This window comes from Plecotus auritus (assembly GCF_963455305.1).
Source record: "Plecotus auritus genome assembly, chromosome: 2".
Lineage (NCBI taxonomy): Eukaryota > Metazoa > Chordata > Mammalia > Chiroptera > Vespertilionidae > Plecotus > Plecotus auritus.
In genome coordinates this window covers 7,264,678-7,535,466 of record NC_137771.1, presented here as the reverse complement: position 1 = coordinate 7,535,466, position 270,789 = coordinate 7,264,678, and the positions used below count along the sequence as shown (strand labels likewise).

Here is a 270,789-nt window from a genome sequence, read left to right as displayed (position 1 = left end):
CTGTCCCATCCCCGCCTGCCAGGCACCTATCTGAGGTCCCAAGCTCAGCCTGTCCCATCCCCGCCTGCCAGGCACCTATCTGAGGTCCCAAGCTCAGCCTGTCCCATCCCCGCCTGCCAGGCACCTATCTGAGGTCCCAAGCTCAGCCTGTCCCATCCCCGCCTGCCAAGCGTCTCACCTGAGGCCGAAGCTCAGCCTGTCCCATCCCCGCCTGCCAGGCACCTATCTGAGGTCCCAAGCTCAGCCTGTCCCATCCCCGCCTGCCAGGCACCTATCTGAGGTCCCAAGCTCAGCCTGTCCCATCCCCGCCTGCAGGCGTCTCACCTGAGGCCGAAGCCCAGCCTGTCCCATCCCCACCTGCAGGCGTCTCACCTGAGGCTGAAGCTCAGCCTGTCCCATCCCCGCCTGCCAGGCACCCACCTGAGGTCGAAGCTCAGCCTGTCCCATCCCCGCCTGCCAGGCGTCTCACCTGAGGCCGAAGCCCAGCCTTCCGTCTCCCTGGGCTCACCCTTTGCCACTGGGATCAGGTTCGCACAGAACAGCGTCATTGAGACGTAATTCACACAGCGCCCGAGTCGCCCATTCAGAGTATGCAGTGCAATGTGCTTCGTATATTCCCGGGCTGTCCAGCTGTCACCACAGACACCTCTGGGAACACATGGACAGGGCGGGTCTTCTGGGTCTGGCTCCATCCCCGAAGCATAATGTTGTCAGGGTTCATCCTGCAGGTTCCAGAGCCTCTTCCTGTTCACGGCCGGACGGCCTCCCACAGCGCGTTCGCCCAGGCCTCCTTCCTGAGGGACATCTGGGCCATTGGTACTTCCTGTGCTCTTGTTCTGCCTGACTCTTCCCACACGACACACTCCATGCGCACAGGGGCAGGTCCGCGGTGCTCGCACCCAGGATCGCGCCGGGCACCGGGTAAATATTTGCTGTCGGAATGAAGAGGGACAGAACCTTTGTCGGCTGTGTCAGAGGCAGCTGACATCGGTGTGTGGCCTCCCCTCCACCTTCCCGTGCGCGTGCAGAAGGGCCCTGCATAAAAGCCGGCATGTAGGATTGCATGCTTTTCCCACGGCGGCACGGTGGAGATTTCGGTCGGGATGACTGTGGGGGCCGTCCTGTGCCCTGAGGATGTTTGGTTGCATCTCCGGTCTCTGCTCATTGCATGCCTTTCCCTCCTAGTTGTGACAACAAAAATGGTTCCAAAAATGTCCCCCAAGGAGCTAACTGGCCCTGGTGGACAACCCCTGGCCTACACGCAGGTTCTCATTCTTTCCCATCACAACCCCCCCAGGAGGACTTGGCCTTGAACAGCAGAGGAGTCTGAGGACCAATGAGAGGGTTAGTGGCCTGGCCATGGGGAGGGGACATGCAGGTTCTTCCCCCAAGGGGGTCCTTAACCCCCAAGCCAGGGCCAGAGATCCGGAGGCCCCCGACGACCCGCCCCGGGCCTGCCAGGTCACCTCCAAGTGTCCCTTTCTCAGTTTCAAACTCCCTCACGCCGCCCTCTTGGTGAGTTCAGCCAGCGCGGCAGTGTTCTGGCCTGCCCCCTACCCCAACCCCCGCCCCCGAATCCTTATCATTCCTTTCATTTTTCAATGTTCACGGGACAAAGGAAATAAGCACTTGGAGGCAGACACAAGCTGTGTTCGTTCCTTAGCTGCTGCTGAGCTGTAACTGGATCCGGCTTGGGGAGGTCACGCTGGGACCGTGAGCGGAGCCCGGCTGTGGGCATGTTAACAGCCACACCCCTGGCGTGTGGAGAGGGAGACGAGGCAAGTGTCCCCCGGGTGCCAGGATGGGCTACGGGGCGGTGGGCTTCTCATGGGGGTGGTGGAGGACCAACTGAGGACCTGGGGCGGCTCACTTGGCCCGTCCAGCCAGGAACACGGAGCAAGCAGAAGGGGAAGAGGCTCGACTTCGGTCCCCGACATCTGGCTGAGGTTCCAAACGCTGGCTCACTGGGCCCTGGAGCAGGTCCCTGAACCGCCCTGAGCCTCCGTTTCCTCGTGTGTAGGATGAAACCAATAGCCTTGTCCTCCATGGAGTTTTTTGTGTGAAAATCAAGGGAGTAACACCCATAAATTAATGCATGTGTGCTTGGTATTCACAAATAGCAATTCATAAATTAATAAATTTATATTGTTATATTTATTTTCTAATCAAAGTTATAAGTTAATTGTTGTGTACTTGGTACATGACAGACCCTCGGTGCTTCATGTGTGTTTAATAATTAACCCCCCCCCCCCGCCCCCAGCACTTCCAGGAAACAGAAGTAGCAAGAGATGCAGTCACCTGCTCAGGGCTTACTACACAGCTAGCAACTGGCAGAGCCAGGATTTGAACCCCGCGTCTAGTGGCAGAGCTCTTGTGCTCGGCCCCTTGGGTCTCATGGTTTTTTGGCTAAGAAGCCTAGTATGGAAATAGCGGGGAATATACTACTAGTCATTAGTCACCAACGTTGCTATCGGCCACACAGCCGGTCTCTTCCCGGCCCACCCAGGGCCATGGCGCTGCGGGGTTCCGACACCCGTGGCCACTGCTCAGTCCTGGTTGCAGGTGGGCCAAGGCAGTCACCTGAGGTCTTACTGTGACCAGACGTATTCAAGATGGGTTTCCTCGCAGAGTTTGCTGGGGTTGCCCTGCCTCTGCACTGTGGGCCCAGGAGGGAGGGAGTGTCCACTCCCTCGGTGCCCCAGCCCATCCTCAGACACACATGCTCCAGCGTGCGCACACACGCACACTTCCAGTCCTCAGGGCTGCCGCAAAGCCGGTGCCCGTGCAGATTGCTCCCCTTAGCCAATTTCTGAGCCCCTAAAATGTGCCTAGCACTCTGCCAGGTGCTTTGAGGAACACTTAATTCACAGGGTGCCCGCTGAGGGCGTGAACGTGGTGAATAGGAGTCTACCAGGCCCGAGCCTGGAGCTGGAGTTCCCTTTGTGTTTTTCCCAGCTCCGCCTTGTCTCAGCCCCTCTCTGAGGGCATGAGGGGCTGGCAGCTTCTTGGTCTGGGTCCCAGCAACAGACACTGACTAGACGGGGGAGCTCAGAGGGGCCAGGCAGACCAAACACCAGGCTTGGGAACTGGCAGAGGCTGAGCAATACAGCTGGGCCACAGCCCCCCAATCCTACCACAGGAGTGCCTCTGTGGCCCTGGACATTCCCTGCTGCTACCACTACTAAAGAGAATTACCCCTCCCTCCTACCCCCCCCCCCCCACTACACACACACTTGTCCGTGTCACTGGTTTGAGTCAAAGGCTGGGGGAGCATCTGATCGGTGAGATGGTGATTGCAGGCCCTGCCCCAGCAGCCAGGAGCAGGGAAAACAGACGTGGAGCCTGCTTGTTAATGGCTTTCAGCCAGGAATTCCCCTGGAACCACCCTGAGCCTCCGACCAGCAGGTGGCTCCCCATCGGACACTGGCAGACCCCCTGAGTGACGGTGGGCCCACCCACAGCAATTCTTGCTCAGGCAAAAGGAAGGAGTTATCTGTTCACAGAACTGGACAGCTCAGTGATCATTGGTTTCAGGTATGGCTGGATCCAGGGGCTCAAGCAGTGTTTCCAGGACCTGACTCGGGATCCACTTTCTCTTCCTTTGTCCTTCAGTTCCACATCCTCTGGGTTGGCTTCACCCTCAGACACCTTGTTCTAGCAATGATGGCAAACTGGCTGCTCAGCTCCAGCCTCACACCCTCCCAGGTTCAAGGACAGCAGGAAAAAAGGCCCTTTCTTTTTAGTCATCCAGAGTTCATTCTGATTGGCTTGATTTGAAGCACATGTCCACATGTGAACCAATCATAGCCACTAGAGAAATGCAATGCTCTGATTGGCCAGTCCTGAGTCATGTGGTCTGTTTCACAGCCTGGGAGGGAATGACCCCGCTGAAACACACCGCTGCGAGTTGGAGAGGGGTGGTTCCTCAAGTCCAGTGGGGTGCCTTGGCCAGGAGAAGGGTGAGAGGAGTCTGGGTAGCAAACGCAGCTGTCACCAGAATGGCCACTGGAGGACTCCCTGCCTTGCCGCTGGGCCTTTCAGAGTGACAGCTGGCCATGTCTTGATGGGCAGTCCTGAGTTCCCAGAAGGGGACTTTGGCCTCTGTGACTGACAGTTGGCCAGTGTGGTGACAGGCGGTTGGCGGCCCTCCTCTTGACTCCTGGCCCCTCCTGATTGGCAGGCAGTGGGTGCCCCGGGGGGCAGTTGGCTGGTGCAGTGCTTGGCAGTTGACCAGGCCTATCTGGCCATCCCTCGTGGGACTGGCCTGAGGGAGGGAGGGAGATCTGCTGGGGGCCCGCCATCGTCCCTGCCTCGGCCCCTCTTGGCCACACAGCTTATAAAGGCCTTTTGTCCCTGAGTGGTAGCAGGAGCTCCCGTCCAGGGGAGCAAGAGGCCACTCGGGGCCAGCAGTGCCCTCTGGGAGCCAAGGACAGTGGCTCCGGAATGCAGGGATTCAGGAAACATCCTGCTCACGCGCTGCCAACTCAGCTTCCAACAAATGGCCCTGAGAGGCCCGCCATGGGCAGGCTCTGGGGGGAGGGGTGGCAGTGAACTTAGCAGGCAGCCACTGACTTCCTGCCCATCAGGGAAGAGGGCCCGACTCACGTGATGACGTGTTAGGTGCGACACGTGTCGGATGGGGTGTGTGGGGTGGCCCTCCAGAGAGTGATGTGGAAACCGAGACCCCGGCGAGTCTCCCTTGGGAGGAGCGGAGAGAAGGCCCAGCTCAAGGAGTGTTTCAGGCAATGGAGAAGGTCCCAGCGGCTGGAGCGTCAGTAAGGCCAGATCGTGGGGGACATGATGGGCCTGGCAAGGATCTGGAAACTTCCACCACCAGCAGTGACATGGTCAGGTTTTCATTGTGGAAAGATCATTCCAGATCGAGACAGACAGACCGATCGATCGTGGGGGGACATGGGCGGAAACGAGGAGGTGGCCCAGAGCAGGAGAAGCGGATGTAGAGATGTGGGCGATGTGAGGGATGGCTGCATGTAGGACCCACGGCCTGGGAGCTGTGCTGTGAGTGAGCAGCTGCTAAGGGATGTCGGCAGCGGGATCAGGTTCGTGTACAAATGAGGGATTCCCTGTGTGCACACCGCCCGCCTGTGCACACACACCCACCCATGCACACACACACACACACCGATGCGCACCTTGTTTGTGGGGGACAGTCATTTGAGATGCGGAACAGGATGGGCTGGGACTATTCATTCTTTTCAAAAAAATGTGTTTTTGTTGATTTTAGAGAGAGGAAGGGAGAGGAAGAGAGAGAGAGAAACATCGATCGGTTGTGCACCGAATGACACTCAACCAAGTGAGCCACACGGGCCAGGGCTGGGACAACTCATTCTTTATGCACCTTTGTGTCTTCACTGGTCACTGTAACGTGTTCCTCTCACAGTTCTGAAAAGGGTTTTCATGAAGGAATGAAAAGTGAAGGCAGTGGCTGAGAGCTGGCTCTGTGTCGGAGCGCCCTGGGCTAGAATCCTTGTTCCTAGGAGACCTGAGGAGGGTGACCCGGCCCATCCCAGCCCCGTCTTTCAGCCATGAAATGGGGCTGTTGTGTGGATTGTGGGAGATCGCGCATGTCAAGTGCTTTGCGCAGGGCCAGGGTGCTGTCCTCTCCTCTCCACCCACATTCCCTCCCTCCACATCCCCGCTGCCTGTGTCCAGAAAAAGGAGGCGAAGATGAGGAAGTCTGCGTGACCAGCCCGGAGAGGCCAGGACAGACGGAAGGCCACCCTGGGGCCAGGGAAGGAGGCAGCCTCAGCTCGGGGTCGCTGGCCCATGCGTCCGGCTCCTGCCCAGGCCAGGATGACAGATGGCCCCGAAGGAGAGGTCACTGTCTTGGGAGCAGTTGTGTGTTTGGCGGAGGCCGGCGGGTGGGGCGCCTTCTGAGCGCTCACTCAGCCCATGTCTGGGGCTTGGGGGCCTGGACCTCGCCAGCAACTGGACTTTATTTTGGTTACTAAAGATGGGAAGGTTCAGCCATAAATTACTGCCTGGCAGGGCAGCCCGCCTCTCCCCCGGGGCAGCCCGCGGGCCTGAGGCCTCTTCAAGGCCAGCGTGGCCCCCGCCTCTCCGCGCGAGCGGGAGGTCTGGTGGCGGCTTGGAAGCCCAGTGGGGAGGCGGGGGAGAGAGGAAAGGGGTCTGGGGGCCTGGGTTCAGAGCAAGGTTAGCCAAATAGTGGATAAATTAGGCGAGGGAAACAGACAGCTCCCCTCGCGGTGAACTTTTCACCCAGCGAACCTGCTCCTCGCCCACTCTCAGGTGGCGGCAGCGCCCGCCCGGCTGTCACCTCTGGGGGGGTGTCACCTGCCTCTTCCCAGGCACCATCACTGCCGCCCCAGGGGAGAGGCTGAGGCCAGAGGGTTCAGGACAGGCTCCGGGTCACGGGGTCGTGGGTAGACACGTGGGATTTGACCCAGCCTGAAGTTCAGACTTTCTCCTTCCCTCCTTCCCTGCAAAGCCCTCCCCCCAGGATTCTGGCAGACCCAGCACCTGCCCTTGACGGGGCCTGAAGTCGGCCCTGGGGGGTCCGGGCGGGTTCTCCAGCGAAGCCTGAGCCCAACCCCACGTCTCTGCTTGTTTCTGGCCTGAGCAACCCCTTGAGCAACCAGCTCTGTCTCCAAGGAGCCCTCTGGCCACCGGAGCCTTCCCTGAGCTGGGCTGGGGACAGGAATGGCCTCAGGCTACAAGGTGGGCGCCAAGGAGGGCGTGGGGGCCAGGCCAAACCCAGGGAGGATCAGCAGGAAGGGGGGCTGCAGAGGAGTGGGGGGCAGTCCCGAGACCCCGTCTCCCGCCATCTCCTCCCACGGTCCCGTTCACCGGAGGCGGCCCAGCCTGGGTACAGGACGGTGCTCGGAGACAACCTGGGACCGAAACGAAAGCTGGGGGAGCCGAGCCAGGAGGGAAGGGCGGGCGATCCAGTTGGGACACGCAGGACACCGGGGGCGGGCACTGGGAGTCGCCTGGTATTCGCTCCATCGTGGGCACGTCGAGACGGATGCCTGTTGCGTCCTGAGCGCTGGGCCTGGTGCTGGGAACACAGGCTGCGAGCAGGCCATGTGCCGTGAGCTCACAGAGCAGTGAGCCTGGTGTGGGAGGGACGGCAGGGGAGACAGACGTGGACAGACAGGTACCCAGACCAAGCACAGGCAAATACCAGCCATGACGGGGTGGTCGGTGAAGGCCTGCGGAGGAGGTGACATCTGAGCTGAGGTCAGAATGATACGGAGGGGACAACCTCGTCAGGGGAGCTGTGTGGGCCAGGTGGAGAGCTGGGCGGGCCTGTAGCCCAGGGTGACAGGCAGTGTCAGAGGCCAGGCCAAGGTCACAACCTCACATGGGACCTTGACCCTCCTGGTAGATGGTCTCATTGCCTGCTCGAGGCACCCTGCCTCCCTGACAGGGTCACCGTCCGGTCCTACCCACCACGGGGGCCGAGAATGGATGAGCCCTGTCGTCTGGATGGAGCCTTGGCTCTGTCACTTGTCTCTTGCATGACTTGGGCACCTGACTTCAGCCTCGGGGCCTCAGTTTAGGTTTCTGTGAAATGGGAACTCACGCTGACCTCCCCAAGGCTGGAGGAGAGTGGAGGAACGCAGCGGTTTGGGGAGGAGACACTGAGCTCACAGCCTGGCAGGAAAGCTGAGCAGGTGGCCGCTGCTCGGGCCACAGACGCGGGCCCAGCGGCTGAGATGTCTGTGGGAAGGGCAGCGCGAGCGTCTCTCCCGCCGGCTCGCCTCCAAAGGCCGCGTCTCCGAGGAGAAGCTGTGGGTCCTTCGCCGGACCCAGAGCCGCCTTTCCCATCAAACAAACGTTGCTCATTTTAGGCCAAACAATGTCGAGAACCTGTTCCCCTTGAGTTGTGTTCCTACGAGGGGTCTGCCGCCTGGGTCACCATTTCTTCCCGCCGGGTCCTTCTGCGGATCAGGAGCCTGGCAGCCGGTGGCCAGGACTCTGTCACTCAGCCTCACCCTGTCACTCTGGTCCGGGGCCTCGGAGGCAGGATCGGGCCCAGGCGGAGGAGGGAGGGAATTTGGTCCTACGATGAGAGCCCTGATCTCAGAGTCTTTCCGGAGTTCCATAGACCATCGCCCTGCTTTTGTCTCCTACCATGAGATTAGCTGTTTCCTGATTGGAAACAGAAGATAGGCTCATTATTATTATTATTATTATTATTAATTGATTTCAGAGAGGAAGGGAGAGGGAGAGAGAGATAGAAACACCAGTGATGAGAGAGAATCACTGATTGGCTGCCTCCTGCACACCCCACACTGGGGATCGAGCCACAACCTGGGCCTGTGCCCTGACCGGGAATCAAATCGTGACCTCCCGGGTCATAGGTCGATGCTCAACCACTGAGCCACGCCGGCCAGGCTAGGTTCATTATTTTTAAAAGTTAAAATAATGGCAAAACACACTGCGGTCTCAGGAGCCCTCTGTCTGCGTGAGGGCTGCCTACCTGACCCCCCGCGGACAGCTGGACCTGTCACCGAGGAAATGCCCGTCCCGCGGCTGAACGAGGGAGGGAGGGAATGAATGAATGAATGAATTAGTGAGTGGGTACACTTACGGGAACCTTTAATGACAGCTGACTGCTTCAAGAGGAGGTCATCGAGATCATTAGCATCCTGTCCCCCAAAGAAGCAGCGTCTCCTCAAGACCCAGCCCGGCACAGTGGGGTTTCCCTGGGGCACGGCGACCTTCCAGCTTCCTGTCTTTCCCACAGCTCCCGGGGCCAGGGGCTTCCCAGAGCAGATGGCCGTCCATGGGCTCATTGTTGTAAAGGATTTATTTAGTATTATTAAAAAGACGGTGTCATGACAAGAAAGAAAAAAACGAAGAAGAAGAAGAAGAAGGAAACAGCCCCTGGGCATTCACCGACTGCCCGCGCAAGGACATTCCCGCCTGCAGATGGTCCTGGGACCCAGCTCAGCACAAATTTGTCCAAAGCTGCAGTTTTTTAACTGATGTTTACAGTGCAGAGTTTTTACTGAGCACTTGAATCGCTGTCCTCCGTATTTCCACGTAACCTTTCAAACTCTCCCTGTAAAGGCCATTTCAATGGCTTTCCCGTACGGATGTCTGGGTGGTACCCAGATTTTTTTGTTTTTTCCTGCCATTGACAACAATGCAACTGCACATGTTTGAGCAGCTGTGGCTTCTGCGTCCTGTAAACCTTCTCCTTGGGGTGAATTCTAATGGAGGGTCGTAGGGACCAGGAACATAAGGGGTGCTCTGGCTTTTCTGGGCATCGTCCCATTTCTTCTCGAAAGGCGCCGCCACCCCCACAGTGCCCCCAGCCGTCGAGTGAGGGTCAGACCTCCTCTGCACTCCTGCCAACGCGGGGTGGGGCCTTACAAACGCTTTTCTTGCTCACGTAGTAAATATAAAAGTCTCTCGGTGCTGCCTTCATCGGCTCTTCTTGGATTGTTAGTGAGGATAAACCTGTCGCCCCCTCCCCCCCTCCCCCCAACCCTCCCGTGGAGGCTCCGAGCAGGCGAGCTCGCCCAGTTCATGAATCTTGAGCGCCAGCCGGTCAGACGTAAAGGGATAATACCACCTCCTCGTGACATCACTGTGACCACTGTTTTCTGGCTCAGCCCATCGTCGTCCTTTTATTTGCATGTTTATAGGCGTGTGGGCGGGGCAGCACTTGCAGAGGATGTACTAGAATATATGAAAGAAAAGGTCTCTTCCCCAAGAGCTTACAGTCTATTTTCCTGTTTCCATTGCTCCCCAGCACTGCCCTCAGTGAGTCGTTGAAGAGTAGTTTGAATATACAGCAGTAATGCCATTACCTGCAGAACCCAGGCCAACTCGGCAGTAAATTAATTTTATTCCAGACGCGGTTGGCAGGGCTGTGAACGCAAACGACCGTCCGGCCTCTCGCACCTGGATGAGCGGATTGGATGCCGCAGACACCTTCTCGGCGGGAGACCGAACGGAGACAGCCGTGCGAGCGTCTTCTTGGAACAAGTGGAAGGAGCACAGCATCTCTTAGGGAAGAAAGGAAAAATGAGGAACGGGTCACAGCCCCCACCTTCACATTTCCGGGCTGGACTTGCTCGCTGGACTTCCTGCGATAATGACACGAGATGTGCATCTCTCACAGGGTACGCACCCAGCGAACGCCGACCGCTTCACGCCCGTCTCTTTGTATGGAAACGAGCTTTTCATGTTCTTTGCTCACATATATCGACTCGTGATGTTTTTCTTGTTTATTTAAAACGCTCTTTATATGTTGTAGCCGTTCTCCCGTTACCTCCTGCTTCCTGACATTTCACGGTGGTCTCGACATTCAGAATATTGGGAAGTTTGTGGGTTGGGACGTCTGCTCCTCCCCAGAGCTGTCCTGGGCGACACTGGAGCCACCCCACCCCCTCCCCTGTCCAAGGGGAGTGGGCAGAAGTAGAGTCTGGAGGCTTCCCAGTGGAGTAATTTAGTTGATCTTGTCTTAGGCTCCGTCAGCTTTCCCCGACGCCATGGCTCCCCGGGGGTTGGCTCACTGAAGAGAATGATTCTTCTGAAACAAGGACTCAGCATCTCCTGGATCTGAGGGGCTCTTGCCCCAAACTAGATGAGCTTTCTCGATATTGTGGTGGCTGTTCTTGCTTTCTTTTTTCTTTTGTGGCCAGGTTAATCAGGCATCAAATATCCAAGCAGAGCTTTCTGTGTAAGACGCGGAGTTTGGGGATATAGCGGTGAACAAAACAGACATGTCCCTGACCCACCGGAGTCCACAATTTATTGGGAGACGCACACAGGCCAACAGCACTAGTCGGTGAGTCTTCATTGAGCATCTACTGTGTGCCAGGCTGTCTGCTAGGGGCTGGGGACACTGGGGTGAGCAGAGATGAACCATTATTAACCCAACAGCCACATACATAAACAGGGCGGCACATAGCACGTGTGAGCATGCAGGAAGGACCGGTGGAGCTGTACAGGCTGGGACACAGGGGTGTGACTGTTCTGACGGGGCCCAGAGGCAGCGAGAGCTGTGTGTCAGGAAGGCTCCCTGGAGGAAGTGGCATTGGAGGTGAGCCCTGAAGGCTGACTGGGACTTAACCAGGCAAAGAGGGACAAGACTTTTTCGGACAAAGGGAACAGCACATGCAAAGGCCTTGGAGACAGGAAGAAACAGCCCTCCGAAACCAGGGGGGGGCACTGGGCCTGGGCTGGAGGGCAGGGCCCACCCCTCTTCTGGCTCCACCCACCTGGCACTTCATCCGTCTGAGGGCAGGAGAGGTGTCAGGAGAGCCGAGGGCAGAGCCCACGTTTGAGGACACCTGGCAGAGAGCGAGGGAGGGCCTGTGGAGCGCCGGGGCCGCCCTGCTGCTTTCTCTGGCTCTGCTGGGGCCTGGCCTCCGCCTCCGGGAGTTCACGGGGAGTAACACTCCTCTCCTCGGAGCGGAGGCTGGTGTCCTCTCCCCTCCCGGGAGGCCTGTGACAGCCGAGGCCATTGTCCAGTCCTGTCCCAGCCCCTCCCCAGCTCTAAGGACCAAGCATTGGGGCTCCCGTGACGTCCTGTCCGGGGCTTGGTGGGGGACCCCAGATCCGGGGACCCTGGGTCTGGGCCAGACCACTGTGAGTCCCCTGGGCCAGAGGGGCTGGTTCCCTGGGTGCCTGCTCCGAGCTCCAGTTCGCCCTGTGGCTCCAGGACGATGGTAAGGGCGGCCACCTGGCACTGGGTGGGCACAGGGTGTCCCGTCACCGAGGCTTGGACCCCTGCCCTCTGCAGGGCCGGGACTGCGCTGGCTTCCCACTGTCCTTCCAGGGACATTCCAGCCGTGACGTAGGCCTTGCAAATAGCCTTGGGGGCCAGACAACTTTGATCAGGATCCCGGGTCCGTCTCTCCTCTCTGCGGGGCCCTGGGCAGATGCACCTCTGGGGCCTCAGTTTCTCCACGTGCAAGTGGATTCACGTCCCCTGCGGGGCCGCGGGGCCCCTGGTTCGGCTCCTGGTGACGGTTCCTGGCTGAAGTTGGGGGAGGGGACTTTGCCGCCACTGGCTGTTCTCAGCGAGTCATTCGACTCGAACCCGTGTGCAGGGGAGATGGTCGTAGACAACCAGGTAAACTGAGGCCTCGCTTGTAGGACCCTGCGTTCTAGCCGGGAGGCTCTGCCAACAGGTCTCATTTCATCCTCACAAGACCCGGGGTTGGAGATATAAATAGTATTAGCCTCTTACAGAGGAGGGCTCTCAGGCCCAGAGAGGTTGTCAGACTCCCTCAAGGTTGCACAGCAAGCAAAAGGCCCAGCACAGCCAGGAGGGGCGTTTGCTGAGAACCTGGCCGAGGCTTGGACCAGCGGCTGGAGCCCAGGGGAAGACGTTTCCCACACCAGCTCTTCCGACAAGCCCAGAATCCCCCAAGCCCCGTGCACCACCCCTGGACCCGCAGTGGTTTCTCCGGCATCTGGGGCTCCAGCCAGAGGGACCTCGGCCCCTGCGAGGGAGCTGCTTGTCATTCTTCCCCAGCCCCTGGAGGAGCAGCGGCCAGCAGGGCCCGCCCGGCCCTTTGTTGACGCTGACAGGACGGTGCAGCAACCACACACTTCAGCTGCCAACTCGCTGTGGTCACTCAATCCATCACCGAGGGCGGGGGCTCCCGGCCTGCCGCTCGCCTGCCGTGTTGTTCTAGTCCGCCTGGAGCTGTGAGATAAACGGGGCATGAACTGGGCCCCTGGCAGGGGGTCAGCCCCTTCTGCCCTCATTAAAGTGCCAATCAAGAAGAGGAATGGAGACTCGGCCTCCCAGCCACCAAGGGGACGGGATCCAGGCTTCTCCCTCCACCCAAGAGCGCCTGGCGAATTCCACCCCAGGCCGGAGCGCCTGGTTGCAACAGTGCCCTTGATTTTCCTGCAGCCGAGAGGCTGGGGTGGGGGCTGGGAATCCAGGCAGCAAAGGCCACTCCCAAGGGCTCGCTCGAATTGCTGTTCGATTACTGGCTGCCATGTAACAAATCACCCCAAAATGCCGTGGCTTCAAACAACAACCAGTTTAGTACCTCTTGAGTCTGAGTGTTGACTGGCTCAGCTACGTGCATCTTCAGCTCTGTGTGATGTCGGCTAGGGTCCCACTATGCCAGAGAGCTTCCAGATGGCTCATGCACGTGTCCGATACCTCTGTGGGGAAGGCTGGTCTCACCTGCCGTGCCCCTGGCTCACACAGGAGGCAAGAGTGGAAGCAACAAAGCTATTTAGGGGATGACCGCAAACATCCAGGAGAGCCTGGCCAGAGTGGCTCCGTTGGTTGAGTATTGTCCTGTGCACCGAAAGGTTGCAGGTTCGATTCCCCTTAAGGGCACATACCTGGGTTGCGGGTTCAATCTCTGGTCGGGGTGCATACGGAAGGCAACTGATTGTTGTTTCTCTCTCACATCAATGTTTCCCTCTCTCTTGCTTCCTCTCTCTAAGCTTGTCCTTGGGCGAGGATGAAAAAACAATGATTAAAACATCCAGGAGAGAGATGATGGTGAGTAGATTTCTAAGATTTGACGGTGGATTGGATGTGGAGTTTGAGTAAAGAGAAGTTTCAAGGATGACTGCACAATTGTTGGCCTGAAGAACTGGAAGACGGGAGTGATTGATTAAGATGGGTAAGAGCAAGGGAGAGACAGGCTTATGAAGGAAAAAGATCGTGAGTCCTGTTCTAGACATGCTACGTTTGGGGTGCTTCTCAGACTTCCAGGTGGAGATGTTGAGAAGGACGTTGGAGCTCCAAGCCTGGGTTTCAGGGCACAGATCCAGGCTGCAGATAGAAGTCTGAGAATTGTGAATAGGTCCGTGTTATCTAAAGCCTTGGGGCTCGAGGAGATAACCAAGAAGAGCGTGGATGGAGAAAGGAAAAGATCTGATAGTGAGTTCTGACTTTTTCCAGTATTCGGAGGCCGAGAGGAGGCCGAAGAACTGACAACAGAGACTAAAGAGGGATCGTTTCCTCAAAGCCAAGTGGGGGGAAATGTGTTTCAGGAAGAAGAGTGTGATCGACAGTGGAGAAGGCTGCTGACCGTTCAGGTTAGACAAGGCCTTATCGCCAAGAGTAGAGTCGCCAGGGCAGAGGTCAGTGATGACCTTGAGTAGAAAGAAGGGTTTGAGGATAGAAGCTTCACTGGAAAGGGTTCGGGGGTTGGGGGGGTGGGAATAAATAAAAAGGAGACATTTCTGGTTCTACTCAAGGCAGAGTAGCTGGTATTCGACCCATCTGCCTGTCATACATAAAACTGGACAAAATACATACAACAGCCATTATCATTGAACCACAGGTAACGCAAGGCTATGGTCCTTGAGAGAAGGGAGGCCCGAAGGCTGAGCTGCACATTCAACTTGACTTTCTGCCGAGGGGCCCAGAGGAAATGGTTCGAGGCAGAGAGCTGCAGTCCCACTTGGTGGAGAAGAGAGAGTCCAGGGTCTAGGACTGACTGCCAAGACAGCTAGTGATTGTGGGGCAGATCCCCAACGAAGAGGGCTTTGTTTCAGTCTTCTCAAACGACACGAAAGATGCAAAGGTTTCTACACAGTCATCGGTTCACAGAAAAGGAAGTGGCTCTTCAACATAATTTCTCATGAGAGCGAGAAGTACACATGAAAACTGCACCAGAGACTCATTTCCCCCAACTCGGCAAACATCTGAAAATGTGCCGACCCACGATATTGGTGAGGGTGTGGGGAAATGCTCTCTCATTCATTTCAACTCATACATTCTCTTATTTATTTTTTTTATTTTCTCTCAACTCATAAATTGATACGAACTCTATAGGAGTAATTTGGCAATATTTATAAAAATTACAAATGTGCAAAGAATCCAGAAATGCCTCTTCTAAGAATTTAACTTAGACATCAAAACAATCTGGTCTATACAAAACGATTCTTGTTGGGAATAGCAAGGAGACTGGAAACAACCTAAGTGACCATCTGTAGGGGATTGGTTACATAAATTACCGTACATCTGTACAATGGGAATCATGATACTGGCCATGAAAACTAGAAAGCTCTTTATGTGCTCGCATGGAATGGTCTCCAAAATGTACGATCAGGAGAGGAAAAAGCAAGGAAGTAGTATGCTAAAACTTTGTAAAAAAACATTAAAATGAAGAGGGAGGAAAGCATATAGATATACAGGGTGGGGCAAAACAGAGTTTATTCTTGTACCGTTATTTATTGATTTTCGTATGATTTTTCATACGAACAACTGTAAACCTACTTTTGCCCCACCCTGTATGTATAGATCATGTCTATCTTATATCTCTATCTGGTCTGTGTGTGCATGTGCGTGTGTATATATGTGTATCTCCCTGGAAAAATACACAGGAAACCAGGAAACGGGATACTAGTTGACAGGAGTGGGAGGGAAGAAAAGATAACGTAACCATCAATAAAAACAAACACAGAAGGCAAAACTTAACAACACAACACAGTCTACTCTACTTCCTGTTCCCTTTCTAAAGGCTGCGTTTTATCTTCTATATAGAGATACTCCGGGCATTCCATCAAGAAAATCTGAAGAACTTTTAAACCCAACAACTTGACCATAAATTAGGCTGCAAGCAGACAAGAGGTGAGTTGTAGATAAGTCACAGGTCACATCTGCTAAGTGCCTACACTGTGCTTGGGATGACAAAGGCACACTCCACCACTAGTAGAGGTCGTTTACCACCGATGAGCCACCGTTCTTGTTTTCCATCTGCTGATATGTTTTCGACACTATGAATCATGACACTAATATTCACAGATATTCTCTTCAGAGAACGTGTGAGGGCCCTCTTGGTGCAATAACTAGATTAACAGAACAAAGCCAAGGGCCAGAATGTGAGCTGTGAGATGGTAAGATGCCTCCTCCCCCCAATACCTGTGCTTTTATGAACATAATTGGCGTTGCCTTCTGAAATAAACGGGCTGGAGTTTGTAAGCACTGACTCCTGTGCTGGCCCCGGAGCTGTGGGTCAGGCCTGGCCACCAAGGCCTTGGGTTGGCTGGCTCTTCCCCGACTATGTCCCACGCGGGGTGTCTACATGCACATCTCCTGCCTGTGCCTTTAAACACCCCGGGCAGCGGGCCAGGGGCCTTGGTTTTGTTTACAGAGTTGCCCAATCTGATCCTGGTGTTTGGCAAACAAAGCTCTCCAAACAAGGAGAAACAGATGACCCTCTCGCCTCTTCTGACCCCCAGGGAGCTCCAGGGGATCCAAGAAGCACTGGGAGATGCTCCCAATATCTCATAGCCAAGTAGACTTGCCGAAGGGCCCCTAAGGCCGCCCGGGAGCCCTGGCAGGGGAAATGGCAGCCCAGCCCACACCAGGCACCCAGCTGTGAGAACCGGTCACTCCCGACAGCCTGGGCCTTGCCTTCTTCCTGCGGAGCCTCGCTTCCCTTCTGGATGGTTCCTCACCCTCCTCTCAGCAGATGGTGCTCCCACAGAGCTCCCAAACGAAACAGGTCTGTGACCCCCAAACCGGTAAGAACCTGCCCTCCACCCACCAAGAAACTCCCCAGGTGCCAAGGCCTAACTCAGAGGCCAAGTCCTCATGGCGGCCTATGGCCATGGCTGAGGATGGGGTGGGGGGCGGGCTGGGGTGAGGAGCCTTCCCACACGGCTCTGCCCACAAACAGGTTCTCCCCATCAGGCCCCCGGCCCGCGTTCCCCGAGGGCCTGGGCCCATACACGTGCCCAAGCACTTCTTTTGCGTTTCTGCGTCCCAGCCAACAGAGGGTTGTCCTTTTGTCCCTTCCCTCCCGTCCAGTGTGGCGGCCACCGGCTCTGCGTGACTGTTGAATGTGCCTTGTCTGAACTGACCTGCTCAGTCCTGGAAAACACACCTGATTGGGCAAAGGAGGCTCAAAAGAGGAACACAGAGCATCGCACTCATAATTTCTACATCGACGGCACACGGCATGATCCTATTTGGGCCCTGTTGAGTTAAATGAATTAAGAAAATTAATTCCCGTTTCTTTTCCCTTCCTGTCAAATGGGACTCGTGAGGCTTTAATGGCATGTAGACAGCGCCTGGGAAGGTGCATGGGCATTATTTAATTATGGTCAGCTGAACCCAAGGCGACAGGCAAAGCCACGCCCTGGGAACACACCTTGCCAAAAGGGCAAGGGTGTTGTCAGCTTGACTTTCATTTCAGTCTGTGGTGTGGGGAAGTAGTTTTGATATCTAAATCCAGCCCAGCACCAGGAATGCTCAGGGCCTACTCAAGAATGCAAATAATCTTCTTTTGTCTTGACCTTTTGGCGAAACTTCCTGGTATTTGGGAAATAAAATAAACTCGCTGGGTTGGCTCTGGGTCCCTGTCTCTCCATCAGAAGAGGACGGTGGTCCTACCCGGTCCCAGCTTTTTCCTTCTATCTCTGTGTCTTGTTTCTTTATTTTATTTCTCAATCCCCAGCTTCCCCTACTCAGGAACTGGACCCGCTCTCTAGCCACACTGGACGCGGAAAGAGAGAAATACCTACAATGACATGTGTGGCTTGTGTTGTATTTCTACAGGACAGCGCTGGTCGACTTGGCAGCACTAAAAGCTACGTTTCTCAGAACTCCTTCCTGGCGGTTCCAAGGCAGAGCTGCCAAAAGGGAGTGGGCATGAGGTTTGGGGGCAAAGGTGAGCCCAGTTGCTATGCCTTGAAGGTCATGGTGAGAGACAGACATAGACGGGCCGGTCAGTTCCGTTTTCCCTTGCTCTTGCCCCGCAGCCTGCCTATTCCAGATGGCGGCCTCACTGACCAACACTGACCACTGCAACCTCCACGTGCCCCGCCCCCCGCTTCCCCATCCCCCCAGAGCCTTTGCTGCAAACTCACCCAGGGCAGCTACAAAGATGCCCACCCTGGTCCCCTCCTCAGTCTTATCCATCCACAGGAAGAGATCAGTGACCTTGATCTGACCTTCTAATGCCCTTCAGCCCTCACCTCCCAGCTTCTCCCATAACTGCAGACAGTCTGACTCCTGTAACTCAAACTCGGTTCCCTGATGGCTCTCCCATTCTTGCCTTTTGATCCATACCCAACCTTCATCTAGTTTGATTGGGAATAGAAAGCAAAACTGAGAACGTTCAACAAAATACTGGTTAATGGCCAAAACCGGTTTGGCTCAGTGGATAGAGCACTGGCCTGCAGACTGAAGGGTCCCGGGTTCGATTCCGGTCAAGGGCATGTACCTTGGTTGCAGGCACATCCCCAGTGGGAGGTGTGCAGGAGGCAGCTGATCTATGTTTCTCTCTCATCGATGTTTCTAGCTCTCTATCCCTCTCCCTTCCTCTCTGTAAAATATCAATAAAATATTTTTTAAAAAATACTGGTTGCCGAAACCGGTTTGGCTCAGTGGATAGAGCGTCGGCCTGCGGACTGAAGGGTCCCGGGTTCGATTCCGGTCAAGGGCATGTACCTTGCTTGCGGGCACATCCCCAGTGGGAGGTGTGCAGGAGGCAGCTGATCGATGTTTCTCTCTCATCGATGTTTCTAGCTCTCTATCCCTCTCCCTTCCTCTCTGTAAAATATCAATAAAATATATATAAAAAATAAAAATAAAAAAATAAAAAATACTGGCTAATGTATCAGATACAACTGGCCACCTCGGAAGCAAGAGGCCCGCTCTTTGCTGTCAGGCCTGCGGCCCAGGCCTCTAGGGCTCTCATTGCACCCACCCTGATCTGTTCTCCCTCCTCCACTGTCCCCCTTCCCACCCGTGCGTCTCTCCTGCCCACAGCCTGCCCAACTCCCTGCTGTTTTACAAACACCTAAAGGCAAAAACAACACCTCCTCACTCTTTCTCTGCTCCTGGCAAATTTGGAAGCGATTTCTGCATTCACTTCTTCTCCTTTGGATTCTATTTCTCTCAGCACCGCTGGGGAGAAGGCCGCCGACGGACCGTTTCCAAGTCCAAAGAGCTTCTCAGTCTTGCTCAACCTGACCTCCGAGCAGAGTTACACCACTGCCCGGCCTCGCCCTCCTCGGCCCTTTCTCCCAGAGCAGTCCCTTCGCCATTCTCCCCTCCTGACCCACCCCCTCCCAGCTCCTCCTCTCCAACCCTCCGTCAGCTCCCCAGGGTCCTACCTGAGCCCACATCCCCTCTCTACACCCTCTCTGAGCACTGTGACAGACTCCGTGGCTTCCAACCCTGCTAACTGGAGCAAAGGGCCATGTTTGCAAAGGGCCCATGTTCAACATGTCCAAAATAAAACTCATCAGCTAGCTTCCCATTCTCTCCTGCTTCTCCATCTTTTTTTTTTTTTTTTTTTTTGAATTCCAAAATATTTAATTTAGAAGTCTGGCATTTCAATACTTACCCAACTTGATTGACATGGTGACATGGGCTGACACACGTGGCAGCTTACACCAGGACAATAGCCAAAAGATTACAAAAAGTAAATCCATTATTCTTAAACAAAAAAAAAACAAAACAGTTATAGGTATCAAAACGTGAGATGCACTGCATTTAAAAGAAGGTTAGTGCACATCATAACTTTAAGAGGCCAACAAGGCGCTACTGAAACCTCACGTTAACAGTTTATATAAAGCTGGCGGAAGGAACAAGCGTTCTCTTTATATCAGCTTTCCTTAACAGTTTTCCATCAGCTGAAGGAAGATGAGGTGAAAGGGATGAATTATTTTTTTAAAATATTATTTTTATTGATTTCAGAGAGGAAGGGAGAGGGAGAGAGATAGAAACATCAATGATGAGAGAGAATCACTGATTGGCTGCCTCCTGCACGCCCCCCAGTAGGGATCGAGCCCGCAACCCGGGCATGTGCCCTTGGCCAGAATTGAACCTGAGACCCTTCAGTCTGCAGACCGCCGCTCTATCCACCGAGCCAAACCGGCTAGGGCAGGGATGAATTCTTTTTTGCATGCACAAGATGTACTGCTTATTAACAACACTATCAGCTCGTTTTAAATGGGCCATTTAAATGTCACTGTAGCCTGCCTTGGCGAATTCTCCTTTCTGAACTTCCCCATTGCTTTCACCTGGCTTTCACACCTACCAACAGGCGTCGTAAAATGCCTCATTCAGAACGCACTTGTCTGCACAATCCAAAAGAAAGCTCCCGTGGGCTCCACGCAGCCGTCAGCCCAGCGATGCCCGGGAGGACTGATCTGAAACTGCTTCCCGGGGGGGTGGGAGGGGTGGGGGGGGGTGGCGGGGGGGGGAGCAGCTCTGACTGGCGGTGCTGCCAGTGCAGACAGGTTTAGCACTAGCTGCTTGGTGACTGTGGCCAGGAAGAACCGGTGATGGTGGGGGTGGGGGTGAAGGAGGTTGCCTTCTCCTGCTCCTTCATCCGGCTGGTTGCTCGTCCAGAGGACGAGGTTGTCTCGCAGCAACTGCGTGAGGAGCGTGGAGTCCTTGTAGGAGCCTCGGGTAGAGTGTCCGGCTCAGCTATGGTGTCATCGAAGGCTCGTTGGGCTAAGAGGCAGGCCTGCCCGGGCGCGTTCTGGATCTCACATTAGAACCCGGCCAAGTGGAGGGCTGGGCTCTTTGCTGATTTCAAAGGCTTCCGTGGAGGCCGCTTGGGCAGCTTGGACCAAGTGTTTCTCCTCCCGGAAGCCACCTCTGCCAGGGAATGCAGCAACCGCCTTTCATTTTCAGGTCGGACGCCTTGCTCTCCACCTGGAAATCACTGCAGTTCTTTTTTTATTTTTTAAATATATTTTATTGATTTTTTACAGAGAGGAAGGGAGAGGGATAGAGAGTTAGAAACATCGATGAGAGAGAAACATCGATCAGCTGCCTCCTGCACACCCCCCACTGGGGATGTGCCCGCAACCAAGGTACATGCCCTTGACCGGAATCGAACCCGGGACCCTTCAGTCCGCAGGCCGACGCTCCATCCACTGAGCCACACCGGTTTCGGCTCGCTGCAGTTCTTGACGAGAAACTTGTCCAGCAGGGCCAGGACATGGTCGCACGGGCTTCCAGCTCCTTCTCAGTCTTCTCCCGTGAGCTTTAACTTCCTGCCGCTTCTTTCCGTTTCCATGGGCCGTGGCTTTCTGCTCAGGGCTGCTGCTGACCCCCAAGGAGCATCGCCTGGCACCACCACTTTCTTGTAGGCCGCAGGGTAGAGGTTTCCCTCTTCATGGGAGAGAGGTTGGTTGGGCTCTGTCCCCGCCTTCATGGGGACATTTCATGAGCCCGGTCCCCGTGTAGCTGCTGTGGCTCGGCCTTGCCTCGCACCTGCACCCCACAGCACTCCATAACTCGCTTGCCCACTTGCTCCCTCCCGGTCGCCCAGGAGGCCGCTGCGGGAGGAAAGGCTGCTGCATGCAGACCCTCCTCACCTGCCGCTTCCCCTTCCCGCCAGAGCAGGCTCCAGCGCTGCGCGCAGCCCGCTTCTCCACCTTGAAGCAGGGAGGTGGGCCCTCCCGGTTGCAAGCGACCTGCAGAAGTAAATGGCACTTTGAACCGGCTGACGCCTAGCCCGGGACCTCAGGTGACATCCTCAGGGCCTGGCCTCCCTTCACCTGGCAGGTGGCCTCTCTCCGTTTCGCTTCACCCTGGTTCCTGGCAGCTCCAGGCTCCTATCTTCCAGGTTCAGTGGGAAGAGAGCATCTCTTCCTGGTAACTTCTGCCCAAGTGCCTGGGTTCAATCCACTCTCATTGACCAAATGTCCATTCCAGAACCAACCCCTGTCTCCCGGGACAGGCTCACGCGGGTTGGCTATTGGAAAATGAATAAGTACATATATACGTAAAGGTAGTTCTCCCAAAGGAATTCAGGATCTAGTTCCAGAAGAAGTGCGGACTGATGCTCTGGACAGGCAGCAGTGGCTGATTCTACCCAATCTCCATTTTTATGTCAATTTTACAGGGAAATCCCCTGCTGACACCTTTGCTATCCGACGTACAAAGTCCACCATGACCTGGCGCCTGGCCCCTCTCTCCAGCCTCGTCTCGTTCACTCTCAGCCTCATCTTGTTCACACGGACCTCCTGGACTTTGCGTGCGCACCGCCCTTTCCTCTCAGCCTCACCAGCTCTTCTCAGACCTTCTGGACTCAGCCTACCGGCCTCCTCCCCCGCGAAGTCTCCCCTGCCCACCCTGATGCCCACTGTCCTGAGGAGGGCAGCGAGAGTGCAACCCTGTTTGTTGCACAGCCCTGGCCCCAGCACCGCCCTGGTACCCAGGTAGACGTCTGGCAAGGGCGGGCAGCGGCTCAGTGACTGCAGTCAGCCTCCTGTGCTGTCTGGGAGCCTGTAGGGATGGGTGGCCTCTGTGGACAAACCATGACCCAGCATGGAGCTGCCTTTCCACAGGCGTGGCCAGGCTTCCCAGGAGCCTCCGTACCCCTGAAGTGAAGTATCTTAGGAAAGCATGCCCCGAAGCAGCACTCCGCCCCTAAAGTGGCCCTGGCGGTCTCAGAACCTCCCCGCTGCCCGCTCCCCACACGCCACCTCCCTCGGGGCCTCACCTGCCCAGATTCCAAGGGTCAGGTCAGCCCAGACCCATGTTTCCTCCAAGGCAACGGGCACCCGTGGCTTTTTGGTGCCTTTTAAAAATATGTATTTTTTTAATTGATTACAGAGAGGGAGGGAGAGAAACATCAAGGACGAGAGAGGACCATTGATCGGCTGCCTCCTGCACGCCCCCTATTGGGGACGGACCCCACAATCCAGGCATGTGCCCTGACTGGGAATCGAACCCTGAGCTCCTGGTTCATAGGTCGACGCTCAACCACTGAGCCACGCTGGCCGGGCTGTTTGGTGCTTTTGAGTCAGACCAGAACAAGCAGGAGGCGCCGAGTTTCATGGCCCCTCGGGAACTATTTACACCGCGAGCGCTGCGTGGGCCAAGCCCGTGGGAGAACGTGGTCCGGCTCCTCCGGGAGCCACGCGTGGGGGGAAGGGAAGCAGCTCCGAGTGCCATTGTTCCAGCGTCCAACGCTCTGCAGCTCCGACGGCATTCCCAGGAGGCCCAAGGAATTCATGAAAGCTGCTGTGTTTTCTTCTTTCTTCTCACTGTGCTTACTTCAAGCACTTACTGCCGCTTCCGAGGCGAGCAGCGGAGCTGAGAAACCGCTTCTCTGGCGGCTTGAAGATGTAGGTCAGAGCTCTCTCAGGCACAAAGCTAAGTACGATCGTGCAGGATTTGATAATGTTGCCTATAAACTTGTATCTGTAAGTACACGGGCATCCGTCTGTCAATTTTCCTACCTGCCTGTATTTACATGCCTCAAAGAGAACAGAGTTTTGCTTCATGTGTTCATGGAACATTTATAAAAATTGGCCAAGTATTTGGGCAAAAAAAGAAAACCACAGCAGACTTTTAAACAAATGTGGAAACCTTCAAGTTATATGAACCGATTATAATCCAATACGTGAAATAACTAATTTAAGGAAGATAATTTTTTAAAAAATATTTAGAAGTTGCAAACATATTCCTAGGTAGCTCCTAGACCAAAGAAATCAAAAGTAAAATTAAATACTAGGTAAAAAGAAAATGAAAGAATGCTTAATACCAAAGTTTGTGAGATAAACAAAAGACTGAAGATGCAATCCATAGAATTGCTTTGTTTTCACTGGCTGGAAACGCATCCTGAATTTGTTCTAGGAAGAGAACAATAACGTCCTCAAAAACTGAGTTATGAAAAACAAAGAGTAGAAAGATGCAAGCTGAGGAGTGAGAAAGGAAAAATAACCAGGAATAGAGGGTATTAAAATAATCTTATGAGAACATGTGCAACAAATTAACAGACCTAAGAGAACTGGGTGGTTTTTAAAAACCAAATATGCCACAAAAATAGACCCATGAAGAGAGGGGAAACTTAAATATTCCAGTTAACAGAGGGCACAGTGGGCTGATGGCTGAAGGAAACTACAGAAAAAATTCTAGAACCTGATGGATTTGTGGCCTACTTTCATCTCACTTTAAAAACTAGAACAGGGCGTTGGTGGAAAAATGGCGGCAGAATAGACAGACGTGTCCCAAGCCTTGTCCCGGAACAGATAGAAAGAACAGCTGAGGGTTGCACGGGGAGTGTCTGTTGGAGAGTTAAGGGACAGCTATACTCCAGGAGAAGGTGAATGAGCTGCTGGATGGGGGTCCCCTGACCGGGCAGCCCCCACTGCTGCCGGGTTCCCTCCCAGAGCCACCGGCTCGGACGCGGAGACCACGCCATCTTGAAGGGGAAAGTGGATGTTATTGGAAACATGAAAATCTACAACTGCAGCACCCACTGAACAGCTGCGAACTCCAGAGCACCAGTCCCCAATTGGCTCAAACACGCGGATTCAGAGGAGCTCTACACTCCACCACAGAAAGGTCAGATTTCGCCTGGGATAAGGTGAGGTCTCTGGTCCCAGCAGGACAGAGAAACACATGCACTGCAGGAGCTGGAGGACCAGGGGAAGTCTGCACCTAGAAAAATCTGTGGCTGTTGGGGCTGGCGAGATCCGTGAATGTGGAATGGGGTCCTCAGAGCTGCTAACAGAGGGGATCTCTAAAAAGCAACCCATTTTGATCTGACGCAGAAGGACAGCCTAAAAATTTTGGGAGTGTGCCGGATGCTTGGACACAAGGGGGATTGCGCAGGCTTACGTGCAGACCCGGAGTTCGCACACTTGCGCTTTCTCCTCTTGGAATCCTTGCTTCTGATTACTGAGCCCAATACATAGGATCACCCAGTTGGGGACACCCTAGGAGACTGCAGGGGAAAGTTGTTTTTCTGAAACCTGGGGATCAGAGTGGGGAGTGACAGTCAGAGAACCAGCTCTGGGGCAGCCCACTCCCACAAACCGGTATTGAGTGCCACAGGGAAAGCAGGATCTAAGCACTGGCTAGAGAGGACCTATAGACCCAGAAGTCAACCCAGAAACACTGCCACCCAGGGGCTGAATCACAAATTGACTCTTGTGTAATCACAAATTAAGGAATACAAGAAAGTAAGACACACCGCCTGCTTAAAAATCAGGACTGGCTTACAACACTGAGGAGCAGTGGAACACAGGGAACTGCAATACTGTCCTGACTGGGAAACAGGCGTGCCAAACAGAAGAATAGAGGAAGTGAATGACCTTCACTACTGCACATTTTATTTTTATTTATTTTATTTTTTTATTATTTTTTTCATCCTTTACTTAAAACTATTTTTTTTCTTTTTTCCTTACTTGATTTTACCTCTTTAATTATTACATTTTTATTTTCAATCAGTATTATTACTACTACTATTTTACCTTTTTTTTTTTTAAAAAAGTGTCATTTTATTTTCTTTTTATTTGACTTTGAGATTAGTGTTCTACATTCTATTTTCATCTTTCCTTTAGCATCATTCTACTCTATCTCAGCTCTACCTTTATGCCATCACTCTCTTCCTAACTTTTGCCCTTTTGTTGTCCTGTTTCTCTTACCTTTTTCCTGCTTTATATTTTCCCTATTCTTTCTTTTTACCCCCTGGTAAAATTTCACCCTACTTATATATCTAATTTCCAATCCCCTGCTCCGAGTTCATACAAACCTCTCTCTTCTCTGTCTTCACTATCCAAAATATTGTTTTTCTCTCTGTCCTTTTGTTATTGTTTGCTTAAATGTTGATTATATCAATATTTTATGCTTGTTTGTGAGATTGTTTTGCTTATTCTTTTTTGTTTTGTCTTTTTTGCTTTGTTTTTGATTGTTTTTTGCATCTGTTTTCCTTCGCCTTGCTTGATATTAATTGTTGTTTGTAGTTTGTATTCATCTCCAGGTACTTGTTGCTGGCATTTGCTGGGATTAGTGGCTGTTCTATTGGAGTTTTCCCCCATATATATATACAGTTTGTTCCCCTTTTCTTTCTTATTCTCTTTTCTCTATTACTTTTTTTTTTCCCTTTTCTCAATTTCATTTTGGCACTCCTTTCTTTTTTTATTTTTCTCTTCTTCTTTCTCTCCTATCCCCTAATTTGCCTTTCTCTGGTGGTCACCTTTATTTGGGGTTATTAATATCATGAATACATTTCTGTTCAGTGCCTTGTGTGTGGTACCTGGTTGTGTTGTATTTTGTGGCTTTAAATCAACGCAGGAAAGAGAGAACTACATAACCAGACACCTGGAGAAGAGAGACCATTGGGAGACAAAGAAACAGCCCACATATGAAAGAAAAGCAGGCATCACCAGAAAAGGAAGTAAACGAAATGGAGGCAAGCAACCTTCCAGAGAAAGAATTCAGAGAAATGGTCATAAGGTGGCTGAAAAGAATGGAAGACAAATTCGACAATATGAGTAAAAACCAAGAGGAAATGAAGAAGAACCAAGAAGAAATGAAAAATGACATTGCTGCTGTAAAGAACTCAATAGAAAGCATCAAGAGTAGACTAGAAGAAGCAGAGGACTGCATCAGTGAGCTAGAAGACAAGGTAGGAAAAAAATACCCAAGTAGAACAGCTTCTAGAAAAAAAATTAAAAAGCAGGAGGAGAGCCTAAGGGAACTTTGGGACAACACAAAACAAAACAACATCCGCATAATAGGGGTTCCAGAAGGAGAGGAAACTGAGCAAGGAATAGAAAACTTGTTTGAAGAAATAATGACAGAAAACTTCCCTGATATAGGGAAGAAAAAACCCACACAAATCCAAGAAGCTCACAGAGTCCCAAGCAAAATGAACCCCAAAGGACCGACACCAAGGCACATTATAATTAAATTGGCAAACACCGACAAAGTAAGAATCTTAAAAGCGGCCAGAGAGAGACAGAAAGTTACATACAAAGGAACCCCCATCAGACTAGCAACTGATTTCTCAACAGAAACTCATCAGGCCAGAGGGAATGGAATTAAATATACAAAGTCATGCAAAGGAAGGGTCTGAATCCAAGAATACTGTACCCAGCAAGGCTATCAATCAAAATTGAAGGTGAAATCAGGAGCTTCACAGACAAAAAAGGACTAAGGGAATTTATTACCACCAAACCAGCAATGCAAGAAATGCTAAAAGGTCTGCTGTAAAAAAAAGAAATAGGAAGAGAAGAAGGAACACAGGGGTAAAGAATAAAAATGGCGACAAATAAGTACCTATCAATAATAACTTTAAATGTAAATGGATTAAATGCCCCAATCAAAAAACATAGGGTAACAGATTGGATAAGAAAACAAAACCCATATATCTGCTGTCTACAAGAAACCCACCTCAGAAAAAAAGATGCACACAGACTGAAGGTGAAGGGATGGAAAAAGGTTTTTCAGGCGAATGGAAATGAAAAAAAAGCTGGGGTAGCAATACTTATATCTGACAAATTAGATCTCAAAGTGAAAGACATAACAAGAGATAAGGAAGGCCACTTCATAATACTAAAGGGAGCAATCCAACAAGAAGAAATAACTCTGGTAAACATATATGCACCCAATACAGGAGCACCCAAATACGTAAAAACAACTTCTGCATGATATCAAAGGAGAGATTGACAGCAATACAATTATAGTAGGAGACTTTAATAACCCACTAACACCATTGGACAAATCCTCTAAACAAAAAAATCAGCAAAGAAACATCAATCCTAAATGACTCACTCGACCAAATGGAATTAATTGACATCTTCAGAACATTTCACCCCAAAGCCACAGAATATACATTCTTCTCAAATGCACATGGGTCATTTTCAAAGATAGACCATATGTTGGGTCATAGGCAAAGTCTCTTCAAATTCAAGAAGATAGAAATCATATCAAGCATCTTCTCAGATCACAGTGGCATAAAACTGGAAATCAACTACAATAAAAACAATACAAAAAAATCAAACACACGGAGACTAAACAGCATGCTATTAAACAAAGACTGGGTTACCAGAGAGATCAAGGAAGAAATAAAAAACATCATGGCAACAAATGACAATGAACACACAACAATCCAAAATCTATGGGACACAGCGAAAGCAGTCTTGAGAGGGAAGTTCATAGCTCTACAAGCCTACTGCAAAAAATAAGAAACAATGGTAATAAATTACCTAACCCTACAACTCAAAGAGTTAGAAAGAGAGCAACAAGAAAATCCCAGTGTAAGCAGAAGGAAGGAAATAATAAAGATCAGAGAGGAGATAAATGACATTGAAACCAAAAAAACAATACAAAAGATCAACAAAACCAAGAGCTGGTTCTTTGAAAGGATAAACAAGATTGATGAACCTCTAGCCAGGCTCACCAAGAAGCAAAGAGAGAGGACCCAGATAAACAAAATCAGAAATGAAAGAGGTGAAATAACAACAGACCCCACCGAAATACAAAGGATTGTTAAAAAATACTACGAACAACTCTATTCCAACAAACTGGACAACCTGGAGGAAATGGACATATCCCTAGAAAAACCTTCCAAAACTCAATCAGGAAGAATCTAAACATCTCAGTAGGCCAATAACTATGGAAGAAATTGCAGCAGTCATCAAAAAGCTTCCAGCAAACAAAAGCCCAGGGCCAGATGGCTTTACAGGGGAGTTTTACCAAACATTCAAGGAAGAACTAAAATCTATCCTGCCGAAACCGGTTTGGCTCAGTGGATAGAGCGTCGGCCTGCGGACTGAAAGGTCCCAGGTTCGATTCCGGTCAAGGGCATGTACCTTGGTTGCAGGCACATCCCCAGTAGGAGGTGTGCAGGAGGCAGCTGATCGATGTTTCTCTCTCATCGATGTTTCTAGCTCTCTATCCCTCTCCCTTCCTCTCTGTGAAATATCAATAAAATATATTTTAAAAAAAAATCTATCCTCCTCAGACTATTCCAAAAAATTCAAGAGGAAGGAACACTTCCAAGCTCATTCTATGAAGCCAGCATCACCCTAATACCAAAACCAGATAAAGACAACACTATGAAAGAGAATTACAGGCCAATATCCCTCATGAACATAGATGCCAAAATCCTCAACAAAATTCTAGCGAATCGGATCCAGCAGTACATCAGAAAGATCATACACCATGACCAAGTAGGATTTATCCCAAGAATGCAAGGATGGTTCAATATCCGCAAATCAATAAATGTAATACATCACATAAACAAATTGAGAGATAAAAATCACATAGTCATCAATTGATGCAGAAAAAGCATTTGACAAAATCCAACACCCTTTCTTGATAAAAACTCTCAACAAGGTGGGAATAGAAGGATCATACCTCAACATAATAAAAGCTATATATGATAAATCCACAGCTAACATCATACTCAATGGGCAAAAACTAAAACCATTTCCCCTAAGAACAGGAACAAGACAGGGATGCCCACTCTCACCACTCCTGTTCGACATAGTACTGGAAGTATTAGCCATTGCAATTAGACAAGAAGAAGAAATAAAAGGCATCCAAATTGGAAAAGAAGAAGTAAAGCTGTCCTTATTTGTAGATGAAATGATATTGTACATAAAAAACACGAAAGACTCTTATCAAAAAACTAATAGACTTAATAAATGAATTCGGCAATGTAACAGGATACAAAATTAATGCCAAGAAATCTATGGCATTTCTATACACCAATAGTGAACTTACAGAAAGAGAGACTAAAAAAGCAATCCCATTTACCATCGCACCAAAAAAAATTAAGATACCTAGGAATAAACTTAACTAAGGAGGTAAAAGACCTATATGCGGAAAACTACAGGACACTGAAAAAAAAAAGATAGAGGAAGACGTAAACAGATGGAAGAACATACCATGTTCATGGATTGGGAGAATCAACATCATTAAAATGTCCATACTACCCAAAACAATCTATAGATTCCATGCACTCCCCATTAAAATACCAATGGCTTATTTCACAGACCTAGAAAGAACTCTCCAAAAATTCATCTGGAATAAAAAAAGACCCCGAATAGCCACAGCAATCCTGAGAAAGAAGAACAAAGTAGGTGGGATCTCAATACCAGATTTCAAGCTGTATTACAAAGCCACTGTTCTCAAAACTGCCTGGTACTGGCACAAGAACAGACAGATAGATCAATGGAATAGAATAGAGAACCCAGAAATCGACCTAAATCACTACGCTCAATTAATTTGACAAAGGAGGCATGAACGTACAATGGAGTCAAGACAGTCTCTTCAATAAATGGTGTTGGGAAAATTGCACAGATACATGCAAAAAAAAAAAAAATGAAACTAGACCACCAGCTTACACCATATACAAAAATAAACTCAAAATGGATACAGGACTTAAACATACGACGAGAAACCATAAAAATACTAGAGGAATCCACAGCCAGAAAAATCTCTGACATATGCCGAAACAATTTCTTCACTGATACTGCTCCTAGGGCAATGGAAACTAAAGAGAAAATAAACAAATGGGACTACATCAAAATAAAAAGCTTTTGCACAGCAAAGGAGACCATCAATAAAACAACAAGAAAGCCCACTGCATGGGAGAACATATTTGCCAATGATAACAACGATAAGGGTTTAATCTCCAACATTTACAGGGAACTCACGCAGCTTAACAAAAAGAAGATAAACAACCCAATCAAAAAATGGGCAATCGATCTAAATAGACACTTTTCGAAAGAAGACAGAAGGAAGGCCAAGAAACATATGCAAACCTGCTCAAAGTCACTAATCATCCGAGAGATGCAAATCAAAACAACAATGCGGTACCATCTCACGCCTGTCAGAATGGCAATTAACAAATCAACAAATGACAAGTGCTGGTGAGGCTGCGGAGAAAAAGGAACCCTCATGCACTGCTGGTGGGATTGCAGACTGGTGCAGCCACTGTGGAGAACAGTATGGAGTTTCCTCAAAAAACTAAAAATGGAACTCCCATTTGACCCAGTAATCCCACTTCTAGGAATATATCCCAAGAAACTAGAAACACGAATCAGAAAGGATATATGCACCCCTATGTTCATAGCAGCACAATTCACCATAGCTAAGATTTGGAAACAGCCTAAGTGCCCATCAGCAGATGAGTGGGTTAAAAAACTGTGGTACATCTACACAATGGAATACTACGCTGCGGTAAAAAAGGAGTTCTTACCATTTGCAACAACATGGATGGAGATGGAGAGCATTATGCTAAGTGAAATAAGCCAGCCAGAGAAAGGTAAGTATCACATGATCTCACTCATTTGTGGAATATAATGAACGACATAAACTGATGAAGAAAAATAGATCCAGAGACAGAGAAACATCAATCAGAATGTCAAACCTCAGGGAAGGTAGGGGAGGGTGGGGGTAAGGGGGAGAGATCAACCAAAGGACTTATATGCATGCATGTAAGCCTAATCAATGGACACAGACAACAGGGGGGTGGGGGCATGAATGGGAGGTGGGGGGTAATGGGGGAATAAGGACACATATGTAATATCTTAATAAAGAAATTAAAAATAAAATAAAATAAAAAATAAAAACTAGAACAGGGAATTCTAATATCATTTAAGTACTATGGACCATCGAAAACAGTCCATCTTATAAAGGCAGCATCATTTTAATTCTAAAATCTGATGAAGGTACTAAGAAAAAAGAAAATTATAGACCCCCCTCATTTAATTTTTTTATTTTAAAAAAATTTATATTTTTATTGATTTCAGAGAGGAAGGGAGAGGGAGAGAGAGAAACATCAATGATGAGAGAGAATCATTGATGGCCTGCCTCCTGCATGCCCCACACTGGGAATCAAATATGCAACCCAGGCATGTGCCCTGACCAGGAATCGAACCATGACCTCCTGGTTCACAGGTTGGTGCTCAACCACTGACCCATATGGACTGGGTGACATCCCTCATTTTAAAGATGCAAAGACTCTTAACTATTAGCAAACAGAATAAGAAAATGTATCAATAGAATGACAAATGAACACATTATGACCCAGTGGGGTGTATTCCAGGGAGTAAGGGTGGTGTGGAATCAGGAAATTTATCAAAGTAATATTACACTGAAAAAATTAATGGAGAAAAACAATACAGTCGTAATAATAGATGTAACTCAGCAGCCATCCCTAACTTAAATTCCTATAAAGGGAAATATGGCCCAATGCTAGGGAAACTGAGACACCACTTGGTACCTGTCTGACGGGCTGGCGGACGCTGGGATAGGTGGCTCCCGCCTGCTGCGTTCCCACCGGCATTTGGGAAAGTGATCTTGCACGTCCCCTCTAACCCCTGGCCCCTGGGAATTGGCACGGAAATAAAATTAGTGCCTATGCACATTCAGGGGAGACTGTTTTTGGGGGGAAGTGGGTGGGGGTGGCCTGAAAGCCAAGGGAAGGCCCACAGGAAGGAATCGTTGCGTGATTACAGAACTTTTGCATCAATATTACGCAGCCTCAAAAAAAAAAAAACATTACGCAGCATCGAAGACAGGTACACCAACCTAAAGGTGACACTGAGAAGTTGCAAAAGGGTATGTAGGATTCCAACTTCGTAAAAGCAAATGCCGGAAAATTATGTGTGAACTAGAGGCCCGTTGCACGAAGAGATTCGTGCAATAGGCCTTCCTTCCCTTGGCTTCCAGCACTGGTTTTCCTCTGGCACCCGGGACCCAGACTCCGGAGTCTGCAGTCTTGTCTTCTCTGTGGCACTCCGCTCCTGTAGATCCTTGGCCCCCCGGCCCTCCCTCTCAGGGCAGGCCTCCTGCCCCGCCTGGCCACTCCGTGCCTGGAGCAGCTGGGCGGCCGCCATCTTTGACCTTCTAACTTGCATACTCACTCTGATTGGCTGTGGGTGTAGTGGAGGTACGGTCAATTTACATGTTTATCTATTATTAGGTAAGATGTGTGTATCCGTGTACATGCCTGAATGTGAAGACTACGGGAGTGTAGTGAGCACACGGGCAAGGGGCAAGGCTATTAGTCTTGAGGGGGTGATAATGGGGGAGGGGGGTACAAAAAGGGGAAAATGCAGCAGTAACTGCCCTGAAGTATTCTAGTGGGCTCTCTCTCATTTGGGGGTTTTAGCCACACCTCCACAGTCTCCCCCACGTAGAAGGGGCATTTGGTTTAGATGCTGGGCTTTCGTTTGGAAAGTGTAGGGTTTGTTTGACATTGGGCTCTGACTGGCTCTTGCTGAGTTCTGGGGGATCAGTGGGTGGTGTGTTGGAATCGGCAAGGGGGCACATTCCTTGATTAAATCCAATTCTTTGTCTAATCCGTGCTGGACAAGGCTGCCTGGTCTCCTTGTAATTCACCACCCCCAACCTCAAATGGGCCCTCATGCTCCTGGTCCGCTAGCTCCCTTCCCAGTCCCGACTGACAGCCTTACATCCGCTCCCCTCTCCACATCCCCTCCCCCAGCCCTGCTCTGTCTGCTGATCTCCCAGGAAACAGAAGCGACCACATGAGAATCTCCTGCCGCTTCCACACCTGCCGCCGGCCTCCTCTCTCCTGTTACCGCCTTCCTTCATCGTGCCTTCTCCCCTGAAGTGCCGGCCATCTGTCCTTCCATGAACAGATCACTCAGAGTCAGTGTTGCCTCCGATTCCTCTTTTTCCCCGGAAACCACTGCCATCGCCTTTCACCCTCAGGAAGGTCTCCGGGACCTGCACGCTGTACACCCGATAGTAACTGCTGGTCTCATGTGACCCGACTTCTCGGCAGCACTTGCTAGTTAATCCAGCTCTCTCCAACCATCCTGGTCGGCTCCCAGGCCCCACACTCCCGGCTTCACACGCACGTCCCCCATGGTCCTGCTCGGTTCCCCTCACTGTTGCTCTCCATCTGCCTGACTCTAAACTTGGGGGACCCCTGGGGCTCAGCTCTGGGGCTGTTCTCCTCACTGCCCCACTGTCCTCTGGGCTTCCATCCAGGGTACTCTTGTCACTGGTGCACGGATGGCTCCCAACCGGCGCCTCCAGCCTGGACACAATCACCTGAATTCCAGACTCTCAGGCCACTGCCTTCCTGGCTTCTCCTGCGGGTAACCAGCAGGACCCCGAACTTAGCATGTGCTGAGGGAGCCCCGGATCTGCTCCCCCCGAGTTCCCCCTTCTCGCTAAGTGGCAACCTCCCGCTGTCAGGCCGAGCCCAGCAGCCTCGGCGTGGTGGGGTGAGGAGCAGCCAGCAGGACACCCCTGCCCCGGGCCTGGGGACGGAGTGTCCAGTGCGGCTCAGGGGCAGGATGGGCCCCAGTGATGCACTTCCACGGAGCAAAGGGAGAGGGGGCGGGAATGTGAGCGCTGTCACACGCGGGCATTTGTCACTGGTGATGGTTCTAGTGCAGGGGTGGGCAAACTTTTTGACTCGAGGGCCACAATGGGTTTTTAAACTGGACCGGAGGGCCGGAACAAAAGCACGGATGGAGTGTTTGTGTGAACTAATATAAATTCAAAGTAAAGGAGCGGAGGGGAGAGCAAGAGAACTGGATAGAACAGCCGGATCCGGCCCATGGGCCGTAGTTTGCCCAAGGCTGTTCTAGAACCCGCAACACCAAGAAACCAGGAGAAAACCACAGGTCTGGGAAGTCAACAAAGCATTTTATTCCACAGGAAGAACAAGTACGACCCCGACATGAGAAGCGAATGGAAGAGCCGGGACGGACTGGCGGCTGCGGTGGTGTTTACACACGGAACCGGGTGTCTGTTCTCGGGGTTGCCTCAACCAGCCACGACGGCATTTTGAGGCACAGATGCTACTTAAAAGCGAAGTGGCCCTGGAACCTTCTGAGCTGGAGGTGGGTACCACCCAGCAGCAAGACACTGGGGCTGGGAGGTTGCTGTCCCCTCTCCGCCAGGGTGGCCAGGCCCACGGGTGCCCTCTGGCTGGCCTCTCCATGGGCAGAGAAAGCAGCTGTGGTTGGGCAGCGGCCTGGGTTGGCCAGCTGGGCTGGGTCAGGGAGTTAGGAAGGCTTTGGATTTCTCCTTCCATTTCCTTCACTTTCCTCGGAGGGGAACCGTGACCCGAGGCAGCATGAGAAGCGGTGGGGATGGTCCTCCCCGGGCTTCGGGCATTGCTGGCTGAAGGCTTGTAGGAAACAGGTATCCACGGAGCCAGGGCCAGAGCTGCTTCCCCCAGAGCTTCCGATTCTTTCCTGGCAAACCAGAAACCTGTGCCTGGAGCCCCCGAGGCCTCCTCGCCACGCCTGGCATGCAGGCGGCGAGGGCAGGGCGCCCAGAGAGCTCTCGGCTGGTGCCCACCTGCCCCCACCCAGCCCCACCCCATTTGGTCTTTGGATCCCACTGGAACAGTCTCAGGCGCAAATGTCAGAGAGGAGTTGCGCAATCGGGGGAGATGGACAACTATTTCAAGGGCCGATTAAATTAGAAAGGAGGGTGGGGGGGCCTGGAGCCGGGAAGCACCGTCCTGCCGGAGGCCCTCGCCCGCCCGCCCGCCCGCCCGCCCGGCTTCCTGCCGTCAGAGCCCAGAATATCCCGTTGCTGTGGGCGGAAGGCAGACTCGTCCTCTTTAGTAACACTGCGCTCCTTACTGTGGCACAGAGATTCAAGGGACTTCATCCCAGAAGGTGACAGCGGCTTGCTGATGACAGCCCTTCTGAGGGCCTCACCTTGAAGAGGCGGCGGGGTGCGGGGAGGGAGGCCAGGCCCGCAGAGCACTGCGTGTGCGCTGACCGGCCCGACTGCCCGCCCGCAAAAGCAACCAACCACAGCCCTGCAGGACTGGGTTGCAGCTCTGTGGTCCCCGGAATCCGGGTTCAGTGACACCAGAGCTTGGAGTGCAAGGCCGCCCTTGCAGACACCCTGAGCCGAAGCACTTGCACACTATGCTGAAGGGCCTTCTTGCTTCTTTGAAAACATCCCCGCACCCCCACGGCCCACACCCGGGTGGGAGGGAGAGATCAGCGTCATTTGTGTCTTAGGACCTGGATCATGAGTTGGAAACCCCGAAGCCATCTCCACGACCACTGGCCCACCGAGTCGTTTCAGATCTCGGCTGCATGTGACACAGTGGCAGACACTGATTAGCTTTATGAAAGTAAAAATTTTAAATCACAAGGCTAGTCACTCACTCTACAGTGAGGTCCCCTCCAACCTGTCTCTTCTTCACAGAAAAGGGAAACAGAGGGAGGCCCAGAAAGGGAGGCACTTGCACGTCCTTGTGGCGTCTGAACCGAAAGCCAAGCACAGGAGAGGTTGGGCCCCATCTTGGTATGAAAAGCGGCCCCGTCTTTTAATGCTCACACTTCCTTCCCTTTCCTAAGACGCCCCTCTCGCTCGCCCCCACGTCCCCGTGACTGCGTCCGGCCCGCTGCATGGGGCCGTGGAGCTGGTGTCTGCGGCTTTATTCCGAGGCGTCCTCGGCCCTTCTCCGCTGCTGCCCAGGAGGAGAGAGCCTTACTGTGGGCCTCAGTAAATGTGTGGATTTTTGATTTGTTAAAACAAAGGTTTCTCCGGGACTTTTCCTTCTAAATCAAACGGACTCTCCGTACCCACCCAGGGGAAGCTTACGGTGCTCGTGAGGGCGAGTGCAGGAACAACACCCAATTTCCCTCAAAGCCTGGCTAAGCCAAGGAGATGGGCCAACAACTGCCTTTAAAATGGGGGAGAGAAATACACAAAGGATGGGTTCCTGGGCCACTCCCCGCCTCTGCGAGGGCCGGCTCTCCCAGCACCGCCCGCCCACCCCCCAGGCCCCTGCTCTGGGCACTTGCTGGTTTCCCGCCCTGAGACCTGACACGCTCCGGCTTTCGAGTGCCTTCCAGAGCATTCCATGAACCAGACGTGTGGAGTTAGTGCAACAGGAGATCCAATATAACTTTATATTACTTTACAGTCAATAAGCCTTTACACACATCACAGGCCCTGTTGGGAAATACGCCTACATATTTACAAACACACAGTTGTACATATATACATGGTAACAAAATACAGGGCAGTCCAAAAATTAGGTTCATTTCAGACACTGTTTAACGTTATTCAACCAATACCTTTAAAAAATTACTTCCCCATAATCTAAAGTAACCCCGGGCCCACAAATCAATGCGGTTGGTTTCCATTAGTATCCCCGTCAGCATTTGCTTCCTCTTGTTCCTTGAGATCGTCCCCCAAACCGTGCTGTGGCTTGGCCTCTACCTCAGGCTCCTGATTGGCAGGTGGGTCCGAGCCCCGCACAGCCGCCGCCTCAGGAGTCCAGCTCCAGCTGCTCCTGATTCTCACTGAGCCTCAGCATCAGCTGCTGCTCATAGTACAGGCTCTTCGCGTAGTTTATCTCCTGTGATAACTTGATAGCAAGGACCTCCGATTTCACGTGGACCTGCAGGACAGAACGGAGTGAGCACCTGCCCCGCCCAAGGCGGGGGACGGCCACAGGGGACACCAGGACGTGCACTTTTAAGAGACGGCCTCCAGGGCCCTACTCCCAGTTAATGCTGATTTCAGGTGGGGGGGGGGCGCGGGGGGCACAGAATCTGTGTCTTTAACAAGTTCTCCGGGTGACTGTGCAGCCAACCGCAGGTCACCTGAGGTCGGGGACTCCCTGTACGTGGGGACCAGTTTCAGCTCCCGCAGGCTGAGAGCACAAATAAGGAACTGCACCTTTGGGATTCAAATCCACATCCCGCCCACAAGGCCTCCAGGCCTTTCTTATCCAGAACGCGGAGGGCTCACTTGCCTTGAAAGGGGCAGCAATGTAGCCGGCCAGGCACTCCATCATGGAGAGGAACTTGTGGAAATAACTCATGCTTTTGGGTGTTAACTCTGTTAATCTACCAGCCCTGACTTAAGCCAATGACCCCAGGGGAGCCTGCACAAGCCAAACCAAACCCAAGTGCATTCCTGGGCAGGAGAAGGTCAAGGGAAAGAGGCCCCACAAGGCTGGTTGCTATTTCTGATCTGTAGAAAGACCCAGAGATAAGCAGGAGCATTTTAATGACGCATCCTTCCCACATGCGGGCTGGAGAATGCCAGCATTCCGGTGAGGAAGGAGCAGGACTAGCCCTGGGTTTCATGGAGACACCGAGTCGGAATACGGCCAGGACGGTGCTTCCTCCCACGTGCTCCTGCCGAGCCAGCTGTCCCTCCCAGCGAGATGGCCACGGGGTCTGGGGTCACGCAGCACCTGGTTTTGAACCCCAGCTCCCTACGGTGATGGTTATTAATAGCAGCGTTCTTTTTTGAAAGTCCTGCCTTAGCCATACCGTCCAGCCTTTCATACTTAAAAGTATAAATTTTATTTATGGAGCATTTACCCTGGGTAGAGGCCTCTGCTAGATATTGCTTCTTTGCACAGAAAAGTTAGTTTCTGATTGTTACACAGGAGCAACGAGAGAGGCCGGTGTGCTGACACCGTCCTGGATCCAGTGCGCCCAGAGTCACAGGGTGGGAAAAGCCCCGCCTCATGTTAGTGGGTCCCCGCTGCTGGCATCCACGGGCCCCGCGGCACAGGTGCTGGCACGTGCCGGGCGCCGGGAGGCAGCACCACCCTCACGAGCATGCGGCGAGCTCCGCTGTGTGGGACTGGGAGGCAGCACCCCTGGGTAACAGCCCAGCCTGGCCCTGAGAGAGCTCCCGGGAGGAGAGGGAGCAGGCAGGGTGCCCTTGGCCTCGCTGTCTCTCCCGCTCTGACCACGTGGTTCAGGAGGGTGGAGGGGTGGCCGGGCGCACTCACCATGGGCTTCTGCTGGGAAGGGCCGGGGATGGACACTCCGCTGCTCGTGTTCACCGCCTTCTTGGTCACCTGCACGTACACCTTCCCATGGTCTTTGGAGACGAGGCAGTGGTAGAGATCGTCGTACTTGACTTCCAGGAAAATGGCCTCCCGGTCTACGTAGTCCCCGCTCTTCAGGAAGTAGACGGCCTTGGAGGAGATGAGCACGCAGTAGCTGTCGATGTTCTCCACGGCGATGAAGCTGCCAAGCAGAAGGGACGTGAGCAAGGCACCCGGAGCTCTCTCCCTGTCGCTGAGCCAGGGGGGTGGGAAGGGGGACGATCTCAAGGAACAAGAGTTCAGGCTCCCTCCCTCCCCTCACCCCTCCCCGCAGGTGGCTCAATCGCTTTGAGCCTGTTTCCTCGTTTATGAATTAGGAACAAAAGCAAGGCTGGCATCGTGGCCCCTTCCACAGGGGCTCGACCAGCACCAGCACATGACGACGGCCAACGAGAACCACTTCCCCCTGAAAGTGACTGTGTGGGCGTCTCCAGGGAGACCTTTTAGGCAGCTTCAGGCGCGGAGAAGCTGTAACAATGCTTTGCTGGACCAGACAGAGGAAGAAAACAGAATGTGTGAGTGTGGACTGGAGCAGCTGAGGACGTTCTCAGCACAGGGGAGGCCACCAGCAGCCGGCAGACAGGCCGGGGATGGAGATGGATGGAGGAAGTGGAACCAAAAGGTCACCGAGGCCCCGCGTTTGCACTCTGACATCTACTTCCTTCCGGTCTCAGTTCTGAGAGGAGGCCGCGCAGCCTCTGCTCAGCACCTCCAGTGATGGCACCGGTGGGACCTCCACTCTGTTTTCAGAAACTCCGCAAGGTAGAAGGTGCTTTTGCTAGCCACGCTGCAATCCTGATTTTCCTCGCTTTCAGCCACTGCTTCTGAGGGCGTTCGGGCAGCTCAGAAAACATCTCCCTCCTCTCCCTCCCCGGGGCACCCGGATTAAGGGGAAGGTATGCACTGTAAGCCTCTGGGCTCAGCTCCCGCACGGAGAGCAGGGACCCTGGGTGAGCGCTGGGGCAGCTCTCTGGGCCTGGCATCTTGTGACAGCCTCCACAATGGGCGGCCACGCCAGGCTGGCAAAGGAGCGCAGCGGGCGGCAGCAGGAATACTTAGAGCCGACCGCAGGCTGGCTGTCAGGCTGTGGCCCCCTGGGCCTTGATGTCCTGAGAGGAATTTGCAAACTGTTGCTCAGAGCCCAGGCTCCCCCTGGAGCTGCTGGAGGACCAGGGTCCCAGGACGGCTTTGTCGCAACATCAGGGAAGGAGGCCTGCCTGCTGGTGACAGGAGGCTTTTCTCTCAGTCCCGGCATGTGCCAGGCACTTCCCCCGGGGGGTTGAAGCTCCCAGCCTCACGCTGCATTCAGAACACACGGTCCCCAGCCACATCCATCCTCCCCTCTCAGCCCACATCCATCCTCTCAGCCATCTCCATCCTCCCTCTCAGCCCACATCCATCCTCCCCTCTCAGCCCACCTCCATCCTCCCCTTTCAGCCACCTCCATCCTCCCCTCAGCCACCTCCATCCTCCCCTTTCAGCCACCTCCATCCTCCCTCTCAGCCCACCTCCATCCTCCCCTCTCAGCCACCTCCATCCTCCCCTCAGCCATCTCCATCCTCCCCTTTCAGCCCACCTCCATCCTCCCCTTTCAGCCCACCTCCATCCTCCCTCTCAGCCACCTCCATCCTCCCTCTCAGCCACCTCCATCCTCCCCTTTCAGCCCACATCCATCCTCTCAGCCCACCTCCATCCTCCCCTCTCAGCCCACCTCCATCCTCCCCTTTCAGCCACCTCCATCCTCCCCTTTCAGCCACCTCCATCCTCCCCTTTCAGCCATCTCCATCCTCCCTCTCAGCCCACATCCATCCTCCCTCTCAGCCCACCTCCATCCTCCCCTTTCAGCCACCTCCATCCTCCCTCTCAGCCCACATCCATCCTCCCCTCTCAGCCCACATCCATCCTCCCCTCTTAGCCACCTCCATCCTCCCCTTTCAGCCCATCTCCATACTCCCTCTCAGCCCACATCCATCCTCCCCTCTCAGCCCACCTCCATCCTCCCCTTTCAGCCACCTCCATCCTCCCCTCTTAGCCCACCTCCATCCTCCCCTTTCAGCCACCTCCATCCTCCCTCTCAGCCCACCTCCATCCTCCCCTTTCAGCCACCTCCATCCTCCCCTTTCAGCCACCTCCATGTTCCTCCCTTAACCCACCTCCATCCTCCCTTAGCCCACATCCATCCTCCCTTTCAGCCACCTCCATCCTCCCCTCTCAGCTTACATCCATCCTCTCAGCCATCTCCATCCTCCCCTCTCAGCCCACATCCATCCTCCCCTCTCAGCCACCTCCATCCTCCTCTCAGCCATCTCCATCCTCCCTCTCAGCCCACCTCCATCCTCCCCTGAGCCATCTCCATCCTCCCTCTCAGCCATCTCCATCCTCCCCTTTCAGCCCACATCCATCCTCCCCTCTCAGCCCATCTCCATCCTCCCCTGAGCCATCTCCATCCTCCCTCTCAGCCACCTCCATCCTCCCCTGAGCCATCTCCATCCTCCCTCTCAGCCCACCTCCATCCTCCCCTCTCAGCCATCTCCATCCTCCCCTCTCAGCCATCTCCATCCTCCCCTCACAGCCATCTCCATCCTCCCCTCAGCCATCTCCATCCTCCCCTCTCAGCCATCTCCATCCTCCCCTCACAGCCATCTCCATCCTCCCCTCAGCCATCTCCATCCTCCTCTCAGCCATCTCCATCCTCCCCTCTCAGCTATCTCCATCCTCCCCTCTCAGCCCACCTCCATCCTCCCCTCTCAGCCATCTCCATCCTCCCCTCTCAGCCCACCTTCATCCTCCTCTCAGCACACCTCCATCCTCCTCTTAGCCACCTCCCTCCTCCATCCTGAAGTCTCAGAAGTCCCAATCTTGCGCGCAGCCTCTCGGAGTTTCCCCATGAAGCACTCCAACCCCACCCCACTTTTGAACACCTAACTGCTCACCTTCTAAAGCACTGCCAGACACTCACGTGTCCTGTCTGTTTCCTGGACAGGACTCAGCGCTGACTATGCTGATGGAGCAGTGGGTCCACATCCCCTCTCTGTCCCCACCACTGAGTACTCGCTCAGCAAGGATCTCCTGCTTCCAGTCGCCATTTAATCACGGCCTCACATGACAAAACTGGAGTTTATTGTTCTATTCTAACTGGTGCCAATGCCAAGAATGCAGACTTGTGAAGTCTCAATGCCAGCAGCTTTGGGGTTCAGGCCGCTCAGCACATAATCCCCACCTCCTGGGCCCTGCCAGTCTTGGGACACAGCTTGACCACTTGATGGAACCACATGGGATCTACATAGCTGGTCCAGGGGGAAGGAAAGGGACAGAGAGACAGACAGAGAGCAGGAAACACTGCTTCCCGACTGAGGGGAAGCACCACAGGGCCAGTCAGGCCTTGCTGGGAAATCAGGTACAGATGGAACACAGCCATGACTTCTGAGTGCCAGTGAGCCAGCAGGTGGCTGCTGAGGCTGTACTGGGCTCTCGAAGGAAACCCCCAAAGTTGGCCAGTGCAGTTGGGATGAGAGCAGGAATGTGCACTAAAAACCCAACCGAGATGATTTCTGTTCTGGGCCCCTCTGTGCCCTCACCCCTGCCCCCATGCTCACCCCAGCTGGCAGCCCCTGCGGCTGACCTTTGTGCACAGCACAGCCCTGGAAAGGGCCGGCCTCCCTTCCACACCTGCCGAGTGGCTGGCATTATTAGCGCACTTCCCACGGGACCTTTCATAGGCTTTAAAATAGACTCCTTTTCAAGATGCCACAGATGGCACAAGTCCGGGTCAGGCCAGAACCCCGGGGCGCAGGGCGGCCCTGAGCTGGGAGGCCATGCTGGGTGGCACCTCCCGTGGTGCACACTCAAGGCAGCGGAAGGAAACCCCGCGGGCTGGGATACGCCAGGCCAGCTGCCTTCTCTGCGGTCCAGTTTCTTCATCTGACAGAGGTGATACTACCTGCCAGCTTTCAGCACTAACTTAGTGAAGTCAAAAGAATTCAAGGCCATACAGAACGGGGAGGGGACGGGAGCAGGAAAGGGCACAGAGCTCGACTCTGGGAGTCCAGGGGCCCATTCGCAGGAAGGGAGGCAGTGAGCCACAGCTGGCAGCTGGAGCACAGGATCCCCACCCCGGTCGGCACAGGATCCCCACCATGGTCGGCATAGGATCCCCACCACGGTCGGCACAGGATCCCCACCACGGTCGGCACAGGATCCCCACCACGGTTAGCACAGGAAGCCAGAGATGGACCTGGCAAACCAGTCTCTGTTTTCCTCCTGCCGCTTCCTCGGCAGCCGCCCCCCCCCCCCCCCCCCCCACACGCTTGCGTGCGCATGCGCAAATGCACACACACGTACACACATACATGCGTGCACACACACACTATTTTAAATTACAAAATCTGGAAACCACATGAAGAATAATTGAAACTGAGCTCAAGATGAGGGCTTCTCTCTTGTCATGGAGACCGACCCCAAACTCGTCACTGCCAGAAAGGAGCCAAAGTCGGGGTGTAAGAGAAGCCGGGCCCAGCAGTGCTCCGGGCAGGCTCCGCTGCCAGCACCCTCCCTTCCTGGCCATCCACCCGCGGAGGGAGGCCTGCCTCCACAGGCTCCACTGGAGGGGCTCAGGGCCCGCCCAGGGAGCAGCCGTGGCTACCGCTGTGTGCCTGCTGAGTCAGACACCGGCTCCCTGCTGTCCCCCATGTAACCGCGCTCCTTCACGCAGGGCTGCTCCGGCCCACGAAGGCGTGGCGCTGGGACACATCGAGGCTGACACAGAGAACGACAGCCACCGGGTCTCCGGTGGTCCTGAGTGCATCCTGCTAGTCTCTGACCTGCTGGGGACCCCGAGGGACGGGGAATAAAAGCAAGTGGCAGAAACAGAGCTCGGGACCAGGTCATCCCCCAGACACGAGCACCGGGAGCCACCGGGTTCTGGAACTGTCTCAGGTTGCTGTAGGTACTACAACTGATCCCACACAAAGCAGGGTTTTTAGACTTTGGTTCAAAGTTTTACTTTAACTCTCCGGTACGGAGAGAAAGAGGCACGCTGACTTGGGACAGTGTCAGAAAGTTTCTTCAGAGAGAAAGGAAGGCTGGGAGCTCGGGCACCCGGACAACACCCCAGACCACGACCGCCTCGGGGCTTTCTCAGCGGCACCGGTGGCATCACCCACACCAGCCCGGACTCGCACCCGGTGGCAGGTGGAACCCCTTCTCCAGGCCACATGGGCAACGGGACCTTCTCCCTTCTCTCTGCAGCACATCTCTCCTCAGCCTGCGGGACCAGGATGGCCCACAGCCTTCCCCAGCCTTCCAGGCTGAATTAACCACTTCCCGGTGGCCCGTAACACATGGCTCACGCTTCTATTTTAAAAGCAATCGTGTTACAGGTAGTTGGGGATACTGTCTGTTACCCCTGCTAGACTGTAAACGTGTCAAGGAAACAGCCAGTTCCTTACTCATCCTTGCACAGTAGGATTCAGTAAATGTACGTGCTCGGTAGTGTCAGAAAATGACGATGAAATGACATCGTAAGGTCATGCGCCACTTCGCATGCTGGCTGCAGTCTACCCTGTAGTAAAGGTAAAGCACCCCCTCAGAACTCCCGAGTTTACGCATTAAAGACTTAGCAAGTCCTTAACCTTGGTCAGGACAGTTGGAAAAGCCGCCACGTGAAAGTTTTAATTCAGTGGCATCTCAAAGCATGTCCTAGGTGTCAATGGTTATGACAGATTATTTCCTGGTTTAGAAAAGGCAGCCATGAACGCTATCCCTTCCTCACAAGGACCTGTCTTGTTTTTACTATGAGCTTTGTATTTGTTATTACGTGCTATTAGAATCAACACTATGACCTGTGCTCACACAAATCTTCCTGCTTGCTCTCTCTCTCTCTGCAATGCCTCAAGAAGGACAGGCAAGACACAAATACCATAAACATTACATTTACAAAGGGGGCGAGGAGGGAGAAGTTTACTCTGGGTTTTATTTCTTCCTGTGCTCTCTGAACTTGCTAACCATGCATGAGTTTATTTCATCAAAAAGAGAAAGGACTTAGCTCATTGGTGGGTCTATAGGCTATGTTTATTTTTTATATTTTTCTGTACGTAACTTGGTCTGCGATGAAGGATTAGAAATAAAATAGCTACTTTTATTTATTTATTTTTTAAAAGAAAATGAGGTTCTGGCTACAGATAGACACCAGTCATAAGGAAAAATCAGTTTAATCAGATAGGACAAATTTTACTTTGACATCAGCTTAAGCCAGAGGGATCCTATTTCAAAACCCAAATTGAGAAAAAATGGGAAGCAATGGTAATTCTGCAACATCCCAGAGAAATATTCGATTCATTCTAAACTAAAGCCTCCGCAGCTGGCCAGACCTTCAGTCGCATGTCAGTAACTATCTTTTTAATACTAATTAATTAAATAACATGAAAAAAATGGGATGAAACTTGATCGGGGAGCACAAAGTTGAAGTAACCATGGCACTGGGACTTTGTGGGGTTTTCGCTGCATCAGGAAGTAATTACACAATATTTTCCAGAAGTGAAACAGTGAGTCTAACTGGAAAAAAATGTGGAAACATTTAGTTAGAACAGTAGAGCAAGGTATTAAAGATCCTTTTAAGGGGTTAACTCTGAAGGAAAATATGCAAATAATTAGGTCTGTAAACATGTTCCTAATTACAATTCTAGGATAAAAGTCAGAGGTATAATTGGCACTCGTGTGCTTTTCCTGAAAACCCCTTTCTTGCAAAGTGATGATTCTAATGCTCATGTCGCCGTGAGGACCCTGCCTGGCAGCTGAAGACACATCAGAGGAACCCCGCTGAGTCCCTGGCGACTCCTCGCACACTGAGCAAGGCCGTGGGCACCTGCCTCCTTCCACACTCGCCGGCGCGATTTACCCCACATGCGTGGAGACACATGGTTTTCATCTTTAGTCAAACTTCATTCATGCCAATCTCTTCCCACAGTTCACATGAATTTCAAGAGTTTCAGGAAATCTATTTTACCACCTCCACTCGGATTCCCGTTTTCAGTTTGCCACGGCTGTTCTCAGGGGGTGCGGCTCACTTTCTCCCTGAGCTTCTGGCACATGTCATTCTACCGAAAATGAATTTCGCAAGGACTAGAGATGGAATTAAATGCACAATGTACAGTAATTTATCATCTCAACCTTTGATACCGCTCCAAAGGAAAAGTGAACATTAATATACTGTTAAACTGCAGCTACACAAACATTTCCTGAGGGCCCATGACGTGTCAGGCACTGTTCTAGGTGCTGAGGGCTCTTCTGAGAATGGGGCAGACACAGCTCCCTGCCCTCCTGGGCTCACCATTCTAGCAGACTCTGCCCTTGCCAGGCTGCACCTGAAGGATGATTTCTGGGCCTTCTATCCAAAGGCCAAAAGTCCCACCAGAAAAGTGGCATAGCCCGGCAGGCGTGGCTCAGTGGTTGAGCGTTGACCTATGAACCAGGAAATCATGGTTCGATTCCTGATCAGGGCACAATGCCTGGGTTGAGGGCTTGATCCCTAGTATGGGGCGTGCAGGAGGCAGTTGATCAATGATTAATGTTTCTCTCTCTCTCTCTCTCTCTCCCTTCCTCTCTGAAATCAATAAAAATATATATATTTTAAAAAGTGGCATAAAGAGCAGACGCATCACCAAATCCTCACCACAAGGAAGCAGGAATATATAGTCATCCCTGGAGTGAGACCCCATTAGGATTCTGGATACTGGAGTGATGGCCAGGGCTGAGGCTGGACTAGAAGAACAGAACGTACAAATGACACCTGCCATGGACTGAATTAAGTCCCCCTTCAATTCCTATGTTGAAGCCCTCACCCCAATGTGACTGTTTGGAGTATGAAAGTAATTAAGGTCAAATGAGGTCATAAGGTGAGGCCCTGATCCTACAGGATTAGTGTTCTTATGAAAGACACAGACAGAGATCTCACTCTCTTCCCTGTGCCATGTGAGGATACGGCAAGAAGGTGGCCACCTGCATGCCAAGATGAGAGCCTTCACCAGTAACTAAATCGGGCATCACCTTGACCTTGGACTTCCCAACCTCCAAAAGTATAAGAAAATAAATTTTGTTGTTTAAGCCACTCTGTCCATGGTGTTTTGTTACAGCAGCCGAAACTGACTGAGACAATGTAATGCACCTCCATCAAGAGACCTTCCAGGAACACTGCAGAGGGTGCGGGTTACACCAAACACATCCAGGGAGGCGCCATCCTATCCAGCAGGCAGCAAATGGATTCTGGATCTGCCTACTGATGCCCCCACTCAAATGCTGCTACAGAAATACTAGATAGGGTTAGTTTACCACTGTCTCTACCAATGACACAGAAGGTTATCCTGAGAGTTAGCCTCTACTTCGGACACTCCTCCACCAACCGAAAACAGCCACAGCCCTCAGAAACTTCCCTCGTTTGCTTTATCTTAAAGTGATACATAAGCATTGAAAGAAATTAAACTAGTGCTGGCCAGGGGTGGGGGTGGGGTCAGCTGTTTGGAGTGTCATCCCGTACACCAAAAAGGCTGTGGTCTATTCCCGGTCAGGGCACATACCTAGGTTGTGGGTTTGATCCCCAATTGGGGCACTTATATGAGGCAACTGACCAATATTTCTCTCTTTCTCAAATAAATACTAGTAAACATATCCCTGGGTAAGAATAAAAAATAAATAAAAGAAATTAAACTAGCATTTTGCTACTCATCAGGCATAAACTAACTGCTTTCTCTGGGCTGGTGGTTCTAACACTTACTTAGGCTAGCGAGCATTTTATATGAAAAGTCTCCGGAGAATACCCTAAAATAGTGATATACTGAATTCTATCCTATCAACTTGGGATAATTTCACTAGTTTAAAATACTACAAGATCACAGGAATATAAGAGTAACAGAACAATTGTAAGAAAATTGCATTCCCCATATTTTCAGCTACTAGTTATTACTGGTTTATCTGCCTTGTTTCACTAGCTTTCAGCAGCAAACACTAGAACACTAAAGTTTAAGACAGTTTTACAGGGGGAAAAAACCTTAAAATTGAGAGTATTTTATTATCGTCTCTCTTTGATCTAGAAAGAAACTGCCACTTTCTAGAAATAAAACATGAAGGCCCCATTCTGAAACTCAGTTTGAGAAGCACAGCTTGAAGTAAAAGGCTGTTTTCAAGCGGCTTATCTGAACCTCTAAAACATCTGGGCCCCGGAATCGGTGACCAGGTCCAAGGTCTAAGAGGCATGATGATACTCGGGTCAGATGGGAACTTCTCAGACTCAGAGACAGAAAAGACAACTCGGCGAAGCGACACGCCGGCTCCCCACTTACAACTCGTCCTGTATGTTGTCCGTCAGCCTGAAGAGCTGCTCCTGCCCTTCGGCCTGGCTCTCCGAGTAGCGGGGGAGCAGCCCCTGGGGCCCCGTGCAGCACCGCGGCTTCCGCACCCTCTGCGCCTGCGTCCTACATGGGGAGATGGACCAAAAGCAGAGGTTAGGTGTCAAAATGATTTCCCAGCTTCATCTGAGACAAACCCACCACTTACTACAACACACACTCTACATTTAGTGACTGGAACTGAATCACCATGTTCGCTGTGATGCACAAAAGACACCAACTTTGAATTAGAACCTTGCCTTCGCCATCTCCTGGCGATGTGAAAATGGACAAGTCGGTTAACTTCTTTAACCCTCGGTTCCAGTTTTCTCTGTAAAATGGATGCTGACACCTGCCTCGTAGGACTGCTGTGACGATCAAATAAAATAATGCCCACAAGCCCGTGCCTGACAGAATGTGGCTGTCCACCAGCCGTGGCCGTGCCTGCTGTGGTCATCACTACTGGACTTCCACCCGGGCACCTCTAGACTTGCAGGGGTCGGGGAAGGAGAGTGAGGGACAGTGGGCATTTAAAAGCACGTGCCCAGCTGCTGGATTTCTTCTATGATGAGCTCAGCTGCTGGGGACAGGCTGAGGGGCCCAGGAATCACGTAGGGGAAGAAAGCTCTGTGGACAGGCCCCAGGCCACAGCCTGTGTCCTGCAGTGGCTCTCACTCAGGCCACTCAGCTGTCGGCTGCCCAAAGGAATCTGCTTTGCTATGGCTTTCGGGGCAGTGATGTTGTCTTTGTCCACAAACCGCATACAGGATAACTGATAAGTGCTTTTTGGTGTTTTCCTAGGAACAGGAGTCCGTGTTTGTCTTGGAAAGGCTGTGCATATTTCAGATGACTGATAAGAGTGTGCCGGGTCTGTCCACGGCCTTGTACTTGCTGTACTTTTCATTACTTGTTCCTGGATTCCACCAAAGCACAACACCCCTCTAGACACATCGAGAAGAGGCACAGGCTTGCACCCCCAGTTGGCGCTTCAGAACCAGGTCCTTGCAAGGGCGACGAGTGCCCCGGGGGGCCAACTGGGGTCATGCTATGGGCAGAGAGAGTCAGCAAGCTGCCACAGGCCATGCAATGGGCTGGCTGCAAACCTGGGGCAAGTGCAAATCCTCCTGGACAGGCCTGCACTCCACTCCGCTCACCAGACCAGGCTGTCCGAAGGCCACACCTGGGGGGTGTCTGTTTTGCTCTGTGCTGGAAAGCCAGAAATCCAGCGAGGACTTTTTAAAAGCTCACTAATCAGAGTGCCCTAAGAACTACTAGTTGTGCTCTTCCAGGTTGATGTAAAGAGACGGTAAAGAAGTCCCACAGCCTGGGCTAAAGGAATGGGTAAAAGGTAATTTTATTTATATTACACACTCCCAACTCCCACTAGGCATAGTCTCAATGTCTTCTTCTTCAAGACTCAGTTGTCCTGTTGGCTGGTTAGATCCCAACTAGTGACTGAAGGGTGGAGGGCGGCGGAGAGGCTGCTGCGGACCCATCGGCGGAGAGGTGGGCAACTGCTGGTGAGGACGCAGCCACCAGGGTGTGGAAGGAAACAGAGGGAGGGAGCGAGGTGGGCTTTCCTGGCAGCAGAGCCCCGTTCTAGTCCCCACCTAGTGAAACACCCACCGCCACTCCCAACACTGCCAAGTGTCTGTTCCCCACAGGGTCCTACCATTCCGTCCCCAGGAAGCTCCTGGAAGAGGTCTGGCTATGGTGGCAGAAGCTCAGAGGCCCCTCCAAGAGAGATGTGACAGGGCCTGTTCCTCACCACCTCTCAGCATTTTCCCCAACCCATCCATCGGGAGCTCTACAGGCTCGATGTCCATCTACATCCCCAAGCCAACATCCCTCCATCTCTGTCACAACTGACGATGACCTCTGGATCAGTAATGGGTTATTACAATAACCTTACACCTTATTCTATTGCCACCCGGCCCACTCTCCTCATAGGGATGGGACTGACCCTTTCAGAATACAATTAGTCACGTGCTCAAAACACATTTGCTTCACATCTCACTTATTTGCTCCCTGCGTGGCACCCCACCTGGAATGTAAGTGCCATGAGAAGAGGGATTTGGTCTCGTTCCTGCCAGCCCGGGAACTAGAACAGTGCCCGATTCACGGGGGAGAAGCAATGCACCTTAGATGAGTAAATAAATGAATGTGTGTGGGGGTGGGGGCAGGGATAGGGGCCACTGTGACTACTGAGCTAAGAAAGGAAAGGTCACACGCAAATTGGTAGAGAGCTAGAAGGTTGGAGTCTGGCCTGGAGAGTCAACAAAGTCAAGTCAAAATGAAAACCAGCTAGAATCCCAACTCCTGATAAAAAGGGCCGGGGTGGGTCTGTCCCGTTCACTGGTCTTCAAAGCAGAGGAGAAGCCTGGGGGTAAAGTCATGAAGCTATGCCTCCGCTGACACATGCACTTCCCCCGCAAGAAACCATCTTCCACTGAAGTGGGAAAAACAGGCCCCCAAGGAGAGGAAACTTACTTCGAGCCCTAACCTCCTCTGATGGGACCCGGGAGCCAGAGAGGCCAAGGAAAGGCGCTGGGCCCTGCACCCGAGCCCTTGGAGCCCACATCGTGCACAGCCTTGGACAATGGGCGATGCAAGTAAGCGTGCCTCTCATCACCACATGACCACCAGCTTTCTGCTGCACGAATGGGTATAAAATGGCACCTTATTGTCCTCTCATTCCCACCCTCTCTGCTCTACCTAAAGGGTAATGGTGTCCAATAAACAAGCGGAGTGGCTAGCGACTGCCCATGGGCACCAGAACTGAAAGATCCCTGCCAAGTTTTCAGGCCCACCACTCAAGGACCACCCCCCAACACCCCCCCCCCCCCCGAGCCTCCCCTGCTGGCCTGCTCCTTTCCTCACCCTCACCCCTACTGTCCAGACTGGCTGCTTCCAGGGCAGGTCTGGCACTACATCCTGCGGATAACAGATCATTAAACAAGAGGTGGCAACACTCCACCCACTCACCTCTCGGCAGCTGACAGCATCTCTTGCTAACTAACCTGGACATAAAAGGTAGTTTACAACACGAGTCTGCCTAGTCAGTGCAGATGCAGCAACTCTGACTCCACAGACCTTTGTTTAGCCAGAGGTCTGTGGTGTACTTAATTGCTGCCAGCTGGGGGCTGCTCGGCCATTTTAAGCCCCCGGCGGCTGCGGTTTACAAATTTCACAGTGTATAGAAAGAAGCAGGCCTTCCAGTCAACCAGCTAATCCAAAATGTCAGCACCAAACCAAGCCGGGCTTTGAACTCCATGAACACGTCAGGGAGTCGGCTGTGCAGCACGGACGGGTCTCCCCGGGGAAGGGCTGCTGATACAGTGGCTGATACACTGCAGATATCCGCCGGCGAGAGAGATCAATGCCCAAGCCTGCGCCTGGCCACTGCTCTCTGACACACACTGGAGGCCGCAGCCGAGGATCAGAGCAATGAAAACAGTCCTGTCATTCTCCTTAGGCAACAACAAACCCAAACAAGGTGACACAGGAAGACCTAACCAGTTCCACTTGGCTGATCTCGCCTTTCAGCCGAGGGTCAATAGTTGGCCAGCCATTATTTGTTCTTCGCTTACACGATGAGTAACTATGTCATAGTTCTATTAGTTGAAGACAGATGTTGTACACACACACACACATACCCCTGTACAGCTTAAGCTATCAGTAGGTTGAGAAATCTGTCATGACCAATGTCTATCAACCCAGTGAGCTTTAAAAACAATCGCAAAGGAGGAGAAAGTGTGTGTCAAACAGGGGACTTCCCCGCGCGACAGACTGTTTATTCTGCTGACGATGCCATCTTCCTCAGGAGCCCTGCGTACTGACCCCACAGAGGGATGGATTGTGCCTGCATCTACTTCACATGTGTGTCCAAGACTTTTGCTGTAATTAAATCTCTTACTGATACATCTATATCTATATCTATATCTATATCTATATCTATATCTATATCTATATCTATATCTATACCTATCTATCATCTATCTATCTATCTATCTATCTATCTATCTATCTATCTATCCATCCATCCATCCATCCATCTGATGGCACAAACAAGTAGGCTGCGAACAGCAGGTCACCCCAGACCATCTCTTCAGATATGGCTAATGGCTAACAGTTCTGAGACACCAAGATTCTCAACTGAACAGTTCAATCAAGCGTTTGTCAGTCTCTAAAGGAACTCAATAGTCTAAACCAGCTGTGGGCAAACTACGGCCCACGGGCCGGATCCGGCCCGCAGAGCCGAAAGAGCGGAGGGTTCTCTTGCTCTCCCCTCCGCTCCTTTACTTTGAATTTATATTAGTTCACACAAACACTCCATCCATGCTTTTGTTTCGGCCCTCTGGTCCAGTTTAAGAACCCATTGTGGCCCTCGAGTCAAAAAGTTTGCCCACCCCTGGACAGTACTCGGCACGGAGTGCGGTGGTTAAGCTTCCCCTGGTAGCCACAGCCGGCCAGCGGACAGTGGCTGGAAGGCGGAGAAGCCTGTGGGCCACCAGCTACCTCTGACCTCTGGCCTGCAGGCCCTCCGCCCTGCTGCAGCCCCTCCCTGGCGTAGGGGAAAAGCACCCCTTCTCCACACCGATGCCGCTCCTCTCAGCACAGGGCATCAATGACGGCTCTCCTGGAGGGGAAGCCTAGAGTTTGGCTTGGTTTCCATCGGAGCCCAGGACAAACAGAAACCCACTTTCTAGAACCTATCCAGGGATGGTACCGAACACGTAGGGTTAATAACTACTGAGCTCTGACTGTGGTCAATCTTGAACCAAGAAATCTACCCAATACCTAAGACAATATGGATTTTGAACACAAAGCCAGGCTGGGCAGAGGGGAACCCTGTGGCAGTCGAGATTGGCTCCTAAATGAAGCTACGGAGGACCCAAACCGAGCAGCCAGGAACAACCCTGCTCAGAGCCTGAGAATGGCTTGTGCCGCCTCTGCCCCAGCGCCCACCCCATGCATGAACTCTTCCTGAGCATCACACGCACAGGCCAGCGCCAGGCTCTCAGGAGACAGGCAGGAACCACGTTGCCAGGGGCCGTATGGAACCTAATGGAGGGGATGAACAGAAACAGGCAACAAGGGCTGAGAGGACAGGCTCCGGAGCCAGGCTGCCTGGGCTGAACCCCAGTCTCCCCATTTACAAACTGGGACCTACGGCAAGTTGTGTACCCTCCTGGACCTTGGCTTCCTCATCTATAAAATGGGGATAATAATGGGATTGTTGTGACCAAGTCAACACATGTATATGTTCATAACAAACAGGACTTGGTGCATAGCAAACACTCAGCAGCATGCTACCTACGATGACCATAGAATGACGCTCCTCTGTAGAGAGTGCCTTGGGTACGAGAGAAGGGCCCTAACCTAGCCCAGGTGGCTGAAGCCCAAGGAGAGCTGGGTCCAACGTCCAACAGTTTTCTTATTGGGGAACTGGCTTCAAACTGAAATATTCCCCCTTCCCTTTGCTTTCCTGTTAACAACATTCTCCTTAACCTCTCCCTAGAGTTCTGAAGTCATTGTGTAACAACACATAAACTCCCACATTGTATGGTCACAATTGCGAATGTGGGAAAGATGTTGAATCGTATCATTAGAAATTCTATTACTGTCGCTGTAAGTTTTAGGAATTTGACATCCTGCGGTGGGGGAAGACATTTCCTGGGCTGGATTTTCTCCCATCGGTGGGATTCACACCTGACTTGTTTATAGGGGTCAAGGCTTCCTATAACCTAACACATATTTTGGGGACCCCATGACATTGCAACTGTGACAGCGGGTAGGACTAATGCCACAGATATGCCTACTGGGATTTAAAATCTAAGAACAAAACTACTACTTGTTAACTAACTGCTTTGAGGTGCGCCTGCCTGTTCATGGGGCTGGGGGAGGGGCAAAGCAGACTGGCTTCACAACGAATTCCAACCAAGGGGACAATGTCACAGCGAGGTTACACCTGCCCGAGCTGGATTTCCCAAACGCCTCACTTCTGCATGCATTCTGGGGAGGCTGTGCTTTAAAAAAAATAGCAGACAACTGATAAAGTGGCTTGCAACTTTCTACTATCACAAAAAGGAGGTATTTTACAAATGCAAGCATGCTTAATTTGTGTTCTAGTCCACCACTCTGAATCCGATGTGTACAGGAACCCCTCAGCCACGGCCCAACTCCCTACCGCACTGTCACTTTCAATGCCAATCCGAAAATACTTCACATGGGCCAAAATACACAATTTCTGGTAAACTTGATTGTGTGGCTATTAAGTACAAATTCTAATGATAACCAACTATATAAACTATTTTCAGGTCGATTTCTAGAAAATGATTACATAATTTCAAAAAATCATTATGTTATCTATCTTCCCCCAAAGTTGATCTCTCTTTAAAAAAAAATGATTTTGGAGAGAGGAAGGGAGAGGAGGGAGAGAAACATTGATCAGTTGCCTTTTGAAGGTGCCCCAACTGGGGATCGAACCCAGGACCTATGTTATGTACATTGACTGGAAATCGAACCTGCAACCCTTCGGTCACGGGATGACGCTCCAACCCACTGAGCCACACTGTCCAGGGCAACAGCTGATCTTTTTAAGGAGATAGAGTTTAGGAGCGTGTGGTACAGAGAAGAACATAAGGCTTTGGAAAGAAACCAACACAGAGGGAAACCCCAGTCCAGTCGCTTGTTAGCTGAGTGATCCTGATGGAGCTGCTCTCAGCCTCAGTTTCCTTATCAATAAATGAGAATATAATGCTTATTGGTTGATCATATTGCGATGATATACGAAAAGTGCCCAGCACAGTGCACACAGTAGGTGTCATAAACGTGGTCTCCCTTTCTCCTGCCCTTACAATCATTGTATGTCAAGTCAATTTAAAACACTGAAGTGCAAAACTTAAAATGTAGGTGTGAAGTCTGAGTCTGGGGCTCACTATGGACCCTGACTTTCCGACGTGCCAGGACACAGCGAATGTCTGGACACTCGGGCTTTTCTAAGGAGCCAGCGCCTCGCTTCATAGGCGCACACTCGCTTGGCCTACCCCACCCACAGCTTACTTGCTTCAACTTTTTTTTAAGAGCTAGAGTAAGCAGCCTAGCAGCTCGAGAAATGATACCAAATGCCCAATTCCTAGGACTGGAATGACCAGCGTTCTAGCATACCGCCATTAGTAAATTCACCATCGCAGAGGTTTTCCGGGGAGAGCACCTGCTCTGAGTGCACTTTGTAAGGCAATCTGAAGCCGTCCACCCTGAAAGTGGAGCTGCTGACTGAGGGGCTGGGCTGTCTGTCCTCAGCACCCTGCCCTGGGGCCTCCACACTCAGTGCGTGAAGGGCCCCCCTCAGGACCGAGGCTGAGCAGGTCTGGGGGTGCTGCAGCCCCCAAGGGGCCTGCTTTGTGATTTGTTGCTTTTTCAAGACCACCTACCCGTTCATTCAGGCTGGACTTTTTACACAAGCTTTTACTATCAAACAAACGAGGTGCAAAAGGAGAAGATACTTCAAAATGGACCAGGCCACGGAAACATACAACCACCCCGTGAATGAGAGCATGCGCACAGCTGCCACACTCACAGGGGTGGACAGGATCAGTGTCAGCCCTGAGGTCAGCCTTTGGGTGGTAGAGGGAGAAACTGAGCCCCTGGGAGGAGGGTCACACAGAACCTGCCAGTGGCCCACCCTCTCCAGCCCCAACTTCCCCAGGGAGCGGCTCCCATTCTGAACTTGGCCAAGACCTGGAAAGTCTGGTGAGAGTGGAATGGAGGCCACGTGAGGCCAGAGTTCTAGACTCTTCTCTGCATTGTCGCGCCCCAGCGCCTAGAACAGTGCTGGGCACACAGCGGGTGCGCAGCACACACACGAGAAAGGAACGGACCAGCGGCCACAAGCCTGGGTTACAGCTGGGGGCAGAAGAGCCCCAGGGGCCGCCTCTGAAGCCAGGTGAGTGGAGAAGGCAGCCTGTCCTGGGCTGCTCCTGCTTCTCTTCCTCCTCCTCCTCCTCCTCCTCCTCCTCCTCCTCCTCCTCCGAGACAGGCTGGGGGTTGGGACCGACCCAGGAACCCCTGGAGCATAAGCATGCTGAAGATTCCACGGAGGAGCGACACTAGAAAGTTACTGACCGAGGTCACAACTAGGTCGTGTTCCCCCGGGGACAACTGGCCAGCCCCCCGGCGGCACCTCTCCAGCAAAGGAGTGAGCAGTGGGGCCCAGGGGTCCAGCTGCCTGTGGAGGGTCCAACCCCATCTTGACACGTCAGCAGCTCAGAACCTCCTGATGAGGGACTCTCTGCACTGGCTCAAACTCCACAAACTTCTCCCAAGGGTTTTTACTGTATGGCTCTCATTCTTTTAATCCCAACTTTTCGGTTCTTTTTGACCTGGAAACAAAGATATCCACCAATCACCTACTCCTTATCTTCCTTTGGCCAACTGGTGCATTCTTATTCTTTGTCTTCAAATTTAAGCCTGGCCAAGCTTTCTCCAGATGCCAAAGCCACCACTAGTCAAACCTGCCCCTCTACACCAAGAGATGGCACCTTCACCTTGACCTTGGTCATCCTGGCTCTGGCCCATCATCCTAATGCTCTCAAGAGTATCTTGATTTTTCTCTTTGTTCTGGCTCTTGCCACAGAGCCCGGGTATCAAGCCAGAGCAAGAATGAGGCAAGGAGCACGCCCATGTGTCTGAATGGGGACTGGCTCAGGGGTGGCCTTTCCCTTTGGACGGGAAGGAAGGAAGCAGAGCACAAGCTGGCCGCTGTGGCACCCTGCGGTGCCTCTAAGTGGGGTACATCTCTGCCCGGTGCCATGACGTTCAACCTGGTGACAAAAGATTATTGTTCACCTGGTGATAAGAAGGCCGAGCTGCCTTATAATTAAGTGCCCCAGTGCGAACATGAATGGGACTGATTGCCACAGTCCATCAACCCTTGGCAAACTGGTTTGTTTGGTCTGGACTGCAAACATTCTGCACTACTGGATTTTTTTCTCCCAGATCCCCTGAGGCCCCATCACCCCCTAAAACTTCTATAAAAACTACAATCTGTTCTGCTGTCTCGAGTTACATTCTGTAAATAATAAGCAACGCTGATGAAATGCAAAAAGCTGAAAATTCGCAAAGCAGAAAGATCTTTAGTATGTCCCACATCTGTGTCACATTAAATGTGCGCTCAACAGACTTGCTGATTCCTGTCTAATCAGCACACAAGGGTGACGTGGGCCAGAAGGGCTCTCCTGCTACGTGCCACAGCAGGGCCACCGAGGCAGCCCAGGAGGGGCCGGCGCTGCACCATGCGGGGGAGATGCCGAGCCCACGACGCAGAGACTGAGTGGCCTGCTCAGTCCTGGGACATGTGCATGGCAGACTGTGGGTCACCGCTGTGGTCAGGCTGGGGACAGCTACGGCTCAGAACTCTCCTTCCCAGTCCTCAATGTGGCTGAGCTGGGCCCGTGGCGGTTAAACTAAATAACAGGTTGTGATGACAAAATGTCTCATTTGAAGGGGTTGGCTCCCTATACATTAAAAGGCCTACAAAATAAAAATAGAACAAAAGGAAACCAATTAGCGTCCATTTGGCAGAATGCTTAGGGGGCTACTAGAGATATTAGTTGTGATGCCAGGCAAAATTTGATCCCATCTTTGCTTCTTCCAAACATTTTACACGCAAATGCACACACACCCTCACACATACAGGCACGTGTGTGTGCACACATGCAGGCACTCATACTCCCATTTAAGAAACATTGGCAGAGCCTAAGAGGGAACTTGGCATGCTTTAAACCTGTGGCGCTGTGCTAAGCCCCTGAATGATTAGAAGGCTCCATGTTGGAAAACAAACAGATTGAGACTCCCCAGGGTCTTTAAGCGGAGGGCGCGGGAGCCTCAGGGGCATGGGAAAACTCAGTGCACTGCCACCTCAACCAGCTCCCCTAGATTGGTATGTTCCCATCAACGTTAGTGAGACATCAGAGCTGAGACTGGGGGCCACCAGGGCCCACCGAGTGTCTCCACAGCTGCGATTGCTGAGCTGACTGTGCCCCGGGCACTGACCGTCACAGCATTCAATAAGGAAGTGTGTTATTAGCACTGCATTTCATGGAGGAGGAAGCCATGCCTGGGAGAGATTGTGAAGTTCGTTCAAGGCCATTCCGCTGGTAAGTGGCAAAGACAAACCTGGTCTTGGGTTTTTCTGATTCCTTTGGACTTAGCACACTTATTAGCAGCATGACTGTGGATGAAAATCTAACTCTGAGTCCATCACTGCAGTAAGCATTCTGGAGATGCTGGAGGCCCCCAAAGAAGGCACTAGTGTGACCCTGAAAAGCTTACAATCCAATTGAGAAGCCGAAACTTACATCCTTGCAATGAGTAACCTAGACCCTGTCCCAGTGATGAAAGAGCAGAGGCGGTCCGGCACCCACACTACAGAGGATAAGACGGGCTTCCTGGGAAGGCCTGGCTTCACGTAGAGCCTCGCCTAATGACAGAGCAAGATTTCTATTACTAATGTATAGCATTAGTACCAACCTGCCAAGTTTTTGTGGTTTTAATCCTTCCCCGATGATATTTCCCCATTGCTTTCAGATAGAGTGGAAGGGCAGAGAGAGGGGGGGAGAGAGAGAGGGAGAAACATGGATGTGAGAGAGACACATCGATTACTTGCCTCCCGCATGCACCTTGACCGGGGCTGGGGAATGAACCTGCAACCCAGGTACATGCTCTTGACTGGGAATCAAACCCTTGAACCTCTCCTTTGGTGTGAGGACCGATGCTCTAACCACTGAGCCACCGGCCAGGGCCCCACCTGCCAAGTTTTCACAGGAATTAATGTTAAATACTAAGAATGAGAAGGAAACAAATAGCAAGATAAAAGCCAGTTAACAGTCCACACCACATATTAAACACATGTACTGAAGCCCCACTCTCGATGCCAAAGCAACCAGCTGAAGACCATGAACAGTGACAGCTTCCCTTTGTTAGTCACGATGCAGCTTTAACTCACATGAGTGAAATACTCCAGGTGACTAATCTCACTTTCATTAATACCTGGAGAAAAGATATGTACTAACATGGGTGAGAGAGTGAGGAAATGACAACTATTGGAAGTAGAGGACCAAGACAGGATGAGAATAAACCAGCCGTGGGCAAACTACGGCCCGCGGGCCGGATCCGGCCCGTTCGGCTGTTCTATCTGGCCCGTTCGGCTGTTCTATCCGGCCCGCGGAGCCGAAAGAGCGGAGGGTTCTCTTGCTCTCCCCTCCGCTCCTTTACTTTGAATTTATATTAGTTCACACAAACATTCCATACATGCTTTTGTTCCGGCCCTCTGGTCCAGTTTAAGAACCCACGGTGGCCCTCGAGTCAAAAAGTTTGCCCACCCCTGGAATAAACAAAAAACACACTAAAAGGGAAGATAAATTCTGACCTCAAGGGGGCTAAAAGGATTGGGGTGAAGAATATGCAGGTAATTCACAAAAGAAGAAATCCAAATGCCAGCTGAAATAGAAAAAGATGACTCAACCCTCCTATTTATCAAAGAAATCTAAGCAGCCATACAGACATGCTCTCACATTGGCAGACTTAGCAGAGTGACAATGCCCTGCTCTTAGTACCGTATCCACTTCACAAAACTCCCGCTGGATTCTGAGTGAAGAGCCGGGACTGGCAGAAACAGGCCTCCCAAGCCTGTGGGTGGGAGTTCAAGTTGCTCCAACTTCCTAGAAGGCGATTTGTGATGTGTTTCAAAATAGAAAATGTATACACCCTCTAACCCAGCAATTTTATTTTTTAAATGGAGAATTAAACACATATGAAAAGATATATGTAAAGATGTTTACAATAGCGAAATGTAGAAAAGCAATAAAGGACCAGTTAAGTATATTATTGTAATTTATTATCATTATTATTTTTTAAACATATTTTATTGATTTTTCAGAGAGAAAGGGAGAGGGAGTTAGCAACATTGACGAGAGAGAAACATCAATCAGCTGCCTCCTGCACACCCCCCACTGGGGATGTGCTTGCAATCAAGGTACATGCCCTTGACCGGAATCGAACCTGGGACTCTTCAGTCCTCAGGCTGATGCTCTATCCACTGAGACAAACCAGTTAGGGCTGTAATTTATTATTATATGAATGTTAAAAATGATTCACTTTTGGGATGGAAAGATGTTGTTGAGTCACTGTTAAGTGAAAAAAGGTTAGACATCAATATTCGTGTTCCTATTTATGTGAAATCATATATAGGTACTAGTGGCCCAGTGCACAAAATTTGTGCATGGGGGGGGGTGTTCCCTCAGCCCAGCCTGCACCCTCTCTAATTGGGGACCCCTTGGGGGATGTTCAACTGCTTGTTTAGGCCGGATCCCTGTGGGATCGGCAGTCAGACATCCCTCTCGCAATCTGGGACCGCTGGCTCTTAAGCGCTCACCTGCCTGCCTCCCTGATCACCTCTAAGTGCCTCTGACTGCCTGCCTGATTGCCCCTAACCCCTCTGCCTGCCTGCCTGATTGCCCATAACCTCTCTGCCTGCCTGCCTAATCACCCCTAACTGCCTCTGCCTGCCTGTCTGATCGCCCCTAACTGCTTCTGCCTCAGCCCCCACCACCATGGCTTTGTCTGGATGGAAATCGGACGTCCAGAAGATGGCCAGTCGACCCAGTCTAATTAGCATATTACCCTTTTAATAGTATAGATTATATAGGATAGGAATGCTTAAATGGGGCAGGGGGTGGTTGCCTTTTTCAGCAGGAGGAGATGCTCTTGGCAGACAAAAATACATAATCCCTGTATCTGGACTGATAGCCAGCCATATGCACTATACTGCCAAACTAATCATTAAAAAATTGAACCGCTTTCTTACACCTTATACCAAACAGCTGTTGCCCTTAAAACCCCTCCTCAGCCCCCACCGTAGGTTCTGCCTTTGCAGTTCACCCAGATTAGGTTCTGACTGGTCAGTTTCAATGCCAGTCAGCATCAGAAGCTCTGCCTCCTAGGCAGCCATTGGCTCCTCGCAATACACCAAGATTTGGTTCTGATTGGTCGGTTTCTATGCCAGTCAGCATCTCCAGGCCTATCTTCAGGCCTGACCAGAGATGCGGGGCTGATCAGCAGCTCCCCCGGAGGCCCGGAGAGAAAGAGGCACAGCTGCTGGCGAAGCCTGGAGAGAGAGAGAGAGGCAAGGGCTGATAAACAGCTGCCATGGAAGCTGCGGATCAGACCCTGCCTCTCTCTCCGGGCCTCTCTCCAGGCCTGATCCAGAGCCCCCTCGGCAGTCAGTGCTGGGTCACCACGGCAACTCAGCACTGACTGCAGGACTGACTTCCGGTGTTCGGTGAAGCCTTCAGTTGTTACGGACCCTGGGTTTTTATATATTAGGATTTTTTTTTTGGTGTGCGTACATATAGACAAATGCACATAACCTGGCACGATTACCAAGGTTAGCTTTTTGGTGATTATTGACCAGGCTTGAGTTCTTATTTTCTTTTTCAAAATGGGAATAATAGTAGCAATCTATTCAGTTTGCTGTAAGAATTAAAGAGATAATTAGTACAAAGTCTTTGGAATACTCTCTCTACACTGTACGTGCTCATATGTTGTTTAAATTTTCAGAACAGTTTCCATGTGTACACATCTTTAAACTCAAACAATAGAAACACGGTTTAAAAAGATGATTCAGGGAGCAGTCAGGCACAAATGCCAAAATGTCTCAAGCACACTTAAGAAGCAAAGCATGAATGAGGACACACTCCTGCCATCACACACCGCGTACAGCACGGGCTGGGTGCAGGCTGGGAAAGGAGGAGCCTGCACGGCCAGGCCTCACCTGGAATAGCTCTCTTCAGAGGCAGCCCATGGATGGGCCATTCCTATGGACGCTACTTCTCCCACGACTGGGAGGCCGGCCCCACGCTGCATTGGATGGAGGTGGCTGTGGAGGCTGCTTTGTTCACCTGAGAGTGTTCTACAGGCGGCTCCTCCCCAGCCCGGCTGACTTACTTTTCCAGCACTGTTGCTTTCTGACCCTGAACAGTAGGAGAGAGGGCTTCTCTTGCAGAAACTGGCCAGCGCAGAGCAGCACGTCCTGACTGACCAGTGGGAGGGGCTATGGAGAGCCAAAACGGACCCAGGTGCTCAAAGCACTTTCCCTAAAGAGCCCAGTGAGGCAAGACACGAACTGCAAAGGGGAACCAAGAGTAGGTAAAAGCAAGGGCACTCTGCCCCAGCTTGCCCGAAATCCCCTTCCTGCTAACGCAAAGCGAACATCTGGAACTGGTTTTGAGGCTCTCCAGCTGCGGAGCCACTAGAGTGAAGTTCGTGTTTCTTTGGAAATTGCATTTCAGGGGCTTATAGACTGTCCTTTCTGATTGTCCTCAGGGTGAAGTACAACCTAGAAGACAAGCTGGTTCAGAGACTAACTCAGCTTTGCTTTGAAATGTTCTCCTTTCCCCACCCCCTTTGACAGCAGAATTAATGGTCCAGGTGGGGAGAAATCAAAAATGAAAGAGAAGGACCTGGGGTCATCTCAGGTGCATTTCGATGTCTTCAGAAAAATCAGACACACCCCGTGGGCCAAAGCTGACGCCAAACCTTCAGAGCACGTGTCCTCGGAAGCAAGGACCCATAAGACTGAAACCATTTAAATCGCTGGACTTGGGCTTGCCTCTATAGGACTAGGGAAAAAATGTGCATTCAAAATGTACTAGAACTCACTGAGAACCAAGGAGGCAGTGAGGAAAGATACAGACCCTTGCAGACAGAGGGGGCGGCATAGCCAGGCCCCCCACATCTGGTGCCAGCCGCTGCTCGTGCCCACCACGTGCTTTTGGCAGTTGGCCTCCGGGCACTGGGACATGGGCTTGCGAGCAGCCCTTCCACCTGGGCCCCACTGTGCCTCTGGGAAAGGTAGGTGCACCCGGGAGTCCGTCCAGGGCGCAGGCAACAGCATCTCTTCCCACCGTGTTAATGGTGAACATGAGACCTCTATTGTAGCCTCTGCCAGCCGGGGGTTTGTTCCCCGCTCTCGATGGGGCGCAGAGGCAGTTAGGGAGGGCAGGCATGTGGCTTTTCAAAGACCAAGTTCCTTGGGTGGAGAGAAGCAGACAGTCCTAGGACACCACTGATGCGGAGGGTGAGTTACACAGGGCACCACGTGGCTCCTCATGGCCCCCTCCCCAAAGAATCACTGACACGAGAAGCTGAGACCAGATCTCCTTCCATGTTACATAAAGCACTGGAATTTTCTAGTCCTGTCTTACGATTTTTGCGGATCAGAATTTCTATAAATCCCAGTTAGTGGCTCATCTGGTTTCCTCATGGCATGTTATTAAACTGAACAAAAATAATTCAAAAGCACAGCATTTCTCTCTACAATTTAACCACTCCCTTAGCATTTCCCTCTGCACATCCCAAAAGACTAGCCACAGCATAGCTCCTCGGTGCCAAAAGAGCTCAACTACCGACAGAGAACCCCAAACAGGTGGCCCATGAAAGACAGCCCAGGTCTGCTAGACTTTGGGGTGAGCAATCATTGCATGGAGTCCTCCATCCAGGGACTCGCTACCTGAGCCTATTTCAGGCTTTTCAAGCATCCTGATCTTGGAAGCATGACTAAATAGGAGCCGACAGCCTCAGAGCTGGCCAGCCCTCCGTCTCCTCTACTTCTGGGAGCCTTTTCCAGGCCCCACCCCACAAGATAAACAGGAGTTATCCTTGGCCACCAAAAAAGGCAAGCACAGGGACCTTCTCCTTCCGAGGCCTCCTGTCCTGTGCGTCAGGCGGAGTTCCCAGGTGTCCAGCTGGTGGGATGGACCTGGCCGGACGGCAGAGCCAAGACAAGTTGGGAGCCAGGATGTCTGACTGCTTTTTGGTAAAAATGGCAAACTCTGAACGCGGAAGGCTGCCGTGGTTCATCGTTGGGGGAGGGGCTGGGGGAGGGGTGGCACGCAGAAGACAGGACCAGACAGCACAGCTCCTGGCCACAAAGCTCAGCGACCGGTTCTGGGTTCGGCTGGCAGGGTGGGAACCAGCCACAAGCACCCTTCACGCTGTGAGGTTCGAAGTTTAGAGTATCTTTCCCCCAAAGGGCGTTGGCATCTTTTCCCAAATCTTCTGGTTCACAGGCAGATATCCGATTCCCACCCTCCACGTCCGAGAATCAAAAGGAAGATTGAAATCATGGGAGCTTCTGATAGGAGAGATGGAGAGATGACCCAGAGGCGGCACAGAAGTCAGGAGTGTGTGTTCTGCAGTCGACTGCCGGGGTTCAGATTCTAGTTCCCTCTCTCAATACCTGTGAGATCTTATGCAATGTCTCTGTGCCTCAACTTTCCCATCCGTAAAATGGGGAAAATACAGCACCCACCTCACTGGGGCCATTGTGAGGATTACGTAGTCATTCATGTAAAATGCTTAAAACGGTGTGTGGCATGTGTAAGCACTCCAGGTCTGGAGCACTGCCATCTAGAGCATGGGGATCCACCTTCGATGGAAGTGACAGCAACCCAGGTCTTGCTGGCGGCATGGACAAAGGACAGGAAGGTCCCCAGTCTGGCAAAGGGTGAGATGAGCTGGTGGACAGAACTACCCCTCACGTACTTTTTCCCCAGGGTCCTCTGGCTAGCCTTACACCAAAGCCTGGTGCCTATCCCTTTATTTGATGCAGGTGACTGTGAGCACCTAGGCTTCCCCACGCCCTCCCTGGTGAGGACGGTGCCCCGACGGGCAGCACCCTGGCTGACAGGCCACTCTGGGGGTCAGCCCTTCACCTGCCCTGCTCTAGCGTTTCAGCTCGGCTGTGGGAAGCCAGACAGCAAGGCCATTCACCGCCTGCAAGGAGGCTGCACGGTAAGGAAAGGAGAGGGATCATCGGGCCGCGGCAGCTCGGCAACAACGCTCCACCGCCGGCATCCCAGCACCTCTGCCACCGGCGCAGCCTCCTCGGAGACGGGTAGGTTTCCTGTTGTGTCAGCCCCGTTTCCTTCGGCAACATTATACTGCAAACACAGAGCTCCTCTGACTGAAGCGCGAGGGTGTCCCATTTCTGGCCGGGGGAGGGGGCAGACTGCCTCGCTGCTCCGCTGCTCCGCAGGGAAACATTACCGAGCCATGACCCTCCAGGCAGCGTTGCTTCCCGCTCCCCAGTCCTGAAAAGCTGTCTGGAGGAAAGGGACACGCAGGCTTTCCTCTCTGACCTCCGATGGGCGAGCTCTGAATGGCAGCTGGGTCCATTACATGCAGTGTGAGAGGGTTAAACAGGACAGCCTCAACTCTTTATAAACTTTTGCCCTGTGGATATGTACTCATTGGCGGCAGTACAAGACTCGAGCTGTATTACACGCCTTAACGATATGGTTCAACTGTCGGTCAGGCTTGGGCCTGGCATCGGGCCAGACCGCAATCAATGGGACACAGAACCTCCCCCTTTCAGATCATCACGAAGGCTCATATTATCTCCTTTTCGTCGTGCTGGTTAAATTTATGGAGCAGAACCCTGAAGCCGCATTCCTCGGCCTGGGCCGGCCCACGCGGCCCTCCCTCCCTTTGTTCGGTACTGTAAGCGAGCCGTGCTTCGGACGACTGCAGGGTTGTTAGTTCAGGCACTGACTGTTTGCTCACAACTGAAATGAAAAGAGTTCAGGGGAAGGGCAAAAGGACAGCCCAAGTGTAAAACCCCATCCCAGCAGGCCCTGGGCCCCGACATTTGGCCCCGCGCTGCTCCTGAATGTAGGACTGCACTCTTCTCACAGAAGCACGGTCTGCAGGCTGATGGCCGATAAATCTTCTATGAATCAACGACCACGTCCTCCCACATGGCGCTGCCACGTGAACTCGTGGGTTTAGGGTGCCGGGGAGGCGAGCTGGCCCATCATACACCAACGGCTCCGTGGCTCTACAGCCATCTTCCAGCCTCCCAGGCCCCACGGGGATGGCAGTGCAGGCACCGACTAGGAGCTGATCGTGTTTTTCGTGTTAATAAGAGAGGATTAAACTGACCCTCGGGCCCTCCCATCGGGTCTTTGGGGAGATTTCCTTATCCACTGCGCTGATGGTCAGATAGGAGTTAATGGATTTGTCATTCTAAAGCCCTGACACTGCTACGTGGACAGTGCATGGGAACACGCGTGTGCGTGTACAGAGTCTGGGAGGGAGCATGCACAGCAGCTTCAGTCGCCTGGAATCAAGCAGAGGGTCTCATGCATCAGAACCTCCGCGCTGCCGTTCACTCTCATCCTCGATGTTCATATCTGACTAGCGCACCAAGGGCTCAGAAGCAGCCTGATGGGCAGGGCTTATGGTGTGAGGGGTGCCCTGCAGCTCACCCCAGAGGCCAGAGAGCGGCGTCATCCCGGAGCTGAGTCCAGGATCCCAGGGGCTGTGAACCCAGGGCTCATCGTGTGTGTCTGCAGTGCCTCGGTGAGTCCAAGTGTAACAGCGCAAGAAGAAGTGAGAGGAACAGAGAGAAAGCACCCCAAACCAAATCTCCGGCAGGCCACGCTGAGAGGACCGGGTCTTTTTTTTTTTTTTTTTTTTTTTTTAAATATATTTTATTGATTTTTTACAGAGAGGAAGGGAGAGGGATAGATAGCTAGAAACATCGATGAGAGAGAAACATCGACCAGCTGCCTCCTGCACACCCCCTACTGGGGATGTGCCCGCAACCAAGGTACATGCCCTTGACCGGAATCGAACCCGGGACCTCTCAGTCCGCAGGCCGACGCTCTATCCACTGAGCCAAACCAGTCAGGGCAGGACCGGGTCTTTGAGGGGAGTCACGGTGACCGCGAGTGCTCGCCCGCCAGCGCTGTCCTTCAGCCACTGTTAGGCAATACCAGACAAGGGCCCGAGGCTGCTTGAAAATAAAACCAGAAACCCCTACCAGCAACAACACGCACGCAGGCGTTCCAATTCCGGGAGAGGCCGACTTCTCTGGTGGAGCCGAGGGACGTGAGGGATCTGTTTTGAATCAACTCCTGGTTCAGCCTGAAGGTGAGAGGAAAGCCGCTTCCTAAACCTCTCGCCTCTTCCTCATCCCCTGGGCTGATGGTCAGATAGGAGCTAATGGATTTGTCATTCCGAAGGCTATGGCACCTTTTGGGGAGTAGCCAGGAGGTGCCATGGAATGAATGGATCATAGAAAACTGTAGCTTGCTACTGAGAACCCCTTTCCTATGATAGTTCTTGTACACTATTTGTTCTCATTTGTTAAAAATAAACCACTCTTAAGTCAGAAAACAATAGGCAAGAAAAAGTTCGATAGCCTAATTTAGGAAATTCTCTAGAAAAATGTGTAATCCGTTCAATCTGTCTCTAGGTATTAATATATGAGTTCAGGGTTCAATTAAATCTTTAGTCATAATAAGGCCTTGCATCTCCCGGGACCATCTATACAGCACTTGCACACACATTATCACATAGGTTACACTCAGTCATAAACGAATCCAGCCTCTGTGAGGTGTTGGTGCGTAACGGCAGGGCTGCTGGAGGCTTAGCGTGGCCCGCGCGTGCGCCCAGATGCACCAACACTCTCTGACACGCTGAAATTTGAAAAACCGGACCCATCCCTGAGAATGGGACAGACTTTGAGAACTTACAAACAATGACCTGGATGCCCCCACTCCTGCTGGACGTTCTCCACCTCAGGGTCACTTTGATGACCACATTCCAAGGACATACAATCACAAGAGGCCAGACTCCCCAAGGGCAGGAACCCAGGCTGCTGGCATTAGGACGCAGTAGCCGCTGTTGCCCGCTTCTCCCTGTGCTTTCAGGATCGACTGCTCCACGAGCCACCCAGCCCTGCTCTCGACGCTGGCACTGTGGGTAGGGCTAAGGAGGACTAATTTGATACGAGTTTGAGAACTAAAAGGAAGTGCGTTTTGGAATCTGCTTTTTCACACCATACACACACCCTTCTTGGTGCAAAATGGCCTCGGTCAAGGCTTTTTTTTTTTTTTTAAACACTGATTCCTTGGCCATCAGCTAATAGAACTGTGAACACCCAAGCACCTCCACAATGACCCAGCGTGGGGAAGTGGTCCATCGACAACAGCTTGCCCGAATGTTGTATGCTGTGCAGGCTGTCCTCACAGCCTCCCTCCTGTGACCTAGCCTGGCATGTCCGGGCCACTTTCGTTTTCCCAGAGGTGAGGTCAGAGGGGGAGGGCTAAAGCCATAGATTCAACCCCTTGGCAGATTAGATGTAACCAACTTAAATCGAGCTTGGCCCAGATGAGGTTCGGCAAGGGCCAGGGCTGCTTAGAATATCTGAGGTACACGCTGCCTCCGATCAGCCCACCGCCTTTGTACTTGGCGATAACATTATCGAGTTTTCATATGCCCCGCCTGGGCTTTCTGCTTCTCAATGCCCAGCTTCCTCCCGGATGGATGCGGGGCCACCCCCAGGAATGCCACTTCCCCCTCCCCGCCCCCCATTCTTCCAGGGAGTTACCCAACAAGTTATTCACCTCAGCCAGGGCAGGGAGGACCCTGTGCCCTTTGGAGTGGGGAGACTGACTTGAGGGGGCAATAAGAAGCTGTTTGCACAGGGCCACAAAGTAAGAGCAGAGTCAGGGCTGGATCCAGAGCTCTGGCCTCCCCATTTGCAGTCCTCGTCTCATGCTGCCTCCGAAACCAAAGGGAACATCCAGATAGGCTACTTGGACCACGGAGACCCGAGTTGAGGAGGAAGTGACCCTCCACGGACAGCTTAAAAGAATGTGAACTGCTGCCCTGGCCAGATGGCTCAGCAGGTTGGAGTGTCGTCCTGTGCACCAAAAGGCTGCAGGTTTGATTCCCGCTCAGGGCACATACCTAGGTTGCGGGTTTGATCCCTGGTTGGGGCATGTAAGGGAGGCAACTGATCGGTTTCTCTTCCACATCAATGTTTCTCTCTCTCAAGCAACACTTCACAAAAGAAATATACAGCCCTCGCTGGTTTGGCTCTGCGGATAGAGCGTTGGCCTGCTGACTGAAGGGTCCCAGGTTCGATTGTGGTCAAGGGCACATGCCTGGATTGCAGGCTTAATCCCCAGTAGGGGGCGTGCAGGAGGCAGCCGATCAATGACCTCTCTCATCATTGATGTTTCTCTCTCTCTCTCCCCCTTTCTCTCTGAAATAAATAAAAATATATTTAAAAAATATATACAAAAGGCCAAAAAGCGTATGAAAAAATGTGCACTATCACTCTCAGGAAAATACAAATTAAAACTAAATGAAATATCACTGTACACCTTCCTCTTTCTCTAAAAAGCAATCAATCAATCAAACAAACAAACCAATAAAAAACACATACAAAAAACCATATCCTCGGGTGAGGATTAACAAAAGAAGAATGTGAACTGCTGTCACTTCGCCACAGCAAATCAGACGGGTGCTCTGTGCTACTCTGTCAGCTCCGCCTCGGCACTCTGGGAATTATAAAATTCCACGAATCCTCCCCCTGCAGTTAAAAAGGATCTGTGATCTATTAGACCTCAGCGACAGTGTCTTTAAAAGCTCTCCCTAGAGCACGTTGTACTCATCACCTGGGTCTCCACGTCCCAAAGGAGTTGCCGCGCCTGGAAGCCCCCCCCAGGAGCCATCTCCCTTGCCCAGGGACACAGAATTTCCTAGGGGGTGCAAAAGGCAACAGGAGCTAAATTTCTGGAAACAGGACAAATGGGAAGATGAGCTTTGGAACGAGTCACGAAATGAACATTTATAATCTAGAGAAAGCTCATTTTCAAAGGCCCAAAGCCGACAATAATCCCAACTTATCGGACTTTCATCCTGCAGACCCAGGAACTAAAGGGCTGATGAAAGCAGCGTTTTAAAGAGCCCATCATACCTCGCTGCAAATGAAAGACATAGTTTTTCCTTTAAACTCTAGCCCAGAACTGAGAGCAGTTTTTTTGTGTGTATTTTTTTAACCGACATTGGGGACCCCGACCTACACGATAACATTGTTGTGAGCCCGTCCTGGCGGGAGTCAGACAGATAAGCCCTGGATGGTTCCAGCAGCCCCGCCGAAGGGGGTCGGGTTCTACGAGTCAAACCCTCCACCAGGGCTCACCAGGGACTGTCATGCGTCTGGAAAGCATAACCGTTTTTGAAGAATGCTTTCCAAGCCACGTAATGCTTTTAAACTGTTTATCAGCGGAGCTGGATGAGCAGCAGCGGCCTGCAGCAGTGTGTCAGCTGTTCCAGGGCCACATGCCCCTGCCCGTGTCCGCAGGCGCTCCATCATTCTCGGCCGCCCTGCCCGCGGCAGACTGCAGATGCCAGCGCTTGGAGACATTCGCGACATAACTCTGACCCGACAAACCTGGCTCTGGGACAGATTTCCATGTCATGTGGGGCTTTTGGCTGAACTCTGCTCGAACCCAGAGGCATATCATTTACAGCAGACACTAACAATAGTTTGGGATCACCTGCTCTTCCCAGCGGGTTCAGGGCAAGTTCGTGGCCTCTGCACACCTTTTCCGGTGCGGTTCTCACACACAAAGGCGGACAGCCCAGGTGAGTTCCTCCACCCAGCAGTGCCACCCACGTGACTGTCACAGGTTGGCAGGCCTGAATCGAACTGTCTGCGTGTGAAGCAAGGATGGGAAGGACCAAAACCCAGCAAAGTGTAGGAACTCCTCGCCTTAGCACTATAGCAACTGGTCAGCAAGACACAATCCCTGTTTCACTTACATCTCATATTCAGAGAGAATCCTGACACAGATGCCATTTCCCAAGCCCTACTTACACACCACACGTCAGGCTAAGGGCTTCACATACATCCTTTAATCCACATCACCACCCACTGAGGTAGGCATTCTTATTCCCGTTCCACGGGAGTCAAAGGCATTTCACCTCAGAGACACGAGTGGGGGAGGGGACGGCTCCCGGCCACAGCTAAGAAACAGCAGTGGGTGACTCAAGCCAGGCTGTCTGACTCCTCGTTGCCCTCTGCCCTCCTGCCGCAGCCGTGGGAACCAAACGGGGCCGGAGGAGCGCCCTCTCATTCCTGCACATGCCTGCTTGCTTTTCACACTGGCCACCACGGGCTCCGTCCGCCTCTCCCCGGAACGGGGGGCCTGCGAGTTTATGCTCTTTCCACGTCTCCTTCTGAAACAAGCGCCGCTCTTTGAAGAAAGACCTCTTGCCCTTGGAGTGTCAAGATAAGAGAACTTTCAGCAACTTCCCTTGGAAACTACCAGACACCCATCAGCACCCAGGATCTAAGTACAGTCACTCCCCAGCTGCCGGCTCCTCGGAATAGCTTTTATGGTTCAATGAGGGGTGGTGACAGGGCCATGTCACTACCGTGGGGTGTGCTACTTCTTTCATGTTCCTGGGATCTGACAAGAGCCTTCTACAACCTGTTTCTTTACAACACACAGGATGGGAGATTAAAGACCAGTACCAGACGTGAAGCTGGGTTGGGACTCGTAGCGACCTCTCTCCGGTCTAAATCTTCCTGGAAAGAAGCCACTGACTGCTAAGCACACTGCTCAAAAGTGGTTGTGCCGATCGAGCGAGATGATACGTGGAAAATACACAGGACAGTGCCAGCACCACAGCCAAGGGTTAAAAACGTTAACAATAATGTTATTGTTATCTTTTAATACCACCAAACTTCAAGACTGTTTCAGCAGAAATAACGGATTTCAGTGAAACCACATTAATTCAGAGTTACTAGCTGGATGTGAAAGGGAAAGGACACCAAGAAAGGCTGAATGAATCAGTGAAAAGTCTAAATTATAGGACTTGTGATTAAATATGACAGATTGAGTCCAGAGACCCCTCTACAGGGAAAGCAGAGGGATGCAAATGGCACCGATCCAGAAGGATAAAGAGAAGGTGTCAACAATATTTTAGAAGCTGAAAAGCAGATGGGCAAGTGGTGCTGAAATGTAAGCCTGAGGGAGTGGAAGCCACAAGCAGTAAGCTAATTAGTACGAAAACCCGCTAAATGTCAGAAAGATGGAGGCACCAAGCCGCTCTGAAGGCCTGGGGCACAGGAGAGGAACAGGGAGGATGGAGAGAGGTGGTGAAAAGCCTGTGTGAGAAGCGTTAGACATGCAGGTCCCTCTCTCACCCCCGTCCAGCCTGCTCCTCCTCCAGGGAGGAGAACCCACCTGTCCCCAGCTGACCCGCCCCCAGGAAGGCCCCCAGCCCCTTCCACCCCCCCAAGTCCCACTCTGCTGGTTAGTGCCTCATCTTTACATGGGAGTAGACAGAGAGTCAAGAGTCACCGAACATCTGGGAACAGTCTCTGTTCATGAAAGAAAAAGACCAAATGAACAAATGAAAGAAACTCAAGAGGACTAGGGCACTAGCTACACAGATCTAGAAACAAGCAGTCCAAAGAGGAGCCAGAGCCATCTAGAGAAGGAATTTCCAAGAAATTGGTAAATTATTTAATACTAGTGGCCCGGTGCACGAAATTCATGCACATTAAAAGGGAATTAATTAGAGGAAATATTTTAATATTGCTATTCACGTCCCGGCCCGGTGCTGGGCAGGGAGGCAGCCTCACATCCCCGGCCAAGCGCCGGAGTGGGAGGCAGCCTCACATCCCAGGCCAGCGCAAGTCCCCGCCCACCAATGCTGCATGTCCTCGCGCCCCGCCCCCGCCTGCCTCGCACACAGCCTCCTGCTGTTCGGTCCTTACGGTGTCATGGCGTGATGACCATTTGCATATTAACCTTTTATTATTATGATATTTCTAAACACACAGAGGAGAGTTTATGGATAAATTAGTAACAGGCAGATAAAAAACAATTTTTTTTCAAGAAGTTACTGCCCTTGCTGGCTGGTGGCTCAGTTGGTTGGAGTTTCGTCCTGTACACCAAAAGATTGTGGGTTCGATCTCTGGCCCTGGTCAGGGCACATGCAAGAGGCAGCCAATTGATGTTACTCTCACATTGATGTTTCTCTCTCTCTCTCTATTCTTCTCTTTGTAAGTAAGTAAATAAATATGTTCTCAGGTGAAGATTTAAAAAATAAAAGTGTTGATATTTATTTTGATAGAATAAAATTTAATTTGAAAAATATTTTTAAATTGTTATAGTGAGATAAACTAAAAACACTATCCTTATTAATTGTAGATACTAAATAATATTTAGGAAATGTGTATAAGGTATAAAGAATAATTGAAAATAATCAAGAGATCATTAGCCAATTATAAACCACTAGAGGCCCGGTGCACAAAATTCGTGCACGGGGGTGGGGGGTGTCCCTCAGCCCAGCCTGCACTCCCTCCAATCTGGGACCGCTTGAGGGATGTCTGACCTCCCGTAAATGGGAGGTCGGACATCCCTCTCACAATCCAGGACTGCTGGCTCCCAACCGCTCACCTGCCTCAGCCTGATTGCCCCTAACTGCTTCTGCCTGCCAGCCTGATCACCCCCTAACCACTCCACTGCCAGCCTGATCGACACCTAACTGCTCCCTGACCGGCCCGATTGCCCCTAACTGCCCTCCCCTGCCAGTCTGGTCACCCCTAACTGTCCTCCCCTGTAGGCCTGGTCTCTCCCAACTGCCCTCCTCTGCCGGCCCGATTGCCCCTAACTGCCCTTCCCAGGCGGCCTGGTCACCCCTAACTGCCCTCCCCTGCCAGTCTGGTCACCCCTAACTGTCCTCCCCTGCAGGCCTGGTCACCCCCACCTGCCCTCCCTGCTGGCCTGATCGCCCACAACTGCCCTCCCCTGCAGGCCTGGTCCCCCCCAACTGCCCTCCCCTGCAGGCCTGGTCCCCCACAACTGCCCTCCTCTGCTGGCCCGGTTACCCCTAACTGCCCTCCTCTACTGGCCCAGTCACCCCTAACTGCCCTACCTGCTGGCCTGTTGGCCCACAACTGCCCTCCCCTGCAGGCCTGGTCCCCCCCAACTGTCCTCCCCTGCAGGCCTTGGTCCCCCCCAACTGTCTTCCACTGTAGGCCTGGTCCCCCCAAACTGCCCTCCCCTGCAGGCCTGGTCCCCCCAAACTGCCCTCCCCTGCTGTCCTGGTACCCCCCAACTGCCCTCCCCTGCTGTCCTGGTCCCCCCCAACTGTCCTCCCCTGCAGGCCTTGGTCCCCCCCAATTGCCCTCCCCTACAGGCCTGGTCCCCCACAACTGCCCTCCTCTGCTGGCCCGGTCACCCCTAACTGCCCTCTCTGCTGGCCTGATTGCCCACAACTGCCCTCCCCTGCAGGCCTGGTCCCCCCCAACGGCCCTCCCCTGCAGGCCTGGGTCCCCCCCAACTGTCCTCCACTACAGGCCTGGTCCCCCCCACTGCCCTCCCTGGCTGGCCTGGTCTCCCCCAACTGCCCTCCTCTGCCGGCCTGGTCACCTCCAACTGCCCACAACTGTCCTCCCATGCCAGCCATCTTGTGGCGGCCATCTTGTGTCCACATGGGGGCAGCCATCTTGTGTCTTGGAGTGACGGTCAATTTGCATATCACTCTTTTATTAGATAGGATTAATAAACTATAATGATTTGTTTTGAAAGAGCTGTGAAGGGCCTGGTAATAAGACTGGAAAAAAAATGCCTTTATGTACCAAACCTCCACAATATACATCACCACACACATGCAATTTTGTTGTTTTCAAGAACAAAGAGCAAGTAAAATCACTAACAAAGGGTTACTTCAAGAAAGCTAAAGGAAACTTGCTTTACTGAACATGTAAGACTAAAACAGTTTGATGATGCTAGAGAATCTAGAAGATTCTTCAAAGCAGTTTGTTCTCAAGTATTTAAATATTCTCAGCACTTACTATTTAGTACATGCTTGGAATACGGAAATAGTCAACACTTAACCAGTTAATGAATTTCTGCTGCCAATTTGCCTGCTCTTGAACCAGTGTGCTTACTAAGCAATTGGATCTAAATATCACAAGTTCAGTATTATCTAAATTGAATCAATGGGGCCCCTCAATAATTCAAACAAAGACATAAAAACTCTTTGAGGTTTGCATCTGCTCACAAGGGGTATGAAGGCATTCTACACGCAGTAATCTGGCCTTTAGCACCTTAGGAGGTGGGCGGGTGTCAGTTACTGCCGCGCTAACCCTCCTGCCGGAGCCCATCTGTGACGTCCGGGGTCCAAGCGCACCCCTGCCCATCCCCGCGGCGCTCCGGGAGATAACCCACCACCTAACTCACCAGGTTCACCAGATTCCTGTTACCCATTGGCCTCGTAATGAGAAGTTTTGCCCCTTTGAAGTTTTCTGCCCTCCTGGGATTTTATGAAAAGGCCTGGATCACCTCTGCCATGATCTATGTTTAAAGTATGTTTGGGGAAAACCTACTAGGAGCTGGCTCTGGTGTTAACAGAGAACAACTGCCTCATAAAAACTGCTTTCCACAGGAGTTCAAAGGGCTTATCCAAGTACTGCAGGCTTGTCCTGCCCCACCAACTTGCTAGGGTAGGAAGCCGAGGTTTGCCAAGTAAACTCTGACACAGATAAACCTTCTCAGTTTCCTGACGGGCTCAGGGCAGAGCGAACAATCCAGTGGGCTTCTGACAAGACGGACCCCGCACTTTGAAGTCATCGGCCCCGCACTTCCCATGCCGCTGAAGCTAATATTTATTTGGACAGTAGGTGAAGGTGAAGGACTGAATTAGGTAAATTATTGTGAAAACTCTTTCTGATATGTGATAACATCTTTCCGATTGGTACTTCAAGGAACCCAGTAAAAGTCAGGAGCAAACCAGGAGGGCTGACAACTGCTGGCAGGAAGCCAAAGTGAAGCATCACGTTACCGTGGCTCCTGCAGTTTAATCCTCCTTAATCCACCACGGCCGGTATGTGCCACCTATCAGCAGGATGAGGGGTCATCACCATATTCTCAAACAGAGCCGCCTGTTAAGGAAATTCACCAAGTACAGGCTGCTGGTGGCTGGTGGCACATTCGTGGAGTCACAGAAGGTGTGAGGAGTGGCACTACTTTCCATTTCTGCAAGTCTCTACGTCGTTTCACAGAGAACAGCTGCATTCTCTTATCAGCCCCTACGTCAATCTGGTGCAATATCACACATTGTGTAGCTTCTGCAAAACTCCCCTGTGCACTGATTAGAGAATACTGTAAAATAGTTATCTAACTATATGTGAATTCATATATAAAAATAGGTTTGACCTTATGGGTCCCTGAAAGATTTGCCCAGGGGTCCCCAGACCATATTTTGAGAACCTCTGTTCTAAAAGGACCCATATGTGCAACCCGTGCTCATTAGAAATCAGTTTCCTCTAGGTATTAAAGTAAATCCACTAAGATGGAGATTAGTCACCTTGCTAACTGGATTACAGTTATATAAGCCAGATATAACAAAATTATTTCTTTTAGTGTATATTGTGATTAAAATGTCTTACTAATTCAATCTTATACCCACCCACCCCCACCCCTGCCCAATTTGACAAATTAGTGAGAAACTTAGCAAGAATCTGTCTTTGAGAGGCAGTCTGGCAAAAAGAGTATAAGTGAAGGCACGGGGCAGTGAAATAGGGTTAATTATAACATCCAAGCCTACCTCTTCTTCCCCCAAAGATGACAGCCCTTCGCTTGTAATACAATACTTCAGTCTCCGATGCCCTGCTGGCCCACTGTCCTCTGTGTATCTCAGGAGGATCTCCCAGTCCGCAGCTCTCTGAGAGCAGGGGATCTGAACTCAGACCCAAATCCTCTCTGGAAGGGAGAGTCCAGCTCCGTCCTGGCACAGAGGGATGGTTCTGTGAGGGAAAGCTGTGACAGACAGGGCAGTCACCGAAAGCTAAGAATCAGTCAACCTAATGCCTCGGCAGAGAAGTCCACAAACAGTAAATGGCTTTTCATTCTCCGGCAATGCTGGAAACGAGATTGTTTCTCATACACTGTTCTGTTCCTCTTGAAGTTCAAACCAAACATCTCAAAGGCGTAGCTTATGTACACAAGACTGGGTGTCATTCCAGAGTTTTAAAAAATCAAATCCTTGAACAAGGAAGGAATTATAGATGCACAATGGCATGATTGATCATTTAATTTTAAATGGAAGAAAACAAAATCAGAGAGCAATCACTACCCATTTCCTTTCATTGAGCAAAGACCTGCTGGCTGAGATGTAGGGACGGTACTTTGAAGATGTACATGCCTAACATCCATTTATTTTTACTTTTGGAAGCAGGGTTGTGCTGTTTCCATAAAGTCAGTCGTCTCTGCATGCCAAAAATGGCAAAAAATAGACGCTCTCCTTTCTAGAAATGATTATAATGTACCATGACCAAAAAAGTGGTTTTTCCCTAACAGATAATCTTGCATAAAAATGAGTCATGGGATTTCAGAAATGGAAAGGCTTTTCTCAAATATGTGCGTGTAGGAACACACACACCTCCCGCTTTTTCAGCAACAGAGCTTCACTTTCCGTAAGTCGTGTTCTAATGAGCACGGCTCTGTCTGGGGCCTGTGAGTGAAAGGGGAATAGAGTATTTAGAGTTCAGCAAGAGGGAAGAAGTCTGTCTTAGAAAATAAGATTTCTCTGCTTGTGTTCCTCTGGGACGGATTTTAACTTATAAGGCAAGAAGGACTGGTAAGATGTTTCTTAAAAATAACTTCTCTTGCAACTTCATCAGCTCAATGTCAGCCCGATCGAGACATCCTCTGAGCACAGCTCGGAATGCTGTTCCTCGGGGGCTCTCGGGAGCGAGGACATGTTCCCTCCACCTTCGTGTGTCCGGGGGAAGGCTGGCCTGGCGAGATCGGGAGGGGAGCATACATGGCTCTCACCCCATGTGCACCCCAGGGTGAGCAGAGGGGGGATAAAGTGGCTGCCCCGCCACAGTTCTGTGTCACCTCTGGACAAGAGAAGAGTGACATGAACAATCCCTTCCCTTCAGCTGGACACAGCAATTTTCCAGCTTCACTGAAATCTAATTCCTTCTCATGATGAAGCTGACATGCCAGGCAACGCACTGGCTGCCCCAAGCAGCAGATAGTTACCAAGCCGACAGACATTTATGCTCTCAGATAAGAAACACAGCCTCGGGGTCAAACATGTCCTGGATTCTGGCTTTTCACCCTTACCCACACACAACTTCATACCAACGCTGCCGGCGTCCAGGGACCCAAGTGGAGGAGGGCCTTACACTCGTAAGTAAGTCCGAGGGAGTCGCCACAGGAGAACGTGGCCTATCTTTCTAAAGGGTTAATTTTATTGGGTAGCAATTAAAAATATTTTATTAAAACAAGTGTGGGATAAAATTAATTCACAGTTTCAAGACAAAACAGAAACTTCCCAAGAAATGCTGGACTTGCTCTTCCCAGGATACATGGGGTCCCGTGCACTACCCCTGCCTCCGGCGGAGCACTGGTGGGAAAATTGAGAGCCCTGGTGTAGCTAAGAAACATTTTAATTTTGGTTAAATTTTTGCCTTTGGAAGTTCCCTAATGGCTCAAAGCAAGCCAGCTCTGCTTGATGTGTTACGTGTAATACCAAGGAGAGCCCATGGCTGCTTCCGGCGTGGGGTAAGCGAAGGCTGCCTTGCCAACCCAGGACGCAGAGCGCTGCCTACTTCCCTTTGCTGACGGCTTTCTGGCCTGTCCAACCTGATGGGCCTCAGGCTCTGTGACTCAAGAGGGTCTTAACCCTTTTATCCCAGAGAGTCCTGGTAAGATGCAAACACTGTCACTAAAAGGGCTTTTCCCTGAGAAACACCATGTCCATTTCACATCTAAGAGGCCATTAACGGAAAGCGTCTTTTAGACATTTTGGGTGGTGTCTCAGGAGTGTTTTTACTGAAGAAGTGGAATATGCCCACCATCAATCTTTTCTGGGAAGTCCACCCAAAGGTTACTGCAAAGCTCTCAGGCAACTGGAATGTACCCGTGCGTGCCCCGCACAGGGCCTGGCGTCCGAGCTCTATGGGGCCTGAGGGCTGTATTCTCCAGCACTGATCTATCACTGCCCTTCAAGCTCCCTTCCCTCCTTATCTAACTTAAATACTGAGATAAGCTGCAACACTCCTGAGCTTTGCTAAATTAGTTCAAATATTTCAAGTTCTGCCAACTCACACTTCTTCCTCCCCTCCTCCCGCCCCCCCCCGCACCCCCCCCCCCCATTTTGGGTCTTGACTAAAAAGGTGAAGAAATATTTTGGAGGAAACCTCAGGGCCCAGCTTCATCAATCTTCATGTGCTACTCTCCTGAAATGCCATGCAACCCAAAGCCCATCCCAGATGGTATTTAGAGAAATAAACAAGCAAATCGACAGCCCAGCGTCAAACACTCCTCTCTTTTCAGTGGTATTTTGCCTTCTGTTGTGAAATGGCTGCTCCGGGCTCTCTGCAGCTTCCTACCATATATTACCGTCCAAACCCAGTGCACATGCCCAGAACTGAGCACCAGGTGGGCGCCCTGCTTGGCCCGGTCTGTTTTGAGGGCGACAGGCTTCTCTCCACGGCTTCCATGGCACAAGTGGCTGCATCTGTGCCATTTTCATAAACTTCACTTGGGAACAGACAAATGTGGCCCAATACACGTAGACGAGACGATGCAACCTGAGCCAGCAGAACGTCGCCTTGGAAAAGGCTTCTTATTTCGGTTCCAAACCACACATACTTGTACAGTTAACAAATGCAGCAGGGGATATTGGTCCACAACGTTCATGTGGAGGCCAAAGGCTCTGCTGTCCTCCGCCCTCCTCTCCCCACCCCCACCTGCCTTCCCAAGAACTTGTAGACTGCGTGGGAAGTTCAGAGACCAGTTAGGGGGCTGTCTTTCTGGAACCCTTGCATGCTCCAACCAGGAGAGGAACTCGGACGTATTCTAATCTAAAAGAACTCAAGGAGGGGGGTTCCCTATAAATAACGCCGTGTTCCAATAAACACCAAAAGGAGCCAATGTTTCCTGTAAGGCCACTTTTCAGATGGATTACTGGAAGGAGTATTCCTTCACAGTTTTATGGCTTACTTTACTATCATCTGCTTAAAATTTGGGTCATTTAAAACAGAGATGCTAAGATCTAAGCCTTTACTTGGATGAAATATTACAGAGGAAGCAGCAAGTCTCATTCCAAGAGCAGACTCAGAGGCAGAACTCTTGGACTCCTGGGTTCTACTCCTGGCTCAGTCCCTGGGCTCAGGTCAGCGCTCGGTCAGCATCTCACTTCTAATCCCTTCAAATCATTTGTTAGTCCCTGTTGTCTAAACAGTGGGGGAAACCCTGCGTAACACCCCTGGACCGTGTTCAATCAACAGGGATGGCTATATCTTACTTCCAAGAAGCCAGGGTGACGCGTCCCGGAGCAGAGCTAGCATGCTCCTAAGAGATCGCAGTGTCATCGAGCAGACCCTCAAGGCTCTGAAACATTTCTCCACCTGCCAGAATCGCTGCTCCTTTAATCCGTGACCTTCAAAACCTGTATCGCCCGGCATTTTCTAGTTCTTTATAGTTTGACATTAAGTAACTCTGGTTACTGAAGCCTCAAATCTCTGAGAGGCAGAATACGTAAATAGGTATGTTTATCACTAATTTATAGATGAAAACTGAGGCTTAGACAGGCTAGGAGACTTGACCAAGGGCCCAAAGCTAATAAGGAAGGGGGCTGGGACAAGTGTTCTTTTCTCTCTAACATGTGGGTCCTCATTAAGAACTCCACTTTTGGACCTAGGGAAACGGACTGAGGGAAATTGGTTCAAGTGTTTCAGGAGCCTCTGTGATGCCTTTCACGTGCAATAAAGGGTGAAGGGCCACGTTTCTTGGAAGCCCTGATTAGCACGGGTCTAGCTTGTGCCCCACTCACCTCTGATAGCTTCAGCCATGGTGCTCCCACTCCTGGCTCCTCTGGGAATAGAGGAGATGCCGATGCTTCATTCCCCTTCCTTTTAGCTCCCGGGCCCACAGGCCCATGACCATCGATGCTCCTCACTTATTACTGAAGCTTTTGCTTCCAGGAGGAGTGAAAAGCTAGGCAGATAGCTGCTCTATCCAGTTAAACGTCAGTGAGACTGCCCAGTTACTGTTTGCTTTGAGGCAAACTACATAGCTTCTCTGTCCCTTTTACCAAGAACACGATTCTCTCTTCACCTGGCCAACTCCTACTTACACTTCAGGCTTCATCGCAAACACCACTTCCCTAGAAAAGCCTTTCTTGATCTGACAGCTCCGAGAGCCAGCCTTTCTTTCCCCTTCATCTTCTCTAATCACAGTCTCATAGCACCCTGTACATCTCCTGTGCCATTTATCCTAACTTCAGCAAATAATTCTTTACAGGGTTATCTAGTTTACGTTTGCTGCCCGCCTTGACTGTAGCCCTTGGAGAGCAAGGACAGCCTTGCTTTATATAGCTCTGCTATATTCCCAACCCCGAGTTCTTAGGGACTTTTCAATCAGTATTCACTGACTGAAGATGCCTGAACGGCAGGTATTTGCTGGCTGGCACCAAAGTGAACCTTCTATGGCCATGCTGGACAGCGGGGAAGAGCGCCATGAACACCCTCCTGTCTGCAACAACCATCTGGGCCTTTCCTGTGCTCCTACAAAGAATGCAACATTTTCCCGAGACTTCCAAACCCACATCATAGAAAAGCCAAGTGATTTCTTCCCGGTCACGTCAGTGAAGTTAACATCACAAACTAGTCTTTTTAAGCGTTAACACGTATACCTCAGACCCTTTCTGAAACCAGTCACTCAATTCCTTGACGGCTTTGGGATTCTAAGAATAACGACGGCTCCTTTGGAACACTTTGCTTACACTTCTTTGGTCTCACTGTCCTAACAAGAAGCTGGAAGTAGACTTCTTGGGCTCTGAGCAGACATGGAAAAAGTAACTGGAAATACTTTTGAAGGCTCCCCCCTCTCTCTCCCCCTAACTTCATAAATGCTTCAAAATATACTCAAGGACTGGTTGGGCTCTGTATCTGAGAATAGAATATAAGTTAACTAAAGTAAGGCTACAGATCCTTTTAAAGAGCAGCTGCTTCCAGATGGAAGACCTTCTGGCAGGACACAGTAATGTGTCATTGATAACGTTTCCTGGTGACAGACAAGTGGCCTCATTTTCATTGGGGACAATTTTTCTTCAAATCCTATACGAGGAAGCGAGAGGGTGTGGACATGGCCCAGGCCCTAGCATTCTAAAGGGCACACTAATTCACTCAGGGACTATCTATTAAGCAGGCAGCGGCAAAATCCTTCTGGGCTTAAGTGGAGTCCAGCTTGGCTGAGAGCTGTAACATTCATTACCGTATAGCCTTTGTTGATAAGATCCCCAATTAGTCACTGAAAAAGGGGAGGCTAATATAGGCCACGCACATAAATAGCTAAGTGAGAGTAGTCAGATTCTCAGGATTTGGAGCCATATGGGCTGTGGCTCATGTCCTGCCTCAGCTGGTATCAAGGCAAGAAAGCATCCCTCCGCAGAACTGCCCACCTGGTGGGGTTTCGTTATGAGGTGGGGACTAGATGGCAGTTTCAAGTAGAAGAACTAGGAAGGGACAGACCCACGTGGTGAACTGCAACTTCAGGAATTCCAGAACTATGCCATGGGGCTCAGGAGCAAGACACAGCCGACAGCCCGAGAGTTTTCTTAACGGGCAGGCGGGGGTCTAGTTAGTTTGGTGAGCAGGGGAGGTTTGTAAGAATGCAATGCTATTTTCTGACCCCTCCAGTGAAGAAAAACAACATTGTGAGTGTGTATCCAGTAAATACAGATACAGACATAGACGAGGATCTGCAAAAGTGCATGCCAGATTTTGTGCCTTGTTTTCATGTATTTATATTAGGCAAGTCAGAAATGTTATTTGTATGTAATCAGATATTGAAAAATCATATCATTAAAGCAGGTGAAACATAGCAGGATGGATTAGGAGAGGCAGCAGACCTGGGCTGGAAATTGCAAAAGCCACTCCCCCCACGACCACTGACCTGGGGCCACTAAGTGTGGCTGTGTCTCTCACCGCCTGGGCTGTTTCTGATGCAAAATCCAGGGCGCCTGCCACTGGCTTGGTTACAGTGCCAACAAGCCCTTTCCCAAGGCCAGATATGAAACCGCTGACACCCCCTTCTGTTTTCACACCTTCCACTGTTGAGGTTATAACACTGGTCAATCCACCAATGATACCTAGCAAAAAAGACAAGGGCTATTTGTAACCGGGCCAAGAACAAAAGCAACAGCATTTAAAGCCAAACCCCTCAGTTCCATGCACCTGGCGAGGTAACTCAGGGTGTTTCCTCAATCTCTTGATAGGTCATAGGCAGGCCAACTCAAGGTGGAGAACCAGCAGATCTGCCTCTTAAGTTTGGAGTCAGAGAATGTATATCATATATTAGTCAGAAGTAAAGCATGTTCCAGTTTTAAAAATCAAAGAAAAGCTAAGAGTTTGAGAGTGATACTTTTCAATTCCAGAGCTTGGGCAGCATATGGGCTATGGAGAGGATATAGACAGTGGAATTAAATCTAGAGACAAGAAACTAGGGCTCTTGGGGAGACTCGGGGTTCCATAAAATATAAGGCAGAGAGGTAACTAAATACAGATCCTCGGTTTCCAAAGAACACGATGTGACTTGCCAGTGCCACCAAACGTTTGAAATGGGGTAAAAGCTGTGGCACACGTGGCTGAAAGCAGGTGTAGGCGACCAGAGTAATGACAAAGCCTGATGAAGGGCATCCTTAAAAAGCTGCCGGAGCCAGCGGCAACCTCAAGGGAGTGAGTTTGAAAGATTAATCAAGGTCAAAAAGATATTCCAAACATTTTGAGAGTTGACAGCAATGACCTTAAAGAGCCTCCACAGTGGCCAGAAGCTGGCCGGGGCTGAAGAGGACGTGGCCTTGCAGGGGAAGCGGGCCCAGTCCAGGGAGCATTTCCAGGTCCTGTGCCAGGGACACTCACAGGATGTTTACCTGGTGGCGATGGGGCTGTGAGGAAGCTCTCTAGACGCTTCAGCTCTAGTGAGACAAATTGGTAAAGGAAGCTGCTTGGGTGAGAATGTACTAACAATGCACAGCGCTTCTGGATTCTGGTGCGTTCGCCCCAGTGAGGCAATATCCCTTTCCCGTCCTTCTGAACCAAGCTCTTGCAGGGACAGAATCTTTCTGAACCTGGTCAAGCAGGGCCTACAGACAGAACTGAGCATGACCCCAGCTTTTAAACCAAGCGACTGTTATCGGTGAAGGGCTTTTTCATCGTGAAAGAAGGATCTCACTCTCAGCTATGCTTTCATGGGTCCCCTTGGTTGAGGCCACTGGTTCCTTGTCTCAGAATGAACAGCCTGTATTCTGAAGATGGTGTACATATTACCCAGTGATCCCTGCTTGGAGGGGAGTTTGCGACCTTGAAATGGTTCCCTATTTTCTCACCACACTGCTGTGTCCGTCGAGGAAGTGAGGACAGCCATGCTCTCTCTGCATCCCAAGGATGCTGGGTAAACAGAGGCAATAATGCATAGCAACGCATTTTATGTTCATTAAAAAACAGTCCTCTGTTAGTCTAATGCACTGTCACTGCAGTTACTAGAAAGAAGGATTAAATCTCTAACCCCAAGTGATTGCCCCACAATCAACTTTTAAAGCGCATAAACAGATTAATTTCAGCCAAATTTTACTTCTAGCTTGATGTCTCCCTGGGGAACGCTCCCTTTCCAGTTGGGCAGGCTTAGGGAAAGAAAGGCATTTTAATCCAAACCGCGCCCTTAGAAAGTTGATAAACAAAAACTCTCTCCCAAACTCAAAGAGACACATGAGTTTTTATTATTGATATTCCTTCTTCTTCCAAATGCTGACAATTAAAACTTCTCAGTCTTGACATGACTTCTGATAGCTTCAGACTATTTCTAGTAATCTGGTACAAACAGTTCACTTTAGTAACCATTACTAAGCATGAGCTACATGCCAGGTATCATGTGAGGTAGCAAGTACAAAGGTGCCTTCAAAGTGGTCTTCCTGCTCTCCTGGCCATCACAGCCTATCAGGGAAGCAAGATGCACACGGCTGGCTACATACAACCACGCCCGCCATGTGTGCGCTAGTCATCATTACCTCTAACTGGGGACAGTGGAGTGGGGCAAATGTCCTTTGAGTTGGGACTTACAGGCTGAACAGGATTTTGAGAGGCAATGAAGTGAGGCAGAGGAAGAGAGGGCAGAGGAGCAGTAAGAGGCCCTGGGTAGCTGGGGGACAATGGTCGGGAAAGGTGGCTGGGTTCATATTTCCAAGGGCCTTAACGAATGCCATGCTAAGAAGTTTTGAGAAAAATACAACAAAAGGAAAAGGAGTCTGAATTAAAGCATTAAAAGTCAGAATTCAAACAAATTCAGAGAATGGGTATTTACACAAGACTCAGAAACATCTGGGCCACAAACCTGGCGGCCAGATTCACATCTCACCCTCTGTGGAAGGAAGGCTCAGTAAGCGGAGGGCAAGTCTAGAAGCAGCCGATCCATATTCTAAAAAGGGGTTTTGTTGCTTACACCTTGTGACACCTTGGGGACAGAAGCCAGAGCGCAGGAAGGAATGGCCGTGGGCACGACACTTGGAAAATGAATGAAGAGTTCTCACAGGTGGTAGCAGTTGTAAGGGGAATAAAATGAGAGAGCTTGGATGGCTACCGGCACCACAGTGCCAAGCCAGGATCGACACTGTGGTCAGCTCTCTTTTCCCCGCGGGCAGTCGGATGGCTGAACAGGCATCCCTGAGGGACTGCGGCAGAAGAGCCACTCTCCTACAGCCGACAGCAGGTGACTTACCATGGGCCAGGCCATGGATGCCGGCTACCAGGTGCTCGCCACTGGTGGCCGCGTGGTATCTGATGTACTCCCGCTCCGACTGATGCCGGTTGTCCATCGTCTTTCCTAAGCCATCCGACAAGGTGCCCGCAAACTGCAATGAATTAAAAACAGAAGGAGAGTTTTAAACGCTCAGCAGAATTTTTGTTACTTAATTATCTATAATAATAAAAGTGTAATATGCTAATTAGACCGGACATCCTTCCGGACAAAGCCGGGCTGCAAGGGAAGCTTGGGTCCTGGGTGCCTGCCGGCAGCCGGAGGGAGGCCCGGGTCCCAGGTGCCAGAGGGAAGCCGGTGCTGGCAGCCGGGGGAAGGAAGGCCTACTCTTGCACGAATTTTGTGCACGGGCCTCTAGTTTTAAACAAATGCCCTCCTTGCTCCTTGCTGGGATTCAGTGAACACCAAGTGAGGGAGAGAGAAACTGTTGAATTACGTATACTGTGTGTCCCAGGAGAGTGGTTCTCAAGCATGGGACGCTTACTGGTGGACACACGCCTGCAAACAACCACTGACAATCCATCATGACATTTACCTTCCTCGATTCTGCTGCAAACTTACCAAAAAAGTAGAGGTTTAACAAAATGGCCTGCGGGAGGAGAGGTAAGCTTTGGGGTTCCCTAATGTTAAAGGACAGAGGCTCTCTGCTCTAACAATGAGTGAGATACAAAATAGGAAATGTGGCAAATGACTGCTTTAGGGTTTGGCATCAAAATTTTTAGAGAAATCAACTGCCCTTAAGTAATGCCTTTTCTTTCACTTATTCAATCATTACCGAGTGCCTAGGTGCCGGCCCCATTTGTCAAAAGCAGAAAAAGAAGTATATGTAAAAGTTCACAGGTCAGGTCACCTTTTATTCAAGTGGCACATTTGAACTCATGGCTTCCCATGTAAACTCCGCCCCCACCAATCAGAGAGAGATTTTATTTATCCTGGCCTATTTTAACCAGAGAAGCTGTCCCATTCATCAAAGCTGGATAAAAAGGACATAAAAGTCTGTTTTGTCACAAGACAATTTGAAAAGGTTTAAAGTGACAGTTAATAAACCACAGGGTACTTATCCTCATCGTTCAGGCATAAAAAAGGAAGGATATCAAATATATAATTAACCTTCTCGGGAAGGATCTACCAAAACAAGTGGTTTAAGTGCCAATGACCCAGGACTAACCTTTTAGAAAACACACAGGAATGTTGCTCAGATATAAAGCGCAGTGGCGAGATGGGAGGCAAACAGCCTGCCCTGAAGACCCAGGATGCTGGGTGGCCACCAGGAGGCCTGCCGCATTGTGGTCGGGAGAGGGGGTCACACAGATCTGCCCTGGACGCCCTCAGTCCTAGGCTTCTAGATGCCAGTGACAGGGGAAGGGGCGTTCTGGGTAAGGAGAGGGACTGGAGGCAGGAGCAAGGAGCAGCCATTCCACGGGAAGCAGTGGTCCCTGCAGCAGGACGTGGGAGCACCCCTTTCCTTCACTAGGCCCAGATGCCTTTATGACCCAGGGCAGTGATTAACGGCCTTTCTAGAGAGGCGAGCCCTATCATTAGTTGCTTTTTGCCTTCCCTTCCCTGTCATTCCCTAATTAGAGAACTTAAAGCAAATGGAAATTAGTTTTACAATTTCCTTTAGAATGAGGACCCCCTGGAGTGTTTGTGAAGCCAGCGCTGTGAATCTCTAAGTGGGGCTTTTAGTCAGGAACCTCATCTAAGAGCCATGGGCCTGGGCATCTGACCAAAACAGATTCTAGTCCTCTCTCAACCATTCCGGTGGCTACATGACCCTGAGGAGCCCACCCGGGCCCCCTCTCGGCATCTGCAGAGCAGTGATAGCACCGACACTGCCAGGTGGCCGTGGCTCAGGGTGCGGCATCGAGTCAGCATTCTTACTGTTATCGCCAGTCACTACTAGTCCAAGGAGAAACACCCTGTCATCTGAAGAACGCCTTTCAAAGACTGAGCATTATGGTCATTTACATTAGGATTTACCACCAATAAGGAGAAAGCAGCCAACCAGGCCTTTCCGGAGTGAGCTTCTGGAGTGGTACCATCTGTAAAATTAGTGCTGGACTCGGCGGTTTCCAAAGCCCTTTCCAGCTGGTAGCATGTGATCTAAGATCCAAGCTAGAATGTCTTTATCAAGCACGTACGCTGGGCCTGACGCAGGCCTAGGTGCTGCGGGGGGTGGAGGGTGGGAACAGAGGGCAGCCTGGCCCTAGTCCCAAGGAGGACAGTCTCGGTAAGACCCCACCTCCACCCGCGGACAGCCAGCAGCAGGAGCAGGAGACGCAAACTGGGAGCACCCGGGAACTGCGAAAGGAGAGGGAAATAGGACCCTTGTTACTGGAAAGGCCCAAAGAGCCCCTGCCACGTGCAGGAATTCTGTAGGTGCCAGTGTTCTTCACCGAGTTTGGACAACAGTGCCTCCGGGGTGCCTCGGGGGAGGGGTGTGAAGAGAAAGGGCGGTCCTCAGAAGTGCACTGTGGGGTGAGGGCTGCCAGAGACGGGCTCCACCTGAAGGGTCACCCAGGCTCCTCTCAGGGTCTAGTTCCCATTCTCCTTAAACTCCTAATTTGCTTGAAAAGAGATTTCATTGGAAGAGGTATGAAGCGGAGGCCCATCTACCTATTCCAGCAGCTGACTAGGAAGAAGTTAAAAATGCCAATATACTGCCCCCTCCCCCTAGAGAGAACATGGGAGAATAATCTAGGCAAACTGCCCTATCCTAGCCCCTCTGCAGCAACCCCCCATCAATAAAGCAAGCCTAACACCCAAGGTTTATGAGGGAGCCTGCGCCAAAAGCCTAATTGCCAACAGATTCCGCTGCAGCCGCCTCGGCCCCAGCACTGTCTGCTGGTGGGTTCTCTGCAGAAACCACTCTGGCCCCAGGAGGAAGAGGTGAGAGGGCCTAAGAGAGCACTCTCCCTTAAATGCTGGGTTCTCCCATGTGCTTGCTTCTCAGGTGCCCACCTTGACCGTGGCAAGGTGCCCACAATCTAGTCACCTTACTCCACTAGTACGTCTTCCAGCTGAATTCCTACTCCTCTGTAAAGAATTACTCGTGCAAGCCAGCTGAACTTGTCCTTTGTCACTTGTGAGTAAAAGTAAAGGATACAAAGACACTCACAGGAAGTGATTATAAAATCTTCACCCATGCCCTGCTGGCGTGGCTCAGGGTTTGAGCACTGACTTATGAGCCAGCAGGTCACGGCTCGATTCCTGGTCAGGGCATATACCCGGGTTGCGCGCTCGATCCCCAGTGTAGGGCATGCAGGAGGTGGCCAATCATTGATTCTCTTCATCGCTGATGTTTCTACCTCTCACTCTCTCTCCCTTCCTCTCTGAAATCAATAAAAAATATATTTAAAAAGATAAAATCTTCACCCCTAAAAATGTGGCTTTGAGAACTCAGAAAATATAGGAAGATGTTAAAATCCACGATCCAACCAAACCCAGACTGATGAGAGGCTAATCAGATTTTACGAAAAGAGCCATTTTATAGGAACTAAACTGAAGCCAGCCTGGTGAAGGGTCCTGTGGTTAAAGCCCGGGCCTCGGGCCAGCCGCCTGGGCTTCTGAGTGCTGAATCCAGGGCACCACAGAGGCTGTGGCCTTCTCTCTCGCTGTGGGAGCACTTAGTCATCCTTAATTCTATCTCTCACTCCCACCTCAGTGGGAAAGCAAATCACACCCGGTATCTTATTTCTCCCTCAAAGACAGGGTGACAGCTTGGGCTGGAGAGGGAGGTGATTCCAGTAAGCTCTCTTTATGGTGCCCTCTGGCACTGTCTTCCCTGAGGCTGCAGTGTTATTTCACCCATGTCCTTGACTTTGAAGATGATCGTCAGAACAGAGCGGGGACACTCGTGAGAGCTACCCCATCCCGTGGGAGTGACGGTGCAAGACATCCATCAAATTTATTTCGGAACTTTTTCAGAGCAGATGCTCTCTGGCATGTTCGTGGATGATCAAAATGGGAACTGAAGGCTGGAGGCAGATATTCAGATCATGCCCAGGGAAAACCAGTCGCGGTGGCACTGGGGGAAAGGCGGAAATCATCAGGAGAGGAGCAAATTCAATCCAGCTATGCATCAGTCAACCAACCCCAAACCCTACTGTGTGCAAGGCTAGCAAGTGAGAACCATAAATGAGAAACGGTCCCTGCCTCCTGCCTTCAGGACCTCAGCCAGGAGGTATGTATGTGGCATAACCGAGAGACATTCATTCATATCAGAATTCAAATTCTGACTGTGTCATTTACTAATTGTAAGATCATGGGCAAGTAACAATCTCTGTGAGCCTCCATTTCTTCTACTTACAAGGACATACACGGAAAGCACTAGACAAGACATGTAAAGTACTTGCACGGAGCATGAAGTGTCAATTTCTTCACGTGCAAAACGGGAACAATCAGATTCCACGGGGCTGTTGTGAGGACTAAGTGCGATGGTGTGCACGCGAGGCATTTGGCTCCGTGAGTGTGGAGGGGCATAAAGCACCGGGGCAGTGAGCATGTGCGAGGCTTGCACACTGGGAAAGGACTAGCAATTGGGAGGTAATTTGCAGATAATTTGTAAGTCTACTCGGTATAAACATAACTTCCAACACCAGAAGGACCATTTGCAGAGACTTAAGTCAATATAGTTCATTTTGTAGCTATTTCAAGTCCACAAAAAAAACAACCACGCGCACACACACAAAACCTTAAGGCTGCAAGTGAATACTGTCCTTGCTAAAATGAAAGGTTCCAAGGAACAGAATGTCCTTCAGAAAACCTGCTATTACATTTGCAAAGACAACAGTGATCTCCACACCCCACCCCCTTCTCTCACCAGAGGACGCTCAGAGCACACCACACTCGTGAATTCTGGCCACAGCCTGAAGTCATTGATTTCTCTGAAGCCATATTTTCAGCCAGGGGGTAAAAATGTCAGAAGAACTTCAAGATGTCAGTTCTACTGCCTCGCCGACACACAGTGTGTGTCAATACCCCACCTTCCAAAAATAAAGCCATTGTCTACAGAAACGGAGCCACTACCAATTAGGCTGGGTTTGGGGCTGGGCTCAGAACAGATGGTTTTACAAAACTGACATTCAAGTAGATGCCGGAATGGTGAAAGAGAAAAATATTCACACTGTGTCCCTCTGTTCTGTCCGATCAGTTTTCCTGACCCTTTTATGATATGCAGCAAGCCTGGGATGCCAGCGGCATTTGGCCAGTGTAACAGGAGCCTCGGCTTGAATTTCTCCCCCTTCTCTGGGGTTCTTCTTTCACAGTTATTTACCTAATGGAAATTTCCTCTTTAATATTCCTGCTCACTGAGGAGTTGCCGGTGACGGTGCTTTTCTTGTCACCAGGGGAGACGGTGAGCACGTATAACAGGAAAAGGAAGAGAAGGGACAGGCCCTGCAGTGTGAGGAGAGCCTGTGTTCTTCCAAGTCGGAGGCTGTCCAGCTGCGAGTCTCAGCCACCAGCACAGCTCCAGTTCTGCTCAGCGTTGCCCACGAGGAGCTATGCTGAACACACAGATTCGCAAAACGCAGCTAGCTACATATTGTGTCTGTGAGTAAGGAGGACGTGAACTGTGTGGGGGCTGCCCTCCTGCAGTTAATCAGACAGAATCAAATTCTTATTCTATCCCTCACTCCCTCAATAAGTATGCGCCTGGGGAGAGCTGCTGATCTTCCCTGAACCTCAGTTTACCCACCTGCAAACAAACAGATGGCCTCGCCTCTAGAGGAGTGCTGTGAGGGGTTCAGGAGGTGATGCCAAGGACTTGGCACGGTGGCCGGCACCCACGGCCGTCATGTTGCTGAGTTTCTGAGCAGCAGCTCCGAGGCTTCCAGGGCGCTGGCCCACTGCTAGGAAACCTCCTCAGGTCAGGAGGACTCGTCCCTCGCAGCTAAGAGGCCACCGCTTCTCTGTTTCATGTTGTCAACATGGCCACGGCTCAGAATGAGGCTGAGAGGGAGTTTCGCCTTGATGCTGAAAACCCCTTTTGTGATACTTGTGAGCCAGGAGGGGTTAAAGGAAAATGGGATCCAATGAGCAGTGGGTATCTGTCACCAACACAAGGCAAACCAAACAGCTAGTCCTCACTCAGCCAAATGGTGAAGGCGGCGGTGGGGGCAGGGAAAGGGCGTTTAAAAAAGGCATGGAACAATTTGAGGTTTGGCAAGAAAGAGGCATTTTTGGACCCCAGATCTCTATCCAGTAGATGTAGAGCAGGTTTGTCTGTTTTCAGTTCTGCTCGGTTGTGACTGTGTATGTAGTCCCCTTAAGGCAGAGAAGGGGGAAAGGATCCAGAAAAGAGACCCTGAATGAGAACAATCAAGACATTTTAAAGCTCGGACTGACATTCTACTCTAGCAACACGCCTAAGCCAATGACCTTGCTTTTTTTTGGGGGGGGACGCGGGGGGGACAGGTGGGTGTTCTCTGAAGACCTAAAGGCCTCCTGCCCTAAGACACACACCATGTTGCTATTTCACGGATAAACACTTATCAGGCAACAGACACTCCTTTTCAGTTAAGAAAGAAAGTCATCCAAAGCCACCCAGAATTATCTCAGCACACAAGGTCTAAACATAAGCAACAAAGTCAGACCTCAAGATGGCCCTGCTTCTCAGAGCCCAGGACGCACGCCTGCTGACCTGGCAAGTCTCTGCTGCTCTGACCCACTTGTGAACTCAGATGTGTTTCAGATTAATCTAGAGGCTTGGAGTGGTGTGAAGCACTCGGAATAGGGTTTTGCCTTTTCTTTAACAAGGAACGGTGGCGTTTGCTATGAGGCTAAAAGCACAGAAATAAGCAGAACACCCACAGGAAGACTGATTTTCATCACCAGACAAGTGTCATGGCTTAGTCACGTCCCATTTTCCCTGTTTCCTCCGTGTCAGTTAGAAAGAATCGTGTGCAGGATGAATCTTTAAACCCAGCTGTGGACGGGATGGTGTCCCCCACCTTCCAGCTCTTCATCAGCGAGGCCTCCTGCACCTTCCGCAGAAGGGGATGGGGCAGTGCTGAGGGTGCAGGCCTCCCCTGCCGGCTGCGGAAAAGTCCCTGAAGCTCCCAGACAGAGTCAGAGGGGGGGTTTATGCATACACGAGGGGGGCACGCCTTCCCACCCCACGCGAGACCTCCAGTTTTGCCATCTAACAAGGTTTTCACTATGCGTAAACAGCCCACGCCTCAGTACCGAACCAGGAGACAGAATATGATGTGAAAGAAAAAAATAAGAACCCTGTGAGGTGGTCACACCATAATGTCTGACTCGGCAGATAAACTATTTCAACACCAGGAAAGCACACAGGCTTTGAGAGGCCAGGAGTCTCAATCCCGACTCTGTTCAGGGGTGGGCAAACTTTTTGACTCGAGGGCCACAATGGGTTCTTAAACTGGACCGGAGGGCCGGAACAAAAGCACGGATGGAGTGTTTGTGTGAACTAATATAAATTCAAAGTAAAGGAGCGGAGGGGAGAGCAAGAGAACCGGATAGAACAGCCGGATCCGGCCCGCGGGCCGTAGTTTGCCCACGGCTGCACTAGATCCAACTGGGGGAACTTGAGCAACACACACATTCTCTTCAGGGTTGGTGTCCTCATCTAAAGACAGGAGTACACGACCCACAGACCTGCTAATCCAGAGAGGCCTTGGTTTGAAAAGTACTTGGGGGGAAACACAAAGAATGTGTAAAGGCCAAGGGTTTCTACTGCAAAGTCTGTTCTTCTGAGTGTCCCACTGCCCCTCCCTCCCCAGCTGAAGGCTGTGTGTGTCTCAGCCTGTGACCGAGGTATCACCTGTACCCATTCTGGAACAAAGAGAAGCTTAAGGAAGTCCATTATAACAAAAGAAAGTCTCCAAATACGGAAATTTAGAAATGCAACCAAACATTTCACAACAGAGAAGAAGCTGGAGCTTATCGCATTCCCAGCCACGAGGGCTTCATTCCTGTAAAGAACTTCGCATTTCAAGTGAACAGATACATTCTCTTTAATGCCAAAAGCCGGGGAGAAAGGCGACGGGTGATGTCACGGAGAACAGCAGTCCTAGATGCCAGGCACCGGTACAAGCTGAACTTCTTACTGAAAAAGTCAAGTATGTTTCAAGGGTTTGAAATACCTTGATAAGATTTTCAGGAAAAAATCTCCCCAACTGGATGTTCAAATAAAAGAAGTTTTAGGTGAGTAAATAGCCAAATTGATAAAGGAAAGCTTCCAACTGCTAAGACCACAGTGTGACCTTTGGAACTGTGAACATAGGTCAGCAACACCGCATCTCAGGCACTGTTCTACAGGCTTAACAGTTGGGAAATCATTTAATTCGTTTCAGCCTCACAACAAACCTACGAGGTAGGCTCTGTTATTATCACTGTTGTGCAGATGAAACGTAAAAAGACCACGATTGTCTCTAACAAGAGTCTGCTAGGAATTACCCACAGATGATACTGGGTAATATATGAAGGGAACCCAACCATGATTTTTGTTATTATCTCCATGGAAAATTCCTTCCTGAACGCCCGTAAAAATCTTACAGAGACACCAGGTAAGATAGCTTTCTTTTCCCGAGCACTGGGGGTGACAAAGGAAGGTAGCTGAGGGAAGTATGTAAATGACCCAGTTTCTGAGAAATTGCATGCAATCCCTGGACAAGAAAGAGGGCCAGGCTCTGACCCCTTCCTGAGCAATACTCCAACGCAGACACTTTGCCTTCCATCACCTGGACTTGCCCTTAGGCATGCAGCCTAGGCTCCCCCCTCTCCCTTCCCCAAGCTCTCACTGTCACCACCTGAAAAAGCCCCAGAAAAAGAGGAGGTTCTGTAAACGTTCATTAGGGGATCAATTACAACTCACATGGACCCATGAGGCTGGGAAGAAAGATGGAGGCCAGCTGGGGCAGGGACCAAGACCAGGGATTTCCAGAGCTCCTGCCTGTGGAGAGGTCTGCTCTTCCTCCCCAGCTTCTGGCAGAGGATTTGCTGAAGGAGGTGGCGTGCCAAAGCCACAAAACTAAAAGATTTAATTAATCGGAGCTGGTCTGGTCAAGCAAATCTAATTCCAGAAACTAGAGGGAGAGAATAACACAAACCACTCGTGCTCCTAGGGCAAAACACGATCTTGGGAGGGCACCCAGTTCAGCCTCCATTCCTCGCCTCTCCATCTCTGCCACTCCTCTCTCTCCCAACACCACCCAGCCAGCCCGGAGCACCTTTTATCCCAGGAAAACCAAGGTGCTGTTCCTACGAGCCTGCATCCGCAGGAAGCTAAAGATACAAAGGCCAACCCTTCATTCTAGTCATGTTCAGGGAAGCCGTGCCTCAGCAACTGTGACGAAGGCTAGATGAGACCACAGACTGGGACCAGGTCTTTAGCATCTGGGAGAACCACGGAGGTTGAACCTCTTTTGGGGGGGCAATAGGGAATGGAAGGCAGATCAGATCCTAGGTACTTAAGTCCTGTCTCATTTCTCCTGAGCTTGGCTTGACCCCAGGCTCAAGGGAAAGGCCAAAGGAAGATTTTTTTAAAATGGAAAGTGTTTCCACACCGTCAGGTGGAATAAAACAAAATAAAAATGCAATTGGCTTAGTTCTATTTCCCAGTAGCTGCTCAGAACCCTCTGGTCTCTACCAGGAGGCCCCTGGTGGCCTTTCTGTAGGTATTCCTACCTCTGCCATCTTACAACCATACCAAGGGTGACCTGGGAGAGGACTCTGAGCATTCACACCCATCTACTTCCTGCAGAGCTGGTGGTGGTTTTTTGTTTTTGTTTTTGGGTTTTTTTGGTGTGTGTGTGTGTGTGTTTTTTTTTTTTTTTTTTAGCAGAATTAGCCATTCACTGCTGAATTAGCCATTCCTAGGTTAATAAATTTCAGGCCTAAAAAACAAGTCCTGGAATGAGGAAGAAAACACAATTCATTGCGCTCAATAGCTGCCCTTTCTGAAGGTGACTCACTGGGACTATTCTGATGTGTTGCTTTCAAGAGAAAACCTTCAATTACTAGAAAGGATAGAAAATGGGCTCTGGTTCAATATACTTCCTACTTAAAAGAGAGCTAATTAACGCTTGCTTATCAAAAAGATTCACCCGTTTTCTGATCTAAACAGAACTGATTCTTGAAGACTACGTTTCCTTAAGGGCCTCTGTTATGATTTCAAGAGCTGAGGCTGATTCTCTAGCTCCCTTTCCATTGCCCTTCCCCAGAAACAAATAACCCTTCCTCAAGATTCTTCCCTTTAAACACCAGGCTTTGATCCTCACTGAAATACAAGTCCTGCTGGGAAATTCTTGCTGCTATATACCCTTTACTGCAAATGAAAAGCTCAGAAAACAAGTTTTGCAGGGGAGGTACACATGGGAGGAAATCAAGCACCGGGCACCAGAAGGAAAGAAGAAATACGAATCCTCTCTAGAGAAAAAGAACGTAAGTCAGAGCCCCAATTGGTTTTTTTTTTTACACAATGTCCAGCATACAATAAAAATTACCAGATATGTAAGTGAATAAAATGACTGAAAACTGAGGGGAAAAAAAAGAAACAGAAAATCACTCAGCAGTTATCCAGACATTAGAGCTATTCGATACAACGTTTAAAATAGTAACAATGATCTCCCAAAAGTTATAAAAAAGAGAAAATTTTACCAGAGAACTGAAATTAGGATTTTAATAGATGGCTGAAGAGCAGAGTGGATAGAGTATCAAAGAGGATTAGTGAAGTAGAAAAAAAGTCAGCAGAAAATATCCAGATCAAGGCATGAATAAAAACAAGAGGGTGAAAGGCAGAAAGGAGCTTAGAAGACATACGGGACATGGTTAAAAAAAAAAAAAAAATTCAACTTCCATGTAACTGGAGTCACAGAAGGAAAAGAGAGAAAGAGGGCAGAAGCGGTATCTGAAGTGACGTTAGCCAAGAATTTGTAGCAAGAATCAAGCTACAAATTCAAGATACTTTATAAATCCCAAGCCAGAGAACCCTATCGAGGCACATTTATTATTACAAACTAAAGACAGAAAATAAAAATTAAAAGCAGTCAAAGGGAAACAGGCATATCACCTTCACAGGAGCAACAATAATACTGACAGCTCTTTCGACAGAAACAACAGAACAATAATGGGATCATAAAAGGGCTGAAAGAAACTTGCCAATCCAGAATTCTAAGTTCAGTGAAAATATCTTTAAAAATATGGGTGAAATAAATATATTTTCTGGGGGGAAACCAACCTGAGAAAACCCATTGCAGAGGACCCACAAAAGAAAGTTCTTTTGTGGATAATAACCCTATATGGATACGCAAAGAAAAGAATGAATGATAATAGGCCAAATATGCATATAAATCTAAATGAATATTGACCATTTAACACACACACACACACACACACACACACACACACAAATGGGACGAATAAACACTCAATGACCCAGTAATTCTGCGCCTCAGTGTATACTGGAGACTCTTGTGCGTGTGCTCCAGGACCTTGAACAAGAAGGTCACAGCAACATTGTTCATAATAGCAAACCGCTGGCAAACAGTCCAAACGTAGGACAGACACATTATGACACATTCAAACAATGCAGTACTAGATAGCAGTGAAAACATGAGCCACAGATAAGCACATCAATAGGGATGGTTATCAGAAATGTAATGTTGCCCAGCCAGAGTGGGTCAGTGGTTAAGTATCAACCTATGACCCAGGAGGTCATGGCTCGATTCCCGGTCAGGACACATTGCCTGGGTTGCCGGCTCGATCCCAAGAAGGGGCCATACAGGAGGCAGGTGATCAATGATTCTCTCTCATCATAGATGTTTCTATCTCACTCTCCCTTCCTCTCTGAAATAAATAAAAGTATATTTATAAATAATTTAGTCCTACACTTATTGCCACCCCTGCCGATTTTTCTATTGACTGAAGGTTCTGAAGGCATGTGCCACAGTAAATAACACAAGACAAGCATCAAAACACCTACGGTATCCCTCAAAACCCATACGTGTGGACGTAACAGGAAACGTAGGAACCTAGTTAGTGCGTGGCAGCTGATGAGATTTCTTAGCACCTCTCAGATAAGCAGGAGCGCAGACATCACTTGCCCCTGGGATGCCGACAGAGACCTGAAGGGCGTATCTGAAACCAGCATCTGGGGAGGAAAACAAACCTTCCAGAGCCCCTGGCAAAAAGTAGGAGGCCAGACAGGAAGAACTCCCTGAGGCGGATGGCACAGCTATCGCTCCTCCGCCCAGCGTGCCAACGGTGTGGCGGACGGGCCAGAGGAGGACCAGAGGATCTTGAACCTTGCCGACTTAAGTCTCCCAAAGGGTCAGAGGCATGGGAACACAGGAATTCATTGCCCTGACGCTTCTCCATCCTCAGGTAAGTGCCACAACCTCCCCTGTTAGCAAAAGAAGAGTGAGTGCAGAATGGACTGAAAACGAGCCTCGGAACTTCAGAAATGAACAAGAGGAGAAAGTAAAGTTGGGAGGTAGTTCCTTAAAAAAAACCAACGACGACACAACCTGAGTTACGTTTTGACAAGATGGCTCTCAATGCTGTTGAGAGCATTGCCGTGAGAAGGGGGAGCCAGGGTGGAGGCAGGGCTGCTTCAATAAGCCAGCCTGGCGTCCCTGGCCAGCGGGCCTCAGGGGGCGGGGGGAGGCAGGTGACCACACATTTGCCACGCAGCCCCACCTACGTGCGGTCTTGGGCATGGAAGGACCACGCTGTCCCCACCCTGTCCTGAGATTCTGCGTGTAGGGGAATGTTAGGGCCGGAGTTCCAAGAAGCCAACAGGAAACCTACGCGGCCTTTGTTTAAACACTGGTGAGAAACAGTACCCACTGCTTCTCACAATACATGTCCCCTTTGAATTCACACAAGTAAAACTAAAATTCGCCTCAAAATCTGAACACTGTCACCTGCCTTGAGAGGAAACAGGAAAGGAGGCATTTCCAGAGAAAACCTCCCAGTTTGGAGAGGATGGGGCAAGGGAGGGCTGGGGGTACAAGAACCGTGAAACACACGCCTGCAGAGTATGTCCTTCCCCTCAAACGGAGGTCATGTCTAGGTGAGCTCTGTCTGAAGAAAATGGTGAAACAATTCGATGGACTGATCAAATGGGGTCAGGTAAGTTAATTTCCCCAAATGTGGTTTGGGGCTCAATGGCAAACATTCCATCTACTGTGCTCCAAATTATGCAAATTATGCACAGCTGAAGGAACCCCTCCCCCTTCTTCCTGCCTTGCTAGGCTGCTTGTTTAAGAGAGGGCTACTAACTAACCCACCGCCTTCTTCCCCTTTAACAGAACCCCGAGTCAGTTCGCTCTGGGCTCGAGGAGAGCGATTTCCCGCTGTCTAGATGGAGACACTATTAGGTTAATTGGAGATGCTGGAGGCAGCCCACAGCTTAGTCCTGGGCAGAGGCGCCCTGGCCAGAAAGAACAGTGGGGCTGGATTTGCAACCTACCTGCTGTGAACAGGTCATGATTTGGTTTTAGCTCTAATTCTATAGGAAGCAACTCAGGTTTGTTTTTATCCCCCAAGAGGGTAGGGGGCTGCTGATTTTGTTTTGGCCCCTTCTGTGAAAAGTGTAAGCTCTACCCATACACATAAAAATACCTGTAAATCGCCAAAACCGGTTTGGCTCAGTGGATAGAGCGTTGGCCTGCGGACTGAAAGGTCCCAGGTTCGATTCCGGTCAAGGGCATGTACCTTGGTTGCGGGCACATCCCCAGTGGGAGGTGTGCAGGAGGCAGCTGATCGATGTTTCTCTCTCATCGATGTTTCTAGCTCTCTATCCCTCTCCCTTCCTCTCTGTGAAATATCAATAAAATATATTTTTTTAAAAATACCTGTAAAACATTAACAGCTAACATTTGATGTATGCAGATATGGTCGTATCATGACAATAATACTGGACTTAAAAAATAAACACTTCAGTTTGGTCTCTCTCTTCCCTTGGAAACTCACTTATCCTTGGTCAGGGGAGAGAAGGGACCCAGGGGTGTAAAATGACCGGCCAGCCTCTCCCAACTGACCAGTCGGTCCAGAGGCACTGGCTGCTCTCGGGCCCGGGGCTCCTGCTGAGTGCTGCTGCTGCTCCACACCGAGCCTCTCCGCCTGGGCTGCCTTCCTGTGCCCTCTCGTCCCCGCCACTTCCTGTCCACGTGGCAAATATCTCCTTGGACGTCGAGGTTCCTTCCTCTGTGTAGGCCTCCCTTGCCCTGAGTAGAGAGGTCTGCCCCACCGAACCACAGACTTCTGTCCTAGCGCCTGGGACACTTTCTCCCTGAAGCATTAGTTATAGGACCTTCTCCCGGGCTAGACAGAGATCCTGGGGAGAGAGATCTGATTTAGACAGAGCCTGGCACCTTTAACTGTCCACATGCTGTTGTGGCCTTATTGTGTAGACACATGAACAGAGGAATATGAGGTTATGCTTCCTGCACACAGGTCTATATTCAGACAGTCTCGTGTGGCCTGGAGCCCCGTTAAATCACCACTAAGTGTGTGGGACGGGGACGAGCATTGCTGGGTCTCAGCCCACACTGTGGCGTGGAAGGGCGGTACAGCATCAACAAAAGACCTACAACAGAGGATGCTGTAGGAAAGCACTAGAGTGTGACTCAGATTCTCTGCAGCCTCTTGGAATACAGCCTCACACGGTGAATTCCTGCAAACATGCTATCGCACAGGGTCCAAGAATGAAGCCCACTGGACAGGCTCTGACCCAGACAGCCCAGGTTCATATCCCGCTCTTCGTAGCCTTGGGCAAGCTACTCAATTCCTCTGGGCCTCCATGTCCTTGTATATGAAGTGGGACTAGCACTTCACAGGGTCACTGTGAGGATGAAGCAGGCTGACCCACGTGAGACTAGAATAGTACCGGGCCAGGGGGAAGCAGTCAGTGAACAGAGCATTTTTAAAGATGCCACTGGCTACTAGCTCGAATGCAAATGCCCTTCAGTGTGCAGTCCTCTGTTTCTAATACAGCAATACTGAGGAATAAAGCTAATGAGGGTAATTAACATCTTTAACACTTCAAGCAAGGGTACACAAACATATTCCACAAGGCCAACCTGATTACTCCGCTGTAACTATTTCACAGACTGCACAGCGAAGAAGCCTCCTGGTCAGCTTGGACAACAGATTTTGTGAGACAAAAGGCAAGGAAATACAAAATTAACATTGTGGTCACTCCTTATCAGGACACAGACAAAGCAAGCTAGCCAGCAGTCCGGAATGAAGGAAACAGGTTGTTGGCTTGATTGGAATTTCCTAGCATTGTTACCATGTAGCACGAGATTACCCCAAATGTTTCTTTGCACACAGTTAAGTTTACGTGAAATGTATCAGAAATGAGATAGTTAGGGCTCTGGGTTTGTGTGTGAACAAAACTGCTTTCAAGAAATGTAGAAATGTATCATTACACGGCTGATTAAGAAAATGCCATAGATTTGAAGTTCCCTGGATCTATAAATAAGTTCATTCAGCGCTGGTTGGGGTGGGGTGGGAAATCTGCAGGCTAAATAAACAAAGGAGCAGGTAAACCAAACACAGGTGACCTTTTTTCTGAAGTGGGCGTGACTGTCAGATGAATTATACGCCACCACCACACAGCATTTTCAAGATAGTGCATGCTCTGACATTTCAAACCATGACACCACCACCTCAGCAGCTAAAACTGAAGAGCATCATGGCGTATTAGTTTACTTCATCCTCCCAGAAGTACCCCCACACACAGCTGGCAAGTGGATTTCCCAAGCAAAAGGGGAAAGCCTTGAACACACCACAAGCAGACACTTATTGCCCAGATGTGTCAAAGTGGGGAAAGAGGACAAAAGTCAAGCACAGCTGACCTAGTATTTCAAGAACAGGATGTCTCCAGGGAAAATGTGGCAAAATATGTCTTTGATGATAAATGTAATTCCACAAAACGAGCAGCTAAAAGCAATATAAGCAGCAGGCAGAATGAATGACAGCTTAAGGTTAGAAATAACCAAATGTCAGACGCGTCCATTTGTTTTCTTCTCTTCTGAGGGATAAAGAGAGGAATAAAGAATGTGCTGGAAATTTGGGGCATGTGCTCCAAACCTCCCCCCTCCACTGCTTTCTCTCTCTATTCCTCTTTGTAAAAGGCCTTTAATTAGCTCACATCCTCTCCTGACCAGGGCTCCCTAATCCATTCTGACACAGCCTGTTGGCCAGGCAGTGGGGACTGAGTGCAGGCCCTATTAGCCGGCTCCCAGCGGATCCCGCTGCTCTTATCTCTGCAGATGCCTGATGAGTTTGGTATCTTCCCTCCCAGGCCTCCTGGGAAGCCTCCCCAGCAGGTGCCCATTGGCAATAGTTTTGTGTTACAGGCCTGAATGAATGATCCCCGCAGGAGCTGCAGACTGTTTTCACAGACTCAGAAGGCAGTCAAAAGTCCACCGAGTGAACTTGAAATGACCCCAGCTGCAGAGTCACTGGCGGGTTCACCGGGAGGGCAGGCACGCTTTATTAAACAACTAATACTCTTCACAGATAACTTTCCGAAAAAGCAAAAGTGTTAACTCTTTACAATCTTGCTCTGGCAAGTGGAGGGGCTCTGACTGTTTGAACCCAGGTGCGGATTCTGGCCTGGAGGGGGGTCAGGCCAGGCACCATTTGGTCTGCTGCTTTGTTAAAGTGTTTCAGATTAAAGTAAAAAGGCAAAAAGGTGAAGGTTTCAGGCACCTATTCCAGTGAGGACAGTGACAGCCCGAAGCCAGGCCATCCCCGGCGCCATGCTGGAAGCCGGGACGCCCAGAGGCCCTGGCTCGCTCGCCCCTTTGCCCGCACACCACTGGGACACGCATGAGAAAAGGGTGACCAGGTCGTGAAGAAAGCGGCTAATCGAACCCCCATCACCAGCAGGGCCGGTGTGGAAATCATTTTGCTCATGGCAGCCAGAGGCAGCACAGTTAATTCCTTTTGAAGGAGGATTCAGAAAAGTCACAAGTTCAGATCAAAGTGTTCTTATAATCAAGTTCTTTCCAGCTTGCTGGACAGAGGGCAACAGAACATACCCAAATTTGCAGTGTTCACTGAGGGGTGGCCAGGGGCCTCTGCTTCCCTGGATTAAAATCAGTAAAAGGTCCACTTTTTCCTTTTCTTTCTCTCTTAACTCACAGACTGTACAAGGAACCCAATGACAATAATCATAATGGATAACATGCAGATAATCATATAAGCATTAGAAGAAATTTAAAGAATTCAATTTAACCAACAAAGTTACATTCATTTTGGCATCAACCAAAGACTGTCTATCAAAATTTTACCTCTATCCCATCTCACCAATTGCCCTCCAAATCTAATTTTGGAGGGCCTCCCCACTTATTTGGGGGAGATCCTGTCTTGTTTTCAGATGGGGTGCACTTGCCTGGGTTTATTCAGTGCAGGAGATTCTGCTGAAGGACGATGACATGCTTCAAAGGAGGCACACTCCCTGCCCATCCAGGGGAGCCACCCTTCACACAAAACACAGCTTCTGCTCCCCGAGGGCTTGCTGTATGCTGCACACAGGGCTTGGGGTGTGGACATGACTTAGTACCTGGTCCTCAGGAGCTCAGTCTCGTGTGAAGACCCGGATAAAGGATGCTGAGAGGAGGCACACTAATTGCGTCAGGGCTGTGGCCATGACTTCCTTCTCCCTCACCCCTAAAAGGACAAGAAGCAGGTACCCACAGCTGCTGGCTCTACTTCAAGGACAATAGCAGGCCTGTAGCCAGAGGCCTGAGTTCTTGTGCTGGCCCTGAGGCTAGTGAGCAGTGAGGACCTTACTGGGCCTCAGTTTCTCCATCTGCAACCTGAGGGGGCGAAACGCTGATCTTCAAGTTCCTTCCTAGATCTGTACCCCGAGTTTCCACTAAAGTACCCGATGGTGCTGAGGGCCCAGACTTGGGGCGAGTGGCTGCCACACTCGGCTGGAACAAGTGGGAAGGGTGTTAGGGCTGGGACCTCCCTTGGGAGGAACTCAAGATGGGTTTCAATGGAAAGACAGATTAGAGAGTTAAGATACCATATTAAATGTTATTAAAACAAGGTTTCTCACAGAACTCTTTTTTTTAAAAAAAATAAAACTTCAGTTAGACGCTGTTCACTATTGTGTTCTATCTTTTAAAGAAAAATAGTGGCAAATTCCTCCTTGTGTTTAATCTGAGATTTTTCGCTCTCCGTATAGCTCACTCATAAAGAGACCGTAATTTGTCTTGCCAGCTGACTTGGAACTGTGGCAATCCTGCCAACTTGCCTTGCTGCTGTGAGGGACACAGAGCCACGCAAGCGGCGGCAGGCCCCGAGGCAGGCTGACAGCATCTGTCCGGCTGCCCCCAACTCCCGCCCATCCCCCCACCCCCCGGCTTCGTTTCTCAGGGCCCGGGAGCCTGGAGGTCTGCAGGTCCCCTGAGGTCGTCCGGCCAACCTCTCCTGCACCTAGCACGCGACCGGGACGGGGAGGCCCTCTCTCGGAAGGAAGGCTTTCCACAGCTGTCTGCCCCGCAGGGAGCTCCTCTGAGAGGAAGGACGCTGCCTGGCAGGGAAAGCAGTGGGCTTAGCTGGGAGGCCTGGGAGCCAGCCCGACTGCATGATTTGGGCAAAACTATTCAACTCGTGTGACTGAATGTCCCACCACGAAACAGGAAGTGATTATCACACCTGCCCTGCTGGCCCCATGGGGACAATGCAAGGCAAAATAATCTTTTATTTAATTCCTGAGGGAAAATGGGTGCTTTCTAGAGCAGCAGTGAGGTCGATGGGTCAGCCGGGGTAGAGAGGGGCCTCGCCTTCATCTAAATAAGTCAGTTACCTTTGCTGTGACTCAATTTCTCCTTCTGTCAAGTGAAACTAATAACACTTGCATTCTTTAATGCATAAGTTGGGGAAAATTAAGCAACAATAGGAGCATGCCACAAGGTTGCATTTCTGTAAAGCTCCCGGGAGCTGTCAGTAGCTCTTCTTTCATTTTTTATTTTTTTATATTTTATTGATTTTTTACAGAGAGGAAGGGAGAAGAATAGAGAGCTAGAAACATCGATGAGAGAGAAACATCGATCAGCTGCCTCCTGCACACCTCCCACTGGGGATGTGCCCGCAACCAAGGTACGTGCCCTTGACCGGAATCGAACCTGGGACCCTTCAGTCCGCAGGCTGACGCTCTATCCACTGAGCCAAACCGGTTTCGGCAGTAGCTCTTCTTTCAGAACTGACTGGCATCCCCCTTGCCAATGTCCAAGTTACTGGTAAAAAAAATAACCTCGCTGGCCACAGCCTCCTGCTGGGAAACATCACAAAGGCCATAAAGCTGAAGCAATGGGCTGTTACTGGAAGTACATTCTGCTTAATTTTCATTTCAGTGAAAACACGGAAAGTTATTGCTTCCAAAACAATGTGTTCTTATATAAATTCAATAGCTTGCAGGAAAGGTTTACTTAAATATCTTCCTCTAATAAAGCAAACAGATATTTCCCATACATATTATTTTAATTCATCAGATTAAAAGATGTGCCCTAGCTGGTTTGGTTCGGTGGATAAGAGCGTTGGCCTGCGGACTGAAGGGTCCCGGGTTCAAGTCTGGTCAAGGGTATGTACCTTGGTTGCAGGCTCCTCCCTGGCCGAGGCAACCAATCAATGAGTTTCTCTCACATCGATATTCTCTCTGTCTTTCCCTCTCTCTTCCACTCTCTCTAAAAATCAATGGAAAAATATCCCTGGGTGAGGATTTAAAAAAAAAAGATGAATGAAAAGACTGGAGGAGGGTCAATTTCCCAAGGCTTCCTATATCTTAAGCAGAGCCCGGGCCTGATCCAATAATGCACACCTGTCCTCATTCAATCCACATCAATATCTTAGATCTGAGGGATGGGAGGGGCAGAGAAGAAATGGGACCTAAAAGTTAACCGCCTTCTCTATCTGCATTGCTACACATATAGTGTGATTTTGGATGTAATTCAGCTTATGTGTGGGAGGGAAGTCATGAACTTTTAAAAAGCATCTTGTTTATTTCACATAAAAGCCATAAAATAGCCAGACAATAAAGATAAATACAGCAGGTATTTCACTTATTTACCAACTATTTGTTGAATGTACAACATATGAAAATGATATACTGGATAAAGGAGAGTCCACATGGGCACAACCTGGATCACTTCAATTTTTCCTACAACAACCATTTATGGTTAGTCACGGGGGAAACTGGCAATAAAAATGACAGATAAGATCTTTGCCTTCTAGGAGCTTCAAGTCTCCCGCAGGATGCAGATGAATAAACAGACGACTGTGTGGTGCCTGCCTCTCAGCTCAAGGCCACCGCCTCCTTGAGGAACAGAATGGAGTGTTCCTCCTGGGGGCCCACAGCTCCTTATCTCACGGACTGGAAACCTCTACACAGATTCCAGCCCCAACACTTCTCTCTCTGTACCACGACTACTTACAAGTACTTCTTGTCCACCTGACCTGTTCCACCGCCCTCAAAAACACATTTAGGCCTTACTTTCCTAAGCCTCTGCCACAGTGCCTAGCGCCTAAGAGACACGGTTAAACGTTTGTGAAGGGCTATTTGAGATGTGCACAAAGGTTCCTTTCCAAGGAAAAATGCGGTCACTGCCTTAATGCGAGCACCAAGTGCCCTGGGAATTCAGAGTGGAGAGAACCGCCCAGGGCACCTGGGTGAGAGACCTTACAGATTTGGAGCCATTGGCCAGAGATGGGGAGAAGGGCATTCCAAACGCAGGTAAAATTATGAGCAAAAGAGCAAAGGTGCAAGAGAGCCGCACGGCTCGGGACACAGGAAGTGACCGGATGGGCAGCTTCCTGCCACTTTCTCTTCATCCTTTCCTTGCCTTCCCCAACTTGGCTCCTAGTTTTTGAGCTTATCCCAACCTCCTCATGTGCCCACCTAGGACATTTCCCTACGAACTGGCACAGGAGGACTTTCCCACTGGGATTTATAGGAAAGGAAGAAAGAGATGCCGTCTTTCCCATTTGCCTGTTTGAGGCTGGGGATTCCCAGATAATAAAGATGATTCAAAAAGCCTAGAAAATCAGTTGGAAAATTGCAAAGTCCAGCACGGAGGAGTTAAATTTGGAAACGAATGGGAAGCTGTTTGAGCTGTACTTGTAAATGGTGCTGTTTCTTTTTTTTTTTAAAATATATTTTATTGGTTTTTCACAGAGAGGAAGGGAGAGGGACAGAGAGTTAGAAACATTGATGAGAGAGAAACATCAATCAGCTGCCTCTTGCACACTCCCCACTGGGGATGTGCCCACAACCAAGGTACATGCCCTTGACCGGAATCGAACCTGGGACCTTTCAGTCCGCAGGCCGACGCTCTATCCACACCAGTTAGGGCAATGGTGTTGTTCCTAACTGCTTGTGTTTTGCCTCTAGAGCTGGGGGTTTGGTGGAGAACTACATCTGAAAGGCTGGGGGAAACATACAGGCAGACTCCCAAACTCACTTTGTTCTAAAATTTCTGGCTCCCACATTCACTCATGATTAAACTTCAGGTCAAGGTAACTGGGCATCCCAAGTCCCACTTTTCTCACCTATAAAACGGAGCTGACACCTCCTTTCTCACAGAGTCCATGTGACAATGAGGCAGATGGAAAGCACCTCGTCCACCCCTGACACAGAGCAGCTGCTCCATGAAGGATGCCAGGTCTTTCATCCACAGCCCTTCCTGACTTATAAGCATGTTTTTGACCAAGAAATCCCTTCTCTCTCCTAAGAAAACACTTTGATTTAGCTTTTCCTCAAAATGGAAAGAGACTTATAGAGATAACTAGAGGCCCAGTGCATGAAATTTGTGCAAGGGGGGGTTCCCCTCAGCCCAGCCTGCACCCTCTCCAATCTGGGACCCCTCGGGGGATGTCCGACTGCCGGTTTAAGCCCAATCCCAGAGATCTGGCCTAAACTGGCAGTCGGACATCCCTCTCACAATCCGGGACCACTGGCGCCTGGTCGCCCCCAACTACCCCCCTCTACTGGCCTGGTCCCCCCCTGCTGGCCTTGTTGCCCCACGCAGCCTGCTGTTCAATCGTTACTGTTATTGTGACGGCGTCCCGGACAATTTGCATATTCCTTTATTACTAGTATAGATTATAGGGAAGAAAAAAGAAAGGAAAATAGAAAGGACCTTCCAAACAGTGTTTTGATGTTTCACTGCCAAAAGAGAGTTTGAATTGCCCTTCAGATGTTCATAAAAAGGGGTTATAGTTCACCTCGCCTTAAGGTTGTCACAGTTTTTCAGGAAAGGCCAAGTACTGCTATGGGTAATATTACAGTGCCTAAAAGGGATGCGGTGCCACACCCTGGGGTAACCGGCCAACCTAAGAAAGCCTGAACTGATTGTTCTTCTCACCGTGTTTTCACCAGGGTAGAGAACCGCTACTCTTTGGGGGACACAAATATTTCCCATCTTTTCAATTTAGCAACTGGACATACTTTCCCACCAAGCAGAGTGCAGTTTTGGGATATAAAGTGAATTCCTCTGAAACAAGATGTTCCATCTACGAAGATGACTTAAGGACCTGATTTTTAACTGAGCTACTATTAAGAAGTGAAGAAAAGTTTTAAATTTTTCCCATCTTTCTGTTTCAAAAATAGAGCTTCAGTGGTGTCGGCCCTGCTCCTTGACTTCTGGCTGAGCTGTCTGGTTAGGGTGGAAAGAAGGGAAAGCGAGGCCTGTCCACCGAATCCTCAGAAGCAAGGCTGCTGCACTGGGTGGGTGGGGCAGCCTGGGAACTCTGGTCACGAATGTGATTCTCATGCCACCACTCAACTCCCACCCTCCCTTCCCCGCCCAGCACACTCCCACTTCCCACAGATAGTTGAGATATGACCAAGTTAGGATGGGTCACTGATGGGTCATTTGGCATCTAAAACTTGCCTCTAACCTAAAGGAGCTCAGATTAAAGGAATCATTTTAGTACTCAAGGTTATCAGAGGAAAATAAAACAAATTCTGTTGCCAAGAATTTGAGTCATTTCTCCAGATACGACAACGCGAAGGCACCTCCTCTTGGCTGGAAAAAGAAATCCCTTGGGTGACTTATTTAAGATCAAAGTCTTTTTGAAAAGAGAAAACTCTACATTCTCTAAGGGATAGATTACTGTCTGAAGTGAATTTCATTTAACACAAAGTTTTGTGCCAACTTAAATACACTAAAAACCCCAATGCTTATAAGAAGGCATTCACCTATTGCTTGCTTATAGGTACATGGAAAAGCTATTATGGGGATAATCAGCTCAACTATAAAATCGAGCAGCCATACATAATGACAAAAACAGATACAAGTCATAAATTGCCTTTTCCCCCGCAGAATCCACACAGGCAGGCACTCAGAGCATTCTTCTGTGCAAAGATAAAACTTGTGCCTTGACTAAGCAGGGCTTTTAGTCTTGTTTGAGCCTGTAAATACGCTCCCTGCAAGACAAACACAAACAAATGCTGTTTCTTAAACAAAAGGCAGATGGACCCCTCTGCCCTCAAGAAGGTCACAGTACACACGACAGGAGGTTGGCCCATGGCAGGGCTGGCGGAGGCTCTCGGGAGCAGGGACACGGAAGTCAGTTCCCGCGGATGGCCGCTATTCCCTGAAGGGAGGCAGCTCCCCCGCATACCGTGCCCCAAATAGAGACGAACGCAATCCAACAAAATATTATCTAAAGTCCGAGCTAGGTTTTCCACTGAACTGTCTGAACAGTCTCGATTTCTCCCTCCCTATTTCCCTTTCGCACTTAACTTGCTTGTACTTATCGTCAGACAGTTTTCCTAAAAGCTATGAAAGTTCATCCTGAGACCAGGCAGGGCTTTGGTTGTTGGCTTTTTGTTTTTCTTATTGTTGTTTTTATGGTTTTTGTTTTGTTTTGTTTTTAAATATATTTTATTGATTTGTTACAGAGAGGAAGGGAGAGGGATAGAGAGCTAGAAACATCGATGAGAGAGAAACATCGATCAGCTGCCTCCTGCACACCTCCCACTGCGGATGTGCCTGCAACCAAGGTACATGCCCTTGACCGGAATTGAACCTGGGACCCTTCAGTCCGCAGGCCGATGCTCTATCCACTGAGCCAAACCGGTTTCGGCTGTTTTTATGTTTTAATATAAAGAGACTTGTCTAGAACAAACAAAGCAGTTAGCAATGTGTATCTAAAGTGTAACTGAAGCCCAGAATCAAGACTCTAGTGCAAACGATCAGGTCTGGGTTCTGCAGTGACCTGGCTGACCTTGGGCAGCTCACTAACCTCTCTGGCCTTAGTTTTTTCATTTATATAATGGGGCTCATACCACCTACCCTATCTGCTGACCAGGTAATTTTGATGACCAAATGATGCCACACGAGTCAAACTATGCTTGCAATCACCAAGGTTCTAGGAAGAACCTATCTGCCTAAAAGGAGATGGTGATGGTCAAGACAACCCAACATAAGAATGAGCACAATTACCACCATTTCTTGACACAAGCGATGTGGTAGCAGTCACCTTGCCAGCTAACAAAGTGATGTCAAATCATAAGCTTCTGGTGGGAAGTTAGCAGTAATTAATTTTTTATATTCCCTATAGTGCATGGAAGAAAGCCTTATATAAACAAAGGAAATACATTATATAGGGGGGGGGAAAGGCCTCTAGAATTAGCTAAACTTGGTTTCAAATCCATCTTGCCATTTCTAGTTGTATGATCTTGACAAAATTATTTAATTTCTCCAAGTCTCATCTTCCTGGTCTGAAGACGACATTAGCACACATATTACACCCAATGAATGAACGTAACGGATTTACCACAAGGGCTGACAAATAGGTGTTCAATAAATATTTACAAATTAGTACGTGTTCCATAGTGAAGAAGGGTGTTCAGCCCTGTTCATTCATCTTTTTCCTACTAATGCTGTTTATATCAAGAAATATTAGGTCTTTATCCAGTTCATAACTAATAAAACTTACTAAAAACAATAAAACAATTAACTACATAGAATAAAATATATTAAGTAAAAACCAACAGAAAGTTCACATTGTCTTGACAAAAATTTAGATCTGCAGAATTTGAGCTGGGAATTTGGGCTCGTTAGAAATAAATGCCATAAAGCAAAAGAGAGAAATAAACCTACTATACTGGCCCATACCACCGCAAAAGTTATCAGTAATATGAACATGCAGTGAATAATGAACCATGAATTCTATTTTCCATGAACAACAATTGACTTTGATGAAAATGATTTCGGTTAAAAATAGGGAAAATTATTAAAATATTTGCATTCATAAGCACAGAGTCAAAATGTAGCTGGGATCAAAAAAGTACCCGGGATCAAAAGCATCCTATATGGCCTTGATAATGACACAAAGAGAAAATGGGAAGCAGCACAGAACAGAGCAGAGGTCCCGTGATGATCAAAAGTGCTTCTCTCCTTTGCTGGAAGAAATTAAGTCTGCTGCTGGCTTTCTTCCCTTAGGAAGACCAGGTGACAGCTGTAGAGAGCAAACCCTGAGTTTCTACAGGGGCAGCGAAGAGAATGGGATCATTTGCTCTATTGTTAACAGCTGAGGTTTTCCTAGTTTGAAAAGAACTTGTATTTTTTTAGAACTATGTAATTTTCCTGCAAGTATAAGAAAATATTACACAATAATTACAGACAGAAGGAGAATTGGAGTCTATATAAGAGAGGGAATTTGTTCAATGGGCGTCTCCCCAGTTCTCTGGCTTTGAAAGAGGTCAGAGGGGCCTGCAGGTAGTCACATGACACCCAGCTAGGAAAATTCATGCTGCAGGGAGGAGCTGTTTCTCTGACAGGGTTTTAGGATTTGAAATGCTGTGCTTTTATTAAGTAAGTCATATGCCATGAAAGGATTTCAGGAGTGGCGGGTTTGCCATGGCCTTAGGAATGGGGTCAGATCTTTGAGGTTCTACTCAAAGGGTTGGAGTCATTTTTCCAAGATCCAGGCAAGCGAGTTGTGGGACAGAGGCAGGCCCCCAGCATGGTGGCTAATCCCTGGGTCCTATCATCTTAGAGCCGGAATCCTGAACCTGATTTCTGAGGGTTGGGGAATGAAAGGAAAAGGATAAGAGAAATAAAGGGCACCGATTATTTTCTTGCTATATTTCCTTGAGGCTAATATTAAATAAATTAAGTAACTGTTTATGCAATGAGGACTTCATTATGTGAGACCTGAAATTAAGCAACTAGACAGTAAAATTAAAAACTTGCTGTGAGTAATTCACAACATCTATCCAAGATAACTAAGACCTGCAGGTCTATTACCTTCTTAAGTGGCAGAATGAATTCCCTCTTAACTTCTCACTAGATTTTCACATACTTCATCTCTTTTTGCTCCTCTGGTCAGAGGGCCAGGGGAAATGACCATCACCTTTTCACAGGTTAAAAAATAGCTTTCAAGATTAATAGAGAAAGGGATTCTTTAAAGCAAGGGTGGGGAATGTCCAGCCTATAAGGTCCACAAAATCATTTGGTCTGGCCCTGCCAAGGCATTGGGGAGTTAATTAAATGTTTGAGTTAATTAAATGTTTGACCAAATACAGCAGGCTAATTTTTGTTGATAATTTTGTATGGCCCGAGAATGATGTTATAAATATCCAAATGGCCCTTGGCAGAAAAAAGGTTCCCCACCCCTGATTTAAAGGGAGGAATGGGACTGGAACTCATCAGCCCTAAGCTCCCCTTAACACACAACCCTATGTCTACCAGAATGACAATTTTGGGGGAGGCATGAACCTCTCCGAGAATCTAATAAAAACTTTAGATACCTGCTCAGGAAATAAATTAAATAAATAAATAAATAAATAAATAAATAAATAAATAAATAAATAAAATACACACACACACATATACATACATATATACATACATATATATAATATTTATAATTAATTTCAAGAGGTTTATGAGTTTCTCCACTCCACTCAAAGCCCATGGAAGCAAAGTCAGAGCCCTCTAGTCTGCGCAGCCCTGTGGGGCTGGCTGGCTGCTGGGGCTCTGTGAGGTGCAGTCCCGTGTTCTCTGACCCCTTTCTTTAATCACAGCAACCTAGGCACTCTATAAAGGAATACTTCCCACAGGCCAACAGTTGATTATTGTGGTCATTTGCACTTCCTTAAACTCCTCTTGTATACACAGAAAAGCAAACACAACATTCCCCAAAGCAACATTAAAGGTCTGATTTCAACCCACAACACTACAAGAAAATGGAGATCTTTAGCCACACTCCATACGTGCAGAATCACCGATCACTTGAATTGGTATTTAGTCAATGGCCCTGGCTTTTGGAGCTGTCATTTCTGATATGAAGTAGTAACTTTAAGTCTCTTTGCTTTCTTATCTTAGAGATATATGGACTAATTTTTATAACACATCCAGGGATCTTGGTATCAAGATAAATTACACAGCAATTCCTCTGAGTAGCAGCCGGTGGCGCCAATAGTGACTAGCTTACTAAAGACAAGAGAACTACATGCAGAAGGACCCACCCACCTGGGAAGCCAACTTCCCATTCGAGGGCCCTTGGGGCCTGGAAAGCAGTACCTTTATGCAAACCCACCAACAATACAAAGCATGAAACCCAATAAAATGCATGACATTGTCACCAGGCCCTCGGACAGGTTTGGGAGTGAAGACAGGGTAAGGCATACTCTGCCCTCTCTTTCTGCTTCAGTTATATTCTCATGCTGACTCTTAAGCTTCAGAGAGTTCCAGGGGAAACAAGAACCAGAAAACCAACGAGACTTCCATAAACGAGAGAGGGCCGACCTTTTTCCTCGGGATGCAGCGGAGGAACTCTGGGAAAGCCCACAGGGCTTACCTATGCAGAGTCTCCAACTTCTTCCTTCACATCCAAAGGTTAACTACGGAGGGTTCCTAAGAGCCACACTGGCCCAGATGGAGCGCGAATCTCTGCTCTCTGTGCCTGAGGCCTCCTCCTCTATAGACTGTAACGCACTGGCTTTCATTTCACGGGTATTAATAGTTTCCTGGTGGCTACAGTCTGAACGTTTTACATTCAAAGTGAAGCCCATTTCTCCTGTTCAGTCTACATTTTTTATGACACCATATCTCCTTTTATTCTCACAGAAAGCCAGTAAAGGTGCATTTCTATTCCAGGTTGAGCAAGGCCTCTTAGTAAACCGCAGCGCATTTATTTTCCAAATTAAAGCAAAGCCCAGGGATACAAAGAAATTATAAAACCAAGGAGACTTGCTATGCTGATTAGAATTCAATGAAATTAAATAAAATCTTTAAACTGGCACTTACAACTAAACACTCACATGCACCTGTCCACATCGCCGGTGGGAGTCTGTGCCACGACGGAGCAGTTCTGTGCTACCGTCAGGTGAAGGTCCAAGGGCAGCGCAAGAAATGGTTCAAGGCTGGAAGGTGTGTGCTCATTCGACTCTGAACCCGAGTCTATTTCCAAACATGATTACAAAATCTCTTTCTCCCGTTCTCCAAAAGCCAGAGTGTTGCCTATTTTGAACCACAAATCAAACTATACACTTTCGGGCTGGTTTAATAGAACTATAGTATTGAAAAAACTGATCAGCTCTAGAAAATAGTTTGGAAAATAGGAATACATTCCCAGCTTCCACACATTACCAAGAAGGCTGTGCAATATAGGGATGCCACCAACTCCTCTTCCTTACCTGCTCTTCAGGATAAATTCCTACATGGTGTCGTTAGCGTCTCCTCCGGGAGAGCCACTTTTACACCTGGTGGCCAAGGCACCTAGGGTTTCCCGACAACAAACGCTCTACAATAAATGAGCAGAGGGCACAGGAGCTCTCCAACCTGCTCACTCGTGAAAAGGTCAATCTCTAGAAGAAGTCTGTTTAGTTGACAGGAAGGGGAGGAGAACTGAGACCTTTAGTGCCTTTTGTCTATTGTCCAATACCAACCTCCTTTCAACTGCCGGCACCTTTCCCAGCTTCACACGTAAAATCCGCTCCTGCCCAAAAGTAACTGCAACAGCAAAACGTCCACCAAACAAGAGGCCAGTGAACGAAGAGCTGCCGAGACAGCAAGGTTAGAGGATCGCCCCGCTGTCCTGCTGCTGAATGCAGACAACTCAAAGGGTCGCTGCGTTCTAGAAGGCCATATTTCAGTTTGGACTTCATCGTGTAAGCTGGGAGGAGGAACTGGGCGATTCCGGACAGGGAAATGGCACCATCAAATCCCACGTGTTCAAGTTCACTCTGGTGGCTCTGGAAGGTGCAGTGAAGTCCAGGGGCAGGAGGACTGCAGTGGCCCAGGGGAGACACCAGAGTCTGGACGAAGGCAGTGGTGATGGGGAGAAGGAACAGGAGGTATTTCAGGGGCGCACACAGTGGCCGGTGCCAGGTTATCAGAGGTGAGGGGAAGACAGAGTACATGAAGCAAGGACCATGTATGTGACTTCTCACAACCTCGTACTGTCCGAGAAATGACAGAAATGCAGAGGACTCACGTGGCTGATGACAATGGAATGTCACCTCTATTTCCTTACCTTGGCAGCAGAGTTAGATACTCCATGGGTAACGTTTCGGATAAGGCCTCCAACATTTCCATACTTTATCAGTCCAGTGACCCCTTCAGAAACGTCATTCAAAAGCCCCATGGGATTGCCAAGGAAGTCCACCGACCCCAGGATCCGCGCTGCCTGGCTGAGGAGTTCCTGTCACATGGAGGAAGGAGACAAGAAGAAGAGCAGCCCCTGTTTATACTGCAGACAGTGTCCCAGGCACAGAGGTTGACATCAGCCTTGACCTCCATGCCCATCAACACCAACAACCGCCTTTCCATTCTCACCAACTACAAGCTCCTGCCCTTTCACAAGCCCCACCTAAACTTCTCCCAAATGCACATATCCCAGGGGTTGCCTCCAATACTCATACATTTCCCTTAAAAATATTCCTCAAAGCCATTCAGAAGAATAAAAAAGGTATGAAGCAGGAAAGCTTCTTTACACATATTTACATTAGTATGTACTCGATAGTCCCCTTTCCATTGTTCCCACAAATAGGGAATTAATCAGCAGCAGAGAGAATGTGAAAAGTGAGGGAGGAGGGAAGATCTGGGGTCCCTCATGATCCAGGCCCCAAAGAGGACACATTCAGACCTATCAAGAACCCCTCCATTTTCTGTGCACCTCCACCGCCCGGGTCCCGGTTCTGGGGACACCTGCCCTATCACTGTCCTTACAGCTCAGTGGAATTATCACCAATTAGGAAGAGCAAGGGAGGAAACAGAAGGAAAGGAGGGAAATGGGGAGGAGGAGGGAAGGAAGCAAGAAGAGGGCATCTTTTGACTTGGACAGCGAATACGTTTGATACGACCATGACCTATCTATTCGTTGAGGAGTACGCCTTGGCTTTATGTTTTGGTCTTTGCAGCCTGGATAATAAGTACAAATGGAAAATGAACAACTTGATAAAAAACTTTTTCTTTTTTTAAGTTCAACTCTAGGGCAGGATCTCACAGGCTCTAATCACATCGGTGCGGTTGTTGAAAGGAGGCCCATGCCTGGTAAGTAAAGAGTTCACAGCATTTTGTGTTATCATCGAAGCATCAGTTAAAGTCTTGAGAGTTGTGACTAATCTCGTGGAAGCCCCTGAGGCTGGTTCTGAAGGACCAGACTCATGGCTCATAAATCAAATGCGCTGTTTCGGGGTTTTCATGATGTGTACAGGCTTCGCGGGCTATGACCTGACCCATAACTCAACAATCTCAGCTGAAATGTGGGTTCTCAATAGTCAGGTCTTAGTAGCCAAAGTTCCCAAACAGCTAAAACAAACATCCTGCTTATGCTCCAGCCACGAGACCCCTCTCCAAAGCTCACCTCCTGGAAATGTTTGAGGATGTCATTGATGATGAACTCCTTGGTCTCATAGGGATGGACCCGAGTGAATGGATCCAGATTAATCACAGCATCTTCAAACCGAATCAATGGAAATCCCAAGGTACTTTTCAGAGCCTAGTTAGGGAAGAAAGGAAAGGACACAGTTAGGCTATATGACGGCCTTCCAGGGCACTTAATTCTGGATTCCATGAGAGTTACAAGTCATGTCAACTTTCCCACGGGAGTAGGGTTCTGATATTTATAAGCAAGAGATTTCCCTGTAATTGTAAAAGTAAAATATGAGGGGAAAATATAGTATATGTATCACCCAAAGTAACATGTATCGCAGCATAATTCTTTCTGATGTTTTGTATCTGTATGTTTGTCATGTTTTACTTTTTGACTGAAGTATACCAAACATACAGAAAGATGTACTGATCAAATGTACAGGTCAACGACTTTCCCAAAGTGAACACAACCGTGGAACCATCCACACTAGAAAACAGATTATTATCTCCACCCTAGAAGCACCCCCTCCCCATCTTCGGACTGCCAGTCACTACTCCCACTGCCCCTAAGTCACCACTAATCTGACTTCTATTACAGCAGATTAGTTTTTCCTGCTCTGAATTTTATAAAAATAAAATCATCCGTCTGTACATTGTTATATATGGCTTCTCACAGTCAACATTGAGTTTGTGCGATTCACTAGGTTGCTGCACATAGCTGCACTTTACTTTTATTCTGCACTGTATTCTAATGTATGAATAGAACACTATGTAATCATTGCTGTTGATGAACAGTTGTGTTACCTCAAATTTTTTGCTATTATGAATAATTCTGCTCTGAGCCTACTTGAATATGTCTTTTGGGGCACATTTGTACGCATTTTTCTTGCTATATACCTGGGAGCAGAATGGCTGGGTCATAAAGAATGTATAAAACAAACACACAAAACAGAAACAGACTCAGAGATACAGAAAACAGACTGATAACTGTTAGAGAAAAGGGTATGGGGCTGGGTGAAAAAGTTGAAGGAAATAAGCAAAACCAACCAAACAACAAAAATCAGACACACACAGCAGTATGGTGATTACCAGGCGGAAAGAGGGGTGGGGGAAGTAGAAGAGGATAAAGAGGGGATAAATGGTGACAGAAGGAGAATGACTTGGGGTGGTGAACACACAATCTATACTAATAAAAGCCTAGGTGGCCCTCGGGTGCCACGTCACCACAAGATGGCCGCGCACACAGCAGAGGTGGGGCCCAGCGGCTGCTCCACATGGTGAGACCTGGGGGTCCCACGGCTCCATGCAGTGCGGAGGAGGCCAGTCCCAGCAGAAGAGGCAGGTCGCGGCACGGAAGGGCAGTTGGGGGCGATCAGGCCAGCAGGGGAGGGCAGTTGTGGGCGATCAGGCCGGCAGGGGAGGGCAGTTGTGGGCGATTGGGCTTGCAGGGGAGGGCAGTTGGGCGTGATCAGGCTGGCAGGAAGAAGCGGTTAGGGCCAATCAGGCAGGCAGGCAGGCGAGCGGTTAGGGCCAGCGGTCCCAGATTGCTGGTTTAGGCCCGATCCCTGAGGGATCACTAGTATAATATACAGATGATGTATTATACAATTGTACACTTAAAGCCTTTATACTGTTATTAACCAACTAGTGGCCCGGTGCACAAAATTCGTGCATGGGGGGGGGTTCCCTCAGCCCAGCCTGCACCCTCTCCAATCGGGGACCCTTTGGGGGGTGTCTAACTGCTGATCTATGCTCCCAATCCTGTGGGATCAGGCCTAAACCGGCAGTTGGACATCCCTCTCGCAATCTGGGACTGCTGGATCCTAACTGCTCACCTGCCTGCCTGCCTGATCGCCCCTAACTGCTTCTTCTGCCTGCCTGCCTGATTGCCCCTAACCCCTCTGCCTGCCTGCCTGATCGCCCCTAACTGCCTCTGCCTGCCCGCCTAATCGCCCCTAACTGCCTCTGCCTGCCTGCCTGATTGCCCCTAACTGCCTCTGCCTGCCTGCCTGATCACCCCTAACTGCCCTCCCCTGCCGGCCTGATCTCGCCCTCAACTGCCCTCTCCTGCTGGCCTGATCTCGCCCCCAATTGCCCTCCCCCACTGGCCTGATCTCACCCCCAACTGCCCTCTGTCTCGGCCCCCACCACCATGGCTTTGGCCAGAAGGAAGTTGGACGTCCGGAAGATGCCGGTAGACCTGGTCTAATTAGCATATTACCCTTTTATTAGTATAGAAAGATTATATATGATAGGATTGCTTAAATGGGGGTGGGGAGCCATTTTCATCAGGAGGAGATGCTCTTGGCAGACAAAAATACATCTGGACTAATAGCCAGCCATATACACTACGCTGCCAAACCGGTCATTAAAAAATTGAACCGCTTTCTTACACCTTACACCAAACAGCTGTTGCCCTTAAAACCCTTCCTCAGCCCCCACCTTAGGTTCTGCCTTTGCAGTTCACCCAGATTAGGCTCTGACTGGTCAGTTTCTATGCCAGTCAGCGTCAAAAGCTCCGCCTCCTAGGCAGCCATTGGCTCCTTGCACTTCACCCAGATTTGGTTCTGATTGGTCGGTTTCCATGCCAGTCAGTGTCTCCGGGCCTATCTCTGGGCCTGATCAGAGAGGCAGGGCTGATTAGCAGCCCCCACGGAGGCCCGGAGAGAAAGAGAGAGGCAAGGGCTGATCAATAGCTGCCACGGAGGCTACGGATCAGACCCTGCTTCTCTGTCCAGACCTCTTTCCAGGCCTGATCCGCAGCCCCCTCGGCAATCAGTGCTGGGTCGCCACGCTCGCAGCGGTGGCAGTCAGTGCTGGGTCACCACGGCAACCCAGCACTGACTGCAGGGCTGACTTCCGGTCGGTTGAACCTTCAGTCGTTACAGACCCTGGGTTTTTATATATTAGAATGTCACCCCAATAAATTCAATAAAAATTTTAAAAATATAAAAAATAAAAATAAAATACCCCCCTAATGAAGAATGTACATGTTCAACCTTGGTATACACTACCATGCAGTTTTCCAAAGCACTTGAACCGCTTTACACTGCCTTCTGCAGTCTATGAAATTTCTTATTCTACATCCTCATCAATATTTGACATAGAAAGCTTTCAAAAAAACAAATATTCTTAAGGGTGTGCAATGGTATCTCAGTGTGGTTTTAATTTCCATTTTCCTCTTGAGGAATGAGATTAATTATCTTTTAATATGCACACTGGCTATTTGGATATCCTTTTTTTAAAAGTGTCTATTCAAGTCTTTTGCTCATTTTTGTAGTGGGTTGTCTGTTTTTCCTTGCTTTGTAGGAGTTTTCTTATACATTCTGTATATAAATAGTCTGTTGAATAGATATATTATAAGTATCTTCTCCCATTCTGTAATTTGTCTTATTACTCTTGATAGTTTTGTGATGGTCACACATTCTTATTTTTTTTTTAATGAGGAGCAAATTATTACTTCAAAGTATTAGAATGGAATAAGATTACTTCATTGAACAGAAACTGCAATCAGAATTCTAACATGCTATCCCTGTCACACTTCACAGAACATCAGCATAACAATTCAAATCACCTGACATTCTTAGTTTTAATGAAATCCATCTTTGTGTCCGGATTACTATCCACACCAATTCATAAAGGTATTCCCATATGTTTACTTATAGAATTTTTATTATTTTACTTTTCACATTTAAATCTAAAATCTACCTGGACTTGATTGTTATATATTGTGTGAAGTAGAGCTCAAGATCCATTTTTTTTCCAAATGGATATCTAATTGACTAAGTAATAATTATTGAGAAGATCATCCTTCCCCCTATTGCAGTACAGTGCAAACTCTGCCTCAGTCAAGTGACTGTATTTACGTATCTGTTTCTGTATTCTCTTTTCTGATTCATTTTCTCCTGCCTTTGGTCAATACCACACTGTCCTAATTACTGCAATTTTATAACTGTCTTTGAAATCTAATAGTGTAGGCTCTCCAACTTTATTCTTTTTCTTCAGTATTACCTTGGTTACTCTGCACTTTTTATTTACAAATGAATTTCATAATCAGCCTGTTAATCTGCCACATAAAAATTGCTGGAATTTTCAACAAGATTGACTAAATCTAAAGATCATTTTTAGTAGTAAAGATCACTTTACAATACTAAATCTTCTAATATCCCTTTTAACTATTTAAAATTTCTTTCAATAATGTTTGTTTTCTGGGTAGAGGTCTTGTATACTCTTTGTTGGATTTATTCCTAGGTATCTGTGGTAGATTAAAAATGACCAAACACCTAGCCAGTTTGGCTCAGTGGACAGAATGTCGGCCTGCAGACTGAGGGTCCCGGGTTCAATTCCGGTCAAGGGCACATGTCCAGGTTGCGTGCTTGATCCTCAGTGTGGGGCATGCAGGAGGCAGCTGATCAATGATTCTCTCTCATCACTGATGTTTCTATCTCTCTCTCTTCCTCTCTGAAATCAATAAAAATATATATTTCTTAAAAATGACCATAAATTCTTTGCATTTGCTGCGATTAGTGGAATTTATTTCCCTTCCACTTGAATCTGCACTGACCTTGTACTTTACTTCAACCAATAAGATGCAAAAGAAGTAACATTGTGTGACATCTGAGCCTAGGCCTCAAGAGATCGTGGAGTTTCTGCTCTACCCTTTTTGATGCTGCCACCATGTGAAGAAGCTGAGGCTGGCTTCCTTGAGGATGAGTGACCATGTGGAAGGTGGTTCTGTTCGACAGCCAAAACCAACCAACCACCTGACATGTGACTAAGTCATCTTACATCATTCAGTCCCAGTAGACCACCAGATGACTTCAGCCACATGAAAAATCACAGGTGAGTGCAACCGAAGCACCACTCAGCTAAGTACAGCCCTAATTGCTGACCCACACAATTATGAACAACAAAAAAATGGTTGTCGTAAGCCACTAAGTTTTGGGTGATTTATTACACAGTAATAGATAATGATTCTGCATTTGATATTTTCTTAACACTATGATAAATACATTCTTCGAATTTTCCTTTTCTCAGTAATTGGTGCTGACATATAGGATGCAATTGATTTTCGTGGCTCTGTTTCTAGTGTCTGTTTTTTCTCTTGGTAGGCCTGGTCATTTGTGATTGTAACATTTTGTTTGGAAACTTATAGAGACTTTGGATGAGTCTTTAGCTTCTGGCAGGCAGTTAAAGAGGCTTTGTGCCTCTTTAAATCAGGATTTGTGCTTTATCGAGGCTAGATTTCAGTCTTCATAAAGGCCTGGTATAGTTCTTCAGTGACCTAAACTGAAAACCAATTCTATTCCTCCATCTTTACTCTCTCCAGCACCGTAAACTGCTAAAAGGTCTATTTAGCTCTTCAGTCTCTTGGCTGTCACTTTTTGCTTGGCTACTGTCCGACTAGGTTACTTAGAAATTGGCATCTGCCTCAAGAAATAAAGCAGCTCAGGTGATTGGGGTCTCTTTTGTGCCTACCCCTTTTCTGTAACAGATTAGCCCCTCAATTACCAGCTCTCTTAGTAGCAATGAAGTCCAACTTTTGCTCTGCCAGCCTCATGAGACTACCAAAAGCTTTATTCGGATTCTCTGCCTGTTGGTAGCTGCTTTCTGCCTAACTTCCCTACCTTTCTCCCCACACCACTTACAAATTAGAAATGTCTCAAGAATAAATGCAGAGTAAACGTTGTGCTCACCTTATCGAGTTTCCCTCCTCTCATAAATCTTGGACCCTCGAGTCCTGGCTGTCTTGGTAGCTTTCCAATACCTTCAAACAGACTTTGTTTTTTTGTATGTTTTTTAAAAATATCTAGCTTTTCTTGTAGTTCTCAGCTGGTTTGGGTCTGCTATAAACCAGTTAATAATTTTCAGATGTAGTCTATTTTCCAATTTATATTTTTATTTAACATGATTGATATTTCAAGGATTTTAGAGACCATCCCAAATTCTGTTTTTTGAATGTGAAAACACTTGCTCATGCTAATAATAGTACATCTCTGATCCACTTAGAAGCTATCCTTTTGTAGAATGTGAATAATAAATCTAATTTTATGTTTTTCTATATGGCTATCTAGATAGTCTAATAGCACTTATTAAAACACCTGTATATTTCCCACTGAATTAACATGTCTTTTTTTTTAATATATTTTATTGATTCCTTTACAGAGAGGAAGGGGAGGGATAGAGAGCCAGAAACATCGATGAGAGAGAAACATCACCAGCTGCCTCCTGCACACCTCCTACTGGGGATGTGCCTGCAACCAGGGTACATGCCCTTGACCGGAATCGAACCCGGGACCCTTCAGTCCGCAGGCCGACGCTCTATCTACTGAGCCAAACCGGCCAGGGCAACATGTCTTTATAGTAAAATCTCATGTGAAATTTAATGGACTTTCTATTTTATTTTCTTATTTTTTTTTAATCTTTTAGCATGTATTTTCTTTTAACAAGAGTATGTTCATAATTGAAATGACACCACAAAATTAAAGATGACACTGTCTAAAACCAGAGAGTGGGGAAACTTCTTTGTGACTCAAAATTCAGATTCAAAGAGTAAAAGACTGATAAACTTGACAACATAAAAACAGAAAGCTTTTGTATGATTTACAAACACCAAGAGCAAAGTAAAAAAACAAAACAAATAAAAAACCAAAGAAAAAAATACCTGCAACTTATATCAAATACAGAACCTACATACAGAGCTTCTAAAGTCAGATAAAAAACCAATCATATGATTTTAAAAAATGGACTAGTGATATAACCAAACAGGTTAGTTCAGAGAAAAAAAAAAATGGCCTTTAACATATAAATTAGGAGAAGGAAGAGTAAAGTAAACTGTGAAAAAGACAGAGAAGAAACAAATAGGAGAGCAAGAAGAGAACCAGAGAGGACTGATGTCAAGAGGCAGCAACAACAAAGTCGGCCGAGGACCCTACAAGGAAGGGAAAAAGCCACTGGATTTGGTGCTTTTACTAAAAATTGGAGAACAAAACATTTTAGAGATTAAGAGCATCCTCAAATGAATTCACGCTAACACTCTCCTTTTTTGTTATAAATAAAACTAAAGAAATGCTAAGAGGATGGTCAAACTGATGGAGATGGTTATTAGTAGGTCTCAGACTTGAACATGCTAATTTTCACAACAGTCACTACCGATTAGGTGGAGAGCATGGAGACCAGAATGGAGGATTATATTATTTCTCCTGGAAAACTTTCCGCTGTTCATTCCTGCACGTCTCACCCATCCATGGGTGCGTGGTGATGAAGTAATAAGCAGGCATTATCTTCCTCATTTCCTTGACAGGGAAACTGAGGTCCTGAAGGCTTAACTGTTTTGCTTCGAGCTACACAACAAATATGCTGGCGAAGCCAGGTACTGACAGCAGCTCAGAGTTTGTTTTGTCAACACAGCTCAGAGCACGGCTTTCTTCTCAGAGAAGAGGAAATGAGATCAAAACAAAGGCTTAAGGCAAAAAGCTTTTACCCCAACTTCCTCATTGCAACCAAACATTGAAGAGGAGGAACCACACAGAGGAGCAAAGACTCTGCAACCTGTACTATGTTGTCAAAACCCTCACCCACTGGAGACACTATCCCCTTTCTGAATGGCTGCTGTGCTTTGTCTGAACCAAGGAAATACTAGTATTCTGGCCCTTCAATAAAATGACCTGCCCTTGTCATTTACTGCTCTGGGGCCTCCCGTATTGGAAAAAGCTGCCACACAGCTATTGGTATGAGTAATCCTGCCACCTTCAGGCTGTTCTGGTCCAAGTAGAAGGGATGAGAGGGAAAGAGCCAAACTGGGCTTTTTCTTAGAGTAACTAGAGGACTAATCACATACAGTAGTATACAAAGTTGATGCTCATTTGCTCAAGTAGCAGCTTCCTGTTGTAAAATGGATTCTGGGGAAAACAATCTGTGCTCGTAAGTTCCTAATAAAAATAGGAAAGTGTCTACTCCTACCTCCGCCAGACACAAACAGCTGAAGTCTTCCAGAAACTTTACGGAGCTGAAAGGAGAAATACCTGTCCATACGCCGTAAGGTCTCAGATCGCAAGCCAGCCCCTGGGCCACGTCCTTTCCTCTCTTAGTTTATCCTGCACTAAACCAAACTGTCTGGAATTCATTCTTTAAAGGTTTATTTATGGTACATAGAGACTGTTTATGTGAAGCAGGGTATCTGCCCATTTCCCTCTTGGGACGGTGTTTAAAACTACAGGGATCTTTCCCTCTCTGGCACTTTCTGAAATACAATTAACAATACTGGATCTTTTTTCCTTTAACAAATCTGGTTTTTATTTAGGAAGGGGAGGAAAAAAGTAAAGGGTCTGAAGTTTCCCAACAAATTATTTCAAGCCTTTGAGAAGACAGTTTTAGGCTTTTTAAATAGTGTCTTTGTTTGAAATTCCCCCTCACCCCCACCCTCTTGCTCTCTGACCATTAAAATGTGGGTTTTCTTCCAAACTAGATTGCTCAATTAAAGCCCTTCTTTTGTAATACCCCCATGCTCTAAACGGGAAAAGAACTGCTGTAGGCCACCTTGTGAAACCTTTTAAAGGCTCCTGGCTCCTTTTGATCTTTAAAAAAAAAAAGAGAGGGAGAGAAAAAACATATAAGCTACCTGGCATTCTCCATATTAGTCGGCTACGCTAACTTGCAGACTTGGGAGAATAATGGGGAGACTGGGGGTGGGGATGCTGTGCTTTCCTCTCCGCATTTGTGAAATGGAACTTATTACCTCCCCCTTCTCCCATCACAGAAGAAGGAATCCAATTGAGATAGCAGATGTGAAACTGCTTCAAGTCCCTCTGAACAGACTATCTGCAATAACGTTCCCTCGGTGTAAACCTGAAGAGACTGCGCTCCGAGATTTCTGACAGCCTCACTTCGGGCCTGGAGTCAAGGGAATCAAGATAATTATTCCTTCAACACCAAAGACACGGTTACCTTTTAGTCAGACTCCTGCGGCTCCTGCTCTGGGACAGGGCTCCATTTCCTAAGCACACACTTTCAGCCATTACATATCACCACAAAGAGCACGCTGCTCTTCCTAAGAGCGGCTATTAAGGGATATAACTCTGTTAGGAAACTCTTTGAATAAATGACATTATTTTATGAGTCCCAGGCTCCACTAGGAGAAACCAAGACACAGTAAAATGGTGACTTCTACAAGCTGAGAATTTAACTCTGAAGTCCCAATTCCCAGCACCCTGCTTGAAACATTGACGTACCCCACTCAGAGTGGCCGCCACCCACACCTCATTATGTGGCCGCTCCACTGAATTTCCTTTACAATTGTTTGAAAAATGCCTTAAAATGTTCCCTAAGCAGAGTGCCAAGTGAAACATTGGCCTGAATGATTCCCAGCCTATTGTATGCAGAGCGCACATGCAGACCGTGGACCGCTGTTAGGAGCCACTCCCCCTGGAGAAAATCATGCTGCATTTGTCAGTCTGGGGGAAAGTTTTCTGCTGGGAGCAATTTAAAAGGAATATTTAGGTGTCTGTGTTTCTTAGTAAGATGATTTTAAAAACAAGAAGTCCTTAACTCTCAGGAAATGCTTAACATTGGTCCGCTGGGCCAGTGCCAAGTGCTCGGGGGGAATATACACTTTATCAAACAAACCCATTCTGAAGGGTCACAGAAGTCAAGTGGATACTTGTGGATATTAGCAAGATAGTGGTTTTCCCATGGTTTTCCCCCACTCCCATGCTAATTGTAAGTATCTGCAGTCTCCTGGCAAACATGAAATTAAAGCAAATGAAGCAGACAGGACAGTGGGCAGTGCGTCAGGAAGGGCACCCTTGCCAGTCTAGGCTGCCGGAGCAATCCCCACCCCCTGATCCTGACCAGCAGGCCCAGCAGGCTCAGCCCCACTTTGCTGCCTTCATGAAGCAGCCATTCTGCCCTGTTCTTATCCAAACAGGATCTGATGTCGACCAGACGAATAAAGATTTTATTGCAGAAAATGAAGCAGCTACTCAGACTGTATCATCAGGTGCATATCAAGATGACCGAGTTGCATCTGGTCTGGGGGTAGGCAAGGCCACGTCTCTGTGCGTAGAGGGTATGTGGCCACGTCCTCCTTGCAGTGGCAGGCATTTTTAATGTCACCCATTCAAGATGAGGAAGACAAAGAGAGGAGGAGAGAACCAGGAGAGCAGGCAGGTCTTGGGCACAAAAGGAAGATACTGTCTTGGTGGTAGTTTTCCTCTTGAGTCTGGGAGCAGCCGTAGGCAATGAGGCTTTTACCTCATTGAGATGAGCCAAGAGCTAAGCAGAGAGCAGGTGAGTTCTAATGTACTTCTCTGTCTTCTCTTTTGTTACTCCTTAATCTTCAGCAAAGTCATACTTAAACATTTTTTTAAAATGAACATGTATACACATACACACACACACACACACACACACACACACACACACACACACACACACACACACACACACGAGTCAGTAAACCCCCTAAAGAAGGAAACCTGTAAAAATGTCTGTTACAAATGATGCTGGACAGAAAAAGCAGAGAGTAAATACACTCACTCTTTTCTGAGGACAAGTCATTGTTTAAAACTTATCCAGATCTCAGCTCACCTTAAGGTCCAGGGGTAACTTGTTGGAGGTGAACACACTCAGCCTGATCTGGGGAATGCTGATCTTGAGATTTTCAAAGTAGTAGCGAATTGGTGTTCCACCTTGCTCATCTGTCTTTTCGTGGAGGTTTTCATCATATTTTTCAACCTCTGGTACAAAAAGAATTGTTTTTTGAAAAAATGAATCTCCTGAAGCCTCATGATTCAAACACTTGATTCACATATTTAAAAACTCACAGAAAAATGTAAACACCAATTCCCTCTAAACTTAGTTTTTCATGGTTCAGAATTATGCACAGTATCCTGATGCATTTCCTTATAAAAGCAGATCGGTTTCATGCTGTTGACCAAAAAAGCACAATAGCTTAATCTTTGGTTTGTGACTCTGTACCCCCTGGCAGAGCACCTTTGGGGAAATAATCCAGATGGGGAAGTGAGAGCTCATGGGTGTGTTTGTTGGTAATGAGTTTTCTAAAAACCATGTTGCTGTTGTCATTATCTTACCTAATAATACACAAACATGTAAATTGACCGTATCTCCCCTACGCCACCAGCCAATCAGGAGTGATATGCAAATTAACCCAACAAAGATGGCGGTTAATTTGCATACACAGGCACTGAGTGACGGGGGCGGGATGCTTGCATCATCGCCATGGCGACAACGCAGGCATTCTGTCCCACCCCCAGTCTCTCAGGGCCTCTGGGCAGCATGGGAGGCGGGGCTGGAGCGGAAAGAGGTGGCTCCGGGGCCTGAGCGGAAAGGGGCTGGGCCGGAGTGGAAAGGCGGTGCCAGCTGCCAGGGAAAGGAAAGCCCATTCTAGCCCGAATCTTCGTGCATCAGGCTTCTAGTTATTATTATAAATGACCTAGATTTTCTGAATTTATTTCAGAAGATGACATCCATGTAAGTACTTGGAGTGTATTTTAACCGAATCAAAATAAACAATGACCAATAAATAACGAATCGGAACAAAACATAATGCCTTAGAAAGAAAAAGGCTGCAGGCTATGAAGAAGTGATGTCACAACCAGCAGCATTCTCTCTCCCAAACGGTGAGCACCTGTTTGAAGAGCAGAGTCGAGGCCTATTTTTTACTTATTATCTCATGAAGTAGAAAGGTTAAGGGCTAAACCACAGCAATGTGCCCTTTGACTCGATGTTGTGCCCATACTCATTTGGGCAGCTTATTTTCACTTGGCTTCATGTGCCTTAGAAATAAAAACAAAGATATTATACATACCTACTACCAAATACATTAATGCTGTAAGCTATTATAGTTCTATTTATAGAAAAAAGGGGTAAAAAAAAATATTGCAACAGAGCCCACTTATCTGTAATCAGGACACAGAAATAGGAAGCAGAGAAGATACTCCAGTGAGAGGCAGGTCAGGCCTTTACAGAGTCTAACTCCACAAGACGATGTTGGTGGAGTGGAGGAGGGGAAATTATTTAGAGCAACTTACAGGAAAAGCACGTCCAATCAAATTTAAGTAAAACTTCTCAGGAAGTAACCAAAAGAAAACAGATACCTGCCAGGCAGGCTCTTAAGTGACTGTCTAAGCACAAATAAACACTGGCATTCCAACCCAAAGTGAAAACACAGCACTAAACAGACAGCATCTTGCTCTTAATCCCAAATACACGAAAAGCTTAAATTCCCAGTCTGGAATAAAAAGTCAAAAATATTTTGCTTGCATGGTGTGTATGTATGTGCACATGCACACATGTCCAGGAATCCTTTTTTTCTTTAGCAGACATGGGCAATAAACATAAATGTTCCTATTTTATCATTTCTCCAGGCTCAACTATTAATGTAGTCTTCAAAAGACTAAGCATCACTGATTTTCTCTAGGCTGTATGTAGTCTTGCGAAGGCCACGACGAGGAATCTAAAACAAAAAGACGGCAGCTAAGAGAAACCAAGATGGCGGCATAGGTAAACACCTAGACCGCTGCCTTGCACAACAATTTCAAAACTACAATTAAAAGACAAAACGGACATCATCCAGAACCACAGGAAGGCTGGCTGAGTGGAAATTCTACAACTAGAAGGAAAGAGAGAAGCACACAAAGACTCAGAGGAGCTGCAGGAGGCAGAGGTACTGAGACGTGCCCGTGCACGGAGAGGACCGGCAACTGAGTGCACGGCAGGCTTTCTCAAGCGGGAGGGAGACAAAAGCTCCTGACTGCGCTGAACTCCAGTTCCAGGCGAGACTCTGGGGACTCAGACTCATACGGGGTGAAACTGGACTGTCAGGAAAGAGAAAAGCACACTGAGACTCAGAGCAACTGCGGAAGGCAGAGGTACCAAGGCGCACGCGTGGAGAGGGCGGGCAACTGGGTATGCGGCTGGCTTTCTTAAGCAGGAGGGAGACAAAAGCTCCCGACTGCACTGAACTCCAGTTCCGGGTGAGACTCGGGACCCAGACTCATTCGGGGAGAAACTGGACTGTCTGGCAGCGGGCGGAACTCGAGGGCGGCTTTCTCTCAGAGGTGCTTGCAGTGATTACCAAGGGACACTGAGACACAGGGGCCTATTAGGGCAGGGCTGACGGGAAACCAATGCTGTCTGCTCTGCCCTGAGACTCCGCCCCATCCAAGCTGAGCACAGAGGCTTTTGCAGGTCTTGTCTCATAAGGGTGTCTCCAGCACAGAAGTTCTCCCAGCGTAGACACAGCTGATCCTCACAGCCAGTTGGCCTGGAGGTCAAAGTGATACCAACAACAATCAAGGCTTAACTACAACAAGACTGTGCACACAGCCCACAAAGGGGTGCACCAACAGTGTCCACCTCAGGTAACTGGGGAGGCTAAGCCACTGGGCCCTATAGGACACCTAGCACACAAAGCCACTCTATCAACTCAGGGAAGCAGCCAAAATGTGGAGACAAAGAAACAGGTCACAAATGAAAGAAAGTGAGGAAAGCAAACAACTGGATATAAAGTTCAAAATCACGGTTATAAAGTTTTTCAAGAATTTCCTAGAAAAGGCCGATAAATTTAGTGAGACCCTCGAGGATATGAAAAAGGACCAACTAGAAATTAAGCATACACTGACTGAAATAAAAAATATTATACAGAGATCTAACAGCAGACTAGAGGATCGCAAGAATCAAGTCAAAGATTTGAATTACAAAGAAGCAAAAAACACCCAACCGGAAAAGCAAAAAGAAAAAAGAATCCAAAAATTTGAGGATAGTGTAAGGAGCCTCTGGGACAACTTCAAGCGTACCAACATCCAAATTATGGGGGTGCCAGAAGAAGAGAGAGAGCAAGATACTGAAAACCTATTTGAAGAAATAATGACCGAAAACTTCCCCCACCTGGTGAAAGATTAGACTTACAAGTCCAGGAAGCACAGAGAACCCCAAACAAAAGGAATCCAAAGAGGACCACACCAAGACACATCATAATTAAAATACCAAGAGCAAAAGACAAAGAGAGAATATTAAAAGCAGCAAGAGAAAAACAGTTAGTTACCTACAAGGGAGCACCCATATGACTGTCAGCTGATGTCTCAACAGAAACTATGCAGGCCAGACGGGAGTGGCAAGAAATATTCAAAGTGATGAATAGCAAGAACCTACAGCCAAGATTACTCTACCCAGCAAAGCTATCATTCAGAATTGAAGGGCAGATAAAGAGCTTCACAGATAAGAAAAAGCTAAAGGAGTTCATCACCACCAAACCAGTATTATATGAAAAGCTGAAAGGTATTCTTTAAGAAGAGGAAGAAGAAGAAAAAGGTAAAGATAAAAATTATGAACAACAAATACATATCTATCAACAAGTGAATCTAAAAATCAAGTGAATAAAAAAATCTGATTAACAGAATAAACTGGTGAATATAATAGAATCAGGGGCATAGAAAGGGAGTGGACTGATAATTCTCGAGGGGAAAAGGGGTGTGGGGGTGCGGGAAGAGACTGGACAAAAATCATACAGCTATGGATGAGGACAGTGCGGAGGGTGGGTGGGGGGTAAGGGCAGAGACTGGGGTGGGAACTGGGTGGAGCGGAGCTATGGGGGAAAAAAGAGGAACAACTGTAATAATCTGAACAATAAAGATTTATTAAATTTTTAAAAATTTTTAAAAAAAGAAAACAAAAATAAATAAAAATAAATTTAAAAAAAGACAGCAGCTAAATTATTTCTGTAGCTGGAAAATGTAGCTTTCTCAACAGCTTATCTTACTTCCCTCTCCAAAGAAGAGTAAAGTAATTAAAAACCTATGTAAGGCATAAGGGGATGAATGTAAAAAGTTAAGGAGTTGAGGCTAGCCAATTTTTTTTCTTCAACTAAACCAAAGGAACTGCTGAAGGGATTTCTGATTCTTGGCTCTCAGTCTGCTTCATAAACAAAGGTTAGGAAACAAAGTGGTTTGCTAAATAACTAACATCTTTTCTGTTAGCCTAGAGAAGAGGAGTCAAAAAACGCCAAACAAAGAGGAAGAGTATACAGCTTCCCAAAGGCTTAGCGCCGGGCTTTCCAGGACACCTCCGAGCAGCCTCCTTCACACCCAGATGTACTTCCATCTGTCAACAAGCAATACTTTGAAAACTGAAACACAAACCTTCCCAGTTCAGGCTACGATGTGGAAAGAGAGCTTATACCCAAAAACCTTATTTCCACAAGCAGGCTAAAAAATGCCATTCTTGGGCCAATTCCCAGATACAAACCTAGAACGTTCAACATTACCTGATTCTGCTTGATCGTAGCCAAAGAAACTCAGCAGCTTGAGGAGCAGCTTCTCTTCAATTTGCACCGTGAACCTCTGAGCCGTGACCATCAGGTGCTAGGGATAAAGGAATTCTGACTTACAGCGTGAAGCCCAGAAAAAACTCCATTCAGTTTTTCTGTGCCATTGCAAAGGCCCAAATGACATGCTATGGATTCTTTACTCACGTGATTTTATAGTCATATTAGTGGTCTGTTGCACATTGAAAGGAAGTTAATGCACATTGAAAGGAAATTAGAAAAAATATTTTAATATCGCTATTTGCCCTTTCTCTATAATAGAAGTGCCAACCAAATTCATGATCGACAATGACAGATCGAAACACAGACGTGCGACTGGAGCCAGTGAGAGCTTTATATATAGACTAGAGGCCCGGTGCGTGAAATTCATGCACTTGCAGGGGGGAGGTCCCTCAGCCCAGCCCGCACCCTCTTGCAGTCCAGGAGCCCCCAGGGGATGTCTGACTGATGGCTTAGGCCCACTCCTTGCTGAGTCCCAATCTGCCGGACCCCAGCAGCAAGCTAACCTACTGGTTGGAGCGTCTGCTCCCTGGTGGTCAGTGCATATCATAGCGAGCGGTTGAGCGGCCTTAGCATATCATTAGCATATTACGCTTCGATTGGTTGAACAGACTGGACACTTAGCATATTAGGCTTTTATTATATAGGATAAACTTGTTTAATAAGACCTGCTTTCTAATTTAGCTAAACTTTTTCCAGCCCAGTGGCACACCCCAATTTCTCTTTCAGGTAATTGTCAGCAACACAGCAGTAAATATCAACACGAAGGAGATTATTACTTAGATCACCCAGGGAGAACAAAGGGCAAAATGTTTTAACTGCAGCAGTGTTTGACTATATTCTGTGCAGTGAGAAAACCTGAAGTCATTTTCAAGGTCCACCATTTCTTACTTCTTTTCAGTCGGGTCAAGTTTCTAAGCTTTCTAAATCTCTGTTTTCTGGCTAATGAAAAGAAAACAGGATTCCACCGAGTCTCCTACCTACCTACTCCAGGACTTCTGTGAGGATCAAATAAGATGAGGCACAGGAAAACGCTTCAGAGACATTTGGTTATAGTGTGAAATGTTTCCACCTGGCTATAAAGCAAGTCGTGTTCCTGGGCTGAAGAAACTGCAAGGAGGCTAGTTGCTAGGGAGAGGAAGCTGGGAGTTGCCATGTGATGTCATTACCTGGATGGTCAGACACTTAGCATATTAGCCTTTTATATATATATATATATATAGATTGCCAAAATATTTCTGGTTTATCTCTCTCTACATTGTTACAATTAGCCCCAAATTCCACATGTTTAGACAATTTATCACCTGATTGTTTGGTTCTGAGGGCACCTGGGTCTCATTAGTCAGCATGACACTTTCAGATGCACTGTGGTGGGTGAACTTCACAGTGCAGAGCTCACATGGCTGGCAGCTAGTCTAAGGAGCAGCAAGTGTGGGCTTATGGATGTGAGGCTTGGCCTCATCACACCAGTGACAAAGGACCAGAACTACAGGAAGCAACCTCTGTGTCAGCTCCTACTTTTTCAGGACTTGCTGCCATATAGCCTACGTATACATGCAGATTCTTCAGGAAAGAAAGTTTATCTCTGAATGGTCCGCTTTTAGCAAACGGTGTGGTGGCTTCCATAGGAGGATGTCAGTCACAAGGTCAGACCCCTCCTGCCCCTTTTCCAATAGTATTCTGGATTACTCTATTTTAATTACACATCTGGATCGTGCCTGGGTCCCGATCAGTCTAGAAGACACTATGCTTTCCCACCAAGACTTCACAGACTCTGGCCCCCAATGGAGCCAGGGCTACCACGGGCAAGGTCATCACACACACAATTGAGAACCCAGTGTTAAGAGGAGTTGCTGTCAATTCCTTTCCACGATTTAATAAGCCACTGTGCCTTCGCCCCACAGGACCATTTCCATCCACTCCCTGCTCTGCTGCTCAGACACTTGGCTGTGAGAGAACAAACCTGGCACAGCTCAACCCCACCAGCCTACCTTGTAGATGTTGGTCAGCGCACTCTTACTGGGGAACTTCACCGCATTCACCTGCACGGCAGGGCCTGTCTCAATGACCTCATTCTCATTGCTCAGGGGCGTCACATAGAGCATGAAGGGCTGAGTGGTACCAATGAGCTGATTGTCCACCTGGGACATGAAAAGGCAAAATAAAACAAAAACAGCCAAGCGGTTCAGTTCTCATTTTTACCTTTGACTGGGGTCTCACAATATGCAGGCCACTCAGGAAGTACCCTTGCCATTTGACTCTGTCTAAACAGCAGCTGTAAAAATATAGTCTCACTGAAGACCCACAATAGTAGCATTTCAATCTTGGTGAAGGCTGGAGAGGAGGATCCCAGGAATGATGTTACAAAGAGAACTGTCTTGATAGCGTCACAACAAAACTGGCAAAAATTGTCAAAATCTAGATTTCCAGAACTCTGAAAGCTAAAGGTTGGCAACTATCCAGGGATCATTTATACGAGAAAATTAGCTAAAACTCGAAAAGAACAGAAGCTCTGTGGCATTTTCACTTGTCACTCCCCTCGTCCTCCCCAGGTCCACAGCGGCCTCAGAAACCAACAGCCCTGCAACCACAGTGAAGACACAGGGGCCTGGCAGCCCGAGGAGGGGCCATGCTGGGCTTGCAGCTCCCCCAAAAGCTCCATTCCCAGAGAGTCGTCGATTTTTTCACTTGTCTGGCACCTCTCCCTTTCCTGATATTGGTAATTTGTACCTTCTCTTTTTAGCCCTGGCCGCATGGATCTCAAAGAACCAGCTTTTTATTTGATGTTTTTCTACTGTAGTTGCTGGTTTCTACTTCATTAATTTCTGCTGAGATCTTTATTATTTCCCTTCTTCTGTTTATTTTGGGTTTGTTGTTGGTGATGTTTAGCAGCATTCCACAAATTCTGATATGTTGTATTTTCATTCTCATTCAGTTCAAAATATTTTCAAATTTCTACTTTGATTTGCTCTTTGATCTATGGGTTATTTGGAAGTCTACTATTTAGTTTCCAAATATTTGGGGGATTTTCCTAACTCTTTTTCCATTATATCTACTTTAATTCCATTGTGATCAAAGAGCATACTGCGTGTGACTTAAATCCTTCCGAATTTTTTGAGAATCGTTTTATGGTCCAGAATGTGGTACATCTTGGAAATGTTCATGTGCGCTTGAGAAGAACATGTGTCCTGCTGTTGCCGGGTGGAGTGTTCTATAAATATCAATTAGGCCTAGTGGGTTGGTAGTGCTGTTCAAATCTAGTATATCTTTTATGATTTTCTGCTTATTTGTTCTATCAAATATGCAGAGAGTGGCAATGAAATCTTCTACTATAATTGTGTATGTCTATATTCTTCTTTCAGTTTTTTTGCTTCGTATATTTTAAAGCTCTGTCTACATATTCAGGAATGTTATGCCCTCTTGATTAACTGTCTCTTTTATCACTAGGAAATTACCTTTCTAACACCTGGTCATGTTCTTTGCTCTGTACGTTATTATGTCTGATATAATCTAGTCATTCCCACTTTCTTATGACAAGCGTTAGCCTGGTATATCTTTTTCCATTCTTTTGTTTTGAACCTATTTGTGTCTTTAATTTTAATGTGTGTTTTTTGTAGGCAGTATATAATTGGGTCGTGCTTTTTAATCTAATCTGATAACCTCTTTTAATTGGAGGTGTTTAGAGCATGTACATTGAATACAGTTAGGTTTGATGAGTCAACCATCTTCCTTTTTGTCCCCTCTGCTCTTTTCTGAGTTTTCCTCTTTTGTGTACCTTTTCTTGGATTAATCAAGTACTTTTTATGATTCTATTTTATCTCCTTTGTTAGAGTATTAAGTGTAACTCTTTTGGTAGTTGCTTTAAGGTTTGTGATATTCATCTTTAACAGCCTACATTCAAATGACATCATAATACATCACGTATAAAAAAATTAATAATATAGTTCCATTTTTCCCCTTCCAGACAGTATGCTATTATTGTCATTCATTTTACTCTAATGTATTATAGATCTCAAAATACAGTGATAATTATTTTTGTCTAAACAAGTTGATTACCTCTTAAAGAGATTTAAATAGAAAATTATTGTATGTATTTACCCCCGTAGTTATCATCATTTCAGGTACTCTTCCTTCGTGTAGATCCAGATTTCTATCTCGTACCATTTCCTTCTGCCTGAATGATGTCCTTTAACATTGTCTATAGTGAAGATCTGCTGGTAATGAGTTCTTTTAGCTTTTGTTTGTGTTAAAACATCTTTCTTTCACCCTTATTTTTTGAAAGGTATACTTGCATAGAATTCTAGGTTGACCATGTTGTAAACGGATGTACTGTCATCCAGGTTTTGTTGTCCATTTATTGAGCACAGAGAGAATAGATTGAGCATATTCTTAAGGGCCCTAGGATTTTCAGATGGTAAATAAGAGTTGGCTTCAACTTGAAGTCACCAGCTACATTAGCCCCTAACAAGAGAGCCAGGCTGTCCTCTGAATCCAGGCACTGATTTATCCTCTGTGCTATGAAAGTCCGAGGTGGCAACTTCTTCCAATAGAAGGCTGTTTCATCTTCATTGAAAACCTCTTGTTCAGTGTAACCACTGTCAATTACTATCTTAGCTAGATCTTCTGGATAACTTGCTGCAGCTTCTACATCAGCACTGCTGCTTCACCTTGTACTTCTGTTATGGAAATGGCTTCTTTCCTTAAACCTCGTAAACAACCTCTGCTAGCTTCACACTTTCCTTCTACAGCGTCCTCACCTCTTTCAGCCTTCAGAGACCTGAAAAGAGTTGGGCCCTTGCTCTGGATTAGGCTCTGGCTTAAGGGAATAGTGTGGTTTGCTTTTTCTGTCCCCATCATGAAACTTTTCCCATATCAGCACAAGGCTGTTTTGCTTTCTTATTATTCATATGTTCACTGGAGTAGCACTTTTAATTTCCTTCAGGACCTTTTTCTTTGCATTCACAATTGGCTAACTGGTGCAAAAGGCCTAGCTTTCTGCCTGTCTTGGTTTTTGACACACCTTCCTCACTAAGCTTAACCATTTCCAGCATTTGATTTAAAGTGAGAGACATGCAACTCTTCCCTTCACTTCAACGCTTACAGGCCATTACAGAGTTACTAGAGGCCCAATGCACGAAATTCATGCAGAGGGCTTGGCCCTCGCAGCCCTGGGTGCTGCCTCGTTGCAGCCCCGCCCCCCACCCACTGGTCATTTTGGAAGGTCGTTCTGCCGTCCAATTTAATTAGCATATTAGCTCTTTATTATATAGGATTAATTGGCCTAATTTCAAGTTGTGTCTAAGCGAGTAGGCAGAATAAGCAAAGGGAGACGAGGAAACGGCCATTTGGTTGAACAGTCAGAATACACACAAGATTTATTAATGAAGTATGCATTCTTATATGGGAGTGGTTCATGGTAACCCCCAAACCATTACAATAGTAACATCAAAGATCACTGTTCACAGATCACCATAACAAAGGTAATAATACTGAAAAACATTGGACTATTATGAGAATTATCAAAATGTGACAGAGACACCAAGTGAACAAATGCTATTAAAAAATGGCACCAATAGACACTCAATGCAAGGTTGCCATAAACCTTCAATTTGTAAACACAGTAACTGTGAAGCATAATGAAGTACAATAAAGAGATATGTCTATTTTCTATTTAAATTCACAGTTTCTATTGCTACGTCTTCAAGTTCACTAATCTTTTGTTCTACAATGTGTCATCTGCTATTAATCAAATCCAGTGTATTTTTCATTTCATTTTAATCTGGAGAAGTTTGAGTTTTTTATATCTTCCATGTTTCTACTTAACTTTTTCAACATGTAGAATACAGTTATCATAATAGCTTTAATGTCCTCTGAAAATTCGAACATCTGTGTTAGCTCTGGGTCCCTTTTGACTGATTATTCTGATTATATATTGTGTTCTCCTGGCCCTTTCACACCTGGTACTTTTTGATAGGATGCCAGATATTGTGAATTTTACTTTGGCTGCTGAATATTTTTGTTTTCCATTACATCTTGAGTTTTGTTCAGGATGCAGTTAAGTTACTTGGAAACAAATCTATCCTTTCAGACCTTCCTTTTATGATTTGTTAGGTAGGTCTGGAGCAGTGCTCAGCCTAGGGCTAATCAGAGCTCAGCATGGAGGCAAGACTTGCTGGAGGACTCCTCCCAACATCCAGTCTGGCTGGGAGGAAGAAGCACCATCTCCAGCGCTGGGGAGCAGCCGGTGCGAGCCCTGAGATCCTTTCGGATGGTTCGGACGGCAGTTTCCTCACACACTTCACTGATCTGTCCTCTGCTGAATACTCAGGGGGCCCCTCTGTAGAGCTCCCATGTTTTCTTTCTGTGAAGCACGTTCCTCCCAGGTATGCTGTCCTCTGAACTCTAGCTGCCTCAGTGCTAGGACTCCAGGTCTGTTTGTTCAACTCATCCCCTCTACTTCCCCGTCCCCGCCCAGTGCCATGGCCGGGAAACTTTCTCAGTAAGCTGAGCCACTCCAGGGCTCATCTCTTTTGTTTCCTACCTCTCCCACTGCTGCCTGATGTCCAGTATCTTGGACCTGTTGTCTCTTTGTTTTATCTGGATTTGAGGGTCGATTCATGTAGGAGAGTAAATCTGGTTCCTGTCACCACATGTTGGCTAGAAGCACAAGTCCAGTTCCCTTGTCTTTTCTTCCTATGATGAACTTCAGTTCCTCTGAGTGATGGTTAGATGATTTCCTGTTGTTTCTAATATTGGCAAGATGGGGAACCCTGGGTTCCTCCATGCCCCATTGACTAAGTTATCTAAGTTACTGTTGGACTAGCTGCTATATTCAGAATTCTGCTATATACAAACATTAATGACACAAATGTAGGTAGAAACAATTGCTTTCATAGAATGACTTTTTGAAAGCCACAACAAGGTAATTTGCCAAAGCACTGAAGTTTTTAGAACACCAAACACTGGATCTGGTTGGGTATTCAGCAAGAACACAAGAAGATTAACAAGTTCTAAACTGTCCTGCCCCTTACCTGTACATCCTGTATGCTGAGCTCAAGCATATGACTGGTTGCCAACTGTGTATAGTGCACATTGATTCCTGTAAGACTTGCAAAGACCAGTTCTTCTGGCACTTTATTAATTAAGGACAACCCGATTCCACCTTCTAACTTCACAAGCACCTGAAAGGAAACCAAAATATGGTATGCTGACAGCTTAAAACAGAGGGATTTCATCCCTAAGCAGATGAAAACCACTTACTTAGTCATATTATTCACCTTGATGCCTTTAAGTTCCATCACCTCCCTACCCACCCAGAACTCTAGTCTGATATGATAATACCTCTATCAGAATATTGATGACATTCTGCATTTATTATAAGGGAATAATTATTTACAATATTTCTCCCTATTTGGGATGCAAGCTCTTTGTAAGTTATTCACTGAACTAGCATAACATCCAATACAGTGCTTTACATATAGATATTTGATTTTTAAAGATCACTGAAAAAAAGTGTGCTTTTTCGTGTTCATTTCATGCTCCTTTTCAAATTTTTTACTTTCTTCCCAATACCCAAACAGAGAGAAGGGAAGGGAGATGTCAGAATCAACTGGGGGGAAAAGAAAAGCACCTTCATTCCTGTCTAAATCAAGTAGTTTAGTTTTGTTCACTGTCATCTTAATTTAGCAACATTTGTCACATTCTTTAGCTGTCATTTAACTAACATACTCACACATTCATGTTGTGATAACATTAAACACTGAAGCAACACCTATATTTACAGTTCACAGAGGCAGAAAGAAAAGAGGAGGCCTAAATTGAGAACACCCGGAGCAAAATTCTAACCAAATTTATGATAAAGAAATGGTTTTGCAATACTTAAAACTTACTTCTAATTCCTGCTCTGTGCCTGGATTCTTTAATTTCTGTAGCTCTTGTTCAGTAACAGGAAGTTCATCCACTTCATACGATGAACGGTCACTTTTCCGTTGAGAGAAATCCATTATCTGAGGTCAAATAAAACAGTGTACTAAGAGGGCTTATATTTATACAGCGAAACCCATTCCATATAGATTGTGTCGGTCAAAACTCACTGCATGGTCAATAATCCTATGGAAGTTAACCGTTTCCGAAGCACTGCTAAGGTAAGATTTATGTAGCAGTGAAACAAACTTGTTCCCAGTCTACATGGCAAAGGCCAAGCTACATGTAGACCTGAAACCCTCTTCTAGTGGGGCTGGCATCTGTAGGTAATCCAGAATTACAGCTCCAGTCAAAATACGCAAACCTCAATTCACCTTTGTCTAAAATAAGGCTGTTTTCTAAAGAGGTACTACGGACTATGATGCACTATCTCAGGTTACATTGCATTATAGTCAATTCTTATACACGTACTTTATTTTTTATATCCTCTTATATTTACTTACACTTTAATTCTTCTAACAACTTTGTGAGTTTGGTCTTATCCTCACTTTATAAATGAAGACACTGAATCTTTATAAATATTTGTTGAATGACTAACCATGGGGGGGGGGGGTGGGTACTAGGATTCTTTCATGTCAGTTTTTAAGATAAATTATCACCTGTAGTGCTCTAGTTGGTCCATCTGGGATGACTCTGATAGATAACATTCCAGAACCAGGCCTCAGTTTTTGGTTAATAAACTGTTGTCCAGGTGGAACTGGCCCCAAAATCTCCATGGAAGTGTCAGGACCAAGAACGACTTCAGCTCCATCAAACAAACCAGAAAGCCCTCCTTTTGCCTAAAACACAGTAAAGATGTGTAAGAAAAGACGAAAGTAAAGGCATTGACTTTGACAATTTAACGTGTCATTTGAAACAAGTTATCAAATTAAATCTTCTTTTGAAGGGTCATGGTCAATGTATAGTAAAGCATTACCTATTTTTTCCAACATTATAGATGATGTAAAACAGTAGAATTACTTGGGCAAGATGAAAAGTTATGCTCTATGAATTTAGGGAATTCTGAGTAAGGGAGTTCCATGAATAGAGTATTTTGGTTTAGTAATAACTTCTAATCATTAAAAACAGTTTTTTAAAAAGGTACTAAAAGCCCTGTTTCTCTGAGTAGTCTCATTAGGGTTGCTTAAAAACCTGAAACAATCTGAAAATAAAGCAATTATCACTATCATTCAGCTTTCCAATAAGAAGCACATTCTAGAGTTAAAAACCTCCTCAAACAGGCCTATGACTGAACAATCAATCCAAAGAGTCAAAAGATGGGGCCTCTTCTGAAACAGGAGGCTGGGAATGTCGTCTGATCCTCGGTTACTCAGGCCTTTGCAGAAAAGACTGTACCTCCTGCTATATGCTCCAAGTAAAACGGAAGTCTACAGGATGATGCCTATGGCAGAGCAAATACAGGGCTAGAGAAGACAATGGCTAGTCTCTAGGTCCCCTTTGTTAATATTTAAATACTGAGCAATGAAAAGGATACTTTGAACTGGGTTTATAGGACAGATTTCAACATGGAGAAAGCTTTCATGACTGTTGTAAATTTAGAAAGAAAGTCATACACAACTTTATAAAGGCAGTGCCATAAAACATTAAAATGCCTATAATAAACTTTATTCTGAATAATATGATTGAAACAAGCTATTTCCTTACTCAAAACACATTCTGCTCAGCTGAACACTGTTATTACAGGGTCATTCACAACTGGAGAAATGATACCATAGATTCAAGAAACAACAAACAACACCCGGCCAGCGTGGCTCAGTAGTTGAGTGTTGACCTATGAACCAGGAGGTCACAGTTCAATTCCTAGTCAGGGCACATGCTTGGGTTGCAGGATCAATGATTCTCTCTCATCATTGATGTTTCTATCTCTCGCTCCCTTCCTCTCTGAAATCAATAAAAAGGTATTTTTTAAAAAGAAACAACAAACACCAAAAGGGATTTTTTGGAGGGAAATGCTCTAAGAGAATCAGAATTACATGGGCTTTAGAAACAAGCCAGAAGTAAATTCAGGATCAGACTCAGAACCCAACAATTATAACAAGCCCCCTTTTGCCTCTAGAAGTCTGAATTGTATTGCTAATTGAAAATCACAAATCCATTCCAGATGTGTGCTTCATATAAGTAAGCAGCTTGTCTTTGATGAAAAAGCTAAGGGCAATAGAGATAAAGAAAATAAATCTCACCAATCTCATAGCACTCTGAGGCTCCTTGCAGTTTTGCTCACTACCCTGGAGGACAACCTCTCCTTCTGAAGGACAGCCTGGTTTCCACCAGCAACCACACTCACAGGGGTCCTCAAACTTTTTAAACAGGAGGCCAGTTCACTGTCCCTCAGACCGTTGGAGGGCCAGACTATAGTTTAAAAAAAAACCTATGAACAAATTCCTATGCACACTGCGGGCCCGGGACGAGTCGGCTGCTAAGCAGGACAGGCAGCGGCACCCGGCGGGCCGGATAAATGTCCTTGGCGGGCCACATGTGGCCGGCGGGCCATAGTTTGAGGACGCCTGCGAGTTCTGCAGCCAGGGCCTGATGTTTTCGTGTTTACCTCTTGGGTAAAACCCCAGGCAGAGGCAGAGCTGCATGCACAGTCACACATGTTCTGCTAATGCCCAAACCCCCAAGCCACCTTCCGGCCTCAGATCCATGGTTGCATTGCCAGCCTGAAGCCCAAGGGAAGAAAATCCAAACTCCTGGTAATTTTCCAAATGTATTTGCTTATAAAGCACTTGTGAGTTCCTCACCGGCAGACTGGCTGACTAGAGGACAGGGGAAATTGACCACAGCAATCTTCACCCTGACATTTGCTACAACAATTAAATGCTATTTGGGCACCACTAAGAATGCAGAAATAAACAGAATCAAGAGCCCATGATGACTCCTCACCATCTCTGAGAATACTTTACCAAGGACTCTTGCAGCTATTATATTAACTTCACAGGTCTCAAACCAATCCATCTCACTTAGTGGTGGGCTTTTTCAGTAGACATTTTTCTTTCCTGCTTCTTAAAATTACGTAAGTAATTGATGTCAAAAAAAAAAAAATCCAAATAAGCCAATAAAAAAAGAATCCCATCACCCTGGAGGCAACCATTCCTCATATATTTCTTATATTTCACCTTCAAGAACATTGCCCATATAAATACACAAAGGTGCACAACAAAAGTTTCCTGACTTCCCTGATAAAATGAGATAATACGTATTTGCTCTGTAATTAGTTTTCTCCATTGAACATGTCATGTATCTCCTCATTGAGACCTTGTTTCAAAGAAGCCTGAACCACTGCTCCTTGCCACTGAGGATGCCAAAACCTACGGACCTGGACCACCAGCCCGTGTAACCCGCAGGTCAGTTTTCCTTCGCGGAAACTCCAGGTCTGGGTTGTGCTTCTCCTGCGATCAGGCTTCCTGAGCATCAGCGGCTCATACCTGGGATAAAGGGAAATGCAGTGAGTCCTCTGAGTCACACAGTTCAGGCCTGAAAAAAATACTAGGACCACGGTTTTATTCTTCGTCCTTCCAATATCCTCTTCCCTTAAAATCTAATGGGCAGTTAGCTTGGACCCTATGGCAGCTGGTATCTCTTTAATGAGGGAAGGGGAATAAAACAAAATGGAAAGCAACAAAAAGGGACACAGAGTAACAGTAGTACTTTAAGGATTCATTTTATATGTATACTAGTGGCCCAGTGCATGAAATTCATGCAAGGGGGGGTAGGGGGAGGATGTGTCCATCATCCTGGCCTGCACCCTCTCCAATCTGGGACCCCTCGGGGGATGTCCAAACCGGCAGTTGGACATCCCTCTCGCAATCCGGGACTGCTGGCTCCTAACCGCTCACCTGCCTGCCTGCCTGATTGCCCCTAACCACACTGCCTGCCCAATCTGCCTGCCAGCCTACTCGCCTCCAAATGCCCCCCCGCTGCCGGCCTGCTTGCCCCCAACTGCCTCCCCCCACCAGCCTGTTCGCCCCCAACTGCCCCCTCTGCCAGCTTGCTCGCCCCCAACTGCCCTCCCCCCCCCCCCCCGTTTGCTGGCCTGATCGCCCGCAACAGCCCCCCACTGCCAGCCTGGTTGCCCCCAATGCCCCCCTGCTGGCCTGCTCGCCCGCAACTGGCCCCCCCTGCTGGCCTGCTCGCCCCCAACTGCCCCCCCCCACACCGGCCTGATCACCCCCAAATGCCCTCCCCTCCTGGCCTGATCACCCCTAACCGCCTCTGCCTCAGCCCCGCCACCGTGGCTTTGTCTGGAAGGACATCCGGAAAGTCTCCCAGTCTAATTAGCATATTACCCTTTTATTAGAAGGGTTGTCAAACACATTTTAAAATATTTTCAGTAGTCTTCTGTGTTATTTCCAAACACATTTATTTATAGTGGGTTTTAACTTATAAGTCATCTAAAGTCATTCTGGAAGTAAATAAGGTATTACCTGAAAACAAAATACACTGACTTCACAGAAACACTAAGGCACAGCAAATAAAGGAATTTAGTCAAAGCTAAAGAGCTGATTTGAACCCAAGGAGTTAGCCACAACTCCTTGATTGTTCTCGAAATAACTTATTTCTGTTTTCAAAAGATTTAGCATAATTTTTTTAAAGATTTTTAAGAAGAAACTGTTCAATTCTAGGAAGTAATGGTGAATGGAAGCTTGGGTGAAAGAAACACTCACTTTTTATAATATATCCTTATTGTTTGAATTTTAAACATCTCCATAGCTCAGGGGTGGGCAAACTTTTTGACTCGAGGGCCACAATGGGTTCTTAAACTGGACCGGAGGGCCGGAACAAAAGCATGGATGGAGTGTTTGTGTGAACTAATATAAATTCAAAGTAAAGGAGCGGAGGGGAGAGCAAGAGAACCGGATAGAACAGCCGGATCCGGCCCGCGGGCCGTAGTTTGCCCACGGCTGCCATAGCTTAAAAAAGTAAAATAAAGGCCCAATGCTCATATTTGGGAACACAGAGGTGTCTGTCACTGAGGAAAACAACAAAGCGAGTCTACTTCATTTACAGACTCGCTTTTTGGTATACAAATTCCTACTTTATTCACAGACTCACTTTTTGGTATAGAATTCCTCTGAGTGAATTTGAAAGCAATGAACTTGAATCAGTATTACCTGTTGTCAGTTACGGCAGCTAGCCCAGCAATATCTAAGATGGCAGAGCCCTCGGTGGAGCGGGCTGCTGAGGGCTTGTTGGGGTTGTGAGGCACTGACGAGCCCTCATGGGCCAGCATGCCGGTCCCGGTCATCCTCCACAGCTGAGAACGCTTCCCTGGTTCCTGTGGGCAGACCAGAAAGAGCGGTCATGTGCAGCCACAGCTCCGTGTAAGGGAAAGTTCTCAAGTAGGAATTACACTAAAAGACATTTCCACATCACATAAAGGCTTAAATTCAAGCTTTCATAGTTTTAATCCCTAGTTGCACTTAGGATAAAATGGCTACACTCTTGAACCAAACAACTAAAAATTACAAATAATGTAAATTGAAAAAATATTTTCTGAGCAAACTAGTCAGGTGAAGTTCAATCTAAATCACCACCACTGGCAATATTGCTAATTAACTGCTGTTCCAAATGGTGACCCTTGGGTGCTCTTACCTTAAAGAGTGATCCAATTATATAAAGTACTAATGGCCCGGTGCACAAATTCGTGCACATTGAAAGGAAATTAATTAGAAGAAATATTTTAATATCACTATTCGTCCTTTCTCTATAATAGAAGTGTCAACCAAATTCATGATCCACAATGACAGATTGAAACACACACATGTGACTGGCACCAGCAAGAGCTTTATATGTATCACGCATGCACGAGTCAACTTAGCCTTTTATAGATATAGAATAAACTTGCTTAATTAGACCTGCTTTCTGATTTAGCTAAACTTTTTCCAGCCCAGTGGAGTACCCCAACTTCTCTTTCACGTAATGGTCAACAACACAGCAGTAAATATCAACACGAAGCAGATTATTATTATAGATCACGTAGGGAGAACAAGGGGCAAAATATTTAACTGTAGCAGTGTTTGACTATATTCTGCACGGTGAGAAAACCTGAAGTCATTTTCAAGGTCCACCATTTCTTACTTCTTTTCAGTTAGGTCAAATTTCTAAGCTTTCTAAATCTCCGTTTTCTGGCTAATGAAAAGAAAATAAGATTCCACCGAGTCTCCTGTCTACCTACTCCAGGACCTCTGTGAGGATCAAATGAGATGAGGCACGGGAAAACGCTTCACAGACATTTGGTTAAAGTGTGAAATGTTTCCACCTGGCTATAAAACAAGTCGTGTTCCTGAGCTGAAGAAACTGCAAGGAGGCTAGTCGCTAGGGAGAGGAAGCCGGGCGTTGCTATGTGACATCATTACCTGGTGCCCACAGCCATCATTTCTGGGCTGGGCTGGGCTGTGGGCCGCATTTTGTGCCATGGGGTCTTGACAGCATCAGCTGCAACTTGGTGGGCTGTCACTCAGGGGTGGTGGCGGGGCCTGTGTCCCACTTGGGGGAAGCCGAGTGCTGCTCTGTGAGCGCCAGATCTGCGGTGCCATTTCTCTGTAAATGGCCAGTGTGCGTCACGGCAGCTCCTGTGTTGAGCGTCTGCCCCCCTGGTGGTCAGTGCGTGTCATAGCGACCAGTCAGAAGGTAGGACACTTAGCATATTAGCCTTTGATATATATATATAGATATGTGATATTCGCAATATGTGATCATTGATAATCTCATAATTGGTTGACAACCAGAATTTACCAGAAATCATCTCCCCTCCCATGTTTATAATGAAAGTATACTATATTGATAGTTTCCAATTTATAAATTGTATTCAAAAGTCATACTAAGTTGATTGCTGTTAGTTATAAATATTTTCTCCTTGGGAATTTTGGGGATTTTTTTTGGTTAATCTTTACCCGAGGATATTTTTTCCATTGATTTTTATACAGAAGAGCAAGGGAGTGGGAGAAAGCAAGAGAGAAAGAAAAACATCAATTGGTTGCTTCCTGTACACACTAGACCGGGGATTGAACCCGTAACCTAAGTATATGCCCTGGCCAGGAATTGAACCCACAACCTTTCAGTGCATGGGACGATGCTCCAACCGAGCCACACCAGCCAAGCTCCCTTCTCTTAAAGTGACTTCTGCAACTCTGTGTTCTGAAACTTCTTTTATTTTGAAGGTTGAACTATTTATTACCAGTTCTTCTGTCATTTGTAATATTTCTAGCCAAATTTTACTATCTTTATATCCAGGGCTATTAGCATAAATATTTCCCTAAACTGACTTGAAAATAATGTCAGCATAAAAAGGGGGAAAATTGTCAGTTTGATCATTTTTGCATTCCGTTTAGGAATACGCAGATTAGGGGAGCACTACAACAGAAAAATAATGAAAATGATATCACATATTTGGAAAAAACAAACAGAATTAAGTTTTCCAAAAAGGGCATCAAAGATGGGAAGGGCTTGGGACTCCCAGCGCAGGTGTCATGGGACAGTGGGAAGAAATAAACCAGATCAAGGCTCCGTGTTCCTGCCTTGAGCAAGTCACTCAGCCTAAGTCTCCACTTCCTCGGCTGTAAAATGAGGGGTTGGACCAAAAGAACCGAGTTTCTTCCAGCATTAAAAAGCTTTTATTCTAAACTCCCAATTCTAAGCTCTCTTACCTTCTTCTTTAAAATGACTCTCTGTGTCTTTGGCGAGACATCTAAGACGAGCTCTGCACAGGTAACGGCCTTGTTGGAAGCCACAGGCCTTCCTGTTCCCTCCTGTAAACTAGAATTTTAAAAAATTATAATTATAACTCACACATATGTATATACTCACACATGTACTTAGGTACTCATAGCAAATGCCTAAAACCTCCATTATAAGAAAGAGAATTCTCTTTAAATCATAGGAGAAAAAGTCTGACTCGAGTTGCAGAAAGATCAAGGTTGTGTTGTTTTCCTGTATAATTTAAGATTCATTTGTCAGAAGACATACTCTGATATTTCCCCTCTCCTAATAATTTTAGTGGCTTAAAATTCAGATACAATTTTAGTGGCTTAAAATTCAGGATGACGATATATCTTTGCAGGCCAAAAGGACGAAAAACTAAGCCAGACATTCCAAGGGTCCAAGAATTAGCTCTGCTCCTTGCCAGGCAGCACACCAGCATCACAGCGTCCCCAAGTCTGGGCAAGAAATCAGAAGTCCCTCTGGAGGAAAGGAGAACAAAGGGCTCACACTCACCTTCCTGCAATTCAATCGTGTTACATTTCTCTGCAGCTTAAGAACCCTAAGCTTTATGGAATATTGCAGCCTATCTACACTTCAGGGTATTTCGATGATTGTATTTAGATTATTCTCCTGTCCCCATTCACCTTTTTTTTTTAATTTTCTTTATTGAATAAGGCATTACATATGTGTCCTTATCCCCCATTGTCCCCCTCCTCCCGTTAATCTTTATCATAAAAAAAGGGACTGATAAATTCAAAGTTAAAAACTAGTTTTCATGGCATCAGAAGCACAAGTAACCAAAAAATAGGTAAGTTAGATTTCAGCAAAATTAAGAACTTTTGTCCTTCAAGGAACACCATCAAGAAAGTAGAATGCTGGGAGGGGCAGGTGCAGGGTGGAAGGGGTCAATGGGAAAAAATAAAACAAAGTGGACACCTGTATTACTTTCAACAATAAAGATAAATTTTGTTTAAAAAAGCAAAATGACAATCCACAAATAGGAGAAGGTATTTGCTAATAATATATCTGGTATAGTAATGTGTATCCTTGTTATGTAAGGAATGGCTAAAATTTAACAATTAAAAGGCAAAAGTCAAAATTTTAAATGGGCAAGGGCTTGAACAGACATTTTTCCAAAGATACACAAATAGCCAATAAGCACATGAAAAGATCCTCAGCATCATTAGTTATTAAGGAAATGCATATCAAACCACAATGAGATCCCACTCTACACCAGTAGGATGGCTACAATCAAAACAACAGAAAATAACCGGTTGCTCTGGAGGAGGAGGAACTGGAGCCATTGTACTTTGCTGGTGGGCATGTAAAATGGTTCGGCTCCTGTGAAAACAGTATAGCGGGTCCTGAAAAAGTTCCACACAGAATTACCACAGAACCCAGCAATTCCACTCCTAGGTGTACATTCAAAAATTTGAAAAACAAACCCTTAAACAAATACAAGAACAGGCACATGGATTGCGGCGGCACTGTTCACAACAGCCAAGAGGGAAGATAACATAGTACCATCAGTGAGTGAACGGATAAACGAAATGCCGTATGTCCACACAATGGAATATCACTGAGCCATAAAAGGAATGAGGTACTGCTACAGCGAACCTTGAAAACATTATGCTAAGTGAGAGCCACCACACACAAGAGATCACACATCCTCCTATATAATAAAGAGCTAATATGCTAATTATACGGGATGGCGGAATGACCATCTGGACGACCTTCTGGATGAAGCTGGGGCTGCGAGGGCTGAGGCAGCCAGGGCTGCGAGGGCTGAGCACCCTTGCATGAATTTCATGCATTGGGCCTCTAGTTTTACGATAAATCATTAGAAGCAGAAAATAAACTGGTGATTGCCAAGGGCTAGGAGAAAAGGGTAATAGGGAGCAACTACTTAATGGCTCTGGGGTTTCTTTTTAGGGTGATGAAAAGCAGTTGGAACTAGATAGAGATTGGCTGCACAACATCATAAAGGTACTAAAATGCCACTGAACTGTTCACTGAAAATTGCTGCTTTTATGTTATGTGACTTTCACACAATTTAACATACAAAACTAGCTTCTTCCCCATCATTAGTTCTCTTCAAAAATGCAAAGAAATAGAATCTAACATGCTCCAAAAGATGGTTCAGCCCCTTAGCACAACAAGCTTCTCTTTTCATCTGCTCCGTAGCTGTTCAGCCCATAGTCCTCCATTAGGATTCTTCAGTGAAAGAGCTTAGTCACTGCTGGAACTTAACATAAGAACATTAAGGGAAAAACATGATTAGCAACCAGATTAAGAACTGGTTTTTCAGGCACTAAAACCCTAAGCATGTAGCACTGTTAAGTGTCTTAATCTTTAAAAAGAAACACACAAACATGACGGACTGAACTATAACGAGATAAGCATCCTGGACCATTGGTACCAAAGGGAACTGCAACCAACAAAGAAAAGGAAAGTATGCTAAGCCAAGATGCCCTTCAGTCCATTCCCAGTGAAGTCCGGGCCTAGAAGGAAGAGAGCGCTATCACAAGACCTGGAGATTATCTTACGGGCCTCAGGCACAGACATAAATATGCAAAATTATTCAGAACATTTCAGAAAGGATTATGACTTTACATGTCCCATTGATCCAATGGTGTATATTTGCAATGCTAAAGATTCAGTGATTTTCCCAGTTTCTTCACAGATAAACTTTAAAATTGGCCCTGTAACAGCACAGCAACAATAAAATTTACAGGTTGGTGCAATGATGTTTTGAAAGCCCAATGTTTTGAATCTCTACGTACCAATCTAACAGGAGAATTAGAATAAACTCCCTGTTCTTCACCTGAGTTTTCTAAATACAACTACTCAGGCGTCAGTGAAGATTATAATCCTAAAGCAATTAGAACTACTTCCAAGGTAAGCTACTTTGCTTGGCTTTAAGTGAATATTAAGATAGACCCTGAAGTGTCTGTCTAATCAGTATTCTCAATGGGAAAGGGAGGTAAAAATGATGATTTGAATAATTAGGATGAAAATTAGTCAGTTTCAAAAGAGGAAAGAAATAAAACAAACTTAAAAATAGCAGCAATAAGTTTTAAAAATACATAAAAATAATACCTTAAAGCAGGAGGAATTTAGGATACTATAAGAATAACATCTTATGGAGGAGTTATTAAATACTAGGATGAATTATTGGGGAGATCTTTAGTAAGAAAAGACTCTTGCCTCTTTGGATAAAGTTTAATCTAGGCAGAAGACAAGGGTTTAGACTAAAGACTTCTCAAGATCTCAAGACAGATCTTGAGCCTAGGATTTGGCAAAGAATGAAAGGAATCTTCCTATATCCTTTGGCCTCCTGAGAACTGCTTAGAGTTTAAAACCAGTTAATAATCAGAGTGTTCTGCTTTATAAGGATAATACTTTAACCCAGAATTACCCAGAGAACGTGTATGTAGCAGCAATGTAAATGAAATTTTCATAATAAAGCTGTCGGTTATCCTGGAAATCATTCATGTTGCAATTGATCTCAGAGGAGCCTGCCCCTTTAACCGTCAGAGTGATAAACGGCGGCAGGGCGGGTTCATCCCAGGCGTAATCCAAGGAGGTCATGGGCTTCACTTCAGTTCGGAGCCTGGGCTCAGCTACACCGTGCTGAGTAAAGACAACCGGGACCTACAGTGATGGCAAGAGGAACAGGGCTTTCACTCAGATTGATGTTACTGGAACATGACTTAGCACTTCCTAGGCTTAAGTTCTAGATCCTTCCCAAATGAATCCTCCTACACACACCACAACCACAAGTGAGGTTCACCATCTTGCCTCTTGACTTTCTAATCATCTTCCAAATTATAAAAAGCCCACCAATTAAATGACACAGGTAATCGCCTGTTGGACAAGGGCTTTTAGAAGCTTTGCAACCCAAGTACCAACGGAAGCAATCCTCCCCTTTCAGTGGCATCTCTGCCACCCTCACCCTTGTGATACACTCTGAACACAGAAAAGCACAAAAATGTTGGAATTCAGCTACAGAAAGTCACATTATAAGACACTGTTATTCAAAGGCATCATTTAAAAATAGAATCTAATGGTTTCCAGTTTGGTTTTATTGGTAAGATTTATAAAAATGCTCACTGCAACTGAGCAACGGTATAGCTGCCCCTTCCCACTGTCATTGGACGATCTGACTCAGGCTCCTCTCTCAGTGTGGAGTGTCCACAGGGCCACCATGTTGACCAAACAATCTAGTCACATAAGCACTGGCGACTGACAAGTCACTTCTGGGTATGGCTGCCCAGCAAGCAAAATAACCAGCAGAAACCACCTCTTAAGGGTGAGGATTTATAGGGTTGTCCAGCACAGAGATTCCTGTATGGCTTCTTTTAAACCCAAGTTGAAAATGCATTTCATTATCTTAAGGGCAGTACATACTCCACCCTCCGCAAATGAAACAGCCAAACTGGCTCTCAACTCCACGTGATACCTTAGAAAAGTTGTCAATTCGGAAAGGAGGGGGCAGCTGATCTGTGTCGCTAAAGGAGATCCTGTAGGTAGCTCCTCGGAGTGTAATTTCCACGCGCAGGAAGAAGCATTTTCCCAAGGTATCTCTGCAGAAAAAGGAAACAAAAGAGGCTGCATAAAATGGAGAAAACAAGTCACAGTTCACTTTCCTCTCATGCTTCTCACAATCACCATACTGCTTGGACACCAATCAGTGCTGCTGTGTGCTCTTTGGTCACATTAAAAAGGTAGGAAATGACAGCATAATCACACAATAAAAAATAATTTATTCAAGCAATGTTTGACTAGCATGTTGTAACTGGGCAGCAAGAGGATAATGGTGTCAGTGTAACAAATGAGTAAATGTTGGTTGAATAGAATTGTTGATACTAGAGTACTTTTGACATGAACACAGAGCAATTTCTTTTCTTTTCTTTTCTTTTTAAATATATTTTATTGATATTTTACAGAGAGGAAGGGAGAGGGATAAAGAGCTAGAAACATCGATGAGAGAGAAACATCGATCAGCTGCCTCCTGCACACTCCCCACTGGGGATGTGCCCGCAACCAAGGTACATGCCCTTGACCGGAATCGAACCAGGGACCCTTCAGTCCGCAGGCCGACGCTCTATCCACTGAGCCAAACCGGTTTCGGCAACACAGAGCAATTTCATATGGTTCAAACCAGTATTATTGATGTTACTGATAACCAAGGTTCTCACTATAGGACAAAGGCAGGTGAGGAAGAATCCTATGTAATGGAGGTACCAGTATGTGATCATCATTTTTATGTATTTGTATGTGAGAATGAAAAACTGTTCTTTACGGAAGACTATCAGTTAATAAATGTCAAAGAAATGAGAGAATTAGAAAGTCACCATTTTGCAACCACCAATGTAATAATTGATTCAGATAAGAACCATCAAACCACTGAGTGAAAGGTTTTTAGGAAACAATATACACACAGTCTCACATTATCCACTGATGGATTTTTTTGTTTACAAAGAGAAAAGGTAACTCTCTAAGAAAAACCTGTTAGACACCACCTTAACCAAGCAATGATCCAATTTAGCAACATCAATAATGGGACAACAGCTGTCATGTCCCAGGCCTCCAGATATGACGCAACAGGAAACATACAATACCACATATGTAGTGTTCTTACCAAAAAGGTTTTACCTAAATCTATTTTAGGAAACTATCAGGAAAATCCAGGAAATAGGATATTCTACAAGAAACTGGCTTAACTCTTTAAAAATGTCAATGTCAATAAAGACAAAAAAGGAAAAGTGATCACTTAGATTAAAGGAGATGAACTATCTGGGTCAAATAAAATGCATGATCCTTGACTGAATCCTAGATCAGGAGGAAGGGATTGCTATGAAGGACATTTTAAAGAACTATTTATTAGAAACAAATCAATATTAAATTTATTCAGTGTGTAATATTAGTATATTTATTTAAAAAACATCCTTGTCTTTAGGTGATGAGTGAAGTTTTTACGGCTGAATTACCATGATGATTTCAATTTACTTTCAAATGGTTCAGAAAAAAAAAAATGTATGTATGTATGTATGTGTATGGAGAGAAATCAAGAACACAGCAAAATGATGAAATGTAATAAATCTAGGAAAATGATGTAGGGATCTTCATTGTACAACTCATAAGTTCTCTGTAGGTTGAAGCTGTTTCCAAATGACATGTGGGGAAAGTAGAGAAGACAGATGGCATATGTCTATGCTCAGTACATCAGGGCAACATTTCAAAAGGGTTAACTAAGGTACAGAGTCATTGTCTTCCCCCCCACACACACACACACCTGGTACTTACTTTCCTTCTTTTTCTTTTTTAAAAAGTAATCATGAGTAGCTGTTTTATATAATCTCAAATTGGCTTCCCCTTCTAACACGATAGATCTGGACAGCCTCCTCCTAGGAGGTATATACACCAACAGTGGCTTTAGCTGCAGAACTCCTCCTCTCCCCCCACCTCTCTGCGGACCCCAGTGAAATCCTGTGAGAAAGACATGATACTGACAGACAAGAGTTCTGATTGAAGAAGGGATGAGGGCACTGAAGACCTGCCCACTTGGCTCCCTGGGCCTCTAAAGTCACCAGCTTAGAGGTGACTCCCCAACTACTCTTGGGAACACAGCCTGAAAACCACTACAGCAGATGTAATTAGTTCTACTAAGGGCCATTGACAAAATGAAAGAAAACAGAGCTCTTTCTTTCTCTCTCTCTCTCTCTCTCTCTCTCTCTCTCTCTCTCTCTCTCTCTCCCTCCCTCCCTCCCTCCCTCCCTTCCTCCCTCCCACCTCTCCACTGTGCCTTTCCTCTCTAGCTCATGCGCCCCCCTCCCCCATCTCTGTGGGGCACTCCAGCACCTTTCCACCCCTCTCCCTCCCCTAAGCTCCAAGGGCCCCTTCTCTTGCCTCTGTAACTTGTTTGCTGAGCCCACACAGCCCAGCTGGCTAACTTTTTCTAACTCTGTGACTTGCTAAATAAACTTCCACTTCTATGAGTTGAGGGGAGGGGAGGGGAATGAAAGAAAATAAAACCTCAGATAATGCATTTTTTAAAAGTCAACTATAGGTACTGCTGTATACCATCTATTATTTTTCTGTTCCCTTACAATAGTGCTCTCAATGAAGAACTAGCCATAACTATAAAAGATTAAATTTTGCCTCTAAATGTGGTGAAATAGCACTGATTTCAGTGTCTTTAGCTTCAAAAGCATTTGATAAAATAAACTGAAGAGGACACAAGCAAATGGAAAGGCATCCATGGTCATGGATTGGAAGACTTAATATTGTTAAAAGATCAATGCTACCCAAAGTGGAGTTACAGATTTAATGCAATCCCTATCAAAATCCCAAGTTCCCCCCACCCCCCCCCAAAAAAACAAAAACAAAAATTCATCCTAAAATTCAGATGGAATCCTAAGGGACTCCAAATAGCCAAAATAATCTTGAAAAAGAACAAAGTTGGAGGTCTCACACTTCCTGATTTCAAAACTTATTATAAAGCTACTAATCAAAACAGTGTGATACTGGCATAAAGACAGACATATGGACGTATGAGACAGAAAGCCTTGAAATAAATCCTCACATACAGAGTCAAATAATTTTGGACAATGGTGCCAAGACCATCCCATGGAGAGTCTTTTCAACAAATTTTGAGATAACTGGATAGCCAGAAACAAAAAAGTAGAGTTGAACTTTTACCTTACACCATCTATATATATAAAAGGCTAATATGGAAAGTGTCCCCTCGGGAGTTCGGCTGGGAGACTGGGAGTTCCATCGCTCACTATGATGTGCACTGACCACTAGGGGGCGGCACAGAATGAAGGAAGGCCCTGGCCAGCAGCCAGGGAAGGGAGGCCCTAACCGGAAGCTGGTAGCCAGGGAAGGAGGCCTGGCTGGCAGCCAGCAGCCGGGGAAGGGAGGCCCCAGCTGGCAGCCAGAAGGCCCCGATCAGCCCTGATTGCCGGTCAGGCCTAGGGACCCTACCCCTGAACAAATTTCGTGCACCAGGCCTCTAGTGTACAAATATCAACTCAAAATGGATCAAAGACCTAAATAGGCTAAAATTATAAAGCACTCAGAAGAAAACACAGGGCAAAGCTTCATGACATTGGATTTGGCAATGATTTATTGGCTATAACACCAAAAGCAGAGATAATAAAAGTTAAAATAGATAATTTGGACTACATCAAAATTAAAAACTTTTATACAAAACACAATCAACCAAGTAAAAAGGCACTGTAAGAAATAAGCGAAAATATATGCAAATCATATATCTCAAAAGGAGGTTAATATCCAAAATATACAAAAGATTTCTATAACACAACAACAAAAAAACAAACAACCCAATTCAAAAATGGGCAGTACAAATGGCCAGCAAGCACATGAAAAGAAGCTTAATATCACTAATCATTAGGGAAATGTGAATCAAAACCACAGTGAGATGTGACCTCACCCATCAGGTTGACTTACTATCAAAAAAGCAGAAAATAACAAGTGCTAGCAAAGATGTGGAGAAATTGGAACCTCTGTGCACAGTTGGCTGAAATGTAAAATGGTGGAGCTGCTATAGAAAACACTAGGGCAATTCCTCAAAGAAGTAAAATTGTAATGACCACATAAAACAATAATTCCACTTCTGAGTATAGACCCAAAAGAATCAAAAGCAGGGACTCAAAAGAGATATTTATACACCCATGTTCAGAGCAGCACTATTCACAACAGCCAAAAGGTAGAAGCACCCCAAGTTTCCTTCAACAAATCAATGGAGAAGCAAAATGTGCTATATCCAAACCATGGAGTATTATTCAGCTTAAAGAGGAAGGAAATTCTGACACATGCGGCAATGCAGATGAACCTTGAGAACATGATGCTAAGTGAAATGAGCCAGTCACAAAAAGACAAACACTGTATGCTTCCACTTATCGGAGATACCTAGGGTAGTCAAATTCAGACAAAGCAGAGCAGGGGCTGGAGAAGGGGGAAATGAGGAGTTGTTGTTTGATGGGTATAGAGTTTCAGTTTTGCAAGATAAAAAGAGTTTGGAGATTGGTTGCACAACAATATGAATATACTTAACACTAGTGAACTTAAAAATTATTAAAGCGGTAAATTTTATGTACCTGAAGCCCACAAAACAATCTTGGGGTCTTTGTGTTATCTCTCTCATATGGTATGTGTATCTTACCACTATTTTTTTTAAAAACTTTTAATACTTTTTTAAAAAGCACTTGATGAAAGCAGAAGGAAAAGAGTCATCCTGGGCTAGTTGAGGCCAAATTTGGTTGATTCTTCTTAACAAGGACCTGAATGTCACTGGGTTTGGCAAAGAAGGGCAGATAATTACTGAAACAGCATCAAACGAGAGAAGATTTGGTAAAAAAACATTTATAATCAGTGTTAAAGTCTAAATGCAGAGTTTTCAGACGTGCTACCCCTTCAACTTGAGACCTGAGACCACAGCAGTTGCACAATGGTCAAAACTGCTCACTTTCCCTTTAACTCAGCCCATCAAAAAGTTCATTCAGGGGGAGAGATCAACCAAAGGACTTATATGCATGCATATAAGCCTAATCAACGGACACACACAACAGGGGGGTGGGGGCATGAATGGGAGGTGGGGGGTAATGGGGAGAATAAAGACACATATGTAATACCTTAATCAATAAAGAAATTAAAAAAAAAACACTTCTACATAAACCTAAAAAAAAAAGAGGAAGCAGAACTTAAAAAAAAAAAATAAAAAGTTCATTCATACATACCTGGTTTTAAGAACTTTGAGCCAGAAACATGTGTGTCCATTACATGAAGAGTAGTATTACTATTTACTACTTACTATTTATAGCTTTATAAATATTTAAAATTTATATGGTATTTATAGCTTACTATTTAATGCACCTCAAACAAAGCTACTTTTTGTCTAAATGTAGTCTCTGAACTTACCTCATGTTGATGTGGAAAGAATTATTCTTGTTGACCTCAAAGCCTCCAGACCAAATACAATTGGGAACATCCATTAATCTGACACACAACAACTGATCATAGTCATTCCGAGGCCAATGGAACACCACACTGGAACCAGGAAGGGTAGAAATGTAACCTTCGGGATTGGCTGTTCCCTAAAACACACAGAATCACTGGCTTTGGTCAACAAGTCAAGTCAAGACAGTAAATGTTTACTAAGTACCTTCTCTGAGCCTGGCCCTCTGCCAGAAGCTATTTAGGGCAGGAAATGGTTACTCACATCACAGAACTTACAGGTTGAAGAGGAGATAAGCCATGACATTAAAACTCCCTGTGCTATTAAACACTAGTAATTCTTCAAAAGCAAACTGCTTACCTGTCCCCTGGCAAATTCCCTCTGTGCAAATGCAAGCTTGTGAGATGACTTATTATCTAACAGGTAACGGGGGGCAAAGATGACCATACAGGTGTCAATATATCGACCTCGGCCTTTCTTGACATCAATACCTACAAATAACAAAAACCACTGCCATGAATTAATCAGAAAAAACATAACCCGTGCTCTGACAAAAATAAATAGCCTTCACAATTACTTCGTTTCTCTAAGAAAACAATTATATCACCCAAAGAGGCTGTCAAGCCTTCCAAGAATGGAATGAAAACAGCAAGCACACTCAAAGTATTATTCTTTATTCCCACTTAGGCCTTAAAAAGTCTCAGTGGCAGTATCGATATCCCCATAATTCCTAGCTTCTTCATAAAGTCTGTATCATAATAACAGCAACTAAAAAACACAGGTGTTCAGTCATAGATACCTTTGGTTTCCATTTATGAAGCTGACTACATTTCTGCTCACATCTGGGACACAAAATTTCCACTAGAGAATTTGCCCCTTTTACAGGATACAGTAGAAATTTCAGATTACTTAATTGGATTCTGACTACCCGGAACTCAAAGGACTTCCCTCTAGTATTTTCTTTTAGCTCTTGGCCCAAGAATCCAGCTAAAACCGAGTGCAAAATATTATAGGATTCATTCATTCATACAATACGTGTTTTCAGCACCCACTATGTACAGGGAGAAAAAGGCAAACAAAACACATAGCATGGAAAGACAGTCATAATCAATCAGAAGGAAATCTCAAAACACCCAAAGAAAGGAAAAAAAATAAAGAAACAGCACTGAATTAGCTTTAAAAATATGATCGCTTTTTAAAACATGAAACTCAGTGGGATGAACTATTTGTTCATTCACACAATAAATATAGCAACTAGGCTGGACTCTGTTTCTACAAGGATAAAAATATTTATAGTACAGATAATGAATATAATAATATTAATTGAACTCTTAATACAAGTTACGCCCTCTGCCAAAGGCTCCACATTTAATTCTCCTAACAACCTTATGAGTTAGTTACTTTCATTCTTTCCACTTTACAGATGAGGAAACTAAGGCATGGAAAGCGAGGTAACTGGCCCTAGGTCACACAGCCACCTGCCTCAGGAGCCCTTGCTCACATCACGACCGGACATGTACAAGGACCCTACTCAGCAGTCAACAAGAGAACCATAAAAAGGAAAGAGATCTTAGGATATGACAACTAGGTGTCCAGAATGTCCTAACATAATCCCAATGAAATCCGTTCACTCTGTAATTCATTTGTGCTGGCTTGAAGAATTGGGTGTGCCTTCAATATAAAAGACTGAGCGAATCTCAAAAACAGCCATCTCTGAAACTGTATTTAAGAAATGCTCAGGCCGAAACCGGTGTGGCTCAGTGGATAGAGCGTCGGCCTGAGGACTGCAGGGTCCCAGGTTCGATTCCGGTCAAGGGCATGTACCTTGGTTGCGGGCACATCCCCAGTGGGAGGTGTGCATGAGGCAGCTGATCGATGTTTCTCTCTCATCGATGTTTCTAGCTCTCTATCCCTCTCCCTTCCTCTCTGTAAAAAATCAATAAAATATATATTTAAAAAAAAAAAAAGAAAAAGAAATGCTCAGGAACACTGGAGCAGCGAGGTATTCCCTATCACTCATATTTCTGTAACACAAAAAAAGCATTAATAGTCAGAAACTGACATTATCATAGCTGGCTAATCTCAACTAATATAAAGTCTGCCCATAAAAGATGTGTTTAATTTGACACTATGAAAAAATCTACAGTACCGAGACTCAATTTTTGGAGAAAAAAAAAAAAAGTAGGCTTTTTGTTTCCCTTTTCATCTTCGATTGCTCTGGCAACCCCCCAGTAAATGAAGAGCTGATAAGATAAAAATGCACAAAATCCTTCTTTTTGGAGGTACATGTGAGGCCTCCCTGAGCTTGGGACTGTGTTTTAAACTTTCCTGATAGGGAGCTAGTTATCTATTGAACTCTCCAAAAATATTCAAGTAAGGGATTCCACAAATTCCCTTGATATTACATGCCAAGATTTCATGAACCTTAAGAATTATAAAGTCCTATCTTAGCCCACTCCATCTATTGCTTTCTTTGGTATAAAAACAAAATTCGAATCGTAGTTTTGTCCCTAAAACATATGTAATGTTTTAATGAATGCTCCCAATTTTCAAATAGTGTGCCACAAGAATTTTTAAAACGTGCAATACCTGACTATTTAGTCAGGTGCACAGACCCCTTTTCCCTTAGATTGTCAAATAAAAAAATGACAACAGTCAACACAACAGCCATCCAGTGTGAATGCCCTGTCTTGAACCATAAATATATAGGTCACATAATAGAGTTGTATCTTCCTGGTCACACCGCATAATAAGGTTGCATCTCATTGGTTAATTCTTGGAACCAGAAATCTTTATATATAAGTATAGGCACCTGATTTTTTTTTAAAGTCACTTTGGAGCAAAAAGGGTGGGCAATTACTTCTTCCTCTTCTTTTCTGTAAATCAATCAAAACTGTATCTTTGTTTTTTACTGGCAAAACATGTATTTTGGTGTGCGACAGAATTTTAGTAATTCGTTTGTGTGCCAAGCAATGAAGAAGGTTGAAAATCACTGTCCTAGCATATAAGTTTACACATGCAACTCAATGCATAGTTCTGATTGGCCAGCTCAATTTGCCTCCCTGAAAGAATTCTGGGATTCCTTAGCGCCAGCTGCTAAGAACTCCATCACCCCACCCCGCAATTTGTTCCAACTACAGTTTCTAGCCAACCTGCAGTAGCTTACTTTGGAAAGTGTATCAAGGACAAGATACCCCAAAAGAAAACCAAACACAGCATGAAACAGCCTTTGCCCGTCCAAGGGGCGGAGCGAACAATGTGAACAAAAGTAAAGAAAACGACCCTCAGCTGGAGGATCAAATTAAAGTTTATTTCTTCGGTTAAAAATCTTAATGTCAACTTTAAAGGAGGCAGCCCCAGGACAAGGGAGAATGCTCACAAATTCAGGTTTAAACAACACGGAAAGCAAACCATACTTGCAGGAGACTCTTTTACTAATAAAAACTCAAACACTTAAGTCCTTGAGTCTGCATGGGCCCCAGGGCAAACCGCTAAATGACACCACCTCAGGCTCTCCTTCTACAACATGACTATTTCTGCCCTGTCCGATATGCAGCCACTAGGCATATGTGGCTATTTAAATCCATTAACACTCAATAAAATGAAAAACTCAATTCCTTGGTCACACTGGCCACATTTCTTAGTAACGTACTCCCAAGTGCTCGGCTGGACAGTGCAAACCAGAACATTTCCCTCAGCACAGAGAGCTCAACGGACAGCACAGTCCTAGATGGTTTTCCAACGTTCGACATTGAGTGGTGCTTGGATCCTTGGAAATTATACAGTAAAGGAAGGACGCTCAGCTAACGTCTTAAACTTGAAGCGTTATTTGAATAATCACATTTATCTTAACTGCAGAAAACCTTTTGAGAATTCCAGGTGGCTCTGAGGTTTACAGGTACAGTATGCTCCCCTCATCACCCTCCACCTCTGTAATCGAAGCTCGTTTAGTGGGCTTCTAATTACTATAACCACCAAGTGCATTTTATTACATTTTCTGCTTCAAATGTGCACAGTGCAATCATAATCCCACTTCTGACCCAGACTTCCCCTTTGCATCTGGGCAAGTCACTTAACCTCTCTGCTTCAGTTTCAAGGAGAACAATGCTTCTTACCCTCTTAGGGTTTGCAAGTTTTAATGAATGCGTGGGAAATGCCTGAGAATGAAAAAAGCATTCTAAGTGTTCCTATTATCCCCATGAAAAACAAGGATTTAAGCCAAACTGATACTTTAAGTTAAACAGAGCGCAGACCTCAAAGGGGGCAGTGTTTAGGTAGCTCCTTAGATCCCTAGAATAGATCTGTGCTGACAGCCATCAAGCATTCAGAGGAAAGATACCTAACCCAATGCCAAATGAGAAAGTCAGCACGTGCAGCCAAACCAAAAATGTATGGCCAGCTGATGGTCCCAGCCTGAGCTCACGGGCCAAGGGTCGGATTCTCCCGCTGCCCCACAGTAACCCACCAATGTTATAGATCAGCCCTGGGCGGTTTCCGTGCTGGATGACTTTCAAAGCTCGGACACCACTACCACCATCCAGTGAGAAGCCCTGACACCAGCCCGGCATGCCTTCAGGATGAATCCCCCTTCCGATTCTCATCGTGCAGCTGTGGGGCAGAAAAGCAAAGGTTGATACATTCATCCATAAGCAAGTCTTATCCACCTGTTCTAATCAGGAAACAGTGCTGTAGCTAACACCCAAAATTAGCACTCTAATGTTGACTATTCCTCACTCATGTAATTCCCAAACACAGCGAGGCAATTACTGGCGGTTAACGCCCTATCTTACAGGCAGCCATAGTACAACAATGGGTAAAGTGTACGGACGTCTTCAACTGAACACTTTAAGAAAAAACATTAAGATTCTACAAGCATAAGACATACAGAAGATGCTACAATATCTACTATTCCTCTGAAAAACAAGGATTTGAGCCAAATGATACTTTCCTGACTCCGGTGTTTCAAAGGTTCATGAAATACCTTGAACATATAAGGAAAGTGTGCCCACAATTCTGTACACCCAAGGCAAGCATGTGCAGAAGATGTGGCTAATGGTATGTTCCCTCCATGGTCTGGTACTATTCTAACAGCAAAGCACTGTTCAGCTGGCCAGTATCTTATCGTGGGCCCTGGAACCATCATTCCTGAATGTGTGTTCCAGTTCTGCCACTAACAAGCAACCTAACCTTGGGCAGGTAACTGTCTCTCTCTGAGCCTCAGCTTCCTCATCTTAAAATAAAACAGTATTTCCTGCCCTGCCTACTCCACTGGGACGCTGGGAGAATCAAATGAGATGGTCTATACGAAATGCTTTGGGAACTACAAGTTCCCTGGATAAAATAAACTGTTACAAATGTCAGGAAGAGTGAGACTGGGCTAGCGGACACTGCCAAGCGTCTGTATAACCACCATGTGCAGACCCCAGTCATCCTCTCCTGACTCCAGCAACAACCTAGACTCCAGCCCTCCCTGGAAGACGCATCTGCACCCACTGGCGTGTGGTGCTCCCTAAACCTTCCTCTTAGGCTTGGAGCAAGCACACTTCTGCAGATACCAGGTACGGCATCGTACGCCCATTTGGATTACTGCTACAAAGTAAGACTCCTGTAAAGGCAGAATGTTAAAACCAAGAACTAAAGTGAATGAATGCTCCTACCATACATTAGAAGGACATGTCATCTAATCCTCACAATTGTTGCTTTTCCCTGCCTTTAAACGTGCAAGGAGTGCTTGAGATCTTAAATGGCACCTTACACAAAATGACCTGGCTTGGATTAATGGGGCAGAGCCTTTACCAGAGGTCCAGTCACCCCCACACACACCCCCATGCCAACTCCTCTGCCTGTGCTGAGCTGACAGCAGAAGGGAGCCATGCAGAGCACAGAACATGTGGGTTTCTCTTCATTGGCAGAGTTATGAATAGAACTACTTCAACACACGTAAAATAAAACTAGCTTTCATTATAAACCAACCAAATGGTTTATTTTCACTATCAACTAACACAGAAATTAGATCCAAAAGAATCCCATTAGGTCATGGTCCTGCTCCCCTGCCAAGTCAGGATTGTTATCTGCAGTACAATTCTACTTACACGGATACACTCTAGCCTGTGCTAGTTTTTTCCCTTCCCTAGGAACTTATTTCCCCTTCCCATAAATAACTGTACTCACAGGTTTGGCTGCTCTTTGTCAGCATAGCAGAACAGGAGGGGGCTGAGGCTCCGGGCCAGCTCATGCTCCTCGAACTGGCCTGCAGCATCTGTCTTTGCGTTGTCCTGTCTGAAGATCAGTGGTAACCCTTCAGGAAGGAGGGGAAAAGTACACATCAGTCCCACCCAGTCTCTCCAAGACAGACGTAAATGGTAAAACTAAAATTTTTAAAAACAATCAAGGGGAAAAGAGTGAAAATTGAATTTATTTAGTGGGCTCATTTTATTGTCTAAGACAGTGGTCGGCAAACTCATTAGTCAACAGAGCCAAATATCAACAGTGCAATGATTAAAATTTCTTTTAAGAGCCAAATTTTTTAAACTTAAACTTCTTCTAACGCCACTTCTTCAAAATAGACTCGGCCAGGCCGTGCTATTTTGTGGAAGAGCCACACTCAAGGGGCCAAAGAGCTGCATGTGGCTCGCGAGCCGCAGTTTGCCGACTACGGGTCGAAGAGGATAGTTCTGACCATGATTGAGCACTAATTATGGAAGCAGGAAAGTTCCAGCAGCCCAGACTGTTGAAGGAGTTACTCTATTGGCTCCATTTAGTCAGCTGAGCAAAAAACCTGAATTCCCGTGGCCAAAGGCAAAGACCCACGTGAGCAGCCTCTATACATACCTGTTTTGTTAATCAACCAATACGGAGCAGAAATGAAGATCTTTAGGGATCCTTCTGCTCGACATACAATCCGGATGGTGAGGTTGAGCTGCCGCCGGTTGGTGTCATAGAGACGCATTCTTACCATATAGTTTTGGGTCCCAGGTGGAATGAGCAATTCTTTACAGAGTGGAAAATTCTCCAGTGATACCCCTAAAGGAGATATAAGCTATTGTCTTTCTAAGCTCTCACTTTAGTTTGTTAAAATACCAAGCAGTCAAACGAAATTGGATTCCTTTTGGAAAAATTAGTAACTGTCTCTTACTAGCAAAAAGATCTCATTAGAATGGCCATTTTCCTCTAGCCAGGGTGAGAATACCTTTGAAGCAAACCTGATGGCCTGGAAGCCACACTAGGGAGTCTGAACTGCATAGTTAGACAGATTAAAATACCAAAAAGCTACCAAGAACAGCTGTGAGTATTAGGAGCTTACTAGACATCAGGCCCTGTGCTGGGTGCCTGGACCACAATAAAGGCAAGGGCAGGGTCAGAGTCAAGGTTTCTGCAGCCGAATGCCTGGCCGCAGGTCCCAGCATGGCCTTCCCAGCTACATGGTGCAGGGTGAGCGATTTACCCTCGCTGCGCCTCATCTGCCAAACGGGGATAACGACGGTATCTCCATCGCAGGGTTGCTGTGGAAGTGGTGGTCCATGGGGAACAGACTGGGAAGACAGAGTGGCGGTGTGCAGAGTGGTGGTGGGTGGGAGGACGTTTCCATTCCACCCAGGGGCTCAGAGACATTTGCTGAAGAAGTACTTAAATGTCAGAGCACAGACCTCTTTTCTTTAGAAGGACACCTAGCACTGTACTACTTCTGTGTTCTAAATGAAGCTCGTTGGCGTGTAAGTTTATCGCTGTGGGACACAATTTCAATGAGTTTCAGGTTCCTATCTGTATGGGGATGGCAGCTGTCTCTCTGCCCCAAACGTGCAGTTGTGAAGATCAAATTAGAAGATATACAAAACTTTAAAAAGATGAATATCTAAGGCATCATTTTTTCAGCATTTCTAGAACAGCATCAAAGAAACATACTTCCTGCCCAAACTCTAGAAGCTCCTCTTTGCTATAAGTGCTACAAATAGGATGATGATTCTAATGATTCTCTACCTCGAGTTCATTCATCCCTAAAACTGAACGTACTTGATGCATTCAACATTCAATGTCTTCATCAGGAATGGGACAAATAACTATTGCTTAAGGATTACATGAGATCATGTGTGTGGAGCACCTGACATAAGGCCTGGAGGACAGTGCATGCTTGGTAACTGTTTTTCCCTCTCCTGAAAAGAGAGGGAGAGACATATGATTTTGCTCCTTTAATAGCTGGGAAAAGCCTGGTTTGAAAAGATGAAATGAATTCCTATAGTCATACATCAAGTGAGCAACATAAGAAAAAAGCCTCTGTTGAGTGCTTCCTCTGGAAATCTTTTGAATCTGTTCAATTATTTTCTTTTGATAATTTTCTAACTTAGAAGTTTGGCATTTTTTTAACTACATAAATCCTTTAGCTGGTTTACTGAGACAGTGTATAGGCTATAATTTCTCCAAAATATTTACCAAATAGTCACAAAATACTCACTGATATTTTCACAGAATTGCTACCAATGATAATTTGACTAAACGCTTACCCAGTTCAATGTTCTGGGCCGTGTCAGCGGTGTGGAGAGCCACCTCTTTGCCAGGTTTCAGAGTCCCATTAATGGGCATTCCTTTAACGTAGAAGTCCAGTTCACAAGGGAGCAAGTTGCAGATTACCACAGTTGGCAGGAGATATATGGTATGCCCCGGCTGCCTGAAAATCTGTTTTGCACTATCAGAAAATATGTTTGAGGGCATGTAATCTGGATAATTCTCTTTCTTTATGGCCACACAAAACCTATGAAGACAAAATGGTATAAAAACCACCAATGAAGAACTTGAATTTTTTCTCCTTAGCTGAGTCTGAGAAAGCATAGCATTAAAATGGTTCAATAATCCAGTAAGATACCTACAATTTAAGTCAGAATAAAATGTATAGATTTTAAATGTTCTGCTTTGTGGGTTTTTGACAATTATATACATCCTATAGCTACCACCCAAAACCAGTGATAGAATATTTCTCTCACTCCAGAACGTTCCCTTATATCCCTTTCCAATCAAAATCCTCTCCCCCATCAGATTAGCAACAATCTCTGATACTTGTATAGATTAGTTGTGCCTGTTCTTGAACTGCATAAAAAGGGAATGACAGCCCGTCCAGTGTGGCTCTGTGGTTAGTTCAGTGTGGCTCTGTGGTTAAACGTCGACCTATGAACCAGGAGGTCACAGTTCAATTACTGGTCAGGGCATGTGCCTCAATTGTGGGCTCAATCGCCAATGGGATGCATGTAAGAGGCAGCCGATCAATGATTCTCTCTCATCACTGATGTTTCTATCTCTCTTTCCCTTTCTCTTCCTCTCTGAAATCAATAAAAGTATTTTTTTAAAAAACCAAAAAACTTTAAATAAGCACAACTGAATCACTGAGGGTCCTTAGAGAAAGAATAAAGAAAGAATACCCACAAATACACATTGCCGCGCCATGCATACCTGAAGAATCGGCTTTTCTCCGTGTCCATGGAATGGCACTCTCGTTTGCTGCTGCTAACCTCTGTCGTCTTTACTACGTTTGTCCAGTGGATAGGAGCCTTACAGAAAAATACGCCCAACCCTTTGGGCCGGGCCTGCAGCCGCCAAGAAGTGAGGTGCAAAGGCACAGCAAAGGAGTCCCCCGGCATGACAGCGGGAAGCACCACAGGCTCTGCCACAGAAATAAGCGTTAGCGTTCTCAAGGAGGGTCTTCCCCCCAAAGCTGACTTTCTCCAAGTAAACGGAGGACAGACTATGTCAAAACTTACTGTCCGGAGCTGATGGGCTGTCCAGCCTTAGTTCCATTGGTGTCTCGAGTCTGTTCTTCACAATGAGGGCAGACCGGACAGTGATCACTTTGCGAGCACTGCCTTCCATGGTCACGGCAAAGACCACCCGGACAGGTGGGAGTGCTGAGAACTGTGAAAGAGACATGGAAATAAAAGAGCATCGCTGTGATTTTGAAAATACACAGAAAAATACAACCATACCAACCAGAATGCCTAAATCACAGCATTTTATTATTACGATAGCTCTTTGGTAAAATTAATCATTAAGCCCTAAGACCACTCAGTTTTAATAGGAATGATAGCCTATAAATATGCACTCTTAAAAGAGCCAATTCTAAACATTTCTATAAAAATAGTTAATATATTCAGCCCAGCTGGTGTGGCTCAGTGGTTAAGTATTGACCTATGAACTAGGAGGTCACACCTTGATTCCCGGTCAGGGCACATGCCCAGGTTGCAGGCTCGATCCCCAGTGTGGGGCGTGCAGGAGGCAGCTGATCAATGATTCTCTCTCATCATTGATGTTTCTATCTCTCTCTCCCTCTCCCTTCCTCTCTGAAATCAATAAAAATATATTTTTTAAAAGTAGTTCATCTATTCGGAAGTGACATCACAAAGTGTGTCACAAAGAACAATCCATCTCAGGCCTCTGAACACAGTATAAAGAACTTCACCCAAGATCGGTAACAACCCATCGAACTTCCCACACCTGTGCTGGAAGGTATCCTCGCGCACAGTGTCGCTGGGTCCCGGCACACCAGCCCTTACATGGAAACGGACCAAGACTCGCTGTCAGCTCTGCCGGAGGGGATTAAAGACCAGGCAAAGCAACGCGAAGTTCAGAAGCACTGAGGTAGGACTTCGTAAAACATTAAGTGATTTACCTTCTGCGGTATTTTCCTCCCAGATTAATATTAAAGTGAGAAAACATTCTTTGAACACTAACAATGGGTTGGGAACTGTCCAAAACACACAAAAGCAGGAGGAAGTCTTCTGAGATTATAACTTGTCTTTGTAAAAGCCAGAGAGTGTATAATAAAGAGTTGTCTACATTGGTATGCCTTTCCCAAGAACAATAACTTTTTTCCTAATGTCATAAAAATTACTCTCTAGGCCCATACACCATTCGCTGACATGCCTAGAGAAAAAAAAGCCAACATTTGTATTTCAAAGAACTTCAAAAACAAACTTCTCTTTCTTCATAATAACTTTCTAAGTTCCAGTCAATGATCGCTCTTTAATAAACAGGACACTGAGTTTCAGAAACTCAACATAATGGAGGGAAACAATTTATGTTTGGTCTTGGGTCGCAGCCACTACTTTCTTTTTCCATACATTCATTCACACAGTCAGCACACAGTGTGTGCCCCAGAACTTTTTTTTTTTTTAAGTTTAAAACCCCACATCAGGTAAACCAAAGAGGAGGTTTATGAAACTATTATTCTCAGCATGAGTGTCCAGAACATACTGACAATGCTTTTTTATTGGAGAAACAAATGACACCACGTCCAAGCTTCTCATACTGCCAACTATTTTATTAAAAACAAACAGTATGTGAAACCAACCTAATAAACAATAAAATGAAGAGCTCCATGTTTTGAGCCAAGACTTCCAGGAAGCCCAATGAGAAGGCAAACTAGAACTGTCTGGAGTGTTTTCAGAGACAATCCTAGGCAGTCAGCACCGAGGCGTCCACAGACCCAGCCTAGTAAAGCCCCGCTCAGCCAAGGCCAATTACAATTGTTTTAAATCTTGATCTTAACGCCTCAAATTCCACATTTCAAAACTTACTATCCCTAAGGGAGAAGAAAATTTAAGCAAAAATCAAAAAAATAGTTTTTTAGTGTCATCTTAAGATGATGTTTCAAAAGCCAAATGAGAAGGAAAAAAGAATCTTACTATTTTTCATTCTTATTTACCTTCACGACCTATGGATCCCAAATCTATGAAATATGTATAGCCATACAAGGGTTAATTTATATTTTAACTTAGAAAGAAAAGGAGACATTGGCCCCAAACATTTGTTTTTTTCTTTCTGTTGCCTGTAATATTCAGTCTCACGTATCAAATTAGGTGAAAACATTTTCTTGCAAGTTTTTAGAAAATGAGGTAATCATCAATAGAAAAGCAGAAAGATAAATTCCAATCACTTATATGTCATAAAGTCATCTGATCATTAAGAAATAAACATCTATGTATGGTTCGGGCAAAGTGTCAACACTCAATACACACAGTGACATAGGACAATCATACTCACATAAACCTGGGGATGGATAATATTTGTTCTGCTGCTTGGGCTGCCAATCTAAGAAAGATTCCAAAAGTCAGAGAGTCAGCGCAGACCTAAGATTATAGGCATTATTAAGTTCAATGACAATGAAATTTGCTTGAAAGAGTGGTGTTTGCAAATACCCTTAGCAAGGTATGGTCTACTACTTAGAGAAAGCATCTTAACTTAGAAGGTATGGGGAAGCCCTAGCTGGTTTGGCTCAGTGGATAGAGTGTTGGCCTGGGGACTGAAGGGTTCTGGGTTCAATTCTGGTCAAGGGCACATGCCCGGGTTGTGGGCTCAATCCCCAGTAGGAGACATGCAGGAGGCAGCCGATCAGTGATTCTCTCATCGTTGATGTTTCTATCTCTCCCTCTCCCTTCCTCTCTGAAATAAAAAAAATATATTTTTTTAAAAAAAGAAGAAGAAGGTATGGGTAAAACAGCCCTTATTTTACCACCACTCCATATGGGGACACCAATTTCCAGAACATATCCATACAATAGAAAGGTATCTCTTGAGGGAATTAGTTCTTTCATTGTTAGACAAGAAATTAGGCAGAAAATTAATCTAGAAAGAAAGTGTCCTTTCCTAAGAAACTTGGGGCACAAGAGAGGAAGAGTAGAAAGAACAGGGTTTCTCTATGAAGAAAACATGACGAAAGCCACAATCTCTGCAAATCTGCACTTTCCCACTCCTCACTGCCTACCTAACAACGAGGGAGTCATCCTGGGAAGCATGTCCGAGTCCTGGGCAAGAGCACCATGGCGGACACATGGGCTGGGAGGCCAGCCCTCACCTGCACACTCCAGCGAGGGATGCTACCTGCATCATCCCCAGGCTGGTCCCTCCTAGCCCTGGAGCTGCAGGCTGGGGTCAAGTTCGAGCAAGGATGTGTGAGAGGGTCTGTGATCAGATAAACAGCAGTGGATATCTGTCTTTATGCTAGAGAGGAGAAGCTGGAGAAAAGGAACTAGAAGGACCAAGGAGCAGCACTGTAAGAAATTGAAAGAAGACAGTATATGGAGGAAGCATAACAGTACGTGAAGTAAAGCCAACACGTGTTCGGCAGACAAGCAAATTGCCAGGTGGGCCAGCTGCGTACGAAATGGGTCTGCACAGGTGAGGTAACATGCATTAAAGTCACTTTTATTTATTTATTATTTTTCATTAAAATCACTTTTAGATCCTGTTATTTTACTGAAATTATCCATTGGCTGGCTCATCTAAATATTGATTATCATTGCCTATGATGACTTGATATAATCTTACATCTTCCTAGAGCTTGTATAAATGAAGAACAAAAAAACTTGTCTAGGGCAAGGCTATTCCACTGTATGAGTGCCTGGCTTTACGGGAGTGCGGCCAGGACACAATGCACACCCATCCCCCACCACACACCGTAGAGGAAGATGAATTCTTATCTGGCGCTGCGTATCGGAAAAAGGTCCCAACTTTGTCCACAGACACGGGGCTCACTTGCTCCCAGCCATTTACTCTCACTTGCAGTTGGTGAATCCGGAGGTCATGGGTGTGTCTGTCAGGCAGATCACGGAAAAAGACGTTAAGCACAATCTTCGAAAGCAAAGAAAAGCAGAAGCAAAGACTCAAATCCGATTTACTATCTAATGACATAAAAACCCAGCTGTCCAAGCCTTTTGGTGCTTACCTAATGCAAGAGAAATCAAGAGAACATATTAACCTGGTTTTACATTTAAAACTGCAAGATTTATAAAGCTGGGGCTGGAGTAGCATATGTCCTCCCTTTGTATGAACCATGGAAACTCTCCACCCTAAGCCCAGGCCTTGGCCCACCAACCCCACCCAAGCTTTTACAAAACAGTGACATTAGCTACAACCATTTCTGCGGGGCAGTAAAAATGTCCTTCTAGCAATCTGGTCATCAACCATACTCTTGGAAATGTATGACACAACATTTCCTCTTGGTTCTTTTGCTGAATACCCTACTTCTCTCAGACCCACACTCAGTTGTTTGGCTTCGGTCCTACAGGCCACAGACAGGTTAGGTGTTTTAAGGCTGAAGGCTTGGCTGAAACAGCAGAAGGCAGTGGGCAGAACAGGAGGAACAGGAGGAAATTGCACATTTAATTCTATTTTAGGTTTCGCCTAATTCAAGCCAGAAGCCTAAACTGGGGAGCTGGATTTGAGGCTGACAGGAAGGAGGGAGGCAGGGAGTGGGCATAGTGTGCCAAAGGGGGAAAAGCCAGAAAAGGCATTTATTTTGATGAATTCAAGCAGAACAGTGGGACTTGAAATGCGTTACAAAACATGGAAACGAAAACGGAAGTGATAAAGAGGTCAAACCCCTTCTGGTATAACAGAGGCAGTGCTTCTTAAGACATACAGCCAACAGTTCATAATTAGCTCCTTCAGGAACTTTGTGGAACAGGACAGTGCTCACCACTCATCCCTGGAAATGCTACCGTGGCTTTCAGGTACATGTACCCAGCTTAGGGATTTTTTTAAACCCTGTTTTTCCTGTACAATCACTGGGGCCCACAAGTTCAGACATCTGCCCCAGGAAGAAATGTGTGCTGGTAGAAAGCTGTGCAAAGGGAAGAAGTATCTGACTTAGGAGCAGGTTTGCACACAAAGACTTAGAGCATCATGAAAGCATAAGGCGGAAGCCAGTCTCCCACACTTCAGCTCAGCTTGCAAACAGGTAGGAGGCTGAAATCTTAACCTATTCACTGGACAGCCTTTCCACTTAACAATGTCTGCAAACACAAGAACACTTTGTTAGATATTTTGTGACCTCTCGGTAACAAGCCACAAGCTTCTCTCGAGTTCGTTCCAGTCCTCTGGTGGGCTACGTCAAGAGGGGGTGCTAGCGGTCTCCCTAGACGAGTGGTTCTAATCCTCCTCAGCATCCATGTACCTCCTCATACGGCTCTGCTTCCTGAAAACACCTGCTTGCTCCAAGTGCTCTGTGGCACATAGGTGTCTTAAAACTGAAATCGACATGTTTGCCAACCTTTGAGGAGTACCATGTCACCAGTGCATCATGAAAACCAGGCTGGGAGGCAATGAACTTGAGTGTTATATGCTCTGTCAATGCTTCCACCAAATTATGTGAAACACACATGTCAAATAAAAAGATAATTAATGGGGGGAAACTTTATGTCCAAGATAGTAAGAAAGTCATTATATTTTTTAAAAGGAAAGGAACCACTAATTTTTAAAAATATCTTTTAAAAATAAATCATTAAAATCTTTAATAAAGGAAGGTGAATAGGCGAAACACTAGGGACAATCATACATACATAAATATTTTTTTAGGAAAAGAATGAATCATACTTTACCTGTGTCTTAGCTTTCCACGTGCTTCAAATTCAAAGGGAATCTCTTCACCTGTGAGGACTTCCCGCCACTCGCTGACATTGTGAGTGTCATCGAGAAATGTCCCGTCCCCTTCTGGAACGCCCCCCGGACTCCCGCTGTGAGACAGTGCGGCCCTGGAACCAAATCAGACAATACCAGCCTGTGCTTCTCTCCCAGCTCCTCCTCGCACGGAGCTGGAGCTAGGGAGCTGGGAACAGAAACCCTCCCGGAACGCGATTCACAGCAATAAGGCCGTATAATCTGGCTCCAAAGGATGACCTAAAAGGTCAGTAACGAAAGGTATCTTCATGATCAAATGCAGCTCATGTGACACTTTTAGAAACAGCTGAAAGCTATAGTACACAGTCACCTGCCTCGGTGGTAGAGCTGCTACATAAAGTGCTATGTAAAGTGAGTCGTGACTTTTAAAAGTCGTATTTAAGGGACTACCAATTGTTTAACAGGCCTGAACTGTTTTTAAAAAACAAAAACCATCTCCTGTGAGGCATTATACTTCGTGGAGGCAGGAAAATGTGGTTTCCAACCAGTTGATGCTGTTACTGGTTTCATGTTCTCATTTCCTAAGCTGGAGAGATCAGCGTGGATTTGCAAAGTCCAGCCAAGGTCTGAACAGGCTGAAAGCTGCTGAAGGCCCTTCTCACTTGGCTTAGGTAAATTCTCACTTGTTCTCCAAACTCCACCCAATCCCATCTGGATTGAAGTGTGCTTTAGGTTGGAAAGCAATTCTTGGAGGGATGAGGGGGGATCAGGAGAAAAGATGGAATGACTTTTCCTTCACGCTTCCCACTCTCAGCCTTCATTTGCCGGACTATGACTTTAAACGTAATGTCTACCGGGATCAGGATCATCATTTGGACATTTCAAACACTGGGGCCTATTTCTCTGACTACAGATTCCACAGAGAACCAGAACCTCCACCATAAATCTCAGCAGGACAGCACGTGATTACTTCGAATACAATCTGAGAGCCTCAAGAAGGGGCCCACTGGGCTGGCACGCAGGAGCCTCTGGTGCAGAGATGGCTCAGTGACAGACCAAGTGCTCCTTACCTGGTGGGTGTGGTGGTCAGGGTGGCGAACCACAAAGTGCAGCCTGTGTGATTCCTCAGAGCAAAAGGGACAAAAGGCTGCCGGCGCTTGGGCGTTTTCACCTCTGCTATGAACAAACAAGGTGGCTATTAGCACCCGCCTCCATCTGTGTGGAAGCCCCCCCCCCCCCCCCCGCCCCGGCAACCCCACCTGGAGACAGCGCCAAAAATGGTCTCTTGGCAAAGGGACTGAAGGGGGAGGAAAAGGGGACGAATGGAACCTCCATGGACTTGGCTGCCTGCTACGGGATGACTCGGTCCTCCCTGACAAATGGCTGTGGTGTGTGACTGCCAGCCCCCAATTCTCCCACAATTCTTAGGGGCCTCATCTCCACAGAGGGCATCGGGACTTAACTTGGTTGGAATCAAAAGAGGGGAAAAGAGAAATGGACCCTTGCTACTCCCAATAAATAGATTCTAAATAGGTAACCCAAACTGTAGCAAGTTTATCACACCTACTTCATTAAACTTTGTCCCAAATGCCTGTGCTGTAACAAAGCCTCCCTTTATGCAAAAGTTACACTTCAGTCGTATTATTCACATTATAACGAAATAAAAACATTCTTCCCTATGCTCTTACACTAATAGTTGAGAGATTTTTCTCCCGGAAAGATCAGAAATATACTATTTCAGAGCTTTTTAAATGCAATTTTTAGCCCGTCTCTGACACAGATACCACCACCATAAGTACTATAGAGCCTACAAAAGGAGCACAAAATAGTTGCTAGTCAGGGAAACTGGAAACACTGATCAATACAAGACTCTAAGTAACCGAATTCTAGAAAGAGCTGACCTGACAATAAACACTTGAAAAAAGTCAGCGAAGTGGGAGACCACACGGCCAGAAAGCCGACCAAGGCTGTAAGTACGGCCACTGCCCTGGTCCGGCTGCCTGCACCCTGCCTGTGCCAGTGGTCTGGCACAGAACAGAGGCTGCCCAAGGAGGGGCATCAGCTCCTCTGACCAAGGGCCTGAGTCTCGCCTGTGGGCCACAGGAAGAAAGGCGGAGGGGGCAGCAGGAACCACAAACCCAGCGGCAACCCAGCGCTGGCGCCTCCTGGCTGTGGAGCTCATGCCACACGCACACTAGCAACAAAGGGGGTGCAGCCCAGTCTTACTATGTGCACCGCTTTAAAGCACAAAGACAGTATGAGCAAAAACCGGGACGCAAATGGCCCGCAGCTGTGGAGAAAATGACTTCTGGGGGCGACTGCAAAAACTGACTGAGAACACTACAGCAAAATTAAACTCGTCTTCCAGGCCCACGTGTGTCCTGCCAGCAGGACAGGAAGGCAGACCGCACCAGACCCTGCCCTCCCACTCTGAGTAAGGCGTGGGGCAGCATCACAGTCAGCAGTGATCACTGCCTTTAAAAGAAAGCATTTCCTGCCCTAACTGGTTTGGCTCAGTGGATAGAGCGTCGGCCTGCCGACTGAAGGGTCCCAGGTTCGATTCCAATCAAGGGCATGTACCTTGGTTTTGGGCACATCCCTAGTAGGGGATGTGCAGGAGGCAGCTGATCGATGTTTCTCTCTCACTGATGTTTCTAACTGTCTATCCCTCTCTGTAAAAAGTCAATAAAATATATTTTTTAAAAAAGGAGAAAGCACTTCCTTTTTCCCTCTTTTATCCTCTAAAGTTTTCAGGAGTTAGTACTACAAACACTGCAAGACAAGCAATGTCAGGTTAAGGCAAGTTCTGCTCTGGTAACAACAGTGGCTCAGGGAAATCTGAGAGACGGCAACATGCTCAATAAATGAGTGTATATTACATATTCCCTCAATTCCATGGACAGGCTTTAGCAACACCCTCCAAACACATCTAAAGATGCTCTCTGCTCAAAACATACCCATTTCTCCTCCAAATGGCCTCACTTAGTTCGCAAGGTTTGCTTTAAAAAAATAACGTTCACCAAGTAGAAAATTACAGAGTAGCTGTGAGGCTGCCGACAAGAGCAGAGGGGGAGTAAAAACTTTAAGAGCTGTCTGCAGGGTAAACAGTGCTGACTGTGGCACCTTGAGAGGCGCCCCGCTCCGTGAGTGCAGCGAGAGCGGCTTTACTGCAGGAGCTACGGGGCCCGGAGGAAAAGCAGCCAGCTGCGCTTTCATATCCCACTGCAAGCCAGACCGTAAGTTTCCATTTGCAAATTAGATTTTAAAAGAACAGGTGGCAAGTGGCTTTGATCACACTGTAATACAGAATAAAGTGCTAGGAACCCACATAAAGATATTCACAAGTATATTACTTTGGAATTAAATAGCCTGGGAAGGCACACTGCTGAGGTCCCCAAGCTTCTTGTTTTGATTACACATACCGGCCAAGACGTCGGCAACCGACTTCTCCGATAACAGAATGCGTGGAGTGCTCCCGAGTCCAAACCAGCACCAGGGGGCACACCTGACATCGCCTGCGCTAGGGTCCAAATCGGCTATGGGTTTGCCTCGGCACAGCACCAGAGAGCAAAATCCCAAGGCCGTCAAGGAGCACCGTGTTCCCTGGTGGCCTCAGAGGCTCTGCCTCCAGTGACCAGACCCAATTCTTCACGGGCTCCGAGAACCTGAAGCTCCTCCCGTCCGACTTCGGCATCAAGTGGCTCCAGCTGAGAAATGTCTACCCCTTTGGACTCGTTTCACAGAGTAATTTGGCCATTATAAACCGTGCAGGTTCCATGCTATAGAAGCAGCTCAGCCTGTCAGAAAGGACCTGCTTTGTAAATCATAAGAAATAGATTAACGTCCCAGGCCTGCTACTAGCTAGGCAGGTGAGTGAAGGCCAATTACTTCGTCTTTCTCAGGCTCTCTGACCTCATCACCTAAACTGGAATAATACTCTGCTTAGCGTGAAACATTAAATAGCAGATAGAGGAAAGCTTAGGGTATAAATCCCTGAATAAGTGAAGATTCAATCATGGGCTGTCTTTGTGAGCCGTCTCCTAAACATCCACCTCAGTGAAACTTTTCGGAAAAGCCCACAGTACTATCCCGAGAAGTACTATCCCTGCTCTGAGCTCCTGGCAGAGGAAACTCAAAGACCTTTTCCTACAAAAGAGGTCATGGCCCAGGCAGGGCCTGCCGTTAGCCAAGTACACACACAAATCATTCCGATTACATGCACGTCCTGGGATGCCAATCCCTGCATGTTTGTGGTGTATTCTATCATATCTACTGACCAGACAAATTCCCAAGGAATCCTACATGGTCAGAGTTAGAAGGACATTTGCTTTTCTGTCTCCTAAGCAGCTCGAGTCACAGCTAAAGCTGAGGTTTGTGTCTAAGGGAAGTGTTTTCTTAGATCTATTCCCAATCAGTAGAGCCCCTTGCGTTCCTGGTTCAATGTTCACTGAGTGTGCGATACATAGACGGGCAGCGCTGCTCGGTGGAGGCCGGACTTCTTCTTCTTACTTGCTTTCAGTAGGAGAAATCGCCTCACTGACCGGGGTATTTCTGCACCCCACATGGAGGAGTTGATCCCGTTTCCACCGAGGGATAGGGCAAATGCAAGAGACAGCATACGCCAGCACATCGCTTCCTTCTGATAGAAGGCATCTCTGTTCATTCGGTCGGAATTCTCTTCCCTGCTACTAAACCAAAGCACTCAAAACTTGGTGTGCCCCCAGTGACAGAAAACGGATGGACATGGCAGTTCTTAAAACAGGAAAATAAAGCAAGCCCTCGCTTGGCTGTACTGTACCTCTAGCATAGATCTGGTGCTCTAGGTTAGTCAGACTGGCTGTACTCCTAGTTCTAAGGTAGACAAGGGGGAGGCCTGGTAGACAGGAGAGACAAAGTTAGAGAGTAAGAATAAACACAGTGAATAAGAAGACTCACCTCCAAAGCGTAAGCACAAACAGAGTACATTACAGAGATAGCAAGCACCATGCACCTGTACGATCGTTCCCCTCAGTGACTTCTAAGCGCTATGAAGGTACCTGACCGAGTGAGCAGGGCCGTTTCCAGGCTGGCCTTTATTACGGAGGCATTGTCAAAGAAGCGCCTTTTTTTCCTCAGTTGGGGAAAGAAAATGTATTCAACATTCTTTTGAACAGAATGACAAGGCTTTTGAGGATTTTTAACTTAAAGCACCATGTTCTTAAATGTCATAGAAAAGGCACCAACACTCCCCACCAGCTAGGGGAGGTGCTCGTTCCGCTTGCAGAAGCAGCAGAATGCTATTCCTCGGGGGTCTCCACACCCCAGGCGAAGAGCCCGCCTGTTTCAGTTTTCACCATCTTTACTAAGGCGTTACCTCAAAGTATCATTTACATTATAAATTAAACATGGACATGTTTAGAATATTTATATTTGATATTCCCATACAATGTCTTTGGAATACAAAACTAGTCAGCTCAATAAGGTGCCATGCCAGGTTTACCTGCAGAATCTCAGCCCTTACTGAACAAAGCCAACAATTACGTCAGAGACGAGGCTATTTTCTTTCCCCTGCTAAAGAAACAGTGGGAAATCAGCAGCTCCTTTAGGCTGAATTTCACATGATTCCAAGGGCTCCCATTGAAACTGCCTGGAATAAAATGTACAAATCTGGGGGGAATGTGACTAAACAGTCGTGAATAAGACCCGAAAGTCTGTGGTCAATTCAGCCAGGTTCAAACCGACTGACTTTCAGAACAAATGCCCAACAACTACTTCAGTAAGTCTAAAACAGAATGCAACCCCTCTGATTGCTGCCACCCGGGAATTTCCGGTCCGAACAGAGGTTTGGAAATTTAGGTATATTCAGTTACGTCTAATTAAGAAGAAATATTACACCTTTATAAACCTAAGTAACCATAAAAACCTATAAGTAAATAAAATCCGGCTTTAATTTAGCAGCGGCATTTAACATAGATAAGGCAGCTCATTAACTTTAAAGAAAGAGGAGAAGTTTTTTTCTTTCTTCTTTTAAAAGGGCAGGGAGGAGAGGGACAGAAGAAAACCCTTCGCTAGAATCCTAAAGACTGGGCCTTCCCAGTGTTTGCACTGACTGGATTTAGGATCCTCCTGTATGAATGCTTTTAGAAACACACACTCCCTAAGACAGAAGACATATTACAGGAGGTTATTTAGTCTTCTGGGTAGAATTCTGTGTTACTTTCTCTTGACACACAAACTGGGAAGGTTAGGGGAGGAGCCAACATTGAAGCTGATGATATCTGAAAAGCCCTGGCTCCGAAGCAATGACCTTGAGTCTCAGAAGCAACAGCCTGGGAACAGAGAGCAAGCAGAGCTGACATTTCCTTGTCCCTCATTCTGGAAGTACAAGGCAGATAGACAGTCCATTTTGAGGAGAGACGGACAAGTTCAAATACTTCATACACTAGGAAAATCCATCTCCCCGCGACACGTTTGCAGACCAGATGGAGTATTTGTGTATGCATGAGCTATGTAAGTCCTCATGAGCTATGTGAAGCCCAGCCAAGACTCCCAAAGAAACCACACTCAAAGAGCTGGGGCTGAGCTGAATCTGAATGACAATGGCTGTGGAACAACTAAGACATGCAGTTGGCCATCACAATCTCCCCAGCTCCGAGGCAATCAGAGCTCCATGGTGAAGCATTAAATAAGGAAAGAAAACAGCGTTAACAGAGAACAAAGTGACTCCTCCCTCTTCAAGCGGCTGGGCATTCAATTCTTTTCTATTTTATGAACAATACAGAGCCCCCTAACAGTTTTTTCCCTCCCTCTCTTCAAGAAAACAGCCAATCTCTGGATTTAGAACACTGAAAAGATGTTTTTAAAAAACTAGTCAAAAAATTCCATCAACAGGAATGTTTGGCTGAGTAAAAACCAAACTGAGCAATGGCTGGTCTCCATGCACTTCCAGGGCACCCGTGTCGTGCCACGCTGCCAGAATTGAGGACCCCGTATATTGCAGGTCCTCTATCTCCCACAAAGGTGAGACTGGAGCTCATATTAAAAGTTGATTATTTTGCGCCAAAAAAAGTCTCTCACAAAGACTAAAAGAGAACTGCAGAAGACAGCCAGAATTTCCTGTGGGTTTTTCTACTGAAAAGGATTTTGGAGTTTTCAATGAAACGTGGCTCTGTAGGTCAACAGTGACGTTAGACATTTGTAGAGAAAACCCTTACTTTGTCCAAAGCAGGGAGGATCCACTGAAGAGCCCATCCAGTCTTCTGTTGTAGTTGAGTCTACTTCCTTGTCCTCTTTACAGTAATCTGCCATCCATGATTCCTTGGTACTTACATACTGGTCTGGAAAATATTCCACAAAGACATTTAGGACAGAAGTAGAAAATAGGAAAGGTTCAAGTCAGATAATCTCAATTCAGCAAAACAAGCTTCCATGGAATGCCTCACTACATGCTGGGCAACATGCTGGATTCTGAGCAAGTGTGTCCCCTGGAGAACCTCATTCTCCACTGGAAGAAATTACTGTTAACAAAACAACCATTAATTACCACAAAATGATACCACAATGTGAGAGGAGCTAAAGCAAAGATAAGAATGAAATTCTGTGGGAGCACAGAACAGGGGAAGATTTCGTCGGCTTTGGCAGAAGTGGAGGCCCACACATGGGAATCTAGGGGGGAGGGGAGATACCTTTGTTCTAAGTCTAAAAAAATGATTAGAAATTACAGTTTACCAATGGGATTATGATACAGGCACATTCCAGGCACAGAAAACAGCATATGCAAAGGCTTCAACATGCAAGTACATGGTACAATCATGAACATTAAATACTTCAGCGTGACTTTGGCACAACATACTGGGGTAAGGACAAAGCCAAGATGATTTAGTGTGTGTAGAGCGTGGAATCCCATGCTAAGCGACAGGGTTTAGAGATAAAATTTAAAAAACACCAATTGGAGTCTGTTAGAAAACCACTCAATTCAAGAGGCTGAAATCCACCTGACAGTCCTCCAGCTGTTTTGTTTTGTTTTACTCTTTTGAGAGGAAAATTACAATGGGGAGAGCAGGTTAACAAAATGATGTACAACACCCAAATAAAGACCTTTTATACTAATTAAGATATACTTCCTAGAACAGGCAGAGTGGTTAGGGGCGATCAGGCAGGCAGACAGGCCAGTGGTTAAAAGCCAGTGGTCCCGGATTGCGAGAGGGTGCAGGCTGGGCTGAGGGGTCCCCTCACCCCCCTTCCCCATGCACAAATTTCATGCACCGGGCCTCTAGTAAAAGAAATAACATAGGAAGCGAAATAATAGTATAGGAGGATCATGAGATCAATTTCCTATTACATAAGTAATAATATCCAGGCAAATTAGTGAATGAAATCTGATCATGTGAAACAATGGTTTTAAAATTTGAAGATCATTACACTTATGGTCTTATTTCAGTATGCATTTTCTCCATCTTACTGACATAGAATAAGCCAATGGATATTCTGAGAGCCTCAAGTTCACATTGTGTGTGTTATCTATCACTCAGAGATAACTACAGTTGTCACCAAAAATCATATCGCTAGGTGAGTAATTCCAACAGTGAGTGTGAGTTGTATGATAAATCATGTATGAGTTTCACATGATATAAATACAAGCATAGAGTGGTTCTGATTCACAACACTGAATCCAGGAATGTACATTTCCATGCTGTCCAAGAAACTCTCAGAACATCCACCATTAGCTTGGCAACCCTTTTACAAAATGACATGATACCTGATGGGAGGCAGTACAGGCAACTTATCCTGCTATAAAGACAAGGTCAAAATTACACCTTTTAAGAATTATTCAGTGAATTGCCTGAGAGAAGTGAATCTAAAGCCACTTCTACACCCCAGTGACCAAGCATGAGGAGGAGGAAGTTCAGCATGAACATTCATGTTTCCCAAGCAGGCTAAGCTCTTTCTGATCGCTGAGCACATTAGTTGGGATGCTAACTCTGGAGCACTGGGTTGAGAAGAATCAGGAGGCTAGGTTAGGGATATTCAGGAAAGAGCCACGATGCATAAGTGATGTCTTGTACGGGCCCAAGCATTTGCTAAACCAGGATTAATAGTCGTCCAGACAAGGGACTTATGTACAGAAATGTACCAACCTCCTGTAGACAACTTTCCACTCACCAATTAGTACTGAAGTGATATTGATGTCCAAACGGGTTTTGGCCTTGGCTTCCAGCTTCAGCCGAGGAGGATGGAGACGACTAGCTGCCTGCTGTTGCCAGGATACAGTGCACGGCCAGGGCTCAAGAAAGGGCTCCCAGCCTAAGAGAGCACAGGAAATAAGACATCTGTTCAGCAGATACCAAGAGTTTATAGGGGAACACTGTTCACAAATGCTCAGCAAGGACAAACTGTAGCTTAATAGCTTTCTATTTCCAATTTGATTTCACAATGAAAGCACCATCTTTAGCCACGGGTCACCCTACAGATGTCTGTGCTATGGAGGGGATATAAGTAGAAAAGCATGTCTGTGCCGACCATGGTCTTCCAGGGGCGAAGGCGATGTGCCTCTCCCCTTAAAGGGCAGGCAGAGCCTGTTTTTGATCCTCTCAAGATGAAAACAGAGTCTCCAAAAAGTAGCATCAGTGGCTGATGTAACTATTAAATTTGATTCTCCTGCTTACATCATGAAACCATTGGTTAAATAAATGGGTATACTTGGAAATCCATGAAGATTTTCCAATTTTTTAACTTAAAATGTCATATGTACAAAGGCATATAAACCACATATATGTATAGTTTAAAGAATAAAATTACTGCAAAACTCACGCACGCACTATTCGGTTTGAAGAACTAGAAAATCACGAGTGCCTTTGAAGCCCGAATGCCAGGCCCCCATCTCCGTCCCCCTTCTCACCAACCCGCTCCCATCCAACTCCCAGACCATGCACTTGGATTTCTAATCATTTCCTCGCTCTTCGTTACAGTTTTACCACACCCGGATGCATTTCTTAAGGACACATTGATTAGTTTGTCCTGCTGGGGATCTTTACTTAAATAGAATCCAACTGCATGTATTCTTTTGCAAGTTTCTATTTTGCTCAACAACATATCTTTGAGATTCACTCATGCTGATGCCGCGTAGCTGATACATTTGTTCTCACCACTGAATTGTAACCCACTTAGGACTATGCTGTATAATCTATCCGTTCTACTGCTGAAAGATAATCACGGACTCGTTTCATTGCTGTTAGGGAGACCAGGGCTATCAGCCGACTGTGCTCATTTCCTGGGACACACAGGCAAGAGACTCCCCGAGCACAGACCTAGAGGCAGCATAATCCTGGGCTGTTGGGGATGCTTACACTCAACTTGACTAGGTCATGACATATTATTTCCCAACGCGGTTGCACCAATTTACAATTCTAGCAGCAGGAAATAAGAGTTCTATGGCTCGTGTCGTCACCAATATTTAATAGTGTCACATTTCATTTTTGCCAGGCTGTTGGGTGAGAAAAATGGTATCCCACTGTGATTCTTTTCAAGGCCAGTTAATTTTTAACAGTTCTAAATATACTCAATCAACCACAGATGAGCTGATTGACTAATACAAATCCAACCGTTAGCACACTTAGTGACCTGCATTCATACAACTTTAAAAGTAAGCCATATTTACTCTGAGAATACAAATGATTCCCAGAAAAATAGCTACCATATGCCCTGTAAGAGTTTCTCTCAAATAGCAAGACTTGGGCCATTGTTCTCAAGTTAAAACATTTTGAACAATTAGGAAATGAGATTGTTACTCGGAATGAATACGGAACAGAAAGGAAAACGTTAACTAAAAGAGAATTAAATGAGACGGACTCTAGAACAGTGGTCGCCAACTGGTGGTCCGCAGACCACTGGTGGTCCGTGAGGTCCGAAAGGTTAGCAATCGCTGGTTTAAGGAAACCTTTGGAGCAGCGGTCGTCAATTGGTGGCCCATGGACCAATGAGGGTCCGTGAGGTCTGAAAGGTTGGCAACCGCTGCTCTAGAACACTCAACAGCAGCTCAACACCCTGAGGCTTAATTTTCCATTGACAGCAAAAGGAGCAACCCCACGCCGAAGCTCAGCCTGCACAGCACCACTCTGTTCACTTGGTCCACGGCTACGAAAAACTCTCTGAAGGTAAAGAACTTCACAGCCCAACCCGCTCGGCCCTGGTGCAGGACAATTCCTGAGTGTCGATCTGTCTAGGCCCATGGTCGGCAAACTGCGGCTTGCGAGCCACATGCGGCTCTTTGGCCCCCTGAGTGTGGCTCTTCCACAAAATACCGCAGCCTGGGCAAGTCTATTTTGAAGAAGTGGCATTAGAAGAAGTTTAAGTTTAAAAAATTTGGCTCTCAAAAGAAATTTCAATTGTTGTACTGTTGATATTTGGCTCTGTTGACTAATGAGTTTGCCGACCACTGGTCTAGGCCCTTAGCTTGGTCTCTCTGTGGAAGGAAAGACCCTGTAAATGCGTAGGATATGCGGGCTTTCTGACTCTGGAAGGAGAGAATGCTCTGATGAACCGTGCTTTACTTTAGGGAGTAGCTATGGCAGATTAGACACGATCACTAACTCAGTACTCTCCTAATAAAACAAACAAGTCCAGAGGGAATGAGGAGGCTTGAAATTTAAAATGATTATGGCCATAAATCTCCTTGGAAATTTAGCTACTATCAGGGCCAGCCAAATGATCCTTCACTATTGAGCAATTTCATATTCTAGAATACGCCAAACTTCAAGGTCAAAAAGACTTAACTAATCACACACCTTTTTAAATAACTCAGTTGAATTAGAAAAAGGAAAAACCTTGATCTTTTGTGCTTATGTAGGCACTTGTTTTTTATCTTTCCCTGCCCTGGCCCACCCCCATCCCCCTCATGTAAAATTTATGTAGAAATAGGCCCAGGCAAATATTTGTGTTAAGTCCCACAATAATATATGCTTACACTGACCTGACAGAGCCCGGTTGTAATAATCTCCAGAAAGGGTGAAGTGGGCGTAGCCTTCAGGGCTAGTTCGTACACGCTGAAGAAAATTCAGACCTGCAATGAAAGCAAAGCTTACTGCAGAGCTGGGGCGGAACGACCAAAACTTTCTTTTGCAGACAAAGCCCATTAAAGAGATGTTAGTTACAGCTAAGACTGATGATCTCACAAGAAAGCACATAAAAATCTGATACTTTGTTCATCACAGAGTTCTTTGCATGGTTTCTGATTTTTAAAATACCATTTCTCTTCATTACTGAACTAGTTGTGGGCACCCTTTAAAGGCTGTGACTGAGGTAAATGCCTCCTTTGTCTCCCTCCAGTACCAGACCCAGGCCCAGCACCCAGGTGTATTTGAAGCCTGTAGGGACATAAAAACACTTCTAACTGAGTATCTTACAAGAAGGTACAGTGGCAGGAGCAGTCATGTCCTGATAAATATTAGCTCGCATTTTTAAGGTTACCATAGAAAAATAAGGAATAATGGTGCTCTGCAGAAAAGAGACTCATGGAAACAGTCCAAGTCCCAGTTGCTAGTTTTAATCACGTGGCCCTTGTAAGTGCCCAGAAGCACAGGAAAAGGAAAACCTCTACAATGGGCAAAAGGTCAAATTAAATCCCCGGAACCGATTTTCTTTGAAGGGACTAGAGGCCAGCAAGATCAAAACAATGGAAAATTAAAAGTAAACACAGCAGGGAGAGGTTCCTTTACTCTCTGCAGCAGCCGCATGTAACACAGCTTACAATGGCGCGACTTAGGCTAACGCACTTCTCCCCTAGTCCCTGTTCAAACCTCACCTCTTCCCTGCCCTATGAAGGGGACTCTAATAGGACTGTGTTTCCTATTTTCAAAAGATATACAGAGCAGAAGCATTCTAAATGCCTTAAATAACACTACAATCACTACAGTATTCAGATACATAAAAAAATAAGGTGGAAAAAAAATAAGGTGGAGAGAGCAGGAATTATTTAGCTAGAGCTGTTAATATAACAGAAATTTTGTCAATGACAATTTCGATTATTCCACAGCTATAGGCTGAAGGCCACATATGGCAAATAAATACACATTTCTTTAAAATACAAATAATGAAGAACATATGTAAAACCATTATCTAAATATCCATCCATACTACTAAGTAGAGGGCATGAATAACACAAAAAGGCCCCAAATAATTCAGCAATCACGGGAAAGCTTCAAGATGAGTCTGCACACCAGGAGAACACTCACGGGAAAAGGTGAGCTCGGCAAGAGGAACGTCTCGGTCCATGCAGTCATCGATGAAGCAGATGCACACGCTCTCAGCCTTAATCTCCACCCCTGAGAGCAGCTGAGCTGGTGCGGTCCCCTGGCTCTCTTGGCTGTTGGGGGCCAGGGAAAGAGACTTCAGAGGTTCGGCATTCTTAAACAACCAACTGGCTGCCTTTTTCAATTGGCCTGCAAAGAAATTAAAAGGGGGTCAGTTCAACCAGTTCCCACAGCGACTCAAGCAACTCAAAGAGGAAGTAGAGAAAGTGTACGGGGACCTACTGGACAACCCAAGAGAGCCTTGATCCAGCTGTATTCTTAGACATAAAAAAGAAAAAATGGCATAATAACAGAATTCTGCTTTTAAGCAACTAACAAGGCTCTCTTTGTTGCATGTCTTCCAGTCATTTTATTACACCTTCTATGTATCAAAGCCAGAAGCCATCTTTCCTCTGCCATGACATCTGCTGAAGGAGAGAAAGAAGAGGAAAAGACAGAGAGGCGTTATGGAGACACATTACATTACCTTGGCACACCAAAAGGGCCTTGCGACAATCGTCCATGCTGAACCCCAGCTCCTGCAGTCGAGCCAGCTGTAACTCTAGAAAAAGGGGTACAGGATTTTCATTAATATCTTTGTTAATTAATCCATAGACTAACTTAAGGAAAAAGAAAAAATTCAGAAACTGGTGACTTAAAACATTTCATTTCTCAGGCAAAAATGGGCTCCTAATTAAAGACTTCTGTCACGTGTACCCTGAACATCGTAGGAGCCTTTTTCTGTACATTGATTGTGTTTTTAAAAGTTTAAAACTGAAACTTAGTATTATCTGCATAACTTTGGAGGAAAACTCAAAGCTTAAAACCAAACCTTAGCATTTTCCATATAACTCCAGAGGAAATTGTAAAAGGAAACATAGATAGGCTACAACAGATGGTTTGGGGTGTTAAAATTTTTTAAAAATAGAGAGGCATATTTAGGCTCCCAATTATACTTAAGGACATACAATTATACTCTGAACAATTAAGTTGTGCAAAAGAAAATCTTAAAAGTAAACAGAAGGAAAGTTATTAGAAAGACTAAGTGGGTTTAAAGTTAAACACCTACCCAAGACAGGATCTAAGGTATGTCTTGTTCCTTCTCTGATTTCCTCTCCAACTCGAGTCGCACCAGAAAGGCCACTGCTAACGGAACTGGCCTCCGAGGCCACTGTGTCGGGCACTGCAGCATTAGCTTGCTCAGGGATGGATTTTGCAATGGCAAGAAACAGCTGAACATCATTATAGGAGAGTCTGATATCCAGGGCTTGTAACTGAATCTGTCAAAATGAAAAAGGTGGCAGTTTTTAAAGTTTGGTTTTGCATCTACACCTCTTTCAGATACAATTCCCTAATTCAAGTTTCAGAAGTCCAATAGACACTACATTTCTCATTTTGAAAACGGGAAAGCTCACTATATTAAGCACTAATAGCCATGAGGTAAGGTGTAGGATGACTTTCAAACAAGAACATTAATCATTAAAGCAGAGGATCAAAGATTGGCTGCAGGGGAGATAAGGTCACCTATTAGCAACATTTTGTTAGTCCGTTTTCCTTTGATCTATTTTTTTTTTTAAATCTCTGAAACAAAATGACCAACAAAAGCAGTGGTTCTCAACCTTCCTAATGCCGCGACCCTTTAATACAGTTCCTCATGTTGTGGTGATCCCCAACCATAAAATTATTTTCGTTGCTACTTCATAACTGTAATTTTGCTACTGTTATGAATCGTAATGTGAATACCTGTGTTTTCCGACGGTCTTAGGCTCTACAGCAGCGGTTCTCAACCTGTGGGTCGCGACAGGTTGAGAACCGCTAGCAGGGTCGCCTAAGACCATCGGAAAACACAGATATCTACATTACGATTCGTAACAGTAGCAAAATTACAGTTATGAAGTAGCAACGAAAGTAATTTTATGGTTGGGGGTCACCACAACATGAGGAACTGTATTAAAGGGTCACGGCATGAGAAAGGTTGAGAACCACTAAACACAAGTATCTCTTCTTTATTCAAACAGAACCTAAAATGATTCAAGATCCGCATGAATATTTCCTAAACCTCTGGTCTTCCTCAGAGATTAGCAATACAGCCAACACTAGCAAAAGCCATACAGACGACACCAACTCACTTTAAAAATGGGATGACTGTTCAAATGTCTGTGTATGATGCTTTATTTACTTATTTTTAATTTTTTTAAAGACTGAACATCGGAATTGCTTTTCTCTCTCTTTCAGGCTCCTATTCCCCCTCTACCAAAGAAATAAAACATCAAATTCTTAGGCCTTCCTTGCCGGGCCTCGCCCTCCCTGCTTCACCGTACATCCTCCTCTTCCTCAGTTCCCCACATGCCTCTTGTTCTAGTGAGACTTGTCTGTCTCATGTTTGCTGGGCCATATGCACCCCTGACCTCAAGGCTTCCTAACATGGAATGCTCTCCCTCTCTGCCTATTTACCCACCCCTCCACTCAGATTCACCTGACTTGGAGTTCCGCTCACAACCAACAGTCCTACCTGCGTGGAGTTCTGCTTTCCATAAACCTTTATAGAACTTCAAGATTATACTAGACAATTAAAAGGTCTTTTATCCTCCACAAGACAGCAAGATCTTAGGACAGACTTGATGTTATTTGTATTTCGCTGCTGAAGGACCTAAAATGTTGTTGGGCCCAGCAGAGGCATACAGTCCCAGCTCAGGAAAGTGTGTGAGAGTGCATCAACGTGTCACAGGTGTTCATCATTACCTCCAGGACGGGTGGGAAATCTGTGCTGTTGAACGCATCCATCAGTCCTGAGCTGCTCTGATAAGAAGAATTCCCCACCAGCTCCACCTGAATTTGTACTGGATCAACAATTGAAAGAGCCGTATCGTGTTCATTCCCCAGTCGGCACGAAAACACCTAGAGAATAAAATGTAATATGCTAAGAATTAATGTCTGATTTAGAAAGAGCCTGACCACCAGCTGAAAAGAGACCAGCTCAGAAGCAACACCCATAACAACTACTGAAATACTGTGAAGAGTGAGGCTGGTACTTCCCGACTGCCCACAGCATGTTCAGCGGTTCACGTGAAAGGCAGTTTAGCAACATGTAACAAAAGACTTAACACTCTCACACCCTTTAAGCCAACAACCCCACTTCTTTCTGGGAACTAGCCTGAGGAAATAATGCAAAATATAGAAAAATTCACTGAACCATTACTTAATAGTTAATAAAGACAATTAAGAGCAATCAAGGTTAAAAAGAATAATACAAAATTTCAAAAGAGCAATCAAGGTTTAATCACTCAATATGCATAGCTACTCAATGGAATATTTTGCAGTCACTTAAAGTGACAGTTAAAAAGAGCATATGAAATACAGGAAGACGGTCACAACATAGGTTATGTGAAAATGCAGCCCAATAAATAATTATTACACCATGACTTTAAGGGAAGAAACATATTGAAATATCAACAGAGATTATTTATGGAGGGATAGCTGTTTTTCCCTCCCCTGCCCCAATTTTATATACTATAGTTGTTACGTTCATAGTTAAAAATAACTACATTAATTACTGAAGCTGGGTAACAGCTACATGGTGGTCCATTATATTATTGTTTCCTTTGTACATGTTTGAAATATTCTATTAAAAAGCTTTAAAATAAGTATATTTTATTTATGGGGAGAAACAAGAGAGGGAGGGAGGACTCCTAAGATCCAATTATTTTGCACACTCCGGAAGAGTACAGAGAGGAAAGCATTCATGCTGGTTTCCCTTGCTCCTTCCCCCAGCGCTTTCTCTGACATCTTTGTGCTACTGAAAAACAGGTCTGACACCTAGGTCCTTTGCTATATGTAAAATTAACTCACTTTGCTTTCTTCATAAGTTTGACACTGTACCAAGGAGGGCTTACAGCTCAGATTCCACCAAGCTGCCTGAAGAACAAGACGGCAAGCAGTTTCCAAGAAGTTCAAACAGTGTGCCGTGCAGTTGTTCTAAGGCTCTGGAGCAGGAGAGTTTCGTTTTCCCTTTTTCTTCAGGGGCTTCTGCTACACAAAACCCAATTGTACCTGACAGTTCATTAATCAATCACCAAGAGTGTCCATTCAAAGCTGGTATTGTGGTGGCTTAGAAAGCAGATGAATTGCAATTTCATGATCAACTCACATCACACCAGCATGTAAATCCTTCCTCTCAAACTGAGGTTTCTTTACATGAGAGAAACAAGTGGTCAAAAAGTGAAATCTCTACAGGTTTTAATCAGCTATATCTGACCAGAGGGAAAAAAAGGCACCACATGGGGTTGACAGTGAAAATAAATTTTGCTCATCAACGTCTGAACGATATCACTGGAAAGAATAGGGCATGCAAAGTTCAGTCGTGAAAGGAAAGGAAATGATGAGTAACTCTGACCCAGTATTGTAGCACTGTAACAAGAGGAATGTTAGCGGAGATCAGGGAATGAAGAACTTTTGATAGAGATAATAATCTGCCTCATTTCCCCTTCTCTCTCCACGAGCCCTGGCTTACAAAGAGGAAAGCATTTTTATTTAATATTGTACAATATAACTTCCAGGCTACAGAGGCCACTCCAATGCATATCTCGATCAGGAGATTAAACCAGGGCCTGGGCAGCACTATTCACTCCTTTAGGTAATGCAGTGGTCAGCAAACTGCGGCTCGGAAGCCACATGCGGCTCGCGAGCCGCGGTTTGCCGCTCTGTTGACTAATGAGTTTGCCGACCACTGAGGTAATGCGTGACTCTACAGAGTTGCCCTTTTATAGATCAAATATTCCTAAAAGGATGATACATAAAACTCTTAACACCTTTTATAACTACGTTTCCATGACCACAAAGCCTTCGTCTTCATAGAGACAAGCAGTCCCTGTGGAGAAGGGATGCAGGGGAAATGAGGGCCACTTGCCCACCTTCACAAAGATGCCAAGGACTAGGCCTGCAGAACCAGAGGACACAGCAGGGAGCCTGGCCGGGTAACGGGGAGCCTGACCTTCTGAGGAAGAAGCGTGTAAGGAGGTAAAGTCCCTCCACACATACACGGCCTGACACTGGAGGACTCAATTCACACATTAGAGTAAGCTGGCAGCTTTGAGGAGAAAACAAAAAGAGGGCAGGGATCCTCCAGTTCTGCTAATTATTTCTCCTTATGAAAGCTTAGGAGGCAAAATTCTCTTCCAGCTGCTCTTCTCTTGAACCAAACACGTAGTCTTTTGATCAACTCATAAACTTCTTACCTCGATACCAAACAAACTTCCTGAAAAGGGGCGATCCACAAATCGGGGCTTATAGGTAAGCACTGTGGTGCCTTTGAGAATAATGGCGTTGGTATCGAAGCAGGACACGTCTTCCACGACCACAAACTCTGTACCTGAAAGGAGAGCACCGTTAGCCAAGCCCAAGCTGGGAAGCTGGGAAGCACCAGGCTGCTGGAAACGAGGCAGCACGTGGCCACCAGGAGGGACTGACCATCAGACCTGTTCTCCGGGGTGTCCACACTCTCCTTCACGGTCACCCTGAACAATTCTCTGCGTCTGGCCAGGCACAGCTGAGCCAGCAGAGCCTGCACAGGCAGAAGGGACTGCAGTGCAGTTTCTCTCTTTAGAACATGTTTTTAATCTAGGTCTCCTGGGAGGACTAACATATTCAGAAGCTAAGAGAATCATCCCTCCTCCAACTGATGACCTGCTTTAAAATCCCAGGAAGTAGATTCAGATAGGACTGCTGGGCAGGCAGCTTTAGACACTATATCATCCATGTAGCATTTCAAATTGTTTTCAAAGAATGAAGAACAATCCAGTGTAGAGATTTTTTAAATTAGTACCTGCCGTTTCCTACTCATTTGTACATGGCAAATTTACTTTGCTTTATATACTGTGTGTCTTCATCAAAAACCATGTATAGAGTGATCTTTCAAAACTAAATCCACTTAAAGTGCTAGCTGCTTCCAGCCCATTGAGTAGTTCATAGGGAATATCACAAACAATAAATACACAAATACATACAGATGTACTAGAGTAGTTCGCTAGTTAATAAAAACCATAATAAATCTATTTGTAAAGGAAAATATTCTGTTTGTAAAGAGAAAACAATCCCCTCACTTATTATAAAATGAAATTTTCACATTCCGAACTTGCCCAAACTCAGTAAGGCACATCTGTTGGGGCCCTAAAGATCCAATAGAAAATTGAAGCAGATTTTTAACACTGGGGCGGGGGGAGGGGGGGGACCACTGCCCAGGTGGTACTCAAGCCGGGATGTGCATTAGGGGAGCAGAGGAAAGAGACAAGAGACCCTGAAGCCTTCACTTCAGGCCAGGTAGCTCACACCCACACACAGAGGTCAGGAACGTCGATGCTTATTGTTGGTTGATAAAAGACTCAAATATGTAAGTGCTCATGTCAAAAAATGAAAGGCAATAGAAAGTTATCCTGCAACACACTGAACCTAACCGTTAAACTCAGAGCAGTGGCTCACACCTATGAAGACTCACCTGTTACATTGACCTTGACCTCCAAGTGCCTTTCAGTGGACACAGGAAGGGAAGACCGCCTGGTAACTACTCCACTCTTCACAGTTTTGGGAACTACAGCAGATTCACTGCTAGAGTTCCGGTGGCGAGAAGGGGTAACATTAGCTTGTTTCTTAATGTCACTGGGCGTGTGGAGAAAATCATGGACTAACAGCAGCCAGTCAAATATGAGAAACACTCGGAGATTGTTGAGAACTACCGTAAAACAGGAGGAATCCTTCGTAGATCTATATGAAAGAAGACCAAAAAAATAACATCAGAAAGGAGAAACATGACATTTCTTTAACCTACAAATGTATTACCCAGTTTTGGCAGATGGTATTCCAGCATTTTCTACACTGACAGCTGTATCAATAAACTCTGAAAACTGTTATAATAAAACATTAAATGTATGTTTTCAGAAGTTAATCATATTTTTAATAAGCAAGAAGTAATCTATATATATATATATATAAAAGTCTAAGAGACCGTCTAACCGGTAGCTATGATGCACACTGACCACCAGGGGACAGATGCTCTGACCGGTAGCTATGACACACACTGACCACCAGGCGGGCAGACGCTCAACGCCCAAGCTGCAGTGACTTGGCAGCGGCAGTTCTTGGGTGACGCACCCCGGAACCAGAGAGGAGGGAGCCTGATTTCAGGTTCATCACCCAAGAACTGCCCTCTCGCAATCCAGGACCCCTGGGGGGAGGTGGGTATTGGAGAGCTGGTTTCGGCCTGATTCCCACAGGCCAGGCCAAGGGACCCCACCTGCTGGAGGGATCCCACTCACTCCGCAGATGCCCTTCGAGTCACTGGGCCACCCCAGGTGCGGCTGGCCGGGGAGGGATCACGCGGGAGGTCGGCTCCAGGGCTTGTCCAGCCCCTCTCGCCCAGTCCCGCCCCGCCGGCCACCTTCTAATCAATATCCTTTCAATGTGCATGAATCTGTGCACCGGGGCACTAGTATGCTATAAAAAACAGTCCAGTGTAGTACAATGGTTCTCAACAAGGGTGACTGTCCTCCAGAAGACATCTGGCAATGTCTGCAGGTATTTGTCTGCAGGTTGACACAACTGGGGGAAGGGGGTTGCTATTGGCATCTTGTGGGTAAGGCCAGGGATGGTGCTAAACATTTCACAATGCACAGAATTATCTGACCTAAAAATGTCAATAGCGCTGAGGCTACAGTAAAAAGGGCGCAGGCTTAAATCCTGTCACTTAACAAGATGTGTTATCTTGGGTGAGTAGCCTACCTTCTCTGAGGCACAGAACAGGTATTTGATAAATGTCAGTTCCCTTCCCTAAGGTTGTTTCAAGGAGATCAAGGAGGCTCTCTTTCCTTGATGTCTAGAATCACTTCTTTATAGACACCAAATTTATACACCAGCACCAGGTGGTTTCTCTACTGGAACTGACCTGAGAACCCAGATCTTTGAGCCTGAGCAGGATGACAAATAAGATAGCATTTATTGTGGGTATGACCCCCCAAGCACCCTAGAAGTGGAAGGCGGGCGGGGGGATTCCTTGTTTTGTAGTCCCATTACCCCAAATTCTACATTTGAGGTGAAAAGTCAAGGAGGATTCTCAGACCTGGCCTGGCCCACGGGGGCAGTAGGCAGATGGGTAGCACAGAAGGACAGTGGGCTGGGGACATCTCTACAGCGTTTTCTGGGTTGAACTTTGTTCCGGGGCTCTAGCTAATGCATGTACCTGGTTCTCTGCCCTAACAGGGCTCCTATTCTGGAAAAACTGATTTGGAGATATTTGGAAGGCTGGCTTCCCTATGCTCATATTTCTCCTAAACCTGGCTCACTGCCTCTAGAAAAGAGGCACAGTGATGTATGTCTCCTTCATACAGACACAGCATTTTTCACAGAAACACTTTACCCTTTTGTAATGGAGAAAAAATGTTGCCCTCAGTGAAAATTTTCCACCCCATTTTGAACACAGATCGTCAGAGCTATGCACTAACTGGAAAGTCAGAGTGTGTCTGATCCCTTTTCTGGAAAATATTTCAAGCCTTTAAACACTGTGAAGTGATTTATATTTGACACACAAAATCCCAACAAAAGAGCAATTCTTCTTGAGACACAGAAAGCGTTCAAAAGTTCCAATCAAGAGAACATGTTAACCCTCTCGCTAACAATGGCACCTCTGTTAGCAAGAGCCAAGGTAAGACTTCATTATTTGACTCCAAGAAATCATATACCTTGAGCATATAAATAGAACCATATTTCAAGGCTGCTTATATATCAAAAACATGATAGGCTGAAGAGCTGGCTGATAGTTTAGGAAGCCAGATCATTATTAGATCAATACTAATAAAGCAAACCTCAAAAGAAATTGTTGCTGCAGATGAACCAAATATATGCAAGCTTCCTGTTCAAATAAACATTGTCTTCAAACAAAGGCGCTGCAAAGCACAGCCACCTGTCATCTGACCACAATCAGCCCAACCGCCTGCAGGCCGTCAGGAAAGAAATGGACTTTGACATCAGGGGCCCAGGTTTGAGTTCTGACTACTTCACTTACTAGCTGTGTGACCTGGAAGAGTTACTTAACCCCCTCCAAGCTTCTAGTTCTGCATCTGTCCAATGGGGAAGGAAGTCACCCACCTTGCAGACTCGTGGGAACTAAAGATAGGTCGAGTGCCTGGCTCGTGTTAGGCTCAATAAGAGCCAGCTAGCATTCCTAGTACTGAGCTTTTAAAAAGTTCATACAAAAACTTAAATGTCTACTTTGCTAGTTTCCTAAGGCTTATGGAGAGACCACAACCTCTCCCTAAAAAACATTGCAGCCCTGAGGAATTCACTGAACAGCATACTGAAATGGCATGCATACTGAAACGTATAAATACAAGGATAATCTTGATGACTTTTTTTTCTTTTTATGCCTAACCAAGAAGTTTTCACTTACTTCTTCTCTCTTAACCCAGCCTTTTCGTTACTGGTCTATATTTACAAGGTATCTGATGATATTATGCACGAACAGAATGAAATTGATATTGCTGCCACAGGTCTCCTCTTGCATTTGCATGGAGGGATTCTTTATGTCAGATTTAATTTTTCCATTTTCAGGCCAATGCTCACTTAGTCATCAAGTCTTACTGTAGTATATCATAAAATAACACAAGCTACATCAGGAATAATAATGGCTTCTCCCATCTGTACCCAACAGTGTGCCAGGCAGGTACAGTTGTGCTTTTCGGTCTTATAAAAGAGGAAAATGCAGCTCAAAAAGGTTAAATAGCTTGTTCTAGGGACACACAGTTAGAAAGTGTAAAGGGAGTTTTTGACCCCAGATCTGTATGATTCCCGAACATTCACACTTTCCACAGACACAACCGCCTCCCATAATACCAAAAAGAAAACATAATCTAGTTTGAAAGCTAAAGCTCTTTTTAATGACAAAGTGAGTCAGCAAGACTTGCAGAGGTAATCGGTAATGCAAGACAAAACCACCGTCCCCTATCATCAACAAACAAGTGCAGGCGAGGATGTGGAGAAAAACGAACCCTCGTGCACTCCTGGTGGGAATGCAGACTGGTGCAGCCACTGTGGAGAACAGTATGCCGTTTCCTCAAAAAACTAAAAATGGAACTCCCATTTGACCCAGTAATCCCACTTGTAGGAATATATAAAAAGAAATCAGAAATACCAATCAGAAATACCAATCACTCCCATGTTCATAGCAGCACAATTTACAATAGCTAAGATTTGGAAACAGCCTAAGTGCCCATCAGCAGATAGTGGATTAGAAAACTGTGGTACATCTACACAATGGAATACTACGCTGCTGTAAAAAAGAAAGAACTCTTTTAGTATATGTGCTGCCGAAGCGAGCACAAAAAAAAGAAAGAACTCTTACCGTTCACAACAGCATGGATGAACATGGAGAGCTTTATGCTAAGTGAAATAAGCCACTGGGAGAAAGATAAATATCACATGATCTCTCTCATTTGTGGAATATAATGAACAACATAAACTGATGAACAAAAATAGATCCAGAGACAGAGAAGCATCGAACAGACCGTCAAACCTTAGAGGTGTGTGTGTGGGGGGTGGGGGGGGGGGGCGGTGAGTAAAAGATCAACCAAAGTTCTTGAATGCACACATATAAGCATAATCGGTGGACACAGACACTAAGGGGGCAAGGCAAGGGCATGTGCTGGGGGGTAGGAGTGGCCGGGGAGAGGTCAATGGGGGAAAAAGGAGACATATGTAATACTTTAAACCAGTGGTTCTCAACCTTCCTAATGCCGCGACCCTTTAATACAGTTCCTCATGTTGTGGTGACCCCAACCATGAAATTATTTTCGTTGCTACTTCATAACTGTAATTTTGCTACTGTTAATGAATCGTAATGTAAATATCTGTGTTTTCTGGTGGTCTTAGGCTCTACAGCAGCGATCACGACCCACAGCTTGAGAACCGCTAGCAGGGTCACCTAAGACTACCGGAAAACACAGATATTTACATTACGATTCATTAACAGTAGCAAAATTACAGTTATGAAGTAGCAACGAAAATAATTTCATGGTTGGGGGTCACCACAACATGAGGAACTGTATTAAAGGGTCTCGGCATTAGAAAGGTTGAGAACCACTGCTTTAAACAATAAAGAATTAAAACACATACACACACAAAGAAACACCTTCCCTTCCATTATCTCTATGGACAAAAGTTTTTCTTTTTCCTTAAACAAGCATAGTACCTCCACCCTCCAAGTTGCTTTACATATTAAAACAGCCTACAGCAAGCATGTCAAACTCACAGCCGCACGCCTCGTTTATTTAAACGAGGCATGCGGCCTGTCGGCCGGGAGTTTGACATCCTTGGCCTACAGCTTATAGGCAGATTGATTTCAAGAATCTGGCTTAACTCTAAACTACTTTTTTTAAACAACAGAGACACCTTTTGGCCAATAAATGAAACTGCAAGGTCATAGGAATACCGAGTCAATACACATTACATTGCACACTGATGGGCCATTATCTATTTATCTTTTCAGTGATTCCTTGGTCCTTTGCTGCTCTACAGCCAATATGGCCATGGCCACAAAAGGAAATACCTCAATAAAGAAAGGCAGACCAGGGTCTGGATGTACTACCTGAAATGCAACTCGATCTGAATGGATCCTTGGGCTGTGCTGCTGTTCTTGGAGGGCTGAAAGATGCAGCTGAAGACGTTGGTCATGCCAGGACTGGCCTTCTGCCCAGCATAGCGGGTGTCAAAAGCCATCATGGAATGGGAAACCAAGTTAACGGATTTGGTTTGGTTGGAAAAGCTCTCAAAGAGCAGTTTACATTTCTTAAAGTCAAATCTAAAAGGAAGAAATCAGACAAGATGTTAAACTCTTCCCTTTTACAAAATTATGTAAGTTCAAGATAAAAGAACAAAATAACAAATATGCTTAAGTTCTATGAAGGAGGATGACATTCATTCTGAGATCTTTCATTGATTTTAACAGATTCCTCAAAATGGACTGAGTATCACTATGCTCTGTATCTTGCTTTCTATTTCCAAAGAGATGATCTTGTCCATAGGACTCTCATGAGGAACAGCAATACCGCATATGTATTATATTCTTGATTCATTTTTCATACCATTTCTCATCTCAAGTCTAAGAAGACTGAATACAGGGTGGGGCAAAAGTAGGTTTACAGGTTTTCGGATGGAAAAATAATACAATAAGTAATAAATAATAACACAAGAATAAACTCTGTTTCCAGGACTCACAACTGTAACGCTGTTTTGCCCCACGCTGTGTATGCGATAATCCCCACGGGATGTCAAGGATCCCTTTAGTCCTTCATCTGTCACCTTCTAGCCTGCCTAGAGGAGTCTCTCTCCAGAGTTTGCTTACTTTTTATCTCAGACCACTATAGCTTAATGGAAACTACCAGAACAAACAATACCCTTCATTACAGAAAAATAGCGCCACTCGCCCACCAACAGGAAACGCATTTGGGACTGACTTTTTTTTTAATAACAGAGAACGCTGCAATGGACAACTCATAATCACTCAGTGCCATCACGACCACCTGTACAGATATTGGAGAAAACTAAGGGCATAGCCAGTCATCAAAGAAATTTGCAACAAAACAATCAGCATGCAACTCCAGCTGAGTTAGCTACAGACCAGGATGGATTTTCAAGGGAAAAACGAAGTAGAAGATAAGAGTGCTTCTGTGAGGAAATCACTAGGCTGAAGTCCTGTTTTCAAACATCGAAACACTTACCCAGCCATATAACCTGACATTAGTCAAAAACTCTATCTGGAAACCAGAGACAAGTAATGTCTGCACAACCTTACATGGCTGTCCAGATATCTACATGAAAGGTGGTCAAGTGTGAAAACACAATGCGTTCTTGAAGGTTCCCACTGCTAATAACAAATCTACGCTGACCCAGCAGACAATATAAATAAGTGAATCACTGCGTAAACACACGCCCTTTCGAACCGTTTCCCAAGTTGCCGCTAGCTTCTAGGGCTTCCAAATGAAAACGTGGGCCCGTACTGCCAAAGCTTCCAATTCTTCAAAAGAAGCTGAAATCCCAACTTTTTGTGTGAAAACCCCCAAACTGTAAATGTTGAGCAGTGAGGGAAACGTCAGTGCTGCTCACCGAACAGCCTGGGTCTCCCCTATGCAGACACAGGAAGACTGCATGCTGACTCGGCCGTGCATGTGTGGGACCATGTTCTACCCCATGAGGTTTGCCAGGGCATTGAACTGCCTGGTAAGACCCTCCGGAGCTCTTATTTTCTCACTGACATGTGAAGACTGTCTGCTCTGTCAGCCGCAGTGACTGTAGTGGGCAGAGATGCCCGAGACCCATGTAGCAGGAGGAGAAACACTGTCCCGTTCTAAGTCACTGGTATTTTCGAGTGCCTGCTACCAGAGCGCAGCCTACGCTCTCTGGACGTAGACGCAATGAATTTAAACTTTGGAAAAGCACTCTGCAGACCACATTCCGCTGTGAACCAGCACTCCGGAACCTCTGCTCTCTGCTAAAGCAAAACATGTGGGTTACTTGTATTGATGTTCTGTATTACTGTTGTTATAAAACAATGTACTAATGAGAGCCATACCTCGCCAGGGACCCGGCACCTTCCCTTCCTTTTGGATCCTTCAGCTCCAGACTCACGTTTACCATGTCCATGAGGAAGCACATGCATGTGTACACCTCTCCACTCAGGACCGTCTGGAAAAGAAGACGCTGGTCAGTCCACGCTTGATGGTGCCAATGAGGATTGGGATGAGGATGGCAAGAAATCTAATTTGCTTATTGTTCCATCTTCTTTCCCTGGGTGATTGAGGCATGTATGCACAGGGTGACCATCCGCTGAGGCAATGGGAGTTACAGAAGAACATGAGGTCTCACTCACGTGAATTCTTGGGTCTTGTAAATCATAAGGCCGCATAAATTCCTCTATGGGCTCTCCAAGGTTGTTCTCTAGTAAACCACGGATCAGCTTGTATTTGTACAAATCCAGGGAGCAGTGGACTGAGGAGAGGTTGCCATGGATGGATATGTCTGGCACGGAATGACTTATCTCTCTATGAAAAAAGAAAAGGGGCAAATTTTACAAACAAATCACTAACTTGACATTGACATAGTTCACACCCAAATATAAGAGTTAAAAAGTACCCACCTACATTATCAAACAGTTAATTTCTAACTTCCAATGACAAAAATGTCATATGGCTCCAAACGAAGCAAGTTAGTATGACTGGGTGTCATGCTTCAACTACAAAAAGCCCCTTTCTTCCAAAATATATATTTACAAAGTCCCACATTTAATGAGTTGACTAAGGAATATATTAATAAGGAAAAAATCTCATGAGACTCAGAAATACTTTAAACATTATAGTTGGAAAAGCAATAAAGAAATAATGACAAGCTCTTCATTTAACTCTTCAGATTTAGTGATAACTGAAGGACGGAATCAGTGTTTTATCCCAAGCCCAGCGGGACATTAGGATAAAGCCTGTCAGTGACGCGTCTCAGCTGAGACGGCAGGAGTGAAGTGGAAGAAGCCAGGTTGAGGAGTAATACATCTCATCCCCACACGGAATACCTTTTTCTCTACCCTCCCTCAGGGCGAACGAAGTAGGCCTGATAGGTCCTGCAGACGCCACGCTCCGAGTACATAAAATAGAGGGTCAGATTTCACGTGGAAGGGGAATATAAAAAGTTACGCGGTATATAGAGAAAACCTACATGCAATAAAGAGAAAAAGGACCAGTGATGCAACCAACCAAGAGAAGCTGGAAGGGATTACCAAGTGCCCTCCTGGGTTTCTGTTGGTGTGGAGTGAGGAGCGGATAGGATGCCTTATGTTCAGTTGTCACCTTTTATCTGGGCTGACAGAGTATAACCATTTGCACATAAACACTGATGAAAGTGGGTAACGTTTAGATAAGGAGAGTAGCAAAGCACTTTTTTTTTGGGAAGCATTACTTGAAAAGAAAACAAAGTGTTCGATTTCTAAATAATGAAGCTCCTCTTAAGTCTGCTAAGCCAGTAAAACCAAATATAGCCCATGCCAACCATAACTGTACACCAGCCAAGGAGCACTTGAATAACAAGTAAGAATGAAATGCAAAAATCCCAGTGAGAGCAGCTAAACTCTTTCATTAATCCAGAAAGAAACGAAAAAGTGACATAAAAGGACTTGCCCAAACCCAAGGACTGCAAAGGGTGTGGCCGAAGAGGGACTCAAATCACACTCTATACCAGCAAGGAGACTGCTTTTCAAAGCGTTACTTTACAACCACGGCTCATCTCGCCCTGGAGTTGAGATGCCAATGTTGCTGCTTCTCCAAAACTAGTGCCTCAAACTGAAGGCCTCGCGCACTGAGGCCAGCAGCCGCCAGTCGTGCACGGGCCCAGGTGGGCACCAACACCCCCAGACGACCTTGTTAACAGACACCTGGGCTCTGCCCTGAGAGTCGGCTTCTGGTGGACTCAGGTAGGCTCTGGGAACGCCTATTTTCAAGACCTTTCCCAGCCAGGCATGGAACTGATGACAATTAAAACAACGTTCTAAACTACAGAAAGAAGCATCCTGTGTTTTGAGAGACCAATGAAAAGGTAAATTAAAGTCAATTCACTAGTGTTTATGGCAGCCTTGGGCAAACTACGGCCCGCGGGCCGGATCCGGCTGTTCTATCCGGTTCTCTTGCTCTCCCCTTCGCTCCTTTACTTTGAATTTATATTAGTTCACACAAACACTCCATCCATGCTTTTGTTCCGGCCCTCCGGTCCAGTTTAAGAACCCATTGTGGCCCTCGAGTCAAAAAGTTTGCCCACCCCTGGTTTATGGAGTACTTTCAGATTGTTTAAGAGAGTCAAATGGGCAAAACTGCATCTCAACAGTTATTCTGATTAATTGGAGCTCCAGGGAGAATAGCAATACCAGGCCCAGAGCCTACTGTATTTGGAACATATAATCCAAATGTCGCCTCTTCCAAAGTATCTTCCCTGCCATCACCACCTCCCTACCCACACCAAAATCCATGCTAAGTGTACGTCCCTTCCTCTGTTTCCAAGGCACCTGCTGCAATCCTAGCACAGTCTATAACACTGACTCAAACACTAAATTAGAGCCATCTACTTGCCTTCCTATATCCCTCAGCAAAGCTCTGTGAAGGCAGACGTTTGTTCTTTCATCGTAGCAGCCCTCATGTCTAGCACACAGAACTCAATGAACGTTACATGAAGAAATAGGTGAATACCTATTATCTTTCACACCTACCCAACAGCACTGATTTCCACCTTATTAACATTCTACTTGTGATAGTTATTCAGATATGAAACACTCACTTGTCCAAATTCCTTTCCACCTGCAATTTCAGCCGGCAAGGCTCAGTTAAGAGGCTTCCTCCTGTCTGTCGCACAAAATAGGAGGGAAAGATCAGATCTCCGCTGCTGTCATCTGAGGCCTTAGAATACTCCCGGGGACGTCTCTCGGCAGCAAAGATGTCCATGTCTTGCAGATCCACAACAATGCAATCCAGCAGGCAGACATGGTCTTCTACGTGGACCCAAGAGAAGAGAGAGAATGAAGAAAATGAGACCCAAAAAAGGCTGGTCCTGAGCAAAACTAAAAAGCCAAAGGAAGTTCATTCCGTCTTTGGGAAAACGTGGAGAACTGCCTGCTTCAGGAAACGAGGTGCCCAGACGTCTCCCCTCGGGCACCAGGACCTCCCTGCGCAACGCTCTGTGTGTTGACACTTCCTGCCTGCCCACCTCCACTCAGGTGTAGACTGTGCCACACCCCTCAGCGTCTCACTACTGTCCAGAGACACGAGCTGAGATTAAAAGGTTTTGATTAAACTGACTTAACATGCATCCCTCCCAGAACATCCAACAGGCATCTCCTGTAGAGATAACATTACCCAAAGGTTACAAAATCTCCCAGCAACAAAATTCTCTTTCTAACATATACCACGTGTACCATTTCCACCACCACTGATCTAATCCAAACCACCTTCGTTCTTGCTTAGATCACCATAAACCCCCCTCCCATATAACAACAAATTCCTCCTGGCCCTCACAAAACCATTCTGCCCACAAAATACCAGTATAATCCCTTTAAACAAAAATAATGAGACATAACATACATTCTCTTCTTTCACACACTTTAATGGCTATGTTTATTCCAATTTTTTTCTGTAAATCTCCCCTAAGCCCTGTAAGACCCTGCATAAGCCCACTGCCTACTTTTCCAGCCTCACCTTAAGCCATTCCCCACTTTGCTCATGAAGACTCAGGCTCACTGGCCTTTATTTCCCCAAAGGCCAAGCTCTTTGCTGTCTGAACAGCCTTACCTATGGGGCCGCCCTCCCTTCTCCATCTCACCTGGGTCCTCTCTGTTCTTCTGTCTTTCCTATAACATTTATCTTAATCTTCCAATATTTAGATGCTTATTTAATGTCATTCCCACATTATTCACATGGTGGCAGGAACCATGTCTAACAGCATACACCTGGCATTAAGCAGCCACTAAATAAATTAGTTCTTGATTTCTTGACTATACTGAAAACTATGTGAAATAGATAAAAGTAGAGCTGATTTAGGAGGAGGGAGGGGATAGGAATGAAGGGCTTCAGAGAGTCCATGGGTCATCATGGAATCCTAGGGATAAATAGAAGAAGTATGAAAACCACTACTAATCCAATCTTATACACAAATAGAGGAATCCCAGAAATAAAAAGTCAGGAGAAATATTGTTAGAAAAGAGATCTTTCTATATCCCAAATCCCTTCCTATATGTAAGGCTACTCCCACTCCTCGCCAGCACTGTCATCATAGCGACAGAAGACAACATTCGCTGAAGGTGCTGGGAGTGCACCCACCCCTGTGCTCCGCATGTGTGACATACATAGATCGAAAGGCAACACCAAGTGGGTTATGAATTCAGGTTCTGGCCCTGACCGGCTTGGCTCAGTGGATAGAGCGTCAGCCTGTGGACTGAAGGGTCCCGGGTTCGATTCCGGTCAAGGGCATGTACCTTGGTTGCAGGCACATCCCCAGTGGGGAGTGTTGCAGGAGGCAGCTGATGGATGATTCTCTCTCATCGATGTTTCTAGCTCTCTATCCCTCTCTCTTCCTCTCTGTGAAAAGTCAATAAACTATATTAAAAAAAAAAAAAAAGAATTCAGGTTCTAGAGTCAGACTGCCTAAGCTCATAGTCCAATGCTACCATTTACTATCTAAGTAACTGGGCAGGTTAAATTACTTAATCTCTCTCAGCCTTTATCTCTTTATCTGTAAAATGGGGATAAAAATAAAACTTTGTAGGGGTGTTATGAGGATGAAATGTGTGTGATAATTTACATAAAGCATGTGCCATAATGTCTGTCACATAGTAAGTGCTCAACAACTACTATTATGATAATTGTATAATGCCACTAATCAGCCGTGTAACCACACTCCTGTCACCTCGAGGGCTGTAAGGCGCTGCGGGGGTCAGCTCTTCCTCACATCTATCTAACAGAAGATGGTCAGCAGTCTCCCTCAGCTCGAGTCCCATAGCTCCCGAAGACCAACCACGATGGACTGTTTTTTTGTGGCGAATCATATCCTGCTTTCCTCTCGAGCTCCTTGGAGCAGCATCTCACTTATCCAATCCATCGCCCAACCAGAACCCATCTGAAAACTAAAAGGCCAAAATCAGGCTCTCATCTGGATGACCCATTCTTAAATTTCAGAGCAGGAAACCAATGACTAGATGGTCCATGTCTTTTAAAAATTTTTATTTAAAGTATTTCTGTTGTTACCTAATTCACACTAACATTTTATAAAAGAGTTATTTTTTAGAATTAAATAGTGACTGGCAAGGATGGTGTCTGAATAACAGGTGTGTCTAAGGATGCAGGAATCATTCTAGTTATAAATATCACCATCTGGTGGCAACTCTCTTGACCTATAAGAAAAAAAATCCTTACAAATGATCTAAGTATCTTTATTTACACTGTGTCTTGCTAATTTAACCTACTTTAGAAGTCACCCAATGCTAAGTCTACATCCTAAATTTCTTAAGCCTACTAAAGCAATGTCAAAATTCGATTAGCACAGAAGACATGCTATTGCTTTGCCAGCATCTGCCCTTACGGGGGCAGCCTCCTCTTCCACTCGCCCCTCTGCCCACCTCACCTACAGCCATCTCAGGAACTCCCCACCTTCATCACACAGTTCCTTTCTCCTCTCTCACCTGGGCTACTGGAAACCTGGCCGACAGAGGGTGTGGCTTGCTGCCCTTGCTGCCTGGTCGAGGTACTGGGTAGGAGCTCACTCTTCAGGCCGCCTGCACTCACTCCAGCAGGAGGCGTCATGAACAGCCCCTCCGCGTGGCTGTCCTTCGGATCCTCTGTGCTTGTGGTTTTCCTCATGCTGTGTTTGGGAATGCTCACTGGCGAAGCTGAAGGCACTGATTCCTGGAAGAAACAGAACAAAGCTAAAAGGCAAGGATGGGGGTGGTCTCTTTACTATCCTGGAAATCCCAGCCAGTCCCTGGGCTCTTCAAAGACCCTGTCACTTGGCGCTTCCCAAGACAACCTGATCCCATGAGCAAAGGGTAACAGGATCATGACATTTACATCACATGTAATTATCTGCAGAGATGTTACATATAATTCAATACCTGGTGAAAACTGTGGCAATTTTGCAGGAAGATACTGTATTTTGTCTGAAGAGCAAATGTTAAGATGCTAATTGCCAGTGGTTTAATCTACGTAAAATGAAGCAAAAGCTAAACTCTCAGCCATATAATATATTGTCACTGTACTGGAGGGGAGGAACTTATTGTTCTAAGAAATGTATCTAACAGCAATGGTTCCAATGGAATTAATTAATTACGTAATGTGTTTGCACTTTCTGGAAGTCTCTCCTCATGGATTCACATTTCTTCTCTCTCTCAGTAACTGTATGTCAATGGGGCGGGGGGAGGAAAACACAGGCGGTTGGCCATTCCTATTATGTTTCTGTTCAAGGACATAAAGATTAAGGGCTTATCCAGAGTAAAACAAATTTTATAATTCTACTGAAAATACTACACCCTGCTCTTACATACTTAGTGCCTTCAGTTAATTGCTCACAGGGATAAATCTTTTCACCAAAATGATTCAATAACTGACTTGAAAACTTCCCGTGACTGCTTTGCCCAAGGCTCAGAGCCCTGCATCCCTACGGCTTGTGCCTCACCAGTGTTCTCATCTATCCATTCTCAAGAGCGAACTGGGGGAGGAGAGAGCGGTTTTCCGCTAGCGCGGCCTTGCATGTTATTCCTCTCAGCCTTCGAGAAGGAGATGGTAACAGTGCTCTCCTTCACGGTTATCTTGGGTAGTAATTACACATAACAGTGAAAGAAACCAGTTCTTACTTTCTGAAATGTTTTTTGCAAGTCAAATTACTAGGTAAATGCTATTATTTAAGTATTTCAACATTAAAAACCTTCCCTCTTGCTTAGTTTATTTAAACTCTAGAGAGTATTTGTTGCTCTTTCATTTGACTTATCTCTACATCCTCGCTGTAGTTGGTCTAAGTAAATCAATGGCTTGAGGAGATTAACTCAAAGCTTTTGAGAGGCTGACTTAGAAATTATGGTTTAAGCAAAAGCTATGATTGAGAAAAATGAAAGGAAGAGCATATGTAAAAAATTCAAACCTGCACTCATTAGGACATGGATTTATGTAAAACAATTCTAAACACACAGGAGTCATAAAGCTCAAAGGCAAATAACCCCTCCGCAAGCTTTGGTTTCAGGATTACTTCCTGTTCTTCAACCACTGGGATGCATGCTAGACAAACCTCACACGTGCAAATGTATTCAAGGGCATAGGAAATGCAAACTGAGTTTTGGTGAGGAAAGTAACTATCCACTTTATATAGGCCTAGGTCCACTGAGCTTGGCTGTACACGTCGGAGGCAAGCTTCACAGATATGTTTATCTGATGACAGATCTTTCACAGGCAGCACACTCCAAGCAGCCCTTATGGAATTCTACAGAACAACCACTAGTATGCAAAAGGTATGATAAGGCTTTTCTAGGGTTTAAGGAAATAAAAATACACCACCAAGAACTTACTACCTAGAGCAAGAGCGAGAGCAAGAAAGAAAGAGAAGGAAAGGAAAGGAAAGAGAGAAAAAGAAAAGCAATTGCTTTTCATAGTCCTTCAGAACTTCTCTACACAGGAGGAAAGTCACACACACACACACACACACACACACACACACACACACACACACACGATAAGCAGACTTTCCCAATGAGATACTTTAAAGGGTTAATTTTTTAAATTTCCTTTTTTTAAGCATAAGAGTGTGAATTGACTGCTGAATCCCATAAGGTTTTTCAGAATAACCAGGAGGCAAAAAAGCATATTATACCTTGAAGAAAAAGCGATCCTTGTATGCACTGCCACTTAAAATCAAATCCTCAAAAACAAATACAGGGAAATTTTTTCATTAAAATGCTGCAAACTATATACAGTTATCTGTCTTACTTAACAAAACTTTCTTGAGATAGTTTGGCAATTCTTTGTTAGGCTAACTTCAGTGTCAGCTTGTGAGCCCATATATAGATATTAGAGGCCCGGTGCACGAAATGCGTGCATAGGTAGGGTCCCTAGGCCTGGCCAGCGATCAGGGCCGATTGGGGCCTTCCTTCTCCCTGCTGCCAGCTGCCGGCAGGAGCCTTCCTGCTGCCGGCTGGGGCCTTCCTTTGTTCTGTGCCACCTCCTGGTGGTCAGCACACATCATAGCGAGTGGTCGAATTCCCAGTTGGTCCAACTCCAAAGGGTACAATTTGCATATTAGCCTTTTATTATATAGGATATCTGAGAAAATCAGTCCTTTACTTTAGGAAGGGTAGAGAAACAGAAATGGTACTTATTGAACTTAATTACCCATTCTGGCTCTAACTGATCTTTTCCTAAAAATATGTAGGTCTCAAAACAAAGATTTACCACAAAACAAATACGTTCCCAAAAACTTATTATAAACTCAAAAGACAGTTCCCAAGGAGGACTCCCTGGGCAGTAATGGCAGCAGAGCTGGAACAAAGATGCAATATCCAGAGGTGATGATGGGGACAATGTTCGTGTGCAAACACCGGTGCTGATACGTTTGTTTAAATCAAATCATCCTATATAATAAAGAGGTAATATGCAAATTGACCATCACTCCAACAAACAAGATGGCTGCCCCCGTGTGGTCAAAGATGGCCACCCCCATGTGGACACAAGATGGCCGCCACAAGATGGCCAGCAGGGGAGGGCAGTTGTGGGCGATCAGGCCAGCAGGGGAGGGCAGTTGAGAGGGACCAGGCCTGCAAGGGAGGGCAGTTGGGGGTGATCAGGCTTGCAGAGGAGGGCAGTTGGGCGCAACCAGGCCTGCAGGGGAGGAGAGTTGGGGGGACCCAGGCCTGCAGGGAAGGGCAGTTAGGGGCAACCAAAGTGGCAGGGGAGGGCAGTTAGGAGTGACCAGGCTGGCAGGGGAGGGCAGTTAGGGGCAACCAGGCCTACAGGGGCGAGCAGTTGGGAGCGACCAGGCCTGCAGGCGAGGGCAGTTGGGGGGGACCAGGCCTGCAGGGGATGGCAGTTAGGGGTGACCGGGCCAGCAGGGGAGGGCAGTTAGGGGTGACCAGGCCGGCAGGGGAGAGCAGTTGGGAGCAACCAGGCCTGCAGGGGAGGGCAGTTGGGAGGGACAAGGCCTGCAAGGGAGGGCAGTTGGGGGAGACCAGGCCTGCAGGGGAGGGCAGTTAGGGGTGACAGGGCCAGCAGGGGAGGGCAATTGGGGGCGACCAGGCCAGCAGGGGAGGGTAGTTGGGGGGGACCAGGCCAGCAGGGGAGGGCAGTTGGGGGGGACCAGGCCTGCAGGGGAGGGCAGTTGGGGGGGACCCGGCCTGCAGGGGAGGGCAGTTAGGGGTGACCAGGTCGGCAGGGGAGGGCAGTTATGGGCAATCGGGCCAGCAGGCGAGGGCAGTTTGGGGTGACCAGGTCGGCAGGGGAGGGCAGTTATGGGCAATCGGGCCAGCAGGGGAGCAGTTAGGCGTTGATCAGGCTGGCAGGGGAGTGATTAGGGGGTGATCAGGCTGGCAGGCAGAAGCGGTTAGGGGCAATCAGGCAAGCAGGCAGGTGAGTGGTTGGGAGCCAGCAGTCCTGGATTGTGAGAGCGATCCCAGATTGAGAGTGCAGGCTGGGCTGAGGGACACCACCCGCCCCCAACCCCCCAATGCACGAATTTCACGCACCGGGTCTCTAGTGTTAATTATAAACACTTCATACTAAGGAGAAGTGAATAAGAAAGTTTAGAAGCAGTTACCAATCTTTCTTTTTATGAATGAACCTTTCTTTTATGTTCTTTAAATCAGCAAACAGAAAAATGCTTATATCCCAACTATGAAAAGCGATTTACTTCATTAAGGCCAAGGTTACTAGTTCCCTAGTAGGCCTACTGTGAAAAGACCAATGGTGGTGGATTTCACTTTTACCGTTGCAAAAAACACACATAAGTGGCCCTGGCCCATGTAGCTTGGCAGTTAGAGTATCGGCCTACTCTCTGGAGGGTCATGGGTTCAATTCCTGGTCAACGGCAAGTACCTGGGTTGCAGGTTCAATCCCTGGCCCCAGTTGGGGCATGTGCAAGAGGCAACCAATAGATATATTTTTTTTCTCTCTCTCCCCTTCTCCTCCCTTCCTTCCACTCTCTCTAAAAATCAATGGAAAAAATATCCTCAGGTGAGGATTAACAAACTAACAAAAATACATGAGTGGGAGCCTGTTTCTCCCAGTAAACGCAGCCTCTGGCAGTGAGGCCTGTTATTCCAACACGAGGGCTTCTCGCAGGAGGTGACCAGCAGCCTCAGTCGTCAGCTCTGCCTGAAGGGATGCCTCTGAGCCTGGGTAAACCTGGTGCGGCCCTTCCCTTGCATCGCTAAACACTGCAGCCTCTGCTCTGATCACCAAATCTGGTTCATCTGAGCGAGTGGCTATAACGAAGGTGATATATGGACAACATGACCTCCAGCCCTTTGTGCAGACACCCCCACTCTGGGTCCAGAGCCCAAGGTTACAACACATGGATGTGGTTCCTACGATTGTCACTGTCCCATCTTCACTCTTCTCCTTCCTCCACCCATTCCCACTCACTGAATCAAATATCTTCGGTTCAAGATGTTTACGTTAATGACAGTGAGTAAATGAATGAGTGAAAAGTAAAAGAAATAAAAAATACAGAGACAGTAACTGAAAATCATAACATTACTTGAGTTTAAGCATTGCCAACAAATATTACCTTCCTATTACTTTCTGAACTGAGTTGTGGTCCTTGGCAACGTCCTGGTAAGGACTACCACCCCACTCATGCTCTTTCACCTGCTTTTCTTTCTCTACCTAGAGAGGCAAACAGTAACTGCTCATTCATATCTTTTCTGTCATAATCTTTGGAGTTCTTGAATCCAAGTTATTTTAATGAACTCACTGCCCCACGCTTCAGAAAATTCAAAGAGCTATAGCTACGCAGTAAGGGCCACTCAAGACACATAACAGGAACAGCGTTTGTCAGCTTATTTCCCCACATTAACCTAATCCTAATCCCGGGAGGTAAAATCAAATCACAGCTAAGAGGGTGCAGCATGGGAGCATACACATCTGAGTCTGAGGTCCACATGACCTCCTTACTACCTGTACCGTCCAAAAGAAATGGCTTAATCTTTTTTAATATATTTTTATTGATTTCAGAGAGGAAGGGAGAGAGAGAGAGATATATATATAAATGATGAGAGAGAATCATTGATCGGCGGCCTCCTGCATACCCCCCACTGGGGATCGAGCCCAAAACCTAGGCATGTGCCCTTGGCCGGAATCGAACCTGGAACCCTTCAGTCCATAGGCCGATGCTCTATCCACTAAGCCAAACCAGGTAGGGTGGCTTAATCTTTTTAAGTCTCAATTTCTTTATCTGGAAAAATGGTGTTAATAATACTAGATACCTCTTAGGTTACTAATGAGAACAAAGTGAACAAATATGTAAAGAGCATAGGCTGGTGTATAATAAGCATTCAATAAGCGTCTCACTGTTAATATTGTCAGTCATAAGATCTTACAATTAAATCCAATTTTATGTACACCTCCCCCTTCAACGGCCATCTCTCTCCCAGGGTTATTAGCTGTTAGTAGACTAAAATGAGCATAACTTGCTGGGGTTTTCAGTAAGTGCTATTCCGACAAGCTAAAGTGAGTTTGCACTGAACAAGCAGATAGACTGAAAAGCTGCTGTGGAAACTAGCAAGGTGCCATCAAAACACACAGGGAAAAAAGAACAAGACACCTCTAGTTCCAGCAATGTTACCAGTCTCCTCAGTGCAAATATGAGTGGGAGGGGCTCATCAGACCACCTCCATGTCCTCTTGGCACTAAGTCTGTGATTACCAGGTGCTCGCTCTCTTTTTTTTTTTTTCCTTTTTTGTTTTATTAATCCTCACCCAAGGATATTTTCCCATTGATTTTTAAGGGGAGTGGAAGGGAGGGGGATAGACAGAGAGAGAGAAACATCAATGTGAGAGAGACACATCAATTGGTTGCCTCCCGCGCGCACCTGGACCAGCCCAGACTGGGGCTGGGGATCAATCCTGCAACCGAGGTATGTGTCCTTGACCGGAATCGAACCCAGGACCCTTCAGTCCACTGAGCCAAACCGGCTAGGGTGGTGCTCCCATTTTTATCATTTATTCTCAATGAGTCCCCCTTTTTCCAAATGTAAAATGAAACAACAGCAATCCTCATGCCAATTACCACCAAACATTATTGTAAGAAATAAATAAGTTCTAATATAATTTTAAACTATAGAGCAATATCTGTATAAGACTTTATTATAAAGATATTTTTTAATGGCTTCAGATAAACCTTGGGCCAAATCAGGTACCCTGAAAAAGCCAAGTAGTGTAAAAAGTTGATTATTCTGAGGTCAAACAGTGAGGAAAGCATTATAAAGATGGAAGATTGGTTCTGTTGGTTTGTTTGATGAAATAACTTACTACATACAGTTAGTAAAGGTTATAATTTCTACTATCTCTATTAAAATGTTAATAAAATGTCAATAAAATGTCAAAAATAAATCTTCAAGCCCTAGCCAGTTGCTCAGTGGTTAAGAGCATCGGCCCGAGGACTGTAGGGTCGCAGGTTCGATTCCCAGTCAAGGGCACATATACTTCGGTTGCAGGTTTGCTCCCTGCCCAGGCTTGGGGCGCATGCGGGAGGCAGCCAGTCGATGTTTCTTTCTCTCTCCCTTCCTCCACCCTCCTTTACACTCTAAAAATCAATGGAGAAAATATGCTTGGGTGAGGATTAAACAATAGTAATAATTCTTCAAGATCACATACACTAACAGCAGTTAGGAACATCTCACAGCAACACATGAATTTTTCAATTGGTGTTCAAATGCTAGTTCAGCTGACAAGGGAATGGGTACTAATTGCTCACCTTATCTTGTAGGGAAAAGGTCCCAGGAAAACCAGCAAAGAGAAACCTGTTCTTGACTTTCAACTTCCCCAGATTTGCTACAATCAGATTGTTTGATCTGGAACTTTCTGGGATAAGGAGAACAGGAGCACCAGCCTCGATATCCAGGAGAACCCGTGAGCAGCGCTGGGCTTGATCTCGCACCTACAAGAGAAAAGAGAAGGGACTCAGAGGATCAATTAATTCCCTAATTTTACAATCAAATGAGCTCAGGTCTCCAAAAAGCTCCATTAATTTATAAAACTAAAACACCTAAAATCATACAGAGTACTAGTATACCCTATAACCACCACAGAGTTAAAAATAGGTATAATTTTGATTCATTCACACCAGACAAATATTGTTGTATTGGCTGTTATCATTTTTTTTTATTTGACAATCTAAGGGAAAAGAGATCAGGGACCCTGACTAAATAGTCAGGTTTGGCATGTTTTAAAAATTCTTGTGGCATACCTGTTGAAAATTGCTGTCTTGGGGGAAAACATTGTTTTTCACCATTAAATATGATGTTAACTGTAGATAGTTTTTTTAAAAGGAGTCTGTCCACTTCATCTAAATTGTCATTTTGCTGGCATGAAATTTTTCATAGGTTCCCTTATCTTTTTAATATTTGCAAGTTCTGTAGCAATGTCCCCCACTCCTTCCTTATAGTGGTGGTTTTTGTTTCATTTCTTTCTTTTTATTATTATAAGTAGAGGTTTATCATTTTTCATAAGTCTTTTCAAAGAACCAATTTATTGAAGCCTGGTATAAAGATTAGAACTTAAAAAGAATGTATATTCTCTGGTTGTTGGTGTAGTGTTCCATGAATGTTTCATTTTTTTCTATTGTTTGTTTTCGAAATAAGTAATTTCTGTTCTTTATTATGTTCTTTCCTCTACTTAGTTTTATCTTGCTTTTCTTTTTTTTAGCTTCTTAAGATGAAAGCCTTGATCATTGGTCTTAAATCTTTATTTTTAAATATAAAATAAGCATTTACTGAACATTTTTCTCTACTGTTTTAAGCACATCCCATGAATTTTAGCATGCAATGATTTAGTTATCGTAAGGTCAAAATATGTTTCCACTTCCCTTGTGGTTTCTTCTTTGACCCATGGGTTATTTAGAAGTGTGTAGTCTGATTTTCAAATATTTGGCGTTTTTCATTATCTCCTTGTTACTGATTTCTAATTTATAAATCTTCCAAAAGAGGACAAAGGAGAAAATTTCCGCCACCTTGTGGTAGGCAACGGGTTCTTTGATAAAAAAAAAAAAAAACAAATAGCACTAACCATAAAGTAAAGAAATTGGACTTCATCAAAATGAAAAACTGCTTTTCAAAAAATAGTGTTAAGAAAATATTTTTATATATTAGATGAGCCACTGCCTAACCTAATCAGTTATCATCATAACTAACTATCTTTTTTCATGTGTCTATCATCAGTTATCATCATAACTATCTTTTTTCATGTGTCTATCATCAGTTATCATCATAACTATCTTTTTTCATGTGTCTATCTTCCCACTAACATATAAGCTCCATGCGGTCAATGACCATGTGTTTCTTGTTTTCCATTATATTCCCAGCACCTGGCACAATGTATGACACATCATTCCACAATAAACATTCACTAAATAATTGAAGAAATGAACAAACAAGGTTGTCATAAGGATCAAATGAGAGACTATATATGAAAATACTTTGAAAACTCCGAAGCATCGTTAATATAAATGATTATTAATTGAATGTAAAGCACACTTTCTTTTTCTATCTCCATTTTCCTTCTACAACTGAGTCAACAGAAGAAGAGCAAGAAAAATAACTCGCCACTGGTCACACAGCTTATAGTGGCAATAGCCAGACTCCAGATTCCTGTCCCAAGATTTCTAAAGTGAATGTCTTAACTCCACCAAAATTCTGTACTCCAGTTCCTCAGTGAGTAAAGAAGTTTAATATAAGAGACACCATGTAAAGTAGAAGACACAGGATACCTATATCATACTTCTGGGGTAAAAAATAAAGGAAACAGCTGTATTTTTGGCCGATTTTGCTCAGTGGTTAGAGCATTGGCCCTTGGACCAAACGGTCGCAGGTTGGATTCCCAGTCAAGGGCACATACCTGGATTGCAGGCTCAACCCCCAGCCCCAGGTGGGGCATGTGCGCGAGGCATGTGTCTCCCTCCCTCTCCTCCATCTCTCTTTCTCTCTCTTCCCCTTCCTCCTCCTCTTCCCCTCTCTCTAAAAATCAATGGCAAAAATATCCTCAGGTGAGGATAAACAAAAATTTAAATTGAAAAATTAAATTAAAATAAAGAGCCCGGCTGGCGTGGGTCAGAGGCTGAGGGTCGACCCATGAATCAGAAAGTCACGGTTAGATTCCCAGTGAGGGCACATGCTCGGGTTGTGGGCTCGAACCCCAGTGTGGGGTGTGCTGGTGGCAGCCAATCAATGATTCTCTCTCATCATTGATGCTTCTATCTCTCTCTCCCTCTCCCTTTCTCTCTGAAATCAATAAAAAATATATTTAAAAAAATAAAGAAAGACAGAAAACAATTTCTCTTTGGCCCAAATTAGGTAAATGATTTAGGTAAATGATGTTCTTCTAATTTCAAGCATCAAGATTAATCTCTTTCTCCCTCCTTCACTCTCTCCCTCCCTCCCCTGCTCTTTCTCTTTCTCAAGTCATTAAAAAAATTTTGTAAAAAAAGATTAAAAACAAATTTAAAGTCCCACCAGATCAGTATTTGTAGACATTAGAAAATGTACGACTAGAAATCCAGGTACAAGTCAAAGGTAGATAATACCACCTGTCAACAGTACAATATTAGGAGAAAGGAATTTAAATTTCAAACAAAATAACCTCTTAATCTTATCTGCAAACAAAGTAGGTCTTTAGCTCTCTCTGTAAATCTAAGTAATTCAAACAGCTGGATTAAAAATCCTTGAGAAGACTGGCTTTTCTTCAAAGGCCACACATTTAGCACTATTCAAAACAGAAAAATATGCCTTTACCTTCTGCTTGTCCTATATCATTTAAAACTGACCTATTTAATTTCTTCCTCCCCAGGAAGTTAAACCCAATTACTCTGTAATGCAGTGTGTACTTTCCTAACCCAACTGGTTCTTCACAATTACTTATTACAGTTTAAACACATGTAAAAATAATTGTTTTAAATGTACATAATTCTAACAGACAACGTTTAGCAAAGTTGAACTGAAAGTCACAAAGATGTTCATGGTTTTATAGGATTCAATCCTATAAAATAATACCACTTAAGTATTTAATACCATTTACAGGATTCAAACCTATAATTCAGAAGTATTCAAAAATAAACTATGGGCACAAAGATACTCATGGAAGCATTACAAGAAAAGGGTTAAGAAAACTAACTTGCTGGATTACATAGTTATTATTAAACAGAATTGCTATGAAAAATGCAAAGCAAGATGGAAAAAGATTATGAAAAAGGGTTATTCCCAAAGTGTATGCATGAAGGTAACACACTTTCTGTACTTTCCTATATGAACCATATGCTTTCCATCAATTTAAAAGGTTTTTTAAAAAGCATATGTAGACCACAATACCATTTTACACTCAGTAACTGACCCAAAACATAAAGGTTGACAATACAAGTGTTGGCAAAGCTATGAATGAAAGGAATTCTTACACATTGTCTGTGGGAGTATGTAATGGAGGCGCCATTTCTGAAACCAACCTGGCATTATCTTACAAAGAGAAATATGTGCCTCTCTCTGGCCCAGAAATTCCACTCCTAAGTATCTCAGAAAAACTCTAACACAGACATGTACATTGGAGACACTGTAAACAACCCAAGTGCTCAACGGGAAAGTGAATAAACCATGTGTGTTATTATACACAATGAAATATAACAGTGAAAATAAATTAAATTCAATCACATGTAATAAATCTGAATGAACCTTATTAACACAGTGACCAAAGAAAGCAAGTCACAGCTCAGCCGGTGTGGCTCAGTGATTGAGTATCAACCTATGAATCAGGAGATCACGGTTCAATTTCATCAGGGCTCATGCCTGGTTTCAGGGTCAATGGCGGGGGGGGGGGGGGGGGGGGGGGGCTGAAGGGGGCGGCGGCGCAGGAGGCAACCAATTAATGATTCTCTCTCATCATTGATGTTTCTAGCTCTCTCTCCCTCTCCCTTCCTCTCTGAAATCAATAAAAATATATTTTACAAAATAGAGCTACATTATAATTGTTTTCTGTGGTTCCCAAGCTGCACCAGGGCACTGCAGGATGCTGCTGCCCACTCACAAGTGGGCGGCCAGGCCATGGTAAAGTTTTAGGTAAACATGTCATCTGTCAGACACCGCATAATGCAAACAACTAGCTTGAGTTACTTCATATTCAATACTAAATCATGTGACATCCTTTCAATATGTCTCATCTTTGTGAAGCTAGGTCTTAAGCAGCTGCTGTGACAAAAAGCAAGAACCATAAGAACGTAAATGCGGAACAGGAAATGAGGGCTGTCATGTCCAATCCAATTCCAAGTTTGAGAAGTTGTGGTTATTTGAGAATGAAATAAAAATATTATTCTTTCACTTATGTGTTATTATTTTTCAAACAGCTACTAAGTTGTTAGGACATATGTACTTATTTAATTGTTTAGTCTTAATTACTTGGTAAATGGGAAGCCATTAGGTGTTTCTTTTGGCCCAGGATGTGCCATGGAAAGACTCCCAAGACATTAAGGGAGCAAGAAGCAGTTTGGGAATTTCTAATTCTATTTGAAAAAACCCTCTTTATATATATCCTTCAGGACCACTTTCCAATAGAAGAATCCTCACTAAAGTCCTAGAAGGGCTTAAGTATTATCCATAAATTTCATTAATCATTTTTAGAGAAGGTTAAAGCTAAACTTTAAAGGTAACTAGAACACAATACAATGAATAAGAAATATAAGTCTCAGATTACAGCAAGATTTCTATAGATAACCAGCTACATGGAGGACATTAGTAAGCATTAAGTTACCTAATTACCTTTAGTGACATTTTCCAGGTTTAGCTTTAGCGGCTTAAAAGTTCCACTCATCAGTCAAACTGAAAAGGCACCTTGGAGAAATGTGGCTACCTACCGTCTGCCCCTCGATGGCCGCCCGCTGGCGCCCTAAGACGTCCTGCAGCTGAGTGAAGTGCTGAATGAAGGCCACCACCTCCGCCTGAAAGCGCTGGGTGTGCACGTACTGCACCGAGGCCATCTGGAGGCTCACGCGAATGTCGTGTTCCCTCCGCAGCAGAGGGTCGGGCCGTCCGTACCTAGCAACGGCAAAAATGTGACTCAAACAGCAGCAAGATACAAGTTAGTATTTGAAGACAACTTGGATTGAGCTAGGGGTTTCCCTAGAGGACACACTTAATGATTAAAATGGAAATCCACATCAAGTTTTACCAAGTGAACTCCAATAATCACTCCCTTTCTGAGCTTCGGCAGGTGTTGAGAATGTGAAATAAAAGGCTGGTGTGAGACAGCCAGGGCTACACACAGGTGGGCAGCTCCAGGCACTAACTCACTCTGGATTCCAGAACTCACTCACAAGCCACCTGTGGTTCAGAACTTTCACCTGGGCCTTTAAGGAAAAGCAATTATTCCTGCTCACTCTGTTCTAGCAATGATTGTCACAATATGGGTTTAAAAGATAATAAAAATAAGACCATGAAACAATGTGTAAGAAAACTGGGCAACCAAACCAGTTCCTGGGGAAAACTCTTCTGGAGGCAGAAAGAAGTCTTATTTTAACTCCAGTGAAATGTAGGCCAAAGAGGCTTAGCATCTACATTCCAAGACAAATTAGAAAACCTTACGAATGATTCTGAATTTACTGGAGTATGGAGCATGGTGTCATAATAATAAATTAATATACAGGATACAGTCACTGGGGAGAGGATCTCACATTAGCTAAGTACCTATTCTGTGACAGAGAATTAAGAGTTTTATATTAATTATCTCATTTATTACAGAACCAAACCACTGTGGTAGGTAACAATAGAAACTAAACTAAATGCTCAGTACAGTATGACATACTCCCCCTGAAAATGAAAGAAAAAGTTCCCAGATATCTTTAGAAACAGGTTTTCTCCGTTCTGGTTGAACATTAGAATCACTTTGGCAAATTGGGGGGCGGGGAGGATTGAGCATTACCCTACACCAAAATATCAGGGGGAATAGCTGGATATTTATATTTTCTAACAGCTCCCCAAAAGGTTGAAAAACCACCATTTTAAACTTTCTGCCTTTTAATAACTATGTAGGCCTAAAGATGCCTTCTAAATTCTAAAACTGAAAAGGTTCAATATAGATTGTTTCTACAGAAAAAAAAAATGCACGATGTAATTTAACACCTGTATCTTCAACAACTTTCTCAGGCTGCAATCGTTTTAGAATGTTTACAGTTTGATGGAAACTGATCTTAGTCCCTCAACATTTAGATAGAAAAACAGATGCACAGAGATGGAATGAGTTGCCTATGATCACATAACCAGTCAGTGGGAGAGCGGCATGAGCCCAGGGTTTTCAGCAATCAGAAGTATTTCAATCATGCCCATCTGTTTATGAAACCTGAGGAGCCCACTTCGGCACAGACCCATTTCGACAGAAATCAGGCTTCCTCACAACTAGATCATACCAGTTTTATGTAAGAAGGTCAATTTTTTAAGTCTTTTCTTCGTTGATTAGTCAACACGAATTTGAAACAAGCAGCAATAATGACAAAATGTCAAGTGAGAAAAATCAAGGTTTTTACTTAAAAGTCTGGAAGATGAGTGCTTCTTCCCCCCTGGTGGTGAACCGTTCCCTGTAGAACTCCCCGTGGGCTGTGAGGTCACTCAGAGACAGGCTCCCGATGCTGCCCTGCAAGGCCAGGTCTCCTTCTGGGGATATTAGATTAGAACACATTACATACCCTTTTTTGTCACACACCTTAAATGTGTCTGAAACAAAAACTGACATACACGTGCCTCAGACTTCGCACCATTTAATCAAACTACATGACAAAAACAAATTTTCCCATTCCAACACACCCCCCAAAAAAAAAAAAATGTTTTATGCAATTTTTCCAGTAGTCTCAGTGCAAAAGTCCGCAGGGGACTGAAATGGCACAGCAACATCACACTTGAACGTTTAGAACAGGAGAGAAATTAAACTAAATGCATACACAATTTAAAGAGAAAAGCATTTACAACTACAGACAGGAGCATGATCCATTCTGAGAGTAGACCCCTAATTAGAATTAGTGAAATATCCTCCGTTCTATTCATTGTACTATGGATTTAAAAAATGAAAAGGAATTATTAGACATATGTCAGATATTCAAGCAACCTTAAGTGGTTTTGGTATGGTTTAATAAAAAATAAATAAAAACAGTATTAATGAGATAGACACTAAAGATTCTGACACTGCAGCAGGGAGGCCCCTGGAAGGTGGGCAGAAAGGATGCTGAAACTCGGGCATCTGAGCAGTGAACCTATATTGAGTCATTCTCAACAGGGGGTGGATAGTAAGAAGAAATATGCTGAACTATTGCTTCTATAAAATTTTATCATCATAATTAGCATTACACAACAATGTCTAGTTCAGCTCCCAATGAGTCAAAAGCACATACTAATTTTTTATTCTTAATGTCCTCTAAGAAATACCCAAGCTTCTCCAATTTTAAGAACTATCTCTGCTAGGCAGCTTTTAGACACTGATTTATACCAGGCAGAAACACCTCAAGTTCAGTTCATTCCTCCCCCAAAAGACATTCTTGTTTTTAAAGACAGGGTCAACATTTGAGCCTTTTAGTCGTCCATATTTCATTACCTGGTCCTTAAGGAAGGAATAGTGTTTTATTCACTTTAGAGATCCCTACTATTTAAAATCTGATGTAGCTGATGACAGTTTTTCTACAAGAATTGCAACTTACAGAGTCCCACTGGAAAGAATGCCAGGGCCCTGGCCAGGTGGTTCAGTTGGTTGGAGCGTCATTCTGTACACCAAAAGGTTTCATATGGGAGGCAACCGATGTTTCTCACTCACATTGATGTTTCTCTCTCTCTCTCTCTCTCTCACTCTCTCTCTCTCTCAAATCAGTAAAAACATATCCTCAGGTGAGGATTAAAAAAAAAAAAAAAAATGCCAGGTTTGCTACAATATCTTCCTGCCTAAAAATCATACTCCCTATTGGTGGCTCCCCGTCTTTACTGTAATAGATAAAACGAACATATGCCCTAGATTCCCAGAAACAGCCTGTTACACACCAAGTGTAATTAGCGAATAATCGTTCCCCAGATGTAATTATTAATAATGCCTCCTTTCACTCTCAAAAATGTCCCAGTTTAGACCAAAAAAAATTATATAATCACCAGATAGAGTTTGTTAAAACCACAGACACTAGGGCCCCATCCCAACCTCCTGAATCAGATTCCTGAGATGGGGGCGGGAGGGAGGTAACTGTGCCAGACACCTGCATTTTTACCAAGATGACCAGATGATTCTCATCCATAAGGCAGTACCTGAGAATCACTGTCATAAACCATGGCCAGGCCAATAAGCACAATCAAGCCGTTGATTCCACACCTTACTCAGCATGTGAGGACAATTAGATTTGTGAGCAAGATGTTCAAATTCTTACCAGATTTTGCAAGTTTGATTTTTCCCCACTTACCAATCATTTCCAGGTGTGCCATTAATTTGGACACATTTGCTTTAGCAAGCTCACTGGTGGTCTTATTCAGCACGAGAGAGAGTGAATGAACCTAAACACACAGAAAACAAAGTAAGACAAATGTTACTTGCGGGGGAGGATGGGAGAGGGTGTCCTTCAACAGAACAACAGAACAAAGTCAAGGAAGAAGCAGAAAGGTAAAACTTCAAATGGATGCCAATTTCATTTCAGCTTTCTTCAGCCAGTCCAACCATAATCTAAGGACTAAGCAGAGAGCCGATAAGATAGGAACTCAACGGGGCAATCTACAATCCAGGTTCTGCAGTGTCTTCTCTATGGCTGCTTGTCTATGCTGTCACCACCTGAACCCCCTATCTTAGCATGAATTGGGGCATCACTAAAAGTGGGCCAACCAGATGTCTTATACCTCCTGGCATAATGTAACAGGATGCACTCAGCACCACTTAAAAAATGTTTTTACCAAAAACTCGAACCTGAATCTGATCAAGTCTCTAGAACTAACTTCCATTTCTAAAATTAGAAGATAAAAGAATCAAATGGCAAATCCGAGATGTGGGACACCTTACAGCACACTAACCCAGTTTCTACAAGTCAACTGCATGGGGGGAGGGGGGAATAAAAGAGAAGGAAAACTGGTTTAATTAACATATTTCAGAGACATGACACAACTGTAACGTGTGAATCTTATTTGAATCTCCATTCAAAAAATTCAAACGTCCGTCATTTAATTCTCCTCGTTTTGTAGATGAGGAAACTATGGCTCAGGAAAGCAAAGTATTCCACTGAATTGTAGACCTCAAAGGAAAGACATGAAGCTTTTTAAATCGTTCATTCCTCTACAATGCACAAGTAAGCGAGCATTTTTGAGACAATCAGGGGATACGTAGTACCAAGGAATTCTTGCTAAGGTAGTTAGATGTGACAATGCATTGTAGTTATATTTTAAAAGTCTGTATTTTTCAGGAATAAAGACTGAAGTTTGTACAGATGAAATGATATCTATAATCTGCTTTAAATACTTCAGCAAAGAGAAAAAAGGAGAAAAGTAAATGTGATGATTCCCACAGGGTTTGGTACATGGGCGTTCATTATACTATGAGAGGGCCAGTGCACAAAATTCATACACAGGTAGGGTCCCTAGGCCTGGCCGGCGATCAGGGCCGATCGGGGCCTTCCGGCTGCCAGCCAGGGCCTTCCTTCGCTGGCTGCCAGCTGCCAGCTGGGACCTTCCTTCCTTCCGCGCCGCCCCCTGGTGGTCAGCGCACGTCATAGCGAGCAATCGAACTCATGGTCTTCCAGTCGAACTCCCAAGGGGACACTTTGCATATTAGCCTTTTATATATATAGCCTAGTGGCTCGGTGCACGAAATTCGTGCACTCGGGGGGGGGGTCCCCCAGCCTGGCCTGTGCCCTCTCACAGTGTGGGAGCCCAGCGATCGCCCCAAAGAGGTAGACCCCACCCACCCATCTTCGATGGATTGCCCCAAAGAGGTAGGCCAGAGCCAGGGGTCCCGCCTCCGCGGCACACGCGGCCACAGGACCCCCAGCGGAAGCCACATGGAGCAGCCACCAGGACCCGCCCCCGCGTCGTACACACAGAGTCAAGCCCTGCCCACCCTGGTGATGGACTGTGACAGCGTGATGGCATGACAGCATGAGGACGTGACGGCCACCTAGGCTTTCATTAGTATAGATTCCCTCTGTTTGTGATATAGTTGAAAATCTTCACATTAACATTTTTTAAAAAGTTCTTCTTCTAAAAAAGTTAATTTTTGAGGGGCAGTTATCCAGTCCTGTTGTCTTATGAAACCAGCTACATCTGTTATCTTAATTAGATGATGGAAGATGAGGAAACTGAGGCTCAGAGGAACTAAGTAATTCCACTGAATTATACAAACCAAAGGAAGTTTTTTAAACCGTTTACTTTCCCTGCCTCCAGATGGGATTTACACTCAAACCTTTTCTAAGCCATTGTCTACCCTTTTGTAACATATACATATATATATATATATACACACACATATATATATATATATATTTCCCCTGCCAATGGATCTATTTTCTAGAGTAAATGCATGATGATCGAATTTCAATAAACAAACTAAAAGTCATTCTTAGAACTTCAAGGAGTGAAAGGGAGCTGATACCTTGAGATCCAGCTTGGTGTTAACTGGGTCCTGAAGTTCAGGCTCCGGCAGAGCATTTGCTTCCGACTTCACGTTTTGTAGAATATCCTCGGGCATCGGTACCTTCATTGCATGGTTGTCTGCAGTGGAACCAATTCCAAAAAAATCTAGTATCACGACCCAAGTTTGCAGTGTGATGAGCACATCCAAGCAGTTAAAATCAACATCAATGCTCCGGTTAATTCGGTTGTAAATGGAAGAGAATTCTGGATGTTTCTTATCCACCAAGAATATATTGATGTGGACCAAAGAATCATCAAATTTACTCTTTCCAGCAAGTGTCTTGGGCTCATCTACTGTTGGAGAAGGAGGTGGGGTCAAGGGGCAGTCCTGGTCTTGGACTTCCTTTTGCTTCTTCTTGGATGCCGAGGTAGGTCTCTGATACAGCTGAAAGACATTAGGAGCTTCTTCCATGTGGGAAGGGAGAGAGCGAGGCATATCAGGATACTCCACATTGGATATCGAAGGGCAAGACTGAGAAAGATATTCTTTTTGTGCTAAACTTGATGGCTTAGGGGCTCCCCGAGACACCATCAGGTTCTTATATTTAGAATCCGGATTTTTCTCCAATAAGTCTTCCATCAGCAGAGAACGCAGGGCAATCTGAATGGATAAGGTCTGAGGATGGTCTTTATTGAATTCCACCTCAAAATCCTGAAACTTTAAGCTCACAAGCCCCTGGGCCCCCAAGGTCAGATCTCCACTTAGCTGAACTTGAAGCTCTGATATACAAAAGTTGGCTTGAATCTGGGTAAAGGATTTGACCTCCTTCACAGACAAGGACTTCTGAGAAGAGTTAGAAAGGCTGGAGTGGCTGAACAATCCATTCTCCTTCCTTTCAAGGGAAGGTTCTCCACAGGTACTGAGGGGAGGCAGAGGAGAATTAGGGCAAGGTGAGGAGGCGGCACTGACTGGAAACTTATTCAGGTCTTCACTATACACGAGATTGTCCAGCGTTTGTAAAACCTGCTCATACACATGCTTTGCTAACACCACCTGTATGCAAAGAGAAAAAATTCAGTTATTCTGTTACTATTATTAATTGCACTCAGCTGCACTGCCCCAAAATTACCAAAGTTGCCTTTTATGGGTTTCCAAAGAGGTTATAAATTAGTTGATGGCAAGAACTTTCTCTTTTGTTTCTTTTCTGTCCTTACCTCTCTCTGACCCTGTCTATTCAAAGGCCCTCCCCCAGTACCTCATGGAATAACCTATACACAATAAATGTTCAATAAGTGCAACTGGTTGTAGGCCTCAATCACTCTTTCTAACCACACAAGAACAACTGCAGAAATTGAAGGGAACGCTGCTAAAAGTCCAGCGTGGTTGCACCACAGGGCTGAGAAACAAGATCCATGGTTCTAAAACCTCTGATCACCACCAAGCAGTGTAACCACCTATGTTTACAGCTAAACAAATAGAGAGTGCTCTTTAATGGTAATATTAATTAATGATCTATTATTACCTATGTTTCCTTTCTCCCTCATTTTGTTTTTATTACAATTTCTCATCTAAAATATTTTCAAACAAGTTTTTTATTTACTTAAGAGCAATTTTTAAACAGAGGAATTCCAAATAGATCTAGAAATGATAGAATTAGAAGGCGATCATTTTGTAACCCCTAATTAAATAATTTATCCCATCACCGTTCATCCATGTAGAATAAGCTCTTCTACGAATGACTGACCGAGAATTTTGCCATGAAGGGATCAGGTTCCTGCCACGGGAACACAATCACCAATCTTAGCATCACTGAGAGAGACAACCAAACATTACATGTCTCCTGACACAATGCAATACGAAGCCCACAGCACTACCTTTAAGTGTCTGGCCTAAACAAAAAAAAAACAAAAAATGAACCTGAATCCAGTTAAATCTGTAGATTTAAGTTACTGTTTACAGGAAATGTGGGGGGACAAGTTAAGTAACACCACAAACAGCGAATCCAGAATGTGGGACATTCTATAGGGCAAATGACCTGGTTTTCACAACAAAATAATAGCATGGGAGAAAAATGAGAGGGAACCTAAATTAACAGAGACCCACAAATGCAACGTGCAGACCTTGTCTGGACCCTGATTTGAACAAGCCTAAAGTGAAAAGACATTTTTGAAAAATGGATTAAAATTTAATGATGCTAAGAAATCCTCATTTATTTCACCAGACATGATAACATTATTGTAGGTGTGTCAAAAATGTATGTAGTCTGTAGAGATACATTCCAAAAATATAGATAAAAATGGCATGAGGTCTGGGATTTGCCTTAAAACCTGAGTGATAGGGGGAAAAATCTGAGTGATGGGTGCATAAGGTTCATTAGATATTCTACTTTTGTGTATGTTTAAAGTTTTTCATAATAAAATATTTTACATTACTTAAAATTATTTTTAATAATTTAAAATAATTTGTAATAAAGAATATCATCTAAAACTACAATAAGTCAATGATAACCATAAGAATAAGTCAATAGAATTCAATAGAATTCACATTATGTGCTAGATTTAAGATGGAAATGCATAGAAAAGCTTTGGGGACAGTTCTATCACCCAGAGACTCATATCCAAGAACCACTGATACTAAAAAGTACACACATTCTGTTAGCACTCCTGACACAGACTGATGACCAGTTACCGCCCAAGCCTAGGATCCACTGTCCTAAGATCCTGCCTGTCCTTGCTGTTTTATAATGTTATGCTCTTTTCTCTCATCCCTATGAAAGCAGGAAAAATTACACTTTTAAAGAAAAAGGGATGACAAATGTATGCACACACACACACACACGCACACACACACACACACACACTCAAGAAATCCCTATCCAGGCCCATTTCATTTCAAAGCGGGCAAGACTAATTCTAATTCTCCCTTGAAAGGATCTGTCAACAGCTCAGATAATCAGATTATTTTATAGGCAGGGCCAATTATGTCAAAGTGAGACAAGAATTATGTCCTCCTGGGAAAGAGACACTGACTTTTTAAGCAATAATTTTCCTCGTTTCTGAATGGCAATGGAATTCAGGATCTGCCCTCTTCCTCTATAAAACACACCCCTCCTCCACAAGAAGATGGCTGATAAGACTGATTCCCCAGGGATAAAAGGATACAATAAAAGGATTCCATGTTGACTAGAACAAGTTATCAATACTAATATGCATTAATGATATCTCCTTGAATTTATATATTTTCCTTCCAATAGTTTATATGTAATATGAAAATACGTAAATATATATATTCTAAATATAAAACAGGTGACTTTAATTGTCCGGACATGAAAATCAACAAGGTATTTACTTACTTGAACTGGATTGACAAACTTCCCTTCAATCTTCATGATGCTAGAAGTTCCCAGGTCATCTGGACTAAGGGAGAAAGTCAGTTCAGATTCTCTCTCTATAGGGATCTTCTCCAGTTTAAACTGAATGGTGGTGTTGTTCAGGATGTGAAAGGCTGGCATAAGAGAGGAGAAATGACAGTCTGAAAACACTATTGTGTACTGTGTTATCACTGATTAAGAGCAGGATATAGAAAATAGAGCAGGAGGTCCATGATTAAATACAAACTTAGATGACTATCCCAAGACCAAAACTCAGAGCGAGCAGAGGTACAAGATCAGAAACAATATTTTCATGACATGCTCCATTTGGTGGCTTCAAAATACGATGTGGTGAACATGAATCCAGGCCAGGGTTTACAATAAGCTTCTCCTAGCCTCAAGCTGGCATTTTTCAAACCAAATTGCTCATCCTTACCCAGCTTTCAGACATAGATGGATTCCTCTTAATGGGCCCAAATCAGAATCAGGACAATACAAGGTTCTAAGTGAACAGCCTTTATACCAAGCAGAGAAAGCAATCGTTGGGTAAGCATGTAAGTAATCAGTGAATTAACATCTGAGAAGCACAGAGGAAGAATTCCTCAAAGGCATTAATTTCTTCACCAATAAATAAAGCCATGCTCCAGGGCTTACCTGATTTCTGAGGATGCCAAGACCAACAGATTGAACTGTTGGGTTTTAGCATATCAGATTGGGAACACAAATACAGGCATCTTATTTCTAGAACCCTGAACCAACCCATTAAAAGGGTAGGACACTAAAAAGAGGACATAACATCCACAGACTAAATTTCAGACTCTTATTATGTCAATCCCTCTAGCTGCCTTGGACTATAATATTTAACTAGGAAAAATTTAACTAGAAATTAAAAAATCAGATGTATTTGACCAAATTAAACAGTAGTTTTAACAGAATCCACTCCTGAAACATCCCTATATATAAGTACTCAACCAATTTCAAAGGGGGCCACTTTAAAAAATTCTTATTTCACCAAATAGGGCATTGGATGGAAAAGCTGAAAACATATCAACCTAATACGAAGCATTCTATTAAAATTCCAGTGTGATTTCTTAAATAGTAACGGGGGATAATTCTAAAAGAAAAGGTTTTTGTTGTTGCTTTAAGCAAAGTATACATGAGCTGGGTTTGGAATCTATAATAATAAACGCATAATATGCTAATTAGACTGGACGACCTTCCGGACGAAGCCAGGGCTGCGAGGAAAGCCGGGATCCCAGGTGCCTGCCGACGGCCGGAGGGAAGCCCGGGTCCCGGATGCCAGAGGGAAGCCGGTGCAGGCAGCCAGGGGAAGGAAGGCCTACTCTTGCACGATTTTCATGCATCGGGCCTCTAGTCCTATCTAATAAAAGAGTAATATGCAAATTGACCGTCACTCCAACACAAGATGGCTGCCCCCATGTGGTCAAAGATGGCTGCCCCCATGTGGACATAAGATGGCGCCACAAGATGACGCCACAAGATGGTCTGCAGGGGAGGGCAGTTGGGGGTGACCAGGCCGGCAGTGGGGGCACTTAGGGGCAACCAGGCAGGCAGGCAGGTGAGTGATTAGGAGTCAGCGGTACAGGATTGTGAGAGGGATGTCCAACTGCCGGTCCAGGATTATGAGAGGGATATCTGACTGCCAGTCCCAGGGATCGGGCCTAAACCGGCAGTCCGACATCCCCCAAGGGGTCCCAGATTGGAGAGGGTACAGGCTGGGCTGAGGGGGACGCCCCCCCACCCGCTGTGCATGAATTTTGTGCACCGGGCCTCTAGTCTTTAAATAAAATGAGACATGATTAATACTCCTCACCTTGACCTCTATGCAAAGATTCAAAGAAATCATGTCGGGTGAAATGAGCTTCCTCCTGGCTGTTGGTACTGGCAGACCCAGAGGGAGGGCAAGACGTCCGGCTTACGTCAGACCCAGGACCCTCTCTGCCTGCCAACTGGGTGCAATTCAAAGAATACAATTTAATGTCTTTGATTTCCACCTGCAGACGGTCGCTTCTGGATTCATCATCTCCTGACACAAAATTCTGGATGAATATCTGTCCCAAGTGTCCTACCAACAACTCCGGGCTCCCGGGCTTCCGAGGGATAGAAACAACTGGCGATTCAATGTTTATGTTCAAGATTAGCTTTACAGTGTCGGCATGAGAGGCAGCTAGGCTAAACCCATATATCTCATTGTCTTCCAAGCTAAAGGATTCCCGCGTCTTCCTTGGAGTTTCAAAGAGTGATACCATCTCACTGTACTCGGCTGTCTTGGTAGCTAGCACTGTGGTGACTTTGGTGGCTGCGCTTTTCAGCATACTTCGAAAATTCTCCTCTAGTTCATCCATGGACAATGTCAACTCCTTCAAAAATTTAGCAGAGTGGTTATAATGCAGGGAAGCCATCTTGAGGTTGAGAAAACATTCCTGCTTCGATTTCTCAACAAATGTGAAACTCAGTGCTTCATGGAGGGCTCCCTCTTCCATTCTGACAAATACAGATTCAAAGTAACTGATATCGCTGACGATATTTTCATAGCCCATGGAATTCCCGATGCTGACAACATACTGGTTCTTAATATTATCTTGTGTCAAATCCATAAGCTGCAAACAACCGAGAGAACCATTCATGTCAAACGTGCTCCCCATTGAGACGTTGACTTTGGTGCCACCTATACTAGCAGTCGCAATTTTTCTGCCATGTTTCTCTCCATTCGCCATTCCCACTGTCCGGAGGAGCAGTAAGTTAAGTCGGTGGATCTCCACTGCAACCTCGGTGTTTTGTTCATAGGTAGCTTGGTAAGTTTCTTCTTCTCTAAAGCTTCTCTCAAAGTCAGTCATTAAAGGTTGGGGACTCAAATCATCCTTTTCCTTGGGAAAAGATTTTTGAAGAAAACCAATCAGCTCCACAATTGTCTCTGGATTTAGAATAATATCCAAATTATTCACCTGCAATGAAATCACCTGGAGAGTGCTATCCAAATTCATTGATGGGCACTCTGAACTCACAAACTGATACTCCAATTTAATGAGGGATTCCTGTTCTTTGGTGACAATCCTGTCAAGTGAGACACTAGCAGCTGACGGGTCGCTCACAGTGGCAACATTAGTGAAGGGGGCCACATTGGATCCAGAGACAGGAGACTGGGACCTGCTAGCCCGGAGGCTTCCGGTTGGGATATCAAAGCTCAAGTTCTTGTGTGACGCCATCAAAAGGTCAAAATCTGCACCATATGTCTGCATGGTGTCCACCAGGAGCAAACCATGAACAGTTAGGGAGACTTCGGCATCGTAAGGCCTCTTCACAAAATGAGCGTTGGTACCAAACACCTTGAGCACAGAAATGTACTGGCCATTGCTCTCCACACCAAGCTGCATACAGTTCACTTTAAACTCGGCCAGGAGGAGCTGTGACTCCACCAGAACCTCCCGGGTGTGCTGCTCCAACATCACGATGCTCTGGGTTAAATTCATTACAGAGTCTTGCAAACTTCCCCGCTGACCCTCCTGGGGGAAAATCTTCTCTTTAATCTGAGAGTCAGAAGTCTTCATTTCTGGCATGGTGAGGAGAGCGAAGCAATTCTTTAGGGCAGATATTTTATCTTCATTGATGTGGATCTTTAAGTCAGGCAGGTTACCTGAGAGCACGGCTCCGGGGTACTTGGGATCTGAAGTATAAATCAATCGACGTTCTAACTGTAGGTGAACATTGAATTTCTCGACCACGTGGGTTGGCCCCACGTCAATGTCCTGGACATGCTTCCAATTGTCCTTCACTCGTCCCACCATGATCTGGAGGTCCATGAATGACAGGGAGTACCGCTCATACATCTTCGTGCTCAATAAATGTGCTTGGAGCTGCTCTTCACTGATAGAAAATGGAGGTGTTTTCTCCTCATTGCTGCTGCTCGTCTCAGGGGGTGGGGTGTTAGGAGGTGTGGCAAGAGGGGTCATATACTCATCATCACTAAACTGATTCTCTTCAGAGGCTGACTCATCCACACTCTTCCTCTCGGAGTCATCTGCAGGTAAAAAAGAAAGGATTCAAAGTCTATGTCTGCTCTTGCCTTCTTTCCTTTAAGGTAATGAGCAAGAGAAGTAGAGAATCAACCAACCCCAATTTAATAAAAATAAATGGACAAAAACTCGAAGCTGATATCTGTATTTACCATTTTTCTCAGTGTGAACTTACCCATTATTTGGAAATCAAAGAGCAAAGAGAAAGTATATGAACATGAGAAAACATAGAGACCTGCTGTATACATAGGGACACATACAGGGGTGCACAAACCAGCAAGCTGCTACCCCAAACTGCATCCCCACCATGAGCTGCACCGCCCTGAGCTGCTATCACCAACCCTTTTTTCATCACTCTCCACAAGTCTTTGCTTGCTTTTTCCTGTTTTTGTCTGTGTGTTCATTTTGTTCCTCCCGCTAGAATGTTCCAAAACAACAGAGGCCTCATCTGTCTTACTCAACAATATATCCCCAGCTCCTAGATCAGTGCTGTGCAAGCATTGACTTCTCAGTATGTCATGTTCTAGCCCCAGTATTCACACTCTCTTGTACAGCCGAACAGAGCTGAGACAACTACAAAAACATAGCACTGGGGCCCTGGCCGTTTATCTCAGTGATTAGAGCGTTGGCCCGAGGACCAAAGGGTTGGGGGTTTAATTCCCAGTCAAGAACACGTATCTCAGTTGCAGGTTCCTCATCATTGATTGATTGCCTCCTGCATTCACTCCCATCAGGGGTGAGGAACCTGATGGGAGTGAATGCAGGAGGCAACCAATCAATGTGTCTCTCTCACATCAATGTTTCTCTTTCCCCCTCCTCCCTCCCTTCAACTCTCTCCAGAAATCAATGGAAAAAACGTCCCCGGGTGAGGATTTAAAAGGAAAAAACCACTGGGTTTGCTCACCTATGTCCCTGTTCCCTATGTTGATGTCTTATAAATTCAAGTGGGTGCTTTTTTGTGGTTGTGATCCTTTCCTTCAGATCTAATTCCCTTTTAACATTCCCTTTTGCACCAAACTTTACCACTCCTGCTCAAATCATCTACCCTAGTCTGTTTTTTAGGGTTTTCTCAGTGAAGATAAGGTTAAAATTATTGATAAACTTCCTTAATCTCTCTTATGCCAGGAATCCTCTCTTTCTTCCCTTCCATCTCAAGATAAAAATGACTATATTGGGGATTTCATAATAGCAATGAAATTACCTTCCAGGAGTCTCTCTTTATTTTTTATTTATTTATTTTTAAGTCTCACCCAAGGACATGTTTTTACTGATTTTAGAAAGAGAGGGAGGGAGGAAAAAAGAGAGAAAGAAACATCAATGTGAGAGAGAAACATCGATTGGTTGCCTCCCTTAGGCACCCCAACCAGGGATCGAACCCACAACCTGGGTATGTGCCCTAATTGGGAATCCACCCTCGACCTTTCAGTGTACAGGACAATGTTCCAACCAACTGAACTACACCGGCCAAGGCCAGGAGTCTCTTTTTATGTATGTCCCTAATATCCCTAAGTAGATTAAATCTCTATTCCTGAAATTAAATGCTGAGAAATAATGTTTATTAAAATATAAAATGTTACATAAAAACGCAAATAAAAATCACAATGAGAAAAATAAATTAAATAAATTTTTAAAAGGCCTGGCCTGCATGGCTGAGTGGTTGAGCGTCGACCTATGAACCAGGAGGTCATGGTTGGATTCCCAGTCAGGGCACATGCCCGGGTTGTGGGCTCCACCCCCAGTGTGGGGTGTGCAGGAGGCAGCTGATCAATGATTTTCTCTCGTCACTGATGTTTCTATCTCTCTCTCCCTCTCCCTTCCTCTCTGAAATCAATTTTTTTTAAAAAATATTTTAAAAAAAGAAATCGCAATGAGATACTATATCACCCATAAAAATGGCTATAATCCAAAAGACAGATAATAACAAGTGTTGGTGAGGATGTAGAGAAATTGGATGTAGAGAAATTCTCTGACATTACTAGTAAGAGAGTCAAATGGTGCAGTCATTTTAGGAAACAATCTGGCAGTTCCTCAAAATGTTTAACTAAAGTCACTATATGACCCAGCAATTCCACACTGAAGTACACCCAAGAGACTGAAAATACATATCTACACAAAAGTCTACCCATAAATGTTCACAGCAGCATTAATCATAATAGACAAAAAGTGGAAACAACACAAATGTCCATCAACTGATGAATGGAAAAGTAAAGTATGATATGTTCATACAAGGAATATTATTCAGCCATTAAGTGGAAATGAAGCACTTATATGTGATACAACGTGGATAAACCCTGAAAACACTACGCTAAGTGAAAGAAGCCAGACATAAAAAGCCTATTGATAATTCCGTTCTTATAAACTGTTCAGAACAGGCACTCTCTGTCTCTCAGGAGCATACCCACGCCCTCCCTCCACTTCTTTCCCCAAAGACATGCATCTCCTAAATGCTAAGGGACCCCATAAGGCTTGCAACCAGGGCAGCAAAGGGCAGCGGCAGTTCATCCCAGGCAAACCCCCTGAGCCTGTCCCCAAGGCTCCCTTTTCTCTGACTTCTTAGTGAGCCAAAGCAGACCAGACTAGGCTCATTTCCCCAGACCTTCCTTATCTCATTGTCCCCAGCTTTGATAAACATCCTCTAAAATTCCCCGCGCACCCCCCTCCAAAAAAAATGTTCAGAACAGGGAAATCCACAGAGATAGATTAGTAGTTGTCAGGGGCTGGGAGAGGGGGTGATGGAGAATGAGTGACTGCTAATGGGTTTAGAATTTCTTCTTGAGATGATGAAAATGTTCTGGAATTAGGTAACAGTGACAGACACACAATTCTAGCAATATGCCAAAAACGAATGAATTATATATATTAAAATATATCTCATTAAGCTGTTACTTTTGAAGTAACAAATGAACTTCGTAGTTTTAAAATGTTAATAAACCTTTTTTTAAGCTTTACTTGGTTAAGCATAGACAGATTAACCTACCAAGTTATGTTTTCATTACTCCCCATTTGCACTATACCTTGGGTATTTGTCAGTAGCATTCTTCCTAGATCCACAACAACTAACACAGGATTCTTGAATTTGAAATCATCGGGAAATATCACTTGAGGGGCAGAAATATCTAGTCGTACAGTCCACCGTTTACTGTCCTCCTATAAAAATAAAACAAACTACAATTAAATAACTTTTAACTACATTGCTGAAACTGAACAGCTTCATAAGTCAGGGCTCAAGCCTTTCTGAAGACCACTCCTAGTGATACCACATGACTTAATGGTCTTTGATATTAGACACAAAGTGTAAAACAAAAGCAGATCCAAAAGCTTGATGATTTATGACATTACCACAGGCATAAATGGTATGGGGGGAAATTAGCAAATTACTGATTTGGAGGTTTATATGCTCTTTAATTGTGATGACCGATGGTTTAAGAAAGATCTTGTTCCTAAATCTACATAACTTAGTACTATAAAGTATTGCAGAAATGATGGAACTCAAATAAACATAGAAATCCAAACATTTTTATTTATTCACTAGAGGCCCGGTGCACGGATTCGTGCACCAGTGGGGTCCCTCGGCCTGGCCTGCGGGGATCGGGCTGAAACTGGCTCTTCAACATCCCCCGAGGGGTCCCGGATTGCAAGAGGGCACAGGCCAAGACAAGGGACCCCACCGGTACATGATCAGGGCCAGAAAGGGACTGAGTAAGGGCCCTAGGGTGTGTCCGGCCCATCTCGCCCAGTCCCGATCGGCTGGACCCCAGCAGCAAGCTAACCTACCAGTCAGAGCATCTGCCCCCTGGTGGTCAGCACACATCATAGCAACTGGTTGATGGGTCGAACGGTTGGACACTTAGCATATTAGGTTTTTATTATATAGGATAGACAGTAGTAACTATGGACTTTCAAGCCAGAGTACCTTAGTGAAAAACAAGCTTTGACATGTGAAATATGTAAAAAAGCTGGAAGACTTTATGAATTTGTCACCTGTTCTTCCCTGCAACTAAAATGGCCTCAATTACATTTAGGTAGTAAAAGCTAATGTGTATGTTATCAAAAAGAAATCTTTGTCTAAGAAAATAGGACACTAATTGTAATTTGTGTTGAAACGCACACACAAAAACAGATGACAGTACTGATTTTCCATCCCATACTATGCACAGACCCTGAAACATTTTACTTAGAACATTCCTGCCATCCCTTACACCCCAACAAGCTCTGCACTGTCCAAAAGAAGCCACATTCTAACTGCGCCATCTACTGCCGCATCTCGGCAGTGCACCTCCATGCTAGTGTTAGGAAACTGAGTTTGGCTGGACTGATGTTTTCTGGCTCTCCCTGTCTATGACATCCTTGCATCAGCTGGTCACTTAGCATCACAAAGGGACCATCATATCCTGGAATGGAAACTGAGGGTTAAGTCTGGTTATTTTTCTTCTGTAACAGTAAGTGAAAAGAGGGTACTCTTAAATGAAACATTTGTAAAATATCAGGTCTAGAAAATGGAACAAAGATGAGTCTTGAGACTGTTCCAAATTTGGCACAAGGAAGAAACATGATCTGGTCACAGACATTCATCTTTACTTTTTATTTTTTAATTCACTAAACTCTGACTGTAAAAGACAAGGGTTTTTTTTTGCTAGCTGATAAGGATTTCATAGTTTTAATTTAATCAGTATAATTGATACAAGCATGCCCATCCAAAACAGGTAAAGAACTTGACAGAGCGCATACCTGCCCCTTCCCCAGCCCCGCAAGAGTGTTGATGTACACCCACTTACAATGAAGTCACCCACTAGCAGACGATCGAGAGTTTGTCGGATTTCTGCCTTGGTCTGCATCTTCAGTTTGTTATACTGCCTTCGGGCAGCTTCAGCCACTCTCAACTCAAGTTCAGACTGATAACCAAAACCTGCAAGATTGAAACAGACAGGAGAATCAGACCTTCCAAATGGCTTGGTGGTCGAAAGCGCTGCGACATCTGTTCTCACCAAGAATTTCCACCAAAACTAAAAAACAGTCTATGACAACAGTTCCTTCCTCCGGCCTGGCCTGGCACTATACAGGGTAACAGGAACGAGGCACAGATGGGTGAGGGACAACCCTGAGGAGAAAGGCAGGGAAGGTACATAAGGTACTAGAATTTCTTAAATTATTGTCTGAAAGAGTCCAAACTATTTTATTTCAAAACCTTAAAAGCATGGCATTACACTGAAGGAGGAAATGGGTTCTAGCCAATTTGGATAGAACGTCAGCCTGCAAACTGAGGGTCCCGGGTTCAATTCCGGTCAAGGGCACATGCCTGGGTTTCGGGCTCGATCTCCAGTAGGGGGTGTGCAGGAAATAGCCAATCAATGATTCTCTCTCATCACTGATATTTCTCTCTCTCTCCCTCTCCCTTCCTCTCTGAAATCAGTAAAAATATTTTTTTTTAAAAAAAAAGAAAGAAGACATGGAATTTAGAGGGAAATACCTTCTATATTCTATCAGTGAAGGAGCAATGAAGCCAAGACATGTATGGCTAGTATTTACACGAAAAGAATTCAAAAAGAGACCAAAAACTAAAGCAGCTTCATTAGTTATTATAAGAGGGAGGGAGAGAATACATTTAGCCAAGTAATACTGTTTTATCAATTTCCCTTCAACAAAAGTACCTTTTCTGCACCTACTGCAGAAAACACAGGAAGACTAATATCAGTGATGTGGGAGAGGGCAGTGATGAACTTTGCAGTATTTAATGCTGCACCAAGCATGCAAAACAGACATTGATCCTATCTGCCATCCAGAAGGAAATCCTTGGACATGCCTCCTAAATTCAAGTGATCGAAAATATCCTGGGTAGCCAAGGAAACGGCCATCCAAATGGAATGGGAAGTATTAAAAAATGTTTGCTAAATAGAGGCAAAGAAAAAGACAATATTTAAGGATATTGATTCCTCTTGGAAAAGGGACTTTCCGAAGACAACCCCACCCATGTGCTCTGCAGACCTCTTCTACCACTACCAGGCCACCTGAATGTGCAATAAGCCTTGTCCAGAGCGCCAGAAATGACAGGAAAGATGTCTTGAGAAAGGAACATTAGAGCAAACAAACAAAAAAGTTAACCTGAGGTATGAACCTTTCCCTTGTAGAAAAAGTCAGCTACTTTTTTAATAGCCTGGGGATTATATATGATATTCAAGGGCCTGGTGCTGACATTCAGCCGCCTCTCGAAATGGCTGTGCGCTGGGTTTCTTTCATACAGCATCTCAAACACCGGGGCATTCGGGTCCGCAGCTGGAGGAAAGAACCAGAGTGAGAAAACGGAACACGGCAAAACCAACCACCTGATGCTTAACGGGCCTAGGAGGCATTCGGAGAAAAGACATCTCCTAAATTATTTTCCAATTAGTTCACATTTACACACATTTTGTGACCCTTAATAAGGACTGACCCTTAATTATGACAGGACTCCTCAAGAAAGGTGGTTGCATTTGCCCCCATTATGAAAACCAAGAACCCTGAAGACCTGAGAGGCTGCCCCGGAGAGCACCAGGCTGCCTCCAAGTCACACGGGGGTCAACACACCAAAGCACTGGGCACACAACAGGACACCCCCCCCCCTTTCACTGCTAACCAAGACTGCTGATCTGTAATCATCGTGGTTTTCAGGATTCGTTTTAAGAACATATTACAAATTACCAGGGTAGTGATCACTTCTGTCTGCAGATGTTGTTTGGAGACCAAAAGACTGTGAAACTCTGCCAACTTCTTTTTGCTATTAACACACAAAATGCATCAATGTCAGCGGGAGAGGGCACAAAACTTGGGCATCGCTCTCCCTGAGCACAATCAAATCAAAACTCATCTGACATCAGATCACAGACGACTTGCAGAATGATCCCTCTAGTCTGTGCCTTTTTCCCAACCAGGTGAAAACACACATTTTCTTCTGCATTGACAGTGCTACTTGGCATTCCGAGCATTTAATGAATGACTGCTAAATAAGGAATATTAACCGTGTACAGCTGTTCAAACTCTCACTCTGCACTCCCACTATCTCCACAAGTCCACACACACCCCAACAAAAAAATTATGGGTAGAGTAAGTGGCTAAATGTATTCAATTATTCTGACCATATCTTGGAGAATTTGTCAAGACTGAAGATCTAACTAGTAAATAATATTCTATGTAAAAATTAGCATATATATAGAAATTGAGGTGGTTTTTCTTGGAACTTTAGAAAGAGAATACGTCCTATCAAGTGACTAAAAGTCAGAATGCATACAAAGGTCTGTCAGACACAGAGGAAATTCAAACATTAACCCTGAAATGCAGATAACAGCAGTGCTAATGGCATTTTCTTCCAAATAAGAGCAAACTATTCCGTGTTCGCTACAACAGTGACTTATAAAGCTGTTCAGGGGAGGAAGAGGGCATTGTCATAAATCCCACCAACATTTGCTCTCTAACAAATGTTAAAAACTTATCTAGCCCTAGCCAGAGTTCTCAATGGTTAGAGCTTCAGCCTGCACACCAAAGGATCTCAGGTTCGATTCCCGGTCAAGGGCACGTACCTGGGTTGCAGGTTTGATGCCCAGGCCCAGTCAGGGTGCACATGGGAGGCAGGCAATCAATGTCTCTCACATCGATGTTTCTTTCTCTCTCTCCCCGCCCCCCGCTCCCTCCCTCCCTCTAAAAATCAATGGAAAAAATATCCTTGGGTGAGGATTAAAATAAGTAAATAGATAAATAAATAAAAACAAAAAAAACTTATCTAACTCCAGATTGTCTTTGATTGGCCATCTGTCTCAAGATGATCAAATGTCAAAGTGAGTCAAGTTAATGTTAACTATTGCTTGCCTAAAACAGACCTGCATCACCATCACCCAGATGGACTCGCCCCCCCCCCCGCCGCCCCCCGCTGTACATACTGGATTAGGGAAGACCAGAAGAGGAAACATAGTTCCTTCTGTGGCCAGGTCTCGAAGAAACAGTCCACCCAACCGGACTAGAAGCAAGGAAGAATTTCTTCGAGGAAGGGATTCTGCCAAAAGTTTTACATCTATAAAAAAATGAATATAAGAGTTGATACTATGCCATGACAGCCTAAAGTGTTTTATAAGCATTAGGAATAATATTTTACAGAGGACTAATAGATATCATGAACTATTTTGCCTTGAAATAGGAACAAAAAAACCCCTATCTGTTTATCTATAGGTCTATGTGTGTAAATCCACCATTACAAATATATAAGGAATATCAGACACTTCATAGCAGAATAAATTTTAAAGAGAGCACTTTACAATTAAATTCAAGCAATCTGCTAGTCCATATTAAGTTTATGAAATCCTAACTGACTCGCAACATTATAAAGTCAAACAAACTGGCTTTTGGGGGGGGGGGGGCGGGCGGGGGTGTCATTTACCTCTAAGCTATACTAGAAACTTCAGGTAAGTGACTATTCTATGAAATGAAATAAAATATTTGTGAGATGTAAAAACCAACATCTGTATTTATTTATACAACTTGAATGCAAAGTCACAAGAAGAAGTCAAACACAGTTGATCTTCATCATTGGCCCATTCCGTATTTGCGAGGGTGCCTACTCACTAAAATTTATATGTCGCCCCCAAATCAGTGCTCGTGGTGCTTTCGAGGACATGGGCAGGGCAGCAAAAAAGGTGCGTTCCCAGCTGAGGCTGAACAAAGCACGCTCTGCCTTCTTGTTCCAGCTCTCACACTGTACGCTGTGCCCTTTCATGGTCCATTAAGTGCCAAGTTTTTGCCTTTTCCTGCTTTTTGTGGATTTCACTGCTCACAATGGCCCCATGCATAGTGCTGCAGTGCTGTCTAGTGTCCCTGAGCACAAAAGGCTGCAGTGTGTCTTACAGAGAAAAATCTCTGTTAGATAAGCTTCATGCAGGCAGGCGTTACACTACCACTGGCCGTGAGTTCAGCATTAATGAATTAACAGCATATATTAGATAAGGTGTCTTTAAACGCATCACACGTAAGACAAGGTTCTGTACTGATCGGTTAATGGGTGTTACAGTCAGAGGCTCCTGGGCACCTAACTGTGTGCTTCCCCCTGGGGACAATGATCTCAGCAACTTTCCAGAACATAACCACTCAAATAATGAGGTTCGCGTGGACACGGGCCCCCTGAGAGATCACCACCAGCAGGGGGTTCTTGGGGCAGTACCTGAAAACTCGAGCTGCATGAAAGCACTTTCCGGGGTTTGAGGAGTGCCTGGCTCCTGGTGCGACAGAGTCACGGTGCCCCGCTGCAGCTGCAAGTTCAGCTTGGCGAAGACGTGGTCTCGCTTGGTGTACGTGTTCATGCAGGAGGCATCCACAGCGGGGTCAAAAAAGTCCTCGGTGCCTGCCCATGAGGAAGAAATGACATTAAGAAAATACGTGGGAAAATTTCCAAAGGAAAACCAGGCACACTGATCAGTCATGATGACATGTGTATCCATTTTCCCTTTCTTTGGAAAGAACTCCGAAGTTGTGGGTGACTGTCTTATTCACTAATTTAAAACGACCCAACTGCTTCATCAGGGCTCTTACCAACTTATTCCCAACCGGGAGGACGTTCACGTTCACAGGCAAGTACAGGATAAAGCCGTGCTGCCCAACATAGTGAAACATTCTCCACCTGCACTGTCTAGGGCAGTGGGCACCCCTGGCACGTGTGGCTAATGTAGCTAGCATGACTGAGAAAGTGAATGTTTTATTTTATTTTATTTTAATTCATTAGAGTTTAAATGGTCATGTGTGGCTATGGAAACCATACTGAGCAGTGTGGGTCTGAAGAGTGGCTCTGGACTGGGATTGAAGCGTCAGAGTTTAAAATTTCTGAACTCGCTCACGTTTAGTTCTCTTACCATCCCTGTCGCTAAGATCTACCTGACAAGGTGCTAATATTCAAATTTAGTAACAGAGTTGCAAATGAAGTGTCTCCCAAAACCTCCACTCTGCCTCTATGAAATATGAGACAGACCGTTTTACCAATCTCTATTTCTTTTTGTTTGCTTGAAAATATTATGGATTGTTTCAAAAGTAACAGACGAATTATTATGAACCCAGCACCTCCCTTCCCCGCCACCCAGGGGGCTAACGGGAAGGAGCCCGCTTACCCAGGATCTCTTCAGGCGTCCACTGCTCGTGCTGCTCTGCTGACAGCCCCTCGACTGGCTTCCCAGACCAGCCGCCCCAGCCAGGAAACCAGGACTGAAGGTACTGCAGCATCCCACTGCCCGCACCGCTGCCTGGCTCTCCAGGGCAGTCCCCTGGAGAATCAAACTGAGGCTCTCGCAGGCTCTGTGCCAACCAACAATGAGCAACATGAGGACCCAAAGGCAGAACCAGCTGTGGCTGCCCACCCCCCAAGCATAAGCACATCCAAGGGAAAGCGCTCAGGGTGCTGGGTCCAAGCTCGTCTTCTCAGAGGGCTCCTTACCTCTGCCAGCTCCTCTTGCTTGTGAAATCGTTCGTGCACCAGCTCACGCAAAATCTTCAACTCCTCAAAGCTCTGTTCCTCTTCAATCCGACACATTTCCTCCTGTTTGGGTGAAAACAAAAACAAACAAACAGAACAGGTGTTACAGCTCCAGAGAACTGGACACTCTCGCAAACCACTCACTACAAGGACTGGTCCCCAACATCTCCACTGAAGGCCAAGAAACAGTGAAGACAAATAGTGAGGTCCACGGTTGCTATGCTTCTGGTTAAAACAGCTCTTCCACGTAACCCCAACCGGACTTGGTCCCTGAGACCAACGGTAACTACGGAGAAGGTGACTAGTTATTCTTCTTCCCACTTCAGATGAGGAAACTGAGGACCCAGTTTACACAGGAAGGGTGCAGGCCTCTAGCTCTTGTTTCACACGTGCATTTGCAAGGAGGTAGTGATTTTAATTTGTTTCTTGCTAGTTAGGAAAGACCAATGGCCGCCAGCTACATGCAAATGTGCAAAAGACAGAATTAGCTATCCTAAACTGTTCTTATACCCTAACATTAGGAAAAGGAAATGACGTGTGTTTCACATAATTTACAACAACAACAAAATGTCTGGTTGACCCCATCCTTTCCAGAAGTTTCCCATGTCAGCAACCAGGCCTAACACTGGTGAAAAAGGGAGTGAGTCGTGCCTCAGGGTGCCAGCAGGAGAGGTGAGAACACCTAGGGATTCAGCACTGAGTGGTTATCACACAGTGGGATGCTCGTGGGAGGAATGTTTGTGCCCCGCTCAGTTCATATGCTGAAGCTTTAACCCCCAATGTTATGGGATTTGGAGATAGGACCTTGGGAAGTAATTAGGTTGGATGAGGTCGTGAGGGTGGGATTTCATGATGGGGTTAGTGCCCTTCTAAGAGAAAGGGGACAGATTTCTCTCTCCACCAAGGTAAGGCCATGTGCACACACAGTAAGAAGGCAGCCAGGAGAAATCTCACCAGAACCCGACCAAGCTGGCACTGGATCCTGAACTTCCAAGCCTCCAGACCAGGGGTCCTCAAACTTTTTAAACAGGGGGCCAGTTCACTGTCCCTCAGACCGTTGGAGGGCCGGACTATAGTTTTAAAAAAAAAACTATGAACAAATTCCTATGCGCACTGCGGGCCCGGGACGAGTCGGCTGCTAAGCAGGACAGGCAGCGGCACCCGGCGGGCTGGACAAATGTCCTCAGCTGGCCGCATGTGGCCCGCAGGCCGTAGTTTGAGGACCCCTGCTCCAGACTGTAAAAATAAATGGCTGGTTTTTTAAGTCCAGGCTATAGCATTTTGTTAGAGCAGGCTGAGTGAAGACAGCTGCTAAAGGGAAAGTAATATTCCTTTCTGCTTGGAAGGGTTTACTAAAAAAACAGTTAATTAAGAGATAACACCTGAGAAGAAATATTAGAAACAGTCTAAATTGCTTTGCAAAAATTGATGCTCACAAAATGGAAACAAATCCAGGAGCAAAGCAATCAGCAATCCCCACTCCCTCCCCTAGGAGACCGAGGCAGACGCCCTAGAGCAGGCTGGGGTCCAGGCCAGCAGGCCAGGCCTGGTGGTTCTAAGAGGCTCTAACCCTACAATTAGCGAGAAAAGCTGACCTTCACCACCTACTTCATCCCCTCTGCCTAGCTTCTACCTCCAAACCTCAAGCAAATCAATTGGGTTTAGGGAAAGTTTAGGCCAAAGCCTACAGAGATGAGCTTCAGACTCAGAGAAAAAAATCAATGACGAGGAATGGGCTTTGAAGAGATGCAGGTGACTAGCTGAAGGGTCTCTGTGAGCCCTGCACAGAGCGCTGAGGGAGGAGGGGATGGGCATGGGAGTGGGCACGAAGGCGTGGCTGGACCACAGCCCCTTTCCCTCCTCCCAGCCCGTGGCCCGCTCTCCTCCAGCAGCAGGTGTAGGATGCTTCTGGTCAAGATGAGGCCGTGGCCTTCCAACAAGCTCTCACCCTAGTAAGACCCACTCTATCCGTGAAATGAAATTCCTTAGCAAGAGACTTGATTCCTTCACAGATTCCGTTTTCTTCAGCCTTTGAGAGAACAGCATCTTACCCTCCGATGACAAGAAGCACAAGGCCACGGTTCGCTCACCTTGTCGTCTGCAGACAGCAGGCCTCCTTTCAGTTTGCTGAAGTACGTGTCGGTGTAGGACACGGCGTCGCGGGCGCGGTGCAACAGGAAGTCCCAGGTGCAGCGCTTCCTCTGCTCTCTGATCTCGTGCAGGTTAGCATTCAGGGCAAAATACCACCATTCTCGGCAGCTGAAATATTTCATAACAATGTCATTACTTCTTATATTAAAAGCAACTAAAACGCTGTCAACCCAGGGCAGCCCACAGAACACCACTCCTGTGAGACAACTTTTCTCTTGTCAGCCGTCACTTTTTGCCGCAAACTCATTTTAAAATGTTGGGCTAAACTCAACATGGGGGGAAAGCAAATCTACATCATATAAGAAAAACATTTCCCTCAAATGGTTTGAATGACCCATATCGGTCCCCTCCACCGACAGTCAAGTGGTGACTGGAAGGTAAATGCCATCATAAAATAATTACCAAGGATCTGACTACTGAAGATTTTAAGTGGAATACTTCAGAAAAGATATGGGAATGCACAGGATCTAAGAAAATTTTAATATACTGGATTGGCCCAGTTTATTACTGCAGCATGAAAATATTTCTTTTTCGCTATAGAAGTTAGAAAGTGCACCACATAAGTATCGACCAAACAACCTGGGAGAAAAGACATAGGGATGCAGATTCAAAGAATCAGGTCCCATCTGAGCAACCCCAGGCTACCTGCTAAACAAGACCAAGCGGGCCTTCTCACTTCCACCACGCCCAACCTAAGGCGAAACACGTCACCAGGTCAACAGACGGTCAGAATATCAACAGTGATAAACAACAGAAATGGCATTTAAAGGCCAGAAAAATCGACTCTACTTTTATCTCCAGCCATGTGCAAAGAACAGTGAGGGATATTTCTGATCTATATTAAAAAAAAAAATGTACTTCATATACAACAACTGGTGAGCCCTTACTTCCCAGAGATGGCCACTTTGGGTTTCCATTTCCGAAACTTCGCCTGCCTCTCCTTCCGTTCCAGCTCCTTGAGGAATACCATTATTTGCCGGTATTGCAGCTTTTAATAGAGATTAAGAGATGCTAGGTTAGAACTGCTTTGTTGCTTTTACCCAGTTAAGACATGTATCTCACAAGAACAATTCATATTAGTCAATCCACTGGACTGAAAACCAGTGCAAACCGGAAGACCAAATTTCAGCACCAATTGGCACTTCTCCCGGGACACTGACAGTTCAGTGTTGATATGATTGTGCTCTTGTGCTCTGCCCAGCACATAAAAACCAACTGAGAACTAACCTGAGATCAGCCCAATCCGACCGCACTACGGACGATGGATTCTACACCTACCACAACTGTGGACACAACTTTCTGTGTCCTTTCCTTCCTACTGGGGTACTGCAAAGTATTGCGACCCTTCTACCGACATGCTCATTCACCCCAGTTCCGAGTCTGACAGTGAGAGCATAGGCCACTGGGGGAAGCGGGGGTACCTGAGAGAGTTTCAAGGGGATGGTCTCCAGCTGGATGTCGCATTCAAAACGGGGAGTGTGCCGAGACCTCAGAGGCTCTTTGGAGCAGTTTCTCCTCAAAAGGGCAGATGCGCACACAGGCTCCAAGATGTAGTGATGATCGCGGCTCTCCATGCTCTTGCCCATGGCCTCCTGAGTGTCACAAGAACCTCTGTCAGTTTTCTGGTTTTGTAACCACACTTACACAAATGGTATATATCCGTTTTGCCTTGGTTTTTTAAATGTAATACTGTATCTTAGAGACCATTATATATGGCCTTTGCCCTTATTTTATAGTTGCATACTGCTGTACTGTATAGAAGCACAGTATTTATTTAATCAAACTAACAAAACAAAACCATTCCGTCCGATAGCATGCATGCCAAAGATCTTGGGTGGGACAAAAAGCGAGTCCTTTTTCTCTATTTCACTTAAATCAACTATAATTACTTTAGAAAAAGATTAAACAAGATTTTTTTGTAAGCCTTCACAAACAGTAATACTTTATATACAACTAGAGGCCCGGTGCACGAATTCATGCATGGGTGGGGTCCGGCTGGCCCGCCCCGATCGGGTCCAGGCTGGGCCAGCAGAAGGGGATTCTGGAGGTTGGCCGTCTGGCCCACCCGCGATCTGGGGGGGGGGGGGGCGGGAGGGACCCGATTTGGGGTGGGACTGGCCAGGGGGAGGGGCCGCGGTGGTTGGCCAGCAACCCCACCCCCTGGTCAAACTCCTGGTCGAGGGGACAATTTGCATATTAGCCTTTTATTATATAGAATGATTTATAATGATCTTCTAAATCAGTGGTCGCCAACCTTTCAGACCTCAATAACCACCAGTGGTCCGCAGACCACCGGTTGGCGACCGCTGTTCTAAGTAGTTCTTAACGGAATTCCACCAAAGGTGAAGTGTCAACATAAACATAAGAAAGCTCTTCTTTAAGAACCCTATCTGGTGCTTTGTTCAATGAAAATCCGAATGCCTACTATATCGTGGCTAGAAGAATGGGTAACCATATATTTGATGCATACGGTGGATTATGCAGTAGTCAGAGCAATGAGCTAGAAGAATAAACAGCGACACTGATCCATCTTAAAAACATAGCCTTAAGTGAAAAAAAGAAAACAAGGAAATCTAAAATGCAATATAAATGTAAAACATACACAAAACACTACATATTGTTCAGTTACATACATAGCAAATACCTCAAGCAACACACATGAGAGTGGGTGCCTATGGAGGGAGGATGGGCACAGGAATCAGAGACACAGAGAACAAAAACCTATATGACAGTGGCCCTACACCACTTTACTTCAGTGTAATGTTGCATTAAAGCCCTCTGCCAAAATCATACCTGTAACTCCAGCTGAGGCAAATCCCCCAATAAAGTGCAATCGACATCCCAGTAGATGCTAAACTCTGCCACATCTAACTGCTTTTTCCGCATTAACTTCTGCACCTGAGGTAAGACAGGGAACAAAACAAGATGACTCCATATTCATGAATTTATTCATTCATTCAACAAGCCATTTGTGAAGAATCAGCCATCAGGCACCTTTGCAAGGTGCTGGGGATACAAAACTAGACTAAAGTATGGTTTTGCTCTCCCAGAGCTCAAGTCCAGCTAAGTGGGAATACAAACATGCAAACCATTTTAATTAAACAGGGGAAGAATATTTAAGATGCCATGAGCAAACAAAGAGAAAACAGCACTGTATGACTCAGAGATGTGTAAGTTTCAGGCATAGGGCTGGGAAGAGGAAAGGACTGGGACACATTGCAAAGAGTAGGGCCAACGATACAAAATGCCTGATAACCTCAGAGGACAGCGAGTTTGTGTAACTGAAGCACAGCTCATGTGCTGTGGGGCAGTAATCATACGTGTGTGAACGTATTTGGTAGGCAGGTGTTGAGAAAAGTAGATCGGATGTTACTAGGTGTGCTGGGTTGAATAGTTTCCGCCCCCAAAATATTCATGTCCTCCCAAAACCTATGAATGGGACCTTATTTGGAAACAGGGTCTTGCAGATGTAATCAAATTAAAACGAGGTCATATTGGATTGGGGTGGGCCCTATGGTGCCCTTAAAGAAGAAAAGGGGAAAAAAGACACGACGGAGAAGGCCATGTGAAAAAAGAGGCAGAGATTGGAAAGACGCAAGCCCAGGATGCCCAGGCTACCACCTGAGGCAAAGAGAAAGGCATGGAACATTTCTCCCTCAGAGCCTCCAAAGAATCCACTCTGCCAACCCTCTGATTTTGGGTTTCCACCCTCCAGAACAACAGAAGACATTTCTGTCGTTTGAAGCCACCTATTTGAGGTCATTTGTTATGGCTGTGCTGGACCCTGACACACTAAGAAAGGACGTATATACCACACCAAGGACTCTGGAGCTCATACTGTACGTGACAGGGAGCCCCGAAGGTTCTGACGCAGGTATGCACCGGGACCGGGTATGTGTTTTAGAAACAGAACTCTGGCAACAGTGCAAAGTAGAGCTCCCCCTGGGGTACCAGAGAAAAGGAGCCATGAGTCACGTCAAGATAATGAGCAAGCCCTAGCCGGTTTGGCTCAGTGGATAGAGTGTCGGCCTGCGGACTGAAGAGTCCCGGGTTCAACTTGGTCAAGGGCACATGCCTGGGTTGTGAGCTCAATCCCCAGTAGGGGGCGTGCAGGAGGCAGCCAATTAATGATTCTCTCTCATCATTGATGTTTCTATCTCTCTCCCTTTCTCTTCCTCTCTAAAATCAATAAAAATATATATATTTTTTTAAAAAGATAATGAGCAAGTTTATAGGACCAAGTTACTTTTTAGAAATACTTGGTTACTCTGAGCTAGCCACACCCTTTGCCCCCATGTCCTGTACAAACACTATCTTTGTTTTCTGTGTGCTGTGGCGTGGAAAAGGGTGGGAAGCATTGGCACAGAATGAATCAAGAGCCTGGGATGGGAGCAAGGAGGTCACCAAACAGGATGCTTTATCAGCCCGCCCAGGCAGAAGGTGACAGGATCCTGAACTCAGACAGTTGCAGTGTGACTAAGAGAAGCGCCACATTTGAGACACTGCAGGAAAAATCGGCAGGACGCTGTGATCAAACGGACACGAACGTTGAGGAATGAGAAGTGGAAGGATGAGCACAGAGCTTCTAGAGATTAGGGGAGTGGGCAAGAACACATGATCTGGAGCAGGGATGGCAAACGTTTTCTGAAAAGGGCCAGAGTGTGCATATTAAGGCTTTGTAGACCCTACAGTCTCTGTTGTAATGACTCAACTCGGCCACTGTAGCACAAAAGCAGCCTTAGACAATACACACAAAGGGCACGGCAGTGATCCAATAAATCTTTGTTTACAAAAACAGGTGGGGGACCAATCTGCCAACCCCAGATGTAGAGCTGATCCACCCTCCCTTCAGCACTCTGCATCTTAGCACCCTTAGCCATACTCGGAGGACAATAGTGGTGGTGAAAAGCACGGAGAATTCAATGAGCAATCGTGCAAAGCGCAAAGAACAGTATCTCACACATAAAAGCGTTCGTAAGATGCTAGCTTTCGTTTGCTTGTTTGGACCTTCAGTAACATGTTAGAAAAGAAAGGGGAAAAGATGGTTTCAGGGGAGCGAATTGGACAGATGGGATATAATGGGATCGTTTTGGTTATGACAAGCCTAAATGCCCTAGAGGTGTCTGTATCCACAGGTAGATGGATATGAATATAGAGGTCAGTCAGGAGGGGGAGAATGGAGTTCAAGTGGAATCCATCAGCAAATATTCCCAGGTGGTAACTGAAACTATGAAACGGATGAGTTTACCTGGGAGTGCACATGGTATGAGAAGAAAACCAAAGATAAAAGCCTCTCCATACCTTGATTCCTTTGTGCATAAAATGAAAGGTGCTGCACCAACATTTAAAGGATGAGTGACGTAACGAAAGGTCCGAGAAAATGAACTGTTTCCCTATTTCAGCAAATTAGATGTATGACATACAGGCAAGAGACACGCATGCCGGGAAAGACCACGGTGGGAAAGAATGCAATCTCATTCACGTGAGGCAAAATGGCAAGAGGCAGAGCCCCAAACTCCCCACAACTGCTGCTTTCTTCCGGGCTCAGTCATATTTCATACTCACAGGCTCATTCACAGCATTTTGCATGGACACATTCTTAATGCAGATGCCAAAGGCAAAAGGATGGGAAGGATTGGTAATACCATCTTCGAAGCGCAAATGAACATCTTGAATTTTTAACTGCAAAGGGGAGAAAAATAAAAGCACATTTAGGCAACTGCTACAGGTGGAATACTAGCAGCAGGAGTCACACTGCCCTGAGCCACGTTAAGTAAATCAGAGCGGGCATTTTCTACACACATCACGGAGCCAGTGCTCCTCCGGCTCCTCGGTGTTGGAATCACACACCGGACACGCACAGAAGAAGCTGCAATACTTTCACTGAGTCAACTCAGAAGGCACATAAAGACACACTAGAAGAACGGAAAACCGCTGTGCCCAGATAACAGCCCTCCCTCTTCTATGGTAGAGCTGCCTGTGCCCCCACACCTAGACATAGGAAATCAGCGGGACATACACACTTTGTACCTATTTATTTCTTCACTTCCCTCTGCCCATGAAGGCAAGCTAGCAAAAAGGCATGCTGCTTCAATGAATTAAAAAATAATAACAGAAAGTGAATACACAACCCACAAAATGGGAGAAAATATTTACAAATCATATGTCTCATAACGGACTAGAATTAGATATTAAAAATACACTTACAACTTAATAATTTAAAAAAAACAATAAACCAAGTTCTAAATGGCAAAGAATTTGGATAGACATTTTCCCAAACAGGACATATAAATGACCAATAAGCATATGAAACGATACTCATATCATTAGCCAAGGAAATGCAAATCAGAACCACAGTGATCCCGGCCAGTGGCTCAGTGGTTGAACATTAACCTATGAACCAGGAAATCACAGTGTGATTCCCAGTCAGGGATCATGCCTGGATTTTGGGCTCGATCCCCAATGTGCCGCATGCAGGAGGCAGCCGATCAAAGATTCTCTCTCATCACTGATGTTTCTATTTCTCTCCTCCTCTCCTTTCCTGAGATCAATAAAAATATATATTAAAAAAAAAAAACCACAGTGAGAAACCACTTCATATCCACTAGCGTGGCTACAATCAAAAGAGGGATAATAACAAGTGCAGATGAGGATGAGGAAAAACTGAAATGCTCATACATTATTGGTACAATTGTAAAACAGTGCAGCCACTTTGGAAAACAGTTTGCTAGTTCCCCCCAAAAATTAAACATATAGTTACCATATGACTCACCAACTCCACTTCTAGGTATATAATACTCAGGAGAACTGAAAACATACGTTCACACAAAACCCTATACATGAATGTTCACAGCATCACTATTCACAGTAGCCAAAAACTGTAAACACCCAATGTCCATCAACTGATGAATGGATAAAGTGTGGTACATCCTGAGAACTGCAAAAACTCTCGCAAGAACATTCTGTTCAAGCCCCTGCCCTAAGAACTTGACCAGTTTTGATGTGGCTTCCTGCAGCCTAAAGCTGTGTCCCTGGGACAATCCAGCCCCTCTCCGAGTTCCTCTCCGGAAAACTCAGGGCTGTTTGTTTGTTCTAGCCAACACCTGACAATCAGCTCTGACCTCCCTTTCTTAGAACATTTATAATTGCTCTAAGGGCTTAAAATTGTGAATCCTTTCTCCATCCCTTTAAAGTGTGTGTGTGTGTGTGTGTGTGTGTGTGTAATCTCCTACAACTCAAGGACCTGGAAGCCATTCCTTGGAAATGCGATCATCAGCTCAGTAGTTGGCGTCGATCCATGAACCAAGAGGTGGCTGGTTCGATTTCGGGTCAGAGCACATGCCTGGGTTGTGGGATCAATCCCCAGTAGGGGGCATGCAGAAGGCAGCCAATCAATGGTTCTCTCTCATTGATGTTTCTAGCTCTCTCTCCCTCTCCCTTCCTCTCTGAAATCAATAAATAATAAAATAATGATGAATTTTTAAAAATCAATGACAGCTTAAAAAAAAAAAAAAAAGAGGTAACTTCCTGAAACAGAATCCAAAGCAGTCACCTCAAATGCAGCAACCTTTTCATCAAAGTTATGAAACCAACAACCTCAGACTATTTTGGGGGTGAGTGATATACCGGGAATTGCAAGAAAGCCCTGGCGATAGTATGGGCTGATGAAAATGGCCTCTGATCTGGTTTTTTGAGGACAAAACAAATTTGTAATTAAAGTGGAAAAGGCGGCCAATAGCCCTAACACTGATACTCATCAAATCGCCACCAGATACATCAGTGAGAGATTAAATATCTTAGTGAGCTGTTCACAATTCACTATCTAATCAACCAGAAGCGGGGCATCCGACCTCTCTCATTTTACAGATGAAGAAACTGAGACCAGAGAGGTTATGTGATTTACCCTGAAACAAAAGCCATGAAAGCTTACTAGCAGGTGACATGGCTGAATCCTTCAGCAAGTGGGACTCCAACATTCAAACAGAAAGCGAAGTGAACTGTAAGTGAAACGAAAACTCCTCCTCACACTAACCGAAGCAAGAAAGCCTGGGCCCTCAGCCTAGACGTGGGACTCGCTTTTCAGGTTTTCCCTTGGCACCGCCTGGAGAAGGGCACACCTGCACAGTCATCCTGTCTATAGAGCACACCCTGTATCAGCGAGACCCGTGAGAAACAAACAACTCAGAAGTAAATACATTTAAGCCTGAGAAATAAGCCCCTCTCCTGTTTCTACCTTATAAAAGTCAGTAGGACTTACTTCAATATTCTCCACGATTCTCGTAACTACGGAGGCAGTGACGGAATACCAATAGGATTCACCTTTCTGCTGGCGTTCATTCTACAAAGAAAAGAGCCAGTGTTAGCTGGAGCTAGTGCTTTGCTCACGTCACGTGTCTCACCACGATGGCTTCTGGATCAAAGGGTTTCTGCCTTGCCTTCCATTTTTCCTCCAGGGCTTGAAGCAGAGCTTTCTTTCGTTCCCTTTCCAACAGTTTCTCCTTTTCATCATTGAAATTTTGTATTTTTTCAGGGGCTCCAATTAAGTGAAGGCTGGAGATGGAGATCACCCAAGGGTCCACATGGGGGCGATAAAAGGGAATCTGAAGGGTTACTTTCCCAATTAAACCTAGGAAAAAGAAAATCTTGTTAAATGTCTTTACATATTTTTAATTCCTTCTATTTTTCTGCATTCTTCTAGTTTTCTTGAGGGAGCATTATTATTTTTACCTTTCTTTAATTTAAGAAAACAGGCAACAGGTCCTCGTACTTGGGAAGCGAACGTTAGTAGGCTGAGATCGGTAATAATTAGGCACCATAAACCGGAAGCTGGGAAAAGTTCAGTGTGACTTGACCATAGCAAATGCGAGAGCTCTCTCCTGGAAACTACCTGTCCCCCAGCTGGGGTGTCTTTCTTCCCATGGCACTGGCACAAGCCCATGGGCACAAACCTCATTTCCCGTTCATCATTAACCTGCTGGCTGATAAGTACTTATTGGGAGTTATCAGATCTACAATATGTCCAATCTTGCACATACCCCCTGACATGTCGGAGATGCTGCAGTGGCACTCTATCGAGGAAGAATTGATTCTTATGAGAACTTGGCCTCATGGGAGAGCTAAAGAGCCTGGAAGAATTGTGATGCTTATTTCCCAAGTTCTACCATTTTTAGACAAGCCTCCTAGAACTCAAGCCTTCTTTAAATTCAATTAATTAGAGGTAAGTCACCACTGAGGAATAATGCGTAAGAATATCTGACCTGTCCTCATGGATCTCTCAAAGATCCACCTCTGAAAGCCCAACCTCTGAAAGCAGCACAGTTGTCAGGGGCGATCATCCTATATAATAAAAGGCTAATATGCAAATCGACATAACGGCGAAACGACCGTCGCTATGACACGCACTGACCACCAGGGGGGCAGATGCTCAACGCAGGAGCTGCCCCATGGTGGTCAGTGTGCCAGAAGCTGGGCTCATGGCTGGCGAGCGCAGCGGCAGTGGCGGGAGCCTCTCCCACCTCCATGGCAGCGCTAAGGATGTCCAACTGCTGGCTCCCCTGTGAGGAGCGGGCCTAAGCCATCAGTCAGACATCCCCCGAGGGCTCCCAGACTGGGAGAGGGAGCAGGCCGGGCTGAGGGCCACCCCCTACAAGTGCACGAATTTCGTGCACTGGGCCTCTAATTACCCTGTAAGAGCTAAAATTAAAGTGAGACTGATCAGTTATACAGGGGTGGGCAAAAGTAGGTTAATAATAAGCAATAACACAAGAATAAACTGTTTCATGTACTCACAACTGTAAACCTACTTGTGCCCACCCCTGTATTTAACATAAAAAAATATCATTAACAATGGCATTTTTAATGATGACACCAAGTGATCAACTGTGCAATCCAGTACCAAATTCAGATATCTACAATAATGAAAAAGAAAACATATTTTAATTTGGATTTTATCTAAAACAATAAAAATAAGTTTCTTATATTTAATAAAATTTATATTAAAACTGAAACATATCACTTTTCACAGCAAATAATTTTAACAATAATTAGTTCACAGTTGCAATTCTAACCAAAATTAATTGGGGAGAGAATACGTAATATTCTAATAACTATATGACTAAAATATAAATTCTATTAGGTTTTAATTTTGCAGAACAAGCATAAAAATGATCATTTTTGCAAAAATATCAGAAAACATCAACCTTTCCCAAGAGCTTTCAATAACTCTTTCAGAGGTGTCATCATCTTGAGAGTTTTCCTTCAGATTCTAATGAGTCAGTGCTTCTGCTTCTGACTGGCAGATCACCGATCACTCGAATTGATTTCAAGAAAGCCTAAATCTTCTGCAAGGTTTTTTGTTGTTTTTTTTTTTTTTTCTGCAAGGTTTTTGATTTGCATTGTACTTGCATTTTATTGTAATACTAGAGGCCTGGTGCATGAAATTTGTGCACGGGGGGGGGGGGGGGGGGGCGGGGTATCCCTCAGCCCAGCCTGCACCCTCTCCAATCTGGGATCCCTCTCACAATCCAGGACTGCTGGCTCCCAACTGCTCGCCTGCCTGCCTTCCTGATTGCCCCTAACTGCTTCTGCCTGCCAGCCTGATCACCCCCTAACCACTCCCCTGCCAGCCTGATCGATGCCTAACTGCTCCCCTGCCAGCCTGTTTGCCCCAACTGCTCTCCCCTGCAGGCCTGGTCACCCCTAACTGCTCTCCCCTGCAGGCCCGGTCACCCCTAACTGCCCTCCTCTGCCGGCCTGGTCACCCCTAACTGCCCTACCCTGCAGGCTTGATTGCCCCTAACTGCCCTCCCTTGCAGGCCTGGTCCCTCCCAACTGCCCTCCCCTGCTGGCCATCTTGTGGCGTCCATCTTGTGTCCACATGGGGGCAGCCATCTTTGACCACATGGGGGCAGCCATCTTATGTGTTGGAGCAATGGTCAATTTGCATATTACTCTTTTATTAGATAGGTAAGTTCTCCAAAATAAAGGAAAGACTGACTAATATTAACAAGCTACTGTTGAATGATGAGGGATGCCTAAGTAGAGATCAATTTTATAAGTGATCATTCAATGAAGAATATTTTATTCCAGAACAATTCTTGCTTCCTCACCAAACCTCACAACTGCAGAACTCCTATATAGTTGCAAACATCTATTGAGTATGTCAGGCATCGTCCTGAGTAATTTTAATGTATTAACTCAGGTATTCCCCTTCGATGTAGGTACTATTATCATCCCATCTTGAAGATGAGGAGGCACACACAGAGTTGTTAGGAAACTTACCCAAGGTCACACAGCCAGAAAATGGCAGATTTAGAATATAAAAAATTGTTTGCACCACACAAGGCAATTTCTGTTCCAGAGCCCACTCTCATGCAATAGAGTAAACTCTCTCAATAATATTTATAATGAATTATCTGAAAATAAAACCCCCTATACCTAGAACAGAAGGTCTCATACTCAAGTAAACATAAGAATCACTGGAAATGTTTATTAAAAATGCAAGCTGAGCCCTAGCTGGTGTTGCTCAGTGGAGTCAGCCTGAGGACTGAAGGGTCCCAGGTTCAATTCCAGTCAAGGGTACATACCCAGGTTGTGGGCTCAATCTCCAGTGAGGGGTGTACAGGAGGCAGCCAATCGATGCTTCTCTCTCATGATTGATGTTTTTATCTCTCTCTCCCCCTCTCCCTTCCTCTCTAAAAAACAATAAATATATATATATATATATATATATATATATATATATATATGTATATATATATATATATATATATATACACATATACATATATATATATTTTATTTTTATTTTTTAAATACAAGTTGAATGACACATCCTTGGAGATTCTAATTCAGTAGGTTGGAGGCCACGTGACCTCCTCCACCACCCCAAGGTCATCCTGATACTAGTGGCATAGAGACCACATTTTAAGATGGATCTAAACTCTACTTCCTACCCTGCCTCTTCCTGGTCACGGAGAGCCCAAGTCAAGGATTCTCAATTTCAGGTCCCAAACAATGAACACTCAACACTGCCTCCCTCTCCTTAGCTCCACGTACCAGCTTTGACTTCGAATGGTAATTCCAGTTCTTTCAAGGCATCTTTCTTTAATGGCAAGTTTTCTAATTCAACTGCACCTAAAAAATAAAAACAACATCATGTGGTTGCCAGAGGAGAGGGGGTTTGGGAGACTGGGTGAAAAAGGTGAAGAGATGAAGAACTATAAATGGGCAGTTATGAAACAGCCCGGGGACGTAAAGCGAAGCATAGGGAATACTGTCAATATCAGGGGATCAGTCTGTTCCAATAAAGTACACGGCTGGCTAGCCACTATGCTGTACACCTGAAACTAATACAAAATAATATGGAATGCCAACTGTAATTGAAAAATAAAAATAATTACATAAATAACATAATGAAATGATATTGTTGTTCATCCAACAAATGCAGCAGATGCCTACTCTGTACAAATCACTGAAGGTTAAAGGGAAAGTTTTACAACTAGACCAGAGCGACAAAAAGCCAAGGGGAACACCACCACCAGCCTATGTGCTTAATCAATACTAATCTCCTGGCTCCCACTCTGACATGTAAATAACAGCTGAAGTTTACAGCACATGAAGTAATGAACCAGATAGTAAATATTTCAGGCTTTACGGTGTCTGTTGTATATTTCCCTTTTGTTTTGTTTTTTTCATAAGCCTTTAAAAATGTAGAAGCCATTTTCATTCAGCTCACAGGTGGGAATCTGGCCAGTTGGCCAGTTTGCAAGCCCCTAGTTTAGGGTAATGTTCACTAGAGGACCATTAACATCCGAATCTCCTGGGATGAAATGCAGGCTCCTGGGCCCCCTGCCAGACATCTCTGGGATTGAAACACAGATATTTGCAAATTTTAACAAGCTCTCCTTACCAACACACACACACACCCCCAAAAACAGGTGTATTGCACACAACATCTGGGAGCCTGGGAGAGTTAAACAAAGTTGGACATGAAAAGGAATTAGACTCTCTCTTCTGGAGGGACCAGCTCCGCAGGTTCTCCTCCGCACTTCCACTTGCAGGTGTAATAACCAAGCAGAAGGCAAAGGAACAAACAGGACCCCCACTGAAGACCTTTTCAGACCCAGCTCTGACAGACTTAAACCCCAAAGTACAAGATGCCTCCAAGGCATAGTCTAGATCTCTCAACTCCCTCCTACCCTCGACTATGGAAGTCATTCATTCACACACATATACCAATCTCTGTCCCTACTAGACACTATACTAACCACTGGGATGACAAAAAGAGGAGGCAGGATTTCCATCCTCAAAGAGCTCAGGAGACAGCCATCATTTTACAAAATTGTTTGCACCACAAAAGGCAATTTCTGAGTTACTGAAATCTGTCTGAGATACATTATTTTCAAGAACAAGCAGTACAGACAGCAACCACCCAGCAACCCTTAACTGGTAAGGGAATCCAGAAAAAAGGCAAGCAAGAGTTTTCCTCCAAAGACAACTAATGCAAGAAACTTGATTACTTTTCCCTCTAAATGACTGTTCAAGACCAGTGCATACTTGGCTTCTAAGTAACCAAATCTAGCAATTTGGCAGATTCTGAGCAAATGGAGCCAATTTATTTCTCAGACTTTTGCGGGAACATATGTCCATATGGGGGCTCCACATACCTTAAGACTAACCAAAAGGAGAAGTTAATAACCCCAGAGAGCCCGGACAAACCGTATTTCCACATTTGGGGAGAAAATAATCTTAAGGGGAGAAAAATATCATCAACATGTTCCTTATCAGTTGAAAGTGACTTAAAGGGAGGAAAGTGAGTAGTTTCTTCTTTTGAAGAGCGACGTTTGCAATCTGAATCGTCTGCCCTATTTTTCAATACTCAAACGAGGCTGACGCCCTACGTTTCCTTGGCTGCTGTATGGCCTGGAGAAGTGGAACGAATGGTAGGCAATCCACACCATGAAAAATTAAAGAGGCTGCAGCCCAGAGAATGAAGGAGGGGACCTGGAAAGGAGCGGAAACAGAAGAAAGGATGAGAACTGAGGACCAAGGCAAAACCGCAGCAGCCATGCGTGGTTCAAGACCAAAGGCCTCCTACTTCCCCACTCACTCCCACAGGCACCCACAACTGACCCTGCGGGAAGAGGTCCCACCAAGGGGCCAGGCCCTAAAACATCCAGTGTAGGCAAGTACTTTATAAATGATAATGATGTTCATTTATTTACAGGTAAGTAATATGCAGGCATATTCATGGATGTCTCGCTCATCCAAAAATGTCTCATCTCAGATTAGCAGCAAATCTAGTCACTAGAACTGGGGTGAGTTTAGAGATGGATCATTTCTCAGTAATTGCTAATGACTACTGAATCCTCTTCCCTCGGCTCTAGGTCATTAATAGGGCCAATTTGAGACTCAGAGCTCATAGAAAGAAAAAGGAAGGGAATCTAAGTTTTGGGTTACAGATACACAGACATGCCCAGAGCCCAAAGTTCAGACTCCTTGGCATGGCACTGGCAGCCACTACCTTCTGGCTCCAAACATGCCCTGCAAGTTTTCACCCTGCAAGCTTTCAGCCTTCTGCCTCCACTCACACGCTTCACTCTCCCTGGAGCCTAGTGACCCACCCACATCCCTATCAAAACCCTGCTAAGATCCACTCTAAAGCTACCTCCATACCAGCTTTCCCAGAGTCCCACAGACAGGAGGAATGGCTCCCCTGCTTTGTACCCCGTTGCATTATGCCTAGACGTCTAGTAATAACAATGTAATATTACTTGGATTACCATGTAATTTCTGTCTCCCCAACAGATTATCAGTGAGCTCTCCAAGGACAAGGACTATAGAGATGGAGGTGGATAAGTAACAATCGTTTTAGTAGTAGTAGTAACAGCCATCATTTAGTGAGGATTCACTATGTGCCAGGCCCTGCATATGCATGATCTCATTTAATCCTCACAATGGTATGAGGAAATACTATTATCTGCTCCATTTTTTAAATATGGTTATTGATTTCAAAGAGGAAGGGAGAGGGAGAGAAACATCAATGATGAGAGAAAATCATTGATCGGCTGCCTCCTGCACGCCCCCCACTGGGGACCAAGACCACAACCCAGGCACGTGCCCTGACCAGAATCGAACCCAGGACCCTTCAGTGCACAGGCCAATGCTCCATCCACTGAGCCAAACCAGCTAGGGCTACTCCATTCTTGAGACAAGAAAAATGAAGCATAGAGGACAAGCAGTTCGCTTAAAACCCACAGACCGCGTAGGTGGTAGTGCTAGAGTTCATACCAAACCTGTTGATCTCAGGTGGCAAGGGGAGAGGGGGTGAAGGGGAAGCTTAAGTAACTTAGTCACAAACAGCTTTCAAATGGTGAAAGCAGGGTTAGCTCCTACGCCTGAGCTCTTAGTATCTTCTACTGTCTCCCCTTTCTGTATCATTTCATAACACAGAGCCGAACCCAAGGCAGGTGTTCGAGTGTTTGTTGAATGACTGAAGGAGTGAAATCTTACACAATGCTACCTCTGTCCTTCAACCACTCATATGCTAACTTTGCATTTTTATTACTTCTAACATGTATGCACAATTTGCCTTTCAAGTCCAACCCACCAGCCAATCCTATATTAATGATCATGATGGCGGATGACGATAACCCCAGTTGAGGGGGTTCCCTATATGCCAAGAACCTTTGACTTGGTTAATGTGTTTAGCCCTCAGAACCTTATGAGATGGTTACTATTATCTTCAGCTTAAAGAAAGTGAAACTGAAACATGAAGACTTTGAGTAACTTGCCCGAGTTAAGAGTAAATGGAGGAACTGGGATTCAAACCCGGTCTGGCTATAAAATCCATACTTTTGACCACTGCGTCAGTCTCCATGCAGACAGTAAATATTGGCAGGCGGATTAAAATAACATCTAGTGTCCTCCACCCCTAAACACTGCAAAACTTTAACTGTGTCTTCAAGATCAACAAAAACCCTCAACTTCTTTACAAAGCCCTTCTCAGTACCCTGTGACACCCCAACACTCTCCACCACGCACTGGGTTTGCCTGGATCCATAAGAATGGGCAGCGTACTAACTAATGAAAGAAAAAGCAACTTTTCATTTTTCAGGGAAATACTCCTCAGACTCCACAGGTTCGTTAAAAGCCATAGAGAATATTTTTTAAAGAAAATAAGTATAGAAAAGCAGTTTAAAGCATCAGAGAGATACACAGTTGTTACAAGATATATTCTGTCTAAAACTGCTGAGATGAGAAATCTGTTATTAGTACAGAGTCCATGATACATCATATGCCACAAAAATTTCTATTTATTCATTTCTCCGGCAAACATCCTCTCACTATGCCCTGCTGAGAGCCAGCTCTTTTATCAGCAAGGCCCGTGTGCCGCACCCTTTCCAGGCCCTGTACCTGCCCTGCACAACTTGTTAGCTTCACGGCGTGGACGTGAACTTCAGTAAGTGGCCGAAGAGGTGAACTTGGCACGACTACTGAACTTGGAATACAGCCTCTTCCGGGACAGGCTGGTCACTTTCACTTTGCATTTCAGCAGCTCCCTTCCAAGGATGGGAGGACAAGCAGCAGGAGGGGATTAGAAAAGAACCCGTTTCCAATGAAGGGAAGGAAGTGGAGGTGTGACCGTGACAGCTCCCCACAGCCTATGGCTGCCACAATCCTGTCACCGGTTTAGATGGGTCAGAAAGACCCGGAAAGCAGCACCTCTGGGGAAGGGTAACCACTGACTGGCACCCTGTGCTCAGACTGCACCATCATCTGCATCACTGCTATCGCCACTACCTGTCCTGACCCGCCTGCCAAAAGTCACGCTCCAGGAAGCTGAGGTCTGACCGTCCTGGAGGCCTCCTGTCCACTCTCTAGGATCCCACATGCTGGCGGACTGACTTTATCTCCTTTCTCGGGATTTAGTAAAGGGTTACATTTTGAGATGAGCAAAGAGAACTTAAATTAAAACACGGAGAAGGAGAAAAAAAAGCAGTTTTCCAATCCCCCCACCAAACCACGGGACTGCATTTACCGAGTAGAGACCTATACAGGCTATAATGTCTCAAGCTTTTGGTACTCGACTACGAAGCAAGACAAGACCTCGGTAAGTTCTGGGACACCTCAAGGGAACATAAGGGAAAGCCTTGACCGGGTGTCTATGACACGCCAGCAGAGGAGCTTCAACTGTCTCTCCATCTGATCTTCACAGCAACCCTGGAGAAGCGTGTCAGCTTCGTTTTCTACAGAAACTGAGGCTCCCAATCTCCATGACTTGTTTCTATAGCTAGTAAGTAACACAGCGGGATTTAAAGCCAAAGCCAGTGCCACTATCAGTATATCATGGCTGCCTCCGTAACCCTTCATAAGGCTAGAACGTTAACTGGGGTAAAGCACGGTCACCAGTAGTATAGTTTTTTAAAAAAAGTAATAACTCCCTAAAATCTACAGCAAAACAGCTACATGTTTAAGTTACCCTATAGTAATAATCCGTGTCATATGGGAGGAAAGATTTCCTTTTACACATATCTAATAAAAAAGCCATCTGAGCACCATGTTTTATCATTCTCAATACAGCAAAGAGAATGTAGAAAGGAGAAGTGCCGTCTGCAAAGGCAATTCTTTACCAAAAAGGGGTACATGCACTCACCTTTCAGAAGCGCAACAGAGAGCTGGTCAGTGTTCAGGTTATTGACGTATTTCCCCAGATAGGTATTGAGAACCCAGGCTACAAGCCCTTCCAACATGACTAGACCCCCAAGACAAGGTGTTTAAAAATCACGGATCATTCTTCATTTCTCTCTCTCATGATCACAGAAGAATCTGAAAGAAAGGAAAAAAAGGAAATCAACAGAAACACCAGATGATTTTTAAGCTGATTTTTCCTACTCTACCTAAAGGTGGAGGAACGCAAAGCACAGGTTTAAGAACACACGGGGTGAGAAGCACTGTAAGATGCCCCGTTAGTAAAGGGAGGACCAAACCAATACATCCACATTCTGATGCAGCTGCAAGAACAGTCACTTAGAAATTTACCAAGTATCACCTACAATGCAAAGTTGCGTGTCTTTTCAATGTAACCAATCATTGAACTGCTCGCTTTCAGTGACTCACCTTGGGACTAGACTGTCCTGACCAAAGGTTCTCCTCCAGGTATGATTTGGCAATGTCTAGAGACATTTTTGATTGTGAAGAGTGGGAAGTGCTACTGGTATCTTGTGGGTAGAAACCATGGATGCTGTTAAACATCCTACAATGCGTACGTAACACCCCACAGCAAAGAATTATCTAGCCAGAATGTCAACAGTGCTGAGACTGAAATCCTGTTTTAGATTAAAGCAAAATTGCACTAAGAGATTGTATCAATGAACTTCCTATTCTGCAATGATCCTCTTTAAGGCTCCCCTAATTCAATTTTGCAAATTTGTTCATTGGGATCTTTTGTAAAATAATATAAAAGGAAGGGAGAAGGCAGTGGTTGTTCACAGTTCTTAAATGTCCTGAAGATACATTACTGGGGCCTGATGCTGATACAATGAACTATCTTAGTCAGTAATTACACACACCACAGAACATCTGGTTCTGGCTACAGTATTTACATTCAGCACTAAATCACTACTGCCTATCATTATTAATAATAACAGGTATTTATTAGTATTACAAAAGTACATATAGATTTTTAGTATTACCAAATGTTAATATTCAAGCCAGACCAGCATGGCTCCGTGGTTGATCACTGACCTATGAACCAGGTCATGGTTCAATTCCCGGTCAGAGCACATGCCCGGGGTTGCAGCCTCACCCCCTAGCAGGGGGCATGCAGCCAATCAATGATTCTCATCATTGAAGTTTCTATTTCTCTCTCCCTCTCCCTTCCTCTCTGAAATCAGTTTTTTAAAGAAGTTAATATTTGAGAACTTGCGACACCATTTAAATGGGTCCCCAGATCGCTCAGCTAGGTCCCAATGAGAACTGTGAGCTCCAAATCGCGGGACACCAGGTTTGCTATGGCAGGCATCCTACTGGGAGCCAGCCCTTTCAGGATCCTTTCCAAGCACTCTGCCCCTCCTCCAGTGATTCATCTTGGTGCCAGAAGATACACTGATCCCAACGGAAGGGCTGCCACACCCAACAAAGCCCCAAAACAAGGCCCTGGAAGAGTTAACCTCCAGGAAAGACTTGTCAACATGGTCTTGCACTTCCACACAAGACTCAAGTCTGTTTGTCAACAATGACAGTACAAATTAATAAGTAAATAAATAGGACTTGGTGAAGTACTAATTTCTTTCCAAAGATTTCTTTTTAAAGCTACATTTTGTGTACAACTGGGAATCTGCTAGAGATTACTGGATGCATTCACTTAAAGAACAGGTTTTTCGAAGTTGTTTTTTTTTAATCCTCACCTGAGGACATGCTTTTAAAATAAGAAATGTTTAACAGTCCGAGTAAAAGAAACATTTCTTTATTTTAACTTTAAACAAGCAAATCGGTGAAAACAAAATGTGAACCTGACTAACCTAGTCTGATTTGTGCGGACTCCAAACACACGTGGGCAAAGCGCCAAAGTCAGAGTACTCTTTATTTTTGGAGTTTCCTTCCACTGATTTCTGCCCTCCCTGCCAACAAACTCTCCCTCAAGTACCAACGACAAACGCTCTCCCGGTAAACAGACACCACTGTGGGTTCGTACACAAGATCGGGCCCTCCCCTACGTCCACCCTGAAAGTGGAAGAATGCAAAGCACGGATTAAAAGATGGGGCAAGACGCACTGTCAAATGCCCTGGTCAGTACACTGAGCCCCAAGCCAGGAAGCATGATCAGCTCTGCTAAGCATCCAGCCCAGGCTTGAGGCCACTTCGCGCATTCCCGTAAGGAGTCCGGTGTCAGGCAGGGCCGCCAGCCTGGCCAGAACCCCAAGTGTTTACACTCAGGTCCATCACGGATTCGAGGCAGCTGCCGAGCGCTAACCCCCGGCGGGCCTCCCCTAATCAGCGGGGCAGGTGACTGACACTGGGGGATCAGCGCTGCGCCCACGGGCAGACAAGGAGCCCGGCAGTGACCTTGAGCCAGGCCACTCCCTCGAGGGGCGGCCGGAGCCGGGGTAGGAAGGGCTGGCAACTGGACCCCGGCGCCCCACCCAGAAGCGGCCGGGCTCGGTGCAACCCGCCCCCGGGAAGCTCGGGGATAGGGGGCGACAGGGGGCGGATGCCAAGCCCGGGGTCCACAAGGCGAGGCTCCCACAACCCTCCGGCCGCCCCCCCTGCTCTCACAACCCTCCGCGCTGTTCTACGGAGCAGGAACCCCACCTCCCAGATAAAGCCTGGAGGGTCCGGCGCCGGGGACCCCATACCTGGGAGGAGGAGCTCCACCAGGGCGTGACCCCGGGAGGCGAGGTGCGACGGCAGATTGGAGGCCTGAGGTCCCACTGCAGAGCGTGACCCCAGAAGGCTGGTGAGGGGGGTGGTCAGGACCCTCTGGAGAACTGACTGGCGCCCCATTCTTGGGTGTCAGATTGAGGGGCTCGCACACTGGGGTCCCGCACTGAGACCGAGGGTCAGGGGAGAAGAGGTGGGCTGACACCGCCCCAATTCCGGGGTGGCAGGTGCCGGGACCCTGGTGAGGGTGCCGGGTCCGGCGGGGGCTCGGACTCCCCCAGCGCCCGGACGCCGGGGTCCCAGGAGGCTCAGGCAGCCCGAGCCCGGGGCGGCGGTGCCTGAGGGGACTCGGACGCAAGGCTCCCCGTGAGGGCGGCAGCTCCGAGCCGTCGGAGGCTCCAGGGCTCCCAGAGGATTTCCGACGGTCGGAGGGCCGGACGCCGGGTCCGGGCTCCAGGCGCCGCGCTCCGCGCGGGCAGACCCCGACCCCCAGGTCTGTAACGAAGCCGAAGCGGCCGACCGCCAGCCCACGCCCGCCCCGCGGTCCCCGCTCAGCCCGGCGCCTCCCCGCCTCGGCCCGTACCTGTCGGGGTCCCGGCGCCCGCCCAAGCTCGGCACTGCGCGCTGCTTCCTCCCCGCCGCTCCTCAATGGCGCTGAAGCGGCGCTCTGGCCCGCCCAGACCCGACCAATCGAGCGGCCGACGCGCCGGCGCCTGGGCAGCCGAGCGCCGAGTCATCGAGGAGGCGCCCCCTGGCGGGAGCGGCCGCTCCTGCAGCGCAGCGCGGGCCACAAGTGAATCTGGCGCAGACCGTATTGAAACCCAGGGTTCTTCCTTCTACCATCTCACCCACCCAGTCAGATCTCTGCTTAGCAGCCTCAGGGGTCTGTTAAAACATAATTCAGACCACGCCGCTTCCCTGCCTAAAACGGCTTCCCCATTAGACTTCAAACCCACTTCTTCACTTGAGTTGACACCAAGATCCTATTGGCTTTGGCCCATTCCTATTTCTGCCCCTCTATTCCTGGCCCACTCTGCCACAGTATCCTCCAGCGCTGCCTCACCTTTCCTTTGCCATTCTCACCACTTAGGGTGCTTTCCCCCTGGACCACTGCTGCCCACTAGAAAGATAATGCAAACCACATAGTCATTTTAAATGTACTGCGTTGGCACATTTTTTAAAAAGAAAAGTGAAATTAGTAATGCACTTTATTTAATCCAATATGTCCTGAACATTATTATCTCAACCTGTAGCTAACAGAAAAAAATATTAATGAGATACTATAGAGTTTTTTATAGTAAGCTTTGAAATCTAGTGTGTATTTTACACTTAAATCACACCTAAGTTCTAACTAGCCACATTTCAAGTGCTCAATAAACTTATATGGCTACAGAGCAGCTAGAAAGCTGAATCCTCTTGCTTCAAATGTTCCCACTCCACCCTAGCCGGTTTGGCTCAGTGGATAGAGCTGCGGACTAAAGGGTCCCGGGTTCGATTCTGGTCAAGGGCACATGCCCAGTTGTGGGCTCAATCCCCTGTAGGGGGTGTGCAGGAGGCAGCCAATCAATGATTCTCTCTCATATCATTGATGTTTCTATCTCTCTCTCCTTCTCCCTTCCTCTCTGAAATCAAGAAAAATATATTTTTTAAAAAGTTCCCACTCCCAGAGGATTTCCCTGCTACCCTACCTCAAGTTCCCCTCATCTACTCCCCTATTGTATCTCTTCACAGAATGTAATGCTACCCGAGATTATCGTATTTACTTGCTTACACATGGTATCCTTCCCCATCCTGAACGTTCGCTGAAAGCAGAGATTTTCTTTTCACAGAGGTTTCTTCACCTGGACATTGCCTAGCACCGACAAGACTCAATAACGGTGCTAAGAATGAATGAATGAACAAATGGACACTCCATTTTGCATCGCCACCAGAAGAACAGGAAGAACACTACAGGCTCATAAAAAGTCAGGAAATGCAGGATACAGGACGGCCAGGTGGCAATAGTATATTTACCAAATAATTACCAGCCATCATAATGCTAAGCTCATGGGCTGAGGCATTCCTCTGAAGTGGCATCCACCTATCAGAACCTCAACACTGGGTCCCCTCAGGGCTGAGGTTTGGGTATAAAATCCCTGGACTCCACAGATGAAAAGCAGAAGGAGCCAACACCTGGCTGTACCGGAGGAGTTTATTTAAAACGCAGGTGCCGGCCCGGCCGGCATGCTCAGTGGTTGAGCATCAACCCGTGAACCAGGAGATCACTCTTCTACGTCCAGTCAGGGCACATGCCTGGGTGTGCGCTGGATCCCCAGTAGGGGGTGTGCAGGAGGCAGCCGATCGATGATTCTCTCTCATCATTGATGTTTCTACCTCTCTCTCCCTCTCCCTTCCTCTCTCTGAAATCAATAAAAACATTTTTTTTTAAATGCAGGTGCCGGGGCACCATTCATTCAACCAGTATTACGTAAAGTGTCTGTGCCCTCAGTTTCTTATCAATCTAAACATACTAGTACAGTGGTCGGCAAACTCATTAGTCAACAGAGAGGCAAACCACAGCTTGCAAGCCACATGTGGCTCGTGAGCCGCAGTTTGCCGACCACTGTACTAGTACATTTACCACACAGCAATCCCACACCAGGTATTTAACCAAGAGAAATGAAAGCACATGCATACATAGACTTATACACAGGTGTTCATAGCAGCTTTATTCATAACTAGTGGCCCAGTGCATGAAATTCATGCACATTAAAAGGGAATTAATTAGAGGAAATATTTTAATATTGCTATTTGCCCTTTCTCTATAATAGAAGTGTCAGGGATGAAAGAAAATTAGTAAAATGTATATGAAAATCTTCCTCCTGTCAGAGTCTGGAGCGTGCTGTGGGACCCAGAGTCAAGTCCACGCCCACCCGTGCGTGTCTCAAAATCGCGCAAGACCCAGACCCGGCTGGCCCCACTCCCATTGGGGGAGATCCAGACCCAGCTGGCCCCACCCCCATTGAGGGACATCCAGACCTGGCCAGCCCCACCCCCATCAAGCCCTGCCGGGCGGGGGGCACAGCCTCAGGTCCCCTGTCAGGCCCCGCCCGGTGGGGGACACAGCCTCAGGTCCCCTGTCAAGCCCCGCTGGGTGGGGGGTGCAGCCTCAGGTCCCCCGGCGCACCCTCAGATCCTCCGGCCCAGCGCCAGGGCAGGGGGCATGGCCTGAGGTCCCCTGGCCTGGTGCCGGGGCGGGGGGCATGACCTGAGGTCCCCAGTCAAGCCCCTCTAGGCAGGGGGTACAGCCTCAGGTCCCCCGCCCCAGCCCAGCTCCATGCAGCCTCAGGTCCCTGCTGGTCGCTCGTTATGGGAACCCTGCCTCTGCTGTGGGCACAGCCATCTTGTGACGGTGTGATGGTTAATTTGCATATTACCTCTTTATTATATAGGATAGCCCAAAACTGGAAGTAATCAAAATGTCCATCAACAGGAGAAGGCATAAACAGATAAGAATTTACCCACACCGTGGAATACTACTCCGCAGTGAAAAGGAACAAAGTACTGATACAGGCACCAGCTTGGAGGATCCTCAGAGTATTAGCTGTGTGTGTGTGTGTGTGTGTGTGTGCGTGCGTGCGTGCGTGCGTGTGTGTGTGTGTGTGTGTGTGTGTGTGTGGTGGTGGGGGAGGGGGGGGAGGCAGACCACAAAAAATGACATACTGTAATGATTCCATTTCTATGACATTCTAGAAGAGACCAAACTAGAAAGCCTCCAGCACATCAGTGGTGGCCAATGGCCAGAGGGGGTGGGAGGGGCTTGCCGAGGCAGGAACTTTTCGGAGTGTTGGAACTGGTCCAGATCTGGATTGTTGCGATCACAAGGCTGTCTACCGTTCTCAAAAATTCCTTGAAGTGTTCACTTAAAATTGGTAAATTGTTTTTTTCTGTAAATTATTCCTCAAGCCGGGCTGGCGTGGCTCAGTGGTTGAGCTTCAACCTATGAACCAGGAGGTCACAGTTCGATTCCAGGTCAGGGAACATGCCAGGGTTGTGGCTCAAACCCCAGCAGGGGGCGTGCAGGAGGCAGCCGATCCATGATTCACTCTCATCATTGATGTTTCTACCTCTCTCTCCCTCTCCCTTCCTCGCTGAAGCCAATAAAAATAATTAATTTAAAATGAAAGAGAAGTCCCCTATGACTTGCTTGTGAAATTCTATGAGCTGGTTATCAAGAGCCTCCCGTAGTAACCGGATTGGTCATCCTACTCGACTCCTTCGATAAGTATCAAGCCCAGCCAGCCCTCCCATGATTCCTCCTCTGCAAAGCGGGGATAATGGGTACTTCCCTATCTCGCAGGGCAATTATGCAGATAAAATAACTGGAGTTCAATTGCCCAACCCAGTCTGGCAAAGCTACAGATCTTCTCACACCCCCTGGCTGGGACTCCTCCCATCGTGCTGAAAATGAAACCGTCCCCTGCATCCTTTCCGTGGCTTCTGAAGCCACCCTCCCCAACCTCACGTTCTGTCCTACCCCCAGGTCCCAAGGGTGGCCAGCCCTCCCTTCCCCAAGGCTGCGCAGAGGCCAGCTCCTCAAAAAAGCCTTCATCAACTCACCTTGCAAACTAGCAGCCCCTCCACCCTTCTCTGTCCCCTTATGTTACTTTATTTTCCTTCTTAGCACTTACCACCCACTGGCATAGCCTACAGGTATTTCTATTCATAGCCCCTCCTAGCGTGTCAGCTTCAGCAGGGACCTGGTCTGTCCTGAACTCTGTTGCACCCCCAGCACACACACACACTCACACACAAAATAGCAACTAATATTTATTGAGCACTTGCTATGTGCCAGGCACAGTTCCAAGCATTTTCCATATAGTAATTCATGTGATCCCTTACTCTAAGGGAGGTACTATTTTAATCCCATTTTCACTGATAAGGAGAGTGAGGCACAGAGAAGTTCATTAACCTGCCTGAGGTCACACAGACAGGAAGTGGCAGAGCCAGGATTCACCCCTGGGCAGGTGAGATGTGAGAGCCCAGGACTCCTGACTCCTGTGCTAGTCCATCCACTACTGTGCTCCCTCACGACGAGGAGTGAACGAAAACGAGGTAAAGAGGAATAAACACGCTGCTCCCTCCCCACCCACGCTGGCCCTGCCTTAGAGACACCACTTGCTCCTGGATGGCTAAAGGAAAGAAAGAGGCAGGAGGGGCTCACTGGTCACCCCAACAGTAAGTGGCCGTCTTCGGTTGCTTCAAATCGACCCCGTGTGGCATTGCGGTTTATGCAGGCACACCTCGTCCGATTGCGCTCCTCTCCACTGTGCCTCTGGATGCTGCATTTTTTATAAATTGAAATCAAGACCCTCCACCAGCAAAAATATGACGACTCGCTTTACTGCAGTGGTCTGGAAGCAACCCCGCAGTAGCTCTGAGGTATGCTGTGCAAGTAGGGTCACTTCGCTGGGCGTGTCTTATCACTCATATTTTGTTCTAATATTTGTTCTTTTTTTGTTGTTGTTGTTTTCGTTAATCCTCACTCGAGGATATTCTTTTTTCCCCATTGATTTTTAGAGAGAGTAGAAGGGAGGGGGAAAGACAGAGAGATTGTTTGCCTCCCCGCCCTCGCCCTGGGATGGAGCCTGCAACCGAGGTACATGCCCTTGACATGGAATCAAACCTGGAACCCGTCAGTCCTCGGGCCGACGCTCTAACCGGCCAGGGCCCCGTATTCGTTCTGTGTCCTCATATTCTGGAATAGCTCCAGAGCCACAGCAGGGAAACCAGTGTCTGTTATTCCCATCAAAGCCCTTTCAATCACAGCGGAGTTTATGTTACTGGGTGACTTTCCGAAGCCCTTAAGGATGGGGACTGGTTGCCAAGGAAACCAGCCACATGATTCAAGGTTGGAACTTTCAGCCAACCACCACCCCCCCCCCCACCCCCCGCTACCTCTGGGTTAGAGAAAGCAGCTAGAGTTGGAAACCATCACCAATGGCCAATGACGTAATCAATCATGCCTATGTAATGACGCCTCAAAAAAACCCCAAAAGGATGAGAGCTCCCCAGTTACTGACTTTGTGGAGGTGCTGGGAGGGCGGTGCACAGGAGAGAACATGGACTGCCCTCTCCCCCCCGAACCTCTCCCCGCCTCCTCGGTCTCTTCCCACAGAAACCTTGCCCACCATCTTTTCTCTCTGCCTGTTCCTGAGTCTGGGTTGTATCCTCGGTAATAACTGGTAATCGAGTGAGTAACCCATTTTCCTGAGTTCTGGGAGCCGCTCTAGCAAGTTGATGAAGCCCAAGAAGGGAGTCGTGGAGCCTGTGGGTTAGAGATGATGGGGCAGGAGCACAGGTGCAACCGGGACTGGTGACTGGCCTCTGAAGTGAGGACAGCCCTGCAGGGCTGAGCCCCCAGCCTGTGGGATCTGACACCATCTCTGTTAGGGGCAAAAATAGAATAGTGGAGACGAACCATCGTTATAAGAAACTAGAGGCCCGGTGCACGAAATTCGGGTAGGATCGGGCCTAAACGGGCAGTCGGACATCCCTCTCACAATCCAGGACTGCTGGCTCCCAACTGCTCGCCTGCCTGCCTTCCTGATTGCCCCTAACTGCTTCTGCCTGCCAGTCTGATCACCCCCTAACCACTCCCCTGCCAGCCTGATTGATGTCTAACTGCTCCCCTGCCAGCCTGATTGCACTGAACTGCCCTCCCCTGCAGGCCTGGTCACCCCTAACTGTTCTCCCCTGCAGGCCTGGTCACCTCTAACTGCCCTTCCCTGCAGGCCTGGTACCTCCCAACTGCTCTCCCTTGCAAGTCTGGGTCCCCCACAACTGCCCTTCCCTGAAGGCCCAGTCGCCCCCAACTTCCCTCCTCTGCTGGCCTGGTCACCCCTAACTGCCCTCCCCTGCAGGCTTGATCGCCCCCAACTGCCCTCCCTTG

General features: G+C 46.3%; 1 protein-coding gene across 6 annotated transcripts; it reads right to left on the bottom strand.

The window, feature by feature from the left end:
* Nucleotides 1-36,553: 36,553 nt before the first annotated feature.
* On the bottom strand, nucleotides 36,554-264,536 carry VPS13D (vacuolar protein sorting 13 homolog D). Of its 6 annotated transcripts, none has more exons than XM_080653615.1 (70): nucleotides 264,442-264,536; nucleotides 261,133-261,305; nucleotides 255,534-255,611; nucleotides 251,912-252,102; nucleotides 251,734-251,814; nucleotides 249,042-249,158; nucleotides 246,270-246,374; nucleotides 244,898-245,068; nucleotides 244,364-244,464; nucleotides 243,416-243,584; nucleotides 241,287-241,388; nucleotides 240,964-241,147; nucleotides 240,027-240,206; nucleotides 238,756-238,886; nucleotides 237,524-237,599; nucleotides 236,948-237,118; nucleotides 235,624-235,754; nucleotides 233,863-233,995; nucleotides 228,649-230,853; nucleotides 226,797-226,948; nucleotides 223,463-224,497; nucleotides 221,295-221,385; nucleotides 219,393-219,519; nucleotides 217,728-217,908; nucleotides 212,595-212,777; nucleotides 205,328-205,550; nucleotides 202,435-202,645; nucleotides 199,994-200,165; nucleotides 199,697-199,809; nucleotides 197,714-197,926; nucleotides 192,578-192,843; nucleotides 191,322-191,455; nucleotides 188,830-188,985; nucleotides 187,157-187,367; nucleotides 186,575-186,649; nucleotides 186,031-186,237; nucleotides 184,770-184,859; nucleotides 181,964-182,104; nucleotides 180,016-180,138; nucleotides 177,621-177,695; nucleotides 173,893-173,998; nucleotides 172,804-172,956; nucleotides 170,882-171,017; nucleotides 169,469-169,516; nucleotides 167,191-167,341; nucleotides 166,883-167,093; nucleotides 165,943-166,190; nucleotides 164,276-164,467; nucleotides 163,616-163,742; nucleotides 161,910-162,052; nucleotides 157,805-157,935; nucleotides 157,408-157,583; nucleotides 151,922-152,045; nucleotides 150,878-151,113; nucleotides 147,405-147,513; nucleotides 144,870-145,033; nucleotides 143,075-143,183; nucleotides 140,358-140,537; nucleotides 139,665-139,781; nucleotides 138,807-138,956; nucleotides 133,767-133,916; nucleotides 131,716-131,812; nucleotides 127,020-127,168; nucleotides 116,425-116,559; nucleotides 115,093-115,260; nucleotides 85,573-85,705; nucleotides 82,756-82,951; nucleotides 47,858-47,989; nucleotides 38,427-38,667; nucleotides 36,554-37,073 (listed from the first exon to the last, which is right to left on the bottom strand). In XM_080653615.1, the coding sequence occupies exons 2-70, from the start codon at nucleotides 261,227-261,229 to the stop codon at nucleotides 36,942-36,944; spliced, it is 13,146 nt and encodes a 4,381-aa protein (XP_080509741.1). In that variant the 5' UTR covers nucleotides 261,230-261,305; nucleotides 264,442-264,536; the 3' UTR covers nucleotides 36,554-36,941. The 6 variants fall into 6 exon arrangements, with proteins under 6 accessions (XP_080509741.1, XP_080509742.1, XP_080509743.1 ...); XM_080653616.1 differs by having other exon boundaries at nucleotides 173,893-173,995; XM_080653617.1 differs by lacking the exon at nucleotides 177,621-177,695.
* Between the last annotated feature and the right edge of the window lie 6,253 nt (nucleotides 264,537-270,789).

What these genes read in the sequence shown, in the direction of transcription:
- VPS13D (XM_080653615.1), bottom strand. Translation starts at nt 261,229, where the DNA reads ATGTTGGAAGGGCTTGTAGCCTGGGTTCTCAATACCTATCTGGGGAAA. An exon ending in TTACAACCGGGCTCTGTCAG is followed by an intron (nt 182,105 to 184,769) that starts GTCAGTGTAAGC and finishes GTGCTCTCTTAG; the next exon opens with GCTGGGAGCCCTTTCTTGAG. An exon ending in CTGACCACCACACCCACCAG is followed by an intron (nt 172,957 to 173,892) that starts GTAAGGAGCACT and finishes ATTTGGTTCCAG; the next exon opens with GGCCGCACTGTCTCACAGCG.